Source organism: Hippocampus zosterae, chromosome 10, assembly GCF_025434085.1.
Source record: "Hippocampus zosterae strain Florida chromosome 10, ASM2543408v3, whole genome shotgun sequence".
NCBI classification, from domain to species: domain Eukaryota; kingdom Metazoa; phylum Chordata; class Actinopteri; order Syngnathiformes; family Syngnathidae; genus Hippocampus; species Hippocampus zosterae.
This window is the reverse complement of record NC_067460.1, coordinates 20,984,828-21,266,958: the sequence shown is the minus strand read 5'-3', so window position 1 is coordinate 21,266,958 and position 282,131 is coordinate 20,984,828. Positions and strand designations below refer to the sequence as shown.

Sequence of the window (282,131 nt, the reverse complement as noted above, 5' to 3'; positions counted from 1 at the left end):
CAGATAGATTGCCAGATAGAAAGCAACTTTATGATCCTGATGGGATAACAGTTTGGGAACAAAGATGTTACAAAGTGACATGTTCATTTGTGTTTTGGGGAGAAACATTGTGTTTTCATAAGCGAGAAAAGCTAGCCCTGCATAGGCCATTGTCAACAGTGGAGTTCAGACCCTAATGATGCTCAGCCTGCCCACCCACCGTTGCATGGGTGTCCCACATTGCACAGCTGCTGGCACAGACGTGACTCAGGTTGCCATGTTTTTGCCTGCCTAGTGGCCAGGACGACAAGTGTGTGTGTCTGTGTGTGTGTATGTGTGTGTGTGTGTGTGTGTGTGTGTGCATGCACGTGCACGTGCACATGCCCATGTGTGTGTGTGCCGTTTATGCAGAAGTGGGCCACAGTGTAAAATGGGTCAAACTGGCCAATGCTTTGCAGTGGGCTGGGATGAGGAAGAGAATCATGCATTGCAACCCCCCACCAATGATACATCTTCAGCCCCGAGCATGAGGTCCAACAGAGGGTGTAATAATGTCTTAATTGTTCCATGAGGCTGTGTGTGTGTGTGTGGGGGGGGGGGGGGTATTTAATTATTCACACAAGCGTGGAAAATGGGGGCAGGAGGGGTTAATAAGCCTTGGGGTTTCGATCAAGCCTATGCTCAACACAGGAGTGTTGAAAGGACAGAAAACAATGAGTCATAGCTCTAATGAGCCTAACATGCCCACTAAAAAGCTCTCAGTCAGTCACGTGAACGAGACGCGCTCAAAGAGAGGATGTAGAGCATCTTATGGACGGAAGCGCCTTTTTTTTAATGCAAAAAAAAAACAGCAGTCAGCCCTTAGAGGGTGAGAACTATAAAATAGTAGATAATAAAAGAGCATCAAAAAGCTGAAAGTAATATCAGGTAATAAGTGAGAAGGGGAGACTGGAAATTACTGCAATAAATATCAGATGGCAAAGATAATGGATGCACATTCTTTTTGCCTTGAAAGCCAAACGCTGCTGTTTTTGGAGTTGTTAACACAGGCCATGTGATTTCATACTGCCCCCCCTGTGATCATACAGTAAGCGATAGGATATTAACCCAGCAGTCAGTGTGTTTTATTTGTTTTATTTATTTCTTACTTGGCATCACATTTCATCAGGAGAGCACAGTGTACTGCAAGGGATGTTATATCTTCATCGATTGTCTGAATAACTTGCCCTAAAAATTTAGGGAGCGGGGGTGCGGTGAGAGCTGGGGGTTGTTTAAGACTCATTTTATTGACTTAATGAAGGCATTCCTCAAATATCGAAAGGCTTGATAGGTTAAAAAAAATAATAATAATGTGATGAGAGTGTCGAATGGGGCGATTGCATACCGCCAACTGTGATGATACTTGCTCCATGGAAGACATATATTGAAGTTAGTTGACAGACTTTGTTAATCATGATGACTTTAATTGAGCCATTTATTGCATAAATCTTTGAAGTAGTTATGCCCTGGTGATCCATTTTAGCCTTTTAATAACGTCTTAATTCCAATAACTAGTAAACAAGCTCGTTTACAAGGCTCCCTGGGAGTACCTGTGGCGAAAGCCAAACTGTGGCGGGGTTTGGACTTTCTGGACCTGGATTTGACAGCTTTGCAAAACGTTAAACAAAATCATATGAAAAACTAAAAGTAAAATGTAACAGTCAATAAAATTAGAAAAAACAGCAAGTGAAAAAAAAAACTCAAACAAATAATGACGCTCAACAGTAATTTAAAAGATAATACAAGAAAACTGAAATAGCAAAACGCAACAGCAAATTAAAAACCACAAACACAAGAAACACAACACAAAATTAAAAACACATAAACAAATAAAACAACAGACAATTTTAAAAATACAAACAAAATGTATACACAAACAAATAATGAAACAAAACAGCAAAATCAAACCATTGAAAGACAACAGTAAATCAGAAATCACAAAAACACGAGATTAAACAAAATAAAGGTCAAATATCAAAACCAAAAGGCAAATCGCGACACCATAACCAATAAACAAATTAAGTAGTAAAGTACTTTCTGAACACTTGAACTCTAACGGTGATTCTTGTCACACAATAATATCAACATCAATATCTATATCTAGATCAATATCTATTGCAAAACCAGACATAGTTTGCAAAACCTGACGCACAAACACTGCTTTGAACTGAGTTTGGAATTTTGGAACACACACAACAGCTTTGAATCTGCTTCCATTGTATTTATAAGGTTGGAGCTAGGAAACGGCCATTAAAAAAATAAGCACAATACAAGGTCCAGATGCTTGTTTTTCCTCATTCAGGTCATTAGAGGTGAGGAAGAGGAATGTGTGCTCGTGTCTTTCTCAAAACAGAAAAGCAACATTGATACACCATTGCGGTTGTCTCTGCACACCCTTCTGAGCATTCCTTGCCCCTATGACCTTTCGGAAAGCTTTTTTTTTTTTTCAGTGAGAAGCAGTTTTTTTTATGAACATGAGAGGGAGGGGTGGTGAGGGGGGCAGTGTTGTTTCACACCAACACAAGACGCACAGAAGCAACAAAAGGCAAAATCCAGTCAAGCCAGATGCTGTTGTATTTGCTGTATGAGCAGAAGGCAAATTAGATTGAGATCAATTGCAGCATTATTGATTGGAATTTGATACATTGTCCACCGAAAACATGGTCAGAGCAATACCAAGACCAGCGTTTCATTACAATCATGAATTATGCACACATCAGAATCAGAATTATCTGCCAATCATTGGCCAAGTATGTAGAACACACAAAGAATTTGTCTCCGGTATAACACGCTGTATTAGTATCATCATAAACAAGGACATGACAAATAAGTATGGAAGGACATTTCGTAATGTAGGTGAACCGTAGTGCGGTGGTACCACGCCGTGACACCTGTGAGACAATGTACAAAGTATCAAGAAGAGCTAAAGTGATCAGTGGTAGAATACAATACTGTAACAGTTGTACGGTTGGTGCAGAAAATCATTGAACCATTTTAAAGTGACCAGTAGCAGTATTTGTAGGACAAGAAGTGTGTAATTGTGCACATGCTGAACCAGAGGGCAAATCATTGTTGTGTTTCAAATGAAGGAACCAAAACACATTTCCATCCATCCATGATTTCTGATCCGTTTATCCTCACAAGGTTCGCTGGGCGTGCTGGAGCCTATCTCAGCTGTCTTCAGGCAGTAGGCGGGGGACACCCTGAGCTAGTTGCCGGCCAGTCGCAGAGTACACAGAGACGAACAACCATCCGGCGCTTAAACTCACACCTAGGGACAATTTAGAGTGATCAATCAGCCTGCCATGCATGTTTTTGGAATGTGGGAGGAAACTGGATTACCCGGACAAAACCCACGCAGGCCCGGGGAGAACATGCAAACTCCACTCAGGGAGGCCGGAGCTGGAATTGAACCCGATACCTCTGCACTGTGAGGTTGACGCGCTAACCAGTCGACCACCGGGTCAAATCAAATTCCATCAACTTATTATATCCCGAGAGGAGAAGCTACAAAGCAAAACAAATGAGTTTTGGCCATCCCAAGGTCTCTTACTATTCCAAATGTTCAACTTTCATTTAGGAAAAAAAGAACGAAGAGAATTGTGGAAATGGAAGCTGACGCTCTCTACCCGAAAGGCTCACATGTCACATGCAATAGGAAATAAAATAAACAAATAATATATTTGTATTAGTCTCAGACGACCAAGGCATATGGTGTTGCCAGCATCAACCTCCCACACATGACCACATAGAACGTTGCTGTTGTTCCCATCAGACAAAATGTTCAGCACAAGACTACCTTCGTAATCAGACATCATCAGTGTCAACATTGTCCTCCATGACTCACAGTACTGCATCAACAGAAACAAGCAGGCTGAGTTCTTTGTTTCTCACGGTTTTTGTATCATCCATCAACCACAATAGAAAAGCTACATACTGTCCGAGGGAAACTTCAACAGCCTTATATTTTTTTTCATACAATTTCTCTTCCAACTGCTTGTTGAGTTGAGAAGAAGGCAGCCTGACGACATTTACATCCAGTCAATAACATTTTCAAAATGACAATATCGCCAATATCTTATGAGAAGAACCTGGCGTGTTCTCAGTTATTCTAAGCAAGAAGAATCCCTCGTATCACATTTTCTTTATTCTTTCTTTCTTTCTTTGTGGTACTTGCTTTGACCTTTCTTCAACTTGCTCCTTTGGTGCTTCAGAGACAAAAAAAAATTCATAACGACGCTTCATCATCATTGTGAGACAAAAGAGACCACCTTTCGACAAGTGCACCTGGGCAAAGCCACGCAGATGGTTCATTTATGATGCAATGTCGTGGTATCATTTTTAGTAGACCTCTCATTAAAGCAGATATGACCAAAATATTTCTACCTCCTCCCACCTCACTCCTCTCGTGATATGAGATGAGAAAATGAGCCCCTCCCCTCAGGACAATGTTTATTCCCACGAACATTGCGCAACATCTCGTTATTTATTTTATTTTGTTAATGCACGTGATTCCATATCATACTTTGTGCGCATGCGTGTGACATCACAGACAGTTGTGTTCACATTAGAAGTTGCATTTCTTCTCGTTACGTAAACCAAGACATAAAAAGATCGGATTTAACAAAAAAATCGGATTTAGGCTCCATGCCGTGACACGTGAACATAGCCTTATTCACCTTTTTGAGTCTTCTTTAACTTATGTTTACAGTAGCATAAGATCTTGCGATTAACCTGTGTGTTCAGTAGAATACGAAATAAACAGTGTCACCGACAGTGCAAGGGCGAAATGCTCGGGAGCTACATAAGATCAACACCTATTCTTCTTCCCTGCGTCAGCCAAGAATGGCACCAGCTCTGCATGGCAACAAGAGCGCATACAAGGTTCACAAAAAGAAGCATCTGTCTCCAAGCCGACAGCAAAACATGTTATTAAATTGACAACTGGTTGCTCCCATTTGTCGATGCAACCTGGAGAGGATGAAGAGAGGTGCATCCAAGGCAGGATACAAAGGGGGAGAGGAAGATGGAGATCTTTTCTTCTTTTTTTTTTTTTTTTTAATAGATTTAGCGGCATCAACCAGCATCCATGCAGAATGAGTGATGTGTTTGAAAAGGACACTCATTTTTTTTGGGAGATATCTGTCATCCATATTAGGAATAAGAAAAGGTGTGTTGACATCACAGGTAATTTTTACTGTTTCAAGTATTTTGTATTAAAATTGCCAATCGCAAAAAAAAAATGTCCAAACTTGGTTATTTTTTATTTTTATTTTTTTATTTTTATTGCAGGGGCGGCCCGGTAGCCAAGTGGTTAGCACGTCGGCTTCACAGTGCAGAGGTACCGGGTTTGATTCCAGCTCCGGCCTCCCTGTGTGGAGTTTGCATGTTCTCCCCGGGCCTGCGTGGGTTTTCTCCGGGTGCTCCGGTTTCCTCCCACATTCCAAAAATATGCATGGCAGGCTGATTGAACACTCTAAATCAGGTGTCACCAACATTTTTGAGGGTGAGAGCAACTTCATGTGTACCGATTGTGTGAAGGGCTACCAAATTGATACACGTCTGAAATAACATATTTGTCCAAAATACCTTCAATAATATGAGGATGGGTTATTTTTAATACTTGATGATTTAAATTGTCAGACTTTGATCGTGTTTCGAAATGTCTCACAGTACTGCCAATGTTTGCATTTTTAAATCATAATTTCTACTAGCAAATCACAATGTCCAGGCACTGGCGGGCTACTCAAGTGGTCTTCACGGGCTACCTGGTGCCCGCGGGCACCATGTTGGTGACCACTGCTCTAAATTGTCCCTAGGTGTGAGTGTGAGCGTGGATGGTTGTTCGTCTCTGTGTGCCCTGCGATTGGCTGGCAACCGATTCAGGGTGTCCCCCGCTTACTGCCCGGAGACAGCTGGAATAGGCTCCAGCACCCCCCGCTACCCTAGTGAGGATCAAGCGGTTAGGAAGATGAATGAATGAAAAATGATTTTTATTGCAAGTTTCCAATTATTTTGAATGGCATATTTCATAGGTGTCAAACTCAGGCCCTGGAGGGCCACTGTCCTGCATGTTTTCCAAGTCTCCCTGTTGCAACACACCTGATTCAAATGAACAGATCCTCAGCAAGCGCTGCAGAAGCCTGACATTGAATCTGTTGATATGAATCAGGTGTGTTGCAACAGGGAGACATGCAGCATAGCGGCCCTCCAGGACCTGAGTTTGACACCAATGGCATATTTCCTCCCTCTCCAGATTTGGAATGCTAAAGCTCTCAAAGCAGTTCGGTCATAGCTTACAGGGTGGGCTAATAAATTGGTAGCTTTTAGAACGTCAGTGTAATTTGAATTGGAATTTGCCAGTTTTGGGAATTTAGTCAACTGCTGCTATTTGCAGGGGTGAGGAACCACGCGCCGGGGTGAATAGCAAAAAATGTGTAATTGGTTCCGATGAATTTGGATTTGTAATTGCTTCGAAATGCTCAAAGATAGTAGCAAAAAATTGAAAGGAGGCTGGCGTTCCCTTTGGAATAATTTATTGAATATGGTCGGGAACAACAGTAAAGAAGAATAATCAGCAAAGCCTTAATACCATGCATCCAGCATGCACACAATCATGACCCCACGTCACACCAATGACTGTATTCAATGGTTAAATTATTCAAAAACACGGACAAAAACATACGTGCACGAGCACTTTACCCAAAGTAATTAAACGCCGCATTTGCCATTTACACACAATAATAAATGCGGAGCAACACAGGCAAATTACAACAGAGAAGTAGACTATCATACATCAAGAGAAAGCCATTACCAAAATGTCACTTTCACTTTTCCCCTCCACACAAGGTGCATAAAAGAACTGTCAACAAAACGGGCCAACTCTGAATAACTATAAACCGAACAACAACAACAACAACACCGCACAGACGGTTAAAGCAAATGTCATACTGCAAATAGAAAAGTATTTCAGCGAACAGTAGGATAGATAAAAAAAAAAAATTAAAGGTAAAATGAAACGAGTGGGCGGCCTGGTAGTCCAGTGGTTAGCACGTGGGCTTCACAGTGCAGAGGTACCGGGTTCGATTCCAGCTCCGGCCTCCCTGTGTGGAGTTTGCATGTTCTCCCCTGGCCTGCGTGGGTTTTCTCCGGGTGCTCCGGTTTCCTCCCACATTCCAAAAATATGCATGGCAGGCTGATTGAACACTCTAAATTGTCCCTAGGTGTGAGTGTGAGTGTGAATGGTTGTTCGTCTCTGTGTGCCCTGCGATTGGCTGGCAACCGATTCAGGGTGTCCCCCGCCTACTGCCCGGAGACGGCTGGGATGGGCTCCAGCACCCCCCGCGACCCTAGTGAGGATCAAGCGGTTAGGAAGATGAATGAATGAATGAATGAAACGGGCCAATTGGCAAATATTGAACTTGGGTATTTGGGGGTTGACTGTATTATCGCCAGAGTGGACACAAAGGCACATACTCGGTCAAGCATCCTGAATCTCTCTGTCGATGTTACCGAGCTCACCGATTGCCGTGATGCTCGAATAGCCCAACACTTGGTGTGTCTTGTCAACTGTAAACGGGTTTCTTTCCACAGGGAACTATTGCAATGAACACACACACACACACACACACACACACACAACCCCTCGCAAGACAAACACCGACAGTCCTTCCCGCAACTGCATCTGTTGATCTCCTATATCACTCTTTCTTTCAAATGGTTCATATCTTAACAGACGATATTCTACAATTTGCATAAATTGCTTCAGAAAACATCCCAGCTGTAGCACTCCCTGCATGATGGCCCTTGAAGGCTTGAGAGCAGATATCCTCCGCTGCTGTGGAGAGGAGCTGCCATGCTGCTGTCATATCTCCCCAAGTCCCCAGTGAGAAATATTCAGGTTTCTCTAACAAAGAACAAAAAAAAAAAGGGCCATTGGGAATAGATGCTCTTCTTGCTGCACAACAGGTAATAATCACCACATCAACCAATAGGCGGTACATTTAAATGAGAACAGTGGATATGGAGATTGGTTTATGGGCCTGTCTGTCACATCCGTGTACATACTGCCCGTGCTTAAGCAGAGATGAGCAATTTCCACGCCCGCTCACAAACCTTGGCGTGCACACGTCAAATAGATGCGTGGGCTCATGGAAATTTCATATGAAAACGTACAAAATTAATTTAGACACAAATGGAAATTAGGATGCAGAGGGAGGTGTGCAGTGCATTTTCTGAATATATGCCACCACAGTGGGAGGTCATTCTTGCTCAGCAGAGCCAAAAAAATCCCTGCAGATTTTATACATTGAAACGTTCCATTTTGACCTGCTGGTTAACTGCCAATTTCCGTTGTGCTTTTTTTTCTGATCAGTATACGTTTTTGTCCCATAGGAAATAGTTATTGCCATCTACCTTCAAAAAAATCATCATCATCTTCCGAGCCGCTTGATCCTCAATAGGGTCGCGGGGGGTGCTGGAGCCTATCCCAGCTGTCTTCGGGCAGTAGGCGGGGGACACCCTGAATTGGTTGCCAGCCAATCACAGGGCACACAGAGACGAACAACCATCCGCGCTCACACTCACACCTAGGGACAATTTTTAGAGTGTTCAATCAGCCTGCCATGCATATTTTTGGAATGTGGGAGGAAACCGGAGCACCCGGAGAAAACCCACGCAGGCCCGGGGAGAACATGCAAACTCCACACAGGGAGGCCGGAGCTGGAATCGAACCCGGTACCTCTGCACTGTGAACCCGATGTGCTACCCACTGGACTACCGGGCCGCCTCCTTCAAAAAAAAAAAAAAATAATAATAATTACAAAAGCTTAAAAGTGTCACGTTTTGTGTGATGGTAATTGGAGGACCGCAAAAATTCAGGTAGGCAGGGAGGAGCAGGTTGGATTGACCAAAATGTATTTAACAAAAAATACACACAGGAGTACAATGGAAAAAAACACTCAGTCAAAGTACTCAAAAAATGCCTGGAAATCACAAGTATCAAACCAAACTATAACAGGAAACAAAACATGACAGGAGCAAACTCAGAGAACGAAATTCAAGCAAAGTGACGAGACAACGAGAAACACCCGGACAAGACACAAAGGGTTGAGGGAGCTGATTGGTTACACACAAGGAACACTGATAACGAGAACAGGTGGCGAAAAAAGGGCACATGAGGAATCAAAACCAAACGTAACCAGACCGAAACATAACAAAAAGCCGAACAAAAAGGCACTATGCAAATATGTCTCGTGGACCTCAATTTTCACCATTGTTAATTGTTAAACGAAAAAAGGTGTATAAATCTGCGGTGAGACCGGACTGGAGACGGTCCCACTGATGCAAAGAAAGGAGGCAGAGCTGCAGGTAGAAGAGATGAAGATGTTGAGGTTCTCTTTGGGAGTGACCAGGTTGGATCGGATCAGGAATGAGTACATCGGAGGAACAACTCGTGTTAGACGTTTTGGAGAGAAAGTCAAGAGGGGCCAGACTGAGATGGCTTGGACATATCCAGAGGAGAGAAAGTGAATATCGTGAACATGAAGGTAGCTGGTGTGAGAGAAGAGGATGCACAAAACGGGGTTAGATGGAGGCAACTGATCCGTTGTGGCGACCTCTGAAGGGAAAAACCGAAAGGAAAAGAAGAAGGTGGGATATTGTCGCAACCGTATGTGTCTTCACAGCATTGTGACATATCACAATCTGATAATTAAATGCCCGAGAACGGCAACAATTGGTATCAGTTGAACAGAAGTGCGAAATATCGTATTCGACTGCACACCAGGGTGTCGTCCCACCTTTGTTACAGCTCTATTTTTGACTTCCTCACCCTCAATTCTTGTTAGTGCTCTTCAACCATCAGGGAATTGAACAGGTTTTCACAGGCACCTCATAATTAACGTTTGACGACAAATCTTGAACTCTCAGCCTCAAGCTCGGGCAACGTCTCTTGCATGAGAGCACTGAAGATTTTTTTGTTTCCACTTTTCACTTTAATTGAGCATATCAGTATGTTTTACCAAATGCTATTTTTATTTAAAGCATGTACAGACAGCAACTTTGTTTGTTTCTTCCTGCAGATTCAGGTTTGATTTTTGTCACAGTTTGTAAAAATAAAAGTATGAAACAGGAATACAAGCGAAATCTTTCTCACAGACCCTCCACATAATGACATAATGCTCAACATTAATCCTGTCTATGCATTTGGTGCAGAAAAAATAGTCATTGTAATACAACGTTCCTGTTTGGTAGTTCTTTACAAAATAATTGGGTATGCGGTTGAAATCGAGATTGTTTTGATTAATCAAATCATCAAACTGAATTTTAGGCTCCTGCGGGGAGAATAGAACGTTATTCTCGGCTCGTGGAGAGAAAAGTTTGTGGAACTCCATAACCTTTCGCCACTTTGGCAAGAGTTCATAAAATGTTTCTGGTGTTCGTGTCTCATTACACCTTTCAAGCATAATTTATCTTCCCTTGCTCCTGTTCGCTGACATCATGTTTACTTTCAAGTGTTCATTGACTTTGATTAATGAGCCAAACTTTATTGTTGCCTTGAGGAGATGCATCATAATCAACTAAAAATGAACACCAGTTGCCTTCCATTAAAGAGTTTGGGGCTTAGAAATAATAATAATAATTTTAAAAAAAAAGACGAGGGGGTGTGCCTTGCACAGATTTTAAGTTGGTCAGCAGGAATTCACCTTTGCTGCACAATATTAACTGCTCCATTGCTTTAGTGTTCCTTTTTGTAGGAAATAGTTTGTTCTATCAACACGTCTGACATTGAACTGTCCACAGCACGTGGAAGAATGAGGAGAAAAAAAAGACAGGTGTCATCTCTTGCACTTCACTCTGCACACACTGCATCTCTTGGACACTATGGGCAATGTAGCGGGAATACCGTATTTTCCGGACTGTAAGTCACAGTTTTTTTTTCATAGTTTGGCCGGGGTGTGTGACTTATATTCTGGAGCGATTTATGTGTGAAATTATTAACACATGATGATGTCATTTCACATGTTATTTTCACATTAAACCACAAGAGGGTGCTCTCGGTCTGTGTTGATAAATCGACGATGAGTCTGATGTAAGCGACGCATCGTCGACCTCCCGAGTTGGGGGAGTTGTTTAAAAGTGACACAGAGGTTGAAGATTTCATTGGATTTAGTAATCTGGAGTAAAACTGATAGATTGGTAAGCTTGTTCTCGTGTTCTTTATGCTAAAGTTATCTGAAGAACTATTAATATGTTACATCGTTACTGATATTACCAGGCATGTCAGTCATCTAACGTTAGTATACCGTACACTTAATCAGCCTATTGTTCTCTATTTTATTTTAAATTTCCTTTCAAGATGACAGGTATGTTTTTGGTGCTGGAATTTATCAAATAAATTTCCCCCAAAAATGCGACTTATACTCAGTGCGACTTATAGATGGGAGTTTTTTTTTCGGGCTGGTGCGATTTATATAATCCGGAGCGATTTATAAAAAATAAGGTACTTCCCATTTATGTGTACTGAGGCCTATTTATAGAGCAGTTGGGTAATGTACCGGTACACGACCAACTAACGGGTGACCAAGCATGGGTCATTTATAGAGGATGTACAGGAAGTAGAAACGTAAATGTACTTTTTAATTCCGGTACGATAGCTAAAGTTTCCAGCTTCAGTGTCGTGCTCGTATTGTGGATTGCTTTGCTTTTTGCTTCTTTTGAAAGTGCAAGGCCCTTTCTGCAGCAAGACACACAGAGAGTTCAAACAGGTCTGAGTGGGCTGTACGCTGTAATGTGGTTGACCGACTGGTTTTAATGACCGAAACGGAGTTGACATTTTTCAAACAGAGACGGAAACGGCCTTTCATGCGTTTCTCAAGTTTCAAGCAGAATTCTTTCACGCAGACACACAGCGGAGCATGTAACATACTGTAACTGTTCTTTTCCGTAGTCCATCCATCCATCCATTCTATGACAATTATTCTCACTTGGATCGATAAATATATGTGTCTCTGCCAAGTTTATGTATATACGTCACTTTGAGTACTTTGCTTCTGTGTGGCCGCCCAGACACCATGTAGTCATGTGTCTGCCTGGCTCCGTTTGACAAAAGGAGTCCACCATCTTTTAAAGCCATGCTGAATTCGTCAAACTGAGTCATATGACACGAGTCTCTTGTAATGGGAATTTGTCATATAACAGCGCGAAATGGAAGTAATGGTTTATACTATTGAATGCTGACCAGGTCAGTTATTTTGCAGATCAGCAAAGTTGCCTGCTCATGCACTCGACCGCATTCTGTGTAGCTGCTACAAAATGCTGATTGTGCTGACCTTCGCCCCTCCCAAATAGAAAAAACCAAGATAAAACGAGAGCGCGAGACGCAGGGGTGTTTTTTTTTGTCTTTCTCGAATAAATCGTATTTTTTTTATACTTGTTGTCTTGTCTTCCCTGGACAAGACACTCTGATGAATCATGCAAGCATATATTATATTATATTATATTATATTATATTATATTATATTATATTATATTATATTATATTATATTCATATAATATATAATAAGATATACATGAATATATATTAATATAATAATATTACATCGTAAATACCTGTGGATACAAGCAGCTCAATGTAAAATAGATTTTCTTCGAACCGAGAATACTCGAAAATAAAGTGTGTGTCGCCTTAAAACTACTCTGCGAATTAATAATTACCTATTCATTGTAACTGAGTGAATCTAGCTGCTTTCGACACATCTCTGCCTTCAGGGTGTTTGGATGGGATACAACTTTATTGTCAAATGTGCTAGATGTGTAACATAAAGCACAGATGAAATGTCTTCCCTCTCAAGACAACATACAACAACAAGAGGAGCCGCTGCGGGTGTTGCTGACTTTTCCAATGCAATATGTTGCATGCTTGAAATATGCTGTGATGTACTCACACACATTCACGTTTCTCACAGGAGCATGACTTTGAGCATCCACACGATTCATGCGGATTACATTTTTAGTTCAACTGAAAGTTTTTGACATAAAGCACCGACATGTTTGTTCCAATACAGCAGTCACATATGATTAGAAGCAAACAGTACGCACAGCTTTGTTGTCTTCGCTTTGCTCAATCAGCAGCAGGTGAGGAAAACAACCACGCACCGCTGTCTGGGTCCGGTTCACAGATTCCCAAAGATAACCTCCTCCAGCGGAAAAGACTTTCTGTCAAACAGAACTAAATTGTTTTCGCCTTGCCAGCAAGCAGTTCAGTGTTTTCATCTCCTCACGCAAATATGAGCATGAAATTCAGCATGACTGAATAAGAAATCAGATAAGGCCATGATTTGAACTCAGAAGAAGGTTAATTTGACTAAGAACATGTTTTAAATAACTGAGACAAATTTAAAAAAAACATTTATGTTTCTGAATTAAAATTTAAAAATGCCTCACAAAAAAAAACAGAAGCGAGACTTGATTACATTTCATCTTTACAAAACTAACAATATTCATATCGAAAATGTCCTCTCATCTTTGGCAATTAATTTAATCCGTGAGCTTTTAACTGAATACATGAGCCTTATGTGTTTTCAGTACTAATAGCATGGTCATTAACCGGAAGAAGGAAGGTCAAACAGTCGTCTGGGACTTGTGTGACGCAAGCAAGTAGTGTTTGCCAGCAAGGGCGCCAAAAGATCGAGAGAAGTGATGAGAAATTCGACATGCCTACGACTGGCAGAGGCCAAATAAAGTACCTCGGAATTCATAGGGTAGGACCCAAATCGATGCTGGCGACACCCCTTCGAAACCTCCATTGATGCATCCTTCCAATCTGCATCTCTGTTCCAACCTCAAGATGCCAGAATGTCAGCAAGAGTTTATCGAGTCTTCATTTGTATTCATAAGAGCGACTGAAGCTTAATTACTTTTAGGATCTCAAAGTGCAAGCCTTAGAGCAAAAGAAAACCAATTAATGACTGCGAGTTTTAATTCTTATGTTGCATAGATTTGACGGATATTTCATATAAAATATAATATTAAAAAGAAGACTTCAGAGGAGCTGAAAAGTGTCTTCCATTAAGACAGGACAGCAAATTGAGCGCCACAAGATAAAATAAAAATAAAATGTTTTTTTGCACCAAAAGAATTCATTCGGAGGCGTCGGATCGATAGCCTCGGTTGTTAGATGGAAGCAAGAAGGAGCCTTGGATGGGGTCAGTCCATCAGTTTAATGTGGATTACAGCTCTAAACCAGTTTTGACTCTCAGCACCTTCCCCCACCTTCATCCCACCTTCTTCGTGCTCGTGCCCTTCCGTGCGCATGACTAACCGGCTCTGTGAACTCATCAACTTGTTTCAGGATCGGGACACAAGAGAGAAGAGTGTCCGCCAATATTTCTTTTTCACTTCAGCCATTTTCCGCTGCCTTGAGATGCCTTTTAATATGAGCGCACCACACGGGCAAAATAAAAACAAGGAGGGGGTGGCGACTTGTGGAGGACAAAATAAATTGGAGCTTTCAAAAAGAAAATAACAAATGTAATTTGGGATGAAAGGCTGCCTTGACTCATATACAGCCTTGCTTGTCATTTTTTTTTGAAGAACATGTAGATTTGAAAGTGTGGATAAGAAGTGCAGCAATTGAATATTTTATTATCGCTTTGTTTTTGTTTTTTGTTTTTAATGAAGCTCTTATGTTGACCACGTGAGGGTGCTCCTTGATCTTTGATGTATTTGTATTCTGAACACATTTTTTCCAAATAGAAAATACTTAAATTAAAAGAATGTTCCGGTGTTGAACTGTTATCGTCATGTAAGTTTGTGGAAGAGTAAACGTAAACTAGCCCCTGTTAATAGTCAAAGACAAAAACAATAGATTCCCAGTGGCGGAATCAATTTTTATAATATCCTTAATTGGGCAACAATTATAAATAAAAGCTAATGAAATAAATAAAAGCAACAAAACACTCCCTTAGCTTTCCTAAAAAAATGTGACAAAGCATGCTGAGATGCTGCTGTCCTGATGTTTTTTGATTTGCGATGAATTCTGACTTGATTATTCTTAATTTTGTGTCGCTTTTTTTACATCAATGTCGGAAAAAGAAGAAAATAAACTGATGATAAAAACGAACACACGTCGAGTCAATCCTTTCTTGCTTGGCTTTTCTTTTAGCATTTAGCTACAGTGCCTCTTGCGCACAAGCCGCTCTTCAGGACGTAAAATCCCAAAGTAGAACCCAACGGCAATAACGAGATCCCCACATAAGGGTGAAAAGTTAATATCCAAGCACGACAAAGTTGCGATCTTTCTCGAAATCTGTTTTCCATAATCGTTTTGTCTTGCCTGGGCCACTTGGCACCGATGAACAACAAGCTTGTTTTGGGCCAAGAGACAAAAACGTTAGCATCAATCAGACAGAAGCCAACTATCACATTATTCCCCCTGCTGGGGAGGGAAATTGCTTCAAGTTTCATCATATTTCACTTTTCACCTTTGGTGAGTCTCACTTCTTCTTCGACTCCGGTTAATCTTTTGCTTGTTAACTCGGGAGTCATGCGTCTGTCACTCATGAGATTTGTCTGTCTGTCTTTTTCTCTGCACCACCCTGTCTTTTTTCTTCTTTTTTGTTTGTTCCTCATGAAAAATCGCCTGTCTTCTTAACTTTAAATAAGCTTTATCCTTTTGGCGCCAAGGCTAGCATGCTCGATAAGAGGAACGGGATGAAAGGATATGAAAAGATGAGAGCCGAGAGGAAAGAGATGAGAAACAATATGTGCAGAGAGAAGATGAAGGCGGTGTGAGTTGATGGAGGCTTTTGTCCGCACTAATTACTTTGCATGCCTCATTAAGCTTCAAACTTGGATGGTGTTAGTGAGTGTTGGTGAATTGAGTACGGGCATGAGCAGCGGAGATTTCGGAGTTACTCCTGCTTAGGGTTGCGGGTGAGTTGTAGGGTTGTTTGGAGGGGAGGTGGGGTATACTCCCTGGACTGGTCGCCCGTGAAACACGGAGCACATACAGACAAGCAACCATGCATCAACTTCTTCTTACGTCTATATAAAATATGAACATGAGGACTTGAGCCAAAATTTACGCCCCAAACCTCTAGACCAGGTGTCGCCAACATGCTGCTCTCTAGTAAAACTGTAGAAGCGATGATTTTTAAAAAGTGGAACACTGGCGGATATTTGTAATAAAGTGTGGCCAATTCATATTTATCTGTTTCATAATTATTGTGATTAATTGTTAATCATTAATCATTAATCATTAATTCTTAATCATTAATTAATCATTAATTGTAACATATGAAGGGAGTTTAAGCAAATTTATTTCAAAAGTGCACCCCATCAAACCGGCAGCCCGCCGCATTAATCAGTAGCCAAGAAGGAGCTCTTAGTTTCAGAAATGTCAATGAGCCCTGCTCTCGTCTGTGCATCAGACTGACTAACCGTTATGCCACAGAGCAAGACAAAAACACCTATTTTCAATTCTCACACTCACTAGTTGAGGTCAAACCAATTAAATAAAATAAGCCACAAGTCCCGCAATTGGGAAGTGCCATTTTTACGGGGAATGTAAATAGCAGCAAGAATATAGCATCCCATTTAGCAATAACTGTATTATACTGTACGTAACAGCCAAGCATCCATTGGCTATATCAGCAGTTGACAATGAAATAAACACCATACTGATTATCAGCAGCTGATTGACTGTACGTGAGTACAGCCAGCAAATCATATTCCACACTATATATCACGCATACCGTATCAGCAGACATGAACTGAAGAGAAGAAGCAAGAATACCGTCGGCAGAGGTTTTGCACATGAACTACACATATCTTAGGATCATATACATTATATTTAATACAATATATACAGAAAATGTACCATATTTTCCGCATTATAAGGCGCACCTAAAAGCATTCGATAGTCTCAAAAGCCGACAGTGGGCCTTAAAATCCGATGCGCCTTATAGATGGATCAATATTCAGATTTCTCGGACGTAGTATTTTAAATGTTCCGTAAAGTGCTTTGTTGCTGCTGCAGCAGTTGTGAAGGCACTATATAAAAAAGCTGGATTGTATTGTATTCCATTTAATGGAGCTCCATCTAGTGGATGCATAAAGCAACCACATTGCAAATTTCCCCATTATGGGACAAATAAAGGTTATATTATCTTATCATATCATCCACGGCTCTATATAAATAAAGCTGTATTGTGTAGCTTCTATTCTACGCGCCTTATAACGTGGTGCGCCCTATATATCAAGTATCAAGTACAACTTTATTGTCAAATGTGCTGCATGTGCATACAGCACAGATGAAATTTAGTCCCTCTTAAACAGGCATATTTGAAAACAGTTTTAAAACGGGCCGTTCATCAAAGGTGTGCCTTACACACCAACGCGCCTTATGGTGCGAAAAATACGGTCATTGAAAATACATATCATATACCTTGTATGAAGTGTGTGTGTATGCTGTATCTAATAGATGAATTCTTCCTTTCATGTGAGTCATGAGGAAGACACGGTTGCCTCCTTGACGCTGTGTTACTCCTGGGGTCATGGTCAATTTAGCAGAGCCAAGTCCTTTTTCCACTGTCCTCATACATTGCGCAAGAAGCCACCTCAGTCCATTACATTCCTTGCCTGACAGTCTTTTGGCTAAAAGCGTAGCATCGGCGACCTGTGGCAGCCATTAAACTATAGCTTGCTTTAAATACCATGGATATTTACTGCCAAGGCACAGTATTAAACGTATACGGTGTCATAAACGAATGGCACATTATTGCCTCGACAACGTTCATAAAGCAGCCATATTGGTTGAGCTAATGATGGTGACAAGACCACCTCTATTGATCCTGCTGTGGACCAAGAAGGCTAATGGCAACCAAACAAAATAAAATAATAGCCCGTAGCAGTGATTTGTGTACCATCCGCTCTGTTAACGAGGCGTGATTAAATGTGAAGATTGAGACAGACTGGCACAATCTTCAACTTTCGTTTCACAAGGTCAAAAGGTACTCAGACATGATTTGCTGGTACATATTAAAGGGGATGCTCGATTTACAACAGCGAGCTCAGTTTCCACCATACTCCCAGTTTATCATTTGATTTATGGGCTGGAAGGGTTTTTCATAGTAATAGTGACTGTAATTATAATGTTTTGAAGTTCCGAATGGTGCACATAGGGCTGTGAGCGGTCACGCGGCACAAAAAGGCCGCAGGATAATGTTGTTTAGTTAATTGTTTTATATTCATGCCGTAAAAGTGTTTCCCATGCAGATATTCGCTGTAACCGGGAATCTTTGACTGCAATAGTCTAGGTCGGTCATCAACTACGGTGTGTTTGTAAATAACAAATAGTGATAACACCTTGGAAATGTATAAATTTTTCCTTCCAGTTTTTATTTTTAATAGATTTATAATTTCGAGAGAGACTGTGAGTAATCAAATGGATCAATTTGTTTCTCACCCAGTGAAGTGCCGACCGAATAAGAAAGGGCGCATATTAAGGTTTAAAAGGTTACAATTGTTTTTGCTTCTCGCAATTCAGGAAATGTCAAGTTAGAACACTCCTTTGACCTTTTTCCTGCAGATACTGTGAATTGTCAAAATCCACGACTACAAAATGTCAAATTAATAGCACTGATGATGAGTAACCCTCGAATGTTAATGTAGTCCATTTTTTTTCTTTCTGTTTGTTAAAAGTCAACCTAGCACTTAATTACTCATCCAACTCCTCCACAAGAATTTGTCATTACAGCATTTTGGACTATTGGCCATTACACCTACGGAAAATATGGTGTCTCATGTAGCTTTTCTACTCTCTGCAAGGGTTTCCAGCGCATTTGTGGAAATATTTGTCCATCCTACTGTCACGCTGAAAGCAAAATCTGACAATATATTATTCAGTATTGCACATGGCACAAATCTCTTCAAGCATCGAACAAATGCTGTCTGGGCCCTCTCGCAGCTCTTTGTACGTCTGTCTGTTCCACAAACATCGCCGTCATATTGGCTAAAATGTCAAGAGGCAATGAAGAAGGCATTTTCCTGAAGAAAAATCACACAAGCAAGAGAAAGGCATATAATCCTCTTGATACTTTGCTTTTTGTTTCGCTCGGCCTCATTTGCAAACGTTACACACAGGAAGCTGTCACAGTGAGAACTCATTTGCATAAATATAATGTTATGTGTACTGTACAAGTAGTTCAACCGATATAAAGCTACCATGGAATTGAGATTTGAGCAGCTCTCAACATCTCAACAGCTACAATTTGGAATTCGACCTAAACTCTGATCATAGGCTCAATATTTTGCACTCATTTTATATTGATAGGATTTTATTTCAAAATTCTTCCCCATTTGTGTTAGCTTGATAGCTCTCTGGCCGAGCTGCTCTTATCAACTTCTTGTCAACAATAGGCTTTGATTTGGATTTGAGTTTGTCCATTTGTTTGATGAGAAGGCGCACTGAGTGAAGATCTTTGGCCTTAGCTTATCATGCTAGCTATTAGCAAACGAGCTAATCATCATGTGAATGGTGTGGGCTAATTGTTTTATTTGTTTGTTTGGCGGGGGATGATTAAAAATAATAATTAATTAGATAGAAAGCAAGAAATTGGATGCAAAGACAAGAACTTGTCAACGTTTTTATCAAGAGAAATAACAATTCTGTGGAACAGGAGAAATCATAAAGATAATTGTAGCCAAATAACATTCATGCGATTTGAATGCTCGCTCACTTCCTTAACTTCAATCTCCAACATAAAATATTTCCTTCACGAGGCACTGAAAAGTGAAGTGTGTGGACCCAGAAGAGCTCACCTCAGGAGACACTAAATAAAGGCATAACCGAGGTTTTTGTGTGATACTTTAAGACAGTCAAATGAGAGACCAGTTTACTTTGACGAGCTCAACAGGAGCATCTTTTTTTCTTCTCTTTAAATATTCATCGATAGGCGTGTGTGTGTGTGTGTGTGTGTGTGCGTGTGTGTGTGTGTGTGTGTGTGTGTGTGTGTGTGAAGCCTGTGGGCAGATTATAATTTGAATTTTCTGGTGACCTTGAGAGCCGTCTTCATTCCACAGGGCAAGTGACTATAGCTGAAGATTGGTGTTAAATTTCATCAACGGCGCTTCCAGCAAGTTGAGAATATGTTAATTCCTTCATCGATTGAGGTGGGCGGTTCATTTTTAAAAGCAGACGATGGGCTCTCGTGTGGGAAGAAGAAGAAGAAGAAGAAGAAGAAAAAACAAACAAACTACAACACAGCTATGCAGATCAATTGCTCACATCGGGAGCTTCTGCAATCTATGTCCTTACATTTCATATTTTATCTTGGCAAGCAATCATCAATGGACCCGCACTGTTGATTCTAACGTTCAGCACACCATTACATAATAGACCAAGTGCAAGACTTTGAGTAAAAACTATCTTAATATATTACATTTCTGGTTTTTTTGTTGTTGTTTTTTTAACAATAATATTCAACTTCAGATTGCATGGGCATATGTAATGTAAGTATAACTGTAAGTCTTAATAAAAGAGACTCTGATAATATAATATAATTCATGGCCAGTGCAAAAAGCAAATTGCCGTTACTGTGTTGTATCTTAAGCCTTTGGTATTTACGTTTTATCTTTTTTTTTTCATTTTTTTCTTAGACCTCTTCTCCCAGTTTCCAATGCCACTGCCCCCCCCCCCACCCCCGCCAACTTGGCACGCTGTGTATGGTAGATAGCCTTCTGCATCAAGCGAGTGGTAATTGAAAAGTGATGGGAAATAATAAAATAACAAGAAAACAAATTGCCTTCTGAAGGCTTTGTCCTCTCACTGGGTGGGAAATCTGTCAATTGTGACACAAAGCACGTGGCGTTGTGCATCAGATAACTGCGTTAATGCATGAAAAAGCAGCACTGCTAGTGTTTGTAGGATTAGCATACTGCATTGGCACCTTGTTGAGAGTCCTACTTTATTTTTAGTTTTTTTTAATTGTTGAGAAAAGCTCCATTTTGTGCGGGATGTCTTTTATTTAAAAAAAATAAGCCACTCACATTTTTCAGAGCAATAGCAGAAACAGGCATCTCTGCTAATGGCTCCGATTTTAGCAAAATCTTTGATTTCTTTTTCTTGCTGACTGTGTTTATTAGCTTGTATGCAATTTGGCAATGCCATTTTTTTTCTTGGACAAATGTTGTGCAGTCACTCTCAAAGCCAGGAGCGTGACCACGGTGACCACTGAGAAGAAGCTGACTGACTGGCAAATTAATGGCCTGATTTTTGCATGGTGTAATGCTATTGCCATCTACTGGGGAGGATAGGAAGCTCTGTAGTGTTTCCATACAGATGTCACGCCGTGATTTCTCCACTGTTTTATCCTGCGTGAACAGTATTGATCTGCGCTGCCTGTGCATGACATATGTGCAACTGTATCAAAATTGCATTTTTCCTACCCACATGCTTCATTGGATTGAAGGAAGTGAAACAAATATTCTTATGGCTCACTGATAAATAAGCCACAGGCCAATAAGAAAATTGGCATATGCTGGTCACCTATTTCTCTCACCAACTAAGGACTATCAAAACCAAAGAAAAAGCCAACCACTTGCGTTGAGCCTGCATCTGATTGAGCACAAATGAATGAATGAGTGAATGAAAGAATGTACTTAAACAGGAAAAAACAAAAACAAAAATAACGTCATAAAAACAACAGCAACCAAAATAATAAGAGACAATGTGGGCCAAACACCAATTTTCCATGCTCAAATGGAAGTGGAATAAAAGTCTTAAGTCACACTCATGCTTTATTTTCGCCTATTTTGTGTATTTATTATTTGTCCACAATAGCAATAATGATAAACCACAACATAGAAGTAATATTCATTCATTCATTCATTCATCTTCCGAACCGCTTCATCCTCACGAGGGTCGCGGGGGTGCTGGAGCCTATCCCAGCTGTCTTCGGGCAGTAGGCGGGGGACACCCCGAATTGGTAGCCAGCCAATCGCAGGGCACACAGAGACAAACAACCACACACACCGTCACTCACACCTAGGGACAATTTAGAGTGATCAATCAGCCTTCCATGCATGTTTTTGGAGTGTGGGAGGAAACCGGAGTACCCGGAGAAAACCCACGCAGGCCCGGGGAGAACATGCAAACTCCACACAGGGAGGCTGGCGCTGGAATCGAACCCGGTACCTCTGCACTGTGAAGCCCACGTGCTAACCACTGGACTACCGGGCCGCCCTAGAAGTAATATAATATTATTAAATACTATCAGAGATATATACCCTCCATCCATGTTCTCATTCACTTATTCTCAAGTGGGTCGTGGGAGTACACCCTGAACTGATTGCCAGCAAATTGCAAGGCACACATAGACAAACAACCCTTCCCGCTCACAATCACACCTGATTTCAGGGAGACATCTGAAACGGGTGGGATCGGGGGTCTCGAGGACCGGATTCAGCAACTCCTGATTTATTAAGTACACTGTATCCTACTTAAATCATTTTAGTGAGTTACACAGCAAGAGGCTCTGATGACTTCATCACTTGGCTGGATGCGGACTTGCTGCTACACACTGTGAAGTTTGTGGTTTTAGGATCGTGTGCTTCCAAGCCACAAGACAGCCGGTTGTTTGAAAATGTTTTTTTTTCTCTCTCTCTCCCCCCCTCCCCCCTTTATATCTTTGAACAGCTGAGGACAGCAAGGGTGTGTTTGTTCTTTTCAATGGCCTCCAGATGACAGAGTCACTTTGCGGGCAATATGCAACCTAATTAGTCCTTGTGCCTATATCCTGAAGGGATTGAGAGCCATTAAAGTGAAGATGAATGACCAACAGGAGGGATAAGATTTCTCTCTAATGCAATCATTCCTTTTAAGGAGTCTGGTAAATGAGAGGACAAGTGTGTGGGTTTTGTTGCCTTGTTTTCGACGAGGGAGGTGATGACGTATACAGCCAGTAGATGGCGGTCGCGAATCACTCAACGACTGCAGATTTGCCCGGCTGCGATTTCCTAGTGTAACAATAATGTCTGTTTTTTGTTGTTTTTTCCATGCCAGAACTGTCTTCCACGAAACTGGATTGTCTGGAATTCTGTAATCAATTCAGTAATGTAAAACGTAAAGCTCATTCTTCTTCATCCTCTTCTTCCTATTTTTAAGATTAATTATAAACAATAAAATAATTATTTTTAATAATTCAGGATATTCATCTATACGGTGGACCGGCGGTTAGCGTGTCGGCCTGGCAGTGCAATTCTTCTGTGTGGAGTTTGCGTGTTCCGCCAGGGCATGCGTGGGTTTTCTCCGGGTACTCTGGTTTCCTCCCACGTTCCAAAGACATGCATGGCAGGTTAATGGAACACCCTAAATTGTCCCAAAGTGTGAGTTGAGTGTGGATGGTTGTTCATCTGTGTGTGCCCTGCGATTGGCTGGCAACCAGTTCAGGGTGTCCCCCGCCTACTGCCCGAAGATGGCTGGGATAGGCTCCGGCGCCCCCCGCGACCCTTGTGAGGATAAAGTGGATCGGTAAATGGATGGAATAAAATAATGCAAGTGATCTTTCACTCATAAATTTATTTGCTTTTTTTTTAAATGTTTGCATGCTAGTTGTTGGATTTAATTTTGCATAACTAACATATTTGTAATTTATTTGCATAATCAATTCATTGAATTGTGCTTACAATTTAGTTCACTAATTTTTAACGGAACATTTTATTTTATTTTAGAGTCTAAAGAAGTGTTTTTCAATTCAGAGGCACTCTTTACTGGATCTAATTCACACGTTTTTTTTTTCTTTTTTTGCAGTCATTAGAATTAGTACGAGCAAAATGCATTCCAAAATATTCAAACAAGCATTTTGCAATGTACTACACTGAAAAGTACTTTATGTGTGTGTGTGCGTGTGTGTGTGTGTGTGTGTGTGTGTGTGTGTGTTTTAGGAAAACAAGGGGAAATTACAAATACGTTGACCACATTTTAATCACGTGCAACCGATGTACATGTTCAAATTCAGTAAATCCAGAGACTTTTTTTCACTGTACCAACAAACACTCATGGGGCATTTCAATGGCTCGGCCATAACATGCTTAACAGGACAAACGCTGGGAAAAAAAAAATGTTCAGATAATAATGCTCAATTTTGCTTGACATCCATTTTTCGAGTGGTATTAATTCAATCATATGTCTATTTGTGCAGTACGTCAGAACTACATTACATCATACTGAGAGCTATTTTGATAATTAGAGTGATTTTTATCTTTTATACTCCCTATATTATACCGACAGTAACTACCAGAGGGCTGCAGATTGGCTCTGTTGAGCTCAAATAAATGCCAAGAAGATCAAAACACAGCTGCGTAGCCTTATTCCGAATATGTCATATCGTATTTCATCTAAAACAATTGAAGCCGCTCTAAAAATGATACAGTAGAGTTCTACAGACAGATTTCCATTGATTGGTATTCGATTGTGCAAGTGTCACTCAAGATTTATTTTTTGTTGGAGCAAAAAATATTTCAATTATGACAAATGTTCAACAGCCCGTGCAGAGAATTATTTTTAACGCGTATCCAAAACTCACTGTTGAAAAATGTTTGCGCAACGTCTTGCATAAGCTTGCTTATTTTAACGAGCCTTTTCGCTGCTATCATTACGACAGTAACAAAAAAAACAATGACATTAATTAGGGCTATATTCCATTTTTAGTTTGATAGGCGTCGTTTTGTTTTGGTTTATGTAATCTATTTCTTGTCCCAATTCTGTGTATTTTATTAGATAATGGTTACGTTTGGTGATTGCAAGGGACATTTTTACTGTGTTCTGTCCAAAAAAATAAATAAATTGTGACAAAAGCGTCATGTTGCACCGTTGCACTGAAAAGTTGTCATTCAGACGTTGATCATTTTTCTAAAAGGTTCTTGTGAATGTGTTCTGATTGTATGCTCATAAAAATGTCGTCAATGCATGTGCATCCGAGCAATGACAAAACAACAGCAATAAGGACAAATCTTTTCAAATCTCCCCCATTTACATTTCCTGTACAGTACGTTAAGGTTGTTGCAGCATTTTTACGAGCAGTTCTACTTTTGCCTTCACTCACTCACTGCACAATAGTGACAGAACAATGGGAAGTTGTCCTTTTTAACTCTTTAAAATGTACTTTGCGATATAAATGATAGGCAACCGATACGTGAATACATCCGTTACTAAAGAGTGCCTTTTGTAAATAACAACCTGCTCGAACAAGTGTGGGCCGAGGCGAAAGTTGGCAGCGGTCCCTGAGCCCTTTGGCAGTGCAATAACGCCTGGCCTTCCCCTCGCTGATCAGAGGCAAACTTGCCGACGCCACCGTGTCGCATTCTAGGGATAGCTGCGCATAAGGACGCTATGATGTGCCACCTGGCCCTTGGCCCCGGCGGCCAGGAACTCTCGCTGACCTCTCCATTAAAACTCGTTTGCCATTGAAAGCCACGTCAGAGAGAGTCCCCGGGGACCACTTGCATGCATGCATTCCCCCCTGTGATGAGGACAGAACAGAGGGTGATTGCTGACACCTATTGGGATTTTTTTTTTTTTTTTTAAATCGCCCACCCTCCCTGTCGCCTCCTCTTTTCAACTGGCCAGTGAATCCGCCGGGTCCCGAGAAGGAAACAGTTGCAGATCAAAGTTTGTATGCTTGGTCCGTGGCCAACAGACCACTCTGTGCCTTTTGCCCAATTACGAATCGGTATAAGCTTGAAAAAAAAAGAGAGAGAGAGAGAGAGAGAGAGAGAGAGAGAGAGAGGGACCGTCTTGGATGATAAACAAGATTCCGTGTGTTTTCTTCTCAGGCAGTGAACAGGTTGAAATTATTGTCATCCAAACAATATTAGAACGGAATCACCTTGCCCACGCAGTTTCCTTTTGCCTCATTACTTCATTTAATGGCTTTAGATGACAAACTCTTCCTGAGACATGCTTATAATTCCCCAGCTATTCCCTCGTCTTGATTTTTATTTTTTATACTTGCTTGCCTCTATTGTGTCTATCGCGTCCAGCCCGTCCGTGAACTATAAAACAGGTGTTTGAGCCGATTTCAACATTTGGCCACCAAACTAAGACCCTTCTTGTCACAGACACAGCATTAACACCCACGGCGACATGTGCCATTGGACCTCACATGTAGCCGACACCGTGTTTGTCTGGAGCACTCCTCAGCAAAATGATAATATTTGCTTAAAGAGCTGAGAAGAGAAGCTAGAAGGCCCCTGACACTTGGTGCGACGGGTTGGAAAGACATCGTCTTCACCTGTTGCCGGTCAGAGGTTAATGCTTGAAGGTCAAAGGTTGTTTCCACAAGGCTGGTTGGGGAGCTCTTGCTTTCAATGGCTGTAAGAGTTTCCACATGACATGCAGTTTTTTTTTTTTTAAATCAACAGTGAGGGTCGGTTGATCAGTTGGGCCACTAAACATATATGTTGTTTCTTGTCATTATTTGGTGAATTTATTTTATTTTATATGTTGGCTTTTTTTTGCAGCGATGTTTTCTACACTTTACATAACGCATGGATTGAGTTTTCTTTTTCGGGGGCTATTTTGCTCGACGTTGCACAAGTGGAAATGGGCGTAAGGGGCCGTTTATGCCATTGCGGGATGGAACCGAGCCTACTCAAGCCAATTGAAGTGGCTTCCCTCACTTCCATTAAAATCAAGGCGGTCGAAGCGCACACAGTGATTGACATTTGGGAAGCAGAAATTAGGCTTTCTGGGGTCCGTGCGTTTCAGAAGGGCAAACTGTCCTTGCAGATGATGTCGTTGGTTGCGCATGTGACGTGGGCAATTGAAGATACCTTTCCACCAACAACCCCACCCCTCCGTCTCTCCCAATGGTGTGCAGTCAGGGAGGTGCTATTAAAACCTTTTTTTTTCATATTTACGAATGATATATGAAGACATCCATCACCCACGTCTGCCTGCGCTTCGATCAAATACACCAAAATCGCATTATACCACCTGTGCCACTAATTAGACCTGGCAGTCGGTAGTCTAAAATGTTGTCACCTGTGATTTCAAAGCTATCAGCGTGCCGGCATGTTTTTTTTTTAACAGAATCCATCATTAAAAAATAAATAAAGACTACCGGTACTTACAGAGATTAAGCTTTTGTGTGTAGCAATCATGCGTTACCCAATAAGAACTGGCAGTATAACGGGGATCTTCCTAGAGCAGGGTATATGATCTACCGGTATATCTAAGACAGGTCCCAAGTACATCCGAGGAGTGTCGAGAAGAAAAAAAACAAACAACCATTTGTGTGTCTTTGTACATGTTAGTAATATATTTTTTGTGTTAATATACACTCCACACTAATCATCTTATCAGTCTCATTTTCACAAAAAAAAATATTAAAAAAATAAAATAAAGCAGGTAAATCTTAAATTTGTGTGTGTGTGTGTGTGTGCGTGCGCGCGCCGGTAAAGGTAGATCCCGTGAGGTTAGTTGATCGAAAAGTAGATCTTCGATCCAAAAAGTTTGGGCACCCCTGTCCTAGAGGTATAAAAACAGTTGGGAGGTCACCGGGCTCACACAGTACTGGGCCTGTGTTCGACAGAGCAGTGGAGCCCACTGAGCAGATAACTAGGCCATCGTGTAACACATCCCCAAATAACATGTACTTGTAAGGCTCTTTTTAATAGTACAAGGGCCGTACGCCACTTTTAGCCACATTTATCTCCGGGATAGGGATTCAGAGGCTAATTAGCTTGAAAAACAATAGCTCCCTGATCACCATTCCATTGTGCTCAGTGCCATTGTGCGGTGGATCTGATTACCAAGTTGCGATAAACAAGGAGCTAAATTAGATGCGCAGTTGTTGCCATTGTCCCCGATTTGTGATACCTAACCCCCTCTCGCGTCGAGTTCTTTGCACACAGTATGTACAGTCCAAAGCGGACAGGCAATCCCGAAAGAGTCCCTTTGGTCCCAGATGGGGTATAAGTATATGGTAACTGACAGTTGCCTCACTCTCTGCGGTCACCTTCCACGGGCAGCGCCGAAGTGTAATTAAGCCCATGAGTGCAGTCCAAGCGGTAGGCAGCTTAAGATGGAATATTAATGTAGCTTTGATGGATGGAGTCAAAAGTGATTTCTTGCGGCAGAGCGTGGGTTGCCGGCCAGCTGGTCTCGGGTCAGAAAGCTCGATGGTGGGCAGATGCTTACAGGGCCATCTTAGCCTCCGCTGATGGAGCACAATTGATTGATGTCCCCCAATTAAGAAAACATTAAAAGTTACATTTTCCAAAGCACCGTCTTGTGTCCGACAACACACAGCAGTCATTTGGTGTATCCCCAAAGGCACCGGAGAACACACCGGCTCGGTTTCAGTTCACACTTGGCAAAAATCCACGACATTAACTGCCCGGCACGTCAAGCATTTATTGTTAATGGAGCAGCTTTGAGCAGCATCGACTTTTCATACGAAAACACTCGTGACAACAACCCAGACTTCTTTTCTCGTGAATGTGAAAATCCTTGATCTCAGCTGGTCCAGAAGTGTCAGCTGTTTATTTCCCCTTCTTTGATGTCCCGTTGGCTTTTATCTTTGTTTTCGTAGATTGTCATGTTAAGCATACCATGCGGGACTAAGATGATTTGAGCAAGCCATTATACAGTTAGTTCTGATTTTCATATTACTGCTTGTTAAAGGTGGTCTAGTAAAAAGCAACGTATTGCTCCTATAACTTTTTTTTTTTGCTCACTGAACTGACATCTCACCTTATCCTTCTCATCGGCAAGCCTCCTCGCTGCCCATCTTCAAAGCCCTCCTCAAAACTCACTTGTATTCTTTGGCGTTCGACTCAGCATGACTTAGATTTGTTCTTGATTTTATTGCTTGGTGCTTTCTACCGCCTTTATTAGCGATTCGTCTTACTGTTTATTGTGTATGTTAAATCGCTCCATGTACAGCACTTTGGATGCAGCGTTGGCTGTTTGAAAGTGCTTGAGAAATACTGTTGACTTGACTTATGTCATGCATGACGATGGGACACCTTTCATTGTTTTGCGCAACGTTCGGACTATTTAAGAAAAAAAAAAGGTCACTGTATTAATTGAAACATTTCCTGTCACTGTCGACATGTCAGGTCTTGGCTTGAGTTTCCCCCAAGAATTTCCTGGCTTTAGGAACTTTAAAAAAAATGAAATAAATCATCTGTTAGTCATCCCTTGTTTACTTGATATTCCTTTTAACTGGATCAATGTGATGCATTGTGAAGTGTTGGCATGGACTATCGAAACCGCAACACAGTGGAACACACACTTTGAGATGAGTGCATTGAAGGATTTTGCAAGACTGCATAGGATATGTCTGTGTTGTTTTTTTTTTTTTTTTTTCAAAAACAAGCATCAGTTCTTATGCTCTTGGCTTTCTCTCTGCAGTCCCATTCATGATCTGTAGCCTCCCAAAGGACATGAAGCGAGCCAGGGAATGCGTCCTCGTTACTCAGCGTACCGAATCTGCTCAAGTATTGTAACAAGACGCCTTGAACTGCCTGAAATTAAGAATTAAGCGATGCAAGGATTTTCTTCTAAGATGTCTGAAAGACTGATCGCATCCCCGAGACCGGGCACGCCACAATACGAGACGAGGTCAAGGCAGAGGACAACTGCAAGGCGCTTGTAAAGTGTCGGAGGCTCGTGCCGCTGGGACCCCTGAGCCATTCCTGGCATCCTGCTCCAGCAGCACGCTCAGAGGGTCTCTTGTCCCATGGTACCCCGCTCGTCCGTTGCCACCACCATATTATGTCTAGACCTCCCCACACTCGGAGCTCAATGGGCTTTTTGATGGAAGAGAAGGCAAAAATAGACAAATCAACAAAACAAGAGAATGGTAGAACAAAAAAAAAAAAAGAAGAGGTGACGGCATGGGGGGAGAGACAGGCTTGTCCATCTGTTTGGTTCTGTCAGCACCCCGTCCAGTAAACTCCACAAGAGCCTGTTGTGTCTTTACCATGATGCTACAGAATAGCTGAGATAGCCAAGGGTGCATTGGATCATATCCTTTTCCATCTAATTGGCAGAGGTTGCACAATGCCTCGAATACCAGAATGTGTACTCAAAACAAATCAGAAAATGTCAGACATGTAACATGACATGGAACTGCGGCGTAATGTTTTCCGAGGATGTTCATCTTGTGAGCTTCCATTGAGTGATTTCTGTCATGACGGCACAATCGTCAGGCTTGTTTGTGCAGGCGCGGTGCACTCGAAGTCATCGGTCCGACGGCACTAACTTTACGCGGGTGGACATGGAACGACGTGGCGACAGAAAATCTCTTTTATAGCTATCAAAATAAAATTATGTAGAGGTATTCTATATTTAAAAGCACGTACAAAAAAACCCAACAATATTTTAACATGTTACAGCATGTGCTAAACAAGGAGCGCATGATCACAGAATCTCGTGTGAAAATCCACAGTATTAGTTTGTCGATTGACCAGTTTTCCAGTATTAAAAATGCAATATAAGATAAGATAAGATAAGATATCCTTTAATTAGTATATGTAATACAGTTTTTAATCCAATTTTAAACAATTAGCATTGACCGGAAAGAGCACCTCCTAACAAAAAAAAAAAAAACTGGAGCTCCTTTCACTTTGTCTCCTCATAACAAGCATTTAAAGTTTAAATGCCAGGAACAAAATACTTAACAAGAATAACATTCAGACAGACTATCGCAGTTTTACTTCCTTTTCATCAGTAATTTGAGCTTTAATGAGACACCCGAGCTGACAACCGGCTGTTGTGATTTTTTTTGAAGGTTTATGATCTCGCCAAGGAAACAAGTTGTAGCACACACAGAACTTAATTTATCGATAGGCTTGTGAAACCCATGACAATATTTACTGATCATTTTCCAAATAAATGATTACGTCTTCCCACCTGCACCCGGGATGCGCAAGTTGTGATGTACGGTGGCCCATTTTCAAGTTGTCAGACTTTCGGAACATTCGAGTACGATGTCGGTGTACAAAGTATTTTCAGTCGCAGCCATTATGCCCTTCACGTTATAAATATTGAGATATGATCTCGGACATACAAACCAAACCGAATTATTATGTCATGTATGACCGGATAACAAGGATACATTACAACAATTTGTCATCCTGCAAAGTCAACATATTTTTCTTTTTTTCTTTTAACAATGCTTAAAAAAGTCAAAGGTTGTCAGTCTCTAATGATCCCCAGCGCTGTTGGAGAATGAGCACAAGCATTCCTTTGCCTTTTTAAATCTCCTGGTGATGAATGACTTGACATTTAATATTCCGTCAAAGTTTCTCAAAAACAACTTGACACGCGACAACGCGCGCATGCCGTATGTTGGTAGCAAAAAAAAAAAAAAAAATGGGGGCGATTATAAACTTTTTCATCAAGAGATCATTATAACCATCATCATGACAAAACTATGCATTTAACACTGCACGCGTAGTTTACAACCTGACAGTTTGAAGCAAAGGTGCAGCATGGCTTTATTACCTTCAGAAACCAAGCCAAACATTGTTGAGGAGAGAACGTCAGCGTTCAAAACAGCCGGACGCGTGCGACTGCAACGTACGACTCTAATAAAAGCCAACGACTTGCACAGATTGATTATTAAGTGCACGTTGATCGAGGACAGACGCATATCTTACCTGGATGTCATACCATGAGAGGAATCTTTAATGAAGGCTTATCAAGATGCGTATTTTGGAAGCACACCTGGTAAAGACCCCTCCCACTCGTTCAACTGGCCCTGCTATTATTGAACACCTGCTGCTCTTGTTTTGGAATGACTCAATAACACTGTATTTTTTATTGAGCATTGGACATTGATGGGTGGAGAGAGGGGGGGGGGTTATTGTGGCTGTTGGCACATTAACATCTGTTGCAAAATTTTTAGAATAACTTAGCTGTGAGGCTATTGTACTTCTGATGATTGTTATCACCTGACATGAGTGGTAATAGCGGATGTGCACAAGTGTTATTTTTTTTTTCAAACAAATCTGGAGGTCGTTAAGAGACATTTCATTTTCATTTACTTTGTAAAATCCAACATAATTTTTGTTATTGTAAAGTGTCCTTGGGTGTCTTGAAAGGCGCTTATAAATAAAATTTATTATGATAATATTATTATAACTTCAAATAAACTTGTTTATGATTATGATTATTATAATTACATAATTGTCTGTGCATTTTTAACATTATGTTTCACATTAATCTTTTTTTCTATATCAAAGATCAATACTTTCCACACTCACTCTTTGTCAGTCTCCTTTATTGCAGTGTTTTATACTCCAGTACCATTAAATCATTCAAAATAATAATAATAATAATAATATATCACTATCACTGGCATGCACGAAACAGCATTTGAATAACTTTTCGTGTTGCAATTTTTTTTAAACCAAAACGTTTTTTTAAACAAAAGACATCACAGTCACAGTCAAGGCATGACACATTTAACTGGTTTTCCCGATTCTAAACTTTCAATGAGAATTTCAATTAATTCTCTTTTGTATACTTGAGTTGCACACGGCACAGAGAACGAGAACACGCGCATGCGGGAATGCAGAGTGAGATGTCAAGAGGGAATCTTGAGCTGAGCGGGGTGGGGTCCGTGCCTTGCTGAAGGCCACCTCCACAGTTGTCAGGAAGCTGTCCAGCATCTTTTCAAGATGGAAGGTGGCATTTTCTGTTGTGAAACATACAGAGAATTTACATTTCCAACAACTTTTATTTTTATTTTGTCTGTAAGTGGCCCGGTAGCCCAGTGGTTAGCACGTCGGCTTCACAGTGCAGAGGTACCGGGTTCGATTCCAGCTCCGGCCTCCCTGTGTGGAGTTTGCATGATCTCCCCGGGCCTGCGTGGGTTTTCTCCGGGTGCTCCGGTTTCCTCCCACATTCCAAAAACATGCATGGCAGGCTGATTGAACACTCTAAATTGTTCCTAGGTGTGAGTGTGGACGTGGATGGTTGTTCGTCTTTGTGTGCCCTGCGATTGGCTGGCAACTGATTCAGGGTGTCCCCCGCCTACTGCCCGAAGACGGCTGGGATAGGCTCCAGCACCCCCCGCGACCCTAGTGAGGATCTAGCGGTTTGGAAAATGGATGGATGGATTTTGTCTGTGACAGTAGGCTACTCTCTGGTTCCAAAACTCAAATTCTGAAAGATAATGTACCGCATGCCCTTTATTGACAAGTTGGTCAGCATTTACGGCGCTGCAACACCACAACAACGGCACGAAACAATGGTTCAGCCACACTGATGATGGGTAACAGGAGTCGCCTTTGAGTGGAGCCTCATGCAGCGTTATCACGGCTGGAAAGGGGGTGTGAACAGCGGCAGAGATGCCTCCGAGGTCAAGCCTTTAATAATGATTACAAACTGGAGCTGGCTGCTGGAGCGACAGGCTGCAGCTGTGGGCCGGTCGGCCTTTGAAGTGCCCCCCGCCTGTTGCAGAGTCCCAGGCCCCTCGCATGAGGAGACGCTGGAACTATGTGACTGCCTGTGGGAAAGAATGTCATGCGACGCCAGGGTGACGGAGCACTGGATGGCTGAAGCGCGGAAGGCTCGGCTGGTCTTGCTTTTGGGTTGATGGGCCGAGCAATGACGACCACTGGGGGATGGCACAGGGAGACGAGGGAGACAGAACAGGGCTTTGGACAAAGCCAGTGTTCTTTGGTTTCACGCACTTCCAGGATGAGGTTCCATCAAGTTTAAAAAAAACAAAAAAACACGCACGCGCACACACACTAAAAAAGCGGTCACTGTTTTAATTCTTTTCCATGATAGAGGCTAGCGATTCGGTTGTGCATTTCCTTCATTCATTATATTCATTATTGAATATACCCGAAATATACACAATCTGAATAATGCTTTTTGGAGTGACTATTTTTCATGTATTTTTATTTTATATCATGTTCCAGATGCTGAGTTCAGTGTTGAAAAAGTGTGGTCCGCATTTTTACATATTGAATTGTAACCGTAATATTGAATATCATTCAGCCCTACTAAATTTAATGTTAATGTTTGTGGATCCTGCTGCTGTGCCTTAGCTTTGGATACTGTAGTATTTTTCCATGCAGTTACCTTTTTGGAGCATTTTTATTCACTCTCAAATAAAATGGTTCTCCTTCCATCATTAGCTGATAAGCACATACATTAAATATGGGTTTCATATGATGTTGTTTTCCTGTTTTTCACTGTCTGCTTCCTTGTCGCTGTTAGCTTTTGGGCCTTTTTTTTTTGCAGACGACACTTTCAGAAATTAACAAAAGCACATTAAGACAGGAAGGGATCAATTCGGCTGCAATAAGCTGAAGCGAAACCTCATTACATGAAGTCACAAATGATTTGGTTATATAAAGGGACCGTTGCAAACTGGAACGGGTAAGGGATATCAACCCTTTGCCCTCTTTTGCATCTTGACATTCAGTGGAAAGTTTTATAGCTGAACTGCTAATTACTACCTGCCGAGCCATCAGGTGAAATATTACGTGCATGCAGTTTACCCTGGCAGGAATCCAAATGTTCACTTAACTTGCAAAATAAGCACTGAGTGGCAAACAGTTAGCGGTTGGGAAATGATTGGAAGAGAATTATTTAAACGTTTGTCATCAACTGAAACTCTCGGATTTTTAAGAGATGTATACAGTTTATACTGGAGCAGAAGTTATTTTCGAACAAACGTGTACTAACTGCACCATGAGTGGAAATCAAAAGGATGTAAAAGTTTGTAACATTTTTAAAAATTATTATTTCACTTGTGCGCCCTCAAAAAGTCACTAATGGGCCACTGTTGTAAAACATCCAGTCAGTCATATTCTATGCCGTTCAAGGTTGAATGGCGCTTTGGCCTTTACCAAAAAAGGCAGCCTTCCCCCTGGACTGCTCGCCAAGGCACATTTAGAGACATACAACTATTCATATTCATATTGCACAGTCATCTTGGGAACTGAACCCACAAGTGCTTGCACACAAGTCAGGAGTGAATCAGTATAGTACCAGAGACACAAGTCATAAAGTTACTGATGGGAAAATGAAGCTTCAGATCGGATTCATGAACCAGTTGTTGTATTTTTGACTGCTCTACATATCCCTCTGTGTTCAACATTGAGCTGAAAGTACACTGACGTGCTATTCTTAAAACCCTTTATTTAAGATAACAATGCCACCTGGAATGCCTCAAAAATACAACAAGTGGTTCATGAAGCTAATTTGAAGCTTCATTTTTCCATCACTATATAGTCTGACAGTGGTAAAGATATATATTTATTTTTTTGCTTTATAATGCATTTTTGAAGGGAGCAGATTTGTGAAAACCTGAAGCAGACATGACATCAGCAGCGATGTGCAGAGATACAGCGAGAGCTTCCGCCTTTAACAAACGAGCGTAAATGAAGAGGAGCAAGCGAGTCATGACTTCATCCATTCCATAAGAATGATCCATTGTGTTGCATGGGCTTTTTACACTCCGCCAAAGGCTGCCCATAATTTTTATTTGGAATTTTATAGCCGTTACATCACAGGCCCACTGTTGCTGTTCCAAAGATGGCTGAGCGAGCTCGTGGAGGGCTTCTACTTCTGACTCAAAATAAGCATTTAGTAGGAAGGAAAAGACAACACCGTTGTGGTTAACACAAATCCACTTTCGGGTCCATGCTTTCATCTCCTGGGTAAGGATTTATGTCCCATTTCCCCTCAGTAGACACAGAACAGCTAAATGAAAATGAAGCAAGCATGACAAAATGCAGCAAATTGCCTCTGATCTTGACAAAGAGACTTCCAGCAGGATCATTGAGGATAAAGTGAAATAAAGTGAAAGACTCTGAGTGGGGACACGCTTTTGTCGAAGAATACGTATTTGATAGTGATGGACAATAAAGTTGTACAAGTGGGTGTTTTCAAAATATACATTTTAACCAATTTTTGTTAAAAACTTGATTTGAACATATTCTTCTTACCATTAAAGAAAAAGTAAATCAAACATTCAACTGGAACACAACATTAACATAAAAACTATTCAAATTGTACAAATTCATTTAAAATTTCAGAGAATGGGTGTTGTTGTTTGAATTGAAATGATATAGATTTTTGGGGATATGCTGTATGCACAATTTGTTATATTACTTTTTGTATGGTTTTTTTGTTGTAATTTTGTCACAGCTTACAGCAATTTACTCTGACACATCCGTGACCCAATTTAAACATATACCCCTGACCTGTTTGGGGTCCTAACGCTAAGCTTAGCCAAGGCTAAAAAAAAAAATCTTTTTAACCGTCAGCCAATTTCAGGAAAATGTTATGGTTTAGATTTAGAGGTATGTGGTCCAACTGAAATAGAACAGCAAAAAAGGATCCTAATGTTGGATGTGTTGGTATTGGAGGGGGCAGAACTCTGCATGTAAAAGTGACCACTTGGGTCCAGATGAGGGAATTTCTCAAGTCTGGCCCTCATAAAAATTACACACATTTCGACTTTACATCTTTGTTGCCAGGCAAACAGTCAAAGTTAACAAGTACGTAACCTCTCAGCTATGGTGTCCTTCTTTACTTTGCTTCCTTCTCATTATGCCGACAAGATGTACCGGTACCCTTTTCTATCATCGGTGTCTTAAAACACTGCACAATATACTAACAGTTTTGTTTTAAACCCTACGCATGTGATATCAAAGTCCCCTTCTTGGACATGATTGAAAAGTCAACATATATATGCAGATTAAGGGGCAAACATCTGCAGTCTATTACATTAACATAACATGTCACCGTGTTGGAAGATTTTGAAGGAGAAACCACCCAGAGCCTCAGATTTTTTATTTTTTTATTTTTTTTTTATGACCCGCCTTATAAATGAAACCATTCTCTTAAAATATGTGTATGTCTCCTCCTGTGACCAATAACAGCACATGGCCTGACGAATGTGCCATAATGTGATTTGGAAATAAGACGAAAAGTTGTGCACGTGTATTTGGCACTCATCAGGTGTGTCTGTGCTTCATTCGAGCGCATGACTGCATAGTAATGTTCCCCTCTGCCACCATAAACTTCAATAGCATGACATATTCCTCAGTCAGTATTGAGCTACCTGGCACCTGTGCAGCTTGACATTCACCCTTATTTCTCATTCAGCTCCACAAAGCGTCACTTCAGATGTTTCCCCTGGTAACAGAGACTATTTGCTGTCAAAACAGTCATTATTTAATGCAGTGGAGTGAAGAATATTATAAAATAAAAGTTGGAAACATTTAATGGAAACTATCAGGCATTTAAGAGAGTTGACTGAAATGGGTGTCATGGTCATTTGGTTTATGACTTTCACTTTCACAAAGTATATAAAGCGGTTCAAAAACAAAATACGGTGTTTATTTATTGCAAGGGCCACCGGCTATTATTGAACACTTAACCTAATTTTAAATAAAACAATTACCTTGCTTGGAAATCATTTGAGGTCAACGACTGCCTTAAGTCGAGCCTTCATGCTGTGCGATATATCCCAAATGATAAATGTCATATCAAATGTTATTTTGAATTTTTTTTTAAATACGTTATTTTTGCACGTATGTATGGTATGTTCAGTATTTCTGAACATCTTGTATGAATGAATTAATTCCCGTTAATTCCTCAGCTATTTTCACTGGAAAACAATTTAACACCCCTCTGTATGTCAATGTTTCGTCCAACAACAAAGGTATTTACCACAGTGGCATCAAAATGTCGATGTAATTCATTATATAACTTCCCAATCAGAACCAAATATATCATTGTCAAGTGCAGATGATGGAGTTGTTCTATCCATCTATTTATCTATCTTTCTATCCATCTATCTAGCTAGATAGATCGATAGCTCATCATCCAGCGCTGAAGCAGCAGTAGAACAATCCTGAGTGTTTGAATCGGGTGTGTTGCTCCTAGCAGAGCTGAGAAACAGGCAGGACAGTGGCCCTTGAGGACCGAGTTTGGACACCCATGCTATAACTCATTTGCATTAAAAAAATCATGTTAAATGGAGTCAGCATTCACCTGTCACCATTTGAAGGTGAAGAAAATCATAAAAAGTTCCAAATACTAGGCGGTCTTAGCATAATACCTTGAGGCTTTTTAGTTGGGGTTAGTCAGGGCCATAAAAACAAACAGCTTGTGTTCATACAGTAGTGTGCAGAATATATCCACTGTATGTTGTGACCGTGGTAAAACATAAAATAAAAGCACACAATTACACCAGACATGCCAGGAGACCCCAACACCCCCCCCCCCCCAAAAAAAAGTATGGTCAGTGTGTACTTCCTGGTGTAATCATACCCTACAATCATGCAGAATTCACCTCATGCTATATAAACAAATTCCATTTAAGCACGATGACTCATTTAATGTGAACTCTATAATTTACCATGGGTATAAATATAGCCTGTACTACTGACTCGGACAATCTTTCGTGAAAAGAAAGACAGATGCATGATTAAAGCACCGTAAGTCAAACGCGAAAAACATGGCAATAGATGGCGAGTGGTGGTTTTCCAATTGTAGTAATTGTTTGAAATCTGTTACTGTAAACAGCCACCTTATCATGTTGACAAAACAACTTACCTATGCAGATGCAGAACTATCTGCAATTTTCAGATCATATACAATGCCAACAGGACCTGCCAACAGGATTTGACAAAAGAAAAGTAGAGCGGTGGAGTAAATCAGTTTTTAAATGTTTTGGTTTTTATTTTCGTGTTCATGAATGTGCACAGTACAATGCCCCTCTGTGGCGAAAATGGTACAACAACAGAGGTGTCAAACTCAGGTCCTGGAGGGCCGCTGCCCTGCATGTTTTCCAAGTCTCCCTGTTCCAAAACACCTGATTCAAATGATCAGATCATCAGCAAGCTCTGCGCAAGCCTGACATTGAACCTGTTCATTTGAATCAGGTGTGTTGCAATAGGGAGACTTGCAGGGCAGCGGCCCTCCAGGACCTGAGTTTGACACCTATGATATATAACATGGCATGGCCTTAATAAATCTAGATCGATTGAAAGATATCAATCGGTATGCCCATATGTTTTTTTTAACTGTCAGGGTTCCTAAACATTTTCCAAGGTCAAAACTCCGAAAATGGTAAACCGTATTGTTATTTATATAACTTTAAGGTTTTACTTTTGTTATATATATATATATATATATATATATATATACCTCCGGGCGGCTCATCAGCTAGTTCCTGCGGAAGGCTGGTAAGGTGGGCCTTCGGCCCACAAAAGTGTTGTTGCTTGGTTCAACTTTTTGTTCATCTTCATTGCTTATCGCGAAAATAAAGAGATGTTTAGCTCTACTAAATAACTATCAATTTCATTGCAATGCTTGTGGGTAGACAACATTTTTTCGCTAAGATGCCCGCGCGATCGTAGTGAGCCACTGCCTGAGCGGCGCAGTGGCGGCGCGCAGCGGCGCGGTGAAGTAGGTACGTTTTGAAAAGGGACAGACGGAAGGACAGACCGCGTGCGGGACGACGCGCAATATATATATAGATACCATTGCAAGGGATGCCTTTGAATTGAAACAATAATACCGACCATTGAGAAGTTTATTATTTCATTTTATCCAAAACAATGTATTCCCTACTGACAAGGAAACCATTTACACTTTTGCACACCTTTTGGTGAGATAATGTAATCATTTCATGAAAGATGTTTTGTCATAAATGCACCATGAAATTTGAGTTTGTCCAGAATGTGAAGCTGCAGCAGGATCCCGTCTAAGTATGAGTTACTGAGCTCTCGGAAACTGTGCCATAAGTAAAAAGGAAGGGCAGGGGACAGATGTAGAGGATATAAAGAGCTTTCTAATGGCCCTCCACCTCCTTCGCCAAGTGTTGGGGCTCTGTCGCCACTTTGGAGGCATACACTGGAAATGAATCGGCCGATTGTTGCGTTTCACCTGCTGGGCCAAAAAAGCTCCACTCCGAGCCCTGCCACTTGTTGAACTGGCTAACCCGCGATTACGTCATTGGACCTCGATGTATACCTGACGGTCCCTAAGCGGCGGCTGCCAACATGTTTTCTGTCCTTCCACATTTCTCTCTGTCTTTCTGTCATTCATCTCCAAGACCCTACCGAGACACAAACATTTCTTAGGCTTATTTCTGGATTTCTACCTCTGACAAATTGCCCCTCACTCACTGACAGATTTCCATACCCATCAGTGCCGCTGCTCGTCTTTGCTGAATGGAGAATTGTCCGTCCCTCCGAGTAAGCCCTGCAGGAGATTGCATGCTGAAAGACACCCTCCGCCCTCCCCCTTCTTATCAGTCAATGGACATTATTCTATCAGCAGCTAAGACCTAGAGGAAGGCTTAAGTTTTTAACAGTTATGAATAGGTGCTTTGCTTGCTTCCTTTTCCTCCAACCTCAAGCCCCCGGGGCTGACACTATGGATGTCTTTACTTGAAGCTAATAAAAACTCCTGAAGGTTTTAAAGGAGGTACGATGACTGTTCTCAAGGATTCTGACATTTTGTTCAATGATTTGGTCAAAAATCGGACATGGAGTTGCAGTCTTACAAAAGCAGTGACAACTCACTCACTTTTCACAGCCCGGATTGACCGGTTTTTATTTAACTTACCCCCGAGGATTGTTATCGGATGTTTGCAAATTATGATGCGCTTTCATTTTGCTTCTATGAAGAGCAGTTGACTAACTTTTACATTTGCATGACAGTTAATAATCAAACAGTAAAAGGTTTATGACTGTTTGACCAGGAATTCATTCTGGGAAATTGTGTTGCTGGGACACATTTGGAGGTGCCCGTATAATAATATAATGGTTCATTATGGCTCTATTTGTTTGTTCTTCGGATTACCAACAACATCAACGTCATAGTGTACCGCAGAAAAGAGTAGTAATGTGTATAGTTGAGAAAGGTGGGTTTTTTGGGGGGGGGTGTACAGGGGGTTGGGGTTGCTCTCCCCACTGAATGACAGTCTGCATTCCAGTCCATTTGTCATCATACTTTACCTGCTGCCTCCAGATGAAAATTGATGATACGGGTCTGCTATTTGTTTTGATTTGACGTTCCGCCTAATTCCGAAGCGACTACCGTGTGTTCTCCAATTTGTAACTGGATATTTAAGATAGAACGACACGTAGTACCGGGACGTGCAAGTGATCCCGTGGATTCACAAGTGAGATCACAAGTGAAGGAGGAGGAACATAAACACGGTGCGTTTATGTTCCTGTAATTCACCTGACAGAACAGAGGTTATGCATGTCCAATCCTGAGAATCATGTCATCTTTTTTGAACTAGGAAATATCTTGAGGTGCCTCATCCAAAACCAAGACATCATAATTCCTTTGCAACACTTCATCATTTTTGTGATGAATTGATAGCAGCATTAAATGTAGACTCGCAGTGAATATTTTCTTATGTTGCAAAGCATGCCATCATCATAACAGCAAGCCTTGCCTGCGTTAGATGATTTATACCGGTGTTCACACCCACCACGACCGCGGCGATGTGTCGACAGAGACATGCCAAAATGTCACTCCTCACACCTATGCGCAAACTCCGGGCTTTGAAAAGCAGTTGTGTAATTGCTGTTTAATTTATTGGCTCAGAGCAGGTCAGAGGCATTGGCTCTGCTGTACAAGCAGGCTAAAAGTTGTTTCCGAAGAACACGTTACTCTCATAATACGACGGTGGAAGCTGCGGCAATTAATCAGCTTTGTAGAGATGCTTTTCACCATTAAATGAGAGAAAGTTATTAGGAAGTGTTGACAACTGAACTCCTCGGCCACTCCTCGGAGGAACGAGTCTACCGCGCAACCAATAGCTCATTGATCTGACACCAATAAATGATCAGGGCGTGGTGTGCAGTGTTGTTTACTGATCATCGGATGTAAATACTTTTAATACCTGATTTTCGTGTTTCTCCTCTATCACTGGAAGAACTAAAAATGGAGTCAAGTCAAGTCAACAGTATTTATAGAGCACTTTCAAACAGCCATCGCTGCATACAAAGTGCTGTACATGGAGCGATTTAACATACACAATAAACAGTCAGACGAATCGGTAATAAAGGCGGTAGAAAGCACCAAGCAGTAAAATCAAGAACAAATCTAAGTCATGCTGAGTCGAACGCCAAAGTCAAATGCAATTCGTTTTTATCGGTTCATAACTGTAACAAAAGGACTAATTTGCATGAGGTAAACACAGCAATGGAAAACGAAGTATACACATATAGGGTAGTGATGTCGATGTACCGTCCCGGAGATCAGTTTCGGAAGGATTCAGCACTTTGCCCCATTATTATAATTACATTTTATTTTATTCTATTCTATTATATGACTGCATATACGGTTGAAACTATAATATTTGTGTATTTTCTTCAGCAGCTGCAAATCTGTGTTAATATTCTCAATTATTGCGTCGACACTGCAATTGGAGCCTTTCGCTCCGTCATACAACGACGTGCCGCAGAAGGTCCGAAGAGGAGAAGTTAAAACATTTCTCCGCACTTAAATTTGCAGCGCAAAGAGTCAACGTCGCAGCGGAATGATACACTCGCGCCGTTTGGACAATCTTGTCAACAACTCTCAAGTCGAGTCTTGAAAACTCAAGGGAACCGCTCTCGTCTGAATGGCTTTATTAGTGCCTCTGCAGTCATTGCCGCCGCTCTTTAATGGAGCAACACTTAGATGTGCGATGAAGTAACGCCGGGCCCATTAGCCTGATTCGCGGCATGGCACCAAGCCGCTAGTGTGGAGTGATATTGGCAGCAGCTGGGCTGCTACACTGCAGCCCTGCGTGTATCAAATCAGGAGATGTGATCATGCTATCTATTCTAACACCTATGATGTGCAGAAGAAATCATTACTAGGACCTCGCGGGGGGGGGGATAATATTTCGACTTCATGTTAGCTTTGATCATAATCTATTTCACATCCTGCTTCAGAATAGGACGTGATTTGTGAGGATATGATTACGTGACTGGAATCAGGCGTCCCTTTGAAATTGGAGAACTTCCTTGGCTCTCCTTTTTGCGAACATGCGACGTTCGTAAAACAGATCTCAGGTCAACTGGATGTTATTTCGGCTTTGCGCATTGTCTTTCTTTGTGAAATTAAAAATCACAGAAATGACTTTCCCGTTTGAGATTGTTTTTGGAGCAATCATGTCGCATGAGCGTGTGTGTGTGTGTGTGTTTGTATCTCGGTATGACACGTGTGTGTAAGGTCATTCATTCACGCCTGTCACGACGCTATGATCCAGAGGTGCTGAAAAGCAGGCCAGTAAGGCTCACGGAGGCCTCCGCCATCTTTTCACGCACATTCCATAGATTAACATGTCAAGAAGAGAAACACATTATGAGATGCAGAAGTCCCCGCAAGGCTGCATTGAGCATGTGACAGGGGTGTGTGCGAGTGTGTTTAAGAGTGCCCTGTTCATTCGAGGAATGTCCCCGGACTACTCTGCGGAGCGGAACTGCATCGAAACTGAGACAGTATCGCCTCAGCTGAGCTTCGATACTGACAGGCCGCAGTTAGTGCGCGCACGTCTCACATTCACTCGGCCGGGGCCTTTTACCTCGTCTGTCATCTGCAAAGGCAACTTGAGCGGAAAGAAAATGACATGCTGCGTGCTGAACGCTGGCTTGCATGCTCGGCTCGCACGGCGGTTCTTTGAGTTGATCGGGTTCAAGAGGTCAAATTAGACCATTGACCTTGCGCACATGCTGGAATATATTTGCAAAAGGTAATCAGGGTTACACGTTGGAAGGTTTGGGACTGGTTGGTCTATAAACTAAAATCCTGTTGTGTGTCTGTGTGCGTGTTATTCATATGATATATTTTTGTGTTCATGCACACTGCACCCTAATCATCATGTCAGTGTCAATTTCAGAAAAAAAGACTTTTCAAAATAAAATGAAATAAAAAAGCCGGTCACTGGTTTGATATTTTTTGGAGTACTTTGACTTACTGTTTTTTTTTTCCCATTGTACTCCTGTGGGTATTTTTGTGTGTCTGTGTGCGTGTTATTCATATGATATATTTTTGTGTTAATGCAAACTGCACCCTAATCATCATGTCAGTGTCAATTTCAGAAAAAAAGACTTTTCAAAATAAAATGAAATAAAAAAGCCGGTCACTGGTTTGATATTTGTTTGAGTACTTTGACTTACTGTTTTTTTTTCCAATTGTACTCCTGTGGGTATTTTTGTGTGTCTGTGTGCGTGTTATTCATATGATATATTTTTGTGTTCATGCACACTGCACCCTAATCATCATGTCAGTGTCAATTTCAGAAAAAAATAATTTTCAAAATAAAATGAAATAAAAAAGCTGGTCACTGGTTTGATATTTTTTTGAGTACTTCGACTGACTGTTTATTTTTATTTTCCATTGTGTATTTTTTTGTGAAATACATTTTGGTCAATCCACCCTGGTCTTCCCACCCTTCCTGATTTTCGGGGTCCTCCTCCAACTACCACCATGCTAAACGTGACAAAAATAGGTTGGACACCCCTGCCGTAGAGCATGCATTTTACCTGATAAAGTGGAGAGGAGCGAATGCAAATTTAAAATGGTCACAATGAGCACAGAGGAAGTGATCCCAATATACCAAAGATGCACATTACGTTACGATTTTTTACAATGAATGAAATATCACCACTCAGCTCAGCCCGATAAAAGGTGGCAGTGACGGATCTCCAGCAAGTGACTGAGAGCGAGGAGGTCAAATGGAAGGAAGGGAAGGAGCTAAACGATTAGTCGCTGGTATTTCACGCTGGATGATACTTGGCCAGCCTCTCTTGTGAAACTGGCTCGCTGCGCTTCAGTGACTGACTGGTCCCTTGTCCCTTCAGGCTGATTTACACCCAAATACTTCTTCCTCACTTTGTTTTGTTTGGACGTTCCCAAGCAACGGCAGGTTGTTTTGCTAATGCACTGTTACCTGTCCTGTTTGTCTCTCGACTGTCAATTGTTTCATCGTATTTATTGCCAACGACAAATGGTGCCTTTCGGAGATTGTGTGGCCCCCGATAGAGAAAACCAGCTTTGGAGTCAGAGCCTCACTTAGCGACGTCACGGCGTACCTATGATGAATTTCTATCCCGGAGTCTTTTATACGAGACTTCAATGCCGCTCGTTATTCTTTTGTCTGCGGCTATGAAAACACGGTAAAAAGTGCACTCCGACTGACTGACTGCGGCTCGAGTCATGCAAAACCATCACACGCTTGCTCAACCTTGTCATTTTCTGTGTAAATATTGTACATCTTTGAAGAGATTGTGCAACGGATAGGTGTGGTCTTTGCAAGGTTGATTAATCTCCAATGCATACCAAGGAGGGAGGCGGGGTGCGATCGTCCTTTAAGTCTCTTCAGAATGCTTTAATTCGTTCATTTTATAAATTGTTATTACAGTGCTTTATTACCCCCCCCGGCAGGTTCTCATAAGACAGATCTGATTTTTACAACCCCAATGTGTCATAACAGGTTAGAACGTCCAGTGATTTAAGGACAAGCGACTTCTCAGGTTTTATTGCCGTAAGAAGTGTTGCACCTGCAATTGCTGCAGCGCTTTTAAGAGAGGTTGTTAATTGCGAACATCCACTCCACTATTCCATTGAAAAAAAAAACCTCAACAACATTAGTGCCCCATTTGCACCCTTAGACATGTAAATAACTCCCTGTTTTTTATGAACTCTTATTGACACAATTTGCTTCCAATTACCTTTTCTTTTTTTTTTTTTTTTTTTACGGCGCACTTTTTCAAGATAATTGCATTTTAGCGAATCGCGACTCATACAACTGGTTGTAAAGTGCTTGCAGGCACACACGCAACGAGGCAAAAGCCTCTTGGGCCACATTCATGCACACTTGGAGCCTTTTTTTTTTTTTTTGGACAGGGTATGAAGTCATGTTATAAAATGCAAAACACACACAGTGCTTTAAAGTGCAGTTGCTCTGATGGAGGAGAAATATGTTAAGGTTAAGACAACATTATTATTGTGATTATTTTCGTCTTTAAATATTATAGATATTTGTGTGTGTGTGTTTTTTTGGCAACAATATAAATTAGAAGGAGCTGAATTGTGGTCTTCTAAGTGGCTGTGAAGTAACAGGTGCTGCCCACTGTCTCCTCGGATAAAATAGCTTCTCTTCTGGCAGGGATTCTCAGAGGAAGCGTAATCCATCTGTAATCTCTGTCTAATTCGGGGAGGATTGGGTTCTTCGGATGAACAAGTGGAAACCTTTACAAGTGCATGAAAGATGAGCTCATTGAAAATGGCATGAGATGTAAACCACTGGCACCGGTTTGTCTTTGTAATATCCATCCAAAATTTATATTGTACGCTTTTCGCTCTGAGGACAAATGCTGTCATAGCCGGGAGCACTAAGTATGCCTTTTATTTCCGCCACGGAAAAGTTCTTTAATCATAAAGTGCGTGAATATAAGTGTTGCATAAATGATAAATCCAGTACGAATAAGACTCACGCTTACTGTGACAAATCAAAAGAAAGCTTTATCGCTGACACCAGTGAAATCGATCTTATTTTTTTGACCTGGAATGTCCAATTAGGAGTAAATTGGAAAACACTCTTAGTAGAGCAAAGATCCAATCAACTTAGAATGTGGTTTACGAACAAATAGAAGACACTTACACCTTATTAATTGCGGAAACGCTTCATTTTTGTTTGTTTATTTCTTGAATGTTTGAGTGAAAGAGGCGATCGTAAATATGGATCACAAATATCTTTGTGTTCGTTTTTACGGTCCGTGGGGTGTGGCAAAATATTTACCAGTCATGCTGTGAAGGCGCGCGACGTAGTAAAGAAGTACGTTCTCGACACCGCCGAAGAAGAAGAAGAAGAAAAAGGAAGAAGCTCTGGCAGTTCTAAACAAGCGGTGACGAACTGTAATTTAGCGATGACAGAATAATGATACTGATGACGTAGTGACCGACTGGCGTGACAGGTTTTGTCGGGCTTGAAATAACAACAGACTGACAATGACGCCGTGATAGGTGAGGGCAAAGAATAAGAAAACTTGAACATCAAACCAGAACTGAACCTCAAAACTCAATCCACTTCGTTTGACACTCCTTTGATGTCCATCCATCCATCCATCCATCCATCCATCCATCATCTACCACTTATCCGGGGCCGGGTCGCGGGGGCAACAGCTTTAGCAGGGAAGCCCAGACTTCCCTCTCCCTAACTACTTCTTCCAGCTCTCCCCGGGTGACATAGTCTCTCCAGCGTGTCCTGGGTCTTCCTCTGGGTCTCCTCCCGGTGGGACATGCCCGGAACACCTCACTGGGGAGGCGCTCAGGGGGCATCCGAATCAGATGCCCAAGCCACTTCATCTGGCTCCTCTCGATGTGGAGGAGAAGCGCCTCGACTCTGAGCCCCTCCCGGATGACCGAGCTCCTCACCTTATCTCTAAGGGAAAGCCCGGACACCCTGCGGAGAAAACTCATTTTGGCCGCTTGTATCCGGGATCTCGTTCTTTCGGTCACGACCCATAGCTCGTGATCATAGATGAGGGTTGGAACGTAGATCGACCGGTAAATTGAGAGCTTCGCCCTTCGGCTCAGCTCCTTCTTCACCACGACAGACCGATACAGCGTCCGCCTTCTTTGATGTGCACCGTGAATATATTTCGTTTAGAATGTTACTTCAAAACTTTGCCAGCGCAGACAGAGGTTTTATGATGATGACATTTTGACTGTTTAAATATGCCAGTTGTCTTCACAAAAAGAGCAAATTCCACTTTGTAAGGACATTCAGGACGAGATAATGGAGAACAGGTTTCTCAATTGGCTCAAGAGCCACTCCAGTTCGGCCTTCCACCGATGACATCACCCCAGGCAACCCCGGTGTGCATTCGTCCTGAATTTAGCCCCTGCAATGTTCCTGATGCTTTTTAGTAAGAACATAAAGGCTCCACAATGGATCATTGCTCCCTTGAGTGAGTTGAAAGCATTGCAGAAAAAAAAGACTGTTGGAAAGCTTGCAAAGTTTTGAGTCACAGTGTTAAAGTCTTGATCTCCGTGTGCATTTGGACTCCAGCGAAACCTCAGAAGTGCCTCTGAAGTCATACCGCCGTTTTTGGGGAAAATTTCAACTTTGTAATGCTTTGTAACCGCTGTCACGCACACTTTTGAATCCCCCGTGAACACGCGCCGCGTGTTCGGTTGTTGACAAATAAAGTGGAGGAGTGTTTTGCGCGCGTTTTTCTTTGACAAACCCACAGTCGTAAAATCCCCGGCACGTGTCATTCATCATTAAAGTGAATGTTTTATTGCTCATACCTCGTTGTCATCATTATTATTACAGTGATTTATCATTCACGCTTGATCGTCCTCATCGTCATCTTTATCATCAACAATGATGAAGTTGTTTTTGCAGTTTAAAAATAAAAAGACGATTAAAAGACAATACGATTACCGGTACCGGTAAATAAATATAAATTATTTAATTAATAAATTGGTTAATAAATATTCTAATTTATTTACTAATTTATTAAATAAATAAAATAATTTATTTAATTAATTTAATTAACTAAAGTAAATAATTTATTTAATAAATACATTTATTAAATTAATTTATTTAATTTATTTATCCTGTTGCTACTGTTTTATTTAATGAATGAATTATGGCTACAGTTTGACCAAGGAACAGATTATTAAAACATGACGTTATTTGAAAGGGGAAAAGTGGTTTCTTCAATCCGAACACGTTGGACATCAGCCTCGAATGGATGGCGTTCAACTTCTTATCGGGTGTCAAAAACCATGTTGTGGAACTTACTATACAGCGCAACAAGATCTGAAAAATGAACAAATAACCGACTTGGGTGTTGAGCTTTGTGACGGCGGTGAATGTTAACAGTCACAACTGCCTGCTGCCAGAGCAGGATGCTTTCTGCTCACACGTGTCGTCGGTTACTGTCAATCGGACCTGTCGACGCACATCAAGTTCCATATGAAAAACGTACACAACGAACCCGCAGGGATGCAAGCATGCACCTATGTATACACACACACACACACACACACACACACACACACACACACACACCGGGTTGGTCCGTCACGAGTGGCTGAGCAATCATCAACATGTGTACGAGTGCCAACAATTTCCTTTCACCTGAGGACAAAGAGGGGGAGGAGATTACGCAGAAGATACCAAATGTTTCTTTATATGGAACATTTTTTTTTGCATGCAGGAAAGAGTACTTATTTTGGTATTTTGGAGAAGATAGATTTACTGTCTCTATAAAATAAAGAATCTTTTACAAGCTTCCTTGTTAAACAGGCGGAAAGAAACCAACGACCATATGAGATGGAAATCTACAGCAACCCTCCACCTCCCCCTGCCCCCCTAGCCCCCCCCCCCTACTAACCTGAATGTGGGAGGCCTCAAACCTCACTTTGAGGTTTTATCCAATTGTGAAAATGATCATTTGTGTGTGCACCGGTCTGGAAGAGCCTTTGAGACTTTTGCTGTCAGCAATTCACACTCAATGTGATTTCCATACGGTGTGTGTGTGTGTGTTCTTGTACTCACTACATTGTGAGGACCGGCGTGAGTTTTTAACCAACGGAGTGAGGACATTTTGACGAAGTGAGGACATTTTGGCCGGTCCTCACTTTGACACCCTCTAAATCAACTCCAAAGTGTCCAAAACGGGTACCCTGTGCTTTTCCCCAAAGGTCCCCAGAATGGGTCCATGTTGAGAATTTTTCGCCGGGAATTCACACCCTTTTTGCTCTCTACTGCAGCTTCTGTCGAAATTCAGTACTGCACCAACTTCACACTTTTTGCTCTCTACTGCAACTCGTGTCAAAATTTGGTACTGCAACAATTTCACACTTTTTGCTCTCTACTTCAACTAGTGTCGAAATTTGGTACTGGACCAAAATTATAAATGACAAATCCCCTTGCTGCTCTTTGAAGAGCCACCTTGAGAAATAGTTATTTAAGATAAGATATCCTTTATTCGTCCCACAATGGGGAAATTTACAGCCTCCAGCAGCAAGAATGTATGTAGAAAGAAGAAAGAGAAAAAAAACAACAAACATCTTTCAATTAAATGCAATATGAACACAAAATAATAATTTTTATCCATTTGTGTTCATATTGTATTTAATTGAAAGATGTTTGTTTTTTTTCTCTTTTTCCTTTCTTCTTTCTACATACATTCTTGCTGCTGGAGGCTGTAAATTTCCCCAGTGTGGGACGAATAAAGGATATCTTATCTTATCTTAAATGGATAAATCGCAGTACTATTTACAATTTTCCTTCACATCATTTAATTATTATTATTATTATGATTGTTATTTTTTATTCATCAGCCTGACAGCAGTCGGTAGGAACGAGCGTCGGTATCTCTCCTTCTTGCAGCGCGGGTGTAACAGTCTCTGGCTGAAGGAGCTACCAAGTGCTGTCAGGGCGGGCTGGAGGGTGTGGGAGGGACTGGCCATCATAGCTTTTTTTGTTTGTTTTTCAAAGACCTTTACAAGTTATGTGAATTCAATTTTTTTGTAAGGAATGTATTTTATTGAATGTGTTTGTTCTGAGTTTGTGTTGGACTCCTATTATTTCCATGTGATTTGGTTAAATGCATCCGATTAAAATTGGAAATGCAATTAATAATAACAGTACCCAAATTAAGTAAAGCCTCAGTCCTACCCAAAATCCACCATCATTTTTGCAAAACTTTAATTGTATTCAATAGAACGCAATGAAGGGACATAGAATTTTTTTCTTGTCTACATTACATTTTACATTGTCTAGATCCAAAAGTACTGTACTTAAACAAGTAGAAAAATGTATTACATCAAAAAAGAGAGGTTCGAGGCTCGTTAAAGCCACTTTTCATCAGTTGTTTTTGTTGAGGCACAAATAAACGTTGCATTTAGCATAATTTTAAACTGTCTGACCATTACAATTGGACAAAGAAAATAGCACTTTAAAACGATCTGACATATCTCTTCAATGTGTACACATACAGTGAACAACTGTGACATCAGCTCAATGAAATGTAGAGTGAAACTGAAATGAACAGATTTAAACACTAACCTCGTGTACATAAATACAACACAAATCATCTGGTACTAAACAAAGACATAAATGCAGCTCGAAGTGTGACAAACAACGATAAACAAGGCGTTTTCGCGATTCTTTCGCATGCTAATTTGCTCGCTAGCACCGACCTAGCATCGTCGCTATGTTGTTAGCATTCATTTAGCATCATCGCTATGTCGTTAGCAGTACTGTACTCTGAGCTAGCGAGTTTCAATGACAACAATTGAAGAAAAACGATTTCCGAAACACATTTCTAAATAATTCTAAGCACAAGCAGACTTACAGCCATTGCTTTCGAAGGTGAAACGAAAGGAATATAACTCAGGAGGACCAGTTGCAACGACCACAATCGGGCTTTCTGGAACGATTAGTCTGCTACCAACACGGCGTCTGCTACCCACAATGCACCGCGATAACTAAATGAATATTCTAAACACGATTTCTATTAATGAAATGGCCCGAAACTTTTACTGTGGGCAGAACACTTACATACAGGAGTTTATGAATAAAATGTGTGCGAGAATTGAAAGCCGTTGAGAGACGGCATCGTGTTTGCACATGGTGGCCAACTCCTGCTGAGTGCATCAAGCCGAATTAATCAAATATCTTATCATAAAATAACTTATCATGGGGATTGACAATAGGATGGCACATATTTTTATTTTATTGGATGGATTCTGGAGTTGGTGTGAATTCACAAATACTGCGAGAATTCAGCTTGCAGGCATGGTTTTCCTTAGAAGAGGCTGTGAATCAGTCGCCAAATGTCCGCATGACCAATGTTCCCTCTAAATTGTGCTCGTGAGCAATTTTGTGTAGCTCTCGTGCTCCCAGCCGCACACGGTGATGCTGGCGCGCACAACGCGCAGCTGCAGGCAACATTGAAGGGGTGTTCACACGGCACACATTTGCTCCGGCCCTGCACCGATGTATTTTGTTGCGATATATTTTGCACCGCAGCAAAATGTGTGGAGCGTTCACACGAACAAAGCCGCTGAGCATGTCAGCACCGGCACAGCGTCGTGCAGCCCCACTTGCGTTCACACGGCAGTTTCTGCAGCGGAGCAAAACGACAGAAAACAAATGAGCTGTCGTGTTGTTGTTTTTTTTAAACGTATACACAACTCAAGGACTACTGGACAGGCACATCCTTCTCCTTCTCGGTCTCCGTGCCTTCTGCTCGAGAGTGACCGCCCCCGAAAAACGCAAATCAACGATGACTTCAATGACACTCAGAAAAGCAAACACGTAATGCGCCAAACCGAAAATCAGAGAGGAAATCACAAAATAAATTATATGGGGGTGGGGGGTTGTGAGCACACAACAAAGGAACAAACTACACAAACAACTCCGAGACAGTCCAGATGTTACCAGCTAAGTCTTGTGTCGTTATTAAACAAACACATGCAGTCCGACAGAGCGTGAAAGCAACGCATTCTCGCCGTACGTAAACTCTTCACAAGCATTTGCTCTGGAGCAAATTTAACCCAGTTGCGTTCACACGTGCAAATTTACATCGGTGCTGCTGCGCAAACGAGCTTTTGCTCCGGAGCAAATTTTTAAACCACCTCCCTGTGGTGGATCAAATTTGGTCCGGTGTAAGCTGTTTTCCGGGGCTACGCCGGAGCTAATTTGCACGCGTGAACGCTCTACTGGGGCAGCCCCGGTGTAGCACCGGACCAAATTTTGCCGTGTGAACACCCCTTGAGACCGCTTAATTCACGAAAACCATATGTGGACATAGTTTACGAGCCCCTTAAATGAGCCTCTTTGTTTGTTTAAACCTCTTTCACACTTTTCGTGGACAGGAGACTAGAATTTTTTGTGTTTAACTAAATGACATGCTTTCCATGATTAATGAGTAGGCAGTGTGGGACCATATTGCTACAGGTTGTATTGAGACTTGATTATTCTTGAAAAGACCCATGCTAAAATAAAAGTAACGAATGAGGGCTGGTATATATGTTACAACTCTCTATTCAGTGGTTTGATTTTTGCTTGTTTTGTAACATATCTGCTTCATGTAACTTGTGATCTCAGGTTTTAGACAGGTGTAACGCTTGTTTTATTTTGCTCACCGTGGTCCAAGTAATACTCAGGCAGTTTGTGTGAATGCTATTACAAATGGAAAATTAGAAGAAATATTGCTCATGACCTTGCTGCATGTCCACACGAATGACTCAAACTTAAATACTGTGGAATATTGCATGTTTCAAGTATGCCGACTCTAATCAGAATTTGAAAATGCTAGCTTAAAGCTCTTCTCATGGTCTCACCACCCGTGGGAGGGGTCAAAGGGGTCGGGTGCAATGCGAGCTGGGCGGCAGCCAAAGGCGGGGACCCTGGCGGTCCGATCCTCGGCTGCAGAAGCTAGCTCTTGGGACATGGAATGTCACCTCTCTGGCAGGGAAGGAGCCCGAACTGGTGTGTGAGGCAGAGATGTTCCTACTGGATATAGTCGGACTTGCCTCCACATACAGCCTAGGTTCTGGACAGCTGAGCAACGCTGTCTTGGGTGGTGATCGAGGGGAGGTCAAGTTCGAGATAGTGAGTGATTGGAAAGAAAAGCCACCAGCTGTTATAGGTCTCAAAGGTCGCAAAGATCCCTCATTTTGTGACTACTCTTGTTATAATGTATTTTGTTCATATACCTGTACTGTATACTGCCGTTTTTGTGTTATTTGTTTTGTTGGGGCATATATTTTTGCATTTGACTGCATGTGTTCTTACACATGTATTTTGTTAACATACTTGCATGTTCATAAAGGACGTGTACCATAGTCATGTCCCACATAAGGAAATTCTGTTATCAAGACTGATTGAGCAACGCAACCATGATTTCTACTAAAGAATACTTACTGTTGTTACTTACTAGATGCAAATCATAATGATCCAGTTGAAATGTCCAAAGCAGAATGAAACAAATTGGATATGCTGGGGACACTTCTGCAATACAGTACCTAACTCATTTTTTCTTGCAAAGCGTTGTGGCTGGCTTCTGCGCAGCTCTGCTAATTGAAATGTAAACAAACTCATGTCTGGGGGGAGGGGTGCTGCAAAAACTTCGTTTTGGAGCAGGTAACAGCCGCTCCTCTTCATGGGCAATGACTAAGTCAATTATCAAAATTGCCACAGCCTTTTTGAACTTTGAGGTCTGCTGTGAAGGCGAGCATGATAAATTTTGAGCAACATCTACATACAGTATTTGAGTAACGAGGATCACCAATGTCACATACTCCGCGCACACACAGTTTTTTTAAACTGACTTACAATTTTACAATTGTTTTTAAAGCAACATAATTCCAAACTCTAATATGGAATTTAGATGAAACAATTATTTACTTATTGAATGCAAGTCATATTTTCCAGTTTCAATGTCCAAAGCTGAATGAAATAAATTGGATATGCTGGGGACACTTCTGCAATACAGTACCTAACTCATTTTTTTTCTTGCAAAGCGTTGTGGCTGGCTTCTGCGCAGCTCTGCTAATTGAAATGTAAACAAACTCTTGTCTGGGGGGAGGGGTGCTGCAAAAACTTCGTTTTGGAGCAGGTAACAGCCGCTCCTCTTCATGGCCAATGACTAAGTCAATTATCAAAATTGCCACAGCCTTTTTGAACTTTGAGGTCTGCTGTGAAGGCGAGCATGATAAATTTTGAGCAACATCTACATACAGTATTTGAGTAACGAGGATCACCAATGTCACATACTCCTAAAATAATTACAGCAAATAAAATTATATATATGTTCACAAACACACACAGTATATTTAAACTGACTTAAAAATTTACAATTGTTTTTAAAGCAACATAACTCCAAACTCTAATATGGAATTTAATCGTTTCTTGGTTTCTTGGAATTGGAATTCTTTACTTATTGAATGCAAGTCATATTTTCCAGTTTCAATGTCCAAAGCAGAATAAAATGAATTGGATTTTCTGGGGCCCTCCGTGAGTCGTCACCTTACCGTGGTGGAGGGGTTTGTGTGTCCCAATGATCCTAGAAGCTAAGTTGTCTGGGGCTTTATGCCCCTGGCAGGGTCACCCATGGCAAACAGGTTCTAGGTGAGGGGCCAGACAAAGCACGGCTCAAAGACCCCAATGATGAATACAATAAATGGATCTAGGTTTCCCTTGCCCGGACGCGGGTCACCGGGGCCCACCTCTGGAGCCAAGCCTGGAGGTGGGGCTCGTTGGCAGGCGCCTGGTGGCCGGGCCTACACCCATGGGGCCCGGCCGGGCACAGCCCGAAGAGGCAATGTGGGTCCCCCTTCCCATGGGCTCACCACCCATGAGAGGGGCCAAAGGGGTCGGGTGCAATGTGAGCTGGGCGGCAGCCAAAGGCGGGGACCCTGGCGGTCCGATCCTCGGCTGCAGAAGCTAGCTCTTGGGACATGGAATGTCACCTCTCTGGCAGGGAAGGAGCCCGAGCTGGTGTGTGAGGCAGAGAATTTCCGACTGGATATAGTCGGACTTGCCTCCACACACAACCTGGGTTCTGGTACCAGTTCTCTCGAGAGGGGTTGGACTCTCTTTCACTCTGGAGTTGCTCACGGTGAGAGGCGCAGAGCAGGTGTGGGCATGCTCATTGCCCCCCGGCTCAGTGCCTGTAAATTGGGGTTCACACCGGTGGACGAGAGGGTTGCATCCCTTCGCCTGCGGGTGGGGGGACGGGTCCTGACTGTTGTTTGTGCATATGCACCAAACAGCAGCTCAGCATACCCACCCTTTTTGGAGTCCTTGGAGGGTGTGCTGGAGAGTACTCCTGCTGGGGACTCCCTTGTTCTACTGGGGGACTTCAATGCTCACGTGGGCAATGACAGTGAGACCTGGAGGGGCGTGATTGGGAGGAACGGCCCCCCCGATCAGAACTCGAGTGGTGTTTTGTTATTGGACTTCTGTGCTCGTCACGGACTGTCCATAACGAACACCTTGTTCAAACATAAGGGTGTCCACATGAGCACTTGGCACCAGGAGACCCTAGGCCGTAGTTCCATGATCGACCTTGTGGTCGTGTCATCGGATTTGCGGCCGCATGTTCTGGACACTCGGGTGAAGAGAGGGGCGGAGCTGTCAACTGATCACCACCTGGTGGTGAGGAGGCTCCGATGGTGGGGGAAGATGCCGGTCCGTCCTGGCAGACCCAAACGTATTGTGAGGGTCTGTTGGGAGCGTCTGGCAGAATCCCCTGTCAGAAGGAGTTTCAACCCCCACCTCCGACAGAGCTTTTCCCATGTTCCGGGGGAGACGGTCGACATTGAGTCCGAGTGGACCATGTTCCGTGCCTCTATTGTTGAGGCGGCCAATCTGAGTTGTGGCCGTAAGGTGGTTGGTGCCTGTCGTGGCGGCAACCCTCGTACTCGCTGGTGGACACCAGCAGTAAGGGATGCCGTCAAGCTGAAGAAGGAGTCCTATCGAGCCTTTATGGCCTGTGGGACCCCAGAGGCAGCTGACGGGTATCGACTGGCCAAGCGGAACGCAGCTTTGGTGGTCGCCGAGGCAAAAACCAGAGCATGGGAAGAGTTCGGTGAGGCCATGGAAGCCGACTTCCGAACGGCTTCGAGGAAATTCTGGTCCACCATCCGACGTCTCAGGAGGGGGAAGCAGTGCACCACTAACACTGTGTACAGTGGGGATGGGGCGCTGCTGACTTCAACTCGGGACGTTGTGAACCAGTGGGCAGAATACTTCGAAGACCTCCTCAACTCCACCAACACGCCTTCCTTGGAGGAAGCAGAGCCTGGGGACTCTGAGGTGGGCTCTCCTATCTCTGTGGTTGAAGTCACCGATGTGGTTAAAAAGCTCCTCGGTGGCAAGGCACCAGGGGTGGATGAGATCCGCCCAGAGTTCCTCAAGGCTCTGGATGTTGTGGGGCTGTCCTGGTTGACACGCCTCTGCAACATCGCGTGGTCAACAGGGAGAGTGCCTCTGGATTGGCAGACCGTGGAGTTCTGTGGGGTGTGCTTCGTGGGTATGGAGTACCGAACCCCCTGTCTCGGAGTTGTTGGTTCCTTTGTTGTTTGTTCACAACCCCCCACCCCCATAGAATTTATTTTGTGATTTCCTCTCTTGATTTTCAGTTTGGTGCATTAGTGTTTGCTTTTCTGAGTGTCATTGAAGTCATCGTTCATTTACGTTTTCTTGGGTGGTCACTCTCGAGCAGAAGGCATGGAAACCGGGAAGGAGAAGGACGTGCCGGTCTAGTAGTCGCTTGAGTTGTGTATATACAGTACGTTTTAAAAAGAACCAACACGACAGCTCGTTTGTTTTCTGTCGTTTTGCTCCGCTGCAGAAACTGCCGTGTGAAGCGGCTTTGTACGTGTGAACGCTCCACACAATTTGCTGCGGTGCAAAATATATCGCAACAAAATATATCGTTGCAGCGCCGGAGCAAATGTGTGCCGTGTGAACGGCCCTTTAGTCAATCAGTTCCTACAACAGCAAATCGCAACCGGCCCCTTGCTAGGTTCTGATAACCTTCAATCTTGGCTCCAGCCTCCCTGTATGGAGTTTGCATGTTCTCCCCGGGCCTGTGTGGGTTTTCTCCAGGTACTCTGGTTTCCTCCCACATTCCAAAAACATGCATGAAAGAATAATAGAACACTCTAAATTGTCCCTAGGTGTGAGTGTCAGTATGGATGGTTGTTCATCCATGCATGTCCTTTTAGAACAGCTTTTCACATGGCTACACTGTAAAAATGAACTTTTGGTTTGAAAAAAAAAGATGTCTACATTAGAGATTGTGCAGGACAACTGCGTCTTTGTCAGTGGCTAAGTACCCACTCGTTGATGAGTACTTAAGAATGCAATGGACAGTAATTAGGGTGTGACACATATTTGGTTTCTGGGGGGGGGGGGCAAAGTGGAGACTCGCTTCGTTGACGCAAAGTTTCACATCAAGGTGAGGGGCCTGAAATTAGCGTCTTGTAGCCCGTGAGTGTGAGACCCCTGTATTAAATTAAGAAACATTTCACATCTTTTTGGAAAGGCAGGTTGGAAATATAGGTTGTTATTTCAGTATTATTGGATGACTACATTGATAAACTACAACTTGAGCCCTTCTGACAGTTTCGTGGTATATTGGTTTCAATGGCAGCACTGTTAAATGCTGGATGCGGAAGGGAGCCGGTCACCTTGTTGAAGTGAAGTTGTAGTCTTGGAAGTAGGAAAAATGGACAAACATAAATATGGAACAGCTTTGACAATATCCCAAACTGTAATAACCGAAGCAGAGCATTGCATACACAGTGTAGGTGTTTTATTTGTTTTAATTTCTTTGATTGATAAATTAATAACTAAAGTGTTTTGAAATGTTGTTACAATACTTTATGTAGTTTAGGAATTTGTGTGAATTTCTGATTATGTTATATGAAACGTTAAAGTGAGAAGACCATGAAAGGGTTAATCATGTTTAAGTAGAGTTTTCGCTCCGAAGTTGCTGCTCTGCCCATCCCCCGCTTTCCCCCTCGCATCAATTAAGAGCGGTTGGCTTCAAAGGCTGCAGGAGGGTTGTCTTCACACGATACTTTTCGGCGCACTCAAGCCATTTATATTTCTATACCGGGACAACCAACACCATTTGGCTTTTTGACAACATGGAGAAAACACGGAGAAGACTGTTGTTACAATACTTTATGTAGTTTAAGAATTTGTGTGAATTTCTGATTATGTTATATGAAACGTTAAAGTGAGAAGACCATGAAAGGGTTAATCATGTTTAAGTAGAGTTTTCGCTCCGAAGTTGCTGCTCTGCCCATCCCCCCACTCTGCCCATCCCCCCACTCTCCCCCTCGCATCAATTAAGAAGCGGTTGGCTTCAAAGGCTGGAGGAGCGTTGTCTTCGCGCGATACTTTTCGGCGCACTCCAGCCATTTATATTTCTATACCGGGACAACCAACACCATTTGGCTTTTTAACGACATGGAGAAAACACGGAGAAGACTCGCCCCTAACCGGGAGCACCACCGTCAGAATGAGAATGCTCAGGTAAGTAATCATCCTTTCTTTGTCGAGAGACGCGTACCCGCGAATACGAGTGTCGTCGTAACAATCTGCGTACTGAGCACCGAAGGACTTGTTACTCGCGGCGTACTGTAAACTCTAGGCCGTCAATTGGTTTTAATTTAAAGCTGCTTTATGTAGTTTTTTTCTACACGAAGAAACAATGGCAAACTACGAACACAGTAATTTAGGAACAACGCACATGGCTTGCGCTCAGGCGGTTACGGCAAGGCCGCGTCGCGTTGAATTTATGTGGTTTATATTTCGGCAAAAATGAGACAGAAATTGTTAGTTTCTGTACTCATACCGAATTGAAATAAGTAGACAAATGAACCAGTGCTCTGGCTCGCTGTATTATATTAAACTAGACATGTTTAGTCTAGCCAGAAACCATTTTTTCTCGAGAAAAATGTATTTTTTAAATTAAATACCGAATGAATGAGGCGGATTGCAGGCCAACGCGAGCTGCTTTACTGTGTTTTTAAATGCCAGTTGCTTAATTTCACAGAGCATCCGAAGCGTGTATCCAACATGAGTTTTATCATCACAGGTTCAAATACTACTCTGTACCATTTTATTTATTACTATCGTATTTTGAGTTAATTTACATAATCATATTCATTTTACTCTTTTTTTCTGCCTGTCAACTAAAATGTCCATCGATTTTTGCCCAGTTTTTAATTTAATAAATTATATTATTTGTCTCTTTTCCATGAGACTAGAAAATGCATGCTGATTAACTCATACTTTGTTTTATTAATGGAGGTTTTAGTTCCATCTGGTCTACTTTCCATCCTGTGAAAATGTGTGACGACAAAACATTGTCGTATTTTCATGAATGCAAGTTGGAAGACAAGTGTTGAAAACATTGGCAAAGACAGATAAACTTTGTACAGAATTGCCGAGATCTAGCATAAAACTCTTTCACCATCTCAGTTGTCTACAAAATGAACAATTTTCCCTGTTTTTCCCTCTTCTGCCCTGATGTGTAGGCTCAAATGCGTAAAGCCCAACCATCAGGGCAACATAGACCTCTTCTCAAAGAGAGGCCTGGTGCTGAGACTCATTCCGGAGCCTTCTCCACAAGCTCAACACCATCATCATCATCAGAGGAGTCTGTGTCATCCGCCCAAAGTGGAGATGACCACAAACCAGCATTCAGTGAAGGGAGGGGGTCCCGGTCGTCCAACAGCAGTGGATCAGAAAAGGACCACATTGATTTGCATGAAGCTAAGGCCCTCAAGGCAAAATGTAAATCAAAACAAAAAGGTATGAAATCGAAAGGAACAGAGAAGTTAAATGATGGCCAAAAAAGGAACTACCACCAATCTTCGTGGATGTGACACGTGCCTCAGAAAATACGCACAAGAGAGCAAGGCCAAAAACCCAGAACTGTTGAGGTCAACAAAATTAAGGAAGCATGTTGCTACCTTATGTCAGCTTCTCGACCTGAACAATCAGGAACTCGAGCAAGTTGCTCGTTTTATGGGACACGACATTAGAGTCCATTGTGAGTTTTATCGGCAGACCGATAAAACTTTCCAAGTGGCCAAGATTGCCAAACTACTGTTTGCGATGGAACGTGGGACAGAGTCGCTGAAGGGAAAGAGTCTGCAAACCCTGGACTCTGTTATCACTGGTATGTAAATTAATATATTTTTAAAGTCATCCCCCCTTCCATTTATTCTTTTCTCCCTCTGTCTTTGTTTCCACGACAGTGTGCATGTCTTTATCGGCATATTTTCTTTTACCTTCATATTTTAGTGTAAAATTATGTTTTCTGATTTCTGACTGTGAATATTTCAAAAGGAAGAGCACATGCAGCCACCTCAACCAAAGGTCTGAAAAGTGGCAAAAAGAGAAGACCAGATCCAGGGAGACGACAGGAAGCTCAAGATGGTATGTAATAAAAATAACATTAGTAGTCATAGCAGGAAGAGGGATGCCAATATATGCTCTAGAGTTCATGCTTGGAATTAATATAGAAACCTTGAATCATTTCAAATTAATCACATTCAAACGTTAGCCCTAATGTTGACCAAATGACCTACTTCTAAGTTACAACAATTTTTAGTTAGACACCAATTGATCCCAGTTGCCTCTGCCTCTGGCACCTTTAACCAGAACCTTTTTTTCAATGCTAACAATAAGCAAACAAAAGCACGCACATATGTATGTCGAGTTATTTGGGGGGATGTTGCAGCAACTTGACAGGCAGCTGCCTCTCACTATCCTCACACGTGTGCTGTTCTGACACACATCTGTCCTGTGGATTAAAAGTAACGAACAATGATCAAAGACAGAACTTTTAATCAAACAGGGAGTTAGTGATAACATGCGATCGATACCGTTCTAATACCGTTAAACTACTACTGATTAAAGCTGGTTAGCCTGTCGACCTCACAGTGCAAAGGTGCAGGGTTCAATTCCGGTCCTAGTCTTCCTATGTGGCGTTTGCTTATTTTTCCCACCACATACCTGCGTGGGCTTACTCCAAGTACTTCGGTTTCCTCCCACATTCCCATAACATGCATGGCTGATTGAACACTCTAAATTGTCCCCAGGTGTGAGTTTGAGATGGTTGTCTCTGTGTGCCCTGCAATTGGCTGGCAACTTGTTCAGGGTGTCCCCCGCTGACCTCCCAAAGACAGCTGGGATAGGCTCCAGCATGCCCTGCGACTCTTGTGAAGATAAAGCGGATTGGAAAATGGATGGATGTTTAGTAATTCCTTCACCTTGACAGCTCTCATTTTCTCTGTGTCCAGACCATTTGCATAAATGAGAAAACCCTTTTATTCTCGGAGCAAGAGTGAATGTCTTCCATCCATATTTACATGGTGTAAATGTCATCTTTCACGGAATGAGAAGTGCCACATTCAGCTGTAGCAACGAGATCTGATGATGAAGATGATGGAGGCGGTAACAGTACCAACTTGGACACTGAAAACACAGGTAATGCTTTCAGTTTGACTTAAACCATCTGTCACTGCACCATTGCTATGTTTCTGAGATGTAAGGAATTTCATTTGAGTACATCATCTTGCTACAAGGCACCTACAAAAGGCCACTGAAGATGCAGTCAATTAAAGAAAGAAATTATGCTGATGACGCTGATGACGACATGAGTGATGTTTCTGGCAGTGAATATGGCGGTAATGTTTTTTTGTCCGACTTGAATCCTCTTTTGCTGTATTATTGGCATATTTCTGAGATGCATGTGGAAAGAACTTTGATTCTATCAAAACATTATTTTATAGATGGAGGGGTGTGCCATAAGACAGTTAAGAAGACTGTCAAGAAAAAAAAGACAATGTTGGGAAGACATGGATTGGGTGAGTCTCTAACATTAGCACAAGTGACATGTTACAGACCTGGCATTAGTAAGATTTTTTTTCTTACTCCAAGTCAGGGGTGTCAAACTCATTTCACTCTGTCAAACTCAGGCCACATTGGCCTCGGTAGATGTTAAGTGGGCCGAGCCATTAAAATTATACCGTACTCTGCTATAAAGAAGCACAAGAACATTCGGAAATGTAGAAATTTAATGAACATATCTTTTTACAAAACATTTCATGAAGCACCTTAGATTTCCTTAGACAAATGTGCGATTGACTTTTATCATTCGCATATATGCATCGCAACTGATTGTACAAGGGCACTAAACAAGTAATTGGTGTTGAAAAATACAGTGATGCACTTTTAGATTAAAGGAGATTTGTGAAGAAAGGAATTTTTAAGCCTTGTGCATATAAATTATAAATTTAATCCCTGCCTATACCTTACAAACAAAAGAGAGTGCCATTAAATGTGTAAAGAACAATGAATTCAAATGTCCTTGATAGCATCTGCTGTTTTGGGTCCGTCCGTCTCAGTGACAGACTTAGACTGCTATTGTCTTCTTCTCAAAACAATGTGTCTTTCTACTCTGATCAAAACGGTGTGTCCCCTAGCGGATACTCCAGGAATTGCATGTTATTCAAAATTTTCGTTCCATGTCTTTTCTGCATTTTTTTCACTTTTAAATGATCCTGCGGGCCTGATCAAACCTGCTTGTCGGACGGTAACGGCCCACCGGCCGTATGTTTGACACCCCCGCTCCAAGTCCTGATTGTTTTTTGTACATTCCAATATATCAGGAATTACAAATGTGTATCATCAAAGCATATTCACCCAAAGGATATTATTATTATTATTTACAGTCTATGACGCATCTTTCACACATGGCCAAGAACAACCATCAACATCAGGGAGCGCCACCAAACGAAAGAGGATTGCAACACTTAAACATGACGACGATGATGTTGAAGACAGCGGTGAGTCAGTGCATCGTCAACACAACTCAAAGTTTCATTACCATTATACTAACATGCCAACTTTCTTAGATGAAGAGGACAAAAAGACTGGACACAGATCTCTTGGGAAGAAGAAGACAACAGTTCGAAAAGAACATAGTGAAGTTGGTAAGATGAATTTCTGTTGGATAGATCCGTATAACAATTTAAGAAACTCAAACAGCACAAGTCACTGTGACTTGCAGATGTAAAGACGAGTCGTTGAAGTGGTCTACTCAGTTGTAAAATTGTCTTCAATTTCTATTGTATAGCAATTTCTCTTACAGGGTTATGATATAATTTGGTTACAGTAACACACTGATTGTAATTGAATCCAATTAAAAAAAATCTGACCAAAGAGAGATACAGTCGAACCTCTCAACAACGAAATCATGTTTGCAGCCAGAAATATTCACATTCACACCATCACTGAGCAGGAACTGATCCCACACAAGTCATGCGAGTATACCACTACACCACAGATGTCAAAGTCAAGGCCCAGGGGCCGGATTTGGCCTGCCACATCATTTTATGTGGCCTGCAAAAGCAAATAAAGCATGTCGAATTCCATGAGGCTTGCTAAAGTCTGAACCAAAATCTCAAAATGTCATATGAAGTCCACAAGAACAATCATTATGTTTTACTTCTGATTTTAAAAGTAGTTATCCATCAATATGTTATGAGTGGTGTATGTAATGTGGAGGTGATTAAATATGTATATGGTCTCCCAAAATTCATAATGGCCCTCCAAGGGAAACCATGACTACAATGTGGCCTGTGCCAAAAATGAGTTGGTCACTCCTGCAATACACCATCAGCAACCAGAAGTTACATATTTGGTATCTGACATTTGAATGGATTGTAAAATAATGCATTTCACTGCAAACAAGGAAAACTGGTAATGCATAACGTATTAGATAATATTCACCACATATGTTGCTCTGAAATCGGCACAGTGGTTCAGGCTTTGATTGTAGCTTCGAAACATGAATGTCAACAGTGCCGCTGGATTACCATTTATCGCGGCCTCTGTGTGTCATGGATTTTTTCAAACATATTCATTAAAAAAAAGTGAAAATGCTGCAAAAGGTCCTCAAGAGGCAGTGAAAATAATCAAAACAACAGCGAGTCACATAGAGCAACATATACAGGACTGTGTTTACTGTATTTCGTTATTTATACACTAACCTAACCTAACTTATACATGTTTAAATATATTAGTATATAGCATTAAGTACTGTTAATTACTACAAACATGCATGTATACCAGTACATTTGGCCTTATAAATATTTATACTCATACACATGTCCATATACCTATATGGAGGGTGGGGGGGTTTTGCTACTTGGCGGATTTTCGTTTATCGCGGGTGGTTTCGGTCCCCATTAACCCCGAGAAACGAGGGATCACTGTACTTGCAAAGACTGTTTTTTCTGTATGTTCGTCACAATAGAAGGCTTCAGAAATAGAAAACAAAAGTTTGGGGCATGCTGGAGCCTATCCTAGCCGTCATTGGGCTGTAGTCAGAGTACACCCTTTAGTGGTTGCCACCCAATTGGGGGGCCCACATAGATAAACAAGACATTAAAGGCGGAGACAAGGCAAAAAACCCCACATTAATTTTAAGGATATTGAAAAATATTAAATAATGTAAAGAGCATAACACTCATGAATCATGCCTTGAGGGAAATTGCTGCTGAGGTGTTTTTAAGTCAACAAAGTTGCTTTAAACTAGATGCCTAAAACATGTTTTGAATCAATGCATTTTTGATTCTGGTCCTGTTATCAGTCAAGGCAGTGTTCAGATCTGTTTATATTCAACTAAACCACTAATAACCCTCTTTTTTCCCCTCCAGAATTGGAAACTAAAAAAAGGAAGAGACCCGGACTCCAAAGGAAAGAGCAGCAATTGATCGACACCTTTCAAAATTTGTAGCATTAAAGAAAGTTCCAAGGAAAGATGACTGCGTTAAGTGTCGTAGTCAAGCATCGCCAGACCTTGAAGACCGCACATGGAGAGATATTCCACAATGAAATTATTAAAAGATATGTAATTGGGAAAAAAGCTTGAAGATGAAAGATAGAGAGAGGGAGAGACATAGGGGGGAGATAGATGAAGGGAGAGAGGGAATGGGATGAGAGAGAGGGGAGAAAAGGAATAGAGTTTGAAAGCACAGTTATTTGGTAGGGTATATGTGGGTTCATGTGTCAGGTTGTGGCGCAGCAAGTTTTTTTAGTGTGCGTTTTGAAGGTTGAAGTTTTTCAGGTGTTCTTGTAAGTTTTGAATAAGAGTACTTTTGTTTGTCAAAAATAAATCATAAAGTCAAGTCAGCTTTTATTGTCAAATATGCTCTCTGTGTAATGTACAGCACAGATTAAAATACTTTCCCCTCTCAGCCACAGTGCAAACATGTTGCGTATTGAACACACAAATATCAGAACTAAATAAAACTAAATAAATGACAGTACCCATAAATTAATGGTGATAAACTGTTTAAAAATAATATATCTGATTATAAATTTACATCATTAAATGTTTAGTAAGGCGAACGGCACCTAATCTACTTCAAAATCATTAAGAACGCATGGCCGGTGCCCGGTCCTCACTTATCTAGTTAAAAACTTTTTCTTAACCTTTGGTGTTTTATTTAATCTAAAGGAATGTATTGCCTAAGGGCGCCCTCCTGTGTCTAGAAATGTGTCTTTTTCATTTCTTTTTCAAGCAGAAAGGGTGGTCCTCGCTTTGTAGGCCTTTTTACTCGGTCCTCACTGTGCAGCAAGTGCAGGAATGTGTGTGTGTGTGTGTGTGTGTGTGTGTGTGTGTGTGTGTGTGTGTGCTGCCCCCTAAAAAGTGGTCCCCACAAATCACATAAACCGGTCTGCGTGTGTGTGTGTGTGTGCTGCCCTTGTATTAGAAGCTGAGTAAATAATTTATATCCTTCAGATTTCGTCCGTCAACACACAACGCTGACTTTCTTTGTGTATTGTCCCTCAAGCACTTTTGACTGTTTGAGGGACAGTTTGTATGTATCCAAGGCTGACTTCCAACAATGGTGACATTGAGCCCTCCGCTGTCAACGGTTCAGTCCGGCGATCAATCATGCATGAACACTGACAACGTACAGTGTACAGAACCTTACAAAGCTGCAGGGACACCTGTGACATTAAATAATTACGCCATGTCCATCAAGGTTTATCTTCGAATTCAATACTTTTCTTCCTCAAGCCTTTCAGGAGAGAAGCTCACTGCCGTGTCCTGTAGGTGTCACAAAAAGTCATCTTCCATTGTTTGGAATGTTGACAATACCAGCGAAGGAAATATTTGTTTAATAGTTTCCTTGTCTCAGGCCACACCCCTCCCTGAAGTCGCTTTGAATCATGCTTGTTCTAAATGTTCTTCTTTCTGCCTACATTCTTGCTGCTGGAGGCTGTAAATTTCCCCAGTGTGGGACAAATAAAGGATATCTTATCTTATATCTCTTGGTATGTCATTCAGTCACTTTTTTTAACATTTATGGTCTTCTCATAATACATTTAGGAAGAGCAAGAGATGATATCCAATACACAAAAGTGTAGTATCGGAGGTTGAAAGCTGCATTTGATTTTCTTATTGTCTGTACAAAGTCCTTGGGTGGCATGAAAGGTGCTTTTAAATAAAATGTATTATTATTATTATTATTATTATTATTATTATTATTATTAAAAATGTTGACTGCAGAGCTGTGTAAATTGCAATAACAGCATCCACCACAAGACAGCAGATATCACTCAATGGCGCCTCCAAACCCAAGACAGCATTTTTCATCACAGAACATCCATAAGCAGCTCCTGCCCAGAAGCATACGAAGCAGATTACTGTATTTGGCACAAACCCGTCTTTGCTTCGAAAATCACTTTTTTTTTTTTTACTTCAAAGCCTTAGTCGGTGAGGGGTGGATCGTGCATTTATTAGAAATAAAAAAAAGGACCACTGCTAACGGTGTATCGTGATTTGCAGGAAACATAAAAAAATAAAATAAACTGACCAAATCTGGGCAAAGGAGGTTTCAGTTACAATGTGTCAAAATGACTGCAGTCTCCAAACATTAAGGGGAAAAAAAAAAAAAAAAAACAACATACCAACAAAAAGTAGTTACTTGGGGTTTCCCATGAAACATGACCTCATTAAAAAGGTGAGCAAGAGTCAATGCCAGACTTAAAAGACGGCGTCTGACAAGTTAACCTTCGACACCAACAACAAACTGATTTGAATGCCGCCTGAGATGGAAAACTAAGAAAACACTCGCCTTTACACCTTTCTGTTGTTTTTGGATTTCCCTCTTCTGTCCTCCATGAAATGAGTTTGCCCTTGTTTAAAGAATACATCTGTTTGTTTGAGTGTACATTTCCAAATGGGTCTCAAAGCTTCAAGGGTCATCAGCCAGCCTCCCGCTCCCCCCCCCCACCCCCGCCCCCTGCATCCTTCTCTCTGACATCCCAAATTGGCAAAGCACATGAGTGAAGTCAGGATTAAAGGAAAGTGTCCTCTCAGATGACTGCTCCATCTGTCCCCAGGATCGAGTTATAAGGCGTTGTGATATTGGCTGATTCATTTCAATCAGCAGCAGATCCGATTCAAATAAGCCCCCCGACTGCAAAGAAAATCCCTCCTGAGGCCCTTGGTACTATTTCGCCAATGGTGGGACGGAAAAAAAAAAGATATACTTGAAACGTTTATTTTTTTTCTTCTTTTTAATAAGGTGAGCAACAACATTCATTTGCGTCGTCACTCCAAAACCTGCAGTGAAAAGTAAATTCTTCTTCTTTGGAATCAATCTCTTTCCCCTCCAGTTTAATCACCAATCAGGAAGCACCTAGACCCCATTAATCAAGCAAATTGGATCACTCCCACCCACTCTGCAGGAAAAGAAAAACATCATCAGGGCTTTAATGTGTTTTGGTCAATGCATTTACAGTGACTTCAATTGTGACTTTGATCTTCTTTAAATGACTTCGGGTTTACCCCTGGGCATGTTCATGTTGAGCATCGTTAATAAACAGGTCGTACAGGAAATGCTAAAGCGTGTCTTTCTTTAATTGATGTGTGTCTGCTAATTACTGTGTTTCCTGTCATCCAAAATGGTTTGGTGAGTGTTTTCCACATACGCTAGCACATGGTTATTAAAGTTAATCAATAAATACCGGTACTTTTAAAGCAGACCTGAATGCACTGAATGAAATTTGTACTTTTCAATGAATAAAATAGCACAGGTTGTTCTAATCCAATGTATTATATGATCACGATCCAAATGTACATTTTCTAAAGCTTGTCATCATTTGTTGATTCGCCCACCCTCAGTGACGCCCCCCCCCCCCTCCTTCCATTGGTGATTTCCATACACTTGTAACAGAAATGGAATGACAATGTTTTTATGATAAGACTAGCTAGTTAGCCTCCCTCCGGGCGGCTCATCAGCTAGTTCCTGCGGAAGGCTGGTAAGGTGGGCCTTCGGCCCACAAAAGTGTTGTTGCTTGGTTCAACTTTTTGTTCATCTTCATTGCTTATCGCGAAAATAAAGAGATGTTTAGCTCTACTAAATAACTAACAATTTCATTGCAATGCTTGTGGGTAGACAACATTTTTTCGCTAAGATGCCCACGCGATCGTAGTGAGCCACTGCCTGAGCGGCGCAGTGGCGGCGCGCAGCGGCGCGGTGAAGTAGGTACGTTTTGAAAAGGGACAGACGGAAGGACAGACCGCGTGCGGGACGACGCGCAATATATATATAGATATATAGAAGAAAACATGTCACCTCAATTTGAAAGGCAAAACAACACTTGTGTGTGTGAAATGTGTTGAAAAATGTGCTCACCATTACTTAGAGGTAAATAAGACACGGTTTTAATGTGATGTGAAAAAGTTGCCGACGGCGTTGCGGTTCACTCGCCTGACTTCGTGCGGCGCTACGTGGGATCGGTTTCCACTCAGTGATGGTGCCATTGTGGGTGTGATTGGTCATCCGTCACTATATGTACCCTGTGACTGAGTGGCGACCAGTTCAGGAGGTCGTTCGCCTTTCGCCCAAAATCAGCTGGCACAGGCTCCAGCGACCCTCTTCAGGATAAGCGGTGTTGAAAATGAATGGAATGGATGCAGAGATCATTTTTTTTTTCTTTTTCATCTTCTGTCTTTGCGAAAGTGTAAAATCTTTGAATGCAGAGACATTCACTCAGGAATAGAGGGCCCCGTCCTTTTAGCAATTACCCACAATGCACTACCGGCGGCCATATTGGATGTTCACACACGAATTTGTGTAGTGCTTAGCCCTCCAATATGGCCGCCGCTAGTGCATTGTGGGTAATTGCTAAAAGGACGGAGCCCTCTATAGATAAAACAGCCATAATAGCAATGTTGTTTTGCAATCTGACGCATGCTGTCAAAGAGCGGATGCCTTTCACTCGCCCCTTCCCTTTGCCAGCTGTTTACACTGTGACAGAGTGTCTTTCTGTCAGTTCACACATACGCGTACACACATTCTTAGGCCTAAATGTGCCATTATACGTCCCGTCCATCTGCCCTGCCTTGTGTTTCATCAGCTTTAAGTGCTTATGAACTTATCTATATTCTACCCATGGCTCAGAGCTTTTTTTTTTTCCTTTTGCTTCACCAGCTTGCAATGTTGTTTGAGCGCGTAGCGCTCCAGGCAAATGGAACTCGTCATGTCAGGGCCGAGGACAGCCATCCCACCTTCTCATCCTTATTACATCCCCTCCTCATTCACCCCCCAAACACACACACACACACACACACACACACACACACACGTGCACACTCAGAGCCCATGAATGCGAGCCTGTGAGTGACTACATGTATGAGTTTCAACCTGTGTACACAGCCTCGAGTGCATGGCACAGAGCCAGCCCAGCGCAGATAACATCTTGAAAGAAACATTACGGTATTGCATACGCATCTCAAATTGCTCAAATGTTTATAGCAACCAGTGTCACAACAGGTGGAGAAGGGGATGAACCTTTGGCAGCCCTCGCAGGTCACATTTATGCATGGAAGCGAGCATTTTGATGGCCCGTGACAGCAAATTAAGAGCAACTGACTCATACCAGTGTGTCTTCAAATATGAAGACAGATAGTTGTGTTTGCAGTAGGAGAAACAAAAGCTCAACGGAAGGGCAAAGGAAACATTTTAATGCGTATAGAGAGAATATTAAAAACAGAGCCACTTAATCACAAATGGCTTGAAATGTTTTCTCTTTTTGTGATTATTTTGAGATAAAATACAGCGTTTTCTGTTCAGCGTGCTAGTTGCTTTTGTTCTGTTTTGCTGCAGCATTCAGCAGTTTTGTTTTGGTTTTTTTTGTTTGTTTTTTAATCAAAGGTTGACAGAAAAGAGTCCAAAGAGTTCACGTTTCATACTTTTCAAGCGGACTTATTTTAGGCATCATTCTGTGGCAGTAAGCAATTATGTTCATGCTGTTCCAAGTATACAAAGTAAAGCCATTTTATTATTATTATTATTATTATTATTATCAGCAAGATGAGATTATGATCACTAGTTCTGCAGTTTCCTCCTGCTTACTCTCGACACAAATAGTGAACATTCAGTATGACCACATATATATATAAATATATGTGATCATACTGAATGAGTGCTTTTTACTGTCTTCGTGATTAATTTATTGATTTTATTGTTGTATACGATGTGAATTTTGCCCCATGTACAGCACTATGTATACAGCAGTAAGTGCTCTATAAATACAGTTAATTATTCTATTAAAAAAACACACTCAAATTTTGCAAGATAATAATAGTCGTGTCAGAATGGATGATTTGTTTGATTTACAGTTGTTATGAATGTAACATGTGGCAACTCTTCCTCTGAATCACTCATAAATTAGTCATGCCGCCTTGGACTGTCTGGCCATGAACAGAAACTTCAGTTGACCTTGGAAAACACACGGTTATTGTATCATGTAAATAATAAATGTAAATAAAAAATACTAAATAATAGAATGTTTGGTTTTACTTTTTTACATTCAGAAAAAAATATGGCTCGCAAAATGAGCACAACCTGCTGTCCCCGAGGTGCACCCTGACATGTGGCAAAAACACAAAATACAGTATGAAAAAAAAATGCGGACCCTTCAGAGCATCCTTGACATGTTCTGCTGTCAGTGGCGTTGACACAGGAGAGCTAACTAAACATGTTGAGAAAATAAAAGCACCTCACAGTGTGCCAATCACCAAATAAGACTCTTATTTTTTTTCTTCCACAGTGGAAATATTTGAAGAAGGGGGGCACAACTGAGATCATTACCTGCCTGCTGGCTAAAGCCATCACACTTTAAATGACGTTAAGCCTTTGCACACACACACACACACACACACACACACAAACATAAGAAAGATGCAAGTGTTCACCCTTAGCAACAGGGGAAGTCCTATCTTTCAGCACAGGAAATCCTCTTAGGATCTGTGTCAAAAATGTAACTTGGACATGACTTCACGTCCACTAATGTCAAAAGTCCGCAAAAGAAAGAACCCCCCCCCCACCCCTACACCCACACACACACACACAGAGGCACACAATTCGCAAATGTTTCCTTGGTTCACTTGATTTAGTTCATTTGGGCAGGACCTATGAAACAAGCTTTCAACAAATACGCAATTGCTCAGTCATTCGGCCACTTGCTTGATCCCACATTACAGTACACAGCTGGCAGTATACACCCCCACCCGAACCTCTCTCCCACCCACCGAAGCCACTTGTCACATTGACATATCTACCGCTCGCTTTGAAAAATCCATTTGCGGATTACACACTAAAATACAAGAAATATTTCATTCATTCATTCATTCATCTTCCGAGCCGCTTGATCCTCACTAGGGTCGCGGGGGGTGCTGGAGCCTATCCCAGCTGTCTTCGGGCAGTAGGCGGGGGACACCCTGAATCGGTTGCCAGCCAATCGCAGGGCACACAGAAACGAACAACCATTCGCACTCACACTCACACCTCGGGACAATTTAGTGTTCAATCAGCCTGCCATGCATGTTTTTGGAATGTGGGAGGAAACCGGAGCACCCGGAGAAAACCCACGCAGGCCCGGGGAGAACATGCAAACTCCACACAGGGAGGCCGGAGCTGGAATCGAACCCAGTACCTCTGCACCGTGAATCCAACGTGCTAACCACTGGACTACCGGGCCGCCCAAGAAAGAAATATTTCAAACAGTAAATAAAAAAGCCCAACTTATGTCTCGCAGTGTGATGTGAACACCTTACATAGATTCCAACTAATCCAAAAATCGTCTGGTTGGTCTATTTTGAGAGTTCACGGTGTGAATTTCAGACCTCTTAAAGGCACGGAGAGGTCAGAAATGATCTTATTCAAGGTGCTGTCAGCAAAGAGCTTACTGCAGATTCAAACAAAGTTCTTTTTTTTTACATTTAAAGTCATGAATGAGGGTCCAACGTGAAAATATCAGACACAGTTCACTTTGCAAAAAGCCTGAACACCGAGAAATAAACCGCAGGTAAGCTGCCGGTGTGGCATACAATGGAGGAAAGAAGAAGAGGACGAATTAGAGGAGGCATTTTGCGGATTAAATTCTACACATTTGCTCTTCCATTTGATATGCATAATCTTCTGTATTAGTTTATTGTACGCGTCTTATGTCAGCTGCTGTGCTCGGAGAGAAGAGCTGACTGTTTTTGGCCGTAGTGGATGTCTGCACTGCACTCTACCTGTGAGTAAGTCAGAAGTACAAGCTAAAACTGACAGCTTTATTACCACCACCTGCTCGGAAGATGCGTACTGCATCATACAACACCTGAACTAACGATCATAGACTTCCCTCATAAACCCTGCGGCAAAAACTAGCACACGGGGTAAACTCGTTCATATATACTGAACAAAGATGAACACCCGCAAGTTGATTTACAAGCAGGAGGGCCTGGAGGTTGGAGAAGTTTTATCTTAATCAGACAGAAAGGCCGGCGGTCCGCCAATGAGTTTTTAAACACATTAGACAGAACGGCCACGGAGCACATCGGTGGGACTTGCTGAGAAATAATTGACGTCACAAACGGTATTTGTTGACAAAAAACATGGCAGAAGCAATCTGTGAGGTTGTTTTTCGTTGATCTAGTCATGACAGGTATACCGGTTAAATCTGTGAGATCTGATCCAATCATCAAATTTGTCCATGGATTGAAAAGTGCATTTATATTATTGACTCTTCGGCATTGCAAGTAATCTTAAATTGCCCCATGAGGTATTTCAATGACATGGCGCACCTAAATAGGAATACCCCAAGGCATTTTTTTCTACCCTATACCACTTCAATGAGTGGTACAGGGTTCACTCATTGAAGTGAATTGAACCACAGAGTGGTTCAATGAACATCATCTACCTCTATATTCATTCATTCATTCATCTTCCGAGCCGCTTGATCCTCACTAGGGTCGCGGGGGGCCTGGAGCCTATCCCAGCTGTCCTCGGGCAGTAGGCGGGGGACACCCTTAATCGGTTGCCAGCCAATCACAGGGCACACAGAAACAAACAACCATTCACACTCACACTCACACCCAGGGACAATTTAGAGTGTTCAATCAGCCTGCCACGCATGTTTTTGGAATGTGGGAGGAAACCGGAGCACCCGGAGAAAACCCACGCAGGCCCGGGGAGAACATGCAAACTCCACACAGGGAGGCCGGAGCTGGAATCGAACCCGGCACCTCTGCACTGTGAAGCCGACGTGCTAACCACTGGATACCGGGCCGCACGTCAATATTAAGTTCGATTAATCGTTTGTTTGGAAGAGAGAAGAAAGTTGGAGTACCCAGACAAAACCTGCAAAGAACATGCAAAACCCACACTGGAAGGCTGGAAATAAGATTCGGACAAAGAACCTCAGAACGGTGAGGCTGTGCCATGCAAGCCACTTGCGATCTCACTTATGCAAAGTGAGGCAGCATTCAGCAGCAGGGCATCAACCATGTGTGGCCCAATTTTATTCCACTTCACTGCCACCTGCAATACTAAAGTGAAACGGAATGTATTTGGTGGAGATATGGGCTCGGCTGAGTAGCACGCAGTTTCCATCATTTCATTCTGCGCTTGAATCGAATGTTGTGGCCACTGTGTGCATATATCAAGTAAGCCACCTCGTCGCTACTGCGTCAGTCTTCCATCAAGACTTGATCCAAAGTTTTGTTGAGTGTGTTATTGCCTCATTGATGACATTGTGACTTCCCTCAAGGCACCGAGTCGTTACGCTTCAGCTTCTTTACATGTATGCTTGATTCAAAAATGCAGAGTCTGTTCTCGTGTCAGCTTGTCAAAAAGGCAATACTTCACGCCATGGCCCTCGGCATCCAATATATGATATACGAGCAAGGCACAAGCTTGTTTTTGCGTGAGGCACAGCTGGTTTGCGATTTACGCAATAATGCCATTGAAACACGCTTTTAATGACACTTCCTGCCTCGCCACAAGGGGGACATGTTTGACATATTTGAAAGGAAGTGTCATTTTTAAGAAGCATAGTCAGAGTTGAGCAAAGTAAATGCTCGCTTGTTTGCAACCTTTGCATTTATGCTGTCAATTGCCATAGTCTGTAAGGTGGAGATGGGCAAAAATGATATTTTACGGGAGGACAAAATTATATTTTAAAATATGGACAAAATACATGCAAAATATGTGCCGACTATGTTTGCTTTTTTTGAAAAAAAAAATAATTCAATGCTTCTGCAGCCGAGGATCTGGGTGTCCGGGCTCTCCCTTAGAGATAAGGTGAGGAGCTCGGTCATCCGGGAGGGGCTCAGAGTCGAGCCGCTTCTCCTCCACATCGAGAGGAGCCAGATGAGGTGGCTTGGGCATCTGATTCGGATGCCTCCTGAGCGCCTCCCTGGTGAGGTGTTCCGGGCATGTCCCACCGGGAGGAGACCCCGAGGAATACCCAGGACACGCTGGAGAGACTACGTCACCCAGCTGGCCTGGGAACGCCTCGGGATCCCCCGGGGAGAGCTGGAAGAAGTAGCTAGGGAGAGGGAAGTCTGGGCTTCCCTGCTAAAGCTGTTGCCCCCGCGACCCGGCCCCGGATAAGCGGTAGATGATGGATGGATGGATGGATAATTCAATGCAAGCAGGGCTAAGACATTCACAAAAAAATAAAAATAAAAAAAAATCTCAACCCTGCTGCATATAGTTACAACATAACTTAATTGTTTTTCTGTACCGCTTATCATGTTCTGAATTACAGGGAACTGGAGTTTACCCAAGCTTACTGTGGGCAAATATTCTGATTAATAATAACCCAAATAAGAGCTAATCCTGACCTTGGAATGTTTTTTTCATTGTTATCCAATTTCTAATCGCAGTCTTGAGTTAAAAAAAATTGTAAATCCTTGTGTACATTATACAATTCAGTGAAAGGAGTTAAGAAGGCATGGATGTACTGTACATGAAACAGCTAAATAGAGATGGATGATCATCATGATAATGATATGTAGCCTACAGGGTAGGTTGTGAATATAAAGACTGGCAAACCATTTAGAAAAAAAAATTGACACACCATCCAAATGACATACAAGACTACCTCATCCTTTTTGTCAGGGTCAAGACTCGAAAGAGGAAAGAACGGTTTACCTACTTCATCTTTTTAAAAGAGTCAACAAGAATGGGGTCACTGCGTGTGCAGAGAAAGGTTTGAGTGGCTGAACCTGCTGAACGGTGATTAAAAATGATCAAAATACTGCCAGATTGTCAACCAAAATATCAATATCACCACCCTAGTATGTCACAACACTTCTTCCTACCATACCCCCAACACCATTTCGCAAAAGTGGGATGTCAGTCACTCATCAAGGACTTGTGCTTGGAAACTGGAAGGTCAAAAGAAATTGTGACAATGTTGAAAGAATCACGACTACTGCCAAAGCACCCTTGAGCAAAACACAGAAGCCCTCGCAAGTTGATTTCAGCGGCACGGTCTAATTTTCCACATCCCATTGCGTGTCCGCATGTGACATCTCCTTCGACTGCCGACACTGGTCACCGGCCGATCATGCAGCACGAGTGAAACGGAAAAGCAATACGATACAAAAAGTCATTTGGATGAACTTGTCATCGCCGCACAAGATGGTTTTATTACCAGCCGAAGCCGAATTGGTGACAACATAGTGACACGGCTTGCGCAACATGTAACGTCACTCTCATGTGCTTTCCATGCAAAACATGAGCCGAGGCAATGTGCCAAAGCCAGATGACTGCTACGCTGTGAAAAATACAAAAGACAATGGGCCGGTTTGTGCGGCTCATAGAAACTATCCACCTGTATTGACTTAGTTAAGACCTGCTGTTGCTTCCAGTGTCAACATTTAGAAACAACTTCCTCTGTCAAGTACCAGCGAGCTACGCCCACTTAGTGTGTCAAATTGAGACTAATTGCCTGCACTAAGCTGACAGCTGAAGGTGCGCGATGGATGTCTTAGTGGGGGGTGGGGGGGTGGATTTTGGGGAGGGTCTCGGCTCAGGCATGACACCACTCCACCCCAGTGACCTGCAGGTGAACTTGGACCAGTGAGAAAATAACAGGTTGTCCTATTAGGCCGCCAGTGTGACACTGCAGGGCTCGTTCAGGAAGCCATTCTTAGTTTGCCGTACAACAATTAGCCTGGAGGGCCTCCTGCAGAGACCTGCAAAGTGCACAACCTTGTAAACTTGCCAGCCAAGACCTTTGTCTTGAGGAAATCCGACAGTGAAATGTTTGCATTTGTCGTCGGCAGTTGTCACAAAGATGAGAGGGAAATGACGCCGCTGTTGGACTGTCTGCGATGGAGTTCAGTTTTTATTTTTACCAATGTACTGTAAACTATGGAGTGTGTGTGGTCAATGGAAAGTTTTTATTCCCTCAAACACTTCAAAATAATACATTTTCAATCTATAATTGCCTACATTGTATATGATAATAGTGACATTTAAGAAATGGATTCTTGATGTTCTCCTGCAAGGTGACTCCTTTTCGAATGACACCCTTGCCAGTCAAATTAATTTACTCCCTTTCTGATTTACTATTCAAAGTGGTCAACGTGTTGTTACACTTAAGCTGGCTAACATTGAGATTTTGACCACATTTGTGTTGTTTTCAGACAAACTGCTGTTCAATCGTAGTGTCATCACAGAAAAATGCCATATCGTTGACTGCGCTCAATGGATGCGCAGTAAAATGTCTGATTTCTGTGAAGTGCCTCCGTTGTTGAAATACACGGGTATAGGACACACATTAAGTGTTTGCACAAGGCGTTAAAGCACAGCACACATCACTAAGTGCGAACCCTCATTGTTTGCTTTAGAAATCATCCATGTCCGGTGTTTTGCACTAAAAATACACTTTACAGCATTCTTTGCTCCGCATGGGGTCAGAGTGGAGCCCTTAGGTGCGCTACAGGCCATCCTGTCGGTTGTACCAGATAAAGATGATAAATGTCAACTCACAGAGTACTTAAATGCGTACTTGAATTTACTGCAAGCACAATGCGTCTTTAAAAGCTTTATATGGCATGGATTGATGCACCCTGACGCATACCGCGCCGACTGAAGAAGACCGAGATCCCGGATAGAAGCAGTCGAAATGAGTTTCCTCTGGAGGGTTTCCGGGCTCTCCCTTCGAGATAAGGTGAGAAGCTGGGTCATCGTGGTCAGTCAGAGGAGCCCAATGAGGTGGTTCGGGCATCTGTTTAGGATGCCTCCTGGAAACCTACCTGGTGGGGTGTTCTGGACATGTGCAACTGGCAGGAGGCCCCGAGGACAACCCAGGACACGCTGGAGAGACTATGTCTCCCGGCTGGCCAGGGAACGCCTTGGTATGCCCCGGGAGTAGCTGGAAGAAGTGGCTGGGGAGAGGGAAATCCGGGCTTCCCTGCTAAAACTGTTGCCCCCGCGAGCCGGATAAATGGTAGAGAATGGATGGATGGATGATCTCGGTCATGAATCGAAATTAAATAAATATAACAGCCCTCCTGTAACAACTGATCGTGGCTCAACTTCAGAAAACAGGTTAGGTGTGATTGGTCACTGTCCTGAGCTGACCGAAAGTGGCAAAATGGCCGGCCCCTTAGGTGGCCAGTAACGGTAGCATTTTGCTGCTTAACTCGTATTCCACTGTCATAATGATGAAAGACATATATTAAAAATTCTGTTTTTTGTGTATTTTGGATGGAAGAAACATAGGTGTCAAACTCAGGTCCTGGAGGGCCACTGTTCTGCATGTTTTCCAAGTCTCAGGTCCTGGAGGCCCACGGTCCTGCATGTTTTCCAAGTCTCCCCGTTGCAACACAGCTGATTCAAATGATCAGATCATCAGCAAGCTCTGCGCAAGCCTGACATTGAACTTGTTCATTTGACACCTATGAAGAAAGGTGCACATTTCTTTCCATGCAAAACTGTTGTACTGAATGCACCTTGTAGAATGCTAATTATTTTAGATGAAGTAATTGCAACCGCCTGGGAAGGGCCAATTGTTGCTTGGACCTGATTGGCCTAAAGCTCAAGTGAACTCCCTTTATAAGAAGAATGAGGAAGTCACTGGGGTCCAGACAACTTGGAGAGCAGTGCTACACGTGCGCTGCTCAAAACTGGTCAACTGTCACTCATGAAAATAAAGAAAACTGGAGAATCTCCTTCCTGAATCCTGGCTGAAGTGCCTTTTTATTCTTTTTTTTTTCACCTGGCCTTCTGTTTCGCCGCATAACATCCACAAAGTATTAATCAGAATTCCGTCTTTAAATCAGTGAAGGTGCATGGAACAGATTGTAAAGAAAAATTTGGGTTTGACTTCCCCTATAAAAACTGGAAGACACAAATATTATAATTCTAATGCCGTTGATCCGATTGTGTTGTAACTACCCTCAAATTAAAGCTCAGAGTTTGCATTTGTAGCACTTGAATGTAAATTCATCGCGGAATGATGAAAATTGTGTTATGTGCAAATATTTGTACATTGTTCGTTTTTTGTGTGCAAAAAATAATAATAAATTGGAACCAAAAACAAACAAATTAAAAAAAAACATCGATCCATTGTGTTGTTTAATAGGATTTCATGAGAACACTTGAGGGTGGCCCGGTAGCCCAGTGGTTAGCACGTCGGCTTCACAGTGCAAGAGGTACCGGGTTCGGTTCCAGCTCCGGCCTCCCTGTGTGGAGTTTGCATGTTCTCCCCGGGCCTGCGTGGGTTTTCTCCGGGTGCTCCGGTTTCCTCCCACATTCCAAAAACATGCGTGGCAGGCTGATTGGTCGCTCTAAATTGTCCCTAGGCGTGAGTGTGGTTGCGAATGGTTTTTCGTTTCTGTGTGCCCTGCGATTGGCTGGCAACCGATTCAGGGTGTCCCCCGCCTACTGCCCGAAGACGGCTGGGATAGGCTCCAGCACCCCCCGTGACCCTAGTGAGGATCAAGCGGCTCGTAAGATGAATGAATGAATGAAAGAATGAGAATGCTTGAATGTAAAAACAGAATTCTATCAATGAAAACTCCACAATAACACCATGGGAAGTTTATTTGGTATCCATCACGCGCATTTAAATATATAAACACACAAACCTTAAAGAAGGGTAATGAGTTCAGCAAACAAGCATTATTTACATCAGAAAAATACTGCATCTTTCATATGAAACAATTGCAAATACCTGTGGTGGATTCTTGATCAAGCTACAAAAATGCTTGCAAGGCAGAAAAAAAAAAAGCTTTTGAAACAAAGTCAGTCACAGGCGGTTCGAGACAACATTCGCCTGCAGTCTGAAAATGCTTGACACTTTAAATGTTACTGTTTATCTTTGGCAAAGAGACGCTGATTTATTTCCTCGGAGAATCTCTGACAGCTTAAAAGTTCCTAATAGCTTTTAAGGGAGAAAGAGGAGCCGTCCTGGCACTGCGAGAGAAGTCAAAGATCCCGTACAGCGGCAACACTTGACATCCAAACTATTTTAATAATCCAAATTTCAAACAGCAGTTAAAAATACAGTTGTATACACATAAAGATATCAAAAGGGACCATATATCTTATCATTTACACATTTCTACAGTATTTGCAGGTACAACGTCGACCGAATATGGACTGTAAATCATCCGGAAAGAGCTCATATGACTCGTTTGAAATCCACTTTCAAATACATTTGCTTCCCTCCAAAAACCGACAAGGCACTGGAGCGTTTATGATTCTTTGGCAGTGAAATAATGGCAGCACGGGAAGGAAAAATGCAAACATTTTGACACGGCACAGGCATCGTTGTGAGGCTACTCGGCGCATCAATACCGGTGACGTAAATCATTTCATTCTGTAATAAATAGCACTGTCTTGTGACTATTTCAAGGCCGCCTTGAGATCGGGCCACACTGCAGCCGTAGCCAAAGTAACATTTTCTTACCCTAAATGACGATTGTTATTGGCAAAGAAACGGCTGTATTTTTCCATATTTTTCCATTTTTGTCCGCTCGTGACGCACCTTCCGAACCGGACCCGAAGGTGGACCAGAAGCTCTCTGCAAGGAGCACAATAAACCAGACGCCGCTTAACTCACAAGTTGTGTTGCAGTTGCATACGTTTTGGATTACGATTGGAATCTGGTCAGCCCTGCATGGCATTTTTTCCTCAAACTGCAAGAAGGTATTTACGCTCAGCGATAATAGAGTAGGCTGAGTGTTCACCGTGTCCCCCGCCTACTGCCCGAAGACAGCTGGGATAGGCTCTAGCGCCCCCCGCGACCCTCGTGAGGATAAAGCGGTCCGGAAAATGAATGAATAATAGAGTATGGGCGGCCCGGTAGTCCAGTGGTTTGCACGTCGGCTTCACAGTGCAGAGGTACCGGATTCGATTCCAGCTCCGGACTCCCTGTGTGAAGTTTGCATGTTCTCCCCAGGCCTGCGTGGGTTTTCTCCGGGTGCTCCGGTTTCCTCCCACATTCCAAAAACATGTGTTGCAGGCTGATTGGACGCTCTAAATTGTCTCTAGGTGTGAGTGTGAGTGCGAATGGTTGTTTTTTTCTGTGTGCCCTGCGATTGGCTGGCAACCGATTCAGGGTGTCCCCCGCCTACTGCCCGGAGACAGCTGGGATAGGCTCCAGCATCCCCCCACGACCCTAGTGAGGATCAAGCGGCTCGGAAGATGAATGAATGAATGAATAATAGAGTATGTTAGCGTCTGATTTTAATCCCACATTCCTTTGACTTGACGGAAAATGCCGTTCATTAATCTCCCACATCTTTTGACGACACCCCCCCCCCCCCCCCCCTTCCCCACCTTCTGAAAGATCAGCTCAATGGACCTCCAAAAGGCCACGTACATTTGCTTTTTCTTTGGCTTCTCTGAGATGCCACCACAGACAGACCGAGTGCAAGAACAGAATTTGATTTCAGACAAACGGATGACGAAGTGTCCTCTGTGTCATCAAGGCAATTTGACATCTTTCTTGAGTTAAGAGAGAAAACAAATGTTTTGGGGTTTCTATTTATTAAGTGTGTGTTTCCAAAGCCCGGAAATGTGTGTGGTTCTTCTGATAGCACAACTCTCCTATCTGGCTTCATTGATCTTGAGGCACTATTTGTTTGCAGGCTTCGGGGCCGGGGATCAGTCTTTGGTTGTGTTCTTGTTACTTAGCTCTCCGCATGCGTCTCTGGGGGCATTAGGAGAGGTACCACCCGATCAGCGCCCTCCGTCGCGCCGGCCGTCTTCTGACACTGCGGAGCGGCGGTGGACGCAGAGCTTCCGACTCCAGGATCCGACAGAGGCGCCGTTTCTTCTCGGCGAACCGGCGTGGCATTTGCCTCCGTCTTTCTCAACTGCTCCTCTTCCTCCTGTTTCAACCGGCGCTCTTCAGCTTCAATTTCCTCAGTGGTGGGAATTGAGTTCTTCTTGGGTCTGCCTTTAGGCTTGGTTGGTGCCTCCTGACCGCCTTTGAGTACCTACAAATACACACGTCATCTATGCGGATTGTTCTTGTCATGAAAGGTCTCGGGAGGCAAAGACTGTGAGTGCTATATATTCATGAAGAGAAGACATTGACAGCTGGATACGCCTTTTGCAGCTATTTATCTCGGGAGTCAATAAGCTCACTCGTTGACCTTGACCCTCCTTGGCAATGTGTTTGCTTCCTTTTGTTGTTACCTGTCACTCACACATCGCGTACTCCTTCCAGGTATGTCTTAATTACTTCAAGCCTGTCTGTTTAGCATATGAAAACGCATAAAGCATAGTGGAACCTCTAAAACGACAAAAGGTTTGCGCAAATTGGAAGCTGAACAACATGTACAGATTTTCAATAGTCACTGTTTAATTTACATAATTTCCGATGGCAAAATTGGATTGAAACTCTCCTTGGACAGTCGTAGCATGTAATCATATTTGATCAGTTCATACCGTCACAAATATTATTAGAATGTCACTCACCATCTTCTTCCACTTCATGCGCCTGTTTTGGTACCATGTCTTCACCTGAAGCTGTGTGAGTCCAAGGGACTGCGCCAAGTCTAACCTGAAAGAAAAATTCAAGGATCACAATTGCTGAAAAAATAAAAACAATAAAGTAATGGGGCAGCCCGGTAGTCCAGTGGTTAGTGCGTCGGCTTCACAGTGCAGAGGTGCCGTGTTCGATTCCAGCTCCGGCCTCCCTGTGTGGATTTTGCATGTTCTCCCCGGGCCTGCGTGGGTTTTCTCCGGGTGCTCCGGTTTCCTCCCACATTCCAAAAACATGCATGGCAGGCTGATTGGACACTCTAAATTGTCCCTAGGTGTGAGTGTGAGTGCGAATGGTTGTCTGTTTCTGTGTGCCCTGCGATTGGCTGGCAACCGATTCAGGGTGTCCCCCGCCTACTGCCCGAAGACAGCTGGGATGGGCTCCAGCACCCTAGTGAGGATCAAGCAGTTCGGAAGATGAATGAATGAATGAATAAAGTAATGCTCTGTTAAGATTGACAGTTACACGCCCTTTCAGTTCAGAGACTAATTTTTTTTTTTCAGTTGAATCTGTTGATTTCATTGCCCCAACCAATCGCGCAACTGTTTTCAAACACGCCGCCTTTGAATCAGGCATCAAAGCTGGCAAGTTAGACGCTTCTCACATCTGCACTGTTTGAAACATCTGCACCGGGATCTGTAATGTAATAAGTGGCTGCGTGGAGAAATAGTGAATGCATCCACCACATGTGCTTGGTCCATGACTAACAAGGCTACTGTCTGGCATGTAATCCGAGAGCCTTTCATTTAAGGGGAGAAATGCTTAGCTGAAAATGACATTTCCTCTTGTTCTACTCGACTCAAAGTCTCTCGGAAGCAGGAAATCAGAACAATTGTGTGTGTGTGTGGTGTGTGGTACGTGTATACTTATAAGTAATAAGTATATGACGAAATACCTCACTTAATGAAAGCTCTTTGTTTTGCAGAGACAATTGAATGGATTTATGTCCTAACTACTTCCTTTGGGGCTGTGACTAACCGTTTAGTCTTGGGTGTAACCTAATGTAATTATTGATGCTGCCTCGAAGCTAATGACTGCAGAGGGATTGTACAAAATCATTGTCTGTTTTCAGATAGAGAGTCCATGCGCTTGGTGTAAAAATGGACGGAACTTCATTTTCGTGCCGGGGCAAGTTTAGTTTAGCGTGTTTGAGACCGTCTTGCCACTCAGTGGGTCTTTCGGGAAACTGATCTGCTGCGCCCCCGATGCACCTGACGAATTGGTCATAGGAATTAGACGCTGGATGTAAAAATGGGCGTGTCTTCCTTTTCGTCCTTTTCGTAGTTTAGTGTGACCACGCTGCGTAGTGATTGGCCGTTTTCTATACCGGTACAGTCCCCCGGAACAGCTGTTAATTTGATGGGAAAACTTTCTCTCTCCCACAACAGCGCAAACGCCCGCAAAATAGGGCCCTCAATGAAGATGTTCAAACAAAAGTGAATTTATTTCTTACCTATTCAGCACAACAGCAAAACAATATCGCTGATAATAGCATTGAAACTGTAAAATATTCATCTTCCTAACCGCTTGATCCTCACTAGGGTCGCGGGGGGTGCTGGAGCCTATCCCAGCCGTCTCCGGGCAGTAGGCAGGGGACACCCTGAATCGATTGCCAGCCAATCGCAGGGCACACAGAGACGAACAACCATCCACGCTCAAACTCACACCTAGGGACAATTTAGAGTGTTCAATCAGCCTGCCATGCATATTTTTGGAATGTGGGAGGAAACCGGAGCACCCGGAGAAAACCCACGCAGGCCCGGGGAGTACATGCAAACTGCACACAGGGAGGCCGGAGCTGGAATCGAACCCGGTACCTCTGCACTGTGAAGCCGACGTGCTAACCACTGGACTACCGGGCCGCATTTTAAATTGTGACCTTTTATCATCCAAGCTTAGACCTTGTGGAGTTTCTCCTCATGTAAATCCAATTCCACATATAAGTAGGTCTTGTTTTTTCTTTGTTTTTTTGTTTTTTTTTGTGGGGGATGGTGAAGAGGAAAACTATGACGCTAAACCATTTAGGTGTTAGTCGAATGTATTGCAACATTAGAAAGCGGTCCGCACATCTTTGTCCTGGCTATTCAGTACAATATGGCAAAGACCGCTCGTATGCAATCAACAATAAGGACGATAAGTACACCATTTATTGAAGTAACGTTTTGATACACTGTATTGGCAGATCAAACGTACCGTGCGGTTCTTAAGATGTGCTTATTCAATTTTCACATCAGTGCTGGAATGCAATATGATTGTCAAGACAAAATGTGGTCCAGCCATGCGTACACAAAAGGTTTTTGCTCACTGAACTGTTTTGCTGTTGGCGATGTGATTTAAGAGGAGAGAGGGTGACTTTTCCAACACCTCTGGCCAAGTTAAAATGAGATTTAAAAGATGACACGAAAGGATTTTCCCTCAAAGATTAGATGCACCATCAAAGATTTGTTGAAATCAATTTTCAAGCATGTATGGAGGCAAGAATAGAAAGGTGTGTTTTTGGTTTTTTTTACAGATCTCTCCTGCTGCCAATCTAACGTTAAAATATTGCTGGACTGTACATCAAGGCCCAAACACTGTCTTATAAGCAGTATAGCACTCCAGATTTGCTCAAAAATAGCATAGTTTACATCATTTTATTGTTTGAGGCTAAGTGTTGAGTATATACACCTGCACGTGTTTCAAAGATTTGTCATAATTCACTTTAATACATTTGCTTGCTTTGGCCACAATCCCCTTTTTTTATGAATGTGGCTTTGTCCCCCCCCCAACCCCCACACCCCCACTCAATTTCTTCTTTATTTTACCATAAAAGAGCTCCGGGGTGAACACATTACTCTTGTCTGAACTGGAATCCTGAGGTAATATTCTGGCTTGGCCAGAATTCACATTACGTGAGACATTCCCCACAGGACAAATGTTAGCTCAACTGTTGCTTGATAATTGCGTTTGCGGCTTTGTGAAGCTGTGTGTACGCGTTGTACTTTGGAAATGTGCTCGATGCCAGGTATTCGGCTTATCAAAATGCCACACGTGAGTGATGCTTATATGCCGGTGGAAATGCTCTTGCATCACACACACACACACACACACACACACACACACACACACACACACACACACACACACACGTGAGAAGTCGCCCTTTGCATCGAAATGAATACTCCATTTTGATTGGCACCTTCAGCAAAGTGTATAACGTAGCCAGCCAAGTGTAGAAAGCAGATTTATTTAGGAAAAACAAACAACCACTTTGTACCGACAGTGTAGCGGTACACTTGCTTGATTTTGTAGCAGGCGAGATGGAATTGGCTGGCGACCAATCCTTGGAGAACTGTACAAGTGAGAGCCTGCGAACGGCCTCACTATAATTATAATTATTATCATTATGATTATTATTAACTCCACCGACCTGTCAGGCGTGGACAGGTACTTCTGCTTTTGGAACTTCTTCTCCAGGCCCATCAGCTGCAGCTCCGTGAAGATGGTGCGGCTGCGACGGGGCTTCTTCAGGCGGGGGGTGCCGCGCTCTGTCTCGGAGTCGCTGCTAATGCTGAGGGGCGTTTGGCTGGGCGACGGTTCGGAGCCTCGGCCGTGCTGCGGCGACAATAGCGGGAGATGGGGCGGCACTCCGCCCGAGGATGGAGGTGTGTGCGGGAGGTGGCCCGGGTGGTTTGGAGGCTGCCGTGTGATGACCGAGAGGAGTGGGTAGGCACGCAGTGAAGAAGAACCTGAGACAGCACACACACACACACATTTACACACACATAACAATGTAATAAACACTCTCACAACAGATGAGAGCAGGGTTACTGTAAGTTTTCAGGAGGCTCTTATTCCGTTATCGACCGTGTGTAATTGCTCAATTATTAATTGCCCAGCGTTTTCTCTGAAGTGTTTTCCTCTTGACCTCGCTCTTGTAAAGGGCGCTGACCCCTATGACGCAGTCTTGTGTTTTACACCTCTCCCCTTGACCTTTCACATGAATGATTATTTTGCAGAAGATGTTAAATACGATCAGACGACACGTCGGATGATGTACACGCACACACCGGAGCAGCTGTAAGAAAATCTTCAAAAAACAACTCATTTTTAGCACTCTCTCCGTGTCCTGTGATCTTTCACTCTTGTGTGCAATCATGCATGAGCACACGTTGTCAAATTTGCCCTCTATCAGAGCACACAGAGCAGCGAGACGCCAGAATCAATAAAAAGTAACACTTGTCTGGAGCCAGTGGGAGGGAATGGGAAGAGGGCGAGCGTGAGGGGTTTAGCCGAATGGATGCGGCGGGTCAATGAAAGTCATTGTCGCACGGTATCTGCCAGAAACATCTTTATGACCTCACGACCAACACAATAACAGTCATCCACCGAGCAAAATGAAACTTTGCGACTGTTGAGCTGATGAGATGAAATGTGGGCACGCACACTTAGACAAAGGCGGGACGGGATGGTGCCAACGTATCGAGAGTGGAATTTGGAAGTTTCTCCCCCTTGCTAGCATGGTGGTTTGTCTCTATGTACCAGCTCAGGGTGTACACTGCCTCTTGGCCAAAATCAAAATGCTCCAGCTCACCCGTGACCCTTATAATGGCAAGCCCAAGAGAATATGAATAAGGAGACGGATTATATTCACCGTATATAAACACACAGTTGTGGCAGGTGAATGTAGTGTAAATCCCCCACTTATCCACCAACCACCCCCCCCCCCCCCCCCAAAAAAATTAGATGACGAATGGTGGCACTTAGAGGAAGAATGAGCATGTCTTGTTTTGCGCCATTGTATATATATATATATATATATATATATATATATATATATATATATATATATATACTAGCTGGTTCGCCGCCCTCCGAGCGGCGAATCAGCTAGTTCCTGCGGAAGGCTGGTAAGGTGGGCCTTCGGCCCACAAAAGTGTTGTTGCTTGGTTCAACTTTTTGTTCATCTTCATTGCTTATCGCGAAAATAAAGAGATGTTTAGCTCTACTAAATAACTAACAATTTCATTGCAATGCTTGTGGGTAGACAACATTTTTTCGCTAAGATGCCCGCGCGATCGTAGTGAGCCACTGCCTGAGCGGCGCAGTGGCGGTGCGCAGTGGCGGTGCGCAGTGGCGGTGCGCAGCGGCGCGATGAAGTAGGTACGTTTTGAAAAGGGACAGACGGAAGGACAGACCGCGTGCGGGACGACGCGCAATATATATATATAGATATATATATATTCATTCATTAATCTTCCGAGCCGCTTCGGGCAGTAGGTGGGGAACACCCTGAATCGGTTGCCAGCCAATCACAGGGCACACAGAGACGAACAACCATCCACGCTCACACTCACACCTAGGGACAATTTAGAGTGTTCAATCAGCCTGCTATGCATGTTTTTGGAATGTGGGAGGAAACCGGAGCACCCGGAGAAAACCCACGCAGGCCCGGGGAGAACATGCAAAGTCCACACAGGGAGGCCGCAGCTGGAATCGAACCCGGTACCTCTGCACTGTGAAGCCGACGTGCGAACCACTGGGCTACCGGGTCGCCCTTATATATATAAAGGCCTATAATGATATACTGTATAACCTGCACAGAAGTACATGACAAGAAACATGAGAGGAAACGTGATAATGGAAGCTGTCATGAGACCGTGCATTGTCCATACAGGCACATACACTCTATGGGGCACACCTGCTTGCTCTCTCCACGTACGCGCAAACAGACACGGATGCACACATGAACACAAAGAGACACTACCTGCAGTTGATGATGACATCATGTCAAGGTGCTGAGGTCAGGTTAATCCTACAAACCTGAGATTGCTGCCGTTACAACAGGCCTCGACAAGATCTTTTTTTTTTCTTCTACTTTTTATTTTTTGGGGAATTTACGCGCACGGCTACTACGTGTATTTTGTCACAATGTGTTTCTGACTGTGAATCACCTCCGCTGACACTTACGATATCAAGTCGTAACCATATGAGTTGGAATGCTGCCGAGGGTGTTGAATGGTGCAAGGGGGATTTGATCCTGGGTAAGGGGGTGGGCAGGGAGAAGTGGGGGTTTACAAAGAGAAGACGTTTTGTCAGCAAAGAGCTTGACGTTTAAGTGGGAGGCACACAAAGAAGGAGCAAAAGAGGAGAATGTTAACGTCGCCGGTGACTTTCCACTGACAGCGTACGAGCTCGCATGTGACACGCTGTTGACAAGCTCCGCGTCCTGTCAATAGGCTACAAATAAACTGTTTAAGGAACTGCAAAGAGCACTGCTGCAACAGATACGCTTGATAATCAAGGTCGCTATGTAAGAAATGCTTATGGGTAACCGTTACGGCCAAGAATAGATCAAGACGTTCAATTTCCATTTTATTAGCGATACTATCAACAACATTTCCTCCGTTGGACATGCAAATACTTGTTAACTGACAGAATTGAGAAGGGAAGCAAACAAAAAGCACTCTGTTACATTTGAACTTGACTATTTTCCAAGAGTACAGTCGAACTGCAAGTGTATGCCTGTTGGACGGTGCCAAAAAAGCACGAAGGCTCACGAGCTGACGCCATGTAGCCTATGTATTCATATTTTTGTAAGGCATTCACACAGCCACCCAGAATATCGCCATCCAACAGAAAAGTGTGTATTTTCAAAATGTTCTGAGTTAATTGGTGAGGGGGGGGGGTATATTATCAGGGTTTATTGGTCGTGATTAAAAGTAGCATTTCTATATAATCAAACCGTTTTTTTTTAAATTGAAAACAGTTTAGTTATTGTTTAAATATTTTGGTGGGGATTAAATCAAAATTCACTTTGTTAGAAGCATTTTTTTACAAAGCAAATGAATATAAGAAAATCCATAAATACATATTTTTTAAACTTTTTTAGGGGGGGCATATAAAATAAAAACATACATTTTCTTAAAAGCATGTATGTCCAAATGTTTGACCTTTTGTAGACCCTATTAAATACAGAGCAGGCTTACATATACTACCTCTTAGATTAATTTTTTTTTAATTTGTTTTAGTGACTTTTAGTATAATGCTAAAACGTGATTTACATTTTATGGCATTTTCCCACTGTAAATTTCAGCTTGAATTCAAATATTTTCTGCAGTATTTTGTGGAAACTATTCCAATGGACGCCAGATGTCATGTTCTATAAAATGCATAAAAGTGTTGCCTTAAAACACAAGTATGTTTCTCTTAATTTATGAATTGAATTATTTAATTCAGTCCCCCCCCTCCCCTAAAAAAAATGTGTTCATTGAAATGTGGCTGACTGAAATCATGTTTGATTTGAAAATGCCCGGGGAGGAAAAAGCAGACGGTTGTTCAGCAACTTTGAAACACAAAGCTCTGTGTCTCAAATGACTGAATAGCTCAAGTCATTTACTGTTGTTGATTGTGTTGAAATGGTTTGCTGATCAAAGTTAATCTGAACTGAAATGTTTGCGTCTGTGCATACTTGCCCGTATGCGTTGACATGGGTGTTATCAAGCCTAACAGGGCAGCATTATGCTTAATGGGAAGTTATATTGTCCGACACAGATTTAGGGTTTAAAATGGGATCAAAACTCTTTTGTTGGCTTGTATTTCACTTTGAGCCTCTACAAAAACCAGCACGCACACATACGAACGCATGCACAAACACACTTTTCTTGTTTTGATAGGATTTTTCACCATGCTGACAAATGAGATTAGACTGCAGCTAAATGCCCTGCCCCAAGTCTCCCATATAAAATGCCGCATTCTGCCATTATGTTGATTGCTTTTTAGTATACAGTACATTGCCTAATCCTTATGTCATTTTTGTTGAAAAATAATAAAGTGGGGCACTGGAAATGGCAACAGACACGCAACCCATAAGCAACAACTCGTGACCCGCTCCGACTGTTCTTTCTGGCACCCGTGTTCTTTAGCGACATCTATCGGGAGGAGGTGGTCATGACATCCATCAAGTCCTCAAATTCAGTGCAAACTCTTCGCTAGTGAGGCCCACTTCAGCCCGACAGCTTCTATATCAAGCGCTAAAGGCAATAGATGTTGAAGAATATAGTGTGTCTCACACCCCAGCAGCTCCAAATAAGTGGCCACCGTGTTCCAGTGCCCCAAAGCAGGTTACTCTATCCATCGGGGCGGTGTGGTGCCAACCATAATGCCCCTCCTGCATACACTATATCACAGGGATGAGAGGATCACGACTCCTATTTTTGTATCTGCCCTCGCCCCACAAACATCACCGCCCATCATCACCAGCTCTGGCATCATCAAGTTGCACTGGTTATTATTTCAGACTTTGGAGCAATTAGCTTTAATGGTTAGTGGAGCCGGCAGTAGCCTTGGACTGCATGGAAGCTATTAAGAATATCCCAGTTATTGAGATATTCTTGACATATCTATCTCTCTATCGATATATCCATCTATCCATCTAAATTTGGAATATGTGATAGAGTTTTACAATCACGTCGGTAGCTATTGTCTTTCTGTCACTATTTTTCAGAGTTTGCGCGATCAGCAATGTTAAGTTGCCCACCGTTTTCATTCATGGAAAAAAAAAATATCTGTCCGAATAGGGGTTAGAAATTCCGGTTTCACGCGTCTCCCTCGTCCAACATACCTGATTTAAATGATCAGCTCATCAGTCAGCTCTGTAGAAGATGGAAAATGTTCCTGATCATTTGAATCAGGTATGTTGGAGCGGGGAGACATAGAAAACATCCAGGATACCAGCCCCCGAGGACCAGAGCTGCCAGCCCTTGAGTTTGAGGGTTCATTAGAATATAAAATTTCATTTAAAACTTGCATGGAAATTATAGCTTCGTTAGATGCTCTGAGCTACCATTCCAAAATAGAACTTTGACTGTAACTTATAAAAATGATCAGATGTCCCCTAAAGCACAAGGGATGCTCAAAAGTGTGCACGGTGTGATTTATAAGGTCCCCAAATGGGTCTATATGACAATAACATAAATTATATAAAATTCAATATACAGGGTTCAATTGACGGAATGCAATAGAAATGATCATTATTACTTTGTAGTAGGCGCAGTAATTGAACACGTTTAATTGCAAGCCGTTTACATTTTGAATCCGCCAAATGTTGTATTACACACGTCACCTCTTGCATTAATCAGCTTTTGTCGAAATATTAAAATATAATAAATATGAAAACTGCTCACGCGCTTGAACCGCAATTCGACCAAACGCTTCGGCGTTTCCTATGAATAAATCAGGTGAGTTCAATGCATATTTATTTTTTTTCTTACCCGAGCAAGAGTGAAGAGGCTTGGGTCGGACGACGAGCGACGGGCACACGGAGTAGAGAGAAAACTTCTCAAAATAATCACAAGCCTCCTTGGAGAGGATCTCGTCGATCATGAACGTCTTGTAGCGTCGCCTGGCAGCCTTCAGCTGGCCTGGGGAGGAAAGCCTCACTTCGGCTTGACAGTGCATGCTGGATCCCTGAGTAGGAAGGCTCGAAACAAGTGCAAGAAGACTCGGACGGGGGAGGGCGACAAGTCAGACCACTCCGCTAAACCACTACGACTGCTCCTAGCATTTTGTGGGAAGAAGATTCGTTGGAGATGAGCCGATTGAGACTTGTACGGACTAACATCCACTTGTATATAAACAGACACAGCTCGTTCTCTCTCTCTCTCTCTCTCTCTCTCTCTCTCTCTCTCTCTCTCTCTCTCTCTCTCTCTCTCTCTCTCTCTCTCACGCTCCCACCATCTGCTTCCGCCCTCCTCCGATGAACTGCCGAGAACGAATGAAGCCAATAGCGGACGCTTAATTCCATTCGTTTCAGTCGCCCCCCCCCCCCCCATTTTGATTTTGTAGAATTGAAATGAAATAGCCGAACCCGCCCTAACTTGTTTCGTGTAAATTCCAGTGGAGTTAATTTACGTTTTGTTGATTTAGTGTACTTTACTTCAATTTTAAATTAATTCTGCCATGTCCAAACGATCAGCGGTTTTTTGGGGACACTGTTATAAAAAATAAAAAAATAAAAGTTTACAGATTCGGTTGTAAGTAAGTGTACTTGTTTGTGTTTTTACTATATTGTCTCTCCTAAAAAAATGAGGATTAAATCAAGAATGAGCATAATAATTATTTTGTAATTTTTATGGTAGTTTTGCAATTTTCTACAGTGAAAACGTCAACATATGTTATATATACAATTACAGAATTATTTTGTGAAAATAAGGTACACGTTAAAATAATTAACTATTCAACACAATATTAACCACATTGTTTAAATAATCAGTTTGGATCGTCTCGTTTCGTTTAGAATAGTAATTCTTTTTTTCACGATTAATACAACCGTAGGATAAAATAAAAGTATCCAGAAGGACAGTCTTAGTTCAGATGTTCGGATGTGGTTCAGCCAGTTTTGAGTCTCAAATGACGGAAAAGAGGCTCATGTTAAATCATTTTGAAGGATTTTTTTTTTCTCAACCAAACTGTTTGACATTCACATTGTTCCAACCGTTTTTCTGTTCGAAATAATAATGCAGTGACTTGACAGGGTTTCTCATTTTTAGAATAAAAGGTCAAATGAATGCATGTTAACTTTATGTGCTGCATGCTGACAAGTAATGAGAAAGGCAAGAAAACTGTTGGGCCCGTAAGCACTTCAGTCAAACTAGACTCGGTGGTGACTTCATTAGCGACCCTTGTACAATACACGCACACACACAAAATATCGTGGCAAATTAAATTGAAATAAACATTTTCTTTCTTGTGACAAATGCATCCCAGTGGGTATTTGATGTCAAACATCACAATGACATCAATTGATTCATTGTGATGTTGAATTAAACTCATGTTCATGTGTACCCAATGATGTGGCCAGCAATTGAAATGCAACAGGCAAAATGTATTTAGGTCCACCTGCACTCTTTAATGATGGAAACCACCATATTAAAAAAATAAATAAAATACACTCCTCATAAAATAAACGTATTATGCTTGATAGTTTTATTAAATGAAACTCTTTAAGTGTGCCTGATTTTATGCCCTGCAAATAGTCATTTCACTGCATTTGGCTATCAGCTACCAGAAGTGCAGCCATCATAACATTGCTGCGGGTTGAGGCTGTGGTGGAGTTGAAGTGGGTTCAGTAGCCGGCAGGCTACTTAATCTGGCTGCTTCAGAGCAGGAGACGCCAGCCAGATCAAGCAATTAAAGTTGTAAGACCACCACATGTGTCACAATAATAATAACAATGAAGGCCTTCCGCCTGACAGCCTGCAGAGGATAAAATTGATTAGCGCACACAGAAGGGTGTAAATACACCTTTACCGCCACATGAGACTGACACTTAAATTGTTCCTACATGCAACCAGGCAGCTACAAGCACTTTCGGAAGGCTAGATTATGACCTCATCGTTGGTTGTTATGGGATGTGATCATCACTTTGTTGCGGGGACACCTGGGCAGGGATGCAAAAAGAGCGACAGCAACATGAGATGTGCCGGATCAAAGCAGTTCCTATTCCAGGAGGATTGTCCCAGAATAGCTGGTCTGTGTCCACGTTGGGTAACAAGAAACACCTCCACGTAATTGCACGTATCCGAGTGAACAGAGTTGGTGACAAATCCACGTCAAGCCCTGAAAATGTCCTAAATAGAAAGGTCGCATGGAGGAGCTGATCATGTGGCTGGGATACATTTACTGCGGTAATTGGCTTCCCTGAAAGAATATGCACGGTACCTGTAGATTACTTCCGAACCCGCAGCACAAGCATATTAGTTACACATTTGGCCATTTATAGGTGCAAATAAGGCCACCAGCTCCACGCGGCACCACAGCGAACACGTTTGTGCAGTAATGAAAGAGGATGCAAATATTCAGCCAAATCATGTTTATAATCAGGATTGTTTTAAAACATCACTCATTTGCCTTAAGAAAATCAAGGTTAAAAAAAAGAATAAAGGAACATTTTTAGTAAACTCAACATTGCAGAAGGGGTGCTGGTGGATTTTTTTTGTCGTCGTTTTTTGCAAATTACCTGAACATTGTACAATTACTCTGAGCACCATGATTAATATTGTTAGTTAAATGATACAAAAAAACAGGCCAAAAGGCCAAGTCCTGTCCCATCCCGTCTATTTAAACAAGAATCACATTTCTGTCATTGGCCAAATGTGATCTGTGAGGTTTGTGTCACATAAAATACAATTTTAAAAACGTTAAAATTGTAAACCAAAAAAAAAAAGGGTTAACATACAAATCATTTTTTGTTCATATACAAAACAACCTGAGCATACAGATATTGTCAAAAAAAGAGTCTCTTTTCCCTTACATCAGTATCGTCTCCAACGACTATCGTGGTAACCACGGTAAAAACTCCTCGTGTTGCCTGTTGTGATGAAGGTCGCCGCCCCCCCAGGCATTCTGCTGGTGATAGTTCCTGTTGTGTTGCTGCTGCCGATTATGTCTGAAGCTGCCTGCGGAGCAGTATACTCCGCTGCTGGCGGAGTGTATGGAGGAGACGTGAACTGCGGCGGCACCCTGTATGAGGAACATATTCAAATATTCACCTCCGTCATCAAGCACACAAAACGGTGACATGGCAGCTTCAACTAAACCACGAAACGGATGGCTTCACCTCAATCTGCGGGGATTTGGAGTACTTGTAGGATTGAAGTTCCCAGAATTGTTGCTGTAGGTGCTGCCTAAAAGAGGGTATAAACAAAATTAAACGTGTAACCGTTGGTAATAGTTTTGTCCTTCGGTGTGATTGTGAGCATGACCGGCTGTTTGTTGATGCGTGCACTGTGACCTCGCCTGCTGCCCGAAGACAGCTGGGATAGGCTCCAGGTAATGAATCGGTGAGTAAGTGTAATTCAAAGGTGAAGGTGGAAACGAAGAAGAGTGCTTTGAGTTATTTCGTCAAGTAAATTTAGGAATATTTACCATTTCAACAGCTTTCAAACAACGAAGCTAGATGCTAATGCTATTCAAGCTAATGCTAGCCGGCAACATTCCCATATAAGGCAAAGGCAATCAAGGTCAAGGTCATCTTTATTGTCAAATGACATGCAGCATAGATGAAATTTCTTCCTCTCCCTCCTCAGTGCAAAGATGCATGCAACATGCTGTGCATTAATACACACAGCTAGGTTTTCAATGCATGTGCAATAAAAACAATCAATAATATGCAATTGTCAATGCCAAAATTTGTGCTATTAACATATTACGTATTTTATTTTTTTTTTCTGTGGGGCGCCAATGAATATAGACTGCAGCAAAACAGTGCCGGTTGGTTGGAATATGGACAAGGTGTGTCATGTGTAGCCATTTGATTACCAGAGTGCTTTGTGTGGCCAAACACATTGAATCAACGACGTTTAAAAAATGCAGAATAGCTTTTTGTGATCGACTGTACAAAATAGATTGCTATTGTTATTCAGTTGCTGTTATCAAGGTCTATTTTGCTTGTTGAATGCAGTACAGTACGTGCAACATAGCACGTACTGTACTGTACGTCACCTGTTGCCTACTAATATAGAATATAAATAACATACACACAAAAACACATTGTATCCCCCATTTCCCCCTATACACTTTACGATCGACTTGGGACGACCAAAAACAAAACAAAACCAAACGAAAAAAACACGGCATTTGAGCACGCGTAACATACCTGCTCGGAATTGCACATGGATCATTCTACCAAACAGGGGCGTCCCGTCGAGGAGCTCCATGGCATACGGCACCGACTCCTCGTGTTTGTACACAGCGAAACCAAATGTTTTCTGTTTGCCACCAACGTCTTTTGGAATTTTGGTTTTGATGAGAGGTCCTGCCTACTGAGAGAGTTTGGTTAATGTTGTGCTAGCATAGTTTGATAATTTAAGTTTAAATTATCGTTTTTTTTCTCGATTGACCAGACTGCACACATTCATTTTAACGTTGAGAGCGAACTAATTTTTACTGCGAGGATATTCAGCGTTAATGTCTTTCGAGGATATATTTCGATCGACGAGGCAGTGCTACTAGTTAGCACTCGCAACCGACCAGCAAAAGCCAGCTTGCAAGAAAACATCACCTGTAAGAATAGCTCGAATAAAAGCTCCTCAGTCACTCGCATATCCAAATTCCTGATAAAAAGCGTCCGGTCAGCTTCGTCTTCGATCCCCATTATAATGTGGCTAGTCTAGCTCGTCTCCGGGAGATGCTAACACGCGCTAGCAAAAGCTTTGATTAAAAAAAAAAAGAAAGAAAAGAAAACAAGCTAGGCCCGTGACGTCATGTTTAATGACGAGTTGACAGGATCTTTCTCGCTCAAAGATAGAAGCCTTCATTTTTGGATGTTAGTGCTCTACTGCCACCTTTGGTGCCGGATGCCGAATGGCATCCTTGACATGAATGCCGCATTAAAAATGTATTGCCAGTTCTTTTTGAGTGCCAGTACGTACATAAGTATGTTATCCAAGGTGAATGATCGAATGAAGGAAGTTATATGGGACATTATGACCATATACAAAATAACATATTCAAATAAATAAACAAAAATATGTGTTTTTAAAAAATGATGTGCAAACATCCCTGTACCTCTTGAGCTTGAGGGTCTGTTCCATTCTCAAGGGCACCTCGATAGTACTAATAGTCAATTGCATCGCTCTAATATTTAATTTCCTTCTTTTGAATCATGATGTATTGAACATGTTAAGATTTAAACCTCCCACAGCTTGGTGTTTTAAATACAGCATTCTACCCCAAACACCTAAAAATAAATCCTACCACATTTCCCATGCCTACTATTCCTGCCCAATTTATAATTTCCATTATTTAGGCGGCTTGGCTGTTGCGCACTGATAAGTCTTCTGTCCCTCCCTGTGGCCTTTTAAACACAGTAGCTGAAGTGCCTGCAACCAATTAGTGCCCCTGGCATCGCTGATAGTGGAGGTCAAGATAGCGGCGTGAGAGGCTTAGCTTCTTCCACCATAATTAGATGGGTTTTGGTGTCGTCTTTTAATCCTTTCAAAGTGTATTGATTTTCTTCTCCATGCTTCGGGGACTGCACTGATTTTGGCATGATGAAGCTCAAATAAGAGAGACACGGGATGTATATTGACTCAGTTTTTAACAACTTCAGCTGATTTGATGAATTGTCCAAATTAGCTGCAAGCTATTGCCTTATTGATTTAATATACGTGTGTCATGTTTCGGTTTGTGACCAACAGGTGGCACTGTGGGTCTTTTCCCAGCAACTGCACACCTGTTGGTCGTTAGGCAATTATGGCTATAAAAGGACTCCCACCCAACCATTCTGGTTGGGTCATTGTTGCCGTTTGCTGCTGTCATGTTTGTTTGTTTGTTTGTCATGTTTAGGTCATGTTTCTGTCATTGATAGTTTTGAGCTTCAGTCATGGTTTTTGTTTGATACTTTGGTGTTTGTTTGTTTAGGATTAGTTTTCTGTGTTTTATCAATACACTTCTTCAAATACACTCTGTTCCTCCCTCTTGCCTGCTTTTTGGGGTCCACCACCACCCCGCTACGTGACAACTTGAAGCCTCTGCCACAAATTGACTTGCTCTGTTATGTTTTCACCATCCTTCCAGCGGTAATTCAATTGCAATTAAGTAGTTTTTTTTTTTTTTTATTTGGGGAAGCTGCTGCTTTATTTAACCTGATAGGTCTACGGAGAACAAGTTCTCATGAGCTCATCAAATGAGACAATTACACGAAAATTATTTTAAAAAAAAAAGAACCACCAATCCATCATCTTTTCCAGACGAACATAACACGCACATTTTGATATGTTGGTAGTCTCTCTAAAAATATTTAAATTTCTGCGAGAGTGCACTCTATTCTGTTAAACATGCATAAAAATCATCGCACACCCAAGCACATTACTACAATATGTTCCGTACATTAGGCATCATGCATGTATCATCAAAAGCCAGTACAACTCTCTGATGCATAAACACTGCAGTTCTATGTCAATGTAACTTTCATTTGTGGTATGCACTACTACACAGTGTATCAGAACAGTAGATGGCAGCATTGATCCAACGATGTTATTGACTGCATGCGGAGGGCCCCTTAGGGTGACAAACTGTTATGCACAGAGGGAAATTGAGAGTCACGTTTGGAGATAAGCCCATATAGCAGGGGGTGCAACCTCATTTTGGTTGCGGGCCACATTATACTTGTAGTTTCCCACAGAGAGAAATTGTGACTGGAGCCATATAAATGTTTAATCTCTTGTTATTACATATACACAAAAACGGTTGGATAACTAGTTTGGAAATTAGACATCAAGGATATTAGTTTGTTCAACTATTGTTCAAGTTACTGTGAAAAGGGGCTTGGTAACAAACGTTGTTTGCAATTTCTCTGTTATTATTTCTACATGTGACATTTACAAATTTTGGTTCAAGCAAGAATCGTGGAAGTTGCTGCACAAAGTTTGCTTCTGTGGGCCACATAAAATAATGTGGCCGGCCAGATCTGTAAATGTGTTTACAGTATTGCATATATATATATATATATATATAATTTCATACTCTGTAGAAACAGATCCTGCACTTACAGTACTGACAAGCTAAGAGTATTGTGTTTACTTCGTCAAAACAAGCAGTGGTCAAGCAAAACAACATTATACTAATTGGCAGAATTCATAGAAACACATTGGAGCTCCATTTCGAACAGCGGCATGCATTTTAGCATCATTAAAACATTATCACATTTATGTTTGTTTTTATGGCTGAATTTATGTATGACTCTGATTAAAATTTGGCCTCATTTTATAATTGGTAGCGAAGGAGAACCATGATTAAGATTAGAAGAAAAAAAAACTGGGCCATTGGTCAAGGGTGGTTTTTCCATTTGATATCAAAGGAGGATACCCTCGAAGTAGGCCCATGTCAGATCCGTGTGTAATCCCATGACTTCACATTACAGCTAATGTAAATTTATACTCACAGGCACACACGAGAGCAGCCACGGAACGACACGTACACACGCTTACACACATACACACTGAGCAATTTAACTTGTGACCTCTGGCCTGGAGCTTTTGGTGAGCCTGTGAAATGACTGACTGGTGGCCAGACACTTTCTTCTCCTTGACCGATAGCCACCCTAGTTGATGGCTCCCATCTACAACAACCCTGATGTCACTGTTCTTCCTTTCTGTCCGTGAATTGATGTGACTTGGGGAGTGATTCAGAACCATTAAATCATGGGTGGACAACTCAACTCAAGAGCTCAACTCAATTCAACTCAACTCATCTGTATTTATAGAACAGTTTAAACAGCCACCACTGTATACAAAGTGCCGTACAAGGAGCAAATATCGAAACAACAATAAATAACACAACAAAAAATTAATAATGAAGACAGTAGGTCTTGATTTCCTCCGGGAGGATAAAAGTGTCCTTAATGAGAAAACATGTTTTTTGCTCAGTCGGACATTGTCATTTGCAAGGCAGTGGAAGGAAAGACCATGTTTCCTTAAGATGGAACCCAATGGGAGCAGATACAGTGAGAACAGCAGAGGCCCCAGAATTGAGCTCTGTGGAACACCTGTGGATCGCTGATCATTTGGACCAGGTGTGTTGAAGGAGGAAAGTTCCAATTTGTCCTCCTACTGCATTTAGATGTGTGATGAAGAGTCTCTCTCTCTCTCTCTCTCTCTCTCTCTCTCTCTCTCTCTCTCTCTCTCTCACACACAAAGTTGATCACTATCAGCATGCCACCTAAATTCAGCACTGTGCCACAATAATGGATACAATATATTTGCAGGGGATTGTCCATGAGGTTATATCGTCCACTCATGTGTACTTGTTATCTCGATATCTGGGCCGCGTGTTGCTGCTACTTTGACAGAGAGTGACTTTGTTTTCATTTCCAACGCCGCTCTCACGTCTTGCATCCTTTTCCCTTGTTATCATATTCAAGGGAGATCTCTGCCCTGTTGCTACAGTACTGCAGTGTTCAAAGGAGAGACGGGGAAGCGTGCCTGGCATCATTCCCCACACAACAACAACAAACAAAAAAAAAGATTGTGTCAGAATCCAAATCCAGCTTTGCTTGTATGAGTTAACTAAAGAAATCCTCGCCCCACATTTTCTACTCCGCATGCATGGTGACAATTTAAGGGGAGTGAGGGTTGCAATAAAAGTGTGTCCACATCACTTTGCGGATTACCTTGACCCCTTGGGAAGTGGTCTGTCAGCAAATTTCAGATGACCATGCTCACCCCGATTTCATTCCAGGTAAGAAACCGAACATGAACCTCGTTTCGTGGATATGGAAGGAAAATGACACTTCCTGAGAACTAATTAAGAGATAGTTCAAAGCAGCATAATCCTCATCTCATCACAAATATCCAATCTCTTATTGAATGCTCTTCCTCCAGCTCTTTTCTTTATTGACTGCCCTAATTTTAGTGTGTGTTTGTTTTTTTTAATTGCCCAAACAACCCCAGAAAATATAATGAGCTCTGTCCTTGCTTTTTTCAAGCTAGCAGTACATAAACTTTGTTTCTACCATTCTCACTTTCTTATAATCAATAGTGGAGTGTCCCATATTCCTGCTGCTGAGCAGAACAGGCCCGCAGAGACGGCTACGACCACCGCTCATAACCTATAACTCAGAGCTCAACGCCAGAAGAAGAACACGCTTCCCTTTGAAGCTTTTCATCACTATGGTAATCAGCGGATCACAGGATGTTGTGCCATTTCCTCCAGATGCAAATATTAGCTTCACATGCAAACTCTTGATCTTAGAACCCCATCTTACTTCCTTGCATCTCTACTTCAGGCTTACACATCTACAGCCCGTCAGCGAGTTGCTGTAAGTCCATCCAAGTCCACCATGCTAATTTGAAGATATGTGCTGATGCAGCATTTGGAAATTTTCAACTGAGGAGGACGTTCGTCATTGACACCGAGTGAAAGATCCATCTTGCAGATCAAGTGATCCTGCTAGACACAATTGACGCCTCTATGAAATAATGTCTCGGAGGAAAAAAAACTCCCAAACATTTCTTCAAGCGCGGGGAGCACATGCAAACTCCACTTTTTTTGTCCTTTGGCGACAAGCTATTTTTGTTAATTATTTCCTTTCCTTCTGCAGGCGCTTTCTATTTGTTACGTTTTCTCCTTGCATTGTTCGTCCAGTGATCGAATGTGTACTTTGTCATTTTCGCGTAGTTTTCTTCTGTAATAAAGATTTTTCACCAAGATTACATTTGTGGGATCCACCTCTGTTTCGGATTATTTTGTCACGTTACATTCGATGGGTGTTTTTCCCAACTCTCACCAAGACGTATTTTCGAGATATCATTAAACTGTTATTTAATATGACTTTAACTTTTCTTCTGGCACACGACGCGACAGTTGGCTGCTCCACTCGATTAAAGGTGATTCTCTCAAATAGAGAGCTTGTATCAACATGCCTTTATCAGGTGCTTCACGCGGCACCGGATGACATCATATTCACTCAGTCTTTCCGCCATTTATTGATAGTATCGACGTGATGTAACGAGTACAAATGATGAGAAAGTCACGTTGGAAAGGCAGGCGACTGAGTGATCAAATAGAATCATTCATTTACGGTACTGTAATTATTATTGAGGAAAACCAAATGGGTCGTCGACACATAAAGGAAGTAAATAGCCAGCATTTACATTTTCATGCTGATCATATTTCAAGTTGATATTGTTCATAAAAACGTTGCACTCTCACAGTGAAGAAGTACACGGAGGTGGGAGAAAAGGTGATAAATTAGCAAATTCCCACCGTGTTTTTCCCACAAAGTGGCAGCACTATAACGACACTTTGATGATTTACCAAGGTTACTTTGGTGTGATGCTTTCTATTTAAAATGTGCCGGGAAGTAAATAAATTATGGACGTGAGCCTGCGTTGTGTGCCCGCAGTACATGACGAAATGCTGTTGCTTGTAATTATGCGGGCAGATATACATAGGAATTGGACAAGCGATGGCGGCATTCCATAAATCACCTCGATATGCAGAGCGTGCGGCTGTAATCACAACACATGCTTCCACTTTATGGCACTGCATCCCGTTCTTACAACCAGGGTATTGCGAGCAGATGATATTGTGGGAGTAGGCTGTATTCAAAAAGGTGATATATTGGTTTGCTTTTTGAGATTTAAAAAAAAAAAGCCGGCACAGAGTCAAAAAGTACAGCGTGATTGTATCAGTGAGGAAAGACATGAAAAAAAAATCCCAAAGAGCGAATGAAACAGAAGATTATAATGATAGACAAATGCGAAATTGATTCTGGTTCTACTATATTCATTAGACTGTCAAGTGTGGCATTTAATGGAAATATTGTGCCCCACTAAACCAAAAAGTGGAAAGCAATTTTTGAATCATCTATAACTCCATCTAAAGAGGCTTCAGAAGGTTTGGGAGATTCCCGTTGTAGAAATATTGCTTTAGCTTTGCTTGCTGTTTTGTCTTTTCTTCCCCTCTACTATTTTAAATCCATTATAATTCCGTACAAAGATAAGCGCAAAGGTCCAAAAGACCACCGACAAGAAAATCCAATTTGCCATTTCCCACACAGCATCCCGGGGACTGAAACAGCAGTCCAGTCAACAAGATCATCAGCTCATCACCATTTAGTAATCAATAGTTTTAAATTAAAATGACCTCGTTGAGAAACATCGCAAAGTCAAAACAACCTGTCTGATGTTTTTTGGAGTGTCTGAAATATAGGCTAAGTGCTCTACGGGGCACATCGACATGGATCATTTGACCAAAGGTTGTGAGGTTATTTCCTTTATTGAAATTATAATTAATATTGTTGAATTTTATTTGTCAACGTCCACAGACACGCACACACACACACACAGCGGTCTCCAAGTGCCCACTTAATAGATCTGTGATCTACCTCCCCTCCATTATATAATTCATTTGTAGAGGTCTTCTAGCAGTTCCTTACAAATGTACTTTTACCTGCCGCAGGACACGAGCAAATCAGTTTATTCTTCCGCCATGTCGAGCACTTTCAGCGCGCCTCTCGCGGCGTATTGAAAGGGAACGTGAGCAGCTGCTTCCATTGGCGCTGAATGAAGTTGGTTGTGTTCAGACCCACAACCGCACACAAAAAAATCGCCAAGCCTGCTTGCACATGTCTGAGAAAATAACATAACTTAGTTCAGCCCACACCTGCGCACATTTAGACCGCAACTCTGCACTGGACATGAAAATAGAGCCCATTGTTTTTCAATTCACATCAATGCAACAAACAGTCACATAAATGCGACATTGCAACCACATTCATAAAATATCACAGAATGCGAGCCATTGACTGCTTTGCCGTGGGGAAGAACTCTTAGAAATGGTGTGGCTGCACTGTTAGTGGTGAAACTCATCTTGCTCCAAGCACTGTCCAACTCTTAACTCATTCACTCCCAAAGACGTTTTTAAACGTCTTTTCAGACTTGGTCCAGAATTGGCTGGTATTGAATGAGTTAATGAGAGACTTGGTGGCAGCAGTTGGTCATTGTCATTTTATCAGCAACACATCCTCTGGGTTGTTCATGTCATTAGCTCGACATCCTCGCCCAATGTGAGAGCATCCTAATCATCATCACTCCACTTATTTTCATTAATTATACATCGCCAATAAAAGGCTACAACGTTGTACACTTATCAAGGATATTTCTTCAAGTCTAATGTGCTTCGAATTGGAAGTGTTTATTCAAGCTACGCGGGCGGCCCGGTAGTCCAGTGGTTAGCACGTCGGCTTCACAGTGCAGAGGTACCGGGTTCGATTCCAGCTCCGGCCTCCCTGTGTGGAGTTTGCATGTTCTCCCCGGGCCTGCGTGGGTTTTCTCCGGGTGCTCCGGTTTCCTCCCACATTCCAAAAACATGCGTGGCAGGCTGATTGAACACTCTAAATTGTCCCTAGGTGTGAGTGTGAGTGCAAATGGTTGTTCGTTTCTGTGTGCCCTGCGATTAGCTGGCGACCGATTCAGGGTGTCCCCCGCCTACTGCCCGAAGACAGCTGGGATAGGCTCCAGCACCCCCCGTGACCCTAATGAGGATCAAGCGGCTCGGAAGATGAATGAATGAATGAATATTCAAGCTACATAGAGATGAATGCAATATATCGGATACACAAGTTCTCCAATTGATTCCATTGGTTTGTATGAATGAATCACATGACGTTTATCCCCAAGATGGGCTACTACGACAGCAACGAACAAGTTAAAAGCTCCCATGCAACGGTATTTTTAAAGCCGCCGCTGTTCTCTCTTGCTCTGCTCTGTCTATCTCCAGCGGCAACTCCCCGATGCTTGTTCCACAGCAGAGTGGCGAGCAACCTCCTTTACTTTCCGCTCTGAAGGCACGCAGGAAAAGTTTTGCTCCAACAACAAGACCTCCCCAAGGATTTTCCTCTAGGGAGGAAGGCGAAGGGAAAGGACTGTCTTTTTACCTGAAATGGTCGCACGCCCCCAAGCAAACATCCAGCAGCAAAGCCACAGCACGGGAAACCAATGAAACATGAATAAAAAGAGAAATGGAAATGCATCGCAACATGCATATGTGCATGTTTACCCATGCGTGGCCGCACACGAAAAAAAAAAAGTTCAAGGGCATAGAATAGAAATATTTTGCACAAACGAAAACTTTAACTATGATTCAGAAGTGCAAAGGAGAAGTAGGGTCATGCTGGGAAATTTTGTCATGTTTTTTTTTTTTTTATAACAACCCTGCCCATAACAATAGCGCTAGTCCTGGGTGTAAAATTAAGAGGAAGATTGATGAAAAGGAGTGGTCAAATGAAAAAAAATGGTGTGGTTATAGATTAACTTTAGCCAAAATATAGGTTATATTAAGCTTATTAATTAGGATCTGCTGAAAGTTGATTAGCTATCAATTTACAGTATTGTTAGTGTTGCACTCGTAGTGGTAGTAGCCATATATTCATTCATTCATTCATCTTCCGAACCGCTTGATCCCCACTAGGGTCGCGGGGGGTGCTGCAGCCTATCCCAGCTGTCTCCGGGCAGTAGGTGGGGGACACCCTGAATCGGTTGCCAGCCAATCGCAGGGCACACAGAGACGAACAGCCATCGACGCTCACACGCACACCTAGGGACAATTTAGAGTGTTCAATCAGCCTGCCACGCATGTTTTTGGAATTTGGGAGGAAACCGGAGCACCCGGAGAAAACCCACGCAGGCCCGGGAAGAACATGCAAACTCCACACAGGGAGGCCCGAGCTGGAATCGAACCCGGTACCTCTGCACTGCGAAGCTGGCGTGCTAACCACTGGACTACCGGGCCGCCCAGTAGCCATATAGTGAGGTAATATTTGGATAATCCGGAATAATTACCAGAAGTGGGTACATCAGTAAATTTTGCCTTTCCACCATTCCGTCTTTAATATTTAGTCAATATTTCAAGCCGACAAATCTGTCATCGTCAGTCCGTCACTCAGCAAAAAAATATTTTTACCACACTTCCGTCGTCGCTAATTTAAAGTTTGTCAGCACTATTTTAGGACCGTCAGCCTGCGCGCCATTGTGTGACTTTAGCTACGCTTTCAGTTCGCAACCATTGGTCTCCGATCACAACAACAACCACCCCCCCCCCCCAGCCCCTGCTCCCAAGCAATTAAATAAATAAATATATAGCCATTCGCATCTTTGGACAATCAAGAGTCCTTCATCAATCGGCCATGTATGTTTTTTGATTGTGAAGTACAGTTGCTATAAGAGACAACATGTTTCCAGAAATAGGACAAATTTGTTTTGTCAATAGGATGAAGTGTGTCTCTGGCTGTGCAAGCATTGCATAAAAAAAAAAAAAAAAAAGGAAAAAGAAGTCCAAATTAACCCACCCAGGCGTGCATGAAAACAAGTCTCCCGATGGGATTTGAATGTCAATCAGACTCATTAAGAACTATTTCTGTGTATGAGCTGCACCAGTGAATGAGAGAAAGCGTGAAGGGGGAAGGCTTCTGCCTCATCAGTCCTCTTCACCTGCCGTAAATCACCCTTATCCAATTATGATAAGGTCTGGAGCCAAGATTATAAATTCTTTTTTTTGCATGACCGGGGTAAAACTCATTCTAAAAGTCGTATCCTACAATGAATGAGAGGGAGATTTCATTTGAGCTTCACCGGGGCGTATCCTTTTAATTAATGGGGCTTGCTTGAGTGAGATATCGGTGCGGGTATTTAAAATGTTGAACGGATTTTCTAATTCTCTCCCTCTTGCTTTGCACACTCGCAGCGCCGAGTGTGCATGCTGTCATCCTCACGCTATATGACATTGGTGATTAATTCAGTCTTTGCTGAAAGCAGGGAACCAAGTGTGAATGTAGTATATGTGCACGACCGAGACGTGAGAGAACGTTCATGATAGACCGATGCTTAATGTCATCTGCAATCTGATATATGCCCAAACTTTAAGTGTTTTGCACCAATGTAAATATCAATCGAAAAAAAAGAGGCATCATTTTTGACAGGAATTGATGAAAAACATCAAATAAAACACAAAGCTGAACTCTGCTGTAATGTCCTTTTGAGAATGTTTTTGATCTTAAAAGTCAAAATCAAATCTCAGGACTGCATCGTGAACACAAATACGATTTGTAATATTGTATTGCGGGCGGCCCGGTAGTCCAGTGGTTAGCACGTCGGCTTCACAGTGCAGAGGTACCGGGTTCGATTCCAGCTCCGGCCTCCCCGTGTGGAGTTTGCATGTTCTCCCCGGGCCTGTGTGGGTTTTCTCCGGGTGCTCTGGTTTCCTCCCACATTCCAAAAACATGCGTGGCAGGCTGATTGAACACTCTAAATTGTCCCTAGGTGTGAGTGTGAGTGCGAATGGTTGTTCGTTTCTGTGTGCCCTGCGATTGGCTGGCAACCGATTCAGGGTGTCCCCCGCCTACTGCCCAAAGACAGCTGGGATAGGCTCCAGCACCCCCCGCGACCCTAGTGAGGATCAAGCGGCTCGGAAGTTGAATGAATGAATGAATATTGTATTGCATTCAAATGAATAAGTCCATCCATTTTCTGAGTCATCAATATGTTTAATCTTTTAGGCCGCTCCTCCCGTTTGACGCACGGGACGCCGTAACATTTCCTGTTTAGCTGTGGGTGCCGAGCAATTTTTTTGTATGAATTTGATCTCTGCTTTGCTTGTATAGTTTGAAGTCATACCTCGAGGGCATTATGTTCAAATGTTGTTCGTCGTTATTCATAAGGATGAATTTGTTGTTGTTAATTTATTCCTTCCTAAAGCAGGAGTATTCTTTATTTGCATTCACCCATCTTACTAGTCATTCATTTTCATTGACTCTTGGATTTAATTTTGCTCAATCTGTCACCTTGTGGCCTCGGCACAGTGGAAGATTGAAAAGTGAAAGCTTTCGGCCATCAAATCAAGCTGCGTTTGGCGAATTGCGAGCCGTATTCCGCCAATTGACAGCGACATGGAGTTTGCATGTTCTCCCCGGGCCTGCGTGGGTTTTCTCCGGGTGCTCCGGTTTCCTCCCACATTCCAAAAATATGCATGGCAGGCTGATTGAACACTCTAAATTGTCCCTAGGTGTGAGTGTGAGTGTGGATGGTTGTTTGTCTATGTGTGCCCTGCGATTGGCTGGCAACCGATTCAGGGTGTCCCCCGCCTACTGCCCGGAGACGGCTGGGATGGGCTCCAGCACCCCCCGCGACCCTAGTGAGGATCAAGCGGTACGGAAGATGAATGAATGAATGAATGTTTCATCATGTCACCCCCTAGTAGGCCCCAAGAAATGGCCGCTATTGTTCCACATCAGTGGCACAACTGGAACCATACATACTCCGCATCGATATGAAATGATTCAAGAATCATCTTAGGAACAAAGACGCAAAATGGTGAACCATTACTGTAACTGTGATTCAAACCTAAAACAAAAACAAAAAAGAGCAGATCGGACGAAGGGACAACCTCGGTCACATTGCCGATTGTTTAGCCTCTCGACCCTCTCAATCTATTTCACCCCATTATGCTCCACATAGCCCACGCTAGCCCCTGCCCACCTCTTCCTCTCTGAAAACCAACGGTTCCGCCGGCTACCATTTGTGAAATCATCTCTGCCCTCGCAGCACTGCTCAACTGTCACATTGCATCTATCTCGCACACACAGACAGTCAGCGCGAACAGTATTGGGGCTTCTTTCATACTTCACAGAAACAATGTCCGCCTCCCATTGTGGACGCATGCAGCCGGCTCGTTTCAAGTTCTTTCATCAACCGCCGGTAGTTTCTATCTCTCTTTTATTAGGATCACAGAGGCCTTCAAACTCAATCATATATACGAAGCGTATCACCTTTCGAAGCATGTCGCGAGTATACTTAATAATCTTTTGACATGAATGTAAATCATACCACTCCTTCTCATCTTCAATCTGAAATCCCATTTATATTTTGACTCGTACCTCATAAATATATTTAGATCCAATTTTCATTACAAACCGCATTAAGCGAGAGAAGCTCTGAAACATTTAATCGGAAACCTCGGGGATCTGTGTTTTTAATGGAAGGTAAAATTTAGGGCAGGAGACAGAAGAATGAGCCGAGCTCGGGGAAAAAGAGAGTTTCATAAGAGCTGGCCAAATGCATTGTGAGAGTGCAGTGTAGGGACAAGAGGCCTGGTGGGATAAGGCTAAGTGGAAGATGACGGATCGAGGCTGTGGGGTGGGGGGGGGGGATAATAGATAAAATGACAAGAAAAATTATCAAAAGGAAAAACTTGTAAAATTGTGAAACAGGTGTGTTGTTTACGACAAGTGAAGCCTAACTTTGTGGCAGTTCAAGGCCCATTACAGAAGCAAAGAAACAACACAATATGACAGGAGGATGGAGAGACTTCAAACGCAAGCTGTGGGCCCCGAGTCTGTCAAATCAATAACACCTCAGTGTGCACCTCTGCCATAACGGCTCTTTTGAATGAATGCATGAAGGGCCGCCTCGCATGCAACAAAACAAACTTTGGCAAAAGAAAAAAAAAAATCAATGAAAGTTCATGATGAGGTCCGCCTGCACACTGGAAAAAGATTGCAAACATATTTTTAAAATATAGAGTAGTCATTGAAAAGAGAGTTGTGGTGATTGTGATTGTAGTTTGTTTCATCTTTTATTCTTATCGTGTACAGTAGTAACTTTATTCTGTTATCGTGTTCTGATGTCAACTGCATTTCCAGGTAACCCTCAAACCGGAATCTTAACCCAAGGTCATCAGCCCAAGTAATAAGTTGATGTGTGCTGATCACAGTTTATGAGAGACGCTCGACCGCTGTTTTTTGTAAAATCATTTAGCACATTATTGAAAGTATCTTGCAAAAAGGAAACAGAGTTATCCGCAAGAAACTTCATCGTTTCAGGATTGAATTTAGACTACGGTTACAGTGAGGTCATGGCTGCCCATATCATTTTTAACCACGGTCAAAAACTGCCCGGACTTAGTCAACCGCTGAAGCGTTAAGCGCATATTTTGGCCTCTTTTGCTGAAATAAATAGTTGCTGACAGCCCTTTCCCAAAACCCCTTCCTCACAGATTGTGCTGGGTGTTTTTTTTTTCGTACAACGTCAAAAGGCGTCTTCTACAATTCAATCACACAAATGTTACCTACCAAATACAGACCTGCGCATGTTTGAGTGTCATGTATGATTTATATTACAATGGAAACACTTCTCGGTGGTTCAAGAACGCAGGCCAAGGAGGACCGCAATGGTGGTGTCATTTTGGACGACGTGTCTTTTATATGTCGGAGTGTTCCCTCACATTCTTCTGACGATACGTCCATTCGCGAAAGGAGGCTTTCACCTGGCGAGTGCCAATTTTTACGCCAGCTTTTTCAAGGCCTTATTTGCATCATTCAAACTGCCTGTGGCGATTTGCGCTGGCGTTAGTGAATGAGACTGTGTTTATCATTGAGGCTGATTTGCATCGTGGTGGGCAATTTCTCAGCCAAATAAATGCACAATACGTCATTTATTCATTCATTCATTCATTCATTCATCTTCCGAACCGCTTGATCCTCACTAGGGTCGCGGGGGGTGCTGGAGCCCATCCCAGCCGTCTACGGGCAGTAGGCGGGGAACACCCTGAATCGGTTGCCAGCCAATCGCAGGGCACACATAGACGAACAACCATCCACGCCCACACTCACACCTAGGGACAATTTAGAGAGTTCAATCAGCCTGCCATGCATATTTTTGGAATGTGGGAGGAAACCGGAGCACCCGGAGAAAACCCACACAGGCCCGGGGAGAACATGCAAACTCCACACAGGGAGGCCGGAGCTAGAATCGAACCTGGTACCTCTGCACTGTGAAGCCGACGTGCTAACCACTGGACTTCCAGGCCGCAATACGTCATTTAAATACACGCAAATACCACCGGCGCACTGAGACCCGTTTGGCTTGATACCTCAGTTAGTGTCGCATTTCGCTAACCTGCACGTGCTTTGATGGATTTGATGTGTTTGCTCCATTTTCACTGTCTCGCACCACGCAAAAGGTGCACAAATGTTTCGTGAATTCGGCCCTGAGTGTGCAGTGGAGTTTTTGCACAGTCCAGTTGATGTGTGCATGTTGTAATGGAGAAACAACAGAGGCCAGTGCAGGCCAAGTTCAGTTGAGGCCATTGACAAACAATGCTGCTCGCAAAGCTAAGGTAAAGATGCCGATTCTGCCATCCTTCTATTTTTGTCTTGGTCTGTGCTTTCTCTGTCCACTGGGGCGCCTGTCACTTGAGCATCCCTCTAAGGTCCTGTGCCCCAGCGAGGAAAACGGAAACAAAGCATCGAAGGAAGAACGGGGCAGACAAGGACACTTGTCAAACTCGAAGGCAGATTTCCCACTGTGGCATTCCAACTGTGAAAGTTAGCGATGTTGGGCTGACAACGCAGCCGCGCTACCTTTAATTCCTTGGTTATCCTACCTCACTGATTTGCGTGTCCATTTATGTCAGGAAGAAAAATGCTATGCATCAGCATTGTGCCGCCGGGCTGTGTTTGCCATTAAGCGTTTGATTTCATTATGGGACATAAGCATGATTGATGCCAGTAGGGAAACTGTGAATGTTGCGGACAGTGCAGCTCCTCTGATAAAGTCACCATTTGCATATTGACCACTTTGATCATTGCATGGAAGACTCCAAGTTGTTTTAGTATATTCTTGGGTGCCACTTAACCAGAATTTTTTATCACGGCGCACAATTCAGCTGCAGCCATGTCATATTTTGTAAAGCAAACGCTGACCATGTACCGTGCCTCCAAAATAACGCCATGTAAATGACATTTTTACAGTAATATTCACCCTTCCGAGTTGAGGTTCAGGGTACAATTGGTCATTTATACCAAACTAGCTGGTTCGCTGCCCTCCGGGAGGCTCATCAGCTAGTTCCTGCGGAAGGCTGTTAAGGTGGGCCTTCGTCCCACAAAAGTGTTGTTGCTTGGTTCAACTTTTTGTTCATCTTCATTGCTTATCGCGAAAATAAAGAGATGTTTAGCTCTACTAAATAACTAACAATTTCATTGCAATGCTTGTGGGTAGACAACATTTTTTCGCTAAGATGCCCGCGCGATCGTAGTGAGCCACTGCCTGAGCGGCGCGGTGAAGTAGGTACGTTTCAAAAAGGGACAGACGGAAGGACAGACCGCGTGCGGGACGACGTGCAATATATATATAGATGTTCAACCTTGTGTTGCATTTCTGACGTACAAAAAGGTGTGACATAAATAAAAACGGATTCGCTAAAAATGTCTTGAATTGAATTTCAGTAATACGAGGAATATTCTCCCAGCCTGTCGATGGAACAAATGGCATCCACAATTGTGGAGAGCTATGAGAAAAAAAATAATCTGGCATAAAATCGTCCCTCAGTGTCCATCTACTCGTAATGAAATCATTAATTCATAGCCTGTTCATCAATGTCATTTACTTTCATAATAGGGCTTTTGCCCTTTCAATTAAGCCCGAATGCTGAGTGAGTGCATTATTTTATATGATCACTACCCAACCGTGCTGCTTGGGGGTAAGATTACATGATGACCGTGACTGATGACTTTTTGTACTTTTCTTTCCCTCGGCATCTTTTCCTTTAGATTCTAATGTACGGTAAGAGTCCTTTTAAGATCACTCCTTATTAAAACATGTAATGGTTGAATTTTTATTTTTATTTTTTGCTTGCCATGATAGTCCGGTCAACAGCAATCATTGTTGTAATTTCTAAGCTTGGTGATGCATGTCAAGGTTTGTTCTCAGAGCTACATTAAGCAAATGGTCATCTGTGTCCACATAGATTTCGGCATCTAAGCTATCAATAGGAACCTACATTTACACCATTGATCCGCCAGTACATTAAGAGAGATAACAGCCAGTCTGACATGATCTAGCAGATGAGCTTTGGTGTAACGGGTGACAACTACGTGATGGTCAGTTGCATTAAATTTGCTGCGGGAAAAGAAAAGGCTCGGCTGCATTTGTATGTGTTCCTAGAATATGGGACAGGAACATAATCAGACAGAGTTGTGCAACATCCAAGTGAATCTAATCCAAAGCTGAGAATCTTGCATGTGTAAGCTTAGTTTTTCGTCACCGCCATCACTTGACGCTGCGAGATTTTGAAATAGCTGAATGTGCTTGTGCCAAGGCTTCAGGGAACCAGTGTGCCCATGAATAATTCAGAGTCTGATAATCAGAAGACAGGTTGTCAGTCACAGGAACTTTTTCCACCTCCTTTGCGAAGAACCAGTGCTGCAAGAAAGGGGGTATCTACTGCTCCATGGATGGAAATCGTTGTCCTGGCATTGATTGTTTTTGAAGTTTACGTCTACTTATCTCTAGAGGCACGCCCAACGGTCGACAATAACTACCCACCCAGAAATAGAAACCAGCCACTGAGGAAAAAAACATTCCAATCTTCTTCCCATCATATTGTAATCTGTACAATAAAATGATGGCTGGTGCTTTTCTGTTGACAAGTGGAGACAAGCCCACTCTCCTAAAAAGATACAATTGGAGACAGCTCGTCTCCAATGCGTCCTAAGTCTCTGTTGTTTCTAATGTCTGCAGGGCGCAGACAGATACCATTGCATCATGTTCTTCTGCAAACTTTGATACTCATGAGAGAGTGGATAAAAAGGTAAACAGAACTGCGGAGAGTAATCTGTTGGAAATAAAGTAGACCAAAAGGAACGTATTTCACTCCACGTCACGGGTCTTCTTTAGGGTTTGTGTCAGATGATCTCGGGGATCAAATGTACTGATTTAGGCATTAGCTCTATCTACAGTTTGACGTAGAAGTGTGAGACAAATGCTTCATTCGTTAAATGATGAAATCCAATTTGATAAACCTGTAGGCATGTTTCTCTGGAACACAAAGATTGCAGAGGTTTTCAGTGGCTATATGGCAATGCACCATTCCCAAAAAGGGATTTGTAATGGCGGTCGGTCACAAGTACTTTTCACCCAACGCTGTCCTTTTCACACTTGTGCAGAAGCTAAACAGGAAGAGTCACCTTTTTCCCCGAGGTAGTGGTGCAAATGGATCGTGCAATGGTTGCACCGTTGTCTGTAACTGCCTTGTGGCTAAATGAAATGGAGACTCTCTGTGAGGGAAACCACCGATTGTCCATTCATCCTCTGAAATGTAAAGGAGCAGGATTACTATCAAAGAGCGGAATGAAGCGTAACAGTGTGTGATCTATATGCCGAGCAGCCCAACATGAGTGTCTACTCTAATTATAGCATTTGCTCTACATGCCTATCTGGAATATATTGGGTGACTGGATGTTTTTTTTTAATGGCAAATCGAAATGGGCTCAATTAAAGCACGCACTGGCTACTGTTACACGGACGGCAATGACCTAACAATCAACACTACCAGAAACGCAAGCAAACTAAATCTTGGCCTTACTCCATTGTAAATGTGGAATTTGTCTGGAAAGCAAAATGACTAGAAGACGGAAGGATCTAAATGTTGATACTCTCTGGAGAATGCCGACAGGGTTAATCCTAAGGTCGCAAAGATTCTGACGATACAAATTTATTACTGTATACAAATATGATTTGCTACACATTACTGGTGATCTGATGAAAGGATTAATTACTACCGTCAAGCCCTGGAAAGGTCAAATTGACCGAATGCATGTTGTTAAGCCATTTGTTGCACATCGCAGTCAGTATAATCAAAGAAAGCCATTGGCATTGTGAAACAAAGTCTCAAAATACAGATGACATATTTAAGTGCCTTGTGTCATGACCGAACGAACACGACCCCGGATACAAGCGGCCGAAAGCGGTCTTCTCTCAAAGAGATAGGATGAGAAGCTCACTCATCTGGGAGGTGTTCAGAATAGAGCCGCTGACCAGGACAGAATGACCCAGGACACGTTGAAGAGACTATCTCCCGGATTGCCTGGGATGGTCTCCGGATCCACCTCGCAAAGCTGACCAAAATGGCTGGAGTGAGCCAAGTCCGGGCTTTTTTCAATTCAGGAAATCATGCGTTATTGTTTCTCGTGACGTTGTTTCTTCGTAACGCCTCTCTATGAGTATTATTAGGTTTGTTTAAGACGAAGATTAAATTGAAGCTTCATCTTTTCAGACAGTTTCTGTCTCATACTCCATGAGATTCACATCGTGTAGCTGTGCCTGATATTGTCGTGAGAGTGTAAAAGACCACTTCAGAGACTGCCGGATGCGGTGGCTTTAAGAAAAAGATAAACTTCCTCGTCGTACATTGACATTTATCCGGTATAACCAGAGTTCAACTTCATTTTAACACTAAGCAGAACAGTACGGAATCTTGTAAAGAGGAGATTTCCTGAAGCCTGGACAACATACTGTATACGGTCTATGGTCTGGATCTGAAATTTTGGTTTTCATCAAACATACCACTTGTCTCTTGGAGGAAAAAGGATGACAAAACGGGGCAGAACATTATGATAGCATTGATAGAATGCTTCAGTGCATGTGTACAAGTGAAGGGGAGGTTCGAAGAAGATATTGTATTCTGGTTCATGACACGTTTTGACCTCGAGCAAACATTCTTCATAATTTCCTTTATATAAATAAAGGAACAAGGGACAAGCACAGCTGGAAAAAAAAATTTGAGCGAGACAAGACAAAAAAAATGAAAAATAACTGAAAAAAACTATACCGGTAATAATAATAATGATAATATAATCTACACAACCACAAATCCTGACATATATATAAAAACCATAAATACCTCTGTAGCGTACTGTACATCATGGTAGTCTACAATCAGACATTTTTAGATATCTTTGCAATGCCACCACTCAAGCTTTTGCGGTTCTGCAGTAATTGTTGCTGGCAGCATGTCAGTGACCAAAATAAATGACCAGACTTTCTTCTCCGCAGGCGCATCTCCGAGGATACCTCATCGACAGATGTCCAGGGATTACCCCGTCTGTGTTTTTGTTTTTGAGTTTGCTTTATTGGCTGGATAACGTCAGGTATTTTTAGACAATAGCGGAATGAACAGCTGAATGCGCAGGCCGCACAGAACTTGCATCGAGGCATTGCCTCATTGAGACGCCTCGTCCCTCCCTCCTGGCCTGCCTGCCGCTGTGCCGTACGAATTGATCTTCGTCCCACTTGTACTTGTGCTCTTTGAATGGAAATCAACACAGACAGTCAAGAGACAGTTACTAACCGCGCAACTCATGGCGTATCACAAACACGTCAATTGCATTCTTCATTGTAGGATTACAGCCGGATTCAAACTGTGTTATGAGCTGATCAAAATATCATATTTGCTTATTCACTCAATTAGCGTTCTGGTCTAGTGATTTGTTTGTCAATGTTGAAAAATGTGGAGTGGGAGGGAGTCAAACAGCATCATTCACTTTCCTTATGTGTCATGAAAGAGCCCATCTATTGGGACCGGAGAGGAGAAACCATATCTATTCTGCAGCCAAATGAGACCCCTCTTCATGAACCGCAATGGTCACAAGGTTAAACACTCTCCTTGCACACAACTCCTACAAGGCAGTCACATCCAATGAGATTCATCTATCACCTATCGGAAGGACAGTCCTGACAGAAGGATGAGAATATATTCAATGAACCATAATGCCCCGGTCAGTATTAACGGGGTATTTGTCCTTGAAATGCTGTCGATGGGGGGGATATTTGTCTCTTGAAGACCATTCGTTTTCTTGTCCACCTTTAGATGCCAGCCGACGGCAAGAGCATCAGCTCCTTCCCACAGTTGCTCCAAGAAGACTAATTACAATAAATATGCCTGCGGGATAAAGTTTTTGGGTTTGACACGTTGGGTAATAGAGAGCAGTGATAAGCTTCTGTGATTCATCGTTTGATTCATCACGATCACATGACACGATAGGCACCAGTCTAAATCAACGGCCTTTATAATCAAGGGGGGAGGGGGGAGGAATAAAATCAATGCTGCAACTATATCATAGTATAGTTAGTTAGTTAGTTAGTTCCTATTTGGAACATTGGGCGACGAGTTTCCTCCATTTGGTCCGGTCACTGGCGACCCTTCTTGCTCCATGCCAGCAGACACCCATCTCACTGAGGTCTTCTTTGGCAATCTGTCTCCACGTCTTCTTTGGCCTACCTCTCTTCCTCTTTCCACCCTCTGGCATCCAGTCCAAAGCCACACTTGCCGGTCTCTCTCTTGGCAGTCGGAGTAAGTGGCCGATCATTTTCCTTCTCCTTTCAGAGACAATGTCTGACAGTTCAGCCACTCCTGCCTTCTTCATCACCTCCTCGTTGGTGATGTGGTCTCTCCATGAGATCCTCAGGATGGATCTCAGGCAACGCCGATGGAAGACATCTAACTTGTTGGTTATCATAGTATACTCTACTGTAAAAATAGATTAAGATGCTGGCCACATTATACTATAGAATTGAAGCATTACTTGATTAGGGACTAGGAAGGATTTAGTGGAAATCAATGCAACACGTTGATAATCCTAATAAAGCCACTAAATTATGTGGGGAAAAAAACACCACCACATATTTCCAGTGTAATATTTTGTTGAAAGCCGACCTTTTGGTTATTTGTTGATCTCAGATGTGAATTCCTGAAAAGTACTGTCCATTCATACAATGACATTGCTTCAACTGCTCAAAAAAAGCACTGCAGTCACGATTTTCTCCCAGTCATTCCACAATTTACTGCTCTTGTAACGTTGAGAGGATTAGATTTGGCCTTTGCACAGTCATTCAGAGCACGCTTGTATTTACTGGGGCCAGAAGAGTAAGTAATTGGTGCAGAGTGATCGAGAAAAGAAACAACGTCGGGCGTGTTTGTGCGAGTGTGCTTTAGTCCACTTGCTATCACTGCCCTTTAAGATCAAGCAGCGAAAGTCAATACTGACGGTGTAGTCCAATCAATTGTACTCTGATATGGTGAAGGGCAATGTCATTTTGACGGCCATTTCATTTACAACCGAGAGCCGTGAGACTGCAGCGGTACAATGCAAATAGTTCGCCCTGCGTGGTGTTTTATTGACTTGCGTCAGAGTACCAGCACAGGCCAAGAACAATTGACCCCTTTACTGGCTGGTTGCGAATGATAAACTGGGGTGACCAGATGTCGTCTTTGTCGTTTGATATGTTCTCTTTTGGGGCTTAAAAAGCTTCTTGTTTCTTCTTTGATTGAAGAGACTCTTCACCATACTTGGACAGGATCTCACTCACAATAACTGGCTAGACTACACGCCAATCATAATCATCAGCCCCATTGGCCGGTCCGTGATGTCACTGGGTGTGTTCAGAATCATTCACTCATTGGGAATCTTAAATCTAGTGGGCGCCACGAATATAAAGACAAGACGAGCATGGCTACAACACACTGGCCAGCTGTGCAACATGTCTACGAGTAAACATGCACGCGTCTACTTTCTCAGAACAAATTTGATTTGTTATTATTCTTTTGCTGTTATTATTCTATTAGTTATTGCTTTCAGTTAATATTTGAGTACAAGGATCATGTACCTAAAGTATTTTATATTACCCACTTTGCATGCTTAAAATGTTGGTGCCCGAGGGCATCAGGCACCCGATTTGATGTATCCACCTGCGCATGTGGTGCCATCTGTGAAGAAACAATCATTTGCTTTCTTGCTTGACCGCTATCAAGGTATGTGCCCACCCACAGTGATGGTTTCTCTTACAGGAAAATGAGGTGGGATTTTTTTTTTCCACATTTCAAGGACAGAATGGTTATTGTACACCCATTTCTTTCTCAGAATACAATATTTAAATATATTGAAGAAGAATAGTATTCACATGAGTTATCTCCATGCCGATTAAAATTGCTTTGTATGATGCACATGACAGATATTTATCTTTCTCTGATAAAACTCTATTGTTAATCAGAGTGTGTTTACGGGAATTCTTATAATTCCGCATTGGGGAACGTGCTGATCAGACAAAATGTTGAAGGGCATTCGTTAAAACTCCGCTCCGTGCCAACATGGGGGCGGGGGACACTTAATCAAATTTTCATCCGAAAGTCATCGTTCCACTGACTAAGCATTATGACCTTTTCTTCAATTTAAATGACTAATCCAGTCACGCTACTGCATCATTCAGCACTTTGAGTGGGCTTTACTGCTATATGACAACTTTGCTCTGCGGGAAAACGCTGCCTGGCAATCCATTATTGAAAAAGTCCCAAACACAGCATTGTCTTCTACTTTTAAGTTCTTGCCGTGGGTCCCAGTTAAGGCAAGCGACGAAGCAGGAGTTGCTAGTTCGTTTTCAAATTTTCCAATACATAATACCTTTGTTTATGATTGTTTTTGCAGTTTCGTTTCTTAATTTGGTGCCTGACATTAGTTTGTGCAAACATGCAGTAATTTTCCTGTTCGTAACGGTTATGTGGCCTGAAACCAACCACAAGTTTGCTTTTTGGGTTTCTATTCAATGCAGTAATACCGCCAACATGGACAAACTATTAATCCTGGGGGATAATGTTTTCATCACACACTATTCATTTCACAGACTTAACCTTTCATCAATGAACATAAATTGAAAAGTTGAGATGTGGGAACACACATGTTGCAGTGGAGAACAGCTACTTTTTTAATGAACACAAAATAATTAACAGTAAAAATCAACTGAGTTCTATTTCATGGTTTATTTTGGTCATTTTCTAACGAGCAGTTCTGGGGGTTTAATGTACAGATGAGTATGATGTTTATTCGACTGACATCCATGCAGACAGCACGGGATCAAGTGAGTTGCAATTAAGTGTTGATGTCTGTCCCGATTCATGCCCTGTGATTGACTGGGTGACCAGTCAGCTGAGATGGCCTCTATCTCCGCACAATCCTTGGTAAATGGCAAATGGGATGTCACTTAAATAGCACTTTTCTACCTTTAGGATGGGTGAATGGATGGATGGATTAATATTATGGTTGTGATGAGGTCATAAAGAAGGCCGTTGAGGGGAGTGATCTAATATTCCATCCATCGAATCCGGTAAACCTCACAAGGGTCATGGGCGTGCTGGAGCATATTCCAGCCATCTTCGAGCAGTAGGCACCCCGGACTGGTTGCCAGCCAAACGCAGGGCACATATAGACAAACAAACATTTGCACTCAGACTCACACCTTGGGACAATTTAGAGTGTTCCATGTGAATGGAATGTGAGAGGAAACCGGAGTACCCAGAGAAAACCCAAACGGGCACGGGGAGAACATGCAAACTCCAAACAGGAATCGAACCAGACACCTCAGCCATGTGACGTGCTAACCAGTCATGCTAACCACTGCAGCACCCTAATCTAATAGTAGTTAGATCAGTTTTCATTAGAATGAATGTTGCTATTTGCCCTCTGTTCATAATATTAATAAGATTGCGTAGTCTAGAATGTACATGCTGACTATTATATTTTGAGTGACTAATGAGGCAGGGCAAGGCTAATACTGTAATAATCTGGTAGTTATTATACAGTTCTACCTCAGTAGATTGCCCGTCAATCTGCATTTTTTTTTTTTACATCTGCACAAGACCAACTCCTGCAAGTGAATTGTGTTTGTCAGGAAGTGAGGTTTTAAGACCTGTGGAGGACCAGACTGGTGCCTTGTGGCAGTTCCACAAAAGGGAGCTTTATTTTTAGCGGTTGAACAACAGGAAGGAGAAAAAGAGGCCAATTCTACCTGGCAAGATATTCAGGAGTGATGACATTGGATCAGTGAAGTGTAAACCGATCACTGAGAGGCTGAAAAGTTTAGGTCCACATCCTCAATTCAATGGTGGAGATATGGAAGATTTTTTTTTTCTCAATTCATTTAATTGTTATTCGGTTGTCATGCAAGTATCCTACATATCATCAAGACTGTATAAAAAGAATGTGACCTTCTCTTGACTTGGTACTGGCATGCACACAGAGTTGTGTCGATATTTGCATAGCAAAGAACATTAATATACAATAAGCAGCCTGTTCAAAGCTGGTGGTGAGTGTATGGGGACTACAATGTGTTTGGGCAGAATTCACCCACATTTGACTCATGTACACCATGTTGTTAAACCAAGACCCAATGTTACATAGAAAGCAATGTTGGCAATACATACATATTCTTCTAAAACACATACCGTAGCTCATTAACAATTGAAAATGACAAGGTATTTACATAAGTAATTTATTGTTATTGTAAGCTGTTTTCCATGCTCAAGAACATCTTGGGTCAATGGAAAATGTATTTATATAGCCATGTCTCATCCGAACCACTTTGTCTCCTGAAGGTCACGGGTGAGCTGGATCCTATCCCAGCTGTCTTTGGGCACAGATAAATAACCATTCACACTCACAATCACATCTCGGGAGCATCTAAAGTGCTCAATCAACTTACCATGCACATTTTTAGAATCTAAGAGGAAACCGGAGTGCCTGGATAAAATAGACGCTGACATGAGGAGAATATGCAAACTCCACACAAGAAGGCCGGGGCCCATCTGGCTCCTTCTCATTACCTGTGCAAAGAAGGCCCAGAGAGTGTGCCGTATATTAAGATTAAGATTAAGAAAACCTTTATTAGTCTCGCAATGGAGAAATTCCAGATTCACAGCAGCAAAGTTATGAAAGGAAGAAGTAGAACAACAAAAAAATAGGAGCTGCTGGAAAGGCAGCCACTCTCGCGGCGCCATTTTGAAGTCAAAATAACAAAAATAACACAAGACAACACATAGGACAGAGACAGTCGTGCAATCTTCACCACTTTTCTGCATACACTTTGTTGTCTGAAGCAGTTATAGATGAAAGAGGAGAGGATCAAAGTGTCCTTTCACCAGTGGATCAGAGACATCATGCGGAAAATGTGCACACGTCTGCTACAAGCAAAGTTTTGAAAGCAAACACAAAGCTGTAGCGTCCATTGAAGAAAAGAGATTAGTTCACTTCTCCTGTCCCACATAATCCGCTTCAAACTCCAAGCCGCGACTCCCAGCTCCAAATCTCACAGCAGGGTTAAGATGCTGGCTGATATGGCATACATGGGGCGGCATAACCAGATAACAGGAATAGTGTACCGAAACATCCGTACTAAACATGGATTAGATGGCAGACACCTCCATAGATGGTTGAGAACAATGAGGCCAAGATCCTGTGGGACCAGACAGATCAACTGGTGATAGCCAACTGCTTGACATAGTGATGGGGGATGAATATCACCTTGACAGATTTACTAATGCCAAATGATAGCAACATCCAGAAAAAGGAACACGAAAAGATGGATAAATGTCAGGGACTGAAGGAAGAAGTAGAGAAAATGTGGAGGGCCAAGGCATCAATGGTGCCAAAGGCGGTCAGTGCTCTGCGGGCCGTTACCCCCAAGCTGGATGGATGGCTCCAACAAATACAAGAAACAACATCTCCGTGCAAAAGAGTGCAAAACTGGGAAAAGCTAAGATCCTACATGGAGCCCTCAAGCTCCCAGGCCTCTGGTAGAGCACCTGAGCTTGAAGTAGATACCCCACAGAGTGAGCGAGGAAACGATTATCCAGAGGTACCAAATAAATTTGTTGGTGATTTTGTTTTTCTCAGTGTGTCTCCTCTTTTTTTGTTTACCTTTTGATCTCCAATACTCCACTAGGCATTTACATGAGGGTCCGGTGCCGGCAGCTCTCATTAGCAAGTGACCCGCTTACAGAAATCTCTAAGTTGGCTCAGCGTGTAGTCGGGGGGTACTGCAGAGAGAAGATATGGCTCAATCGCCAGCGAGCTGCTTCTCAGCAATTCGTTCAGGTATCTGAAAGCAGCGCATTCAGTGCTTGTCTCTTGACAGGCTGCATATGTGTCTGCAGGGGTTTTGTGGCTTTATTTGTATTTTTTTTCCCTCTGTTTTTTTGGATCTCTAATTGTAAGAACTCTGTCTGCATTCACCTGCATCCAAAATACTTAGTGTGCCGGACATCTTTTTCATGTCATCCGCAGTATTATAACATTGTTGTTTTATATTAATATTTATAATATTATTTCAATATTGTGATATGCAGCAGCCCACAAGGATTCATTTACATAATGAAACACACAGAATATGCTTTCAATTTCTGCAAGCACATACTCATGGAAGACGTACGTACATCACATCAGCCCCTGATGTACATAAGGTGTTGTCTTTTATGTCCGATAGAAAACAGGTCTTCAGTAATACTGTGAAATGAAATGAGTATGACCGTCCCAAGGTGACCAAGGTGCACACGACAGAATGAGCATTAAAAGGTGCATTGAAGAAAGTAGGACAAAATCGGTTTCTTTTTGTTTGTTCAATTCAATGATGTCATCCCTTTATGTTTTCATAAAGAATCATGTTATGCTATTTTTTGTCATTGTGTCGGGGGTGCTATTTCATTCACTGGGGAAAGATGAGTTGAAATATGAATGTTTTGAGTTATGAGCATGGTCAGGGAACAAACTAAACTTGTACCTTAAGGCACCATTACAGATCACATTCAAATATAACTGGATGAGATTAAATCTGACAAATATACAAGCATGTGAATTTAAATGAGATTTCCCAATCGAAACTGCTGCCAAATGTAAAGTGTGGAACAGATTCTAATGAAATTGGGATGCTATGACAGCTTTTGGCATCAATATGGCTCAACTAAAATATGTCAAAGATTTTTTTTCAAGCCATGATATTCCTATCCATTAAATTGTTTTTGTGTTTTGTGGATTAATCTGTGTGTGTGTGTGTGAGTGTGTGTGCTGGAGATCTGCATCTGCTCCTCCCTGATTGGCAGCCCTCATCCTGGACTCAACCAACCAATTGGTGCAGTTTCACATTTAATAAGTCAATTTTTGAGTAAATAGAGAAAAGATCAGAACTATTTCAATACGGTTGGTGGTGTGCCAGGGAATATTCCCCTGCAAAATGAGGTTCAGGTTTCGCACATGTTCAAAAAGCATCGGGTGGCATGAGGCTGAAAGATTGGCCCGACTGTACACGGTGTACAGTAATGCATATTGAAATGGCACAGTGTACACAAAATAATGAGAAAAAATGTCTTCTTTCCAAAATTTAATGAGAATATGATTGCAAGATGCACCACGCTGTCCATAATGAGGGCAAGTGCCATTATAGAAAATTGATGGATGGATAGTTTGGGAGAATTTCTACCCATCGTTCAAAAATAAAGAAATAAATCTATGCATATGAGAAGTTCCCAATCAAGTATCAGACTATTGATTTTTTTCTGAAGAAATGCATGCATATGAACCAAGGCAAAGCTATCGGGGGAGCCTTTCAGTTCCATTGCTATTGGACAGATTGAGAAATTAAATGAGATGTGCATTATTAGTGTATACAGTATTCTTTTTAATCCTTCAGGATCTTTTCCTCCATGAGGTTTTTATCATTGCCTGATGAACCATTTTTTTATTCTATATTCCTTCATGGGGGATGAGTTCATTAGCAGTTTAATGGCATTATGTGTAATTAATTGAAATGACAGGGAAGTGCTCACATGGCGTAATTATGAAGGTGATGGCTCTAAACTTCTTCCGGCACTCAAATAAAGAAAAGCACTTCCTGTTCTGCAATGTGGAACAGAAAGTGCATCATGCAGGGGTGTCAAGCTCATTTTTGTCGCAGGCCACATTGTAGTGACCATTTCCCTTGGAGGGCCGTCATGACTGTGAAACCATGTAAACAAGTCAACTACTGTAATGAGGGTTTCGGTAACAAGAACATGCGAACAATATCGCACTTATTTATTACATGTAAGAAGTTGAAATTTTGGTCCAGATTTTAGTAATCATCGTTGAAGTTGACATTTTTGATTTGCTTTCGCACGCCACGTAAAATCATGTGGCGGGCCAGATCTGGCACCCGGGCCTTGATTTGGACACCTTTGGCATAGTAGGTGAATTCTCGCGGTTTGAAAGGTTTGATTTTTCACTTGTAAAAATCAACAGCAAAAAAGAAACGGACACTTTGGGTTTTCAGTGATGTGCGATGATGATCGTTTTATAATAACCCATTAAATCAGAGGGTGCAATGGGCTAATTAAATATATCTGATATAAAATACTTCAGTGACCCACCACCAGAGACCATTTGATTTCGAACTCCCATGTTCTCGGTTTCGGGTCTAATATGGAGTTATTTCTGAGGAAAATATGGGTCACCACTGCAAAGGTGTTATTTTTAAACTTCAGCCCCCCTTTTAGCCAGCATCTGAGCCACAAGAAAGTCGTCAAGCAGCCTTGATTTTCGAGGGAGATTTGTTTTACTTTGAGGTGTCTGTTTGACTCACTTCCTCCTGAGATGTCAAACAATACCCAAGATAGAGACAAGGCATTGTGGCTGGCGTTGGTCCAACAGAATGAGACACAATGCGCTTGATGAAGCTCGTAGTGGATAGCCTCCCTCATGGCATAATGAAGACGAAATGTCTCACTTGGATGCTTTCATAGTGCCGCACCTCACTGGGCCAAACTGTAATTAGTTTCCAGGTTCCATGTTCCAATCTTCGATGTGGCTATATTTGGAATGCTGAGACACTCCTCATATTTGTTCTGGAGTTTAACTCGGTCATTAATATGGTTCTGGTGACTGACCACATCTTAGCACAAGGGAGAAATGATATAGGAATAATCACTTTTAGGGCGGCCCTATTGACGCGTGCATCAAGATGACTTTTCCACTTGACCTCTTTTCCATTTCACGGTTTGACACGGCTACTATTCAGTATTCTGCCACTTTTCTGGGCTTATAAGATATCCAGTTAGCTCCTTGACTTGACCGCATTATGACATGGCCACTGGCTGTTTCGATTCCATCTATGCAACAAACTTTGCTAGTTTGAGGGGAATGGGAAAAGTGTGAATGATTTGTGAATATCCGATAACAAGGTGCATCCAAATGCTTTATTTTGAAACGGTGAAGCTTTCCCCATTGGAGGGGAAAACAGGAAATTAGAAATGTACCGTTGGCTGGATTTGTTTTCTCCTGCATTCCAGACCTCATCTGTTGTGCTTGAACGATGCTCTCTGGTCGCGCAATCGAAGCCCATTTATCTGAGCACCTTCACTTCTCATCGTTTTCTTTTTTGTCCTGTCACATTTTGAGTAATTTGCGCAAAAGTCATTTTCACTTCAAGAAGCATCACTCACGTTGAACCTGGAAAACAATGACCCTTCAAGCACATTTCTCATGTTTATCATGTTCAGACTATTTCGCGAGAGACTAAAGAAAAGCCAACACACAGCCTGTTTGTCACAAACAGCAAGTGGCATCGCATATTCCGCCACAGTGGCCAGATATGTAAAATGGGTTTCTGCATGCATGATGCCGGTGATCTGCAAGTAAAATGACCCTGGCAAGCAAAGTTATCCTAAGTAAGGGAAGTATTTCATGAATTTAAAAAGGTTGATGTGCGATTGCACCATTGTTGCTGCAATCATGATTCATTTAGTGGACTTTCTGTGTCACCGTGATTGCAACTGCCGCAATAGTGATGCTTTTCATCCATCAATCCATCCATCCATCCATTTTCCGAACCGTTTGATCCTCACTAGGGTCACGGGGGGTGCTGGAGCCTATCCCAGCCGTCTTTGGGCAGTAGGCGGGGGACACCCTGAATGAGTTGCCAGCCAATCGCAGGGCACACAGAGACGAACAACCATCCACGCCCAAACTCACACCCAGGGACAATTTAGAGTGTTCAATCAGCCTGCCATGCATGTTTTTTGGAATGTGGGAGGAAACCGGAGCACCCGGAGAAAACCCACGGAGGCCCGGGGAGAACATGCAAACTCCACACAGGGAGGCCGGAGCTGGAATCGAACACGGTACCTCTGCACTGTGAAGCCGACGTGCTAACCACTGGACTACCAGGCCGCCCTGATGCTTTTCAATTACAGTAATTAAAGTACAGTGGAACTAAAGTGGGACAGAGACATGCGGTGAGGATGTCTGCCCCATAGTCTTACAATTTGCTGTTTAATTCACAGCCAGGAGCACTTTGGTTGGTTTTGGCATGTTTCAAATTTTACCCTTCAAGTTTAAATATGTTGGCGGCGCGGTAGCCCAGCGGTTAGCACGTTGGCTTCACAGTGCAGAGGTACCGGGTTCGATTCCAGCTCCGGCCTCCCTGTGTGGAGTTTGCATGTTCTCCCCGGGCCTGCGTGGGTTTTCCCCGGGTGCTCCGGTTTCCTCCCACATTCCAAAAACATGCCTGGCAGGCTGATTGAACACTCTAAATTGTCCCTAGGTGTGAGTGTGAGCGCGGATGGTTGTTCGTCTCTTTGTGCCCGGCAACCGATTCAGGGTGTCCCCCGCCTACTGCCCGGAGACAGCTGGGATGGGCTCCAGCACCCCCCGCGACCCTCGTGAGGATCAAGCGGTATGGAAGATGAATGAATGAATGACTGAAGTTTAAATATGAGCAGCAGTTCACTTGTTTTAACACGTGTCTAACAGTTAAGTATGCACACAAATAACACATCTGGGGTGTAACTATACTGTATGTGATGTTTTGCGATACCGCTTTGTCATTCAAGTGACAACTGAGTCCAGTTGTTTTTGTCTGTGAATCTAATTATAGATTAATTGAGATTAACTGCGCTAAATGGCCCCTTTGGTTTTCCTCCCTTGATTGGGATGCTTGCATTGTTGCTGACGATCTTCTTTTTATATTGATTCTGGAAAGGAGTTTTGTTCGCATTGGGCAAGCGGGCGATCTATCACCATGCCATCTTTTGCCATCGTACCTTCGCTCGTTGTACTCAGTGGCTGTCTGTTGGAGCTCTTTAAAGACGACGAAGCGACTGCGAGAAGCGAGCGCCGTGTCCTAAGGAAGGAAGCTTGTCTTCCAAAAGAATTACCATAACCCTAGCACGCCTGCTATCCTCCAGGCATGTTGCTCTACCGCTCTCTCTCCCTAACATGTTTGCAGTGGCCGACAGCCATGTGTGTGTGTGTGTATATTTACTATTATTAGGAAGTGAACTGCTGCAAGGTATGGAACATGCCAGGAAGGGCAGCTATTTATAACAGCTGGTGCTGGGCCTTGATCCTTGCTTCCCCCTCTCTTATGCATTGTTACCTCCGTCATAGAGCTTATGTTTTGTCTTGTTACCCAGCCATTGGTGCCATGTTGGTTTGTGTGTATGTTGTGGCAACAATTCTTGCTTCATAACCGATAGACCTTAAACATATTTTTAGATCATCTTGAAAATGTAGTGAGAAAAGACACATTTTTAGTTAAGGCTTGTTTGTTTTTCAGTGTCTGGCAGGAGTGGAGGGCGTTCCGTACTGAGCAGCACCTGACACGAATCAGGCCTCCTTACTGGCTGCCTATACGTACTCTGCTTCACAGACAATTGGCTGTTGGATTATTAAGCCTTGCTCATGAGTTTGCGCTTCATTTTTCTAGATGTTCTTGATTTTTGCCTCATAGTTCATTGTGTTTTTCGTCATTATGTTTTCATTACTGTGCCATTTTGGTTTTGTATTCTTGTCTTTTGGATTCTCTTCTCCTTTTAGTTGACAAGCAAATGTTTTCTCATTCCTTTTGGTTTGTTTCGCACTCTCCTGGATTTTTTGTTATCAGCATCATGAATTGCTTTGTCGATCTTGCGTTTTGTTCAGAAACCTTTTCAAAGAAATATAGGTCAAATTATTTGTGAATCATTGTATCGATTTATTTAATATTTAACACAATGTTCCAACTTCAGTGGAATTGCGTTTAGAATTTACTTGTTTAAAACTTCTTGTGTGAGAATCATTAAATGGAGCCCAGTTATCCACCTACACCACAGAAGCTGACTCTACGTTGAGCGGACCGGTTCAGTCATGCATAAATGGCAACTACCGCCACAAGGCATGTCAAAAAATAAAAATAAATAAACTGTTTAACCTTATCTTATCAGACTACATTCCGAAAACTACATTTGAACATTGAATAGAGGCACCCCATAAAATAACGCATCTGCATTAACAGCATATTACTGTGAATAGTTGGTGAATATTGTAGGAGTATCCCCATTTTATGCACACTGCCACATCAGAACCTTTACACATTCTTCAACATTACATAAATATCCAATAGAGACCAGAATTTTATGCAGTACATTAAATCGATTTGTTTTGTGTTCAGCAGTCTTGGCTCTCAATGCCATAATGAGCTGCTTGATATTTAGTGGGTGGTCGTTCTGACTAAAACAAAGTGACAGCTGCATGCTAGCTTGTAATTTCTTTCCTGCGAAACCCAACTTCGGTGTCCAAGCTCATTAAATGTGAGAATGTGTCACAAGCTCTATTTTATTGTTCAGGATACATTGGTGTTGAGCGCATAACACCTACAGTCGAATGCACAATGCAATCATGTCTGTACAAAGCATGACATTGCAGTGCCATGTGCTTCTTCAACACAACTGTGGACGTTCAGATCAAAGCTATTCTATAACAGGGGTAGGTAACTCCGGTTCCTCAAGAGCCATATCCTGCCTTTTTCAGATCTCTCTCTGCTTAAACACCCCTGATTCAAAATACCAGCTCAACAGCAAGCTCTGTAGAAACACGAAACAATCATGAGCAATTGAATAATGTGTGTTGGAGCATGGCAAGGTCGAAAACAGGCACGATATGGCTCTTGAGGAACCGGAGTTCCCTACTCCATACACAGAAGACCATAATCTCAGAAATATGTTTGCGTGTGAAATAAACGCATTCTGTTCGATTTCTGTGAGGCTAGCATATTTGAATAAATGGAAACACCGAACTATTTTTGTTGCAAGAGGTTGGAGACAATCTTTATTTCCAGTAGCTGCAATGCAACCCAGATGATGTAGGGACAGGTAGCTGCGTTTGATTGTGTTCATAAATGCACCTTTCTGGAGTGTCTGCATCAACTCAGTCGGCTTGATAGCGTCCACAGAGTAGATGTCACATTCCCTGATCCAGACATGATTTACACTTGAGACTCACACACCGCTATTATCATATTCATTACCTGTGTTATTGGAAACTGCAGATGCAAGTCGGTCCATCTACCTCTCATGCAGAGAAGCCTTCCCTGGAGACCAGCAGTTACTCTCGCTTTTCTATCATGCTTGTTAATTTCTCTTTTTTTTTTTTAATTTCTCTCAGGGCAGCCCGGTAGTCCAGTGGTTAGCACGTCGGCTTCACAGTGCAGAGGTATCGGGTTCGATTCCAGCTCCGGCCTCCCTGTGTGGAGTTTGCATGTTCTCCCCGGGCCTGCGTGGGTTTTCTCCGGGTGCTCCGGTTTCCTCCCACATTCCAAAAACATGCGTGGCAGGCTGATTGAACACTCTAAATTGTCCCTAGTTGTGAGTGTGAGTGCGAATGGTTGTTCGTTTCTGTGTGCCCTGCGATTGGCTGGCAACCGATTAAGGGTGTCCCCCGCCTACTGCCCGAAGACAGCTGGGATAGGCTCCAGCACCCCCCGCGACCCTAGTGAGGATCAAGCGGCTCGGAAGATGAATGAATGAATGAATGAATAATTTCTCTCATTGCAACTCACTCTGCACCGAGCTGTGACTGGTGGTGCACAAGGCAAAACCCCATCTGAACAACTTCAGACCACCAGGAACAAAAGTGGTCAGCGAGGAGGGAGGCAGATATTCATGACAGACATATGAAAAGAACCTCCAAACCCTTGAGCTGAAGTCATTCTGATTTCCCTTAAATGGCCAGAAGGGATGAAATCCGTTTGCACTTACATGAGAAAAGACTGATCCACCGAGATCTTTTTCCCACTCCAGTGAGAGATGAAGCCTGTTATTTGGCTGAAAGTTAAGGACACAGGTGGGGATGTATTATGCTGAGCGTTTGTCCTTGGCACATTACTTTACTTTAGAAAAATGTCAAGGCCCCCCATCCAACAAAGATGTCACAAATTGTATACATTCATTCATTCATTCATCTTCCTAACCGCTTGATCCTCACTAGGGTCGCGGGGGGTGCTGGAGCCTATCCCAGCTGTCTCCGGGCAGTAGGCGGGGGACACCCTGAATCGGTTGCCAGCCAATCGCAGGGCACACAGAGACGAACAACCATCCACGCTCACACTCACACCTAGGGACAATTTAGAATGTTCAATCAGCCTGCCACGCATGTTTTTGGAATGTGGGAGGAAACCGGAGCACCCGGAGAAAACCCACGCAGGCCCGGGGAGAACATGCAAACTCCACACAGGGAGGCCGGAGCTGGAATTGAACCCCACTGGACTACCGGGCCGCCAAATTGTATACATATATGATATTATGATAACCTCATCTTCATTTTTTACTTATTCGTTAATTTACGCATTAAGTGAAATTAGATTGAGATTGGTTGGTGTCCAGTTAGGGTGTGCGGTACAAAGCCATTTTCCGATCCGCTTTATGCCCACAATGGTCACGCAAGGGTCCTGGATCGATCGCAGGCGATCGCAGGGCACACACAGACGAACAACAAAGTCTTAGCCTGCTTGGGTCACACAGATGCACATTCGCATCAATTGGCCGGGAATCAAGTCGGCTGTGTTCACTCCCACAACGGCCCCATCATCCTCACTGAGCCCGTCTACAAATTCCTAAAGAAAGACTCGATCCATGCGCGCATTTAGACTGCACTTTGCTTTAGACTTGTGCTGGGCACGAAAATAAGGAACTTAGTGTCCAAAAAAGTAAAAACAAAACAAAATGTAGGTAAAAGATATCCGACTCTCATTTTTCTTTCAATCATGCACTGCGTCGCGTTGAATCATGTCACAGGCAATAAAATGACAGTGAAGTGAAGAAGTGAAATTTCCCGCTGCGCACTTGATTTCTCACAGCACACAATGTTCTCCTGACGCAGTGATTGAAAATCACCGCTACTCAACGCTTTTGTCAAATAAAAACGATAACATTAAATTAATATTTGCTTGAGAGGGTCCTACAGCTCTTTTGAATAACACGCAAATGTTGGCTCATATACAGTTGCTGACTTTCGAGAGTTGCTCTCTCATATTTGACTGGCCATCGCTTCAGGGTGTGGTCCAGCTTTCTTCCTATGACAGCGGCGGTGGGCTCCACCCTCCTGAGCATAATAAACAATATGGAAAATGTATGGATGTTATGTTATTTTCTGTGTTCGAGTTTTGATGTAAAGCTGGAGATTAATATTATTATTACATTATGCCTAATGTCATTTTCTTCATGAAATAATATGGTCACTGCACTGAGACTGAGGCAATAACTGTATGCATCACTGACATTTCATCAGGGTAACTCCCTGAGATCTTTATTAAAAAAGAAAAACATTAAACGCCCATGCACAGTCTGATGTGCGTCACATGGTCCATAATGCCCAATAGGGACCACCTTACTTTGTGTTGAATTTTTCATTCCTTGTCATTCTTTCTTGCCTAGGACTTGTCAAAGAAATGATCATGCTTCAGTGGCGGCTGCATCGGTCACGCCTCAGCACGTAGGTCCGGAAAATTGGCTGGGTTTTAGTATAGTCCCCAGCTTTCGGTGTAGAAAAAAACTGTGACCAGTACTGATTCCGCCCCCCCCCCCCCCCTCCTGCCTCACCTCCCTTCAATTTTAAAAAGGATTTGCTCATGAAAGTACCTGTTAAAACCCTATTACCACATTCTCCCCCCAAAAAACGTTACCGCAATATGGAAGAGAAATCAAGATAAACATGGAAGGATATTTCATAATTGACTTTGAGAGCATGTTGATATGCCTTTTTCCTGTCACCGGTGTGTAATTGGCTATGTATAACATTAGGCCTCCACCATAATAGATCATTTCATGCCTAGAAATTGAAATAAAGTGATATGCTTGGTGAGAATAATACATGCAATGACATATTTGACCTTGAAAGCTCTGCTGCCTATGAGTTCCTTCGGGGCCCGGGGAAGCATCTTTCAGTCATTTAGCAGACAAATGAAACTGCTTTGTTGAAGGACAAGAGCACCCGTGAACACAGTTTCATTTTGGAACAAAAGTCCTGGGCTATGTACTAATTTAACAAGAAGAATTCAACAAAGAAAAAGGCAATGGTATTCCCTCAAAGAGAAGCTGTCCTTTGAAATGACAACATTGTGAAGCAGCCTTGTCATGTTTTTTTCCACCCTGCTAAGTAAACCATTGTCAATGGAAGCGTTCAAAACCGACAAAGGAAGCTCTCCTTCCCTTGATAGGTAGGCAGACAAAAAAATGTCTGCTTTGCTCTGCAAAAAATATCAAGCTACATTTTTAATGCATGCGTGGCTCTTTAAGGGAGCATCTTCTCCCGTTTGTACGTAATTTTGACAACCAACTACATGACTACATAAATGTAGCCATTCGGACATAGGAGACCGGTTCATCAAGTAAAGGGCAGTGCCAGAAATAACGGATGGAATGAACTCTAAAACCAAACACCTTCAGAAACATATTGTCTGTCCACCCTGTCTTCTGTGTCAATCAACTTGTCTTTGTTTTCCTAACAAGCAAGATCACAAACTTCCCACCCCTCTGTTGAGAAACCTGAAGAGGGAAAGCAATCAAGAACAAAGAAGGCCTTAACTTTACGTTTTGAATCAGAGACAAATCATCGACTTTTCTTGATTCTGTGTGTGTAAAATCCCCTTTCCCTGCTAAGCAGCTGGAGCCACGAGAATAGTCACACAGATCCAAGCTTGACAAGCTTCTAACATGTCGGGCATACCAATCAGCGCATTGTGCTGTGTGATAAATCAGCAGCTAAGATTAACACTAGTGACCCATATAAGATAACTACTCACAAAGCGTTATGGGTGTGTGGCTTTCGGGGAACTTCGGGATGAACATTAAGTGCACTACAGTATAACCTGTAATAGCTGATTATTAATTACATAATTAACAGCTATCATTTTACCTTCGCTAAATTTTTCAACGCGGCGTTACTCCGCACACCTCACTAATTTGCTGCATTCTTGTTACCAAATTGCCAGATGGGGAGAGCGGAACCTCTGCGCTCCGAACGCGTCTGCCTGTTTTCATGCCGAGCCAACGGGTGCCTGTCTATCAAAATCGGCCTCTAATTAACTCCACTCAGGATGCAGAAAGATGTCAGAGCTAAAAGAGGATTTTATATTATTACTATTATTATTGTTATGTTTTCATTATCGAAGTATTCTCGTATTTACATTCAAGTGGTTTACATGTTAACTACTCTATTTCATATCAATGCCCCCCCCCAAAAAAAAAAGAAAGGCCATGTACTAGGTCCATGTTATTTTTGTTTTTTCTTTTAATTAGGAGAGTCACTATAGTTGTCTGATACTCCATTAAAAAAAAGGCGTATGTAGAGGTGCTACTGCATCAGAATGAGTTGTTGGAATTAGTAGGGTTGGAATGTTTCCTTTACTAATCCAATCTGTTCGTCTTTTCCTGTGTCTCAAAATTTAATTAACCTTTATCAGGTCTGACAGCTTAGTCACTGACTTGCCTAGAACAGAGTTATGCTTCTCTTTCATTTATAAGGGAATGACATTGCATTAAAATGTAGAGAGCAGGGAAATTTATCTTGCCTGGCTGGGAGCTCAGCATCCCTGAGACCTCTGATCCTGGGCTTGCCCCTGACTGGAACATTGGATAATTGGACTCATTGGATTAGATAGATCTCATGATTTATCCATGGACAAAAGTTCGGTTTCTATTTTGCGCAATGTGCTTATTGTATGAATGTCTTATCTTGTGTGCTAGTTTTCAATTTCCTGTATCCACTATTATTGCTGAAATGATGCAGATTTCGGCAGTGTGTGGCCAATAAAGGTTATCGAATCGTATCAAATCTTCTCTTATTTTATCAAATCTAATCAGTCATGGTAAATTTCAAAGAACTGAAAGTACAGTAGCTAACTTTTAGCGGGTAGTGCAAGTGGTGGGTACCAGAGACAAACCACAAGAAAGCACACTCAAATTGCAAGTACACAAGTAGATGTCACAACAAAAACCAAGATGGGAACATTGGGCATTGACAAAGAAGTTTAGTTCAATAGATGTGTACTGTAAATTATTTTTCTTGATTGGTATTTGTGTATTTTGCTATAATTGCGTGGTGTTCAGATCGAAGTCTATATAAGGTGTGTTATTCATTGGCACAATTTGATTTCATCTTTCCAAAGGTGTGAATTTAATTGTGGATTGTTGTTGGGCTCGTTATGCTCTATGATGGGCCATTAAGAAAATAATAATAAGAAAACCTTTATTAGTCTCGCAATGGAGAAATTCCCAATTCACAGCAGCAAAGTTATGCAAGGAAGAAGTAGAACAACAAAATATAGGAGCTGCTGGAAAGGCAGCCACTCTCGCGGCGCCATTTTGAAGGCAAAATAACAAAAAGAACACAACACAACACAACACACAGGACACAGACAATCTTCACCACTTTTCTGCATACACTTTGTTGTCTGAAGCAGTTATAGATGAAAGAGGAGAGGATCAAAGTGTCCTTTCACCAGTGGATCAGAGATGCCATGCTGAAAATGTGCACATGTCTGCTACAAGCTAAGTTTTGAAAGCAAACAACAAAGCTGTAGCGTCCATTGACGAAAAGAGATTAGTTCACTTCTCCTGTCCCACGTAATCCGCTTCAAACTCCAAGCCGCGACTCCCAGTTCCAAATGCTAACGCTTCTTACTTACTACTCGGGCGCCATCTTGACTTCAAAGTCATTAGTCCTCGGTCCAGTCCAGGGTCTACTATGACTCTCACCCAAAGGTGGCTCTCGATCATCTGTGACCCTGAAAAGGATCCATAAATTAATGGTTGGATGGTGTCGGTCTTGTTAGTTTCAGTACTTGGATGTCTTGATGTCGACCAGGCAATCACATTTCATTAAAAATCAATGTAACTTTTATTTCGAAAGCTACATGTTCACAACGATTCACCATTTTCCAACTCCCGCTCGTATTGAGGCGATGCATTCTAATGCGTTGGAAATTGCATTCCAACATGATTGATCTGTTTATCCTGCATGGACCTCAGGCACAATTTAACATGATCACCATTCCCAAAGACAGTCATGTAATTTAAAATAGACAACGATCAGTCATACGGAATATCCTGGTGGGTTTGGTTTACTCAACCATTTGCTCTCACTTGACTTGAGGAATTCATTCACTTGCTGAACTGCTCAATCATCCCATCTCAGCTCATCATTGGCCAACTCACCCCCGACACATCCCCAACTATGCGCTGCTGGTTTCTTGAATGCAATTCAGTCAGGCCTCATCTCTCATCAGAGCACGTTAACATGTTTCTAAAGCCTCATCCCTCCCTACCTCATGTTCCAGAAGAAACATTCATGAATAAATTGAGGAGGAACATCCACTTTTGAACTTGCTGGGCTTTGCAGTACAAGAGGGCGAGTGCTGCGCTCAGTGGATCATGTGGAACAGGACATGACAGGAAGTTGTCTAAAATGGGGGGGAAAGCTCCTTTTCTTTCTTCAAGAACAGCAAAAATGATTGTCGAAAAATGTTTTTCATCTTGCATGCAATTTTGCCAATGCGTCATTTGAGAGCAATGCTGCGCATGGCAATATTCCATTGTGATCATACCTTCAGTGGTACAATTGTAAAAAGTACAACAACATTTCAGGGTGTTTGCATTTGGCAGTCCTGAAATAGTGCTTTCACTCGGGAAAATGGTGGGTGGGTGGTTTATGGTCAAATTAGCCAGTGATGGCTTCGATATAATAAGAAAAACTGCAATGAGCTCTTTGGGGTCTAAAATGAGCAGGAGATAACATTTGCACCCTCGGAAATGCGCCACTGACTTGATGACGCGTTGAAGTTGTCGGATGGTGGGGGCAGTGGGTGTCGGTGATGTATGTGTCCATGCATTTCATTGTTTTTCCACATTCTGTGCTCTGCTTCCACCAGTAGAAGCAGCAACACAGACCGCCAAGCAAGACAGAAGAGGAAACGGCCAAATACCAGCATTTACTTCGCGATGAGACACATCTGTCCCTAAAATTAGCCGACGGATTGACGGATGGGTTTTTTTCTACATTTGACACAGCTGCGGGTTGGCCACTGCCAATATCTTTTTGTTCACGTTTTGGTGCAGAACACAGGCCGCAGCTTCATTTGCTTCATGTGCAAATGTTGTGTTTGTAACTGCATTTGAGATCTTAAAAGAATATTTGAAAAAAAAAGGTTTCTCTTTCTTAAATAACGTGATTACATTAGAATATCCTTTGAGCACACTTTGGTATCATGAGATATAATTAGGTCATTTAGATTCTAGAACAATTCATTTGCAGCTCAATGTGACAACCCACGCTTGCTTCTTAATAAAAAATATTCACACAGTAATATTTCATTAAGGCCCATTGTGGTCCGTGTGACTGTGTATAAAGCTGCCATCTTCCAAGAGACAGGAAAATAAGAACCTTGACCAGAATTAATTTGTCATTTTGGCTTGATGAGCATCTGACGCTGTGAATCACTTTTGGTGGTCGGAGAGGAGGAAGCTTCATCACTAGCCCATAAAAAAACATCCAATTTGAATCTATGCAAGCCAAGTGGTCAACGCTGCATCAAGATGCTCGCCATAAATCTCTTGGGGGGGGGGGGGGGGGGCGCGCCCTCTCTCACATCAAATTATACGGGATCCGTGAGCCATGAAACACGAACGGTGACACATCATGCTGGCGCCTAAAAATAGTGAAGGCCTGAACAAAACATTTTTCTTCCACATCCACGTTGCTCCTCAAGAATCCTTTTAACTATCCATTTCTCATTCCCTGAGGCCATTGAAACGAGGTGGCCGAGGCCGGGCATCCTAATGTGCTTTGCGCGTCGTTTGGATCGCGGATCAACAAATCGGTAACACTGGATGAAGTGCTCGTACTCTTCTCAGCCCACACGTCTAAAGTGTGTCTTGTTGCTGCAATCACAATTGGCAATCCACGTAAACGTCACAAAGCAGGAATGGGGTTACACCGGGTACTCTGATTCCAAAGAAATGTTAATCAGAGACTCTAAAGTGGCGTGAATGTGAATGGTTGTTTGTCTATTTTTGCCCTGCAGTTGGCTGTCTACCAATTCAGGATGTATCCTGCCTCTGATATGGGATAGGCTCCAGGACGACCGCAACCCTAGTCAGGGTAAATGATTCCAAAAAATGAAGAAATAAACGTCATGGTAAACTGTAAGTAAACATGAGCAAGGCCTAAACATTGGCTTTTGTCATGTAGGGGTGGGGTGGCCGTTGTGAAATTGTGAAAGGACATTAAATAAATGATCGGAAAATAACATACTGTGTGCACCTTGTCAAACCAAAAGTAGATAATCTCAAAGAAATTCGACCAGACAGTGTCGTTTCGTCTCTCTGCAATCGCTCTTCTTTTTTTTTTTTTCATCACATATCATCATGTTAAGGTTTTGCCGACCTTAGGGCAGTTTGATTCCATCTTACAAGCAAGGAGGAAAATGATGCTGAAGAAAATTGTCTTAACTGTAGCCAGTGAAGTTTAGTCATTATGTGAGGTTGCGGATTCAAATTCAAATCGAAACCTCAGAAAGCTCAGTCAGTATTTACCTCAGTAAATATACTGTATATATATATATATTTTTAATGTAACCATGAAACCATGCCTCATTTTTAATGTCATAAAAATGAAGATATATTATCAGTGCAGATAGAAATAAATGGGGGGGGATGATCGTGTTGTGTTAGGAGAAAGAGCGGTTTTCACACCGGTGACTTTTGAGAGCCCTGCGGTATAAATATCAGCCATCTGTGTTGCCATCTGCATTGGGGTGCTATAGCATACACTAAGGCCAAGCCACCAAATATAGACAGGTTGCCTCTCATGGCACCAACTGGACCGCAAGTGATATATGCAGCTCAACGACAATGATCTACAATCAACAATGGGCTGGTGTCATATTTTGTCTCCACCTGCCATCGGTTTTCACAAAAGCGGCGTCATCTTTTAAAAGAGCGGTCATGATGCAACGTGTGCAGTTTCATTGGCAAGACTTTGTCTAGCCTTGTCCTTTCTAACCTAATCTAATCCGAACTTTTCCCTGATGAAATCTTGACCAAATATTTTAGACAATAAAGAGAAAAAAAAAAGCATGCATGGAATATATTATTTCTCCTCTGTATGGAGACTTAAGGGACACCCATATATTCATTCTTCCTCTATTATTAATTATCTTTACTTTCTTCATGTTGTACTGAGCAGCCATGTCATGAGAGTCTGCTGCTTTTCGGGAAACACTGAAAATCCAATTTTCATTTGCTTTTGTTGTTGTTGGTTTTTTTTTTGTCAGAACTTTCATAAGGAAAAATGTCTTAAAAGGAGCCATCCATCATCTTTTTGACATTACTTCTCAAGTAGCGGTGTTGCTTTACGACGCTTTGATACGGATTTTCTGATATGACTTTTTTAAATCCACAGAAAAAATAAAACAAGGAGAAGGAAAAAAAAAACACCGTGGAGTGTGCCGTCAGTCGTCCACAGGACCGAAGACACCACTTTGCTGCATCTTATCTTCCTCTTGCACCTTAAATTATGTTGCGTATTTGTCGCTCTGTCTCCCATCAAGTGATGTCTGTGTGCATGTTGCTCTCTGTGCTTTGTGAGTGAGTGCACGCGAGACCTTGTTTCAAGCTATCTAGTTATTGGAACGGAAAGAGCGGAAGGAATGGAGGAAGGCTGGTGCTGAGGCTGACGAGCAACTCTTGAGGGGGGGGGGGGGGGGGAGAGAAAGAGAGAGAGAGAGGGAAACGGAGGAGAGGCCACCGGGGAGTGAGAAGCCTTTTGTCATTTCTGTCGATTGTTGGGAAACTGTAGAGGAGGATTCATTTCTTTCAAGTCTCAGAGTAGAAAAACTTTCTCTACTTGGATGAGACTATTTTCATTAGACCCCTTTTTTTTTCATCTCGTTAAAATCTTGAACCAAGAGTTGATGGAGGTAGTGTCGGACACATAAATGTGTACTTTTTTTTTTTTTTTTTTTTTTTGCAGGGCAAATGTCAGATCACATAATCCCCATTATAAATAAAATGAACCACGCAACCAGTTTTCTAGCGGATGTATTCAAATGTCTTTAATCACAAAAATGCGTCATTGCTGCCTGAAAACTATAAATAGCCCTGGAGAATATTTAGAGCGTTTTGAAATTAGAACATGCAGCATTTCATGATTGATCTTCTCTGATTTACATGACTGAAAAAGTTAAACAACCCCCCACCCCCCACAAAAATACATATACTATATGCATATATATTATTTATTTATTAACAAGCAATTTGTTATTCTTATAATTGTATTGTTTGGCGTTGGACTCAGCATGACTTAGAGTTGTTCTTGATTTTACTGTCTGGTGCTTTCTACCGCCTTTATTACCGATTTGTCTTACTGTTTATTGTGCTATGTTAAATCGATGCATGTACAGCACTTTGTATGCAGCGATGGCTGTTTTGAAAGTGCTCTATAAATACTCTTGACTTGACTTGACAATTTAGTATGCATATTGTCAGTTACGAAGAATAAATGCCAAAGTCATATTTCAATTTTTGAGGAATCCCCACCTAGGCTCGAGCACCCCGACGCGGCACCTCGTGAGGGATTAGAAAATGGAAATGGATGGGAGGTATTGTTTTGAAGTTCCATTTTTCACAATGCCCCAACTTAATTGGAATGACTATAGCAGGGGTGCCCAAACTTTTTGGATCGAAGATCTACTTTTTGATCAACTAACCTCACGGGATCTACCCTTACCGGCGCGCGCATGCACACACACACACACAAATTTAAGATTTTCCTGCTTTATTTTATTTTTTAAATATTTTTTTAGTGAAAATGAGACTGATTAGTGTGCAGTGTATATTAACACAAAAATATATATTACTAACATGTACAAAGACACACAAATGGTTGTTTGTTTTTTTTCTTCTCGACACTCCTCGGTTCTACTTGGTACCTCTCTTAGATCTACCGGTAGATCAGGATCTACCTAATGGGCACGACCGGACTATAGTATAATTATTTTCCACCGCCACAATCGGCTCAAATAATCAGCATATTGTTGCAATTGCCATCTGACATTGTCAATTGGTACTGAGGGTTATTATCTGCAAAAACCGCGACTAACTTCGATTTGAATTGCAAAGCCACTACAGCGAATTATATTTCAAGCCGAAAAACAGTCAAGCGGGAAATCCATTGTTGTGCACGATGCTGTGTAAGAGAAGTTCAGACTCTAGAGGTCTCCATCCTTCAGCAGCATCATCCACCTTTTCGCCCTCCTCCTCCTCCGCCTCCTCCTCCTCCTCGCTGGTATTTTGTGCAGCGGAGGAGCCCAAAGGAGGAGAGCCTCGTGTGAGGAGGAGACCGAGTAGACCCCGCACACGACACGTCCCACGCCACAGCAGCTTTCTGGTTGCCGTAGATAGAGAGAGAGAGGGAGGGAGGAACTTTGATCCGAGGCCAAGTGTGTGTTTTTGCCACGAGAACGATGATCTCCCCGTGTCAACGTTTTGGTGCTTTTTTACTGACATTCGCTCTCGTCTCAATCGTCATTCGCGCGTGAATGAGGCGCGGCGTCCTCAGCGCATTGTTTCCACCTCCCTTTTGTTTTGGGATTTCCAGCCGCGATGTCTGCAACGTTTCGCTATTTTTTTCTGGGTAAGTCGCTTCACCTTCCTAGTGTGTGCGTGCGTGCGTGTGTGTGTGTGCGTGTGTTTTTAAAAACAAAATACACGGGCAATTAACAAGACAAAGGCAACGGGGGGAACATTCTCCTCGTGCATGACGTGAGATGATGCCAATCATTTCTTTCTGTATCCTAAAAGAGTCCTTCACAAACACATCTGGCACCAGCCAAATGATGTCACCGAAAATATAAATAATTCTTTTCTTTTGTTCGTCGACCCCTCTTCGTCCAGAGCAAGTACATATACAGTACGTCTGTTTGAGTGACGGGAACGCAATTAGTGGAGAACCTTAAAAAGTTAGCTGGACTAGTCTTTTGTCAATTTGATTTTGTTGAAATGACATTGGATTTTTATTCGCTAAAGGTTAATTAGGCTTGCGTATTTTGGGCATACAGGCGTGCCATTTGATGTAGTTTGAACCCCCATTTTTCCCCAGACAGAAAAAAAAATCAAACATTTATTGAGATAGGGACTGTTTTATGCCACTAACAGTTTGGGGATATACTTCATGATAATAATCACAAAAAGCATTCGGCAAATTCCAGTCTCTTTGTTCATTCTCGCGGCACTGTAGCTGCATTTTTTATATTTTTTTTTAAATACCAACACAGTGTTCATGGACACTACTCCTGATTGTAGTAATGCACCAAGAAGACGCATATCCAGCAGGCTCCGAACTCAATTAAGGACTCTTTAATTCCACTATGACTCCTCTGGCTGGGACTTAATGTAAGCCCAGTGAGACATGGTGTACAAAAACTGACTTCCAGTAAGATGTCTCCTACCTCCTCCTGCTTCTCTTTCATCACCTGCAGTCAAATGAGAAGAAAGACCCAATTTGGGAATTGGTGTGATTTAAACCTAGAAGTATGCAGTAAGAAGTGTATAAACAAGCCGGGGTTTCTTTGCTCATGCAAAAGTTTGGAATCCCCTGAGTGCTTTCTGTTAGACCGCCGAAGCTCTGCAGGCTTGTTTTGTCTGGTCAGACTCCAAAACTCTTGTTGAAGTGTTGGGACACCTGCAGTTTGGAGAGGAGTCAATAGACTGCGGGCGTTGTGTTTAACATTTCATATCTTTTGTTTAGGTGTACAGAGAATGCTTTGTTTGTGCTCCATGGGGATTTTGTTTTTAAATTGATGTTGTTAATTATGTATAATTATGGATATACTGCAAATGTATTGTGCTCAGTTACTCGCAATGGACGCAATCTGGGTGTGTTCCCAAATCACTTTTGAGATTTGAAGAGATAAAGAGGAGCTAATATTGAAGGGAATAGAAATGCACACTTGGTGATATGCTGAGGTGTAGGAACATTTTTGCACTTTTAGATGTCAAATTCCCATGACACGGTGCTCCCAAATGTCCAGTGGAGCTGGTTGCTAAGACTGCACATTAACTGCAGCAGCTGACTCTGCTGTCGTCTTTGCATACGAGCACATTTTTTGGTTTACCTCATCACGCCTGGTGTGTTTTGGCTATTAGGGGATTTTAGCTCGACTTAACAATGATCAACATAACGGTAAGAAGAAAACTGAGCATTCCCTGAGGATGCCTGCCATCGAATGTTTACAACACTGTGCACTATTCTTAAATAACAATGTGCAAGAAAATAGAATAAACAAATATAACAGTCATTTCCAAAGTCACAATTAGAGGTTAAACTATATAGTCGTAACATAACACCATTTTTTTGGACATTTTTTTTTCATCCCTGAGAATCACAATTGGCGTTTTTACCATTTTCTTTCAAGACCATGTATCGATATTGTAATACTTTGCGTGTGACATAACATTACATGCGATAACAATTTTTTAAAACAATATCAAATCACAATGGACAGTTTGCACAATGCATTTGGCGTTCGATGCGACAATGCATCAAAACGTCTGCTGTGGGACACTTTAGCACAACAACAAATCAAAAAATCACAAAAAGAAATAACGAAACAAAAAAAAAGGTCATTGCAAATACAAATCGAAAAACCACAAAAACAATACATCGCACAAAAGCAATTCAAATGACAAAGTCTTGTAATTATTATTATTATATTCTATTTTTAGAATAATTTACAAGACTTAAGACAGAATTGTCACCATAATAAACTTGAAACATTATGAACATAAACTAAAACTGGTGGGGATATTACAAGCAACGCATTTTTTAAGTCCTGTCAACACACCAGTTTAGTGTCACAACCCGCGACAACTTTTGTCTCCTATTTTTATCTTCTTTTTTCCCAGGCAGGCCCTTCCACTCCTAAATTTTACAAGCCGACAACGTACAATAAAGTTTCACCCTACTTTATGTCTATTGCATTTAATAATGTCAGCCAAAATATCGTTTTTCCTGACTGAAATGATCTATCAAACGATATAAAGGCTAGCTGTTTTTGCTGCGACTTAAAAAAAAATGGTCCCACTACCAGCTTAAAGGCATTTAAAGATTAACTAAGAGGCCGCGCAAGGAGAGGAAGTGTGATTGTAAAACAATCAATTTTCCAATTTTCATTAATCACGTCTCTTTCCTTTTCTATTTGGCTTTCGCCTTACAAGTAGCCGAATTTCCTGAAGTTCATATCCGTTGCCGATGTAATTTCCACTGGTGCCATTATAGATAATCACTTGCAATTAATTGCCACAGCGGGCTCCATAATTCCCGTTTGTATTTTGGCGAATGAAAAATGAGAAACAAGGTCAAAGCAAGTAACTCTACCCGCTGGAAGGCTTGACTCACACAGGTAAAGTGGACCGACAATGGAGTGGCCATCTGTCCTCCAGCGATTGATTGGGAATGAGGGTACGACTCTCCAAGACATCATAAAAAACTTGGCACGAATATAATTCCCAAGAATGAGATGCGTGTGTCAATCTTTTAAGGCAGGGGTGTCCAAACTTTTTGCCAACGGGGGCCAGATTTTATGTGGTAAAATGTCGGGGGGTCGACCTTGGCTGACATTCTTTACATTGGACAACAATATTGTTCAACAAATTTTAGTGAGCCAGTCTGTTTAACATTTCCATTTTTATTTTAATTTCAACAATCTTAAGAATTTCTTTTGGTTCATTTGAAACAGGTATATCACATGCAACTGCTTATTCACTTGACTTTTTCTTAAACAGAAGTCTCCTGAGTGCAAATTGATTGATTTGAAACATAAATTGTATCACCATGACTTTTCAATAGTCACAAAACCTTTGACTCGAATAACGGGGAAATGAACAAGCAATACACATATCCACAACTGCAAGGATCATTTGAAATATGACATATCAGTCAATATAAACACGGAGTGATGTCTTGTTAACTCGTGAGTGATGCCCTCTAGTGTCTAAATGCTATTACTCATTTAGTGAATGCTACGAGACCTCAGTCAATGCAACACGTGTTCCATTGCGCCCAACCTGCGGGCCAGACGGCACTGATTTTATGACAGGGGCCGAGGGCCGGATGAAATTCGACCGCGGGCCGGATTTGGCCCCCGGGCCGGACTTTGGACATGCCTGTTTTAAGGAGATCCAGCGCCTGCAAACACGGGGCTGTGGTCTGGTGGTAGAATACTGGCCTGGGAAGTTCTTGCATGACACTTGGAGAAGATGGCGGTGTCAAGGCACACAGCTTGTGTTCAATGGAGATGAGCAGAGCAGTGACTACAAACAGCAAATTTTGTCCCCATTCTATATTTAGCATGTCTGCAGGGCCAGGCCGAGGATATATCAGAAATGGGAAGATGACAGAAGCCTCCTGAGCCAGAGGTTATGAAGTGACTTCTTGATGTGTTTGCGTCTGAATCACACACACACACACACACACACCGACATCTGACATTTCCCCAATACCGCAGCTAGATACCAAGCATTAGGGGTATGTTTTGATATCGTGTTGATCATTTCAAGTCGGTCACTGCCATGCTCGTTATGTGCTGAATATGCTTTGAAAAATTGCCACGAGGTGTGGAATTTGCCAGATAGGTTCCAGGGGACTGGCACTGTAAGATATTTAAAGAATTTCTCAGTCAGGTGGCGAGTTAAATGGAAATGGAATGAACCTTCGTATCGGGTTGCAGTTGCGTAAACCCTCAAATGGCTTCCACTCTCACTTTAATTGACAGGTGCAATTAATTTGCACTTGATGATGCAGAGGCAAATCTCTCTCACACACACGCATACACACACATGCGATGAATGGACAATGCAAATCATCCCAAGCCTGCAGTGCAATAGGAGGAACCAGGCAACAGCAGTGATTACAAATTGCACCTACTAGTTGCAAGGCAGGGCGGCCCGGTAGTTCAGTGGTTAGCACGTCGGATTCACAGTGCAGAGGTACCGGGTTCGATTCCAGCTCCGACCTCCCTGTGTGGAGTTTGCATGTTATCCCCCGGCCTGCGTGGGTTTTCTCCGGGTGCTCCGGTTTCCTCCCACATTCCAAAAACATGCATGGTAGGCTGATTGGACGCTCTAAATTGTCCCTAGGTGTGAGCGTGAGTGCGAATGGTTGTTTGTCTCTGTGTGCCCTGCGATTGGCTGGCAACTGATCCAGTGTGTCCCCCGCCTACTGCCCGAAGACGGCTGGGATAGGCTCCAGCACCCCCCGCGACCCTAGTGAGGATTAAGCGGTCCAGAAAATGGATGGATGGATGGATGGATAGTTGCAAGGCTTTATGCCCCTTTTTTTCTCAACCAAAGGCCTTTTTAAATGTTTCAGTGATGGTGGTGCTTTTAGTCCAAAGGTCTGTCATCTTTATTCTATAGTTGCAAGCCGACTGCCATGATTAGAATCCTTGTAAGTAGAAATGTAACTCTTGTTCAGTTAGTGTTTTTATTTGAGCAAGCTGAAAGTCACGCCACGTTTATTTTTTTGAGAGCAGCCGTAGACGCGGGATGAGAGATGAAAGGTCACGACAGTAGCGTGAGTGTATAGTGAGTTTGTCGTCTCTGCATACAGGCTTGTTTTGGACATTTTCCAACCATTTCTTTTTACTGGTGACACCCCACCGCCCCCCCATCACCACCATCCCCACCCCTCTCTCAAAGTTATTCCAATTCCTCATTCATGTTGGCCTGTTGCCACTCACTGTGTAAAACACAAGAAAACATGCATTAACAGAGCTGCTTTACTGTTATGTGTCTGACTGATAAACTTGCCAGGCTTTTTCATACTTCACTCGGAAAATGACTGCCAGATTACTCTGAAACGTAAGAACGGGAAGAACTGCCTATTTCACTTCACTGCTAATCTTTGACAGATGTTCTGGAGAGACTTGCATTCACATCAAACGAGCCGCATGTGGGGAGGCCACACATGACGTCAACTCACTAGAATGCTCTTATGCTGTACAACAACAATTCAGGAAAGCTCGTTAAAACATTATCTATATATCTACATATATAGATATATAGATATATACATATATATCTCATCTCATCTCATCTTCCGTACCGCTTGATCCTCACTAGGGTCGCGGGGGGTGCTGGAGCCCATCCCAGCTGTCTCAGGGCAGTAGGCGGGGGACACCCTGAATCGGTTGCCAGCTAATCGCAGGGCACACAGAGACAAACAACCATTTGCACTCACACTCACACCTAGGGACAATTTAGAGTGTTCAATCAGCCTGCCATGCACATTTTTGGAATGTGGGAGGAAACCGGAGCACCCGGAGAAAACCCACGCAATTGCCCGGGGAGAACATGCAAACTCCACACAGGGAGGCCGGAGCTGGAATCGAACCCGGTACCTCTGCACTGTGAAGCCGACGTGCTAACCACTGGACTACCGGGCCGCCCTACATATATATCTATATCTATATCTATATAGATATAGATATAGATATAGATATAGATATAGATATAGATATAGATATATATGTAGATACATAGATAGATAGATAGATAGATATGAATATGGAGAGGCTTCATTGAACACCAAAATCTAATCCAGACCAAGAATTTCCCATCATTGACAACATAAAAGTCAATCTAGCAGATAAGTCTAGTAAAGACAAATACATTTTTTACTCGACAGCAACTTGTCATGTCGTCACGTTCAAGTTTCACTTCATCATGCAATGTTTTGTTAATTACAGCTTTTGGTAGAATCAGACACCGCATACACACGTTCATAATTTGGTTTCATTCGCCATTGCAAGTTCCGAGGCGAATAAGTTAAATTTGAGTGCACATGTCCCGTTAACAGCCATATAGAAATATAGGCCCCCGGTTCCATATAAGCTTTATAGACCCGGACAGTCCCTCCAAAGGGAGGCATTTTGATTTATTTGCAGTAGGGAATGAATAGCCATGAAAGTCAATGGAGCAAATGCAAATACAGCTTTCTTTTTTCTTGAAATAAAAAAAAAAGGGGGGAGGTCATCTGCTCGATAGCATAAAAAATGGAAAGGGGCAATTTAGATTTTTTCATGCCACCACCCCGTGGCAATGCTTGTCACAGACTGACTGTAAAATTACTACTACCACGACCACTAGCGCAACTTGTAGCAAAAGTTGTTGTTGCTGTTGAAGAAGTAATAACTGCTGTTATTACACAAACTAATTTATCGAGAGATGATGCCGAAGTCTCCGGGAGAATTCGCCCTCCACCGTGTTTGCACAGTTCCCTGTGGTTAGGCAACAAAAAGCACCACTCGTGCATTCAGCGAACGTCAATTAGAAATAAAACCAATGAAACAAACAAACAAAATCATGTTATTGCATTCCTGTCGTGTCAACCATGAGGTTATGCCGCGCACTCAACATGTTTCAAAGTAAAAATGTATTGTTGTGTTGTTACTACATTAATCAAGGTCTATTGATTGTTTTATGAAAGCGATACGAAGATCAAATCACAAATAAACGCCGGTTGAACGCCAATGCAGTCTGTGAAGCAGAGCGCGGAAATTGTCTTGTACTGATTCATCCCGCCGTGGTTTTGCCCCCAGTTATTGACATTGCAGTAAACAACATTCACTTCGGGCATTAGGCAGGGGACACCCAGAACTGGTTTGCGAGCTACTCGCAGGTAACACGTAGACGACCAACCATTCGCACTCACAATCACACCTAGGGACAATTTTGAGCAGGGGTGTCAACCTCAGGTCATGGAAGGTCGCTGTCCTGCGTGTTTTCCAAGTCTCCCTGTTGCAACACACCTGATTCAAATGATCAGATCATCAGCAAGCTCTGCGCAAGCCTGACGTTGAACCTGTTCATTTGAATCAGGTGCGTCTGACACCCCTGATTTAGAGTATTCCGTTAACCTGCCATGCATGTTTTTGCAATGTGGAAGAGGGAACCAGACTACCCAACACGGGCACTGGAAGAACATCTAAACTCCGCACGGGAAGGCCGCAGCCGGAATCAACCATTGAGGCTCTGCACTGTGAGTTCTTGACAGAAGGTTAACAATATGTCAATTTAGACAAATTGTTGTGGAAGTGAATTTCGATAGACCGGCAGCTCTGATGTAACTTACCATCACAGTGTTCTTTCGATGGCGGCCCGGTAGTCCAGTGGTTACCACGTCGGCTTCACAGTGCAGAGGTACCGGGTTCAATTCCAGCTCCGGCCTCCCTGTGTGGAGTTTGCATGTTCTCCCCGGGTGCTCCGGTTTCCTCCCACATTCCAAAACATGCGTGGCAGGCTGACTGAACACTCTAAATTGTTCCTAGGTGTGAGTGTGAGCGTGGATGGTTGTTCGTCTCTGTGTGCCCTGTGATTGGCTGGCAACCGATTCAGGGTGTCCCCCGCCTACTGCCCTTAGACAGCTGGGATAGGCTCCAGCACCCCCTGCGACCCTAGTGAGGATCAAGCGGTTCGGAAGATGAATGAATGTTCTTTCGATTGCAAACTACTTGCGAGTGACTTAACAGCACCCCTTCTATTTTTCCTCCGTTGCTTGCAGGCACAATTACTAATCAATCCCTTCCATGTTTACATCCCCATAAGCGCCTGAACTCCATGTTTGCTTGGTACCATTTCCCAAAGGTACTGTAAAGGACAGAAAAGTGATTAAGATTCTCAGGCCCGTGACTGACAGATGTCCGAGAAAATTATAGGCTATTTTCCCTTTGCTTAGTGGGATCCAGAGTAATACAGTACAGTATTTGATTTCACAGGCCCTAAAACCATGTCGGGTGTCCTGACACCAGTAACCAGCCTGCTAAAAGTTCATCATTTGTTAGGGGCAACTAAGCAATCTTAATTGGTTATGAGTCACACTTGTCAGACTCTAGCCAGTGGGGAGGTTTGATTCACGCTCTGATCATTGATTATCATGTCCGAATGTCCATGTGGGTATTTGGATATTTAAGCAAGCTGCTGGGATACAAATTGGCCAAAGATGGTACTTTATACCCAGGCAGAGGCCGCGGTGGGGGTCCAAACCATTAGTCTTGAAGCACGATAAACGTAGACGGAATAAATTTTAAAATGTTACGCGCACACGTACTGCACTCAACCCATTTGCGGCACAGCTACACGAAAGAATTGGCTTTTCTGACTGTTCGGATGTGAGTCAATGGCCGGGATTGATCGCGGAACAGTCCAAGTAACCACGACTGCACCAAACAATAGCAACCCAGGCGTGTCTTTTTCCTCTCCTTGTGCTTTTCCAATTGGTTTGTGGCTGAATGAAGTGGAGGAAATGTTCCACGGCGCTCTGTTTAGGCACCTGCTGTTCCTTTCAATTTGAAACAGTCTATTAGCCTAGCAAGCAGGACACTCCATTAGGTATTTTGAACCCTGTTTGCTCCACTGTCGAACTCCATTTCCTTCCTTGCTTGCCGCTCTTGCCTCAAGCATTTTATGGCATTCATCAGGAGAAACCTTTCTGCCCTTCAGACGTTTATCTTTGGCAGCAGCAAAGGAAAGGACCGTAAGATTGATGGTGTCTGATAGGCAGCGGAGGGCGTCAAGGAGTCATTGATTCATTTGACGGAAGATAAACCCCGTTACCTACGCAAGAATTAAACATCCTAGCACGACTTGACTATCGGTTTGGCTCGAAATAACGCACTTCCATTATGAAGAAGGATTGTGTCTTCTGTCCCAAGAATTTCCCTTGCAGGAAAAACAATTTATGATGATTTGTAAATAAAATGTCATCGCAAGAATATGTTCTGTACAGTAAAATAAGTCTGGATTGTGCAATTCATATCAACCAAAAGTAGTGGAAACGCTTCAGTGTTTCTGCAATCAACATACTTGACACGAGTAGCCTACGATTCCAAAAGAAGGTCTAGCGTCACGCACTGTACTTTTTCAAATCAAGAAAATCTCTAAATAACAGCTCCAAAATCATTCATAAAACGAAAAGGGGTCATCGTCATTGACATTTGACATTAGGGAACTGTGAAGTGGTAGCACGGTCTTTATCTCTTGCAGTGCAAGGTACAGTGTTTGATGGATGGATGGTTCAATTATCTAACCACAATGGCAGCAATTTGGCCGCTTATACCACACCACAAACTGTCTGTCATTGATTAATTACAAGACTCAATTATTCGGATTGTTATATCGCTGATTGTGGTGCTCGTCCCCACACACACCCCGACCCGGTGTTACATAGTCAGGAGTTCAGTGCTCTTCTGTCAGCTAAGAGGTCGAGAATGAGGAGTGTGTTTGCGTGCGAGATAAAAGTAATTTATTTGGGAGCTCAGAGTCTGGTCATACACTGTATCATTTCCCCCACTTTCCAGCAAAGTGCTTCGGAACAGATGGCGCCAACACCTTTGGATTTTCCAACTCGTTAGGCATGACTGGTTGATGCAATGGAGTCTTCACGCTATATTGCCCGTGCAGATGTGTAGCTGTGCATTTTTTTTTAAAATGTAGCCTCGTGGTAATGACTGTAAAGTCCGCAGCCTTAAATACATACCCGAGGGATTCTGCACATGATATCTTACATGACCCTTGGACTGAGAAAAGTCTCATTTTCTCAAGTATGAGGGGGTGTGTGTGTGTGTGTGTGCAGCAATTAAATGTGACCGTTTTAGGTTCATTTGATCTTTAATCAATCTGTCTACATAAAGAGAGCATTTTCACAAAAGTTTTTTTTTTTTTAACAAAAATTCATTAAATGTGTGTTTCTGTGGAATTTTTTTCATTTAAAAACACATTTTGGAGCATGAAAACATAGGTCAAAGCAAGTTGAGGAAAATGAGAGCAGTTTCCTGATAACAGTCGTCTGTAAACGCGGAAGACGTTTTTTTTTTCATCGAAGTGGCCATTTACTCTTTTGTGGATTCACGTTATGGAAACACCAACTACGAATATTCCGAATCAATTTTTCTCGAGAAGGACCAGTCGTTTCTGAGCACTCACAGGGACTCTTTACACTTTTGTTGGTGTGATTTTTACAAATGTTTTATTTCCACAGCCACCTTGAAATAGCAATTTTTGGATCTTCAAACAATGGCTCAATATTTTTTACGTGTGCAGGGTGGCACACGTCAGTCATGATTCAGTAGGAATAGAAATTTTCTTGAGCTCAGGACAACATACAACATGCCAGTCGCAGTTTGTTTTGAAGATTTAAGCAGTGGCATTTCTTTTCACAGCTTTTTTTGTTTTTGACAGTCACTTAAAAAGAAGTGGAACGCTGGTCTGTTTTTGGACACGGTGCTCTACTCCTTTATTTTCCTTCTCCCCCCCAAAACCTTCAAACAAAAAAGACATTACATTTCCCTCCGAGCGTGGATATCATTTTTTTTCCTTCGTACATCGTTTGTCACAGGGGAATCCAAAGTGTCCATGTTTGGCTTGATTTACTGTCCGCATCCCAAATATGCAGTGTAGGAGGAAATACTGTAGCAGTCTGCACAATCAAGCTCTTAAAATAATTTGTTGGCATGATGACACTGCCTTCTAGATGGATTGAAGCTTATAAATAGACCGTTTGGAGAGTTCGCCTCATAACAAGAGCACGCTGGGTGTTGCATTCTGCAATTGAGACAAATTAAGATATACGGTAGAACAAATGGTAACCCGCCATCGAACACACATTTTTCCACATGTAAGAACAACACATGCTGGTTTTGCATTTGACCTCATCCTCTCAGGTGCACGGTTGACATTGAACTGTGTGGAAGATGCCGACTCCTTGCTGGCCCCTTTCGGTAATGAGGCAATTAAGTCTATCCTGCTTTGGTTCATTGAATGGCTGAAAGAGCAAGGCAAGTCATCTGCTGTCTCAGCATCTTAACCATGCCGCAGTCAGAATACAGAACAAGAATACTTGCCCCCCCTCCCATCCCCTTTTTTGCAGTGATGGTGGCGCTGCGGCTGCGCTTCTTCCCAGTCTTGACAGCTGGGGGATCACCGGTAGCCTTTGAATACATTTGCACCATGTGTACTTGGTCATGACCAACAGAATGGGGAAAAAATGAAATCAATAAGTTACAAAATCAAACTGATCCACGCACAAACGCTCACCTGCGATGTTTCGCAGCTCTCCCGACCCTGAACAGAATTAGCGGTGTCAGAAAATGGATGAAGGGAAGGAACCCATAATGGATTTTCCTCAACACGTGAACTCGAGGTTTGGTTTTGCACAGCACCGTACAACTGCACAATGTGTGCATTATTTGGAATCATTTAAGCAAGCGCACCGGGGGCCTTTCTGTAAACTGCATGGCCCATTCAACATACCGTAAACTGAAAGCTGCAAAATGGAAATATACTACCGTATTTTCACGACCAGTCGGCACACCGTGTTGTTGGGCGCAGTCTCAGAAAGTTGTGCTATTTCTGTATTTAACACATACACAAAACCCACTGTATTATTATTGGGCGCAGCCAGGCATGGTAAAACATACGCCAGCTTAAACATAAGGCATGCATGCACGCACGCTAAAAAAACGTTTTTAAAAAGGCAATAGAAGCAAAACTGAGTTCGGTTGTACTTTATTTCGCCATTTTACAATTTACTCACGCGATTGGTATCTGCTAGGGGCGTGCCTTTAGCGTCCTCTTACACGCCCACCCTTCACTCATTGGCGGACGTCCGCATGCCTGTCATCACTCACTCCGCCTTTTCTCTACATAAACAGCGTCGGCCAGAGGTGCTCTCAGTTAGGCTTTGGAACTCGGTGCATACACTAGACGCTCCGCATTATAAGGCGTCCTGTCCATTTTGGAGAAAATGTAAGACTTTTAATGGCGCCTTATAGTTGTGAAAATACGGTATATGCAGCACTTGGTTACATTCCCACAATCGAGGCACATACATTTCTTTGCTTAAGTGTCTTGTTGACCTGGGTATTTACGGTGTTTATTTTATGTTATAAGTTATTTATGTTGCGAAAAGAGCTTTTGCTGGTTGACAGACTGAGAGGATGTAGGGCTGCTAAAGGCCAGCCATCAAGGCGGCGTACACTGCAGCTTGAGAGTGATGTGATCCTAGTCCCACATGTCACGGTTCCAAACAAACCAAATAATCTTATAAGATCCCGGAAACGTAGACACCAAACAAAACTTTGTAACACAAAAATGTTTATTAACAAGAACTAAAGCGCACCAACAAAGTATTAACAGAAAACACTAGTCAAACAAACCAGGAAAAAATATATGTATGAACAAAAGGCGCTTGAAAACGGCAAGGAAATAATTGCATCGAGAAAACCAACAAAATGTCAAGGATCCAATTTTCACAGAACAACTAAACAAAGTCAAACGACGAAACTGACAAAAACGAGGTGTTAAAGCATCCACGAACAGGATCTCCTTTGTTTCTGTCACTAGTGTATGTTCTCCTGATATCAACAGGGATTGAGTAGACTTGCTGCAAAAAGCTAGACAATGAAATTACATCAATATGCATGTTATTTCCTTCTTAGCCAATAAGCAGCCACCACCATGTACAAAAGAGGCTCCCCTTAATGTGTTTAAGGGATGCACAATTCTAACGAGCGATAACGGAAGGCTTATGACTGCTCAGGAGGGATTAGGGGACATCGTTGTCTTTCTTAAAGCTCAGGCTTAGTCATCATACTTTTTCCTCCCCTTCACATCCACCCGCGTTCATCTCTGGTAATGTATCAACAGTGTTTCCTGACACGGGGCATGAAAAGAAACGTCTCACTCGACCGGCAATGACGGCGAAGTCTCATTAGCTAAGGAACGGTGTTCTGAACCGGAATGAGGAGATGTCTGGACAGATTTGCCCAAAATCAATGATTGCCTTCCTGAAACTTGAGCTACAGTATGCGGCCGTCACAATTAATGACATCACATTGTACACCTGTTTCATCATTCCTGCGTGCGGTTTTTTTCCCCCGGCCCAGTTGAAAATATTCGACTTTGCCGGTTGCCACATGACCAGATCGATACAAGGGGATTACATTTGCTCTTTGTGTGGATGTTTCTGAAGAGGCAGAATGACAGAGCTGACGGTTTTCAGTTACAGGACACAAAAGATGCACAGTGGCAAGGACGCCGGGAAAAAGTGTACATGTCGCAAAAAGAACTGCACTGGCAGTTGAGCCCACTGGCTAAAACTACCTGAGACGTGACTTATCATATTACATGTTGTTGTTTTTTTTCCTGTAAAATTTCATTGAATGACACGCCTGTAAAGATTCCTTCGATTAATTCCTCCATCAGAAGTCTACGTTACGTTTACCTTGATTGACTTGACTTCCGTATTATGCCGTGCAGCCATGTCAGTCATGCGGGCTACTATTCTATGCCACCTTAAGTTACATTTCAAAGTCAAATCACAATCAGAACAGGTTAGTTCTTCAATTCTGAGAGTCAAGGTCAATGTTGAGTGAGCTATATTGAAAGCTCGTGAAATTTGGTGAGGCCTTTTGTGTCGTTTTTGGGCACTTTTAAGGCTTGTTTTTTTGAATAGTTTGGACAAATTCTACATTTCAAAATCTTTAAGCCGTGTGAATTTGGAGGTTGCTTGCGAATTTGCAAAAGTGTGCAGATCAGCAGATGCTCTTTTTGTTATGTTGCTGGCATATTTTACAGTAGACATAATGTACAGATGACGGGGCAAACGTTTGTCTTCATGTGCTTCTCACCTTTACTCCCATTTTACTGATATGTAAACCATGGACACCGTCACATTTAACTTATGAATGATTAATTTCTTGAAAGGGTTTTGGGAAGGACCTTTTGTGTCACCTTCCTGGGGGCTATGTAGCGTGAGGGAGGGGGACGGGTCGCAACCCCGCCCCCGCACTTCGACCCCGTGGCCAGGGTCCACGGCAGCCGACGGTGGTGGTCCAGGGGGTCTGCAGCCACCCGAGGTTGGACCGATGGTGCGCCGGGCCCTGTGTTCCCGCGGTCCCGCGGGATTTTGCTGACCCGAAGGTCATTACCACTTCGCACCAACTCTCCAGTGATGGAAAGTCCAGTCAATTCGGCGTGGAGGCTCCCTTACGGACTTCACTGCGATCCACTAAGAATTGGCGACGGTTTGATCCGCACCTTTGAGCCTAGGGATCGCAGATCTTTTGCAAAGTCCTTTTGTGTATATTAAAACAAAAACAGTCCTGAAAGGCCCGAATAGACAAGTTGCTTATGAAAGACCAACTCTCAAATCATGCCACTTATTTACTTGTTTCATTTGTTCTACACGTCATATCTGATCAGTGGGGACATGTTTAAAGGTATGAATGATGTTTCCCACCTACATGGTCATTCATCCTAATATTGTGACTCCCAGTCTTGGCTTGACTACAAGTAATCATAGCAATGCACAGCCGTGTATTGGGCTGCAGGAAAAACAACTACAAGTGCGAGAGTGGAGTTAATCAATCTCACCGGTCTGACATTTCCCCCCCCTCTCCCAATGGAGACTTTACATGACACCCTCCCCCTTATCCAGAGGGAATTCACCCTTCCTCTCACTGTCCTCCACCTTCCCGATCCCCTCGCCCTCTGATGAGATGAGAGGTCTGAGTGGGCAGAGCGTGTTAGACTGTAACACCCTCCGCCTCGGGGTCATGATGGATGGCCACTCAGCTATACGTGCTTTGCTCACCAGAGACCGGCCGTATTTCTCCTTCACTGCCCACGTAGGTCTGTATCTGCATGAGGAAAGTCAAGAGTGAACTTTTTGGTGTGCTCAGCAGGGACTGTCGAAGAGTATTTCCATTCATTTTCTGATCCGCTTTATCCTCACAAGGGTCGCGTGGGGGGGGTGCTGGAGCCTATCCCAGCCGTCTTCGGGCAATAGGCGGGGGACACCATGAACCCATGGCCATCCGTCACAGGGCACACACAGATGAACAACAATCCAAACTCACGCCTCGGGACAGTCAGCCTGCCATGCATGTTTTTGGAATGTGGGAGGAAACCGGAGTACCCCGGAGAAAACCCACGCAGGCCCGGGGAGAACATGCAAACTCCACACAGGGAGGTCGGAGCTGGAATTCAACCCGGTACCTCTGCACTGTGATTTCGACGCTCTAACCACTGGACCACCGAGCCTCCGAGAGGAGTATTTGATGAGATGTAATGGAATTACAGTAATCGGATTCCACCCAAAAGGAGGACATCTGTAATCTTTTACAGTTACTGTAAATATGTTGGAATCAGATCCCAGATGCGTCAGAGCTTCCGGCTTATGGAAGGTGCAAAATCATTGTTTGAAATGAAAAGGAGCCATATTACTTCACTCAAGTGTGGAAATGAACCGTTCAAAAATAATTGTTGGGAGCATGTTTTTACGTGTTATCGTCTGGTGATGTCATTGCCGATAGTCCTGCTAATTCTCACGACTGGTGTTATGATCAATGGTGTGCTGGTTGGCGGGGAAAGTTGTCGATTAGTGTGAGCAGTGTGATGACCCGAGGGGCTTTTTTTTTCCAGAGTCTGCTGCTCTGTCATAGAAAGAATAAGCGCTGCAGGCTAGGCGGAAGCACTCTCATGCTTTTGGGTTGCAGAAATAAGAGGAGAGAGTGGTTCTGCTATTGATCTTGTGACATTAGCATGGGCTGCAGTCGTAATGAAGCCGGTTCACACCACCGTGTCATTCCATCACACTCGACGTTTGCCTTCTTATCAAAAATGAGGTTGAGTGTTTCATAGTTTTTCATTTTGCAATTATCATTACATCATCATCATTACATTATACAGTTTTTTTAATGATTCAGTACTCTGTACTTTTTGGATTATACAGTACTCTGTCTAATCGTGTATGCAGTTAGACTGTGGTTTTACGTTTTACTCTGAGCAGCTGGTCATGTTTAATACCCTGGCGTGAGAGATAAGAATGTTTCAATGAATGTTACGTTGCACTTGGAAAAGATTTGGTTGACCATCCCCCACCCCGGAAGGGTTCAACTTCCGAGGTCCCGCTGCATACCTCAGCGATAGGGTGCGTGGCTCCCATTGTGTGTTTATACAATGATGAGTTAGCAGAGACTGTGTGGCGACTCATCCATCATCGACCCCAGCGTCCCGCAGCACCCTCGGAACAGCTCTGTCACGGTGACAATTGGGCTCATTTTGGACAAAAAAAAAAAGGTGAACCCACACCCACAAGCTGCCTTCAGAAACAATCCTCACCATCATCTTTACACGCCGTCTCCATGGGGACAGATTACTAATCGCGTCCAAAGCTTTACTCTCGAGTCCTTGTTCAATCATCATCATTTAGTAACGCTGCTTCAGGTGGTCTTTCACCTTCTCTTACCTTCTCCAGCCCCCGTCATTGCCTCCCAGCAACCCCCCCCCCCCCGCCCCCCTCTCCTTGCTGGATGACCTTGCACCGACGCAGAGAAGCAGCCGTTTCAGACAAAGATACAGATAGGATCACTTTTTGAGCATCTTGTGGCTGCCAATTTTGTATCCCTACATTGTTGGTAAGATACACGGCGAGTTAGCATCGTGCAGTAGTTTTCGAATCAATCTGTTTACATGGCTGTCTCAAGAACGCTTACCCATTGCCGTTGAGCCCCTGCTTCTGCGGTGAATCAATCGGGTGTGTGTGTGTGTGTGTGTTAGCCAGGTTTTCAACACATACTCCAGCTATGGCTGTACAGGATTGCATTCAGCCAGAAGTAAAAGGTCCCATGGCCAAGTGGAAAAAGCGTTGGAATAAACATTCAATCATAGAGTAGCAATGGAAATGAATGAGAGGAGGAAGTGCAGTCGACAGTGAGGAAATTGCAAATGTTGATTTGTTTCTGCTTCCTTCACAAATACCAGCGTAGCCTTTGCCCTTATTTTGTTTTTTGAGAGGCAGCACTTGAGGTAAATTTTACAGTTAGATGATCAATCGAGTTGTGTTGCACACTATGTGGACATATCAAGCTGAGGGGTCTGTCACATCCAAGAAGAGTGTTGAGCCTGATCAAATTTCTCAAATTTTGCAGCCGTGAAAAAAAGTATTTTTCTATTTTAAGACTTAATCTTGACTTCACATGTACTGGGACGCAAACCTTGAGGACTCGGACTTCACTTGGACTTTGTCACTTGGACTTGACCTGGACTGCGACCTTTCTCACTCAAACTTGACTTGGACTCAACAAAGGCAGACATGACTAAAGCCTTGCTTTGCCAATGCTTTGCTGAGCAGATTAGGTACAGTGCAATTTATAAGGAGCTCAAACTTCACAATCACAGATACCTAGCGACTCACATCACATAGGCAGACATTGCTCAAGTAACCATTCCCGTTGTGTAACCGCAGTCACCATATTTCAATGTCATTCCTCTGAAAGTGACACTTTTGTCCCTGAGGGATAAGGGCAGAAGCAGTGATACAAAAAGAATAGAACAAGGAGCGTAGAGAACAGAAAAAAGGCTGTATCAGGCAGCAGAATATGCAAAGCAATGTGTGCATTTCAGAGATTGCAGCATTCACTATCTGCACCCGACTGCTATCTGCAGGTAAAACAGTTTTGAATCAACCCAGGCTTAAAATCTGCACAAATGCACGCGTATTGATACATTGCATCCGTGCACACACAAATGCAACGTTTTCCTTCTGTAGAGGGCATGAATCCTGGCGGCGACGGGCAGCCGTGTCCTACAGCGAACCCATTTCAGCACATCGTCTGCATGTGCTGAAAGTCAATTCTCCTACGATATGCTCGCTTGTCGTGTGTGTGACTGACTGACTGATCATCCTGCTCAGTCAGTGGCGATCAATTGCCATTGTTTCCGTTCCATCTGCGATCTTAAGTCAAGTCAACAGTATTTATAGAGCACTTTCAAACAGCCATCGCTGCATACAAAGTGCTGTACATGGAGCAATTTAACATACACAATGAACAGTAAGACGAATCCGTAATAATGGCGGTAGAAAGCACCAAGCAGTAAAATCAAGAACAAATCTAAGTCATGCTGAGTCAAACGGCAAAGAGTACAAGTTCTTGGCTCCATTTGCCCTCCGCGACCTTGTGATCCCACCTGACCTCCCCTTTCCCAGAAGTCAACCCAAAGTCTAGCGCATATTATCAATTTGCCTAACCTTGTCCATGGGTAATGCCCTATCGAGCCGCGCAGCCATGCAGTGGCTTGCGAGTGTTGTCTTTCATACTGCCTCGAGAATAACTTCCTTCCTGTTCATCTGATCAATAAGAAATATTACACTATTTGCTGCCGGCAAATGAGAGAAAGGCAGAATATATGTCAGGAAGCCCGGCATCAAGAGCACTCATGTCAATGCAAACTTCCTCCCCTTTGTTTTTCTGTGAGGCTGGGGTTGATTTCTGTAATCTAGCAGTCAATTTCTTTTCAGAGAATACGCCGTTGACAGTATTCACTTACAAATACTCCCGTTTGGAGATCACAGCCATTTGCGATTAGGATGCATCTCTTGATACTCTTTTATCGTGGCCCTTTGCCATGAAGGAATGAATGGCGGATAGCAGATTTCAATCATACTGTCACGGGAGAACTCTAATCTTTTTCCTTCTGCATGGCATATGTCCTTGCACTTCTAACTAATCCTTATGATGCCTCTGAAGCGAAGGTCATTGTCAAAGCCGAAGGGTGATTAAGTTAATCCACTTGTTTTGTGAATCCGATTTACCTCACTTTCCAAACTAGGGAACCATGTTATGGCACAAAGACATCAAGATGATAGTGTGGGGCATGCGTTAAGAAGGCGGGACCTTACACTGCAAAGGCTCCTATTATATGTCCGTCGCGTTTTACCTCCAAGTCAACCACAAGTCTTCTCACGACTGCGTTGGCAAACTCTGCCGCATGGAGACTGAGCTTGAGGCAGAGGCGAGCACGCGAGCTTAAAAGCAGCATGATCTGACTGATTCACGAAGAGATCTACGTCGCTGCGGTAGAAGCCAAGGAGACGCGCAGAGCACAGCGGTGAGCGGCAATCCTGCGCAAGCCGGCTTCAGTGAGTTACGCAGTGCAGTGGCTTACAGTTGACTTCATTAGCCGGTCCCTTCCTTCCGGTGGGATAGATTATTTACGACCGCAGCAAGCGTGGACAGATGCGCCGAAGATTTTATGCAAAAGTGATTGGAGCCAATGCACGCAGTTGCGTGCGTGCGATGCATTGTGCTTTGTCATTCGGTGGTGATGAGCTCTAACGAGGCGGGTCAAATCTCTCCAGTTTGAGTTCTGTTGTGCAAAGATCACAGTTTATGCACATATGTATTCAACCTTCTGTTTTTGTCATGTCAGTCATGTAAGTCAAGTGAGCAACTTTAGCCCGGTTGTGTGGTTTTGTGTGTGTGTGTGTGTGTGTGTCCTTCATTTCAGAGTCATACAAAGAATTGTCAGAGGAATGGCAGAGAATGCATTACAGGATAATTAAAAAAAAATTGACAGCAGATTCAAAGAAACATCAGCGGACTTTAACTTTTTAAAGGTAATGATTACAAAATATCCCCGTGAGTCCCACTAAATGAGCATGCTGCACAATTAAAACACCTGGAGACCCTCAATCACATTTAGTGAGCCTTGTAATGATTTTGGGTAGTGCAGAATTAGACCGCGTGTGTGTGTGTGTGTATGTTTAAACTTGTTGTGAGATCTCTCCATGGTCAACACTAACATTTTCATATCCATTAGAACACAAACTGTTATGTAACTCTACAAACTGCTGCACTTTATCCAAGGGTATGAATATATATATATGTTTTTTCATTGCTTCCCTTAGAAGCAACAGTAATAATTAATTCCCCATAGTATCTGGTTGTTTTCAGTAAGAAAACAACCTGCTGAACCCTGATGAGAACGCAGTTCTTTAATTTCAAAACCAGTGTCTGTCTGCAAGTTGTTTTTTGTTTTGTTTTTGTTTGTTTTTTGTTTTGTGAGGGTGAAAAATGGATTATTTGAGGAAGGCATTTATTTGTTTTTGGCCAAGGAACGGATACCATTTGAGGAAACACAGCAAAGGATTTGACATGCCATCAACCTAAACGTTAATGTTTTGGAGTCATCCAATCAAACGAGCAGCAATCAAAACCAAAAAAAAAAAAAATGCTTTTGACCTTGCTGGAGGTAAAAAAGAGTGCATGCGACGGGGTGCTCGGTGACAGCACCCTTATTGTTTTTATGTGGATTGTAGATGACTGTGATGATGATGCATTGTTCTCCTTGTCGATCCACCCATCCATCATTCCGCTATACTTAGCTTTCGCCCGAAGGAGTATCATCTCCAGCACGGTAAAAGCGAGAAGCAGTGAACACTAATGACAGAGGGCTTTCAAAGTTTCAAATGTTAATCCTCGTCTCCCTGCATATCCTTCTGGCCTATTAGAGTTTATGTTAATTGTCGTGTTTAACAGCCGCCCGACCTCTTTTGCTCCGTCTTCACCAGTATGCGCGGCTTTTGATCCCGCCGGCTACAAATGATCACAGGTAGTGAAGGCAGGAACTGACTGTGTGTTGAATTCTCAACAATGCAATTAGCTAATGAATTGGGCCCACGCGATGACTTCTGGTGGGCCTTTCATCTCTTTCAAAAAGGGAGTCGCGATGCTTCCTACCAAGTTAAATTTGATCTGTTTGGGACGCCGGCCATCCGGTTGAATCACTGTCTTCTTTGAGACTCTGCCTGTCCCCACAAATTATTTCTCGCCTCATCCGGGGAGCTGGAGCGCGATGATCCATTCGAGCAAGAGAGACACCCCCCCCCCACACCCCCGTCCCCTATTACTCTCAGATTGAGCCTGGCATCCTCACACTGTCATGCTGGTCATAGACGGGTCAGAACGGGGTTGCCTTGTGCCACAGAAGGGCCCGTTAGACCACGCAAAGCTTTTTACGTGTCAGCGTCGGCACCTCTGTAGTTAATTAGCACGCCATAACAACATCCCAGCAATGTTAGCATGTCTTGTAAAAATGGCAAGAAATGCAAATTGGCAATGACAGCTCAGCCTAAGGATCGGACATGACCCGATAATAAGATTATTTTTGTTGTGCGTGTTCTTGACTCACCAAGAGAGCCGTTGAAGACGACGAGCCTTCCAGCCTCTCTGTACCTCATCCTCGCCTCTCTGCGAGGAAGAGAAAGGAGACAGAGAGTCTGTAAACCTCCAGGCGTGTTCTGTTATTTATTGAGAGGCCAACCTCAGAAATGGCGGGCAGCAATAACTCGCTGGCCTTCCTTTTTTTTTTTTTATTTTGTCAGCCAGGGTGGCGTTGTGGTAAGAAAAGCCACATGACGCCATGACGTGGTCTTACGTCCAGCTTTGATTTTCACCCACTGGGTGGCACTTTGCTGGGAGCTCAACAATATCTGCTTAGCTTTTCCATTTGAGTCACACTCCAAGGAGTCGCTACGGTGAGCACATCACAGAAACGAGTTTCCTCTGCATTTTTTTTCGTCAATTCCGGTCGTCGTTTTTACAACGAAAAAAAGCAACGGAGACTGGGCCATACACAATATCTGACGTGTGTTCGACGGGCCACAGACATGCCGCGCAAAATCTGTTTGCCTGTGTCTGGGTTACCTGTGTGACAGCTCAGACAAGGTTTCTGCCGGTCTAATCTCTCATCTACGTTCTGTCACCAAATTGTCAGCTGCGCCCGAGAGTGTGTCATAGAAAAGACCCTCAGTCCCCCGTAACGCCCACCGAGCCGCAAATTCCCAACCACGGGAAATTGGACATGCCCCCGGCACGAAAATTACAATCGGCCCGTTTTTACGTGAAGCGCATGCGCGCCTGTCTATGAAAATTGGGCCTAACTTTAATGACAAATGAAAACTGACAAAGTAAAAATAAGTAAACCACTGAAAAACTGCGAGTTAAACCAGGCCAACTCCGTAATTTAACAGAACAAGTTACAATGCGGGGCGGCCCGGTAGTCAAGTGGTTAGCACGTCGGCTTCACAGTGCAGAGGTACCGGGTTCGATTCCAGCTCCGGCCTCCCTGTGTGGAGTTTGCATGTTCTCCCCGGGCCTGCGTGGGTTTTCTCCGGGTGCTCCGGTTTCCTCCCACATTCCAAAAAATATGCATGGCAGGCTGATTGAACACTCTAAATTGTCCCGAGGTGTGAGTGTGAGTGCGAATGGTTGTTTGTTTCTGTGTGCCCTGCGATTGGCTGGCAACCGATTCAGGGTGTCCCCCGCCTACTGCCCGGAGACAGCTGGGATAGGCTCCAGCACCCCCCGCGACCCTAGTGAGGATCAAGCGGTTAGGAAGATGAATGAATGAATGAAGTTACAATGCATATGTTAAGCTGAAGTCTTTCAGGTTTTGAGCGCACCAACAGTCGTCCGTGTTATTTCTGTTGATCTTTTTCACTCGTTTTTCTTTCATCAGGCCTTGTGTACTCTGCTCCTCTGGGGTAAGCGTCCAAATATGAGTATGAGGCTACAGCAATGCTCACTGAAGCATTTAACGTATGCCTTGCGAGGTTAGCTGATGCCACCTACCGTATCTTTTAAAATATGTTTTGCATATAACTTGCTATTGAACTCATGACCTCAAGAAGTGTCCATCATGGGGTAAATGTCATACAAATCACATACAGTTCAATTTCACAATAAAAGTTGTCTTCAAATATTTCTCAGAACTGTCCCATGAATGTGTTGCTGCTGAGAATTAGGCCGATGGAGGCACTAAGCTGGAGGAATCGGGTTTCTCAGACGCTGATGAGTTGCGATGCGTTTGGGCGCCAGATGTTCGGTGACATGCGAGGAATAAGGCATGTCTGGCCCTTGCGGCATGCAGCAAGATGTGAAAGCACTTGGCACAGCCGAGGCCCATCTCTCTTTGGCACACTGTACATGTGTGCAACCTTAATCTCAGTCCCACTACCCCAAAACCAACGATATCAAATGTTCCCAATGCCATTTTAAAAAATGCAGCTTCTCCGAGCAGGAAAGCCATTATGTGACGATTAGCAATCATCAACCTTTTTGCAACTTCCTTCCAAATCTGACATTTCATCTCAGCAGGGGTCATTGTGAAGCCTTATTGCGCCATCCATCTTATTGTGCCGATTCAACGATAACGCAGGTAGACGGAAGTACGGGGTCCAAGTATGACTTCCAGCAATCCATCTCCTGAGGATAGATTGAGAGCGTCCACGACCCACATTCATCTTGCAAATACGTCCACATCCAAAATTGTTACACCACCTCCGCTGCTGTTTATTTCATTGCCGGGGTTAGCATTTTGCTAACTTGCCAGTATGGTGCCTTCAAGGGTCAACCCCGCAGCTCTGATCGCTGACCTTGTGGATCTCTACAGTCGTGTTCGACAGCATCCCCTGCTTCGATGACGGATGGCCTGTTAGCATCACGAGGCTCGGCCTTGCGTCCCCGAGGCTGATTAAAACACAGGTTGATGGGCATTATTTACTGCATGGACCTTGAGTGTGCGTAATGTGCGCATGTGTCTCAAGGACTCCGCCACTGCAGACTCCTCGGGCCTCGGAAGCCCCTCCCCTTCATCTGTGCAAAAGGCCATACGATCGAACGGTGCAAAAAGCAGGGTGAAGGGCAAGATGGTTGTCATTTCTTTTCCGCTGGATGTGTCACCTCTAACCTTGGCCAATAGCTGGTTGAAGGCTGCTGGCAGACGCCATGATGCTCGGGAATACATGTGAGTTAGTTCTCGCTTTGCGTGTTTATGTGTGTGCGTAGCTTTGTCGACAATGTGGCCGATCGCGTGTCACTGATAGGAGCCCTTTTGTGAAAGCAAGGTCGCTGTACTATGCGGGTCTCATCTGGCCTCTCATAGGAGTCCTGTAGTAGCTGTCAGCTAATGAGACGCTGGATGCGAGCAAGTGGAACAGGGGCGGGATAAAAGGCTGAGAGTTGATAAGAGGCGAAGCGGGGCGCACTAATGAGAGAGGGAGGAGGCAGTGTCGGTGGAGTAACGGTAAAGAACGAAATCGAAAATATGGTGTCAATATGGGGGCGCGGAGAGCAAAATGAAGGAACCCTTATAGCACCAAGAAAAGTAAGGAAAAAAAAAAATTGCCCGAAATTGTGACATGAAGACATTTCTGCAAGTGCGCTTTGAAACGAACAAGGCAACGGTAGGCATTGGCTTTCGTTGGAAATGGGGCTTGTGATCTTGCTTATCGCTGGTAAGGAGCAACACGCACGAGTTCACATCAATAACAAGCCTGATGCAGTAACGTGCGTCATCATAACGTATGGTACGATGTTCAACGTTATTATACTGGAGCCGGGGTATGCCTCCATCATGCCTCAAATGATAAAAGGAAAAAAAAAGGTGATTAAAGAAAAAAATGTTTTCAATGATACCTTGATAAAAACTTGCATCAATTAAGGTATATCCACATTTTAACCAGATTTGCACCCAAATTGATGAATAAAAAATAACAATCATAATAATAATAATTAAATGATGTGAAGGAAAATTGTAAATAGTACTGCGATTTATCCATTTTGTGTTCATATTGCATTAATTGAAAGATGTTTGTTGTTTTTTTTTCTCTTTCTTCTTTCTTCTTTCTACATACATTCTTGCTGCTGGAGGCTGTAAATTTCCCCAGTGTGGGACGAATAAAGGATATCTTATCTTATCTTAGTTTTAAAGTCATCCTTCAACAAATCGTCGTGTGCTTGATGCGGGTACCAAATAGGGAAGGGCAGAGAGTCCAGCTAAAATGGTTTGCACACATTTGGAGGGACAAGGAAATACAAATACAAGTCATCCAGAAATCCAATAGATTTGAACAAACAAAAGTGAACAAAAGTAGTTTGACAAGGCAGAGCTGAGGAGTCGTAGCCTGGCGTCACCCCATTGCACCACACCCTGCTGTCTCCTTCACAGTCCATCACCTTGTGGTCGCGTCCATGACTCACCTCCTCCTCTGCTTGGCACCCTATTTGACTTCTCTCTTTTTTTTTTTTTTTTTGCATCACCCACTCATTACATTTGGGAGAAACCGAAGGGGGAGGGGTTTTGAGCGAGCTCTCAGGCAATGCCTTGAGGCCAAGATACTCGGGAGTGATGGATTAGGTCTTGGGCGTATTGAAGCAGTGGTGGGGAGGGGAGGGGGGGTTGATGGTGTTGGTGGGCACAGAGCACTGCAGTGTAGCATTACTGATGGGAACATGCATTATTTTCCTGGAGGGCTCGGCCGGCAAAGGGCTCAACAGCACGACTCCGTACAAATATGGTTGCGCTTTCGAATGGTTGTGCTACAGCCACAGTTTATTTATTCCAGTCACCGTCATCATCCGGGCTCTTGATAGCGAATGACGACAATATTGGCAGTCGTTCGAGCCGTACGACCCTTGTCCTCCACCGAAGCATTCGGAGTTGTTCCACCCTGCACGATGACTCATATGGGACGTCATCTCGCACCCACTCGGCTGACTATTATGCAGCATGCATATGCAACTGTACTTTTTTCCCCCCTTCCAAGCAGGTTCATGAGCAATGCGTGTGAAACACGCGCTACAATGTTTTTCGACTTCGAATCACGATGCCCCTCGCTCTTCGGCCCTGTCGTTTTGCGCATATGTGCTCCAGCCTGAGCCTCGCACATTCATTTGTTATGAGGCGGAGATGACTCCCCTGAGTCATGCAGGAGGACCCGAGTCTTGGTGTTTATTCAACCGGAATCTCCTGTTGGAGCCGCAAAACAGGGATATGCCATCATAAAAAACCTTTCTCCAACACGACACCGTGAAAATGGTGCTCTGAAGTTACACAGTTTGAATTTAAAAAGTGTGTATATTGTACATCTCAATTCAGCACTCGCAAGCAGGAAAAAAATGTTTCTAGTGCGAGGGGTTTTTTTATACTTATTTTGAAGGAAACATGAGTTTGACATCATCATGGCCAGGGTGTGGATGTATATAATCCCGATACAAACCAAAAGTTGTAAAAATATCACGGTTAAGGGTAAAGTATGAGCCTTAATGGAGACTTCTTTCTTCTTACTTTTTTCTTTTCTGATCGATATAAAAATGATTTAGTAGATATAAACACATAACGGGGTAGGACTAGATAAGTTTTTTTACTTTTTCCTACTCCCTTGAACATAATAACTGTGTTGAATGAAGACTGATTTCTTTCTTTTTACTTTTTTATCTAACGTATTTTCTGTCAAATTATTACTGTTTGTGTTTTATGTTCAATAAACAAACTCGCAATAACTGATCAAAATGCACACATACACAGTTGACTTTTTGTATAACTCATTGCCTTCCGATGAATAGCCTGTCTACGCTTTTGTCATGATTTGCATTCAAGTCATTTAGGAATCAAAATGAACTTGTCGCTCGAAAGTAACGAATATTTCACATTCATTCACAAAGGAAAAGCCTTGTTTCGTCTTTTCTATGCTTATGTAATTTAATACCGCTTAGTGTTGCAGCAAATAATTTAGACATGGCCTTGTGTAATTTAAAAAAAAAGAATAAGAGAGATGCACACAATAAAAGCATCGGGATCCATTTTTTTAATAATAAAATAATTTTTTAAAATTATTTTAAAAATAATTTAATTTAAAAAATAATTTTAATAATTACAATAATACCGTATATGTACAGGATAGTCTGCTTTAAAAAAAAAGTATCTATATCCAGTCCCACTCCAAAACCACAAAAAAAAGCATCTAAAATTACCTCATCACCTTTAACAAAAAGCTTTGATGTGGCAGTTTTTAAAAAAAAACAACATTACATAAAGAGCTCATTTAATTGACTTCATAAGTTAAGTAAAAAAAATGTCAAAGCGAACTCGCTAATACATTCCAATGAACTAAAATGCATTAAACGAACCATGGGACATCACTTTTCTCTCATTGAGAACTTCCCAGTCCAGTTCATTCGTGTTTTAAACTACCTAACTACAGTTACAAGGACAGATTGAGAGATTTTACCAGCTTTTAAATGCCTCTGAATGATTTTGTACTGGCGTTCTTTGTAACTGCCGGTAATTACTTCCATCGTCATTGACATTTTTAAGCAGGCTAGATGGTTTTTGATTAGCTCCTTTTTTTTTCTTTTAGCGTTTCACGTTCGAGCTGCAAGTGTCGGGTGTAATTGCTGCTTCATGATTGATGTCTGTGTAAATCTCATTTTCTTCTCACTCCGACTGCGTACGTGCAAAACAAGCCATGTAACGTGTCAAACGGCACTCGCCTGTGAAAGGATGACGGGGTGTTTACGAAGGATTTGGTTGTGCGTTAGGTTAAGCTTTTAGAAGCTGAGGTGTACAATACTTTTCATTCTTTCCGCCGTCGTCATTCAGCATGCGTTTCTCAGGTGAAGAGGGAGGGGGAGGGGGGGGCTTTACAGGAAGAATCGAGCGCTCGACCGCCGCAACCTAAACAGTGTGAGAATACGCTTCATCCCCTCTGCTTCCTCCTTGCTTTCATCACACATCACGTTCCCCATCCAGTTCTTTCTATCGCTCTGCTTTATTCACTCACCCTCCTCTTGCTTTTTATCTCAACCCCCCCACCCCCACCCCAACGCAACTGTGAGCTCGCTGGACTGCAGAGAACACAGGGCCTGAAGAGTGAATGTCACAGAGTCAACTCCCATGAAAGGCAATGGGTCGCCACCATGCCTGTATAAGTCCAGCTGACTAGCCCGTCTGACTGTGAGCATATACGTGGACTTCTGAGGACATGTACTTACCTCGGTGTGCTGTTGCGTGCACATGATGTTTGGAAATCTGCAGAATGTGTGTGTGTGTGTGTGCAAGCCGGCAGCAGGCGGACGCGTGCCACTCTACAGCCAATGGGACTGGAAGGGGGTTCTGCTCCCTCTCAGCTAATCCAAACAAAGCTCAGACAGCCCAAGTGAGGAATGTCACTGTTGGTTATAGACGCAAAGGGTCAAGCAGGATGACAGAGGGGAGGTTGTGTTTCTTTACGCGTGTGTGTGTGTGTGCGTGCGTGCATGCAATAGAAAGAAAAGCACCACCACGTTTTATCCTTTTGCATCTGGAATGGAAGCACTTGAAGGTTTCCTCTAAGACTCGGAGGTCTGTTTACAAAAACAACCCCTTTTTTTTTTGAAAGTGGAAGCCTGACATACAGTTTTTTTCTCTTTTATTTTTATTTTTTATATCCACTCCATTCGAACAACACATTCCCATTTGGCTCCTTCTTCAGATTCCTGCAACATCTGTTTGACCGCTGACGACTAAGCTGCACTTTCTTCAGGAATGATTGTTAAACGTTTTGCATGTCGGCCTATGCCAAAGCGATGCTTGTATGCCGTCTGTGACAAGACTTGAGCACTTTGTGCATTTTCCAGTGAGAGCACATTTCACAGCTTGCTAATTAAAAATCATGTCAAATTTAATTGCATCCACGCTGATACTTTATATCAAACCTGTGAAGTTACAAGGTGGTGAAAAGTCCATGTGCATATAACAACATGCTCTAAAAACTAGAGTATTGCGCAACGCAGTATTGAGGTGATGTCTGGAAAGTTGTTGTCTTTGTTTATGCTAAATACTCACGTTACAGGATGGCGATGTCTTTGTAACCCACTTTAATTCATTCACTTTGTTGATTGGTTTACATCACGTGCGTTGCATAAAAGGCCCCTTTTTGGCTTTGTATGAGTTTGTATGGTAGCAAAAAAAAAAAGACAGAGTGTATGTGCGTGTTTGGTTCGTGTCCATGTGTCCCATGTGAGCCCATCGGCCATGTACTCTAGAGCAGCTGTGACTGGTTTGACCTCCAACCTCTGAATATTTTACTCTCGGGCTAAATCCCCGGGCGCCACCTTTTGCCTCCGTAGACTGATGCTTTCTTGATTGTATTGCAGAGGAAATACAAATGCATAATGTATCCCCGGTCAGCCGGGATTGCGCCACTGGAGGGCTATAACATTTTGAAGCGGACTGCGGAAAGCCTTTTTATATGTGATAATTATGAAAACAACATTTTTGGGAGGTGAAAGATGCACTTTTACCCACCGTGCACTTTTCCTTTCTCTTCATTAAGTTCCAACTGGTGGCAGTAATGAAACATTGGAGCAGTGGAGCAGTCCATTAGCAGCAGAGGACGGTCCATTTACAATGGACTTTTCCCAACGTACCAGAGCTGTGTCCCAAAATTGGCACAAATAACCATTTGGCATTCCTGAATACTGCTGACATGAGATTAATTATGTAGGTTTATGGATGCAAAAGTAAATATATATTCTTCAACTCATTATGAGTGGTATCATTAGACCTCACTTTGCTATGCCAGCTACCCTGAAAACACGATGATTGTGAAGAGGCTATTAAGTGGAAATTAGCCTAGCCAGCCGCTAGGAACGCAGCTCTATGAAATGTAAACCTATCAATTTTTTTAAAATGTCTTTCCTCTACGCAAGTAGGAAGTCTTTCATTGCTTAGATGTTGTGTTTTTGTTGCTTGGTTTGTTAGCTAGCATGCTAATGCATACATTTGGCCTCTTTGCAACCCGATTGAGGGCTTGCTTGTGTGTAAACATGAGTACTTATTTGAACTCGTCACTGAGTCACCGTGGTGCATGAGTCCAAAAGGATTTAATTTGTTGTTTCTAGCAAAGATCAAACTGTGACTAGTACAGTCCACCACAGTCCAGTTGTCGCATCAAGTGCAACAGCTTGACATGTTATGAAATAATTGCATTGTTCAAATGTACACTAATATCTATATAATATATATATATACATATATAATAATATGGTCAGGAAGGCCAATTCTGTCCTGGGTTGCTCCCTTGACACTCTGGAGGAGGTGGGCAACAGAAGGATGCTAACTAAGCTAAAAGCTATGATGGCCAGTCCCTCCCACCCCCTCCAGCCCTCCCTGACAGCACTTGGTAGCTCCTTCAGCCAGAGAACTGTTACACCCGCGCTGCAAGAAGGAGAGATACCGACGCTCGTTCCTACCGACTGCTGTCAGGCTGATGAATAAAAAATAACAATCATAATAATAATAATAATAATTAAATGATGTGAAGGAAAATTGTAAATAGTACTGCGATTTATCCATTTGTGTTCATATTGTATTTAATTGAAAGATGTTTGTTGTTTTTTTCTCTTTCTACATACATTCTTGCTGCTGCAGGCTGTAAATTTCCCCAGTGTGGGACGAATAAAGGATATCTTATCTTATCTTATCTTATCTTATGATTTTTACTGACAAATGTGTGTCATCACCCAAACTGCCAACCCTATCAAATTGTTGTTTTGTTTTTCGGCATTTGATGTTGCTTCAGGTCATTCCTAGCCTAGCCACAAATAACATCGACATTTCATGATCTGGCCAATTAAAAGCTAGTGACATTCAGGTAAAGCATTCCGAATGACATTATTCGCTAATTCCTGCGAAAACTCAGTGCCGCTAAAACCCAGTAGCGCTACTGCATCAATCAGCTAACTGGAGCGCAGATGTTCACTGACCGTCTTTTAATCCGCAAGGTTTTTCAAGAATTGACTGGCCTCGGCCTTTCCAATGTCATTCGTCTTTTCCTTTCGTTTTGTTCCTTTGCTTCTAATCGACATATACTTTACAGGGTAGCCTGCGGATGAAAGGGCTGTGTTCGGAATCAAAATTAGCCGCATTACCGAGAACATTAACATGTGAGATGCATATGCGCTAAATTCTCAGTCGAGCTGCAACATCGGAGCCAGAGGACACTTGGTATTTCTAGCATGGTAAAATAGGACGGGAGAACACCACTCCACTCTCCTCCTTCTCTCCACCCATTCTGCTGTTAAATCCTAACTGTCATGTGGATGCCCCCCCCTCCCGCCGCCACCCCCACCTCTGCACTGGGACACCATCAAGGACACCTCAGGGACGAAGAACATTGGGGCTTGAAGGTCGCGCCGTGAAGTAGGGGGCACAATGCTTAGGACAGCATTACTCCCTCATTCAAATGTGTGTGTGTGTGTGTGTGTGTGTGTGTGTGTGTGCGTGTGTGTGTGTGTGTGTGTGTGTGTGTGTGTGTGTGTGTGTGTGCATGTGTGTGTGTCAAGAATGTGCTAGACATGCATAATCTCAACAGTGTCTAGGCGAGTGCTTCCTGGTGTGCAATTAAGTATGTACACTCTCCGGCCTTGGAGTATCGGGAAAACGAAAAGGACATTATGCAATGCTCAAAAAAAAAACCTCGCTCGAGGCTAAACTCTTCTGCTCATTTACGTCAAAAGACGTCTTTTCTCCATCACACACACATAACCACCACACAAAGTCTTCCTCGGTGTACTTCTTACTCAGTCATTAACATTATTAATAATAATAATAATAATACATTTTATTTATAAGTGCCTTTCAAGACACTCAAGGACACTTTACAATAACAAAAAACACAAAACAATACGGGTTATTGGGCAGCATTTATTTTTTTAACGGTATGGCCATAGGAAAGAGACACAACATACGCCCTGAGAATAAGTGGCAGCTCTCTCCATTTGAACCTTTCCCTTCATGCCATTATTAGCCTGGCTTCTCATGCAGAAGCATACATGTCACACCACATCACTGACAGGCAGGCATTCCTAATGAAAGCTTTCATATGAGCAAGACGACAAAGGAAATCTTTCTTTTGACTTGTTTTTCCTCAGCATACTGATTAGTGGCGAATTCAGCGAAGATGACGGGAAAGAAATTCCACCTGATTGCCTACAGAGGGGCGGAATCAATGGTTACTATTGAATGCGATCAACAGTTCCGTAAACCATACGACGGCCCCTAAATATATCTATCTATCTATCTATCTATCTATCTATCTATCTATCTATCTATCTATCTATCTATCTATCTATCTATCTATCTATCTATCTATCTATCTATCTATCTATCTATCTATCTATCTATCTATCTATCTATCTATCTATCTATCTATCTATCTATCTATCTATATATATATATATGGGGCGGCCCGGTAGTCCAGTGGTTAGCACGTCGGCTTCACAGTGCAGAGGTACGGGGTTCGATTCCAGCTCCGGCCTCCCTGTGTGGAGTTTGCATGTTCTCCCCGGGCCTGCGTGGGTTTTCTCCGGGTGCTCCGGTTTCCTCCCACATTCCAAAAACATGATTGAACACTCTAAATTTGTCCCTAGGTGTGAGTGTGAGTGCGAATGGTTGTTCGTTTCTGTGTGCCCTGCGATTGGCTGGCAACCGATTCAGGGTGTTCCCCGCCTACTGCCCAAAGACAGCTGGGATGGGCTCCAGCACCCCCCGCGACCCTAGTGAGGATCAAGCAGCTCGGAAGATGAATGAATGAATATATATATATATATATATATATATATATATATATATATATATATATATATATATATATATATATATATATATTTAAAGAGAGAGAGAAATTAGGGTCCATATAGTCCACAAAATCAATGGTTTGGTCCAGTTCTTATTTTCCTATTTGACACATGAATGCACAAAAACTTTTGTCCACCCACACAGAAATAGTAAAACGTAATGTAACATTTCATCCAGGGGCTTTTGTTGTGCAGACTGAAATGAACTTTGTCTCCAGCAGAAATACAGAGACAGATGTAAGTAGGGGGGGGAAATCATAACTTACAAGACACAACATAGCTTTTTCAAGACAGAATTGTTTCTTGTGGAGAGCGGAACCTTGTCGGCCCTGCGCCACATAAACCTCTCGCTGGTCGGGGGCTGTTTTTAACCTTTGCGTGGGATCTAAAATGCCAAAGAGCAAAACATCTTTCATTAATCTCAAACACAAAAAGCCCCTCGTATCAGCACAAGCTGAAAAAGTGCCAGCAAATCATTTTAGAAATGTTAAGAGTGCAGCAGCACCTCGGCCTTCTCCTACTCCTTGATTTCTTTTTTCCAGATTGTGCTTCCTAAAAGAAATGAATGAGCCGTTTTCTTCCGGGTATTCTCTCCGTTGCCTTGAAGAAGCACTATTTTGATCTTGGCCTGAGCTGCATGCCACCTTCTGTCCATGACACAAATTCAAGCTGCGCGGCCGTATTTAAATGAAAGTCCATTTACATAACGCACACATGAACAAAGAGATGAGGCGGGAAGGCAGAGCATGACATGAAGTGACTCCGGCTTTTATTAGGGCCAAAATTAAACCCCCAAACGTCCACCCCTGCAAGCGCACGCTATCATCTGTTAAATTACGACCTCACCTCCATGACATATCCTCAGATACACCTCATACACATTCATTCGAATGTTTAATTCACTTGAAAGTCAGCATTGGGCGTTGTTTTCTTTTCTCTCCTCTCTCGTTTCGGCCGTTTCCCTGTGGCGATGTCACAGGGGATTAAGTCACGGGGGCCAAGAGAGTTGTTTATGATTCATCTGGAGGGAGGCCGCAGCCGCCAGTGGTGCCCACAGGGTAGGTAGCTAGCAGGCTACTTTGCCTCCTTGTACGCGCGCACGGAGATGATGCAGAGGGCGCGTTCTTGTACATTCACATTACATGCAAATCCGACGTCATGATGTGTACCGTATTTAAATGTTTTGGAAGGGGGGCGTGGGGGGGGGGGAATTTGAAATGTTTTGGCGTCGTCTGAATTCCAAACATTTTCACCGCCCTCAACTTTGATGCCCTTCGACGCACTTGAAGTCATATCATCTGCTTCGACTTCACGATTGTTTTGGACTTTTAAGGCATGTTGAAGTACAAAGTCTATACAGACTTCCCAGATGTACAAAATCATTTCAGCAAATCTGTTGTTTCCGAAGTGTGTTGCAACCAGGTAGCCCTTCACAATTTATCATGAGCCTACTACGGCTCTCACTAAAAGGTTGGTCAACTCAAAACGTTATAACTTGTGTCATAACTGTGTTATGACACAAGAATGAAAGTAGACGTATAGAGGACGTCATAAGAGTATTCTAGCCTTCTAGTGGAAGACGTCTCTTGTTCAAGTGTGATATATGTTGTTGTGCTTCAGCATTGTTTGAAAGTAATTAGTCTGCTTGTTGACAAACAGCAATTGTGTGCTCCGGCTTGTTTTAATAAGGACTTTAAACTTTGAAACACTCGCTATTAGTCATGCACTACAGCAGAACTCTTGTTTTCCACAGCATCATTCCATCTCCTTTTATTTTAATTAGCCTGCCCACATTGTGTCAAATGACGCCCAAGCATGCCGTTTAGCGCACGTTTGTTTTTTTAATGAGATGAACCTCTGGTGACCAAATTGGTGCAGATTCAACATTGCTGTGAAATAAAATGAACCGCCTTTTGTTTACTCGCGTTTCCCTGCCAACGTACCACGACTTCTTGTGGTTGCAACATGGCTAAAATGTCAAGGGGATGGAAGCGGCCAGCGTGTTTGGCACAGAGGTGCATGCATGGCCGACCGGCTGCGACAGTATGAAGTTCTTAGGCGCGACAGACGGCATGCATCCAGTCAATGAAAATGCCGCTAATCTCTCAGTGACACTCGCACGTGTGTTAGGCTTCACACACTCGAAGCAAGCAGACTCCCTCTCGCCTTGTAGCTATAAACATAACCAAAGTGTGCAACTGACACCCCATCAGTGCACATTCTTGTAAACATGTCACATGACCTGCGACACCACCCATGGCGAGATGCCACGTGTCTGATGAGACTGTTAATAAGTTAAGGCAGGAGGGACTCATTTTGTCTTGTAAGGAGCGACGGCCAGGCGAAGTGAAGTACTCGAAGAGCTGTGGTACAATGGTTTATTTTAGCAAACATACGATCATTTATCTACCAGCAAGGCGGGCCTTTTTGTAACAAACGTCCAGTTATTGGATCAAGATCGATCCCGGGGGGCGCTAGCCAAGCCGGGGGCTGTGATTGGTTGGTAGCGAGCGGCAGCGGGGCCGCCGATTGGCTGATCAGTCTCACAGTACGAAATTCAAATGTCAAAGTCCTCAGAGGGCATTTGTGGTTTCTACAGTCTCTTTAAACACAGCACAGAGAGAGCACCGCGCTCCACCTGCTATGCAAATGCAGGAGATTAGCGTGCGCAAAAGTACATTTAAAAGGAACTGCAAGAAGATCTCATCCACCGCACACGTGCGGCAGAAAACTGTCTGCCCCAAACAAATCCACCAAAACCACCCGCGCCACAATTTAGACCTGCTTTTTACCTTGTGTAGATTCTAATCTACTTTTGGTTACCAGATTTCCAAATGCAGAATACGATCGAACCCTTATCGTGGGTGACGTCCCATTTTTGCAGTTTTCAGTGCTACCTTCTCCGTTGCTTCAGCGCCGACATCAATATAACAATTCTTCCTTTATTAAGGAGGTTCCGCTTGTTGTTGTTTCACGGAAGTTTTGCTTCACTGAGGAAACCTCTGCTCGGAAATCGTAAGCAAATTGCGCCGACTTCAAGGTGCAACCTTGGACCTCTTTCCTCCTTGCTTGCGGTGTCACTGCAAGCCATTGTCCTTTTCAGAGCCACAATAAGCCGCTGTGGCCCAGCTTTCGCCTCGCCTCGTTTTAATCAGGCTTTGGAGAGTGAAAAATGGCCTCAGCGAGCAGGCTGTGCCAGAGCTCCATTCATCTGGTTTCAATCTTCTCTCCACCCTTGCGATGAGGCCATGTGGACATTCCTTTTCTAGTGTCTGGAGTTGTGTGTGTGTGTGTGTGTGTGGTTGTGGACGCTATGAGGACTCAAAGGACAACTGTTTACGTTTGGATGGGTGTGTTTCATACTTTTTCACAGTTTCAACTATTAAACTATGTCAATTGTTAACACAACTGGGGGGGGGGGGGGCATCAATCACTCACGTTTGTTTTTTCAGTATTCACATGATGGATCCATGATGGATGGACATCATAGGGAGGGTGGCCCGGTAGTCCAGTGGTTAGCACGTCAGCTTCACAGTGCAGTGGTACCGGGTTCGATTCCAGCTCCGGCCTCCCTGTGTGGAGTTTGCATGTTCTCCCCGGGCCTGCGTGGGTTTTCTCCGGGTGCTCAGGTTTCCTCTCACATTCCAAAAACATGCGTGGCAGGCTGATTGAACACTCTAAATTGTCCCTTGGTGTGAGTGTGAGCGCGGATGGTTGTTCGTCTCTGTGTGCCCTGCGATTGGCTGGCAACCGATTCAGGGTGTCCCCCGCCTACTGCCCGGAGACGGCTGGGATAGGCTCCGGCACCCTCCGCGAACCTCGTGAGGATCAAGCGGTATGGAAGATGGATGGACATCAAAGGTCGGTGCCTGTCCCTACCAAAATAGATGTGGTCCAGTGTAGAAATAAAAACTTTCAAAAGATATCAGCGAGTAACATCCACACTCACTTAGTCCTCCTCTGCGATTGACAAGATATGTGGCTGAATTCTCCCCTTGCCGAAAGCAGTGATCCATATTTATTCCCCCGTTCATCATGCAGGTGAATAAACAAGCGTCCCGTGTGAATGGACTCAACAAAAGGACAGATGGTGGTTGTTCCATTAGCCCTGCTAAATGAGTCAAGGTGATGCCTTTCCTGGAAGCTTTGCAGCCCAGTTTGACCTCGGCAGCCGTCATGTAGCCACCGCCACTCTGTCAGCTGGCCCACCAGTCAACACTTCTCAGTACACAGCTGCCAAAACACACATGGCATCCGCTCACCTCTGGGGGAAATGGTCGAGCCATCGTTCTCTTTTCCCCCAGAAAGATAGCTTCCCACTTTGTTCTACCCAGCTACAGTGTGACACAGCCGTAATAAAAGAATGCTCTGATTCTTGTGGAAAGCTAGAGTAGTATTACCCCCCGCCCCCACCTCCGTGCCCCCCTCACCCGACGCTGATGAAGTGATTTCAAACATCATACGCATGCCATTAGATGGGCGACGACGCTAATATGTCATGGATGCAGAGAACAGCAGAGCTGGGCGGATGGAGAGGGGGAGTCGGCGTCCCGTCTGTTTTCAATTAGCCGCTGAAATGTTCAACATGGGAGCTGCTCTGCCGTATTCAGTTCCTTCTCTCACATGGATTCAAGGAAGTGATTTAGAGACTTTGCTCAAATAGGCCTCGCTGCCCAAGCGAACTCGACATTGGAGAGAGAGCGGCGAATAATCACACTGAACTATGTCATAGAAATAGATCCATGTGTACAGAGAGGCGAGGAAGACATGAAGAAGAATGATTAGTGCGATCAAATCGAACACATGTCCAGTGTTGTTTTTTTGGGAGAGGCTCGGGGAAATTCAGCCAAAATGAAAAAAAAAAAATCACAAAATTGATGGAGATTGGCGATGCATGCTTTTCATTGGACGGTGACAAATAATCATGCTGACATCAGTAATGGAATTAAATTCATGTGTGCAGCAAGGCGAGGAAGACATGGAGAAGAAGGATCCTCTGCGTCATGCATCTCCGGTTGTTGGGTTTTTTTTTTTTGTTTTTTTTCCGGAAAGAACAAAATTGAGACAAAGACAAGTTGTTGTGCGCATGGCAGTTTTGTATTTAGCCACCGATCACGACAGGATGACAAAGTTCAGAATGCTGACCTTGTATGAACCAAAAAAATACGATGATTTAGTCTCCCAGCCCAGAAAGTGGGGTGAACTGTCATCCACGAACGAGTCGCGATTTTTACTTATTGTTATGGCGGAGAGTTGTTATGTGTCACGTTGTGCCCGAAGTGATGGAAAGATCGCTTCGTGCACAACAAAATAAGGAGGTGGATCCCCGGAAAAAGCAGACACGTAAAAGGATTTTGTCAGATAACAAAGGGAGTCTTTAATAAAGAACACAAAATACCCGACAGGGAAAAATAACAAAAAGCGCTGGTCAAAATAAGGACCAGGGAAGGAATAAAGGGAACAACCGAAAACGCTCGCGGAAAACAAATGGCGAGGAAGGTCTGATTAGACAAGTGTATAAATTTCATACGAGAAGAATAATGACGCGTAATAACAGCCACAAGGCTAGGAGGCAACGAGTAATCAAGGTAGGAATCTGAGCGAGAGAATAAAGGCACAGCGTGGAATTCTCCGGCAGTGAGTCGACTGCCAGAGCGTCCTAATAAAGGCAGAGTAATCACCGACCAATGCGTAACAGGTGTGTGGGCGGCGGAGAGAAAGCCCGCCCCCTGCTGGCAAACACGGGATGTGACATTATGAGGATGTGATTAACCTGCAGCCTACCAAGACAAACCTCCTAACATGTGAAGCACTCTTGGTGTGTGTGTGTGTGTGTGTGTGTGTGTGTGTGTGTGTGTGTGTGTGTGTGTGTGTGTGTGTGTGTGTGTGCCATCTCATCACTCCATCATGTATCATCAAATGTAACCATGTACACTCTTTAGTCTTTGCACAGGCTGTTAAGTGTTTATTTCATTCCCACCAACGGAGTACGAGATTGCATTACACTTAATAAATCAGGCACGTCATGCCTTTCTCGCGCATGGGCAAGAACGTGGGTGAAAACGCTGCCTTCCGCTTCCTGCGGTCATACACCTAAGTCAGCTTTATTTTCAACCTAATGGACATTTAAAAAAAAAAAATGCGGATTGCAGCAAAATGGACTTGGCAGCGCAAAAGCTTGTTAAGTATCGATCCGCTGAGGTCAGTGCCTATGTTTCGGTGTGTGCCAACAACGTAAGAGGGCTCCAGTCTCATGCTTGCCAGCCGCAAATTGTGATTAGAACACATAAATAATGATTGCGGGGGGGGGGGGGGGGGCGGTGTTCTGAGAAGCTGCGTGGTGTCTTGATCTGTACTTTACCTGACGAGGAAGGTTGGTTGCGCGCGTTCTTGTGAACATTTCAGCCGCTTATATCTGAGCTCACCCCATCTGTCCCACCCGCCAGCAGCGTTTTGCTGACGTACGCCATATACCATATATATCGATGCCCGACGGGAGAGATTTAAGATGATCAGCAGCAGGCAAAGCAGTCTTCTAGCATGTGTTAATGAATATTGCTTGCATTCTTTCTACCATCTGCCAGGCATTGCAGGGATGAACAAAAACATAAATAAGCAAAATAAAAGTATAATAACGGCTAATTCAGCAACGGCTAAACTCAGAGGTTAAAAGTTGCACACTGCAGCTTTTGTTCTTACAACTCGAGACCTACATGACGAATACTTTCCGTTATTCTGAAACACTGGCCAACAAAAATAACGTCATGCCGCTCAGACCGAGAAATATGCTCAGCTGTGGGATAAAGCCTTATTGAATACGGAAAACACGCCAAGCTGGAGTATACGGAACGCTCTGTTGACAAAGGGGAACAAAATTTGATATATGTTATAAAAATATTCCCCTTCATGGGATTTAGAGATGGGTAGAAGAAAAAAAAATGGTTTCCTACTTTGAAATCAACTGAATATTTTTCCTGACTCTTGAAGACATGCCAAAGTCTCCGTTTCATTTGCAAAAATATTTGGGGAGTAGGCTGTAATATTTTAAAATATTTTCATAGTTTCATATCTCCTGGATTAACATGTTCAGTATGTAACCTACCAGCGATCCCGTGCTTCTCCATTGTCTCAGACTTATGTTGAAACACAGAAAGAGTGCAGACCTTCTGTCGGATTTAGGTCACCGCATTCCTGCAGAAATGCAAAATAGGTTAGCGCGCATGCTCCATGAAAGTGATCTGTTGCAAAACGAACCATTTGACGGGCCGCCAATCAAGCAGACACATCGTAGGGAAGGAGAAGAGTGTGATGCAAAGTGTGACAATTTATTTTGGAGAGGGGAGCGAGGGGGGGGGGGGGGGGCTGAATTTAATCTGGAAAAGGTTGCTAGATCAGTTTCCCAGCGATTTCTTTGCAGGCCAAGCAGAAATGTGCAAAATGAAAGACTGTTGTAACCTTGCGAGACAGCTGGATTTGCAATACACGGGTGTGTCATCTCATAATTCTACACGACATTAAAATTGAAAATAGGATTGCGGCCGGCGGACAACTGACCAAAACAAGCAAATGTTTAAAGTTTTGGAACTAAGGAAATGGTCGAGGTGTCAGTGAAGAAACTGGAACTGGAACTTTTGCGGATAAATGCAATGCCATTTTTATTAGAAAATTACCACTTGATTCAGTCAAAACAAAAACTGGTTCTACTCTATATATTATGTCAAGCTACTCCACATTACGGCTCATCTTCCTTTGCGCTAGTGCTGTTGTTCAAGCTGCAAAATGCAATTATGCTGAAGAGTTTACCCTAAAACTATTAAGTCCGCTTTTTTCAAGTGTGACTTTATCCTCACTTTTTTCCTCTCCAATGTTTTCCCCACCTGTCTTACTTCTGCTTGTTTTATTACAACACTATTCATTAAAAAAAAAAAGTTTCAAAAATTCACTAAAATTAAACCCAACTTTATTTGACTTCACTGAATTAATCGTAGAAACTGTTTTCTTGGCTGCTTGGATAATGGATGGACGGTCCCATATTGTGTTTCTGGATTCATTCATTCATTCATTCATCTTCCAAGCCGCTTGATCCTCACTAGGGTCGCGGGGGTGCTGGAGCCTATTTCAGCTGTCTTCGGGCAGTAGGCGGGGGACACCCTGAATCGGTTGCCAGCCAATCGCAGGGCACACAGAAACGAACAACCATTCGCACTCACACTCACACCAAGGGACAATTTAGAGTGTTCAATCAGCCTGCTATGCATGTTTTTGGAATGTGGGAGGAAACCTGAGCACCCGGAGAAAACCCACGCAGGCCCGGGGAGAACATGCAAACTCCACACAGGGAGGCCGGAGCTGGAATCGAACCCGGTACCTCTGCACTGTGAAGCCGACCTGCTAACCACTGGACTACTGGGCTGCCCGTGTTTCTGGATGATCTATGTAAAATATTAACATAAAAAAAATAGCAGAAGATTTATGGAGCAGTTGTAGCATTATGGACAGCAACACCCAAGAGTGTGGGAGGCTCCAGCAGATATACAGCACTGATACAATGTGTACAGCCCTGTAAGCAGCTTTTACTGCCCTTCTCTCCCATGGGGAAAGGTGTAATTAACTTCCCCTCGCCATCTTATTCCTGTACTCCTCTAATTTGCAAAGAGGAAAACGCTGAATACTTGGGGCCCAATAAAAGGGGCTGTCGTGGAACTAATTTTGTATCCGGTTTGGGAATGTGACGACGGGACGGCGTCCCTCTCGCACAACATTACCGCAGTGCTACAGCCATGAAAGAGATGCTAATGAAGGCACAAGAGCACCACAAAGTGAACATCTCGCATTATTCAGGCATCTGAAGAGGATCTCCGCCTCCCCCCCACCCCTCCATTCCCAATGGTCCTTCATAGCTTTTCCCTTTCACCTGCACCCCTTTCATCCCGTTTTGAGGGATTAGCTTGAGAATGATTGCGTTCCTTCTTCTCCTCTCGAGCCACAGCTCTTGGAATTGTCTGGTCTAAGGTTAATCTGGGGAGAAAAGCCTGCACTTGGAAGATATTTTTTTTCCTCCACATCCTTCACATCAGATAGACGCATAGCATTTGAAAATTGTATGAATTGTACATTTAGGTGGTGGAAGCCTCAGTGGTACTACTTTTATACCCTTGACATTTGACTTCTTCATCTTGTGAACACCCCAGCTCCATTTTTACACTGGAAAGGGGGGGGGGACAAAACCTTGATGCCAACTGTTTTGAAACACTTCTGATACTCAATTTGAATGAATATCAAGTTTTATAAAGGATCGTCGGAGATCGGCACTCAGAAATAACGACAAGACACTTCTGGCTACCAACAATAGGCACTTTATTGGTCCCACACAGAAATGATAACACAGTTCAAACAAGTTGTATGAAGCTAAAGAACTCTTACCGTATGCCATTAGGGTGGAGAGCCAACACCCTCAGCAGAGTGAGCTTCAATACGAGCTGGGCGTTCGTACGTTAACCCACAGCGGACTCTGCTGAGGAGCATCGCTCCCCTCCTTTTATCCTCTCAAGTGTGTGCATCGGGAGGGGTGAGTGGCCATTCTCATCCCTCCCTACGCCACATTGTTTGTTGTGTAATCAAGTGGCATTGATCACAATCAACTTTTGACAATTCAAGCAAAGCAGACTATGAAGTCGTCAAAGCAGGCTCCAGAGTCCATCTCTGAAATTGCTTAGGCAAGCAATTCACCAAGTCATGCAATCATCTCAAAGCAGTTTTTCACTGAGAAGAAATACATTGATTAAAGAAAACATATCTCGAATACAAAATATAACACAAAATATCTTAATATACCACCAACAGAGGGTGGTGAGGCGGGGGAGAGTTTTGAGACCTCATCACATCCAAGTGCCAGGAAAGAAAAAAAACCTTTTACTGAAGCAATTTCATGAGTTGAACCAGGGAGCATCAAGTAGTGGGTCATATGCAAAACATGTGTTTTAATGGTGCACGGTAACCTAGTACATTTAAGAGACTCAGCCTTTTAGGAGCTATAATTGATGTCAAAGGGAAGAAAAAAAAAAGTCATCTCACAGAACGAGCATGCACTGTGCACTAACAACTGGAGGCATTCCGCTGCCTGCGGAGACATCTGAAGACTTTCCTGCCGTTCAAGCGATGCTGTCTGAAATCCCGTGAAGATAACGGCAGCGGGAGGTTGAAGAGGAGTATGTAAGGTGTAACTCGCAGCCACAATCGCGGTATTTATAGGACCTAATGTTTGCCCTTTGAATCTCTAATGTAGGTCACGCTAGAAGTTTGATGAAGGCGGCCTTTCCAAATGTCTCCTCTCTGCTTAGCATGAAGTTGGAAGGAGACGTGAAGAGTGAGTGAGTCGTGCGAAATGCGATTGCGACGGCTGCACTTTAAATCAGAGAGTACAGTGGCATAGGCACTGTTTTACCCCTACGTTTCCATGTCTTTCTGACGCATTCGGCCCTACGGGTGTTGTCAGGTAATACGCCCTCACCTCATTCTTCCTTTGGTCTATCTGCTAAACCTGTGTCCAAATCCTCCCCTTGTGATGGTGGAATCTTCCCTCCACACTTGTGACTTTCAAAAAGTCTCCAGGAAGTCAGACGCTGCCCCATCCATCCTCCTCCGTAAGCACTCCGTCTTTGATGTACGAGCGCACCAGAGGTCATGAGATTTGGAGATGGCGAGGGCCGCATTCACTCTGCTGCTGAGCGAGGGAATATGGAGCTTGACTTTAGGCAGTGTGAAAGATCCAGGCCTGCCGTGTCATTCTGTCTGTCTGTCTGTCTCTCTGGTCACACTATAATAAGATTGCAGGGCTCTGTGAGGCAGATTTACTGGCGCACGACTCCCCCTAGGGCCTGTTCATAGAAGCCGACTCCTCCCTTTTTCCACCCTTTGTGTTCATTCCCCTCTCTCAGACTTGTGTTGAGAACCGGTTCTCCTTTTGTTCGTCATGACGGGCTACTTTGCACTCTGACAATTGGAAAATCCTAATCGCCGTCTGTCCAAAGCTGAGCCATAGTGCGAAAAGCAGATATAGCTCGGGACGTGGAACCTATAGGTCACAACGCTTCTCGACATTTAACTCTCTCCCTCAACATATTGGATCAATTTATTTGACCTTTTACTCGTCCTTGTGGAATCTGATGTGCACGGGTGAATTTACAAACATGAACATTGCATTTGCTTTAAGATTTTTTTGTTCGGGTTTTGATACTTTTTCCCTCGTTGGTTTGTATAGAGGGCAGTTTGTCGGTCGGTTTATGAAATTAGCGAGGTCGTGTGCAAACTCCATCACTGATTTTAATCAAATGCTGTGGATAGCTGACAAACCAACCCATCGATCGAACCGCAGGGGTTCGGTGAATCAGTCTCAGAGCTTCGACGGAGACTCTGCCATGGAGGTTATGACACACATTGGCCATACCGTGAAACTGGGGTGAAAAATCAATGTTCGACTTCTTAACACGTGGTTGCAAATCCTTTGCAGTTAATTACTACCCGAAGTGTGAAACGTAAAAACATCACCACACACTCATATCGTTCATGTGGCATACCACTTGTTTGCCTTAAAAATAAAAACAGTAAAAACCTGGTTGCTTCCACAGTATGCTTTGGATTATTGTCCATCTGCACTACGAAGTGCCGTCCAATGAATTCGGAAGCATTTGGCTGAATACGAGCACATAATATTGCTCGGAACCCTTCAGAATTCATTCAGGCTTCTTTTCTCAGCAGTCACTTCATCAATGGCAACCAATTCCAATTGGCAACCATACATGCAGACACCGTGGCACTACCACCACCATGCTTCACTGATGAGGTGGTACATTATGATGACAATGTTTATTCAATCGCCCTCGTGGCATTCCCCGCCCCCCTCTCAATAAACACAATTACATTTCTCTAACATGTAATATATAAAAAAATATATAAATTTGCTTTAAACATTTATATGTATACCACAGTCTTTCCACAGTCTGTCTGGAGACCGACACTCTCCTGAGTGTTTTTCTGGTTGCTCGTGTTATTAGGTTTACTGGAGACTGCTGCTTTCGAAAGCTGTCATAGTTTGATATAGTGTGCAGTTGGGAAATTCAGCATCAAGTGTTGTTGACGCAAATGATGGGGTCCAGCGGTCTAACTGTCCCAGCTGTGTACACTTTGAAAGAGGCCAAAGTGAACGCAAACCCGCATCGGAGCGAGCTTATTTTGGCAGTGTTGAGTCACTCAATCCACAGTACAAAAGCCTCCATCTCCACCATAAATAACTGCCAAAGTGGGGAGAGGTGATTATATACCAACCAACCAAACCCCCTCACTTCTCACTTGTCTGCCAACTCTCTCTCTGGCAAATAGTGTGCGATTTCTCCATGTCAAAAATTACTTTCACCATCAAAACTCAGTGGTAACTTGTTAACGTACACCTCCGCAATTCAGTGACGCCCAATACAAGTGCTGTATCAAAAATCTTGTCTTTAAAAAATAGATAAATACACGTGCTGCTACATTTTCTGTCCGACACTTATGCATTGCCTTCTACGCAACTTAGTTACGCAACTTAGCTGACCAATTTTCCATAGACAATTTCGACGGAGTGTATGGATCTGGAAACTGGATACCATCGATTTTATCTGTCATTAAGGGGCTTTGTGAGCCGTGCTTTGTCTGGTCCCTCACCTAGGACCTGTTTGCCATGGGTGACCCTGCCAGGGGCAAAAAGCCCCAGACAACTTAGCTCCTAGGATCATTGGGACACACAAACCCCTCCACCACGGTAAGGTGACGGCTCACGGAGACCCTTGTGAGGATAAGCAGGTATAAAAATGGATAGATGAATGGATGGCTAAAGTTGTTCAAATTGATGAAAATTTATATTAGGCTCGTTAATTTTTTTATCCATTCAGAATAAGTATGAAGCATCAAGCATTTGGAAGATGATTAGTGGCATACATTGTGGTAATTTACAGTAAAGTATTTCTAGCTAATTTGTTTTGTGGGGTCAGTACACAATGTATATTTGGAGCCAATAATTACTACATCAGCTGTCATTTGGATTGTGTCGATTGGATTTTTCAGCTCCATTTCATGGTATGGCCAATGTAATGTTTCCATGACCATGAAGTAGCTGACCTTGAAGAGTCTTTGTTTGAGGGTCATGTGAACAGTTGGTTCGGGGAAACTGTTTTAGTCTCATGTTGGACAAAGATTAGCCTATCCCCCAATTTATCCGGTCACCTGTGCCATATCTGTTGGGAGACTTCTGGATTTAGAGAGCCTACAGTCGGAGCCGTTGAGGAGCTCTTATCAGGCCTTTGGCACACCTCGGGATTCCGCACTGAGTCTCCGACATAGTCGGGTGATTGCAGACTGAGGAGTCAAGGGAAGACAGTCGACATAGCATCAAGACCCCCACCATCAACCATTAACCTCTACTGTGATGTTCAATCAACACACCGCACACACATAAACCTGTTTTTAGAAATATAGGAAACCGTTACCCAGAGGAGAAATGACACGGCATCAAAAAGTCAGAGGCATCTACATTGGGAATGAAAGTCCCATCTATTGTTTTCTGCTGACTGGTGATTTAAAGGTCCAATAACAGCAGGACATCAGAAATGGTTCCTGCCAAGAGAGACCAAAAAAAGTCTCTGCTGTCAAGTATTCTTTTCTCCCTTTGATTGGATTGACAGTGACTGTACTGAGGGGAAAAAAAGACGGATATGCAACAAAACCCAAAGAACTGCTGAAAGCAAGCAAATGATGGCATGTGCATGCTTGAATAAGCGGTTGTGGACGGCCGCTCTTTTCCGTTGTGACCTGCGTCAGCGCTGACACTTTGGCTTCGCAGCACTGAGCTGACATTTTCATTGGCCCACAGCTCACTTATGGGACTGCTCGAGTAAGGATGGACCAGGAAACGAGTGGACAGGTGCCCACTGGGTGTAGATGCATTCTCAGACCACATGGCTCTCTCCACATTTGACAGTTTTACACCAAGCACATTTACAACAAGCATGGTTTCCGCGAAAGGCTAAAGAGGTGGAATAAAGCTACAGTAGAGTGTGAAATCCTCTTTGTTGAAATTGTTGACCCGTTCAAGACACTGGCATGCCAAACTATGAAGCTGACGCTTCAACAGCCAAAGATGCTAGATCACAATTTAGCGATCAAATCGTACCGCGGTGAAAAAGCTTGCTTGAAGCCACAGAGGAAAATTAGCTAGATATACAACGTTTCAAGCTTTTGTTTCTCCGCCTCGGTTAATCTTTCAAAGTCAACACCATATTAATGAAAAAGGGAGCCGCTTCACACAACATACACAGCCTGAGACCAAATGGCTAGGGTTGATAACTTTATTTTAAGCGCTGACAAGCCCCACAAACTGTTGACTCACACTGCAATCAAATTAAACCTAGGTAGTTAAGTTAAATGTTGAAGAGCCCAAAATATCTTGTTGCATTTTATCGCGGAGGCCTGCTGGAACTCTGCATTATTTTGGAACAGGTGTTGAGAGTCCACGATCTCACAACAGTGGGACACGCCCTCTGAATGCACAAACACAATTTTCAACAGACCACCGTGACACCTCCGGCTAGTTCTGCTGAAGGCCAGCATGCGGTACAGCTTTCTCTTGTGAATTAGAACTCCTGCTCCCCCCGCAGGGACTTGCGACGTGTCTGTCTGGCCAGTGCTTAGAGTCACTCATTAAAAACGCACATATTTATAGCTGCATATGTTTTGTGTTTTTTGTTTTTTTTTACTGTTACATGAGCACTTCACAGAAGTAGCCTGGGGTTTGTTTTGTTTACACTATGTGAGAAAATAATGTTAATTTATCTAGGATTTGGTTTCAAAGTTGCAACGTGACAGGATTTCCCCAAAATTAAAATCTGTCCAAATGTAAAGTTGGAATGCTTTGGGCAGCAGGCGGGCTACACACACATTCCTAGGACACACGCAGATAAACACCCGTTCGGGTGATCCGTTAACCTACCATGCATGTTTTTTTGCAAGGAGGGAGGAAACCGCAGTACCCAGAGAAAACCCACGCAGGCAAGGGACATGCAATCAAGAAGGATGGGGCCCGGAATCGAACCCAGGACCCCCGTTTGTCTATGTGTGGCCCGTGATTGACTGGCAACTAGTTCAGGGTATGCCCCGCCTACTGCCCGAAGTCAGCTGGGATAGGCTCCAGTACACCCGCGGTCCTCGTGAGGATAAGCGGATTAGAAAATGGATGGGTGGAGCATTTCAAGGAAGCTTCAAGGAATATATTCCAACCTGCCAGTAATCGCAGTCCTCACCCAGAAAAGCTACATTTCCTCTCAACGTTGGCGTCATTGTACAGATGTTCACAGTTAGAATAAAACGTGAGTGAAGGGGAGGGTTTTGTCAGGGGTTTTTATTTAACTTTTCCCTGCAAATTATGCTCGGATTTGGAATTGTACCTCGGAGGCATAAAACACTGTAGCGACTTCCATTCACTGGCTTGTTTTTGTACTTTGCGAGCATGCCTTTGGAGTTTGACAAACCTATGTTGAAGTTTATGGCAAATATAAATCAAATTATGTCTCGCTTGTCTTTCGCGCTTACAAAAGAATGCCGAAAAGGCTGTGTGAAAACAACTCCTATTTATTTCGGCATTTTCCACATTTCAGCTTTTTCCTGACAGTAATTGAGATCCGACGTTTCAACCCTTTCCGTCTCTTCTGTCACGGTTTCCTCTGAATGTCGGCTTCTCGATGCAATTTGCAAACTCTGTCTCGTGTCTTCAAGTTTAGTTGGGGCTAGCTGACATTTGCCTTCTCTCTCTGCCTCCAGTTCTCCTCACTCCGCTGTCAGGAGGTGCTCAGACCGAGATGAAGAAGGTAGTTGGGGACAACGCCACTTTACCTTGCCACCACCAGTTCCAATCATCTGGCTCGATTGACATTGAGTGGCTCCTGCAGAAACCAAACTCCAAACAGAAAGTGGTGAGACGACATCTTCGTTATCCTTTCCTTTTCACAACTTATTGCAATCATAGACGTTTTAAAGAGAGTGTATCTGGATTTTAGATTCCAGCTCAGAATCCCAGGATTAATAATAACCACATTTATGTCACGCTACCTGTTGCTAAAGGTCGAAATTGAAATTGAAATTGAATTGAAACAATTCTCAACCAGTCTTCTCAGAACTCTCAGAACTTTTTGTCTCATATCGATGAGCAGTCAAAGTTCAGTCGATTAGATCCTCAATCCCACCCACCACCTCTTTGATGAGCGGGTGACCGATTTATTCCTCTTGTCATGGCACTTTGAATGCTTTCCAACCAATTGCAGCATCATGAAATGAAACTAATTTAAGAAGAATATCGATGTAATTGTGTTTAAATGGAAATATTTCATTCAATTATTGTTTCTATTTGTTGAATGTATATTTATGAACACGTTGGCACACATTGAGGCCAAAAATACGACATTACGCGATAAGGCTTGACTCGGAATGGCTTGAAAAGAAGCTTGATTTCATTTCTAGTGGGATTTCAAAGCGGTTTTGTTCATGCTGCAGGCCAAACATCAACATGAGCTTCTTGTGTTTGTGTGACTGAATTCTCAGGCAAGTGACACGTTGACCTTTTTCAGAATGTAAAAAGATATCATAATGAAATCATAATGGATGTGCTGAGAGCAAAACGCAGTCTCGAGGCAATAATTTCATCAACCTTATTTATTCCGCATTCATTCTTTCAGCACATGCGCAAATCTTGATACGTTGATGGCATTTAAAACAAAAATAAAACGTTTGTCTAATTTTACTTCAGGCATTGGTGCCTTTACACTGATGGTGGCATTTAGATCATCTTTGTGGTAAGGCAGAGCTATTACCTCAAGGAATAAATCATTTAATCAAAAAAATAATGATAATAATTCAACAATGACACCGTGGTTTGTTTTATCTTGTAGAACTTGAGCAGTCGTGGGTTTAGAAATGCTCCATCCATTTTCCGATCCGCTTTATCCTCACAAGGGTCGCCCGGTTTAGAAATGTTCTCCATCCAAAATGCGCCGAACATCCCTGTGTAAAATCTCAAATTGAGGTATATTCTTTATATACTCCATTTGTAAGTCGTCTGTTGGTGTCCTGATGCGCGAGCATGCGTAAGCCCAACCCAGCGAAAAAGAAAAGATCAGGGAGAGGACAGGAAGGAGGGGACGGAGTCGTCAAATGTAAGCGTCTGTCTAAAGCTTTAATGATTCAAGGCGGGGGGGCTGCCACACTACGATGAATATTTAACGGGAAGATAACATCGAAGGCGCCATTAATTAAAATCAAACATCTGAAAATTTGATTAGGTTGAAAAGACCGAATGAATAAATCATTCTTTTGTACCGTCAGCGAGAGAAAGTGCAATCCTGCAACATTTAGCCCCTCTTAGCGATTGTGCGTGTTACATTTGTTCCAATCACTAAGGGACCAGACAGCAGGTTCAAGGTCATGCGCTCAATCACTGAAATACACTCGCCAATCACAACATTATGTCCACACAATTTCAAAATCAGTCATTCCACCTACAAGGGCGCCAAAGAGATCACTTAAATTCTAAAAATGTCTATCAGTCACAAAATGTGGTCATTATGGTATTCAAATATTAAACACGACTATTCCTAAATAAATTATATTAAAATATATATATATATATATATATATCATGTTATGCACTTCTGTAAGTTCATGTTTTTTACTTTACGACTTATTGTAATATTATTACTTAGGATTGTAATATTCTGACTTTGCTGTTCACTATTATCGTCTTTTTTTTTTTTGTAATTTATGTTTGTCCATCCATCCATTTTCCAAACCGCTTGATCCTCACTAGGGTCGCGGGGGGTGCTGGAGCCTATCCCAGCTGTCTCCGGGCGGGGGACACCCTGAATCGGTTGCCAGCCAATCGCAGGGCACACAGAGACAAACAACCATCCACGCCCACATTCAAACCTAGGGACAATTTAGAACATCCAATCAGCCTGCCATGCATGTTTTTGGAATGTGGGAGGAAACCGGAGCACCCGGAGAAAACCCACGCAGGCCCGGGGAGAACATGCCAACTCCGCACAGGGAGGCCGGAGCTGGAATCGAACCCGGTACCTCAGCACTTTGTAATGATACTAATTTCGAGTGACGACTCATCACCCAATTGCTGATGCTGTTGTAGTACACTTGCCTGACTCACGGGATCGGTTCCCACTGAGTGATGGTGTGCATGTGGGTGTGAACGGTTGTTTTCCTCGATATGTGCCGTGCGACTGACTGGCAACAAGTTCTGGGTGTCATCCACCTTCCGCCTGAATTCACCTGGAACAGGCTCAAGCAACTACCCGCAACCCTCTTCAGGATAAGCGCTGTTGAGGGTGGAAGATATTCATCTCTTTGATAAAGAATAAGCTGAGCTTGAGGATCAAACCAAGTTTGAAATCCTATATGATCTAATATTTAATGCTGAAATACTGAGTTTCTTTATTTAAAAAAAAAAGAATACATTTTCCCAGTAAATATGTCCTCCCAAAAATCTGCAGTGGACTTAAAAGCTCCATGTCAGCATTTTGTCATTGCAGCTTTAAAAACAACAGCCTGTAGCCATTTTGCGAAAAATTCCTGTGAGTAGCACTTTGATGCTCTCGCTCTCTCGTATGTTTCTTTACATCGGTGCATAAGAACAGTATATTAGTTTCAGATGCCTGAGAGCAGTAAAATGTGCAGGAGCCAAATAATAAACAAGAGACATGCTTATTGGTAGTTGCCTTTATAGTCCATTTTGTTTCTGCGGAACTGCGGCGCTGTAATGTACAATACATCAATTTGCATTCAGGGTCTGATTTTTTTTTTCTGTGCATTTGGTGAATATAATCAAGCGGCCCGTCACCGCCTGTGGTTACGGCAGGTGGCGCCTGTTTGGTCGTCAGTGATGCGTTGTGGCACCGGCACTTAGTGGGCCCCATCTGGAGGCTCTCCCTCACCCTGAGTAATAGGCCCCCGTGACAGCTGTGTTTGTGGGCATGAATGCGACCAGAACGAGAGACTCGTAGGGATATACGCTGGATTGAGATGGAGATTGACGTCGGGAGAAGGAAATCATCAAATCGTTTTTCATGACAACTGTTCACAACAGTTCGATTCAGAAGGCATAGGAGCACTTTTAGTCATATGAGCATTTTTGTACTGAACAAACTACGTTGCACAGGCTCGAAGTCCACAGTCAGATTCAAATACGTAGCACCCAAATGTTATTTTCACTCTTCAAATCACACATTTTTTTTGTTTTGTTTAATTTCAATTCACGCATATTCATTCATTCATTCATTCATTCATCTTCCGAGCCGCTTGATCCTCACTAGGGTCGCGCGGGGTGCTGGATCCTATCCCAGCTGTCTCCGGGCACTAGGCGGGGGACACCCTGAATCGGTTGCCAGCCAATCGCAGGGCACACAGAAACAAACAACCATTTGCACTCACACTCACACCTAGGGACAATTTAGAGTGTTCAATCAGCCTGCCATGTTTTTTGGAATGTGGGAGGAAACCGGAGCACCCGGAGAAAACCCACGCAGGCCCGGGGAGAACATGCAAACTCCACACAGGGAGGCCGGAGCTGGAATCGAACCCGGTACCTCTGCACTGTGAAGCCGACGTGCTAACCACTGGACTACCGGGCCGCAATTCACGTATAATGACTTTCTATTCATCTTTTGTTATTATAGTTCACCAATACCAAACCACTATTCTGTTTGCGTTCATTAAAAACATCAAAATTGTTCGCCCAAATGGTCCTGACAAGTAAAACAAAACAGAAGGAAGTGTGTTACATTGGAAAGTAACTTTTATTTAACACTTACTTTCAAAAAATATATATTTACAGTACCGGCCTTCTGTGGGAATTTACTGAGTCAGGTATTTTTTTTTAATATTTTTTCCAAGCTGTTAAAATCCCATCATTGCCACTGTGGGTCCCATTTGCCTGATGATTTCTCATCTCATTGCCTGGACACTTTTTATTATTTAGTCATTTTGGCTGCACAGTGAAAAGATAAATCACATTAAATAAGGGAACTTGAAGATAATCAGACAGCCATAAATTTGAATCCATACAGACACAATATGAATATGTCATACATTGTCATCAGTGTAATACAACATGAATCCTTTCGGGGACAGTGGTTACTACAGTGGACAGCTTATCGTGTTATCAGGGTGTATGAAAGGGTTAAATACTTATTATAGTATATTATTAGTGGAAAGATCCATGACATATTTGATGTAGCTATCGGCTGTTTGAAAGAGTGGAAGTAGCCTCTGGGTTGCAATCATTACCCATTGGAAGGAGGCTCGCGTTTCCACGGGAAAAGCCGCTACGATATGGTACGACGGTAAATGACAGATCGGACGTGCTAAATTGCCGAGCATTTTCATTTGGCATGTTGTAGGAGGAGTGTAGACAAAAAGATCAATCTGGCAAAATCAAATATGATTCACCAAACGTGAGATAAATTCTACTGGCAGATTTTGACGCCATCTGATCGGTAGCTTCAAACCAGTGGTTGGGGACCACTTAGCTAAATTTGCTTGCGAAGATTTGAACTCACCAACATTAATGACAGTCTGTGATGCGTTGCTCTTCAATTTTTCCAGATCATTACGTTCTTCGGTGGCCACGTGTACACCAACGAAGCGACGAGCACTGATGGCAGTCGCCTGTCCTTTGCTGGAGAGTACCTGGGGGGTGACGCCTCCCTGCTGATCAGTGATCTGCTGCTGACCGACTCCGGGGAGTACTACTGCAAGGTCAAGACCGGGGGGAAGTACCACTGGAGCCAAGTCAACCTCATTGTGCTGGGTAAGGGTCCGAACCCAAACACACACGCGTGCAGAAATTTATTGATGCTCATGTTGCTGCATGTCCACACACAGACCTCATTGAACGGGTCATTAACCCAACACATTTCCTCTGCCATGCTGACCGATCCCATGATTCAATTTGATTCAGAGTGACTGATTGGAATCTTCTTTTAATTTGTTGATGAGGTGAGACCAGAAACATGCAACTGATTTATGAGTTTGATTCTCGACAAATGTAACTAAATGGATGTGTGTCCTTTTGAGGTGAAAGTCTATAATTAAAACTGTCTCCCCGTAAACCCCCGTATAAGCTTCTTAGGAAAGTTCTTTACACAAATGATGTCTGGGGGAGCTTGTTTTGGCCTCTCAATCCTCAGTGAATTCATTATTGTCCGTTTCATGCCTCTACTTTCCATTCTTTTTGTTTTCCAACAAGCTTTAGAGCAAGCTCAGTGGAAATGTTCATCGTTCCCTGCTCATAGCTAAACAATTCTGAAGGACGAATGGCAAAGGGAGGGGGAGGAGGGGGGGTGGTAGCGGTCCGACCATTCAAGCCAGGCGCAAAGTCCGGCGGGAAGACTGAGATCATCTCGGTGACGGAAAAGCAGGCGATTTATGAAAACATCATGGGATATTAGTTCGGCCCGCGGTTATCGGTATTCTAATAGAACAGCCTGTTAATCCTCTCCCTCTCATCTCTCTTCCATAAAAAAAACATTTCAGTGAGTTAGCGCCTCCATTTTTTTACAAATTGCCCTCAGCTTTCGTGGTGCCGCTTTCGATTTTGAGGAAACTGACATTTGCATTTCTCTCTTCAAAATAATAGCTTGGTGCCAGGCAGGTTTGTTTATGCACTACCCGCCTGTGAATTGTGAATGTATGCTTTTATGAGCCAGTTTGCAAAAGCAAACATGATTGAGGATGCACCGTCATTTCCGGACTGCAAAACGCACCCAATTAAAAGCCACAACAGCTAAATATTGCCATTAAAACACATTTGTACATAGATGGCTGTAGTAAAAATGTGTGAAATTCATACATAAACCTTGTCACATTTCAAGCCGCGGGGTTCAAAGCGTTGGAAAAAAAATATTGGTTTATAGACCAGAAGATATGGTAAATGTAGAATTATATCTGGCTGTATTTTTGTGGCAATATAACGACAATCGTAATCTTAATTATTTCCAAAAGCAACTGTAATTGAATTACTTATTTCCTCCCAAAAATATGATCAATTACAGCTGCGTTTTTTTTTTTGCAATTACATTACATACTACATGAAATAGAATTTAAAATATTTTTTTCATTATCATGTAAGAAATCCTCTATTACATACAGATAAGATGATTCTCCGCACAAGCTACCTCACAACAGTGTAGTTTCATCAACATACCGCAGCTCTGCAGACTGTCAGTCCCAACCAAATGCACAAACGCCGACACTGCGACGACGACAAAATAGAAAAGGGCCGTTTAAAAATAGCTTGCCACTGATCTAAAAATACACTGCTGGGATGGAAGCCAGGCTATTTTCGGGTTTTTCTCATAGCTCAGCAAAGCCGTCCGGTGTGTTTAAAGACAGAGAGGCAGTATGCGTTTCAGCAGCATCCAGAACTCCTCTTCTGTGTGTTTTTTTTTTTTTTTTTTTTGTCGAGCTGCTGAACTGAAACCTTTGTGCTGTTGCAGGAAGGGGAAAAAAAGAAGAAAATAATGACATTCACAGCCATCTTCACAGTCACAGTGAACGAGACTCCATAGACTCAGTTTCAACTCTCTGTGGTCTCAAACGGAGCCCATCTATTCCTCATCTGTGGATTTTATCTTGACAGAATCAAACCGTTTGCCACATATTTAATCTACTTTGTTTTCAGCCATTGTATTTATGTATCTATGGGCTTTGTGTGAGTGGGGGGAAAAAATTGAGCTTAAGCAATTGAATCTCTGTGGTATAAGTCAGTTTTATTTGGAACATGTTCACATTTTGCAGGTTTCTAACAGTACAAGACGTTCATTCACTCATTCATTCATTCATCTTCCGTACCGCTTGATCCTCACTAGGGTCGCGGGGGGTGCTGGAGCCCATGCCAGCCGTCTCCGGGCAGTAGGCGGGGGACACCCTGAATCAGTTGCCAGCCAATCGCAGGGCACACATAGACGAACAACCATCCACGCTCACACTCGCACCTAGGGACAATTTAGAGTGTTCAATCAGCCTGCCATGCATATTTTTGGAATGTGGGAGGAAACCGGAGCACCCGGAGAAAACCCACACAGGCCCGGGGAGAACATGCAAACTCCACACAGGGAGGCCGGAGCTGGAATCGAACCCGGTACCTCTGCACTGTGAAGCCGACGTGCTAACCACTGGACTACCGGGCCGCAGTGACTACCATAAACTGTTAGTTCTGAGTTGTGAAAAAAAAAAAAATCATAATTTTGTTTGCACAATAAAAAACACAGTCAGTTTTCAGGGTTTTCTTTATTATTATTTTAATTTTTATCATTTGCAATGAAGCAGAATTTATATTTGACTGAAAAGGTATGCTGGCCATACTTTTTTAAAAGATATTTGAATATAGTTAATGTAAAGAGATACTTGATTGATTCAATAAGACATTCCTGTAATTATTAATACTACCAGATTAATATTGCAGAGCTCGGCTTGAGTATTCTTGTGTGGAAGTTGCATACGCTCCCTGTGCTTGTACGGGTTTTCTCTGGATGCTGCAGCTTTCTTCCACATACACATTAAATCCAACTCACCTGGATGAATCCACGCCCATTAGGAAATGGACAGACTGAATTTGAGGTTGTGATGACATATTCAGATCAACATCAAATCTTTGTGTTAACGCCGTCGGGCTACATCTGAATTGTGTTTGTCTTACCACTGATATAAACCGGTCATTTGCCATGTTTACAGTGAAACCCTCAAAGCCCAGATGTTGGATGGATGGCGACCTCCTGGAAGGTAGTGACGTCAAACTGAGCTGCAAGTCCAGCGACGGTTCTGACCCTATCAACTACAAGTGGGAGCGAGTGCTGGACAAAGGCAAAAGCCTGGGAAAACTGCCAAACCTGGCACTGATAGGTAAGGAAAAGAATGACAGTTTAGCTCCACCAAAGATGTCTACAGAGATGTGCTATCAGGATTCGGTTTCATAACAGCACTTTATCCATTTATCCAGTGGTCTCCTTTTTTTTTAATCTTTGCCACATTTATTTATGTTCGAGTAGTGGAACTGTGTAATAATTAAGATGCAGTGCGGAGCTCAGGGCATTTTGATTGTCACAATGTACCATTCTCTGCTGTCCAGATCTGAAGAACCCTGAACTTGTGACCCTGAGGAACCTCACCATGGACAGCACAGGTGTCTACAGGTGCACAGCCAGCAATGATGTGGGCGAGGAAAACTGCACCATTGAGGTCACAATGCAGCGTGAGTGTTTGGAAGGTGGGAGGCGGCGGGGGGAGGGGGGTGTTCAACTGGCAACTTATTGTGCCATTCACCTCACCTCCACCTGTCAGACTGACTGATGGCAATTGTTTCAAACTGCAGATGGAAATTTATGCTTCCACACCCCATGATACTTCCCCAGTCTACCAACGCATGGGAGTGCACAGAATGTGCTGATGCCACCTGTACTCCAACACTCGTGTTTCACTGGCACACTAATATATTTCTAGAGTGGCCATGCGGTTGGGGTCACGTGTAAACAAATTGACACGTCTTGTAGCTCTGCACAAACTGGTTGATGACCGTAGTGGTAAATTGAAACGTGCACAACAAAGTAAAATTGCCTATTTGTTGTCAATGTATTGACTATTGTACTTATGACAGGTTAGTTTGATTATTTCAAATTGTTTGCTTTCCTCATTCAACCAAAATATCCGAAATTTTTAGTTCGCATGATGCCGTGACCTACACCACTGGAAAATCATTCATCTTCCGTACCGCTTGATCCTCACTGGGGTCGCGGGGGGTGCTGGAGCCTATCCCAGCTGTCTCCGGGCAGTAGGCGGGGGACACCCTGAATCGGTTGCCAGCCAATCGCAGGGCACACATAGACGAACAACCATCCACGCTCACACTCACACCTAGGGACAATTTAGAGTGTTCAATCAGCCTGCCATGCATATTTTTGGAATGTGGGAGGAAACCGGAGCACCCGGAGAAAACCCACGCAGGCCCGGGGAGAACATGCAAACTCCACACAGGGAGGCCGGAGCTGGAATCGAACCCGGTACCTCTGCACTGAGAAGCCGACGTGCTAACCACTGGGCTACCGGGCCGCCCACTGGAAAATCAACAACCATATTATTAAATACGTTGAAAAAAATGCGTGCCTCTCTTATAGTGCCAAATAAAACCGAGAGAAATTTTAACACACACTCGAATATTATATGCACCTCGAAAATCGCCTTTCAATGTCTCCTCCACCCATTTTGGAAGAAATCCTCTTGCAACAGGATTCTTGGTGAGGAGCTAAACCTGTTTTTGTGGAGTCAATCTCAACCTTGCAGCGTATGGGGTGTATTACAGTACAGTTTACTGAAGATACTCATCAAAATTACAGAGGCACAGAGTATATAAGCAAGGTCTTGCACTCCGAAAACACATGTGGAACAAATAGTGCCCGGGTTTTTAGTTCGGTGCCGGCTGTATATAGACATTAGATATTACATTGGAATCAAAGTACACCTTTTTCACAACCCCGAGGTGCCAATAAAAATAAGCACTTTTTTCCCCCCTTTAAACCGATATACGATTTAATACGGTATAATACGGTTTATACTGCCCCCCCTTGATTTTGGATGATTTTTTTTTCCACACCCAAAAATGATGTGTGTTATTCTCAAAAAGATTGCGGTAGATGTCCAGTTGTACCAAATCTATCTGATAGAATCTGTTATGTTTTCACAGATGTGAGGGATATGGGCAAGGTCGCTGGCGCCGTAGTGGGAATTTCCCTGGGTGTGCTCATCGTCATATTAATTATTTGGCTTGTCTTCCGAACAAAAGAGAAAAAGAAGTACGAGGAAGAGGAGACTCCAAATGAAATAAGGTTTGTTCTTCGTCCTTTTCACTCAGATGTGTACTTTTCTTTGTGTCTGTGTTCTACCAGACATGTTTAATGGAGGACTTCTTATGACAGTACTGGGGACATACTGCATTTCCTCTAACGGTCAAAGTGAAATGTAAAGGTTGTTTCTTTTACCTCTTGTAGTATAGCAAATAAATGCTTGCAGCCTTTGTATGAAGAAGTATGGCAAATGTATTTGTTAAGTATGAACAACTGAATGACTCTTGCTGCTTTTATGTGTGTTCCAAGTGATACAAAAAAAAAAATTACGCATTTTCTGTGACTAATTTGCGTCAGTGTAGGTGCTCGTTCACGAATGCAGCCTTAAAAAATGTTGCAAGGTGGAGTGCGAGCTTTCAGAAATAATGCAGAAAAGATGAATTTTCTACTTGATTTTCTACTTGTATGCCATGCGAGGGAGTGGCAAGGTGCTTCAAACAGACCGCAACCACTTGGGTGCGAGGTACAAACCCCAGCCATATTACTTCTTCAGTTTTTTTTCCAGAAAATTACTTTTCATCAACTTTTTACACGAGAGGTTTTTGACTTTCTGTGGAAAAGCCGACACTAATCCCTCATAAGCACGATTCGTCTGCCTGAATGAGGCGCACGATGCGCACAAATGCTAACGTGTTGACAGCGCATGATAAACTTTACACCATAGTCGGGTATCTTGTTCCAATTGATCCCTTCAATGCAGTGTTGTTTTTACAGTCTCACAAAGCATAATTTGGACGTGTCAAACTGAATCCAGAAAAGCTGTGTATACACACTTTTTTTCAAAGCATCAGCTCATTAGCGAGATTTTCAGAATCCCGATAAAGATCATTGATCATTTGAACCAGGTGTGTTGGAGGAGGAAGATATCAAAAACAGGCTGAATAAGGACTCTTGAGGACTGGAATTAAGGACCCCATGTTAACCAGTCAAGCAGTACTTTATTTTCAGATCCCCAGAATGTTTTGTTGAGATGCCATTTTGAATTTCCCATGACCCCTTTGAGGGAGTGTGACAATGATAATGCCAAATTTAATCCTCCTGCATACCATTCATACTTGTGGCTTTCTAATAAGTCACATGACATTGGTGTAGGAAAATGGCGAATAGGTCTCAGTTTTTTAACTTTGGGTTGTCTTCACTTTTGTTTACCAATGGTTTCAATGAGGACAGTAAATTTACACTGTTACACGAACTCTACACGGACTACTTTTTGCTTGATCTTGTAGCAAAGTGTTATGTCTTCAGTGTTGACCCATGAAAAGATAAGAGTATTTACAAAGCTTTGAGTAGGTGGACCCGCTTTTTGTGAAATACTGTACATTTTGATCTCAGTAAATATTTTTCATGTATCTGCGTGTTTATGCAGAGAGGATGCCGAAGCTCCCAAGGCAAAGCTGGTGAAGCCCAATTCCCTGTCTTCGTCCCGTTCCGGCAGCTCACGCTCAGGTGCCTCTTCGACCCAGTCGATGGTGCACAACAGCGCCCAGCGCGGGCACCGCCCCCGCCCACCTGCAGTTGCAGCGCTGAAGGAAAATGGACAACCTCCGGGCTTTCCCCAGTCCCCTCCGGCTTACACCACAGTGGTGCCGTCCAAGACCCCCGAGCCCCCCGCCACTCCCAAATTCAACTCCAGGAATATGTCTGGGCCAACACCCCCGACCCTAATGGTCCCCGCCCAGACCAAGGCCTTTCAGACTGTGTAGGACCCCTGCCCAGACTCCCATCCATACCCCACAACCTTGCACCCACTTCCTAAAAGCTAAGACTCCTCCATAAACAAAGAAATGCAACTAGTTAAAAGGATGTTATTAAAAATTCAATACTATAAGTCAAGTACTTCTAATGAATGCATACTTAAAAGGGAAAATATGAAATGCTTGTCCCCTACTGAATTACAAAAAAAACACACACACACACACACACAAAAAGATCAGAGAAAAGGCACTGTTTGTGTCTTATGACTCAAGGAAGGAAGCACTGTGAGCGGAAAGCTTAAAGCCCCCCCACCCCCCCACTCCCTTGTTGAGTATATATCTAATCCAAATTTTAGGCTTGTAACGGAGCAAAGGGTGAAGCATTCAAACCTCGGTGAAAGTGGAAGTAGCCCCCCTCCCACCACGGGATGTACAGAAATGGAGACTGCAGATATTTTCTATCCAGCAGGAGGATGATATGATGTCATCTTCTTCCAGCATCAGATCCAAAACCACAGACCCCATTTGCCACCCGTGGGTTGACCCAATTGGGCCCATTCGTGCGGCCAGACACAGTATTTCAGTGTGTGTGTGTGCGCATGTGTGTGTGTGCGCATGTGTGTGTTCAACATCAACCTCTCTCATGAGAAACACACAACAAAGCTACTTAGACTCCCTCATGTGACTGAACAGCCTATCTGCTTTACCACCAGCAGGGCAAACTTCACATCGCACTAACAGTGGAGTCATATCAACGGAGTCTTCACCTCTTTTCTGGTACTGAATACCTTAACGTCTATTAACTACATAGACTCGGCCTGTAGATGGGCCGTGCTTTCCGTATAAGCATCAATAGCTGAAGTCAAGTATAATATTTGCCACCGATCCCTAATAAGGCGTATTATTATTTTTTCTTTGTTTGTTTGTACCAATGCTGAAACCAAAATGTGTCACCATGAATGTGTGATGGATGATGAGGAGCGAGGACGTTGTTTTCGCTCCCAGAGAGGTACTGAATCAATCGGCTCATCGAAGTATCCCTAAGTGGAGTTGTATGCGCTCTCTCTTCCTGGTGCGATCTTCAGTCGAGTCCAGTCAAGTCCGATTTATTTATACAGCACTTAATCACAAAAAGACTCCCAAGTCCACCATTGACAAATATTAATGACATCTCCTGATCTAAACCTGACCAAGAGGAGAAGGTACAAAAATAAAAACAATAAGAAGGATGACAGATGTAGGCAATTCCCCTTCCAGGGTGACCAGGGCTGAAATGGACGCCAAGTGGGCAACATTTAGTGACACCTAGTGGTACGATACAATATTGTCTTGTACTACGACATCAAATTAATAACAAAGCTGAAGTGAGCTTTAAAGTGTTCTATTATTTACGATGGTAGGCACATCTTACAGTATGACGGCACCATTTCACAGAAATGATTCGATCCTCACATAAATTATTCGATTATTCGATTCTAAGTCACAGGCGCATTGCTGAAAACACAAAAACGCACCATCGGAGAAGTTGGGAGATGTTACGAGAGGCAGACCAGGCAGGAGAACCGCAGCAACCGAGCGTGTTGCTTCGTATGGTTGGTGTACATAATGACCAACACGTACGATTCATTAAATCAAGAAAAAGACAGTCACAGTCTTAACGAGACATTGTGAGCTTCAGCACTCGGGACTACGTAATCCCCCCCACCCCCAAGATAGATGTTTACGAAAAAATAATTTCTCAGCAGTTGTTGGTTTTTTTTCATGTTCAAAGAGCTACTTTTCAGAGTAGCATCAGACGCAATGCCAGGAAGAGAGATGCCACTCTGTTGTTCGGCTCATTAGCAAGCCAGTCCTCTCGTTTGCCTCTGTCAGCTTCTTGCAAGCCTCCGCTCTTGTCTGCTTGCCTCAGTCTGTCCGTACCTTACTTGTCTCATTATATAACGTGTTGAATTAGTGAAGATAACCCAAAGAAGACACGAGGCCGAAGCTTTTTAGACATCATCGTGAGAAGGGCCAATTAGGCCGAATAAAAGGAACGGGAAGACTCATTTCAGTTGTAAAAGAGAATGCATCGAAATCAGTGTCAGGACTCTCAATGGATCCATAATAATGGGGTGGCAGTCAATGGCTGTCTGGCTGACTCAGAGGGCGCCGGTGTGTTCTTGGTCCGCCTGGTATCAGCCAACGCGCCTTTTGTCACATAGTCACAGACCCAGTGCAGTTTGATTGAACGTAGCTTAAAATAGAGCAAGTAGATTTTCTATCAGTGTGCCTTTGCAATCCCTTATTCCTTTTCACACTTTCTTTCTTTGTCTTTATCTTCACCGCACCGACTCAGAAGGTCTTTCGCGATAAATATCGATGCTACTTCAATAAGTCTCCCGCGGGGGAGGAAACAAAAAAAAATGAGGCTTTCCAAAATGGGGCACTTCAGAGCAGTTCAAAGTATCAATTATTGAGAAAGCAATATAAAGCCACGGGCGATGTACTGTACATGATGTAATCAGTATTGTTTTGTATTGTACATACAGATAGATATATGCACATGATGTCATTTGCCTTGATCAATTAGGGTACATGAGGGGAGATTTGCTCCCTCTACAGGTAAAAGTCAAATGGAAAACCCAAAGGTGAATTCAAAACATGTTGTTTTGTGTTCTAAATCAGTGGTCCGAAGAGTTTTTTGTTTTGTTTTGTTTTTTCCGACAGACTCCGGACCTTCATCGTAGTACAGATTTTTCACGGAACAGCAACCATTGCCAGTAATTGCCAATAGGGGGGCGGTGGTGCTCACACATATTCCCAACTGGGATGTGTATGTTCTACGCACACACACACATACACATACACACACGCTTTTCAAATGACATCCAAGGGAAAACTGAAGTGAAGTCAGTCAGAACATGCCCCGCAAAAACAGGTGAAGACTGCGGAGCATCGTACTGCACCCTCCAAAACTAAGACAATCTAATATTACCACGTGTGTTTATGAGGCACAATACTAGAAATTCAGTTTAGTACCTGCTTTTTGACCATGGAAAATTGTTGAGTCATTCATACTTTGAAGGTTTCACTTCACAAGTGATTTGTTACTTGTTAAGCTTTGGTGGCGGTCATGAGAGTTGGCCTTATCTTTGGATGTTCCTTGTCAAACTGAAGTGAAGTTGGAAATTGATATTCAAATTTGTGAGATCCATCCATCCATCATCTACCGTTTATCCGGGGCCGGGTCGCGGGGGCAACAGCTTTAGCAGGGAAGCCCAGACTTCCCTCTCCCTAGCTACTTCTTCCAGCTCTCCCCGGGGGATCCCGAGTCGTTCCCAGGCAAGCTGGGTGACATAGTCTCTCCAGCGTGTCCTGGGTCTTCCTCGGGGTCTCCTCCCGGTGGGACATGACCGGAACACCTCACTGGGAGGCGCTCAGAGGGCATCCGAATCAGATGCCCAAGCCACCTCACCTGGCTCCTCTCGATGTGGAGGAGAAGCGGCTCGACTCTGAGCCCCTCCCGGATGACTGAGCTTCTCACCTTATCTCTAAGGGAGAGCCCGGACACCCTCCGGAGAAAACTCATTTTGGCCGCTTGTATCCGGGATCTCGTTCTTTCGGTCACGACCCATAGCTCGTGACCATAGGTGAGGGTTGGGACGTAGATCGACCGGTAAATTGAGAGCTTCGCCCTTTGGCTCAGCTCCTTCTTCACCACGACAGACCGATACAACGTCCGAGATAGATTGTGAGATCTGCGGTGGAAATAAACATGTACTTTGACTTCACGTGAGGGACTTCCCTTCTGACTCGCCTGTGAAGGGAGGCGGAAAGATGCCTTTTAAACAGACAGCAGTTCGTAGCCGACCAAGGAAGCTAGCGTGTGTATGTGTGCATGTGAATATGAGTGTCAGTGTGGACGGTGAGGGTGCGTGCATGTTATTTCAGTCTAAGCCCTCAGGCCACGCCCACACACACTCTACAGTTCGCCATTCGGCGAATGAGAGGGGATCTAAACGGGCAAAGTAGCCGTTAATTAACGATCACCTGACTGTCAGTATTTTCATTTGGACCGAAGAGTCAATTGAAGCTTGCCTTCCAAGCGGCAGCCATATTTACGCTTGTAGGGGAGGAGGAGTGTGTCGAGACAAGTGTGTACATAATTCATCAGTGGGCTTCATGCTTTTACACTTGGCCGCGGGTGCGCACACACAATAATATTATATGTACATGCAAATACTATATTAAGTAGTTATGCATGTGGACAAAAAGTCTTGGGACGGAGCCTACCTCTTGAGCGATTAAACTGTAAGGCCGAGCTACGCTTCTTACAAAGTCGATTCGTGGGATTCTGAAGATGCCTTCCAAGTTGCTGGGAAGTCGGAAATAGCCTATTTGAAATTTCGAAGGTGAGACTGCAAAGGATTTTCCAATGGGAAAATAAACAACAACAAAAAAAAAACCCTGACAGGTACATGACAGACTCATGACAGACTCACATAGTCTAAGGGATTGGAACGGGATTGGCATCAGATTACTTGAGTACAATTCCAGCAGTGTCCCAATACACTTGAGGTTGGAATTTCCCAGTTTTCTGAAATGCAGATTTACGATTCTTGACCAGACAATTCGATGCCTCCACCTCTGTGGGAATAACTTTGAGGAAAGCCCAGTGATCAGAGAGAGGTCCATGGTCTGGACGAATGAACACCTCGATAAATTCTTCCACATAATATGGATCTAGTGTAAAGTTGTAAAGTCTTTACCAGAAGACTGGATGCGGTTATAACTCCTCCAGCTTTTCTGTAGCTCTCTGTGTGTGTCCAGATATTTTTTTTTTGTCTCTGTAGCTGCATTTCCACAAGCACGGAGGTGCTCACGCACATTTCTGTTCCTTCAGAGTCAGCTTAATGGATTGGATGTTGGGCACTATTAATATGAACTAATAGAAGTCGTGACAGTAACAGCAACAGTGGCGGATTCTCCAAGCCGTTGCTTGTCACGAGATTCTGTCAGAGCGCTGTAGCGCTGGGAATCAGGAGGAGCTCCAAACACGATTGATATCGAGCCAAAGCTCTCGACGTTGAAATTCCCCTCCGCCATCGATGAAACAATAGCAGCGGCAACGGCGGAGGAGGAAGAAAGGAGCCGTTCAAACTCCTCCAAGCGCTTTGACTCAGGTGGCAGATCCCTGACTTCATCCTCTCATGTGCGGCGCTTTCTCTCAACGGATTTCCGCGATCTCGTGGAATCAAGACCACACACACGGAGCGTATCGTCTTTTAGAACAGTATTTCAATCGACACTGTATGTGTATTGTCTCATCATCAACACTCAAGTGTTAGGTTAACCCGTGTCGTGTGATAACCGCATTTTTAATGTTTGTTTTATTTCCGACTTGAGGGCGGAGCGAAATGATGCTCAGAGATTTGGGCCTCGGAATGTGACGCGTTTTCCCCCAAAATGACGGACGGTGCTGAAGTCACCCTGGAAAAGGGATCTGAAGGGACCTGCATGTCATACGAAACTGAGCAAAGGAATGAGAATGCTTTGCTTTGATGTATCATACCTGTATTTGGATAAGGAATTGAAAAAAAAAATCTACAATTGTACATACAAAATTTATGAAGCTTTATTTTTTTGGTCTTATCTTTTGATCTTTTTCATTTGCATCCATGTACTTTGCACTTTTGTGTGTACTGCACTCATCATGGGTCTGTGTGGCATGTGTGCGGTCGGCTGTTTCTCCCTGACGACATAGCAAAAGCGTCAGGAGCAGACGCGCATGCTCCAGCGGTACTGAAGGGTACGTGCAAGACACTCTTGTTTCCTTTGGACGATCATCCATTTCTTTTCGGCAGTTGTTCGGTTTTGAGTCACCGTGCTGAATTCTTTGTTTGATTGATGACAAAACAATCCATGTAAATATCACAATTTTAAAAATGTATATTTTTACGACTTATGAGTTATTACTCTTTCATTTGCAAATAAAATATTCAATGACAACCAACTTGGACTTCTGGTGTGGGTTTTTTTTTTTTGTGGTGCTTACAATGCGACAAATACTCCCGATGGGTAAAACGAGTGAACCAATTTTTCCTATTCCTTGTCAGCAAAGACAAGTTTTGCATTTGCATCTTTGCCAAATTTAACTGCTGCGTCCTTCACTTTGCAAACAAGCCCCGGAAAGTAAAACATTTCTCAAAACACGCATAAAGTCTTCAAGGCAAAATAACAAGGCCAGAGTGTAGCCAAACACTGTATTTTCTGAACAGCCTATTTCCTCTCAACAGTATTTTTATAGCATCATTGCCACCTAGTGTACAGTCAGAGGACATTACAAAGTGCCCACGTACACCCATTTTAGTCATCAATCCAGCCGGTTAAGAAAGCTATCTGGCTGTGTTGTATTTCTCTCGATACCTGACCCACTGATGGCTAGGATTTCTAAAAGGAAAGTTTTCCGTCTGTCCATCCATCCATTTTCTGATCCGCTTATCCTCATAAGGGCCGCGGGGCGTGCTTGGAGCTTATCCCAGCCGTCTTCGGGCAGGAAGCGGGGGGACACCTTGAACCGGTTGCCAGCCAATCGCAGGGCACACAGTGACGAAAAAACCATCACATTCATACCTTGAGATATTTTAGAGTGGTCTGTCAACCTGTCATGCAAGTTTTTGGAATTGGGAGGAAACCGGAGTACCCGGACAAAACCCACGCAGGCAAGGTGAGAACATGCAAACGCCATAATCGAACCCTATGCGGCATACTTTTTTTAAACATACCATCCAAGACCAGATTCTATTTGTATACTCTCTGCTCCAGGCCTCCATTGTGTCACCTGATTAGCCATGTGTGACAACAGCATCATAAACACCCACACACCCACACACATAATGCATGCCTATGCTGAAGTGTTATCATCTGTGGGCAGCTGTACGATGACGACGTATTGCAAATAGTGTTTTATTTACAATTCAGCTAGCTTTTGTGAATGTTAGACGATATAAATAACTGTTACAGAGTCATCCTTTTACCATCACCCAGATGTAATATGATGATGGTTTTCCTTAGCTGTATAAATTAAATTCTAATTCTCCCAAATAAACAATTGACTGAATGTGAATCAACTCTTATCAGGTCCGCGCTTGAATATTTACAGTAAAACCCACAGATTAAAAACAAACAACATAACCCACGGCGGCCCGGTAGTCCAGTGGTTAGCACGTGGGCTTCACAGTGCAGAGGTACCGGGTTCGATTCCAGCTCCGGCCTCCCTGTGTGGAGTTTGCATGTTCTCCCCGGGCCTGCGTGGGTTTTTTCCGGGTGCTCCGGTTTCCTCCCACATTCCAAAAACATGCGTGGCAGGCTGATTGAACACTCTAAATTGTCCCTAGGTGTGAGTATGAGTGCGAATGGTTGTTCGTCTCTGTGTGCCCTGCGATTGGCTGGCAACCGATTCAGGGTGTCCCCCGCCTACTGCCCGGAGACAGCTGGGATAGGCTCCAGCACCCCCCGCGACCCTAGTGAGGATCAAGCGGTTAGGAAGATGAATGAATGAATGAATGACATAACCCACAATAGAGCGGTGGCGTAAACAACTGTGATCGAGCCGAAGAGCACCGTCGCATCAAAAACAAACGCATGCAATTGAAAAAATTGCTCTTTGTGTCGGACGTAACAGCTGACATTTAGTTAAAAACCAGAAATGTATAATGTCCACGAGAACGTGTGCAAACTTACTGAGTCAGTGTTCTTGCTACTAGTTATGAAATGTTGGCTGAGAACAAAACATCCCTTGAGCACCACAGAAAGAGGTTGCGAATGTCAGGGCTGGTAATTAGGCCACATTCGAAATGGCAGACGAACGACTGGTTTAAATCACTCGTGTCAGTTTGCAACTGCAGCTGATTCCGAGATGCTTTTCATGTCGTGTGTGTGTCTGATGTCATTGAGTGACGGCGTGAATGCAGCGTGTGCATGAGCACACTAATGAGGACTCGAGTCAAAGCTCTGACTACTAAATGAGGAAGAGCCACATTCTCAGTCGAATAATTGATCTTTTCTTTTCATCCTACAAAAGCTCTGATCGCCAACATGCTGGGAAAGAAAGATGTTTCATTTCCAGTCTTCCGGCATGCCGGATAGTTTGAAAAACTTGTTTCAAATGTTATTTTGGGGAATAGAGAAGTGATTAACTCAAAATCCGATGACAAATGCGGTGCGTTAACCTTTTGCCACTTGCTTGTTTCAAACATAAAAACAAAAGAAGGAAAAAACGGGACACGATTTGTCTGGACTTGTTGATTGTGGGTGCTTGTTTATTGACCGTAGGCCTTTATACTGTGGGCAGTTATTTAAAAAATATATTGATACACTGTATTGAAATAGGCGTCCCGGTAGTCCAGTGGTTAGCACGTCGGCTTCACAGTGTAGAGGTACCGGGTTTGATTCCAGCTCCGACCTCCCTGTGTGGAGTTTGCATGTTCTCCCCGGGCCTGCGTGGCTTTTCTCCGGGTGCTCCGGTTTCCTCCCACATTCCAAAAAAACATGCCTGGCAGGCTGATTGGACGCTCTAAATTGTCCCTAGGTGTGAGTGTGAGCGTGGATGGTTGTTCGTCTCTGTGTGCCCTGCGATTGGCTGGCAATTGATTCAGGGTGTCTCCCGCTTACTGCCCGGAGACGGCTGGGATAGGCTCCAGCACCCCCGCGACCCTAGTGAGGATCAAGCGGTTCAGAAAATGGATGGATGGATGTATTGAAATAACAACAGGTGAACTCAAAATCATCCAACTATCACTGCAAATTTTGAAGTCATATTTGTGTTATACAAAAATGTACAGTAATGTTATTTATTGTTATGTGCCCATCACAAGTGGACGTACGCATTTACCGGAATGTATGTTCTTGCGATTGGCCAGGCGTTCAGTGACAGCGTATAGGAAATCAAGCTGATAAACCACAGAAGCAGTAAAACCCCGCGCAAGGTAATTAGATTCATATAATCCAAACAACAAGAGCCATAATCCTGCTTGAATTGACTGTGTTCTGTTGCCGTTTAACTGGCGGACCAGTCAACAAAATGCAGCTGGAGAGATTATATTACTGAGCCCTTTATTGGATCGCAAACCACAAGTTATTCAGTACGGTAATGCCATATGTTATAGGCTAAAATGTGTGTGTGTGTGTGCATGGTTGTGTTCATTCATTAATTCATTCATCTTCCGAACCGCTTGATCCTCACTAGGGTCGGGGGGGGTGCTGGAGCCGATCCCAGCTGTCTCCGGGCAGTAGGCGGGGGACACCCTGAATCGGTTGCCAGCCAATCGCAGGGCACACAGAGACGAACAACCATCCACACTCACACTCACACCTAGGGACAATTTAGAGCGTTCAATCAGCCTGCCACGCATGTTTTTGGAATGTGGGAGGAAACCGGAGCACCCGGAGAAAACCCACGCAGACCCGGGGAGAACATGCAAACTCCACACAGGGAGACCGGAGCTGGAATCGAACCCGGTGCCTCTGCACTGTGAAGCCCACGTGCTAACCACTGGACTACAGGTCCGCCCTTGATTATGTTCACTTGACTGTAAATAATTAGCCATCATGGTAAACCAATAACACATGCAGGAGAGGCGATGCGGGAGAACGACGCATGCAAAGTACGTTCATAAGGAAGTGGAAGAAGACCTCCACTTGTTGCGTGACGCAAACGGTGGTCAGAGCCATCTCAGGTGTGAAGTGGTCCACCTTGATTGTTCTCGACTGTGTGTGAAAATCAAGATGTGCCGTTTTTTTACGCCGAGTGCTGTCTACGAAAATGGAGCCCTCGTGTTAACTTGACATTCAGTTCAGGAGCTCAGAATATGACAAAAATAGCATATGGGCACTTCGATCCTCAATACAAAACTCAGGCTGACCCCCAAGGTCAACTCCTTCAACTCCTTAGAAGTTGACCGGCCAAGGTCCTTGGTTAATGAGCAAAAGCAGGGACATTGATTAAGTCTCATCCTTTCCTTTCCCCTTCCTGTGCGGGCTCAAGATAAACCGCAGTCTCTTGAGTTGTGGCTCAGCATAGTCCCATCAGAATTATTTCCTCCAGCGTCACATTAATTATCTACCAATGAAAATTTGACTCTAGTCCAATTAGTGAGCATACTGAGTAGATGCAATGATGTGCTTGAAAAATGTGCTTATGTGCTGCATGGCAAGGCAAGTGTGAATTAGATGGACCAGTAAAATATTCATTCATGAATTCATTCATTCTCCGATCCGTTTTATCCTCACAAGGGTCGCGAGGGGTTCTGGACTTTATATTTATAATGTCCTTCCGGATGAGCTACTTTTGCCCACCACTACACTGTGCTGTATATATACAAAGTGCGCTTCACTTTTTCCACATTTTGTTGTGTTGCCTTATTTCTAAAAGAAATAAATGCATTTCTTCCCTCAAAGTTCTGCACTCAACACGTGACTGATTCACACGTGAAGTGTTGAGTGACAGGATGGAAAAATTGTGTTTTTATTTTTCATTTCAGAAAATGTATTACAAATTAAAACAACAAAGAAATCACATGTGTCAGTAATGCATCGGACAGAATTGGATTCCACAAAAGTAGATGCAGACAAGAGATTTGTCAAAAAATATTTGCATCAACCAATTATTGTGGAAAGGCCGTGAGTGTTTTTGTACAAAATTGTGATGACTATGGTTAGTTTTTTTAAAAAATAAATTTGAAGATGTAAAAAAATATATACAGGGTCTCATTATGGGGTGTTGTGTGCAGAATTTTGAGGGGTGAAAACAGATTAAATCTTTTTTCAATCTTTTTTTTTTTTGAGGCATAAACAAAGTGTGCGAAAAGTGAAACACTGTTAATATTTTCCAGATGCACTATAGCATTAAAGGATAGGGGTCGCTGTCGTGCATGTTTTGCAAGTCTCCCTGTTGCAACACACCTGATTCAAATGATGAGATCATCATCAAGCTCTGTGGAAGCCTGACGCTGAACCTGTTCATTTGAATCAGGTGTGTTGCAACAGGGAGACTTGGACAACATGCAGGACAGCGGACCTCCAGGGACTGGGTTTGACACCTGTGTGTCTTAACGTTCTGTTTCGGTCACTTGACTGAAACAGAAATATAAGACGACACTGCTGATGGAGACTTTTGTCCACATGGTGGCAGAACAGGATTACTTTCCTTCTTCTTCCTCTCCTTCAAGGCTTGCTTCGTGGAACATGAGAGGAACACTCACCATCAACATACAAATGTGAGTAAAGAACTGTGTACGGTCTGCACATTTTCCGGACCGGTTTTTCCTCCCTGTAGAAATTACAAATGTGACAAAAAAGACACAGCGGTAGCTTAGATTATCTTTTGCTAATTTTGGCTATTTGATAATGGAACGAAGTGTGGGGATGTTGTACTCCGTTTATTTAATTGCTGTAGCCCAGCGGTTTAAGTCTGATAACACGGTTAAATTTTTCTCAACATGTTTGAGCGAAACCCAAATGATGGCATAGCCTACAGTTTGCTTCAAAAGTGTTTGGACAGTAACCATTTTTTTCCCCCCGATTTTATTTTATTTTTTTCCATTTTACACCCTGATTTATTTCAAATGATTTGAAATAAAACAATAAGTGACTGTGGTGTGATTCTAATATTTAATTTGATTAAAAATATGAACTTACCATTTTGTGGTGGCCGGAACGGCTCAGAAATACCCCGGGAAGTTAATTTATTTTCCCCAAATTCTCACTGTCCCACCCTACACGTGGGTTTATAGGCCAGTTTAAGACTCTCGCCAATGCAAGTAAAAATTGGGGAGAAAACTCGCAACAAAACAGCAAAAACGGGAGGCAAAAAAAAACGCAAGAAGCACAAGAAACAAACTTCATATTCGAGAAGATGTTTATGAAAGTTGAGGAGAGAGTACAGAGAATGGATAAATGCAGCTTTTCTTTAATAGAGCCAGAGGTCTTCCTGTCAAGAACCAAGACCATAAAGTAGCTCATTTGGATGGAATCCTGCTACATAATGCCAACGTTTGTAAGTACAAAGATTTGAGACTTGCTCACCACCACATTTGACCAGAAGAGAACAAAGCAACATTGACAAACAGGAAGTATGCAGCGGTCTTCAGTCAAAGTGCATGTTTCACAGTTCATCCAAGTTATTACCGTGTATGCGTCTGATTTTTGTGGCTAAAATACTCATGCACGTTTTCCTTTCACGTGGTTTCAAGCGGGCAAAACTGAGATGTTTTTCGTCTTTTGAAAATCATCTGTGCACACTCTTTGAGTGCAAACATCAGCATGTGCTCAATTTCCAAAGGTCAAATATATCACAAACATAATTATTTTGACGATCCTTTCAGATCCCAAATAGAAAATACAGTTGGTAAGGCAAGTTGGCTGTTGCCGATGCGACGCAGAAAAAAAAAAGAATGGCACGGTTCTTGCAGTGATAAACAAATTTAGCAATAACTGATTTGACTCGGATTTGGTCGGCTTGTGATAATGACGGACTGACGATGATGGACTGGACAAATGACGAATGACAAGCCGGCAAAATTCATTCATTCATTCATTCATTCATTCATCTTCCGAGCCGCTTGATCCTCACTAGTGTCGCGGGGGGTGCTGGAGCATATCCCAGCTGTCTTCGGGCAGTAGGCGGGGGACACCCTGAATCGGTTGCCAGCCAATCGCAGGGCACACAGAGACGAACAACCATTCGCACTCACACTCACACCTAGGGACAATTTAGAGTGTTCAATCAGCCCGCCACGCATGTTTTTGGAATGTGGAAGGAAACCGGAGCACCCGGAGAAAACCCACGCAGGCCCGGGGAGAACATGCAAACTCCACACAGGGAGGCCGGAGCTGGAATCGAACCCAGTACCTCTGCACTGTGAAGCCGACGTGCTAACCACTGGACTACCGGCCCGCCCTGCCGGCAAAATTCATGTTGTTAAATTTAAAAGGAAATGTACTCTGTCAACCGGTTATCATGCTGCCAGGTGGACTGAGCCTGCCAATGACTCCGGGGCATCGCATGACTATTTTTATCAACAAGACTCCATCTCTTGCCTCTCTCCTGCTGTTATCCCCTTAAGGTGAAGAAATTTTCTGCACGGAGAGAAAAAACGGAAGGTAAAGCGAAGGATCGTCCTTTTTCTATGCGTGTGCATCATAACTGAGGAGCTCAAAATAGCAAATCCCCACAGCGCATCCATTCCAATCTTGCACACAAACCCGCTCCGGGTGCCTGTACACATAACATATGGAGCATTGAATGTTTGTGCTGTCACAGGGAACCCAGCTTTGGGAATTCTTTTTTTTTTTAATGAAAAATGAGTCATAACATCTGCTTCATCCAAACAATTGAACCATCCTCCATTCTGTCACAATGCCTCCACACAATAAGTCCCCACTGCCCCACCCCCACACTGCGCAGGAAATGGTAAAACATGAAATATAGTTGTTTGAATCGTCTGAAATTGTACGTTTTCTAGTGTACAAGAGGATTGGCGATAACTGAGCTAACAGAAGTCTTTTTGTCTGCCTTGTGCTATTTGCATATGGTTGTGAGTGCGATGCACTGCTCTGTGGCTGCCTCCAGTGAGTGAGTGAGTGAGTCCAAGCGGCGCAAGATGAGGAAATAGAGGGAGAGAGGGAGCTGAGAAAGGAAGCTGGAGATCTACGGTGAGACAAGGGTATTGCGTGCACGAGCAGCAACGGGAGCAGTAGGAGGAGGAGGTTGTGATTCCTCAAGAAGAGCATCCTTCAGGGTCGGGCTCCGGTCGGAAAAGGGGACTATCCCCCAGCTTTTTCCCCGCGCCCTTGGAAGTATACACTTCTTTCCGCTAAGGTAAAGGAACAGAGGTAGCCCTGACTTCCTTTAGTGAATCCGCTTGACAGATGGCAGAGTGAGCTTTGACTGCACTCCACGACGAGGTAACAAATGTCACTTCCTGTTCCCGGCTTTTTAATGTCAACCGCATACGTGTGTCCCACCTGCATGGCTTTTGCCTTGAATGTGCTTGAGTGAATGAGCCAATAAGTGAAATGTGATGCTTTCGTGATGTGTTTGGCTAGTGTCAGGAGGGGATGCGATAGCTCAGAAGTACTTTGACCTGATCACCACCCCATCGGCACCGAGATTGGAATTATTTGACTTGTCAGGAGGCTTGAGATAAAGGCGCTTCAGCAGTTTGGTATTCTGAGGTAAAGATTAAGGGTGCCGCTTCGGTGTCAGCCCAGTGTTTCTCACCTGCCAACAGCCATAAATAAAGTCGGTGTTGTTTTCCTCTTCAATACACAAACCCGACAGCGGTAGCTTGCTCGAAATAGGAAGGAATGTCTTTAAAATGAAACTATGTCAATCCTGACGCCGCCGTGTGATGAGAGACACAGAATGCGAAACGACTCCCATCATTGAAACTTTTTTTTTTCTACTTTGTGCTGTATTTGTAACTGAGGATTGGTATCGGGCGACTTGGATAAAGGCCATCCTTTCTTTTTATAAAGGTCTCCACACAATGTTCTTGCTTCACCCCAACATCTGACACCGTAGGACGCATATTGTTTGATTTCCTGAAGAAAATACAAATTCGGACAATTTTTCAATCTAGGGAAGTTTGCTCCCAAAACAATGGCGTGTTCACCATTATCTTCATAACAAAGCTTTAATCTGAACTGACCTGATTAACAAGTCGGCACGATAACCGTTTCTAAAGCTATTTCCGACCTTTAGCTTGCACAAGATGTTATTACATCAAAAGTATAGTGCAACTTCTAAGACTGAAGACAACAGCGTCCATTAATCACTTTTTACTAGGCCAGTGCACATACAGTGAAACCTCGGGGTGCAAATGTCCCAGTTTACAAACAATTGGAGTTCTGCACAACATTTTGGTTGAAAAATGATTTCTCTTGACAAACTATTTTGGGGGTGGTCCAGTAGTTAGTGCGTCGACCTCACAGTGCAGAGGTTGTGGGTTCAATCCCGGCCTCCCTGTGTGGAGTTTCCATGTTCTCCCCGGGGCTGCGTGGGTTTTCTCCGGGTACTCCGGTTTCCTCCCACATCCCAAAAATATGCAAGGCAGGCTGATTGAACACTCACAATTGTCCCTAGTTGTGAGTGTGGGTACAGATGTTCGTCGCTGTGTGCCCTGCGATTGGCTGACAACCGTTCAGGGTGTCCCCCGCCTACTGCCTGATGACAGCTGGGGTAGGCTCCAGCACCCCCAGCAACCCTCGTGAGGATCAGCGGATCCGAGAATGAATTGACAATTTTGGGTGTACAAATGGTCTTGGCATTGACAAAAGATCTTGGATCAATGCTGTGCTTCTTCTTGCGCTAACCACCGAGACCACCACCTTTAGCAACATGCATAACGTAAAAGAGACCATTATTATCATTATCTTGATATATTGACCATGTGGCCAACATGTCTTTTTTCTGGTATGCCTGACAGAATCACACTTTGAGTACACCAGTGTCTGAAGCAAGTGTTTTTCCTCCTCACATTGGTTTCCATTGTGTTTCGAAGGACCCAACACTCAAATGTTAAAAGTGGCTCCCTTTAGTAATCCCTAGGTTAATAAACAACCTGTATGAACATTTTTGCACTAATCGCCTGCATGCCCACTCCCTCATAAAAACGGAAGGCTAAAAAAGTGTTGCATGCTTGGCATACTTGACCGGTATTAGGTGTTAATGGGAGTCATAATGACCCCCATTTTGTGTGCAGGCAGAGAGATTTTATGAAGTAATAAATTGCATTTGGACTCAAACAGCCCTTGACGTATTGACAGGAATTAGTTATCTTGTATGTTAACATGCATGGGATCAATCCTGTCATGTTTTACATGTTTTTGGTAAGTGGGAGGTAGGAGGAGCGAGGTTGACTGAGCAAAAGATATTCACAAAAAAATACTTGCAGGAGTACACTGGAAAAACGAACTGAAGTAGACAAACAGTCCTGAAAACCACAGGACGCCAAAGAAACAAAACCCTATGACAGAAACAAAACATGACAGAGGCACACGGACACACAATGATCCAACAAAGGCTGACACAACCCAGGGAACTGAATACAAGCAAAGCGAGGAGACAACGAGAAACACCTGGACAAGACACAAAGGGTGGAGGGTGCTGACTGGTTCAACACAAGGGACCCGGGTAACGAGAACAGGTGAAGACAAAAAGGGCGCAAGGGAACAAAAGCAAATGTAATCTAAACAAAATCATAACAAGTCTTCTCTTTTAATTCGTAGAAATCACCCCCCCAACCTCCAACCCTCCAATCTACTTTTGTTATTACCCTGATGTGATTCTGGTGTAGTGTAACTCTGGACGCATCAGACCACATGCCATTTTGCCCCCCCCAAAAAAATGTTCAGTCTTTTCGCCTCATTACTGTCACTTCTGAGTCACTTTTCTAAAGGCTGCATATATTAGTAGTCTTTCCACATCGTGATAGTTTCCATATTCCATTCTACAGCCATTATGCACGGTTCTAATGCTACTAAATTCTGCACCTAATCACTGAATTATCCAGTGAATAGTTTATGCCCGTTTTTCTGATTAAATCCGGTAGGCGACATGTTTACATTACTTCATCCGTGTCATTTAGTTTACCACAAACAAAAGCAGTACTCCCTTACCTGTGGTAATAATGCATCATTTTTCTCTATCATCATGAGGATTGAATGGAAGATTATAATTATTATTTCTGAATTATGAAACGGCAATTATTTGATATAATTGATGCATAATATACGGTACTGATTAAAATATTTTTTTTAATCTGTGCCAGAGACAGCCAAAGGCCAACATTAAACTTGGCCACATGATACTGCTTCTCGGGGCCCCCGCAGCAGATGTTCATGCATGCTGAAGGCCATAATTGCGCAGCATTTTGTTAAGTGGACAGGTTAAACGTGCATCATAATCACTCGCCACGTTTAGGTGTGCGATCGAACCCTCTAATCAGCAGACTTGGTTGAATGAGTGACGGTTGGGGTTGGGGAGGCACTGAAATGTCTTCATATGCCCTCATGTAATAGTGTGTTGATGCTGGCCATCATCGGGGTGTCAAAGATCCCAGTTGTCAGGATTTTTGCTCATGATGCAGAATGCATCACGCAGATCACTCTGGTGCACACTTAATTGATTGCGCCAGCCGTAAATTTGAGCTACATCTAGCGGGCACTGCTCGAGGTAAATGCCGCTTAACAACTTCATCCATTAAGGGAGTACGTTGGTGACATACTGAAAAATGATCCTATTCCTTCCACTGTTTTAAAAAACGGTCCACACTCAGGCATGCCTTTTGCAGAATTCTTGGCAAGTTTTAAAATAGTTTAAAATATTGTATGGGGCTACACAGTCTCACCCATGCAAGTTTAGGTTGTCTTTTGATTGAATTCTTGTCACGAACGTGTAATGTATCTTTGTGACAGTCCTGTGAAAATCTCCATTTTGCTTCGATCCATGGTTGCTCCGCTCGTATTATCGGGTTATTTATAAAGTTAAGATATCCTTTATTCGTCCCACACTGGGGAAATTTACAGCCTCCAGCAGCAAGAATGTATGTAGAAAGAAGAAAGAGAAAAAAACAACAAACATCTTTCAATTAAATGCAATATGAACACAAAATGGATAAATCGCAGTACTATTTACAATTTTCCTTCACATCATTTAGTTATTATTATTATTATTATTATTGTTATTTTTTATTCATCAAGCAATAAGTTGGCAATAAGGTCGAAATTGAGAAGACCCTCGCTGTCATCTTGTGAAGTTGGCCACATTCGATGTCATCCCACTGGCTCATTAAAGGCTATTTTTAGCATTGTGCAGGCGGCCAATTGCCTCTATGTGTATGTCGACTCTGGAGACAAAGGAATCAAAGTTTAACGTATTCAGCAACCTTTCCAGCATGAATTGAAAAAGCCACAAAATGATTTATTCACTGGGTGACTGTTTCATCAAAGAGTAGTGCTCTCTCTTTAGGGATGCACTTCCACTTCTAAAACCTGCTTTTTTTTCTTTTTTCCTACTAAAATTAAGTGTAATTGCACATCCATTACAGTAGGTGGTAGTGGCTCTCTCATTGTCAGAGTAGCTCTCGGGTGTAGTTTGTTTGGAGTTTTTTTAAGCAATGCTAACAATGTTATGCAGACATGCACTTGTAACAATTTTGTAGACGATCTATCGATGTGGGGAAATGAAATATGTTCTTTTGAGGGGGAGCATGAAAGAAAATAAGTGAGAAGCACTGATATATATACATTCAGTATTTCAACATACATAACATGTTTAGTAGATGAAATCAATTCCAGTTTACCCACCTCAAAAATATTTGCCATCCCTTAAAAGTCCTGTGCTTGTGTTTTGCCGTTGCTGTGGCAACTGAGGCTGTCACGTTGAACTGTTCCTTTGTGACCTGAAATCTGGAGGCAAATCCTTTCCTGTATTCTGAATTGTTTTTTCATGAATTAGTAAAGGAGCATAGGAAGCAGAAAATAACATCTGCACATTTTGTGGGATGGAGTTGCAGCTTCTAGTAAATGGCAAATGTTGAGGCTGTGGCTTTTGCTTGGACTATAATGACTAGCAAAACACCCGCAGCTTTTTCAATAAATCATTTGTTACATGTGGTCCCTTTTCTTGACATTTCCATTTTGATGACCGACCGCCATTCCTTTGCTGAAAGTAATTCAATGAAGTGCAAATCCGGTTTGTTTACAGGAGCGACTCACAGCATTGCAATTGCCTTGGTGTTTGAAATTGCTTGATCGGATTTGGTGAAGCGTTTGTCAAACTCAGAGGAGACCAGGTGCCCTCTTTCCGTGCCAAGTGCAGGTTGAGCGCAAAAATGCGATCTAACTGTGCACATGGGTGGGATTTTCTTCCTTTTAGTACCGGTATTTTCATAGAGGAATGCTTTATGGGAGTGAACACAGGTGCTTTGCTGTTGGATCTTTTTCTTTAATGTCTGCTGAAATCACATTAGCTACCGGAAAATTGTATATTCTCAGTTCAGACTGTTTTGATGATGCCAGGAAGATCAGCAAGGCGGCCGTGGAACGTTATCAGCCTTGCAGAAAAAGGTTTATCGCGTCCAAAATGATTCCCTATTCATATACTTTTAGTCGCACCGTGTGTGACATCATCGAAACAAATGTCAGTATGTGTTGCAAACTTGGTTCTTACTGGTTTTAAGTACCTAAGTGTTCCAAGGGTGAAAATAGAAAAAAGTCCCAGCAATAAGCGAATCAGCTCAAGTCCCAAAACGAACATGATTGAGTCCAATCGTGTCTTATTACACATTTTCTACGCACACAGTTCAAATGAGAAAAACTGAAATAAATTGAGCGGCATATGAAAGTGATGACTGAGAGCTTCTGGTCAGACTGAATGTTCTTGCAAAGTGTGCGGCCCTCTTCCATGTGAGCTAATGAATAACAGAGATGGGATTTTATAAGCGGCCCATTCGGCTGTTGTGTGAAGTCTTTGAATGGCAGACATAGTTACTGAGTGTGTGCCATGAATTACCCTCGGTGACTGCGCATTACAAGCACACCATCGACCCGAGATTCCTCTCCCTGACACTATGTGCGATTTGTAACTGCACTCTTATCGCACAGTAGCTACCATATATGATTGGCCTACGAAGTAGTGTCAAACAAATAAGTAAACATGGGTAAAGGTCAACAATGCTATTCTGATGACAATGTAAGGATAAGATGGAGTGTCTTTAATCATCTGTCAAGCAACTGTGAATCTCCATTATTTAGCGTATCTGTATCAATGACTCGCATTGGAGTGGCACGATGGTCGACTGGTTAACACGTCCGTCCCACAGTGCAGAGTTTCAGGGTTTGAGTCCAGCTCCGGACTTCCTTCGTGGATGATGATAATGCATGATCTTTTTGTCAACGTTAAAAAATTAGTTGAGCATCTAAATTACAGCTGGGATATGCTTCTTGCGCCTGTGCTTGGTTTTCAAAGGCAATTTTATCAAAGCGGTGGCCTTCGATGAGTTTTGCTCGACTAAAATGGGACACTCAGAACAAAGAGAACTGATCACGTAGAATAATTCAAATGACCGACACATTTATCATATTTGCACGTACAATTGTTAGCCCTTTGCTTTTATATCAAAGTAAACGTTTTACCAGATGCTAATCTTCACTGGGAGTCACAGCAGCCAATGGGCGTGGCCTTCAAACATTACTTTTGTCTAGATGACGTCGGTCAACAAGTCCTGCTTTGGTCATTCCAGCAATGATTGTACCAATGACCCAGCAGTTGAGCAGTTTTGGGTTTTGGTCACTGAGTTCTCTTCAGCCTCAAGAAGAACACCATATTCATCCTTTATATAAATGATTATTTTATTTAAGCGTTGAGCTACGTGAAACACAGGGCGCACACTGTGTCCCATCATCGCTGATCATACTTAATTCATTAATGTTCGTTTCCTAACATGTCTTAGTGGAATTATATGGATGGATGAATGTGAGAGTTCCTCGGAGAATACACAAAGTCTTGAGTACATTTGTAAATGTTATTGCTCCAGTAGCGTTATCAGATCTTTGCGATATGTTATTACAGGAATCCATTTTAGGAGTATTCCTCTCTCGAAAAGAGGGGTTCGGAAGGGTTGGTGTCACATTAGGGAAGAGGTATTCATGCAATTTAATAGTGTTGTAGTCTGTATAGGTGCCAACTGATGCTGTAACAGACTAGAGCGAGGTGATGGAGCTCTATTTATTCATTCATTCATTTTCCGATCAGCTTTATCCTCACAAGGGTCGCGGGGGTTGCTGGAGCCTATCGCAGCCGCCTTCGGGCAGTAGGCGGGTGACACCCTGAACAGGTTGCCAGCCAATCGCAGGGCATACACAGACGAACAACCATCTGCGCTCACACTCAACACCTAGAGACAATTTAGAGTGTTCAATCAGCCTGCTGTGCATGTTTTTGGAATGTGAGAGGAAAGCGAAGTACCCGGAGAAAACCCACGCAGGCCCAGGGAGAACGTGCAAAGTCCACACAGGAAGGCCGGGGCCGGGATTGAACCCACAACCTCTGCACTGTGAGGTCGAAGCGGTAACCACTGGGCCACCGTGATGGACCTCTAGTTAAAAAAAAAAAATGACATCTACAAAGACTGGAGTGGAAGAGTATCACCCAGCATCGGTCAAAATGAACTTCAAACGTATATTACGTGCACCATGTTTGTCCACTTGCAGGGTTTGTACATCTCACGCCCCTTTAGATGCTTAATTAGGCTAATCAAAACACTGATGTGTTTCCCAAGTTTTATCAGTGTTTGCATGCCTCCCTAATCTCTAACAGGAACATTCCGCTAAGAGTAGAAATGCGATGAAGAATTGAGTTGAACTTTGATGGTCAGTAATGATGCGTTCAAAGCAATCAATGTCACCGCGAAGCCGCTACGGAGAGATAACTGTCATCTAAGTCGCAGCTGTAAAAGCGAAGCTTCTCTGCGGTAGGTCCATCTGTTCACGACGTTAATGTATGCATGATAAAGTGCTCACGCTGCGGCCGACACAAGATGGCGAGACTGCTCAGCTTCGTCCTGCTGTGCGCACTGCTTTTTTAAATATTATCTTATTGCACAGGTGCGCCTTCATTTGCCATAAAACCACGGGTGGTGGTGTTTTTTTTTCCTCTGCACTTTGCCTCGCAATTAAACTTAAAAGAATCAACTCATCAAAACTCAATGGAGTAGCCTGAACACGACACTACATTCTTTCACTGCTCACCTCCGTTGCGCCCGGAAGTGGCATTCTATGACCCAGAGCTTCCAGAACGTGTGAGGCTGTAATAAGAAACGTTGCCTGTCCATGATTAATTCATGAGATTCCAGCTTCCGCACACCAGCCTTCAGGTCACAGGGAGTGTGCGCCGGCGTTTCGGCCCGCAACCATGCATGAAAAAAGATGGTTTGCATGTTTGCTGTCACTTCCTTTTCCTTTCCCGTGTCATGGCCCCTGCTTTGAATATCTTTATGAAAATTCAGTTGGATTCAGTCAACAGGACGGGTTTGATGTTCTATGGAACGCATCTGAAATGTCAATTCTTCAGCATATAGTTTGAAAATAAATAAAGATATAATCTGAGTAAACCCGTTATTTTGTCAAGTATACTTTTTAGTCCCATTTTTTTAACTACCGATAGTTGTAAATGTACTTTTCATTCCAAAGCAATGACTTTTGATCTCTCAAGCCTGTAAATAAACGATAACATATTAAATAACCTTCAACTGATGATTATGGTGAAGTTTCTTTGACAATAAACTATTTTAAAAATGAAAAGCACGCAAAATGTGTACAATTCATGACGTCTCTCTGAGCCAGTAGTGCATTTAACATGTATTAATTGTTTTCCTTTATTGGTTAACTAATGACATAATTCATCATCATTTATGTGAATAAGTCATCATATCTTGTTGCATGTGCTCCAATACATCTTTCATGTGTGGCTTCTTTTACCTTTGCACTTTCAAACAGCCATCGCTGCATACAAAGTGCTGTACGTGGAGCGATTTAACAGGCACAATAAACATTAAGACAAATCGGTAATAAAGGCGGTAGAAAGCACCAAACAGTAAATTCAAGAACAACTTCAGTTAAAAAATCAATAACTCTCCAAGTAACATTTTATAATTGATTGCTGCTCATTCTTAATAAGCATTAGCAAGACAGTGGCTCTAGGGGATGATGCAATTTAGGCTGGCACATGGTGGAGGCATTAGACGGTTGCTTCAGGATACAGCCATGTAACTTGTTACATCGATTGGCAACAGTGCTGCCTTCTTTTTCAGTGATTGAATCAATGGCGTGTGTATTTGTGTTTGTGAGAGTGGGAGTGGGAGCGTGTGGCTGTCTTGTGTGCTGTGTGTATTAGCGGTTGCTTAACTTGGCCATCATCACCCTCAGGCTTGCCTGAATCTTCCAGTCCTGTCACCTCCCTCTAACCCTTAGGCTGTAACCGCATGGAAACAATGATAACCGGGAGAGCACAAGATTGGACTACCTCAAACCCAACCCTGCAACAACCGGCTTCAACATCACAAAACCCTCATCAAATGACCTGACTGGCTTCAAACTACAGCAGTGTATTTGCTAGCACTGCCTTCCGCATTGCTGTGAGCAGAAAAGCAAAGGTGACGGACAACTTTGGCAGCGAGGTCTCAACCGAAGGCAGTGTTGGCCCCCAGAAAGGACCAGGGAGTTGGATTACGTTCCCTGACATGCCTTATACATGTTTCATCTGCTGTTCAGAACAAAAGCCCCCTTTTGTTATCTAACACGGTCGTCTCTTCGCTCAGCCTGGGAGGTTGCCTTTTGTACCGTAAGATTCCTCTTCAGTTATGGTGAAGCCACCCGCAAAATTGATGCGTGTCGTTAAACATACGAGTCAGACCTAAGATAGCTGCTATCAGGACTCTTCAGCCATTATTTCAGGTTGCAGGCTGGCGTTTGACAAGGACTTGGTCATTGCACCGGGAGAAGTGGTGAGGAAGCGGCGCGAGGACCACCAAATAGGCAAGGATAGAAATTGCGCCTGCTTCTTTCCGTATTTTGGGAGTCTCTGACCCTTCAAGCGGGAGCGGTGTCACTCCTCAATTGACGCCTTGAAATATATTAGTCGCCATGAGTGACACATTTCGACCTCCTTCCCTCCAAGTGAGCGTTCCAAACGATGCACCGGTATACTCGGACGGAGGTAGGAACTGCCTGTCGGAGTATTCCATGAGATCCAGCTCCTCCACACCGACGCTTCGCCGTAAACGCTTCAAGATGCGGCGCATGCGAAACGTCCCCAGTGAGAGTCACCTCAAAGCTCGTTCGCACTCCGGCTCCAAGGAATACCTTCAGCTGCCATCCATTGAGATCACGCCGTCCAGTGATGAAGATGCTCCCTCTTCGTGGTCGAGCTGCTCTACGCCCAGTGCCTCTCCGCGACGGAAGCGTTTCCTGTTGAGGAAGTGGCTGAAAGTCAGAGAGAAGAAGGAGCAAGGCAGTGAGAGCAGGTTGGTATGGGCCTTCCCGACAACGCTTTCCTTTTCCCCACTGCTGCTCCGCTCATCACCTTAATCCTTGCTGCACCGGAGCGTATGCTAATTCGCTCATGTATGATGATTAAACATATCATGTACTGTCCCGCTAACTTCTTGAGAATATTAGCTTTGATATATCGGAATACTTCTTTCAACATAACCGGTAGTTGTTTTTTTAGTTTTAGTTTAGTTTTAGTTTTTTTGCTAGTGCAGTGTGAAACATGACTACTTGGAGGATTTTGTGAAGTTAAAAGTAAATGAATAATATACCAGTTGCTAAAACAATGCAGTGCTGCCCGATGAATTTTTATAATACACAATTCAGAAGTTGGAAGAGTGCCAGATATGTTTGATTGCAGGGAATATTTCATTTCTGATTAATACTGAGCAAACATCTGAATGGAGCTGAAAGTTTTTAAATTCAAGAGCACGGCCATTTTAAAATTTGAAGTTAGCCTTTTAAGCAGTGGCGTAGTTTGTGCCTCGGATCATCTTCACGCTTGGCTTCCTCTTGGATATCTTATTGTTCAATCTTTTTTTTGCTTGAGTTGAGCAGGCAAACGTGGTCTTACTTGAAATGATATCAATTCCGGATCGAAGGTAAACAAACCCCATCTCGATTTTTCCACCGCAATCGATTATTGCTGAGACGTTCCACTATGTATCCAAAATGAACCTTTATACACGGAAGGACAAGTTTTTGAGGCAAAGGATATTAAGATACAATCGATTACATCATTGGACTGACACAATCAAGCCCAAGCCCAAGGTTCAATGCATTTTTGACAGTAATTCTCAGTCTAATTAGAGAAGATTCATCCAATGTGTACCAGGTAGCGCTACTATACCCTCAGAGGGCCAGTTACAGGAATTGGTCCATTACTCACACCGTCGGTAGGTAGCTTGTCATTTTCCAAGACTCCATCTCTCTAGAGGCATCACTCCTGAGTCATTATAGCCAGTTGGACTGTCAGGCACAGACCTGCTTCCCTTCATCTTGAAGTTTCTTTTTCAGTTTGATATTTATACAAACAGCATTGTGGCTTTAGAAACGGCACATTCCTTCCGAATATAGCAGTCTGGGAGTACCACATATGAATGGTTCTGTTATGTACAATAGTGAGAACACACTGTACCGCTGTGCAGGTAAAACTATTTTCTCTCCAGTCAGCTTTGCTAACGTGTGGGCTGTATTTTTCTTTTATTAGTAGTTATTTCTTTGTACTCTCTCGTATCTGTCGAATCCTGTTTTCAGTTTCCTGTTTACACTCCGATTTCAAGTATTGGTTATTTTCAGTGGCACTGGGATGAAATATTTCTGTTCAACGAGGCACTACCGACTGTACTATTGCGCCTGTAATGCTTTTGTCATGGAATATATATTTGTTTTCAGTCGGCTATGCTGTCTTTGCGCTTATCTTCCTCGATTTCACCTTTTCTTCTCAAACTTCATCTCATCTGCCTGTTTTTGTTATATATCTCCTGATATTGTTGACGGTGTATGAGTGCATGCTTATAAGTTTGAGGGTGAATTCATGTTAAGACTGCTTGTGCAGTAGAGAGTCCAGAGGGAAAAAAAAAACAAATGATTGAGCATTTTTGGTTAAACATTCATGACAAGTCCATCACAGGCACAACATAATAACGAACATTATTGTAAGTACTCACTTGTCTGACCCGGCCCCTGACACGGGACGACCAATGACTTGCAAACGCCAGATTCATTTGGTTAAAGTTCACTTAGTTTAACAGGCAAGGCTTTAACATCCGCACGCCACTTGTTCCCCAAAATTAGAGTCCGAGTTACTGAACAGACAGTCAACGGGTCCTGTAAAATGCTGGAAGGCTTTTCTAAATGCTACAACAACCTGGAAAATGTGAAGCGAAACCAGAGCAGGTGACCGGCTGCCGATCAGTGTGTATAATTGCATTATTATCTTAAAAGAATGTATGCAGTTTCAATGAAGTTAGCAGCATATGTTAGACATGACACTGAGGGGGACACTTGATACTTAAATAGGAAGTGGATCCTTTTGAGGTTGATTTGAATTCCAAAAATAATTTGAATTGGATATATAGTAGCCTGATGTATTTCTTAATTCAACCGTTTTTTTTCTCGATTTAATGTAATTTGAAACCCTGCCTTTGAATATGCTGAACTCCTCTTTTGTTACCATTGTCGTAGTGAATAGAACAAAAAAAATGCCTGCAGAGATCTCTGTGGCTGTCATTCAGTTTACCTTGTCTTGTACTACTTGTCTTCATTTCTGATTGAATAAGCAACACCGATACCGTTGCGGCAACACATTTTGTCGTAACTGCTTCAAGAACTAATGAATCGTCAATCAATCATTCACGAGCAACACAATTCTTATTTGCGTGCTTCCGGTGATGTCAGTATCCTGTTATAGAGGTTACACTGCTTTGCTGAATACTACTTCGCTAATATCACCGGCCTGAGCAGGATGGATCACTTTATCATCAAATTTTTACCTTGTCTGCTCTGTTGTGTATTTAGCGTTTAACCCAGGCAGCGGAGTTTCTTGTGATTTGCTTTGAACATACAACCCTATTACCCTGTAATATAAAATGTGTGAATTTTTGTGATTATTCCGATTTCCTAAAGAATTACTCATCAACAAAAAACATTTTGCTGATGGAATTAGATTTTGGTATGATACAATTATGACTTGTTTAAAGGGTCAAAAACGGATATCTGTTTACGGTTTCTTTCATTATACTGTACAGACAGAAACAGGCTAATCATAATATGGAATATTTCCTGCTTCATATATTTTAGCTTCATCCATACCCCCCCAAAAAAATATTTTTTTTCCTTTTTTTTCAGCACAAGTACAGGATAGTCATAGAGTCATGTAGCCCCCTCTTGTGTCAATACGCGATATGTGCATGTAAGGAACCTAAATTGTCATATCATGTTCAGTTGTGACGATCTACCATTTAAAAAAATATATATATATATATATATATATCCAACATTATTCTACTTGTACTTTGTTTGGTTAATTATTGATTTTTGTTAGAAAATCACACTACTTTTTTGATAACAATTTTATAACACTGTAGATGTGCAGGATTTGCAGAGCTGTCGCATTATTATAGTGCAGTAGATGAAATGTGGATGTTACTCCGTGTGACCTTTTGTGGCGTGGCATTCAGCTGCAAACAGTAACACATTTAGGGCGGCGTGATGGATAACGCTTCACTTTTGCCCCACCGGGCCAAACTTGCTGCCGATGCGAAATAATCCTCCATTCATAACCGGGACAAAGTGTAGTTAACAATCTTTTCCATGTCCTAGATGCTCTGCTCTACATTTCTTTCCCTTTCCCCATCTGTGTTTCTTGCTTATAGGTGCAAGTATGTAATGTATGTCTTAAATCATGAATAAATTGAGTAAGTAAGTGAACTTTTCTCGTCTGTGCCCGCAGCAGCCAGCAGAGTAGCCAGCAAAGCAGCCAACAAAGTAGCCATGAAGATGATACCACTCGTTTCTTGACTCCATTCATCAGAGAGGAGAGGTGAGCAATAGCTTTTAAATTCTTTTGAGTGTGTTTAGATGGTGTTTCTGTCCTCTGTTTGAGTCCTATCCCACTGGAGCACATGCTGATGCATTTTCATAAAGGAAGGTCGGGGGGGCGGGGGGTGTTTAATCATTCAATACCCACTGCTCTATTAATACTACCGCTACTAAACATTCTTTCCTACAGTGTCCACTAGAGGGCAAGTCCTCCTCCCGGGCTATAAATAATAAGTTTTCACTCACCAGTTATGCATTACTCTGCTATGATGTCTCTAAAATCAGTTTTTAAGTTTTAAATAAAAAAAAAAACAAAACACACACATAACTATTTAAGTGTGGAGAAAGTCACTGATGGTGTAGTTCAGGGGTGTCCAAACTTTTTGCCAAGGGGGCCAGATTTTATGTGGTAAAATATCGGGGGGCCGAGCTTGGCTGACATTCTTTACATTGAACAACAATATTGTTCAACAAATTTTAGTAAGCCAGTCTGTTTCACATTTCCATTTTTATTTTAATTTCAACAGTCTTAAGAATTTCTTTTGGTTCATTTGAAACGGGTATATCACATGCAACTGCTTATTCACTTGACTTTTTCTTAAACAGAAGTCTCCTGAGTGCAAATTGATTGATTTGAAACATAAGATGTATCACCATGACTTTTCAATAGTCACAAAACCTTTGACTCGAACAACAGGGAAATGAACAAGCAATACACATATCCACAACTGCAAGGATCATTTGAAATATGGCATATCAGTCAATATAAACACGGAGTGATGTCTTGTTAACTCGTGATTGATGCCCTGTAGTGTCTAAATGCTATTACTCATTTAGCCACTAGAGGGAAGCAGTACTCTATGAAACATCACTCACCATTCTACGAGACCTCAGTCAATGCAACACGTTTTCCATTGCGCCCAACCTGCGGGCCAGACGGCACTGATTTTATGACAGGGGCCGAGGGCCGGATGAAATTCGACCGCGGGCCGGACTTTCGACATGCCTGGTGTAATTGGTCACTCGCCTGACTTTTGTACAGTCCCACTTAATGATATTTGTGAATATGAATGTGATCGCTACAGATGCACCTGTGAATGCGTGGTCCCCATTTTACCCATAGTCAGCCGCATTAGGCTCCTGTTCCCCGACAACTCTGAACTGGCATTTGGAAAATGCGCGTGGATTCTGTCTAGTGAGGAGAGTGAATCTCCATATTAAAGTGTGTCTATTTAGAAAATGTTGCTATGGTCTGATAAAACCAATTAAGTTGAAAATGCAATCACTGCTCATCACCAGAAGAACCCCACTGTGAGGCATGCTGGTGGTATTGCCGCAAATTGCTTTGGAGTTGTTTTTCAATCATCTGCAACTGGGGCCTTCGTCGCGGTGAAGGAACTGACGAACGGTTTTAAATACCAGTCAGTGTTTGTACAAAACTGTCAGGGTTGTGATAAATGCAAAAAGTATGCCAAAAAAAAGCCTACTAGAACATCCGAACTTTAAATGGCGGAACATGCGCGGCGACTCTCATTTTACAGTGTCGACACAGCTCACCACACCTCCACTTATTCTTTCCGTGCACCGCTCCACACGCTTCTTTTTGGGAATCTCCCCCTCCTAGCCACCGTTCTAGCGTGGTCTCTACTTGCATGAACTCGGAGCTTTACTCAAGGGATGGCTGGCTGCTTTCCTCTCTGCTAGCGAGGGGCTTTTGCAGCTGCTTGCAGGGCGAGTGGCGTTCTGTGGCCGGCTTTAGAGGGCACGGAATGTCATGTCTCCTCTGCAGGTAAAAACGGCTACATGTCCGAACTGCTACCTTGTTCCGGACTCTGCCTTCCTCCGCGTCGAGCTGTGTGGCTGCAGTCAGTTTGCCGAATGCTCTATGTGCAGATGTATTTTCCGGTGTAGTAGCGGCGAGCCGCTATTTAATTAGCACTGCAGCTGCCGGCGATATCAGCCACGCTGTCTGGTTTGCTGTGATTGTCAGGAATGCGCTTGTGCAGCTCCTTCCTTATAATGGCATGTATCAGCTTATATAATAACACAATGTGACTTTGCAAAAAAAAAAAAAAACGCAATATGACTCATGGGCGAAGATGACGCAGATAGTGAGGTTCAGTGAGACGTTATCGTGTCATGATACGGAAAGATGCTTGTAGAACTGCCGTTAAAGACCCGATTTGCATGCGAACGTAGGGTTGAAACATCAATTTACAGTTCATCAACACACTTCAGTTAACCACTTTCCATTCGATGGTTTGTGATGAACGAACGAGAGAACCGCTAATTGAAAGTTCTGAACTCCTGTTTTTCTCCCGTCTGTCGGTTTGCAGGTCTGACAGTGCAGCCGACAAAATCGGGTGAGTGCGCATCGTGACCCACAAAAACAGATGACGTTGTTGGTCTTAAAACTGCCACGGGGGGCGAAGCGGGGTTTGCCTTTGCTGTTGTCACCCCCGTTCGGCCCAAACCGACCCTCCCATCCCATGCGTGACACACATTGTCGGCTTTGTATGTGACAAGCAGTGTGTCTAAATGTGCTTTGCCTGTGGACTCAATGTAGTTGCAAGCTATGGAATGCCATTGTTGGTTTTGATTGCTGGAACAACACAAACAAGAGGTGGGGGGGGGGCTGCGGGGGTGCTGTGGCTACAGTAACACAGAGACGTCAGTGTGGTAGGCAGCGTAGTCGTGTGAGCTCACCCGCTGATTTCGCCAGAGGTATTCCTGAGATGGGGTTGAAGCTGAAAAGGTAGGTCAAGACGTGAGGAAGAATTTTATGCTTGTCCTGGATTTGTTTAAAAAAAGGTGGATTCTATGGTCTGGTAAAATGAAGCTTCAGTCAATGTATTGCAATGCTTTGGTGCACTCTGCTGGTCAAGTGCTTTTACGTTGGCATGTATTTGGGTGAATGGCGTTCATGTGTGCATCTTTGATGATAAATCAGGGGAAGTGAGTTGACATTTTGAATTTGAAAATGCCAGTGTGTTTGCGCCTGTCCGTTTTGTTATGCATTTGCCGGTCACTTCTGCAAAATGGGTACAGATAGAGCTCGGAAGCCACAAGGTGTCTCTCTACCTCACAGCACATGTAAATTTCCCCAGTGTGGGACGAATAAAGGATATCTTATCTTATGATGGAAAGAGTTTTCCCATACTTACATCCAAATTATTTCTTTGTCCGAAATTTATACTTTTTTTTTACATGGAAAGTACAACTAATACTAGACATCTTGAGTGTTCTGAACCCCCGTTTCCGCGTCGGTGTGCTATGGAGCAGCTCAACAAAGTGAGACTGAATCAAGAGCGCCTCCTCTAGGCGCTGCTAGGTAGTGCAGGGCCTCTGTCGCTTCAAGGCTCCTTTAGTCTGCAATCTTTCTACATAATCTAATTTTGAAAAGGGATTTCAGTGATTTAATTTGGCCGTTGCTACTCGACTGTCAGGATATTTATTGTTGTGTTTGTAGATAGGCATGCTGTAGAAAGATGTAGCTGTCTGGTTATAGAAATGATAGAACTATACAGCTGTGCCTTGGGCCGTGGCTTGTGACTATGAAGGAAACTAGAATTGTTCAGGTTTGAACCGAGACTGGAAGCAGCTGGTTGAAGTTGTACAGATCCTGCTGTAAAACGAGCGGTGAAATAGTTGAATTCGGTTCACGTTGACCTATCATTACGTTCAGCAAAAGCATGAATGCCACATCAGTATCTTGCTAGCTCCACTGTTTTTGTAAAACAGAGATCACTCGGCAGAAGGAACAAGCACTTTAACGACATCTCTTCTGCATTATTTTGAAATAACCCTGAGATTATGAAGACGTTTGCAGGAGCGCACGAAAAATGATCCAAATGGAGTCGCAAATCCAGTACGCTGTTGTTATACAAACTGCTATTTATATGGTTATGTTTTGACCTCACAATAATCTTTTGTTTTGGAGATAACAGGGACAAATCTAGAGTGCATTTTAATGACCATAGTTCTGTAAAATCATATTTTGAAACGTTCCCTTCCCTTTCCAGAATGAGTGTATCTCCATTTATTAAGTAAATTGAGCTCAGATTTGACTCCCATTTGTTGTCTGCATTCGTTATGACCTCACTGCAGATACTTGAGGTCTAAGTGATCCACGGAAAGATTGATCACGTTATTACAGCAACATCATTTCTAAATAATGCATGTTCAAGTGGCTGGCTGATGCCGGGAAACTTCGAGCTTGCATTCACTCCACCGAATTTATGCATCCAGTGGACGGCGTTTCTACTAGTTTGAATGTGTGCAAATGCTCCTTAGTAAAAGTGTCAACTGCAATTGTGTTCATGTTCTATTTGCAGATTTTGATCAAAAGATATGTTCTGTATTTCATTTTTTTTTTTTTTAGTCTTTTGAGGTCATGTCCGCTGTGCTCTTCCGCTGTCTCGACTGCAGTATGATCGATCTATGTCCGAGGTTTAAAGGATGTTTGCTTCTCCTGACGCAGGTCAGCGTAATCGGATCTTTCGAGTGTGGAGGCTCATAGAAACGCATCCCCCTGTCAGGGTCACGGATGAGCAATAAAATTAATCAATCAAACTAGTCTTATTATTTAACCTTCATCATCATCATCTACCGCTTATTCGGGGCGGGGTCGCGGGGGCAACAGCTTTAGCAGGGAAGCCCAGACTTGCCTCTCCCTAGCTACTTCTTCCAGCTCTCCCCGGGGGATCCCGAGACGTTCCCAGGCCAGCTGGGTGACATAGTCTCTCCAACGTGTCCTGGGTCTTCCTTGGGGTCTCCTCCCGGTGGGACATGCCCGGAACACCTCACCGGGGAGGCGCTCAGGAGGCATCCGAATCAGATGCCCGAAGACAGCTGGGATAGGCTCTAGCACACCTAGCTGAACATTTCATGATGGAAAAAAAATGAGTTTTGATATATTTTGCGGCACAACAGGGAAACATGGAATTATTAGACTTGAGTTTCTTTGGTGTGTGTGCAGGACAACTTTTATTTGGATGATATGTAACATTTAGTGTTTTTAATGCTTTGTGAGAGCTCATCAGGGGGCAAAAATCTGTCTATCCAGCTGGGTAAAGAATCTGTGAAATTTTGAAAAGGCCAGGTGTGTGGCACTTGTGGTGTTTGTGTTTTGTACTTGAGGTGCTTAATGCAACATTTTAGTTACCACTCACTCATTTTACACCACCGCAAACTATGACCACATTCATAGTCATAGATTGTTCAATGAATACGTCTTTTCACAGTGTCAAGCAAAAAAAAAAATCTTTGTAAGGGTCACAATTGAAAAATTCATTCAGCTGTTATGATGCCAAGAAACATCTGCTGTGTTTTATCGGAAATGTTTGGATCCTCCTCGGTGAGCTCTGTGCACTCGCTCAGCGGGTCCAGCTGTAGCTGCACACAAGCTCAGCTTGATGTTCTGACCATGATGTAAGAACACAGCTTGGTAAAATTGGGTAACCATCCACAACTTGGGGTAGTTATGTCTGAAAATGATTCATTTGGCGATGCGGCGGCAGCCTAGTTTCGTCGACTTTGCTGCCCACTGATGGCAAAGGGTGGAAGAGAAGAGGCACAGAGTCAGAATCCGGGTGTGGGGAGAGAAGGGAACGTGATGAAGCCGGGGAGAGGATGAAAGGAGGTGAAGGACCACCCTTTTCGAGCACAGCCATTCTCTGAGAACCTACCAAAGGGGCCTTCCCACACACACACCATAGTCAGCCAGCCAATCAGAGCACTCGCATCCTTGAGCCATCCTCCCTCGTGCGACTGTTCATCCATGCCTCAGCGGCTCGCATTTGAACTGATGACTTTGGAAACGAGGCTGTGCACCGCCTGAGCACCAAACCGGCTATTTCAGGTTTTTTTGCTACCTCTTATGTCGGATGTTTATTTTTGACTACATAAATGACACTTTTAAAACAGCGGCCATTTTTTGTTTGTTTGGTTGGGGTGGGTAGGTTCGGATGTGTTTGTGCTGAAATAGAATCATTCTTGCTCTCTGGACATCCTGTGGCTTTAGAAGAAACAGATGAATCACTTCTGCATCCTTGGGTCTTGTTGTCCAGTGCCAGCTGATATTTGCTTGTGGAGGCAGCGAGGGGCTCTAATGAGGCTTGGTGATGTTTTCTGGACAAATGACAAGAAAAGAGCAGAATTGATGTGATTTGAAGTGAGGCCATGAGAGCGAGAAGAGAGGCCAGGATGGTGTCCACCTGCTCACCATGTACAAAAAGAAGGTCAGGTTGAATTTTTGTTGCTTTGGTGCATCACTAACCCTGTTTGGATGAGTTTATCAAGAGTTTCTTGAATCATATTTCAAACAGGGCATGATGTTAAATTGCGTGGGTGTTGGCCAATAAGTAACATGGCGATTTATTTTTTTCTCCACTGACAAAAATAGATCAACGTGATTACCCCTGAGATTTCCTTTGTAAAACAAAAGTGAAAAATTGGTAAAATCGATTGGCCTCAATTGCTTATGTCCAATGCTGGTTTCTGACGAGGACTGACTTCCATTTATGCCAGTTTTGTCGATACGAACAAAATGGTCTCCAATTTTCGATCATAAAGAACTACTTTTCCGGTAGAAAATTGGTACCTAACCCTATTCATTTCTAGTAAATTGCTTCTTTCATGTAATTGGTTAGCTCTCAAATGTACACAGCCCTCCATAATTATTGGTGCTCCTTTAGATGTTGTTCGCTTCTAATTTTTGTTTTCCAAAGAATATAGCACCAAATTTAGAAGAAGGAAAAAAAAGAAAAAAAATCAAGTCCAATCTCAAATTCAAATGCAATTTTTCAGTGAGTGGGGTCCCAAATTAAGATTTTTTTAATTTTTTTATTTTAACTCAAGTCATGCGTGCCGCAAATATTGATGTCAGTATGTCGCACTTCCCACTTTTGCCAAGAAAACGGCAGCTAATCTTTTCCTCTAATGTTTCACAAGATGGGAGGATACAAAAAGCGGGCTCTTCAACCATTCCTTTTTACACAATCTACACTAATCATCCAGCAACCTGGGTCCTCTCCTCTGCACTCTCCTGTTTAGCTCCCTCAAAAGCTTTTCAGTGGGGTCAAGGTCTGCGAACTGCGATGGCCAATAGGAGGAGCTTGATTCTGTGCCTGGTGAACCATTTCTCCAATTTTCAGTATGAGATTATGCTTCTGCAATAAATATTATTTTTAACTACCATAACCAGGGGTGCCAATAATCATGAAGGTCCTCTGTAGGCTGCATTGATTTTTTTCTTCGTGACCCAGTGTCGGTTTGAGCTAAAGTATGTCATCATCTTCGTTCGTTCCTGCTGCATTCAATGATCCACGCATGACATCAGTGGTGTCTCAAATGTGCATTATGTATTAGCAGACCGTGTGTGCATTCATGGCTGAGTCATCTCAAGGCCTTGAATGACTCACTTTGTAGTTCATATTGTTTGCAAATTTATCAGTAAATGTGGATTATTCCACCATTTTTTTGCATCTTCCGCACTCTCGGGTCACATGATGCATTTATTCCACCACATGTGTGTTGTACAAAAGGTACGCGTTGGTGCCATTCTTAGTTGCTGACATGATCCCTGTCCCCTTTCATCACTAGCTTTTACATTGCTTGCCTCCACCTTGTAATCGTGACATAGTTTGGACGGTGAAAAATATCCTTTCTCCAGGTCTTGTTTAAGTAACAACACACCACTTATAGTATTACACGACTTAAGATTCACGATGGCAAGCGTAAAATCCACTAATGATGTTGACGTATCGGTGACTGCGGCGTCAAATGTCATGGTCAAGTGTTCAGGATCAGTTGTGGGCCCGCGATGGCTGTGATTCATGATTCACGTGGGCGCCGATTATTGAGACGGGGGCCCGTGTTACTTTGTACACTACATGTGATTATACACACTCAAATGCATGTCATTGTGTGTGTGTGAGGACTTACTCAGAGATGATGGAATATGTGGGTCTCGTTCCTCTGGCAACATCACTGAATATGTGGTGTGATTCAGAGAACACAATATCTGAATGTGATTCGAAGAAGGATGTTACAATATGACAAGGTAGGAGTATTTTAATGGAGCAATGTTCCATCCCCAGCTGTTTTAATGCTGTACAGCGGGGGTGTCAAACCGATTTTTGTCGCGGGCCACTTTGGAGTTACGTCTTACTTCAGAGGCCCGACAGTGAAACCACAAAAATGTCGTCTCACCGCATTATTACTTGTACGCACCAAATTTAATGTATTGCAAGTTTTGAAATCGGTCAAGGACAATAGTCAATTATTGTTCAAGTGAGTGTAAACAGGGAAACAAAATGCTTGCGAAATCTCATCATTTATTATACATGACATTTTGGTACAGATTTTAGCAAGGTTCATGCAAGTTGACGCACATGATTTTCTTTCGGAGGGCCACATTGAATGACGTGGCGGACCGGATCTTGCCCCCGGGCCTTGACTTTGACCTCCAGATTAACACTAGCTTTTCATTTTGTTTATACCAAAATTGATAACATACCAAGGCCTCTCACTTACCTTTCTGTACCCTCACTGATAGGCCAAGCACAAGAAGTGGAAGAAACTGATATGGAAACATCAAAGGTAGGATATAACGATATACCCCGCACATTAAGCAGTAACGTGATAAAGCAAATATATTGTACTTGAGACATTTATAACTCTTGTATATGCTCAGTATCATTGCTGAAAAACTGATTTGTGGTTATGGCACGTAGGGCTATAATGTACCCTAGCCCAGGAGGGGAGCGCTACAATTGAATTTAACATCCGAAAAGATCTTTTTACATCCATGCCCTGAACCTTCTCTGGTGCTGAGGTTTCACTGTTGCCAAGGTTCTCTCCAGGAGGGCCAGACGATTGCAGCGCTTTGATTCTGTGCTTTACGAGGCTGATTTCCAAATGGTGTAGTCGCGCCACAGTGGCACACGGGCTCCCTCTCGCGGTAAAGAAAATAATCTTTGCCTGGACGCAGCTCAGTTGTCTTAAACTTTGAAGATCAACATTTAATCTTAAAAGGTTTATTGAGCTTCATCAATTTTATAGTTGTCCTCCACCCCCAAAAAAAATGTTTGGCACTAAGGCACTTCCCACACAGAGTCGTCGCAATATATTTTTTGAAAAAAACACCAAAATATATTTTCATTACTGCTTGGATGAATATCCCATCTACTGTTGTTGATTAGTTAGCATGCTTAATATCAGGACAGCATTAAACTATATTGCCCATCCTAGAACATTCAACATTTGCAATTAGGTAAAATTAATTATTGCAGTCTTTTTCAATAGTGGAAGCAATCGGATTGATGAAGATTTGCATTCACGGCGATCAACAAGCCGATACCTTTTGTGTCACTTTTCTGAACAGTGTCGTCGTGAATTGGATTAGCTCAAGGTCATGATGTGATGACTCATGTGCTGCTTACCAGCTTGAGCTGCAGGTAAAACACTGGAAAGAGTGGCAATGGCGTTGCGTGGCTCAGCGTAGGCAGCCAGTCAACATACCCACACAATCTTATACATTGAGTCAGGTCTCTTCACTTCATTTGCATCTCCTTACACTGAGCCTTTTTTTACGCGTAAAACACATCTTAACTGATAAAATGTGTGTAGTACTCTATCTATATTGTAGCTTGCAGAAGTTAAAAGTATTGGTACTCACACGAGTGAAGGACGAACTGAATGGTGATTGGATCCCCCAAACGGAGACGCAAACAAAATCCGTAACAAAAATATTAATTTACTGAAAAAGTACACAATGAGCCAGGAAAAACAATGCATAAACAAAAAGCGCTTGGAAAAGCCAAGGTAATAGCCAAGAATATAAACGAAATGACAAGAGACCAAAACGAGCAAGATCAAAGACAAAATAATATCAATACTTACAAACGAGGTACGAGAGAGCAAAAACCACCATGATATAATTGAGAGGTCTTGAAAACAAAACTTGAGCATGAGCATTAAACAAGGTCAATAATCCGACAGAGACACGGGCACTTGGCAGTCTTTAAAAAATTGGCTAACCAAATTGGCAGCAGGTGTGCACGCTGGAGGGAAGGCCCTCCTCTGCCACCTGCTGGAGACACACAAGAACAGAATCATGACAGGTACCACCTTTTTACAAACGAAAATTGTGCAAAAAAACCAAAATCTAGCTAACAAAGACATGCATTGTCACGCTACAGATATTTAATCTCCATTTTTTTGGACTATTCTGTCAACATCTCCATTATGATGCTCAAAATAATCCCGATAATCCCAATGTTCACCTCCTCTCTTCTCCTCCCACGTTTCTCTTTGTGTTATAATTACGATGAGTGTGCGATGGGGGTTTATTGAGAACCTATTTTCATCCTATTTGCTGCTGCTGCTGCTGCTGAACCAGGGAAAGGCCCATTTTAAAATGGGAGCTTTAATGTTCGTGCTTTGTTCTTTTATTCGTGCAATCTCGTGGCACTCGCACGGCAGGCTTCTGCATCTGACTTTCGCAATTATATGGAGCAGGACCTCATCATGAAGTGTTGTTATTTGACTTTCTGTCGTGCATCATCATCATCAGTTATCATGCCATCGTGTGTTATGTATCCACGATTTGGCCATGTGACAGCAATGAATTTTGCGATGGTGTCCAATCTTTCATTTTTTCATTCCTTTTTTCGGATTCCGATGGAAAATAAATAGTGTTGGCCAGATGAGGATTGAAGATGTGCTGAGACGAGTGCAGAATATTCATGTTTATATGAACGGATTCATTGAAATAGGGAAGGCAACAATTCTTGTGCCCTGTGGCTGACTGTCGACCAAGCCGATGTGCGGTTTTCCTTTTGCTGGCATTTACTGCGGCTCTCTGCTTTGCTAAACAGGATAAGCAATACAGAAAGTTCATGAATGCCTTTGCTTGTAATGTACTGTGTGTTTCAACAAAACGGGTGGTACGCAGCCGCCTCACAGTTGAAAGGAGGAAGGGGGGTTCAACAAAATGTCATTGTAAATTAGCCAACAGGGGGCATCGGTGGGGAGAAAAAAAATACACTGACTTGGCAATTTGACTTTTCTCTAGAGGAGCTGTCCATTCAGCACCACTCTCTCCTCCAAGCTGAACGCCAAACTTGCGTCACGTGCAACATGCGTGACAAAAGACAACCAAACAAAAACGCCTTTCAGACTTCATATTTCTGACATCGACAACAATGCCTTAGAGCACAGGCATCAAACTCCGGTCCTCGAGGGCTTTTTTTTTCCCTGCATGTTTTCCATCACGCCCTTTTGCAACGCACCTGATTCAAATGATCAGCTCATCAGGAAGCTCTGCAGAAGGCTGATATTGATCCCGTTAGTTTGAATCAGTTTGAGGAAGATGGCATTTTAATATATGCGCTCACTTATTAGTACCGTGAATTAGTAGCGTCACCGAGTTCACCTTGGCTCGCACACCACGACGAGGCGGACACCAGATGGACTCCGTGTGAGACGACTTACTCTGCTTCTTGCTGAAAGCTTTCGCTGCGTCACCATTGCCATCTTGTCCTCCTTTTTCCTCACTTTCTTCTCCCTGCTCTCTCTCCGCTGACTAACAATAGAATGTGACGGTGGCCTCGTGTCTGATGCGAGTCGCTCACTCTCTCCCGCCTCTTAGCTTTACTCGCTAAACTGGATCATCGTCGTATTGAACTGATTTGGCATTCATTCATTCATTCATCTTCCAAGCCGCTTGATCCTCAGTAGGGTCGCGGGGGGTGCTGGAGCCTATCCCAGCTGTCCTCGGGCAGTAGGCGGGGGACACCCTGAATCGGTTGCCAGCCAATCGCAGGGCACACAGAAACGAACAACCATTCGCACTCACACTCACACCTAGAGGCAATTTAGAGCGTCCAAACAGCCTGCAACGCATGTTTTTGGAATGTGGGAGGTAACCGGAGCACCCGGAGAAAACCCACGCAGGCCCGGGGAGAACATGCAAACTCCACACAGGGAGGCCGCAGCTGGAATCGAACCCGGTACCTCTGCACTGTGAAGCCGACGTGCTAACCACTGGACTACCGGGCCGCCCTGATTTGGCATTTGCCACGTAAATTCTCTTCATTGATCGTGTTGTACGTTCGATCCAAATCAAAACTAAACGAAATTGGTACATCTTATTTGGGAACGTGAGCAAGGCAGTTGAGAAAGTGGAGTACTGAAGTACTCAAGGGCAACTTCTGCTTGTTGAGCAGGATAATGCTGTGTGAGTCCTTGCTAACAGGCAGGCCGCAGCCATCTTCATCCCAATCGCCACTTCCTTAGCCTAGCAAACACGTCGACACTGAATCAACAGCACCCTCTGCTAGTTGTTCCCACATAACGCACTCCACTTTGTCTCCGTTGCTTTGGTCTTGTGATTTGCTGGCCACCAGTTCAGGGTACATAACGCCTCTTGCTGGGTCAGCGGGACAGGCACCAGCTCACCCACGGCCCCCCCCCCCCCCCCACATATTGTCAAATGGTATAAAAAAATAGATGGATGGATATAATGCCACATTTAACTTTACATTTCAAGTATTAGAAATCCACCAATGGAAGACCGTCGGTCGCGATATCCCTTCATGCTCAATAGTTGAGATGGTCCCTCGTAGCTTTATTTCACTACGCACAAGCTAGTTAGCATTGATGCATTAGCTTCATTAGCAGCTAATGATGAGTAATTTGCTTGCTGTCTCGAAAATGGCTCCATTGTCTGTAGTGGTCTTTGTCTTTTGTTTCTCTCTCTCTCTCTCTCTCTCTCTCTCTTTTAAATGACAGTATCGCTTGAGGTTTGTAGGTCATTGCTCTCCGGCTCCTCTGACCTGCAGATTAAACAAGTACCGCTTCATTTGGCAATGCAACTTTGATGCCGGAAAGGTTAATCCCTTACAAATATAGCTTCGTAAACATGACGCCATAGCTACTGATTAGCATACAGGTGGAGTGATCAATACGAATATATCCTTTTAGTTTGAATCAAAAATGCGCTGATTTTGATATTCCGGAAGGGATCCCATGAGGAGCTTAACACTATCGCCTGACACTGGGAGGAGGCTGGAGCTCAATACAAAAGAGAAGAATTGCAGCCGGTCCCGCTCTTATTACCCTTCTCATACTCGGCACGGAGGATGGGTTGGCCAACGGCTACAATCGGCGCTGCCGTCCTGCACTCGGGGTCAGCCGGGCTTATCTTGCAAAGAAGCGAAAGGGAGCCATCTAGGGAAGTGGACAGAGACAGAACAGGAAGGAGTGTTAGGGGAAGGGGGGGAGGGGAGCTATCCTGCGCCTGCTCACTGTGAGCACAGCAAGTGCAATTTTCATCCGCAGAGGCAGTGGCTGAGGGAGCAATGGGGGGAGAGTTTCAGCCAGCAAACTGGAAATGCTATTAGTCAGAGCCTCGGACGTTAGAAGGATCGACCGCTTTTGCTTATCTGTGCAATTCCTCACTCTTCCACTTCATGCGGTAGAGTGCGTCGGGAACGTCGCACTGCTGGGTCACCTGCTTCTCCTCAGAGGAAACTAAAAAAAAAAAAAGTGTGAATTTTTGCCACAAGTGCACAGCACTGCGGCACAGAATGTAACGGGAAGCGAAGCAAAATCCCGGTGGATTTCGGTTGCCCCAAAAACATCTGTCCTGTCGGCAGACTGTCGCTTTGCTTTTCCTCGCGTGCATGGGAGGTAAGGATCGCGGAGGCTGTCGATCAGCATGCAGCGGCGTCAACGGGCGGCCCCGTGCCCACAACACGCTATGGACGTTAGACGCACCTCGGTGTACTGATGAAAAGCTTCAAGCTCGCCTGGTAAGGTAAAAAAATGAAAAGTAGAGCGTGTCGCTCGGGGTGTTTTTACTTGTGTGCTCGTTGCAACTGTGCACGTTGAGAAGCGCTCGTGATTGCAAAGGACGGTACAGACAGAGTCTAGACTCCGGTGCTGGTTTCAAGGGTTAACGGATGCGATGCGGTGTCGTGCAAGACCGATTGGACCGCAATGCATGCCGTAACGCTTCGCAAATGGGTTTTTCAGCCTCCATGCACATCCAGTGTGGACTTTTGTGCTTGTGGTCAGGCTGTGACAGCGGTGACCTCGCTCTGCTCCCCCCCCCAACCCCCCTCCACCCCCCGGCGGCTTCAATTTGAGCACAGAACAGCTGAGGAGAGATGCTCACGTGGCTGAAAAAAATAAAATAAAATAATAAGATGGGGTTGGGGGGGCGGGCACGTGCTCCCCGTCCTCCCTCACACGGGCGCACGGCCCCGCTTCCAGGTGGCTCACTTTGCTCGCCGCGTGGAATCCCTCTCTTCTAGCTGCCCTCCTTTCTTTCATCGTCTCCTCCCCTTGTTTGTTTACGCTCCTCCTCCTCTTCTTTGCGTGGTATTTTTAGACAAATTACAGAGCCTCGCAGGAGGAGGGAGAAGAAAAGTGAGAGGGAGAGCAGTTTTTTTGGCAACGTCTGTCCCGCTTGCTTCTTTGGTGCCCACTCGGGACTTGATGAGCTTGATGAGAATGATTTTTTGTGGTGTCAGCAAGGTCCAAATGATTGGTGTGCCCCAGGTATCCGTTCTACACGAGCGGCGTTCAGCTTTCGTCTACCATGCCTTAATCACTCTGATAGGCAGGAGTTGAAGCGCCATCTGTTAGCATCCCCTTGACTTTTGGACACAGAGAGCGACCTGTCTGGCGGCCACACTGTTGCGTAACCTCATGTATGTGCAAAGGCTTGGAGGTTGGACCGAATCCTGTGTTTTTTTTTTGGTTTTTTGCCATCCTCTCTCTCCGGACACGAATGCAAACATCCCTTAACCTATTTAGTTCCAGATTCATTCATTCATTCATCTTCTGAGCCGCTTGATCCTCACTAGGGTCGCGGGGGGTGCCGGAGCCTATCCCAGCTGTTTTCGGGCAGTAGGCGGGGGACACCCTGAATCGGTTGCCAGCCAATCGCAGGGCACACAGAAACGAACAACCATCCACGCTCACACTCACACCTAGGGACAATTTAGAGTGTTCAATCAGCCTGCCACGCATGTTTTTGGAATGTGGGAGGAAACCGGAGCAAACCCACACAGGAGAACATGCAAACTCCACACAGGGAGGCCGGAGCTGGAATCGAACCCGGTACCTCTGCACTGTGAAGCCGACGTGCTACCCACTGGACTACCGGGCCGCCCTTAGTTCCAGATTGACACCTGGAAATCAAAATTGTCCACAAAAGTCAGTAAGAGTGGGAATTGCATCTAAAGATACGGTCGTTTTATGATGGGTTGGCAACAACTCATCATTTCTCTTATTTCAATGGATCCACTCGAGAGAATACCACACTTGGAAATGTCAGGTTTTTCGCAATGTCGAGCGACATGATTTCGTAATGCTCACAATGTCAGCAAAACGTTCCATTGATGAATGTTGACGTCATTGTATTTCATCGTTTTCACTGTGACGTTTGACCAGCGTGAGGCTGATGGGACGCTTCAATGAAATGGCACAATTTTTGGTTCATTCAAAAGTCCCCGAGTAAAAGTAGTGCGTCTCTTTGTCAAAAAGCAATTGAACGTTTGAATGCTAAATGGGTGTTTAAAACATGACGTAAGCATTTCTTGGTGCGGGGGCAGCACGCATGGACGACGGTGTCCCGGTGCAAGCGTGTCCATATTTGGAATTGCCCAAATTTGGAAGTTGTTGCGGCAATGTTACTAGCAAGTAAAAGGAAAGTGTTTCCCGCCAGCTAGCTTGTTGTCTGTTAGCACTCTGAAATCACACTCCACCAACCTCTCTCCTATTGGATGCAACTTCTAACGTAACCACGCCACTCCTTAACTGAACAGTTTTTCCTCAATTGAATTGGTCGGTTTTATTATGAATGCGTGTTTTAAACTAAGGTGCCCTATATTCACTTGATGTCAGCGTGGGTGTTGCTTCAAAACATATGGTCATTTTAAACATAACGCAGTGCTTCCCTGAATGCCCGTGAGAGCGCTTTGATTATGATGAGCACTGCTCTTGAAGGTGCGGTCAACCGCGATGGCCTGTTGACCTGCGGGTCATTGTGTCAGTCGATGCTTTATCTGCACATTCCTTGTTAGCACATTAGAATCATGTCGCCTCAGTTGGAAGGGTGAGAAGGAATTTGAGTCAACCAATGTACCTTGTATGTGTAAGTTTTACAACCCAGGCTATGTCATGTACCGGACGGATCGGTGGTGCGTACTTATCCGTTGTTTTTTTGTCTGGTTTGGTTTTTCGTAATATAGCTTAGTTTTCAAAACCTAGTGACGTCAATTTCTTCTTCAGACATTGAATCTTTTTTCCCAGATACTACACACTGCGGGCGGCGCGGTAGTCCAGTGGTTAGCACGTCGGCTTCACAGTGCAGAGGTACCGGGTTCGATTCCAGCTCCGGCCTCCCTGTGTGGAGTTTGCATGTTCTCCTGTGTGGGTTTGCTCCGGTTTCCTCCCACATTCCAAAAACATGCATGGCAGGCTGATTGGACACTCTAAATTGTCCCTAGGTGTTGAGTGTGGGTGTGGATGGTTGTTCGTCTATGTGTGCCCTGCGATTGGCTGGCAACTGATTCAGGGTGTCCCCCGCCTACTGCCCGAAGACGGCTGGGATAGGCTCCAGCACCCTCCGCGACCCTAGTGAGGATCAGGCGGTTCAGAAAACGGATGGATGGACTACACACTGCCCATATGTGTGCACTTGCCAGTGCCGTCATCAAGAAAAACATCCCAAAAAAATCATTTGGAAACTTCCCCTGACGTACACAGAAGCTTCAGATCATCACAAGGAAACCAGAAACATCCTCAGGCATGTTTTCTCCAGACACTCTCTTTGATCTATTTTCAACTCATTTCTCATCGTAGCCCGCGCACCTCTGAAGCTCGCCAGTATTTCAAATATTGGCAAGGGAAAAGAAAAAGTCACCTCATGTATGGACTGATAAAGTTCCCTGGATGAGATACACAGTTGGAAGATAGTCACAACACCAATAGAAAAGCACAATCAATGAAACCCCACTCGCGGCTGCTAGAATTGGGATGCTTGTAACCCGACTGGGCCACTGCGGACTTCCTGTTTGCCTTTGTGGTCAGCAAAAGAGCACAACTAAATGTATTTTTTTCCTTCCTGGCTGCCACTGTTCATCTTTTACTGACCTCCTCTTATTTTTTTTTCTTTTTACTTCTCTTTCTCTACCATGCTGACTCTCCTCTCATTTATTTATTTTCTCCTATTTTTGACATCTGAGGTGACATGATGGATGACGGCCACATTTTCAATGTTGTATTTATGAATAAAGACAGAGGGGTGTTGGGTCAGCGCCTCATGATGGAAGAGGGAGTTCGAAATTAGCAGAGCGGAAGCACCGGCATGTTGTATGCACATCCATCATTGGGATGAAGTAACGATGACAATGACATTTCTTCCACGCCATGATGCCACATTTCAGTCCGTTTTTTTGTCCTGCAAAATCTGTCATCCAAAAGTTATTTAAGAATTTGATAATTGACTAACAATGGTGTTGACAACATTCTTGTCAGGTGTTCTTAAGACGTATGCAAATAATGACCTGAACTGCATTTTTTTTTTTACAAATCCTCCCCTGCGTCAGTGTCACTCAGCCGTTTCAATCTGCAGATGGCAGCGGCTGAGTCCCTCTGGGTTTTAATCCATTCGCCAACTTCCTGTCCCCCTCTGACATCTTCAAGTCCTGCGATAACCCTCTCCAGAGTGATTTTCACTCATGAATTCAAATCACTGTTCCGTTTTAAAACCAGGCTCAAAATCAGTCATTCTGTAAAACCGCAGTCAGGATAATAACTGAAAGTTCATGATTAGGTGACACACTTGGCTTTGAATGGACAATTCCAATTGACAATCGTAACGAGTGATTGCACGGTTTTCTTATATGCTCAAATTAATTGGAAAATAGTTCATGTTCGGGTTAGCATCAAACTATAAAAAGTTTTCCGATGGCATGAACCCACCCACCGACAAAGTGTACTTAAACTCTTTGCCGCCAGCTAATCAAGTGTGAAAGCAAATGCAGCATCGTCCGCTCACCACACACTCACACACACAAACACACACACTCTCTCTTCTAGTTGGGAACACTTCAAGTGACGGAAAACATGAATGGCTTGACCGGCTGCCATGGTAACTGCACGGCCAAGGCTCAGTCAGACTTTTCCCAGTTAGCCATGTGTCGGCCGTTCAGTGTTGCCAAGACAAGTTGCTAGAATGCGCACTCGCCCTTTAATCTGACGGAGGCATTTGTTACCGTTTGTTATTAACGGATTGGAACGTCACTTATAGCGCACCTCCCCATACAAAGTAGTCACAATGTTGTCTTTGAATTTGCATCAGTCCTGCAGTGACGCAATCCAAAACTGCACCAGCGCACAAGACGGGACAGATTTTCTGCCAAGATCGGTTTGGCAACAGAAAATGCCGTATGTGTCCGAGGATATTGTGGCAAGCGTCAGTTCCTGCAATCAGCAGCACACACTGACAAGAGGAAGTCGTTAACCTGAACAGAAACAATAAGCCTCATTCGATAGCGACCAATCACACAGGCAAAAAGGTTGTTTTTGAGAGGGAGGTGGGGGAGGGGGGGGCTGCGTTTCATTGTACTCATCAGTCAGTGCTTTCTGATGTTTCATATTTAACGGCAAAATGAGTTGGATTTTGGCTGATATAAGCTCAGCGATGCAAAAATTGAACCTGCGACTGAACATCCAGTATATTGACAGGAACGTTCTGTTGCGGCAACGATTTGTGACCAACGTTTGATTCGTCACTGCTTCATTCACAATCGATCTTTCTTGGAAACATGTTGTAACGCGATGGAACACATTTTCTTTTTTTTTTTTGGAGGGGGTGGGGCTGGGGGGTGGGGGCGGTCAGTGCTGCACAATGCCTGAAAGGCCAATCAAACTACTGGGTTTGTGAGTTAGTGTTGCAATGGCACAGGGACGTTCATTCGTTTTATTGCTCGGACCCGAGCACGATACGGAAACATTTGCTCATTCCTGCAGTTTCTGGCATCCCCCTTTTGATTTTAATTTTTTAATCATATATCTGAGAACCTTTGAACAATTTCTGACCTTCTTTGAGGAAGTAAAAATGCCTGATTTCTCCCACCCATTAAATATAAATATGACAATCGATATGTACTGTATCATGGATTATAATGAAGTATGAAGTTTGTTCTTGATTTTACTGCTTGGTGCTTTCTACCGCCTTTATTACCGATTCGTCTTACTTTTTATTGTGTATGTTAAATCGCTCCATGTACAGCACTTTGTATGCAGCGATGGCTGTTTGAAAGTGCTCGAGAAATACTGTTGACTTGACTTGTTGTTGACTTGACTTGAAAGTTGTCATGTTAATATTTAGAATAAATCCAGAGAGACCCGTCATTTTTAGTTTATTGCCACAAAACTTTATCATGTTTTTTTTGGGGGGGGGGCATGCCCATGCCCATGCCCAACTACCCGCTTGATTTCCATACAGTTGAGTAAATGTGCTGTAATTCAGTGAGTGGCTTAAAGAGATGATCGACAGCTGTCCAACTTTTTGGTGGGCTTCTTGTAAATCCATTTTCAACGGAAAAAAGTCGAGTCGTCCATGCGGGTGTCACCTCAAAGCAAGAAGTGACCTCTTGAGTGAGATTTAGAGGGAGCTCAGAATGTAAAGTGACCTGAATGCCGGTGATGTCAGCTCCTCCATTCATGAAGCGCATGAATAATTGAGCGTGCAGTGCAGCGGGCTCCGCTGTTAGCAGCAGCCAAAGGGAAAAGGCGGAATGCAATAAGAGAGCGAAAGAGGCATCGGCGTTGCGTGCAGCCTGACCGTCGCATTTGACGGAGAGCAAAAATAAATAAATAAAATCACAAGAGCTTCGTCGGGCTCCTCGCGGATGCTGCCATCGAGCAGATGATCCGGCGGGGGTGGAGGGAGCAAAAGAAGAGGAAGAATGAGGACGAAACATGGCAGCTTGCTCGACGGAACCTAACCAGCCTCAATTAGACAAAGAAGAGCAGAGCAAAGGATAAAACGAAACGGGACGACCTCCAGTGCAGCTTCCCGCCCCTCCCATTTTCCACTTGTCGTCTTTCAGCGTGCTTTTTCGTCCATTTCTCCCGGCATGATCTGGCACCCATCCTCCCTCGTCTCCGTCATCCCTCTCTCTTTTCCCCCCTCCTCTCCTCCCGCTCCTCTTCATTGCCACCGCATGAATGGAGCCGCTCTCAAAGGGCTAAACTAGTGCTTCTCGACATGGCAACGACCAGGTTAGTGCTTGGCAATCACCTGCCTTCCACGTACAACCTCGTAGATCCCCGACAGGGCTCAATCAACATGTGCTATTTAGGATGGAGGGAAGGAAGCCTGCCCCTCACACCCCCCGGTGCGTCCGCTTTGGCAGCCGGCGCCAAGGGCGATGTAAGCCTGTTATTAGGAGATCAGAGCTGGCCAGGGAAGATCAGTGGCCCTAAGCCTGCTAAAAGTAAATCTCCCCTGCCTGCCTCGTCCATCTCGCCTCCATCCGTGCTCCTTTCCTTCTTGCGGAAAGACAAAAGGGGGGTTGAGAAGAAGGGCGCCGTCGGCGGTGGGATGATTCGCTGGGTGAACAACTCATTGCTGGGGCTCGTCTACGAGGACATGGTGGTGTTTGAGTGCGTCAGCGTGGCCGACGAGGGCTGCCGTTGCCTCGAGGGCTGTTACGGCGACGTGTTGAGGGATCGAGTCTTTCACCAGGGGTATGGCGAGCTGCGGTAGAAGTGTGCTGTGCGTGGAAGGGTGGCGCATGATGGCTGTCGTTATGTAACGTGCACAGTCTGTGTGCTTGGCTTTGGAACGTTTTGCAGTCTGAAACATGCATCGTCTCCTGTTATGTGGGATTTATGTATTGGCGTACGCGAATGCAACCTGAGCACACGCATGCTTATGTTTACGTCTGCGTCTGCACTTGGTGATGTTAAGCGTGGCGCCCCACATGGTTTTTCACAGCCGCAAGACAGGATGAAGGGACTTTTGCCAGATGGGTTGGGTTTTTTTTCCAGGGGTCAGCAAAACCATAAAAACAAGCAGCCCCCCCCCCCCCACCCCTTAGAAAGGCCCGGAACTCTGAGGGTATTGTGGAAGGGAACGTTTGGACCGCTTGAGCCCATCGGATTTAAGAGCTTTAGAGCTTATTTAGCGGAAAGACTGGAACAAAGTGGTGCAAGTAGCATGCTTGTTTTACTTTTGCTTTTTTTTTGGTCCTGTTTGGGATGAATGCGACATGCATTTGGTAATCGACACCTGAAAAGTCCCTCAGTGTGCAGTACATGGCATGCAGATGAGTTAACATAAAATGACCCATTTAGGGCCTGGCTGATGAATGGTTATTTATGTTGTGCAGACTTAGCGTGTGTATGTTTTTCATGACTCTGTAAGATTAAATATTTGATGGCATATATCGGTTGCTCAAAATATGCAATAATTTCACCAACAAGTGATCAAGGACAAAGTGGTCTGTCGCTTTCCTTGCTCAGGCAACAGAACAGAGGAGTATATTTAGTCACAAGCTGAATATCTAAACCTCTGTTGCTATAGTGATCTTCACAAGCTGAGATTTGTGTCAGTTGCATAGATGCATGCACTGCTCCGAGCAATCGGGCTTTTTTTTTTTTATTGCTAAAGCATTTGTCTACACTCTTCCCTATCACTGCGGGGACATATAGACCTCAATGAATAAATGCAGCTCTTCACTGTGAGCAAGCACATTGCAGCACAGCTTCTGGCAAGCAGACATCATGGTTACGCACTTGTTATTCATATTTTTTTTTTAAACTGTTGCGCTACAAATGCATCTTCAAACGGCAATTAATCAGCCTTATTTTAAACATGCACGCAGTTTGTGACCATGAAACTGAATGTGAACCAAACTACGCACTTGAAATCAAGTGTGTACCGAACATGTGAGCATGTGCATATGCAGTATTGCACATGCTCATCGGATACTTCATTGGGAGCACCTCGACAAACGGAAGCGAGCCAATACGAGAGCTCTATAAAAATGTCTGTATCTATTCAGGCATTAATGAACGTAATGACGGCCTTGTTTTAAAACGGCATTTCTGGCAGAAAATGGAAATGCTCCTTATGAACGTGATGTAGTAACAAATGCATATATTTCAATACGTAGGACACGGATTATCCAACCATGTCAAATCAATCCATCATCGATCGGAAATTTCTTTTTACCGTGATAATATCTTTATCATTGCAAGTGCAACAGATTTTTTTTTTCTGCATGAGAGGAACAAATATGAGAATACAAGATAGCTAATGCAGAGATGATCAGTTTGTTAGACAATGGCACTTAGCTTGATTGCTATTGATGAGGGTATGAAAGCAAACCCTCAAATGACACCATGCTTTGCCTCAAAAAGGTGCATCCCTGGAAAATTGTGGTTCAATCGTGTAAAGCCTTGTATTTTATTTAAGGATGGAATAATATTTACTAATTTACAAACTTGTTTGTACTGTAAGTGTGGCATATCTCTCCAAGACAATTTGATAATGATTTGGTTTGGTTCAAATCTATTCTTTTGAATCAAAAGGGGATATACCGATATCCAAAGCTTGCGATGTTGTATAAACAACCCATGATATTCATTCATTCATTCATCTTCCGAGCCGCTTCATCCTCACTAGGGTTGCGGGAGGTGCTGGAGCCTATCCCAGCTGTCCTCGGGCAGTAGGCGGGGGACACCCTGAATCGGTTGCCAGCCAATCGCAGGACACACAGAAACGAACAACCATTCGCACTCACACCTAGGGACACTTTAGAGTGTTCAATTAGCCTGCCACGCATGTTTTTGGAATGTGGGAGGAAACCGGAGCACCCGGAGAAAACCCACGCAGGCCCGGGGAGAACATGCAAACTCCACACAGGGAGGCCGGAGCTGGAATCGAACCCGGAACCTCTGCACTGTGAAGCCGACGTGCTAACCACTGGACTACCGGGCCGCCCACCCATGATATTGTAACTTTAAAAAAACACATTATCACATTGAAACCTAAAGCACAATATGGAGCTTTGGTACATGGAGCAGCAACAAAGAAACAGGATTGGCTAGTTATTTTATATTCAATTGGGCTACGTCAGCTGATCACACTAAAAACAATTAATATTGAGGCACTTACTTGCTAATGCACACACACATTGTGAATCAAGTCAGTTTGCGGAGGAACTCAAACGGTTTACGTTCCCCCTCATCTGGCAACGAGCGTCGTTCTAAAACCTAGATGGCCAAAACGTGCCTAATTCAAATTAAACTGCATGAATAAACTAACCACCAGAGGGTGCTGGGATTGCTCAAATGGATAGTAACCTGGCCTATTCAACAGATTTGGTGCTTTGAATATCATGACATGACAATATCGGGGCAATTTTAGTATCGCGATATTGCCGTTGCCATTACATCTCTATTAGTGGCAGTAATGATCCTCAACTTGAACGTGGTACAGTGTACTAAATAAGTTTTGCTGACGACTAGTATCAAGCCTGTAAAGCCTTGAATGATGTAACTCTTCCAGGGAAGGAACCCCACTGATGTCGATAACTCAATAATTGTCCCGCCATGGTGATGAATGCTTTGGAGTCGTGGTTGTCTGTCTGCCACATCCGTTGCCGGCACAGAGAATTTTGATGTGCAGAACACGTGTTCCCGCATGCAGATTGCGGGTATTTGAAACAATAATTGACCCAAAGTTGTATCGCATCGTTTTGTTTTTTTTTTTTACTTTTAATGAAGTTACATCTTTGTAAATTCATTCATTCATTCATCTTCCATACCGCTTGATCCTCACTAGGGTCGCGGGGGGTGCTGGAGCCCATCCCAGCCGTCTCCGGGCAGTAGGCGGGGGACACCCTGAATCGGTTGCCAGCCAATCGCAGGGCACACATAGACGAGCAACCATCCACGCTCACACTCGCACCTAGGGACAATTTAGAGTGTTCAATCAGCCTGCCATGCATATTTTTGGAATGTGGGAGGAAACCGGAGCACCCGGAGAAAACCCACGCAGGCCCGGGGAGAACATGCAAACTCCACACAGGGAGGCCGGAGCTGGAATCGGACCCGGTACCTCTGCACTGTGAAGCCAACGTGCTAACCACTGGGCTACCGGGCCGCCCTTCTTTGTAAATTGATTCTTTAAAAAAAATTAAGACTAAGTTCTATTGCATGATATACATTTTTTTATATCATTGATACCGCATACATTGCTCTCATCTCTTGTGATTGCTGTCCATATATCTAGATTTATCGGCTCAATCTTTTTCTCATCCCTTCAAATCTATTCTCTTTCCAGCACTGCCAGTAACTCCAACAAGAGCACTCCTGCTTGCTCACCAGTCCTGCGCAAACGCTCGCGCTCTCCCACACCACAGAGCCAGGAAGGTGACAACATGGTGGAGAAGGGCTCGGACCACTCCTCGGACAAGTCCCCGTCCACGCCCGAGCAAGTAGTTCAGAGGACCTATTCACTGCAGTCGGCACGCAGCGGGGGAAAGAACTCTAAAGTGAGTGACGCCGTTTGCTTTTTCTGAGCGTTTTGTAAACTTTGGAGCCCTATCTCTGTAGTTTTGACAGTTGGAGAAATATCACAATGTGCTGCACATTGTCATGTGAGCTATTATGTATACTTTCCATAAAAACTGAACAAAATAATTGGTTTCTAAAAATGTCAGCTGGTGAAACTTTACCCTTTTTTAGGTGTCGGAATTTCATTCATTAAAAAAAAAAAACGTTAAATCACATTTTAGCTTTAGTCTTGGTGATGTTTGGTAAACGTGAATTGGGCCCCGCCTGTGTAAAGATCAACTGACTGGAGACAATTTGGAAAGACGCTCAATTGTCAAGCATCGCTTCTAACGAAGCATCTTGGAGCAAAAGCCAGTTTATGAGGTTAAAGGAACTGTGCTCAGAGACGGGGCTGAGGTGGAGTAAATTAGGGTGAGACATCTTCTAAAATCTGCGTTTAATCCTCCTAATAGCACAAATTTGAATAAGTCAAATGGCCCATCTGGCCAACGTGACCAACAAAAGATTCAAAGTTGCTGTGAGACCCGATGGTACTCCTCCATAGGTACTGAGTGAAGTTGGTTGATTATTCCAGAAGGACAACCTCAACTGCATGTGTACTGATCGGAGATCAATGTCAGTCGTGGCCAACACAATTTCTAATTAGCGTTTTGGTGAAGTGTCTTGCCTAAGCTTTGGTTTTGCCGCGAGAAAGGGGAAATTGATTTTCGATTGTATTTGTCACGTACGCTAATGAATGCTAATGAATGCTAATGAAGCCATGTCACATTCATGGGCTCATTGTCTGTGTCCTCTTTTAGTTCATTTACCGTCTTCTTTGTTCACTCATCCACTCACAGTGTGCCCCCCCCCCACCCCCTCCCTCCGCGTTAGCGGCCACTTCATGTCACATGATAACCTGTGCCATCTGATGACAACAGTTCTGTTATCTTCAGCTGATTTTATTTTTTTTTAACTTGGTATTAATTTATTTGTGCTTTTTTTTTTCTTTTTTTTTGTCGATCTGATTTTGCTTTTCTTTTTCTTCTCCTGTCTGCATGATAGTCTCACAAGCGACTTTCCAAAGTAAGCATTACTCTTTCTGTTCTTCAAATGTTTCCGTGCTCCTCCTGCTCTTCCTCCTCTTCCCCCCTTCGTGTCCCTCCTCTTGTCTCGTCAAGCTGCACCGTGGAAACATCTCACCCTCGGCCCGGCCTGCTTCTCCATCCTGTAACCATAAACAACAGCCAATTACACCTCGCTCACCTCCTCTTACCTCCTCCTCCCCCCTTCCCCGTGTTTCCTCTGCAGTGATTTGCAATGTAGCGCTTGTTAATGGATTGATGAGGCTTTTGCACTCGCTGGCTGCCGTATTGTGTACATCTGCGCAATCTAATAAAAACCCAAGCCAAGACCTCTACCGTGTACTGAAATAATGGGAATGGGAATCAATACTTGCCAAAAGTTATGAATCACCTTGTGTTCACTACATTGTGCAGATGTACCAAAAGTTTTGGCCGTTGAGTGTAAATGCATTGGGATCGTTTATTGGAGTACTGGTGCATAAACAAATCGGCGTTTTAACGTCATGCGCACAGGCAATGCGTGGTCTGGTCTGATAATTATTCCATTTCCTTTTCCTGATTTTTTTTTTCCCTCACAATTTTTCCAGATTTTTTTTTTCCTCACAAAATAGAAAGGTGAAATATGAACTTTCCCCTAATAAAGTCTTTAAAAACATGGTTTAACAAGTTTGGGAAGCGCTGTGCTCCGGTTTTCTCATCCATGAAAGTTGTTGCTTGGCAGAGTTTAAAATATTTCCGAAAAACATTGATGTTGTAAAAAAAAAAACGTGCATCGGACAATACAGTGAAAAGTGCGTCAACAAGAGGGTTGTTTTAAGGCTGCCTCGTGATGCCCTATTTGCTGCAATGCACAAATCTGCTTCACACACACGGCAACGCACACAAACACAAAGCGCATGCCAAACGATTACATCACTCCTCGCTTCTGTGCCTCAAACTAAGCCGTCCACAACGACCGCCCGCCCTCCACCTCCTGCTCCGCCCAATCGCAATCCCCACCCTGGTGTAAGCCAGTCAGCACTGGTCACATGACCCCAGCCATGGCGTGAGGTCGTCCCGGCAACGTGAGCTTGATCACCCTAACCCTAATGCAATCCAAATAAAAGAGCATGTTCGACAAATAGGGGGGCACCCTGCCTCCCTGCACAAACACCAAGAAAATCACGCCGGCCTGGCTGCCGCATGAAAACTGGTCCGAGCGGTGACATGAACAAGATCAGGCCCGCGTCCCGCTGCGCTTTGATGACAGCAGGCCACCCCATGAGACTCTTGGTTTTTCATTCAACGCTTGTTTGACTCACTGGTTGTTTTCTCTTAAATTTTTCTTTCAGTATGACAGACTAAACCTGATTAAAGTAAGCATTTTTCTTTTCTTTTGACCTTTTTGGCCTTCCTCTCCACTCGATCCCTCGTCTCGCCACTGCCGTAGTGCTTTTGCCAGGATCCTCTGAGATAGCTGCGGTCCTGTCAGTGTTCTCCCCTCCTTTTGAAAGGACCTTTGTAATTCTTTTCAAGCTTTGTAATAGTTGGAATGCTGAGAGAAAGCGTTTTCATTTTTCATCGCGTATCCGATAAATGTCATGATCCAAACAGCAGAAACGTAAAAGTCAAACGTTTTTTTTTGGGGGGGGGGGTGTTGTCAAAGGTCTCATGCACTTGCCACATCAAACATGTCACACGCACATGCATGCACGCACACTCACACACGTGTGCACTTCATCCAGCCTTTTGTGTTGCTGTCCCCTTCAAATGAGTCTACACTAGCTCAGCGATTGTCACAGCCAGGCCTCGGCGAGCAGTGAACGATGTTGTGTTACGGTAAATGACGCGGCTGTAAGTGACTGCTTGTCAAATTCTGAAACACAATAATTGTCCTTTCAAGAACACATGTAGCATTTTTGTTTCAAAGACCAAATGCACCTGCTCATCATCTTTCCTGCAAGCACGTCCTAAAACTACAAAGCTGCTTTCAAGGCAGGTTCTGCAAAACATATTGTTTGCTTTTGGAAGGGATGTTTCTTTTTCAATTTTTTTTCTTGATAAAATGCAACTGTTTCAAGAGAGCTTTCTTGTTCACACGTTGTTGTTTTTGTTTTGAAGTAAAGATGCACTGGTCCTTTATCTTTGACCCGCATCTCTTCCACTTTGCTCCCTTGAATGATCTCCCGCATGGTTACCATTGACCCGTCACTTTTAGAAGGCTGGAAATAGTTGTGATTGAGATTATTAACGTTGAGATACTCTGCTGCCCCCTACTGTTCTGAAGCTAGATTGTCCATTGTACAGTATGATATGGCTACATACTGAACACTTCATTCGGTACACTTATACAGTTAAATTGAGTAAATCGTTAAATATGGCAAGAAAAAAAGGATGCTCAGTTTTGATTGAATATGTCAGAGAGTTAGAATTTGTTTTTTGTTGGTTGGTTGTTTTTTGCGGTTGTAATAGTTGGCTCAAGGTACTGCAACTGAAACTGAGTATTAATGGCTTCATTTTTTTTCTTGGAACTCCTTAGATGGTGTCGGTGTAATATGACATGTTTGAGTATTTGATGTCGTGGAATGCAGAGTTGATGATTTATTTATATTGTGGATAGCGCTGAATGTATGTATCAGTGCAGTGGGCTGCATTTTAGGCTGACCTTTGTATGCAAAACGCAGTTTCACTTCTGGCGTCTTGAAACAAAAAGCCCATTAATTCTAACAGCTCCTATATTGTACACACTCAAGATTACAAATCCCGTCCTTCTGAAAAGTAACAATGTTCAGTCTTGATTCAAACTGCGATATAATGATATTATGCCTGAAAATCATGTTGTCAATTGTATTCATCTCTGACAGAGGTCATCAAAACTGAGCATTATTCTTGTATTTATTTATTGTTAAAGAAAAACCTTTTCATCGGATCTAATTGCAGTGTGCAAGTCCCTGTATACTAGTTTTTTGTCATTTTGCACACCTCCCCAGCACGGAGAAGAAGTCGTAAATTGAATAATCAAAATCTCCTTTCTCTCTCTTTTGTTTTTATCTCTTTGCCTCTGCAGAAGAGCCAAAGCTGGTATAACGTAAGTGCTCATTTTCTTACTGTATATGTCGTTAAGGTGTTTTTGTGTGTTCATTGTGTAAGACTGTGTATGTGGATTGCTGACATGTCAATGGCAATTATAGCGTTGGTCGAAAAAAATAGCACGGGATTAAAGCAGCACTCGGTGTCCTTTTGTCCAGAAGTCAATATTTACATGATCATGCTGGTAACACACATGCTTTAATGTACTACTGCATTTTTTTCCCCAATGATTGGCTAATTAAAACAACTGATAGGAGCAACAGGAGTACTATTTCAGTCGAATGCGTCTTTTTTCAGGTCTGCCTTGTGGCTGATTTACATGGAGTGTGTGTACCACCAAAAAATAAACATTCACATTTGAATGTTTCAGTTCAGTCATGTTTCAGTTCACCTTTTGGTTTTCATGGTCATATCTCACCACTCCACATGACAAACTTAGAATCAGTTAAAAAAAATAAAAATGGAAAAACATCTGTGTGACAGAGCGTGTGTCACATTCCACTTTGCCTGTTCAGAGTTTTTACAAATGTCACGAAAAGAAAAAATAAACAATGCATCACAGTGGGTTTGTTTACTCAATTGACAGTCATTCAAGACTTGGGACACAGGTTATGTTTAAAGTTCTCCGTGAATTTTAATACTTCCTTGGCAAGACCATGTGGACATTTCTGATTCCAACTTCGATGTCGTATCTCAGACACGGCCCACTGCAATGGAAAATACAAAATATGTCGTAATAACGGTAAATTCAACAGGCAATTGAGTATTGCGTTTTTTTAACCTACCACCAGGTGGCGTACCAACCCTGTAACGGCACCGCTCTGCTTCCTCCCAAATCCTCGCTTGACACACTTTTTGACTGTCTGTTGTTTTGAATAAGCCCGCAGGGCACAAGAATAGGAATTTTGGATTTGATATCACAGCCTTGAACCTTTGCCCCGCCCCCAAACGTGTTTTTTTAATCAAATCCCATATTATTATGATTATTATTATATTATATTCCCTGTTTGTGTACACTCTCTCCCCAGCATGAAAGACAACACATCATGAGAGTAAGCATGACTTGCATTTTTTTAATTTTTTGCTGACTCTGGCCTGTCAGACTGGTGCCATGCGACGTCTCCCCAGTCTGTTTGTCATCTAATTTACCGAGTGCTATTCCCACCTCACTGCAATGCCAAACTTCACATTTACATCCCGTATTTATCATTTACAAAGCTTCAAATGCACGATAATTGTTGCTTTCAAGGCAATGTCAAAATGTATTTACAGTAGGTATTGAATTATGGATTGGAATTAATTAATTCTTATATAATGACAATTCTGATTTCCTATTCTGGTATGCAACAGGTGGCAACAGACGCATGGAGGTTCTCGCTCTACTAAACAAATCCATCAATGGGGTAGGGGGGGGGGGGGCTATGTGCAATATTTTAATGTCTTAACATTTACATAGCAATGGAGCATGAGGCCTAAAGTTTCTGTGCCCAAATAGAGACAAGGATGCCATTTGGCTATCAGGAGTGGACTCTGAAAAGAGAACAATGCAAACAAGGGTGTGCCCAAAAAGCACCAAGAGATTCTTGAATACCTCACCCATGCAGTGCATTGCAAGCATGCTTACTCACATCCCTTCTACTAATATCAGGATAACGATTAGTGGTTCACGTAGTTGCAGATGACATGACTAACAATCCACTTTATCAAATATCCTTTACAGGGGAAAATATGATGATGGTTATTGTCACACGAAGATCCCCTTAAATCTTACCGGAAATTGGGACTATAATGCGATGTTGCAAATTAACTCATTCGCTCCCAAAGACGTTTTCAAACGTCTTTTCAGACTTCGTCCAGAATTGGCTGCTGATGAATGAGTTTAGAGAGTCCAGTCTTGTGAGAGTCAATATGGAACATATCTTTTATCATGATTCGGCGTGACGCGCCGGTCAGTCAATCGTCTCAATCCCCGCCACCAACGGCAGTCTGAGATTTTGGCTTTTTCTTTGCCACTCTGCCATGAAGGGCAGCATCGGAAAGTCGTCTGTTCGTTGTCGATGTTGACACTTCCGTTTTGGAGGTACCGTTTCCTGAAGCTTGTCAGTTGAGGACGTGTGCGGCATCTGTTTCTCAACCTAGAAATGAAGTTACCTTTTCCTACTTCTCTTTCTGGTTAAAGCCTGTTTGTGCCAGGTGGCAATTTTGCAACGTCTTTCCGATGTCAATTGGCCAGTCATGGACACAAAAAAAAAAAAAACCTGCAAAGCTGGGGATGTGGAAAGCAGATGGCCTCACATCTTGACACCTGAATGATGGAAGTGCATTTTTGGGGAAAACTAGTCAAATAAAACTGAAATGAGCAACCTTTGTATTGGTGCTCTAAATAGTCACTACCTGTACTTCTAAAAACGTGTCACAATGACAGACGCAAGTCGACCACTTGAGTTACTCTTGCTTGAGTAATAGTTGTTTTACCCTTTGTGAGTGTTGCGAACCACAAACAGTGCAAGTGTGACAGCAACAAAGGGTCGTCTTATTTTTCATGAGATTTTAGGGATGTTTACGGGAATAACGTGATTCAATGAAAACGGCAACAAGGTTTGGGCTTGATTCATTGGCACAAGCTTTATCCGAATCCTTCCTCTGCAGCTCTCAATTCAGTCTGTGCAAACAAGAGGGAAGACATTGACAAAAACATTTTTAAAAAAGCATTGGGGGAGTGCATGTGGCCATGAGTCAAAAGTGAAAAAGAGCTGTTGAGGCTGCCAAAAAAAGATGCCGTTTTACAAGGGGTTTTCCTCGTTCTTCATCAGCGCAGACTCCGAAACCCACCCACATTGCGGCAAGAGGAACACATCCTGAAGTTGAATATTAATGAAAATCCGCTGTAGTCAAAAGGATGAGCTTATCATCCCCCTCCACCCTTAAAATGACTCATCCCCCAATCTGGTTTACAGTACCAGTCTTCTCCATCCCTGTGTGTTTGTACAGGCTGTTAATAGTTAACCAGATCTATAAATACTGTCCCTCCCCGACTCCGTCGCCACTGCTTTGGTGCCACAATGACCTCGTTCTTCACTTGATTTATTGGAGAACAATGAGTTGAATGATTTTTAAATAATGGGCCGCTCAGAGCTGCGGTGCCGCAAGTCATCTCCGAGGAAAACTTATTCCGTCAGCCTGAGTTCGGATGAAATTTTTAACCGCATGCTAGAAAGGCCACTTTCTACTTAAGAGACTTTATTTTATTTTATTTTTTTTTTTTATGTGAATAAGCGGAACTTTACCATCAGTTTCTGCCACAATGATTTCAGTCCTTCGAGAGTCGTTAAAGGCCACATATTGGCCAACAGCAGGACGTCTTTGGAATGAACGTTTGGGCTCGCAACCGCCGTGGCCTCGATGACCACGCTTGCCTTCTGGATTCTTGTCAATATTTTTAGTCAAGTGTCGCATGCATGCCACTGTATGTGGAGTGCCATCAAAATAGAAGATGCAAGCTTTGCATTTTTTGGGGATTATCGGTCATGTGTACATGGGAGGCCCCGCAACTAAATTTAAGCCAGGGTGAGCAAGGAGGTTAGCGCCCAAAGCTAACGATACATTCCTCGTTGTTCGTTATCTGCTTTTTTTTTTTTTGGCACACCTGTCTCATCTGGCTTCCGGCTCCATCAACCCAAATGTACCATACAAAAAAAAAGATTTTTTTTTTTAATTGAAAAGAAGAATAAAGAATAAAGAAGGGGCGGCCCGGTAGTCCAGTGGTTAGCACGTTGTCTTCACAGTGCAGAGGTACCGGGTTCGATTCCAGCTCCGGCCTCCCTGTGTGGAGTTTGCATGTTCTCCCCGGGTCTGCGTGGGTTTTCTCCGGGTGCTCCGGTTTCCTCCCACATTCCAAAAACATGCGTGGCAGGCTGATTGAACACTCTAAATTGTCCCTAGGTGTGAGTGTGAGCGTGCGATTGTCTGGCAACCGGTTCAGGGTGTCCCCCACCTACTGCCCGGAGACAGCTGGGATCGGCTCCGGCACCCCCCGCGACCCTAGTGAGGATCAAGCGGTTCGGATGATGAATGAATGAATAAAGAAATATTTACTTTGTTTGGGAAAAAAAATCTTTTTTTACATTGATCCATGTTCTTAAAAATGTAAATGATCTGACTTTGTCAAATGGCTGATTTTCAAGTAGTCCGCGATGCAAATATGACGTACATGCATTGCAGTTGATTAAATCACTTTTTGGATTTCTATCATGAATATCAGATGTCAGATGATGTTCACACTCTTGATTCTCTGCAGCCATTTAATTTCCTAGCATTGTGATTAAAATCAGATACGCTCACCGACAGACAATACGGCGCATACAGTATTTTCTTGGGATTCAAACATCGCCAGTGGAAGGTCAAAGCTCGAACACATTCAATTCCTGGAAACTGTTTGAAGTGTGATTCGTTTCGATTTTTTTGAAACCGTGTTCCCCATCGGAAACATCGGAGAATCGAAATCATCCGTTCCAACATCAATTTGGGGGGCATATTATGCTCACATTCCTTAAGGCAAAACCTCAATTGTACCGGTTCCACTGCACGGTGACATCCTCCTAAATGTTATAGAACTTGATCAATTTTGTCTATTTCCGCATTGTTGAAGGGTCTTGCAGTTTCACGTTTTATGATACGTTACACTGGCTGGGTCATTCCGGAGCCCAGTTCTGAGTGTGTCCCGATTGATGGTGTTGTTTTGCAGTCGGAGGTAACTGGAGGTTATGCTCACATCTGTTCTCTGTAACTCAATCACTTGGCCAGACTCAACACTCCCTGCGGCAGACTTAAAACTTCACGTTTTCTCTAAACATCCTCAACTACCCCTTGGCTCCTTCGCCATTCTTTCACTTCTTAACGTGCTTCATTCTGTGGGTCCTAAACAGACTAATTACGAAAGGCTCTCAGACCCCCCAAGGCAGCTCCACATACAACTTGCACACTTCCTTTGGGATAAGAGAGGGGAGTGGCGTTGGTGGGGAGGTGGGTGCTTCTGCCATGATAATAAAGGACTTGTTGCTCGGGGTTACTCAAGGGCAATGGCTCGAACTCCTCTTCCTGTGTGTGTAAGAGGAAGAGAGAGAGAGAGAGAAGGCTCATGTGGTTGAAGTGCGCCTGTGTGTCCAACGCTCAACATTGACACGGAGCAGCAACCCAACACACAGAACAGGGCAGCCACTCAACTTCAACGTCAGTGGCAACGGGGTGCAAGGCAGGATATTTGCTTGACTCCATGAGACACAAAGAATCGAACATGGAACCAGATGAGGATTGTTTGATGTCGGATTGGGAGTCTGTGCTGGCGCTGGATGAGGCCCTGGCAGGTTGGCTTCTGCAGGGTTCAGCAACAGGCGAATTGGGTTGGGAATGGGTGTGGGCCACTTCAGACCTTTGGGAACCTGAGTGGAACTCTGAGGAGATCCCTGCAGTAAGTCATCCGCTACTTTGTAAATAAAGCCACGTTTTGCGGGGAACTGGACCAAAATGTGGGGGAATTGAAAACAAATGGTGTGCTGAATTTACTCCATTTGATTTTGTCAAGTAGGTGCATGGAATAAAATCATCTGGATGGAGATACATTTTTAAGTAGACTATATGTTGAATTTTTACAGAAGTGTATCCATATCCAGGGGTGTCCATTGTGTGTGTAGTCACTTGACAAAATCAAATGAAGTTCAACAAAGCATTGCTTTGGGTCTACATGGAAGCGGTGGTGTCAGCATAGTTCTGTGGTAATTCCCCATCAATAAATAAAGTGCAGGCCTTGTTGTGACTCGTTGCTATTCGAACGCTCAAAGAGGTCTGGCGTCATATCGCAGGCTGGTTTCTCGTTAGCATTCTGCACAGAAAAGCACAAATTTTAAGATTCAAACTTGCTTGTCAAAGGAGAACCTTCTTTTCGTACCGTACCTGCATTTTCAAGCGCAGCCACGGCATTAGTTACACCTGCATATAAGAGTGTTGTGGCGATTGCGGTTACTAGTAGTTTGCAGTCATGTAAAACTGCTGCATACAGAGGCACACGGAACTCAATTCACCAAAATACTATTTTGTCCGTGAGCGAAAATAAAACGGCCCAAATCAAACGTACACCTCACAGACTGTCCCACAAAATGCATTGCTATATTCCCTCGAGGAATTGTGCAGGTGTAGCTCATGTTTTTCGCCGTTGTGGAGCGTATACGTTTGCTGTGTGATGCCAAAGCGAGAATGTGTGACCGTGTTAAATGCGCACGGCATGTTCGCCGAATGACGTGAAGTGGGCTGTTTTGGAATTGAGCTTCTACTAAGACGCAGCATTTTCTGTGTAACTCTGCTTGCCATCGAGTCAACGTCATGACCAAAAATCCCTCACACAACCCTCAATAATCACCAGGGCCAGTCAAGGCCCCCCCACCCCTGCCGCCGCCGCACACGCTCCGCTTGTGTGTCAACGAACAAGCATGAAGATGCCTGTGCGTTTGCGTGCACTTGTACATGGTCCAGCAATGCCTCTCGCTGTGCTCGTCTCCGCAGGTGCTGAGCCCCACTTACAAGCAACGCAATGAGGACTTCAGGAAACTCTTCAAGCAGCTACCTGACACTGAGAGACTCATTGTTGGTGAGCGGGATGCCACTGACGCACAGATGCCATCTGAAACGATTGGCTTTACACCACTCGGAAGGTCACATGTTTCAACTACTGGCTGTCATTATGAAATTTGACTTGCCTCACGGTCCTCGTGAAGCCGACTGCCATAAAAATCATCAATTGGACTGTGACATGTTCATGTTTAAAGATATCCACGTGGCCTTTTTGTGGTCAAGAGTTGCACTTGCAAATGTGGTCTGCATCTTATTCATGCATCCGTTTTTTTTCATGCATCCACTTTAATTGAGGACATTTGAATCAACCTTCAGGTTGGGAGTTGACCACTCTCCCACCTGAAATGAAAAAAAGTTCCTCAAGGAAAGTGTACTCGCATCTCTGACAAAAAAAAAAAAGGGAAAAATATATTGACTGGTGTTATTAAACCCACATTACTGTTCCACCTTCCAGACAAGAAATACTCCATCAAGAGTTAGGAAACAACAACCGATCCATTCGGGTTTCTTTTTCATTACTTCAAAATGTCCTGAATTGTAAATGAATACTATCATCATTGATATTAAGAGCTGTTTTCGGAATTATTTGCTAAGCCCAAAAAAAAGTTGACCTTCATTTTGGTCAGTAATTATCTAATTTTTGTATTGATTTATTTTGACCGAACAACTGCTGACATGGCGGCAATAGCCTACAGTTCTAGTGAGTGTCATTCATTTTGTTTTGGGGTAATGCACTTGTTTACATCGCTGACTTTGATGCATCTAGCATGTAATCCTTTCTCTCAAATCCCCATTCACAATCCGGACAAACAGGGCTGATTGCAATCGAAATCGAAAATGTACGTTTTGATGATGCCGTTTCATGTCTTTGTGGATCTAGACTATTCCTGTGCTCTGCAACGGGACATCCTACTACAGGGACGACTCTACCTCTCCGAGAACTGGATCTGTTTCTATAGCAACATATTCCGCTGGGAAACACTGGTATGCTTTTTGCCACTCTCTGGGTTCTATTTTCGTACCCGGTGCAAGTCTGGCACGAGGCGCGGGGTAATTCTACGCAGGGGCAGGCTGGACTGTGTTTTGGCATTTTTACTGATGTCAAAACCCTGATGCTAACCGTCAATCAAATTCACCAAAATCGCGTCATACTACCGATATACGCCGATACTTAGAAGTGGCTCCAACAGGCGTAAACTTGAGTTTACGTTCAGCCACCAAATTGTCAGCTGCGCCGTGTGCATGTCGAAGCATCCACCCTCGGCAGGCCAGAAAAGCCAGCATCGCACAAAGATGCGAGCCAAATTATCAAACAAATGCAGTCAGGCTTGCGTCAGCCCAAAAATCAGACAGTGTAAGTTTGAGCAGTTTTTGCATGCGGCCGTCTGCGATTTATAGAGCCCTCTTGTGTTGCCATTTCACTGGAGTAGTTGGCCCGTGATTTCTGAGGAGTATTTGTACTTTGCATCTTCACACGTGCAGCTAACGGTGCGGCTAAAGGACATCTGCTCAATGACGAAAGAGAAGACCGCCCGCCTCATTCCCAACGCCATCCAGGTCTGCACTGACAATGAGAAGGTAAGGTTTTGCTGCAAACGATTCCAACCAAATGAAACGACTGCAAAGACAAGTTGATCTGTATGAAAGGAATGTATTTACAGTTACATTGTATGATGAAAAGAGGACATTTTGTACTGTGGGAATTGTGTCCATTTAGTTGGGGGGGGGGGGGGGGGGGCTTCAATGTTGATTCCTCCGATGTCCTCACCGGATTATGCTCTTCATGTGCTTAATTATTTTTCTCGGCAGCACTTTTTCACCTCTTTTGGAGCCAGAGACAGGACGTACATGATGATGTTCAGACTATGGCAGAATGCGCTGCTTGACAAGGTAAAACAATTGAACTGGAAACCGAAATGATGCGGTGAAAAGGACACTTTGATTCGCTCCTCTTTCATCTCTAACTGCTTTAGACAACAAAGTGTATGCAGGAAAGTGGTGAAGATTGCACGATTGTCTGTGTCTAATGTGTCGTCTTGTATTATGTTGTCATTTTATGTTAACTTTTGTTTTGAGGACTTATATTTACAACATTATTCGTCAAATCCTACTATAATTACTAAAAACTATAATTCACCACATTCCGCACTTGGTAAAGCCACAACGCTCAAATTGTGCTTTCAATCCACTGGAGAAAGTCCAGAAGATGTCCAGTGGACTACATTGTGATCTTCCCCAAACTTTCTAATTCCTGTGACGTTGTTTTTTCACCTCAGCCGCTGTGCCCCAAAGAGCTGTGGCACTTTGTCCATCAGTGCTACGGCAATGAGCTCGGCCTGACCAGTGACGACGAGGACTACGTTCCCCCTGATGACGACTTCAACACCATGGGGTGAGTGTGGCCGCAGACAATTCTCCAAATGACATGCCGATTGATTAAAAGCTGTTTACACGGGCGCAATGAAAATTGTAACCTCCTCTTCTCTTTGTTTATTTGCACTTACTTAAGAGTTCCTAATAAGCGGGAAGCGGGAAGTGGATTTCTAAATGAAAAGCAGCAGAGCTGTGTGTAAATGCCTTTCCCGAGTAATTATTGTGCTCTCTTTTGTGTTGCCAGGCGACTAGTTTAAAGAGATTGTCGCTCCTAGCAGTAGAGAGTGTATTTTGCTGATTGAAACAAAGTGAGACTGCAGTGGCAGATTTCCCAAATGAAGTTTTCTTCAGGACAACTCTCTGTTTGGTCGGAATAATCGTCATAAAAGCAAAAGCATTTTTTGATTCACATCTTTTTTTTAACCCATTCAACATTTTCTTTTGGCTGGACCAGACCAAACATTTTTTTAAAATGTGTGAGATATAAATAGTCACAAATGTGGTTTTTGTAATTATTATGAGCTAATTCTGACTCTATTTTGCCGCCCTCTACTGGATAATGAAGAACAGGTGGAGAAAAAAAATTGTTTCAAGGACCACAGACGGGACAAGTAATTTTTTGACGAAATAGCAAAATATATATGTAAAATATGAAAAAACGTAACGTTTACATTTTGGCCGTTTTGTCATTTTTGCATGAATGGGATGTCCGAAACACGGACACCACCTTTACGTAAAAATCTGTCCATTTGAGTATAGCGCTTATCCTCATTAGAGTCGCAGGTGAGCCAGAGCCGATCGCAGGTGACTTTGGAGGCAGTGTCTCCCCCAGACTGGTTGCCTGTTTGCAATCTGATCATACAAATGTCATTTCTTACCATTTGCTTGACATGTATTGAGAAAGAGAATGATTAATTTTGGACATGGAACGTATCAAAAAGTGGAGGAAAAAAAAGATGTGAGCTCTTAAAAACAACATCTATTTTAAAAAAAATGTCCAATGTTATTTTTCCGGCGCTCCCATTTGAAGATGAGATCAACACTCGGGTGTGAATGTTTATGGGATTAACTTGATCTTACTTTGCGGCTTTGTGGCACCTTCAGGTTCAGTGAAGAGATTCCCAATGAGGAAAATGAGATGAACAACGACAACTTATCGAAAAGCAGTGCAGAAGCCAAGCCTGAGGCGAGTCCACCTCTTCTTCACAAGAAGGTTGTCCCAAACAGCACCATCAACCGCACGGGCAATCATGACACACCCATCACAGTAAGTCGTGTGCCACATTTGAACAACCCTCATCGAAAGAATTATTATTGTTGATGTTCCACATTATGATTGCCAATAAAAGGCTTTCTGTGCTGTTGCCCCCCCCACCCACCACCACCCCTACACCAGTTTGACCTCTCCACAGATGATTTCACAGACTGCCAATTGGATGGCGAGCTGTTAGCTGTGCCCCTGCTGGTGGAAGAGAAGAGCAACGACACCAGCGCGACTGGCCTTCCCATCCCCTCACCCTCACTCGACTTCAACGACAACGAGGACATCCCCACGGAGCTCAGCGACTCTTCAGAGACACACGATGAGGGTGAGTGCAAAGGGCAGATTACATCATGTGTAAACCAGCGATCAATGTCAAAAGAGAGGCTCACAAGATCTGTGCTACTTCAACTTTCACAATGAACATTCATACATATACATATTTATGGAGCTCGCTTTGTCCCCAAATATTAGATGCTTGGAATTGTTCTAAATGTCTGTCAGATAAATCATGGATTCGGGTGTACCTAAGGCTTTAGGTCAATCCTTGGTTGACGATTTAATCGATTGATCATGGTTACCTTTCATCCTTGTTCATGTTTGTTTGTTTCTGTGACAGGTGAAGTTCAGGCCTTTCACGAGGATCTGAATGGGAGGCAGCACATCAACGAGATCTACAAATTTAGTGTGGACAAGCTGTATGACATCCTCTTCACAGAGTCGCAGTTCATGAGTGATTTCATGGAGCAGCGGCGATTCTCAGGTTTGCATTCATACTATTGATTAGCAATGGCTAAGGAACGATATGTAGCAGTCTGACACATCGGTGAATCATCATCTGTGTCAGAAAGAAAGGCTTTGTTTACAATGTTTTATCATTGTGTTAAATTAATGTTATATATCAAAAATATTAGAGAATCAGTGAGTATGCAGAGTGAATCATCATACTGGTATCGGTCTGAGAAAAAAGTGGTATCGAACGTACTTACGATTTATGCTGTCAGATTCGCAGATCCTTTCATGGGTTATTAATGACATGTCTGTGTTTTCCATTTTTTTGTGTGTTCAGATGTGGTTTACCACCCATGGAAGAAGGAGGAGGCTGGGAACCAGACAAGGGAGATCCTGTACACCATTTCACTGTCAAACCCTCTTGCCCCCAAGACAGCAACAGTCACTGAGACGCAGGTATTGTCGACACTGGTGTTGGGAAAATGAAGCTTCAAATCGGCTTCATGAACAAGTGGTATTTGTTGACTACTCTAGGTGGCACTCTCTGTTCAACATTGGGATAAAAGTACTTTATTTAAACCAACAGTGCCATTTGGAGGAGTCGAAAAAAATCCCACTGGTTCATGAAGCCAATTGAAGCTTCATTTTCATATCACCAGTCAACACACAGAATAACAAATCTATGAAACATTCAACACTTAAATCCAAAATACATCTTTCAGACTCTATACAAGGCCAGTCAGGAGAGTGAGTGTTACATCATCGACGCTGAGGTCATCACGCATGACGTCCCCTATCACGACTACTTCTACACCCTCAACCGGTACATGCTCACCCGGGTGGCCAAGAACAAGTGTCGCTTACGGTGAGTAAAACCATCAAATAGCTTTTTATTTTCTTGTTGATTCTTGCCACGTCGTTGGCATCAGTCAGAAAAAGTTCCGTTGTATTTGTCTTCTAGGGTATCAACAGAGTTGCGCTACAGAAAACAGCCATGGGGGCTCGTGAAAGGCTTCATTGAGAAAAACTTCTGGAGTGGGTTGGAGGAGAACTTTCGCCAACTTGGTGAACCACAGTTCTATTGTGTGAATTCTGCAAATTGTTGGGATGGGCGTCCTGCTATCTTTTGAGGCAGTTTCTGAAATATCGGTCGTCTTTTACAAGAAATGTGAGATCATGAACAGAAAAGCAGCAATGTCGTAGCTTTTGACAAATGCTTCCTTATTATTTTGTTTTCCCAAACTAAGAACACTATAACACTGAAAGGTTTGTTTCCATTTCTCAGTAAACATAGGACTATCCTTTCAAAGTTTTGCTGACGGATAGTTTGAATTTTTATGCAATTCTACACTTTCATTTATGTGTACTCAATTGTGTGTGCACAATCTCATTTGTTATCAATGTATTATTTGGTGATATTTTATGCCACGGAAAATGTTGATTCTGAAACGGAACTCAAGGTTTCCTCAATAGCACGACTGTATATGTGGATTAAGATTTCATAACTGGTAATGCCAAAACAAGGACATTTTTGTTTACGGTGTGATGTGGGAGACTTTAAAGTGATCCTGCTTGAGCTAGCACTTCATCACTCACACTCAACCCTCATGGAAATATCTTTCTCAGAGGTGGAGCTGTCCAAGCTGGAGGAGATCCTGACCGAGGCCCACCAGCTCTCCCCGAAGACTAAAGTGGTGAAAAGCGCCACGGTGAGACGGAAAAAGAGGCCGACCCCCCACATGCGTAGCCAGCATCTGGACGAAGCACTCAGTCCCGTCACCACGCCGACGGACGAGGAAGTGATTCAGCGCATCAAACAAGTGGCGGGCTCCACGCAGACCAGACATCAGAGTCCGGAGCACCGTCGCCTACCTGGAGGCTCGGCTCTATCCAGCGTCTCCAAACTGCTACTCATCATCAGCTTTGTGTATGTAGCTCATGCTCACACCTGACACTTCATTTGGTATATCTGTTTGATTTATCAATTTGTTGTGCACACACCATATCATCATACAGTGAGGCATTTATACAGGCGTTATATGGTTTCACAGTTCTAGTGGCCCTCCTGGGGAAACAAATGAATTGCGGTCGACCATTTTCTGAGTGCTATTGTAGTTCCTGAAATATCTGTCCCTTTGATATCCATCCCTACATTTGCAAATGCAGTGGAGCATCCCCTCGGCTATTTGTAAAAATGTTACATTTCTGATATGTACCTAACGGTGTGGTATACATATTTCAGTGTGATGCAAACAGATCATTTTCTGGGGAGGTCGGGGGGGTTGTTTATGTATTTTTTTAAAAATATCTTGTTAGTCATGAAGCACTTGCTTTCAGGGTTCTACAGGCGCATTTCACCGATATTTACGTAACATTTTTATCTGACTTCAATTTCTGAGATGTTGCCGTTGAGTGTAAATCCTCTCTCCTCTCGTTTCATCGCCACCCATAGGATCTGTCTAAGGTACATGCAGTTTATTTATTCGCATAGCTGCAATAGCCCATAGTATTTTTTTTTTAAGTCCTTTTACAGATATGCATTACAAAATCCCAAAGTAAAGTTATTGTTCATGAATTCAATTGTTTTCCTGTCTCCCCTCAGTCTGGTCCTGTTGGTGTTCCTCAATATGATGTTGTTCTACAAGCTATGGATGCTGGAATACTCTGCGCAGTCTTTAACAACCTGGCAAGGTCTGCGGCTGCACGAAAGGTTTGTACTCGCATACTCGTGCACACATTTTACACTATGATTCCTATTCTCTATTTGTGCAGAGATACTACAATTTCGCCATCTTCTATGAGCCCATGACCACAAACAGTATATTTCCAGGGTTGCCCAGCGGGCAATCACACACACACGCTGTCCACAATAGGATGAACACATTCAGTATGACTAATAATAGGCAGTATGTGACCGGAACCCATTAAGTCTCTTAAGTGGCTTCAGGAATGAATCAAACCATTAGTAAAATTCTTTGAAAGGAGGCCATGCTTCATTAGCTGTTCCTTCGTAATTGCTTAAGTGTGTGTGTATTCGCAGTAAACTTCCTCAGACACAAATGGAGTGGGCCCAGCTCCTGGAGGCACAGCAGCGTTTCCATGATGCCGAGCTGCAGAAGTGGCGGGAGATAATCAAGTCATCCGTGGTGTTACTCGACCAGGTACTCGCACACTCGACAATGTCTTGAAGTAAGTTTCACCTGTGAAAACTGCATTCGCTACGAAGCAAACACTAAGATTTGAGAAAACCAAACCATTTCTGAAGTTGAGAGAATAGGAAAAAATCCATCAGAGATATTGCGCAATCAGGTTGGCCAAGAGTAACAACAACAGTTGATGACAGAAACATTGCACTAGCTGTGACCAAACACCCAAAGACAACAGTCAGTGACACCACCGTTCCAAGAAAACAGGCCATACTACAAGATGCAAACCACTCATCAGGCAATTTACAGAAAAAAATGGACCCAAACAAAGGAATCAGGTGGAGCATAGAACATGCTTTTCAACCCCTGAAGAGGAGACTGAAGTGAGAAACCCCCAGAAACAAACAAGAACTGAATGAGGCTGCAGTAAAGGCCTGGAAAAGCATGCAAAGTTTGATTGTAACAGTCTGGTGTAGTCAGTGGATCGCAGGCTTGATTCAGTTATTGCAAGAAAGAGTTACGCCACCAGATGTATTGCACTACATCAACAAAGCAATTGACCTTCCGCTGCCTTTGGAGATGACTTTACTTCATTGTCACCAAGACAGATGGTGCCAAAAGCATAACTGTTAATCCTTTGGCCTGAGCTCAAAACAGAAAACGGGTGTTTTTTTTTATCCTCTGAACAGAGGTTTCCAAAGAAATCCTGGAATAATTTCTTGCTGCTTTCCTCAAATAATTTTCTTGCAAATTGTATGACTCCTGAACAACAAACGTGAGTAGCTTCACCCTCATGAATATGCCGCTCATAAAACTGACATGCTTCCCTCTTTACTCTCATCTTGATCAGATGAAAGACTCTTTATTGAACCTCCAGCGGGGTATCGGATTGAGGGACTACAGCTCGGAAAACGATGACAAGAGGACTCACTACCACTGACCCACTGCCGCAAACAAGGCCGCGATGGGCATGCTGTGCAATAGTGGACCGTATTTTTATTTTTTAATGAGTTTGTATGCAGGGAGATTAAGACAAAGCAGATCCAGAAACAGGAAGAGTGCATGGAGGGGAGAGGTCGCAGACGGGACGTGACAAGATGTCTCCAGCAGCACCGACGCCATTCTACTGTAAGCCATGTGTGTCAACCCGGGGATCAGGCAGGGAGAACGTTCACACTCCTGCATGCATTTCGACATCTTGCATCAACTCCTGTCAGTATTCATGTGGTTCTAATTCCAGTCTGTGTGTCGCAAAAACAACTGGAAGAGGAGAGTCAGGGTTCATTTGGAGAGTTCGGTCTTTTTACTCTCTTGACTGTTCCTCGACGTCCCCCTAGAGGTCCTCGCTGCAGCTTCTCTTTCGGGGTCGGACAGCCGACTGCAGTTGGTTTGACCGTCATCTTGCAAATCTGGCCCCTAGTGGTCTTTGTCAGGGCTGGTTCCCTGTCAGACAGCCAAATATGACGACAACACAATCTGCTTTGACGATGTTTGTTTCTGCGCACCGTTAAAAGAACCTTTACCAGTCAAAGATGGTCGAATGTAGAAATAGAATGTGTGCATCGATTAGAAGACTTCAAAAAAAGAGACGCTGCAGCCAGACTAGTGGGAAGACGTCTTCTTACATGTTTTGTTACTAAACTGTGACTATATCTCTTGAGAAGTGTTTCAAATTAGAACGAATTCTATGAATATATTTGAAATATATATATAAGAGTATTTCATTATTTAATGTATATATTTCAAAATGTATGAGCATTACCTATATTTATTGTTCATTTATGTACATAAGAAATGAGAGCTCTTGTGCTGCTGAATAATTTCTAATGAAAAAAGTTTTCATGTTTAAAGAAAGAAATGCATGCCAGATATGTCTGTGACATGTCCAGTGTGCAAGTACAATTCTGCGATTATATTCGCACGCGTGCGTTTGTGTGTGTGTGTGTGTGTGTGTGTGTGTAGAGTGTGACATTTTTACCATTCCACACGTGATTTTTTTTTTTTTCCGTTCCTTGTTCCTGCAGCCAGACTACCTTTAAAAAAAATGTAAGGCTTTGGGATGCAGCCTTGCATTAGCTCCAACCACACTGAAGTTTGCAATGGAAACCTTGTTCTTGCATCTGTTTGGAAAACTACATCAATCGGTTTGCTGTAACCAGTGGTGTTTTGTTTTTGTTTTTTTTAATGGAAAAGTAGCTGATTTGGCACCAATCAATGTACTTCACCACACAGAAAACATATTTAGTTTAAAACAACACAAGTATACTAAAGTTCTACTGGTCACAATGTCTTTGTGCAGCAACTTGTTGCCGGGTAGAACTCTTACCTACTCAAAATGATTGTTCCCCCTATCTCGATACTAATTTGCCATGTGCGGGTCACATTCACTATGATGTTTCTATCATAACGTGGGGTGAAGAGCTTTTTTTTTTGCCCCAAATAACCAAAAAAATGACTTGGTGAGTTGGCAGTGGCCCAGTTAAAGTCAGACACCAATTGGGCATTACTCCTCAAACAGAATTTAAAACTATGACATGACTTTATTAATCGGATGGATATAGAAAGTGAAAACCTCCATGTTCAGATTTCAGTTGAATTTACAGGTTAGAAGTCACAATTTTTGAAAAACATTTTGACTTTTTTTTTCCCCTCTAGTTTTTATGGTTGAATATGGGACCTTCACCCGCTTTTTCTACTGTACAACAACTACATCTTTTCAATTGAATCATTATTCTGTATATGCGATGAAATAGTGGGACAGCACTGAAAATATATATATATAATGAAGGAAAACTAACTGTAAAACTAGAACACAAATGGATGTGTGGGCACTGTGGACGTCCCCTTTGAAGTGGAAGCTGTCCCATTGTGAATCACCCCCCCCCCAAAAATTGACCCCTCCCCCAAAAGTAAAAACGTCACACCAATAAAATGTAAATATAATGAGGGAAGGGCGGGAAAAAATATCAACCTTTTACAAGTATTAAATCTTAATACAGGACTACGTAAAGTTCAAATCATCCATCTTTCCATTTTCTAATCCCGTTATCTTCAGAAGAGTTGCTGGCGTGCTGGAGCCTATCCCAGCTGTCTTTGACCAGTCGGCGGGGTACGCGCTGAACCGGTTGCCAGACAATCGCAGGGCACACGGAGACAAAAAAATCATTCGCGCTCACACAATCACATCTAGGGACAATTTCGAGTGTTCAATCAGTCTGCCAATGCATGTTTTTGGAATGTGGGAGGAAACCGGGGTCAACTCACCCAGGATGTGCAGATGTGCTAACCACTTCCTCACCATGCCACCCAAGTTAAAATCAATATGAAAAATGACACGGATAAAGCCATAATACAATGTACATCATATAAGAACCGATAGATGAGGACTTTTGATGAACTTTGAAAAAAAAACTTTGTGAGGAATTTTAATTTTCTCGCCTTTTTTTATTTTTTAAATGTAATTTTGTCAAATTAAAATGTATTATTTTAATTTTGTAACTGTTTTTACATTGCTCATCGTGTTAATATCAAAAACTATGATATTATGTTTGATTAATTAAACTATGATTAATTAGCGTGGCACTGCCGCGCTAATTCAAAATGGCCACCAGAGGCAACGTTACTCATCGCTTTGTCCCAAGATGTCACACTCTTCCCTAAAGTGCGCCAATTTGATTTGTTTTCAAGTGTTTGTCTGTGTTGGATGCAGCATGACAATGAGCATAACCAAATGAACAAATTCTAGAAATACGTAGTCATGTTGTATGTTGTTCATGAGTAGTAGATTGGCTACAAGAGCATGACTAGAAGACGAAACCTTTTAGCTGAACTTCTGCCGTAACTTAGAGCACTTCCAAACTAAAGTAAGAGAAGCACTTTATTCCATCATTTCCCAAATGCTGAATTGCATTTTGGTCTTGATGAGAATTACTTGATCCCCTGAAAAGTATATTTCTGCATTCTTCAATGGGTTGTCTATGTACTTGTGATGTGTAGGAAGGAAAAGGAATCTTAACTTTGTGTGTGTGTGTGTGTGCGTGTGTGCGTGTGACTAACACGAATGAACTCCTGCTGTGTGGGGGCTCACTCGAAGCTTGTTTTTTTTTCCTACATGTTTCACCGCTACATGTTTTAATATAAATATATTGGAAAGAGAGAAAGAGAAACCACAATGGGAAAACTTGATGACACTTAAGGCTTATAAAGAGAATCTATGCTTCATTTTTATGATGGTACAGAATGTCGTGAAAAAAAAAGAACTCTTTTTACTTTTCCTTTTTTTTTCTTTGATATTGTTTTGTTGAAGAAACGGTCAACTGATCGAGCTGGAGAGCCAGTGTATAATATCGTGTATTTCAAGAGCAGGTATTGAACTCAATGTGTCATTCTATTTATTTTTTACAACAAATCTTAATTAGATTACTCCAGGTATACTATTGAATAGTATCAGCGACTGTACCTGCATGGTATTGAAGATTGTGTTGTCAGTGTACAGCAGTGGAACACATTGATGGTATTAATTGGCATTAATCAACATAGTAATTGCAAAAAACAGTCTCGTTGTTAAAGCAACAGAAAAGAATAATCGGGGTATTTGATCTAAAACGACACCAATTCAGAACTTGGCTACAATATATATGCCGTACATTGTATCTAAGGTAGGCAAAGCTGCTATTGTTCATCGTAATGGAATGCTTTGTTGGTGTTAATTGGAATCCATCCGTCCATGTATTGTGTTGTCTCAGGAATTTAAAAAAAAAGAAGAAAAAAGAAAAACATGATAAAAGCTATAGGAAGAAATAATCGCTGCCATGTTATACTATTTAGCTTGAAAGCACTGCCGCAGTTACAAAGTGTACAGTAAGAACTTGATGAATGTACGGGTGGGCGGCACGGTGGAAAACTGGTTAGCTCGTCCTACCCCAACCACCCCCACCCCACCCCACCCCCCACAGTGCAGAGGGACAGGGTTCCATTCCAGGTCCGGCCTTCCTGCGTGGCATTTGCATGTTCTTCCCGTGCCTGTGCGGGTTTTCTCCGGGTACTCCGGTTTCCTCCCACATTCCAAAAACATGCTTGGCAGGCTGATTGAACACTGCAAATTGTCCCTAGGTGTAATAATTGCGAGCACGAATGGTTGTGGGTCTCAGTGTGCCTTGCGATTGGCTGGCAACCAGTTCAGGGTGTGCCCCCCCCCTGCCCGCGACCCTTGTGATAATGAGCGGATTAGAAGATGCATGGATGGATGAATGTATGGGCGTATGGATGGCAGTTGATCAGTGTCCTTAGGAGAACACTAAATGAATGATGGGTGATCTGTGGTTTCAATGGCAGTAAATGATAAACGCGTTTCTTTTCACAAGCCAATGAATAATAAAAAAAAAGAAATATAGCACTTATCAAAACACTCGGATGCAGCCCCTTTGTTTAGGTCAAATTGTTACGTATTGTTGCTCTAACTGCTTCAGTCTAAATCAAGAGTTCTACTGTATGTTTAGTTTTCTTTATTTTTATTTTTTTTTAGAAAATGCTTTGAAGGATCATTTTAGTACCATTTCTACTTCAAGATAAACATATACAGTACGTATATGCTGCGTGGGTGTGTATCTCCAGTGCGCGTACACACACACGCCACACACATGCACACACAAACCATCTTGAGATAAGAAATTCAACCTGCGCTGCGCGTAGGCTTTCTTTGACTTGCTGATGATTTTTTTTTGTTTGTTTGTTTGTTCTGCCTGATGGAGACTGAAAGACAAAGTGGCTTTCTGGTTCTTGTGAAGTAGAAACTGAACGTATGAATAAAGAAACAAAGTTGATACATGTGCTTTCCGTGTTAAGCTTTCTCACTATTCTAACAAGCGTGACCTCAGGAGAGTTGAAACGCCGCATGAGTAGAGAAGTGGTGCACCAAGTGCTACACTTCCTGATATGAAGTACATTACAAAGACAGACTTTGAAATATTGATGACAAAAGCTTTTTGGGAACGAGGGGGCAGAAGGGGGTTACTACAGTAGAGTGGGTCCCCATAGGCCATCTGTTATCTTTTTGCACTTTCAGTAATCCTCTCAATCTCTAGTCAATGACCTCATTTAGCACACAAACTTGAACTACATTAAGAATCAAATAGCATCACCCTTTGGAGTTAAACAAAGAATAGATTAAAAATTAAAAATATGATGGCATGGTTGCAAAAACACGCATGGCAGGTTCATGCGAATGGCTGTTCATCCGAGTGTCCCCACTCGGCCGGTTGCTTGGCTGGCAACCGGTTCAGGGTGTCCCCCACCTACTGCCCGAAGACAGCTGGGATAGCCTCCAGCACAACCGCGACCCTGGTGAGGATAAGCAGGTTAGAAAATGGATGGATGGATGATTTTACCTGATTTATTTTTGTGTTTCTGCAAATTGGCTTGCAACCAGTCCAGGGTGGAACCTGCCTCTCGTGCAAAGTCAGCTCGAAAAAGCTACAATAAAATGCATAAATGGATGGATGTTTGATTTGTTGTGACTATTGAACCTATTGAAAAAAAATTACACCAATTTTTTTTTAAACGTAACAGTGACCAACAATCAACATCGCATAAGAAACAATGACTTGATTAAAAACGCAAATTGTCCCCGTTCTATTCCTTCTTATCTAGACTAATTTAAATGTGACAAAGGTCCTGATTCATTGCAAATCTGAACAAAATGATCCCAATAAATTATTCATGTATTCATTGCACGTTGTCTTACCGAGAAAAAAAAAAGTTCAAATGTTTTAATAAACATACCCGGTACATGTAATGTTACATTTGCTACCATCCATATTTGTTTTTTTTGTTGTGTTTTGTTTTGTTTTGTTTTTTTTGCATTTATGGTGGGAGTGTCCTTGTAAGTGCTGTGTAAAGTCTTGTCCAGCACATTCCAAAAATTCCCAACGGAGTTAAGGTCTAGACTCACTGGTGGCCAATGCCTGAGTGAAAATGATGTCTCATGTTCCTTCAACTAACCTTTCACAAAACATTCACTCGAAAGAAAGCTCTGTTCATTCAGTGGATTCGCGTCATGGGCTCAACCTCACTTTTTGGGCTCACGTTTCACAACTGATCAGAAAACATGCTTGGATAGTGATCGATTCTTTCAGTGCCCATCGCACGGTATTGATCAGATCACATTGCACTTTGCTTTACATTCTAAAATGAAGCCTTTGTTCTACAATGACTGTAGCTTCAAGTTACTTTCTTAAAACAACCCAGCTGTTTATGGCCAATCTGCTTTTGTTATTTGTATGACGTGCACCAAAAGAATATTGTTTAAAAGGCCAACACATATCCACAAGTTTTCTCTGTTATATTTCATCAGTCGGGGCGGCCCGGTAGTCCAGTGGTTAGCACGTGGGCTTCACAGTGCAGAGGTACCGGGTTCGATTCCAGCTCCGGGCCTCCCTGTGTGGAGTTTGCATGTTCTCCCCGGGCCTGCGTGGGTTTTCTCCGGGTGCTCCGGTTTCCTCGTCCATTCCAAAAACATGCATGGCTGGTTGATTGAACACTCTGTATTGTCCCTAGGTGTGAGTGTGGGCGTGGATGGTTGTTCGTCTCTGTGTGCCCTGCGATTGGCTGGCAACTGATCCAGGGTGTCCCCCGCCTACTGCCCGAAGACGGCTGGGATAGGCTCCAGCACCCCCCGCGACCCCAGTGAGGATTAAGCGGTTCAGAAAATGGATGGATGGATGGATTTCATCAGTCATCACCTGGACAGTCATACAGGCAAAAGCATAGCATGGGTACGAAATTCCATTTAATGGAGCATTTTCTCAGAAGACCAATGTGCAGAAAGGCTCAAATAAATTTGTTAATAAAGTTGAAACATGCAACATGAAATTATATCGATCACTCACATCGATCGCAGCTGGGGTAGCAAGCAATTTACATTACGGGTGTCAGTGAATGGGCAGAAATTTGCGTGGGGTGACGAAGGAAGTGTAAGCAGTGATGGCGAAGCTAAGGGAAGCAGCGCTGCAGTTCATCTGGAAGGATCTGAACTTTGGAACAGGAGGACAATTGTTCAAGTCCGGACAAAAGCATTTACAACTAGCTGTTGAGAGAGATGCTCGTCTCCATCTTGACTATTGTCGGGATGCCCTTGAGCGAGAGTGTGACCCTGCCCCTAACCTCTGCCTACTTCCTTGCGTGCCCGCATATGCGTGTATGGCATGAAAGAAAAATAAACAGCGTTTGAAATGTATTTCCCCATGCAAGCAGAGTGAGTTTTTAAAACTGGACGAACCTTGCACCGAATAAAGAACTCATTGTCCTAGCTGCTCAGTGCAGTATGCAAAAAGTGTACATTTGAAAAGCATTAGGCTCAATTTCACGATTAAATGCTACAGTGTTAGTCTCTTACAGAAAATTTCAACAAAATATCCTCAGATTTGTGATTGTAACGTCACTGTGTGTACGCATCTCTGTCCTGGCTGCTCAGTGCACAGCAGGCTAAAGTGACGGCAATTGTAAAATGATTACAGAAGCTGCATTTAGCCTTCATGCGATGAGTCTCACCTTCCGGTCATGAACACTCACCTCAATCTGCATGTTTGACACCACCCCCGTAATGGCTCCGGGTGAGTACGCTCATTTTCACATTTGTTTAACCTCAACACTGCAAGGAAATGGACTAACCAATATTCATTCATTCATTCATTCATCTTCCGAGCCGCTTGATCCTCACTAGGGTCGCGGTGGGTGCTGGAGCCTATCCCAGCTGTCTTCGGGCAACAGGCGGGGGGCACCCTGAATTGGTTGCCAGCCAATCACAGGGCACACAGAGACAAACAACCAACCACGCTCACACTCACACCTAGGGACAATTTAGAGTGTCCAATCAGCCTGCCACGCATGTCTTTGGAATGTGGGAGGAAACCGGAGCACCCGGAGAAAACCCACGCAGGCCCGGGGAGAACATGCGAACTCCACACAGGGAGGCCGGAGCTGGAATCGAACCCGGTACCTCTGCACTGTAAAGGCGATGTGCTAACCACTGACTAACCAATAGTTCCCTCATAAAAAAATTAAAAATCCCCTTTTGTTAATGAATTTTATTGTCTTATGCTGGATCAGGTTGAGTTGTCATCGAGGAGAACAACGGCTCTGTGAATGTTTTCTCACTCCTGTAGTCAAGTAACATTTTCGAAGCATCCCACAGCCAGATGAAAGCTATTAATG

At 43.1% G+C, this 282,131-nt stretch overlaps 4 protein-coding genes and 1 long non-coding RNA gene across 18 annotated transcripts; 2 read left to right on the top strand and 3 right to left on the bottom strand.

Annotated features, from left to right (window-relative positions):
* Positions 1-79,982: 79,982 nt before the first annotated feature.
* On the bottom strand, positions 79,983-217,663 carry LOC127609034 (uncharacterized). Of its 2 annotated transcripts, none has more exons than XR_007964458.1 (2): positions 217,642-217,663; positions 79,983-81,187 (listed from the first exon to the last, which is right to left on the bottom strand). It is a non-coding gene; the product is annotated as an uncharacterized LOC127609034 (long non-coding RNA). The 2 variants fall into 2 exon arrangements; XR_007964459.1 differs by lacking the exon at positions 217,642-217,663 and adding an exon at positions 127,766-127,787.
* barx2 (BARX homeobox 2) lies at positions 81,722-92,694 on the bottom strand. Its single transcript, XM_052078609.1, has 4 exons — positions 92,205-92,694; positions 86,363-86,681; positions 82,887-82,971; positions 81,722-82,402 (listed from the first exon to the last, which is right to left on the bottom strand). Exons 1-4 carry the CDS (start codon positions 92,389-92,391, stop codon positions 82,094-82,096), a joined length of 900 nt encoding a protein of 299 aa, XP_051934569.1. The 5' UTR covers positions 92,392-92,694; the 3' UTR covers positions 81,722-82,093.
* On the bottom strand, positions 94,790-97,206 carry LOC127609011 (RNA-binding protein 7-like). Its single transcript, XM_052078635.1, is given in 6 exon segments — positions 94,790-95,295; positions 95,297-95,408; positions 95,411-95,454; positions 95,552-95,618; positions 96,590-96,752; positions 96,995-97,206. Coding segments are annotated over 6 exon segments (528 nt in total). The 5' UTR covers positions 97,088-97,206; the 3' UTR covers positions 94,790-95,246.
* clmpb (CXADR like membrane protein b) lies at positions 141,734-208,399 on the top strand. The gene is made up of 7 exons (XM_052078565.1): positions 141,734-142,063; positions 190,575-190,726; positions 195,420-195,624; positions 198,549-198,716; positions 198,943-199,065; positions 200,551-200,692; positions 202,077-208,399. The coding sequence occupies exons 1-7, from the start codon at positions 142,033-142,035 to the stop codon at positions 202,411-202,413; spliced, it is 1,158 nt and encodes a 385-aa protein (XP_051934525.1). The 5' UTR covers positions 141,734-142,032; the 3' UTR covers positions 202,414-208,399.
* gramd1bb (GRAM domain containing 1Bb) lies at positions 216,212-275,691 on the top strand. Of its 13 annotated transcripts, none has more exons than XM_052078396.1 (23): positions 216,212-216,351; positions 229,952-230,041; positions 232,377-232,403; positions 254,420-254,630; positions 255,697-255,717; positions 257,048-257,071; positions 258,763-258,783; positions 259,814-259,837; positions 265,341-265,425; positions 266,290-266,393; positions 266,892-266,987; positions 267,219-267,299; positions 267,686-267,801; positions 268,887-269,049; positions 269,179-269,371; positions 269,663-269,806; positions 270,113-270,231; positions 270,498-270,640; positions 270,737-270,840; positions 271,402-271,702; positions 272,378-272,485; positions 272,816-272,936; positions 273,772-275,691. In XM_052078396.1, the coding sequence occupies exons 4-23, from the start codon at positions 254,517-254,519 to the stop codon at positions 273,859-273,861; spliced, it is 2,172 nt and encodes a 723-aa protein (XP_051934356.1). In that variant the 5' UTR covers positions 216,212-216,351; positions 229,952-230,041; positions 232,377-232,403; positions 254,420-254,516; the 3' UTR covers positions 273,862-275,691. The 13 variants fall into 13 exon arrangements, with proteins under 13 accessions (XP_051934356.1, XP_051934342.1, XP_051934343.1 ...); XM_052078382.1 differs by lacking the exon at positions 216,212-216,351 and adding an exon at positions 225,945-226,472; XM_052078383.1 differs by lacking the exons at positions 216,212-216,351; positions 257,048-257,071 and adding an exon at positions 225,945-226,472.
* The last annotated feature ends 6,440 nt before the right edge of the window (positions 275,692-282,131 follow it).

Excerpts from the sequence above, each read along its gene's own strand:
- clmpb (XM_052078565.1), top strand. The coding sequence starts at position 142,033 with ATGTCTGCAACGTTTCGCTATTTTTTTCTGG. Across the intron at positions 195,625-198,548 it reads AGTCAACCTCATTGTGCTGG|TGAAACCCTCAAAGCCCAGA; the intron begins GTAAGGGTCCGA and ends CCATGTTTACAG. Across the intron at positions 198,717-198,942 it reads GCCAAACCTGGCACTGATAG|ATCTGAAGAACCCTGAACTT; the intron begins GTAAGGAAAAGA and ends TCTGCTGTCCAG.
- gramd1bb (XM_052078382.1), top strand. The coding sequence starts at position 226,093 with ATGAGTGACACATTTCGACCTCCTTCCCTCCAAGTGAGCGTTCCAAAC. Across the intron at positions 255,718-257,047 it reads CTCACAAGCGACTTTCCAAA|TATGACAGACTAAACCTGAT; the intron begins GTAAGCATTACT and ends TTTTTCTTTCAG. Across the intron at positions 271,703-272,377 it reads CTACTCATCATCAGCTTTGT|TCTGGTCCTGTTGGTGTTCC; the intron begins GTATGTAGCTCA and ends GTCTCCCCTCAG.
- barx2 (XM_052078609.1), bottom strand. The coding sequence starts at position 92,391 with ATGCACTGTCAAGCCGAAGTGAGGCTTTCCTCCCCAGGCCAGCTGAAG. Across the intron at positions 86,682-92,204 it reads GCCTCTTCACTCTTGCTCGG|GTTCTTCTTCACTGCGTGCC; the intron begins GTAAGAAAAAAA and ends GTGCTGTCTCAG. Across the intron at positions 82,403-82,886 it reads GCATGAAGTGGAAGAAGATG|GTACTCAAAGGCGGTCAGGA; the intron begins GTGAGTGACATT and ends GTGTATTTGTAG.